This window comes from Hirundo rustica, chromosome 4 (assembly GCF_015227805.2).
Source record: "Hirundo rustica isolate bHirRus1 chromosome 4, bHirRus1.pri.v3, whole genome shotgun sequence".
NCBI lineage: Eukaryota > Metazoa > Chordata > Aves > Passeriformes > Hirundinidae > Hirundo > Hirundo rustica.
The window spans coordinates 48,705,881-48,994,238 of NC_053453.1; the positions used below are offsets into that span (position 1 = coordinate 48,705,881).

General features: G+C 43.6%; 1 protein-coding gene across 2 annotated transcripts; it reads left to right on the top strand.

Annotated features, from left to right (window-relative positions):
- Positions 1-15,472: 15,472 nt before the first annotated feature.
- GRIN2B (glutamate ionotropic receptor NMDA type subunit 2B) lies at positions 15,473-230,686 on the top strand. Of its 2 annotated transcripts, none has more exons than XM_040063362.2 (13): positions 15,473-15,789; positions 51,240-51,668; positions 103,662-104,260; positions 148,528-148,642; positions 197,660-197,868; positions 198,186-198,357; positions 199,024-199,177; positions 200,716-200,841; positions 203,629-203,858; positions 221,182-221,342; positions 224,333-224,520; positions 226,287-226,525; positions 228,761-230,678. In XM_040063362.2, the coding sequence occupies exons 2-13, from the start codon at positions 51,258-51,260 to the stop codon at positions 230,675-230,677; spliced, it is 4,521 nt and encodes a 1,506-aa protein (XP_039919296.1). In that variant the 5' UTR covers positions 15,473-15,789; positions 51,240-51,257; the 3' UTR covers position 230,678. The 2 variants fall into 2 exon arrangements, with proteins under 2 accessions (XP_039919296.1, XP_039919295.1); XM_040063361.2 differs by lacking the exon at positions 15,473-15,789 and adding an exon at positions 23,679-24,045 and having other exon boundaries at positions 228,761-230,686.
- The last annotated feature ends 57,672 nt before the right edge of the window (positions 230,687-288,358 follow it).

A 288,358-nucleotide genomic window follows, 5' to 3' on the forward strand; every position in this document is an offset into this window, starting at 1 on the left:
TCTGCCCCCAGGGAAAAAAGAAGACCTCTGTTTCTTGAGATGGAGATGATTTTAGGGACAGATGAAGAAAAATCTTTGCATTTGGAACTGTTCATCTTTAAAATGATACCCCAATGAACTTCATGCCCATATGCAGCCACGGGAAAGGCTGCAAGAAATGGGAGGGTTTTCACAACTGCAGATTTCCCTGGATGGCTGTTTCTGTGAGAGTTAAAGGCCACAAGTGGACTGTTCTTTCTTGTGGAAAGTTACCATAACAGACCAAAAGAGACTTCTCTCTCTAAATGGACTGATGAAAGACTATTTTCTAAGTGGTACTGACCTAGAGTTCTGAGTTTCATCTTTATACTGTTGTCTGTGAGAAAGAACAGCAGCTGTTGGGGGAGAGGGAAATGTTTTCAAGGTTTTATTCTTATTAATTTCTTCTCTCTTGTAGTTGTGTAAATACACCCATCTTTATACCTTTTAAGTTTGAGCCTGCTTTGTTTTTCTCCTAATCCTATCTCACAGAAGAAAAAGAGTAAATAATTCTAATGGGCACTCAGACCACTACGCTAATTTTGGGAAACAGAAATTGGCGAACGTGAAACCACTACATGTATAGTGGCTGAGAGAGACAGCAGGAATAGACTGAGGAACAGAGAATAGGTTGAACTCAACTGTAACTTTATGTTACCTGGATGTCTGCATCCAGCCCCAATCATCTTATCCTATTGCATGTTTTTTGTCAGAGATCCTATAATGTGGTCTGCTGGCTTTTCTTCTGGTGGGGACCTTTGCCAGAATCCTGTCTATTCTCAGCTCTGGGACCTAGTATATCTGGGCAGAGAGCAAAAGCAATTCTGCCCCCCTTGTTTTTTTGAGGCGCTATTTAGAATTTTTTTTTTCTTCCCAGCTGCAAGTGACTGACCCCAATTCCTGCCTCAGTGCTGTAGACCATCAGTTCTGGGAGACAGACCAACACTCCAGAGGTTCATGATGTTCTCTGCATCTGGTAATACCAGCAGCAGCAGGTAGAGGTGCTTGTATACATGTGAAGATCTTCTGAATTGCTGTGCTGTGAATTTGCACACATCCAAGACTGTCAGCATGCAGCCTTTAAGGCCAAAGGTTGCAGAAGGACAGCTATCAGCTTCTGTCAATGGGTAGCAGCCTCAGTCCACCACTGAGGCTGTCACAGGAGGGGTAGGAACTGTAATAGTGTTCACTTTTTGTCCCATCTTGATATGCCCCATGTCACCGCACATGTTGTAATGTCCCAAAGGGCGTGCCAACAATTTTAGTCAAATGAATTCTTCAGTTGCTGGGCCCATGGCTCTAAAATTGTCAGCTTGAGATGACAGCTCAACAAATGAAGAAAAAGGAGTCCTGTGCCATTATAACATAGGGACTAATGGATGGTTGAATAGGATGTTTGATATTCTCTATGGGCATTAATGCAGGCAATGTTGGGTGTGTGTTGGATGCCTTCATAGTCAGAAGTTCTCTTTGTTGTCATTGTAAGGTCAGGCTTTTTTCTGCCTGTGGACAATAACTTTTCTAGCACATAGTCACCAATCTGCATTCAAAATGATGCAGTGTATCCTAATTCTTACACCTCTTCCTGGCTATTTCTGGCCAGCATGGATGGAACAGTTTATACTGAGTGTCATTATGCAGTGCTTACAGGATGGCCAGGGTATCAGACCTAGTCAGCATGGGTTTAGGAGGGGTAGATCAAGTTTGACCAACCTGGTCTCCTTTTATGACCAGCTGACCTGCCTGGTGGATGCAGGAAGGGCTCTGGATGTTGTCTATTTGGACTTCAGCAAGGCCTTTGACACTGTCTCCCACAGCATACTTCTGGAAAAGCTGGCAGTCCATGGCCTAGATAGGAGCACTCTTTGCTGGGTTAAGAACTGGCTGGATGGCTGGGCCCAGAGAGTGGTGGTGAATGGTGCTGCATCCAGCTGGCAGCCAGGCACCAGTGGTGTCCCTCAGGGGTCTGTGCTGGGGCCAGTTCTGTTCAATATTTTTATTGACAGCATGGATGAGGGTATTGAGTCTTTCATTTGTAAATTTGCAGACAATACTAAGCTGTGAGTGTATGTCGATCTGTTGGAGGGTAGGAGGGCTCTGCAGAGAGACCTGGAACGGTTGGATGGATGGACAGAGTACAGTAAGATGAAGTTTCATAAGTCCAGGTGTTGAGTCCTGCACTTTGGCCACAATAACCCTCTGCAATGTTATAGGCTGGGGACTGTGTGGCTGGACAGTGCCCAGGAGGAAAGGGACCTGGGGGCACTGGTGACAGCAGCTGAACATGAGCCAGCAGTGGGCCCTGGTGGCCAAGAGGGCCAATGGCATCCTGGCCTGTATCAGGACTGGCGTGGCCAGCAAGAGCAGGGAGGTCATTCTTCCCCTGTACTCGGCACTGGTGGGGCCACACCTTGAGTGCTGTGTGCAGTTCTGGGCCCCTCAGTTTAGGAAGGATGTTGAGACACTTGAGCATGTCCAGAGGAGGGCAACAAGGCTGGTGAGGGTCTTGGAACAAACACCCCTTGAGGAACTGCTGAGGATGCTGGGGTTGTTTAGCCTGGAGGAGAGGAGACTCAGAAGTGACCTTATCACGCTCTACAACTTTCTGAAAGGTGGTTGTAGTCAGGTGTATTGGGGTTGGTCTTTTTCTCCAGGCAGCAACTGACAGAATGAGAGGACACAGTCTTAAGCTTTCCCTTAGGCACCAAGGGAAATACAGGTAAGATATTAGGAAAACGTTTTTTACGGAAAGAGTAATAAAGTACTGGAATGGTCTGCCTGGGGAGGTGGTAGAGTCAGCATCCCTAGATGTATTTAAAAAAAGACTGGATGTGGCACTCAGTGCTATGGTTTAGTTGAGGTGTTAGGGCTGGGTTGGACTTGATGAACTTGAAGGTCTCTTCTAACCTATTAATTCTGTGATTCTGTGATCATGGACATTGCACTAGGCCTTCAGGTCCTGTTGACTTGTCATAATTCAGTCAGTCACCTGTAACAGCATCCCAGGGTTTGCTGACATTTCTGTAGCCTGTTCTGGACACCACAAGACAGTGAAGCCAACAAGGAACCATTTCATCAACACTGGATTTGCTGAAGTATAACCTACCTTTGCTCAGCCCAACCACATCACCAGTATTGGGTGACTCCTGCTGGTAAAGATCTTTTTGGTAATATAAATGTCCATGGCAGAAAGGAAGTGTATATAGTGTATATAATTCACAGTTATAATTGACCAGTCATAGAATCACAGAACAAGCTGAGTTGGAAGGGACCCACAGGGACCATGAAGTCCAACTGCTGGTCCTGCACAGGACAGACACCCCAAGAGTCACACCATCTGCCTGAGAGTATTGTCCAAATGTTTCTTGAACTCTGTCAGCCTTGGTGCTGTGACCACTTCCCTGGGGAACCTGTTCCAGTGCCCAAACACCCTCTGGGTGAAAAACCTTCCTAATATGGCACCTGAATGCCCCTTGATATAAAATCATTGTTTTGCCAAATACTGACCTCTTCATTACCTTCTCCCAGCATCTCTCTTCTCTCTCCATCCCTTGAGCTGCCATGAGGAACAATATAACTGAGACACAGGCCCTCTCTAATGTTTTTGAACACAAAACCATCTCGGAAAAGTGGCATTAGTGATACCCCTATTCCCTGTGCTTTTACTTCATTAGGTTGTGGACTGTCCCTTTGTTGTCTACGCCACTGAGATAGTGTTCTCTGCAGAGGTTGTGCTACAACAAAAATGTTAGGCAAAAGATGAGGGCCTAAAAAAGTTGAGTCATGCAAGAGACACCAGTCAGTTTATAACAAAAATTGTACGATTCCTTCAGGTAGAATGAAAACATATGACTGTCCTTGATAAGGATAAGAATGTGACCAACAAGGGCACAACAGCCTTAAGGTTCCCTTGTTGTCAGCATGAGAAAGCCTGGTAGCACATCAAGCCTAGGGTTCTGACTCCTGACTGCCATAGGGGCTGGAGCAGAGATGTCCAGCTGCTCTTTTGCCAGGGAAACAAGCCACAACTGCGCAGGGGCTTTAGGTACTTGCACTTAAAGGGCACAACAATGACAAATGGCCTTGTTGTAAACCCACAGAATACAATAACAGATTTCCCTCAGGCAAACATATCTACAGGGGCCAGAGGAAGCCAAGATTTTCACTGTGAGAGCTGCTTCAAGCTGTCCTTCCAATAAATGTTGCCTTGCTGTAATGCCCAACCTCTGTCCTTGGACTGGGAAAATTGCCAGAGTGTGGTCAAAGCTCTAGATGGACATTTTATCCAGATGATGAGGAAAGAGAGACAGAACATCATGTGCTTTTCTGAATTCATTGCTTAATAAGGAGTGAGGGAAATTACCTACCCCATGCATAGTAAGGGTTCATATTTTACATTTTCCCACTGCTAGGGCATAGAAGCAAAATCAACACTTGAATCCTGGAAGTAACATGGCCAGGAGAGGACATACTTACAAATTTGCTGGAGGATGGAGACTGGTTAGCTGAAGATAGCCTTGGCTCTGAGTTTATAATCAACGTGAAGGTGAAAGAGAACTTATATTTGAGTAAGGCCTGGTCTTGTGGTCAGGTTTACAGCTGATGTATGGAAAAACAAACAAACAAACAAAAAACCATCAGAGCATGAGACATTTTGTGGGTAGTGCATGCCATTAAAATGCTGAGGTTTGAGTTTGGGTCAGACCTAACATGAAAGCAAAAATGGGCTGCTGGGCTTCAAAGCTATTGAGACAAATGCCTCCATATCAATCTGATGGTAGATTAAAAGAAGCAGCAGGAGTGTACTAGAGGTGTTTTGCTTATTGCCTCTTCCTAGATGTTTAAGTAAAGGAGAAAAGAAGGTGGCAGTTTTCTTTGGAAAATAGAGTAATCTGACAGAAATATTAATGTTTCTTCTAGCCAGAGGGCTGAATTATTGAGTCAGCTGGCTCACTTGGAAACAGCTCAAGCAAAAGAAATCTATCTCCATTTGCATAAAGTAATTTGCCAAGGGTAGGTCTCCTTTTTTTCACAACGGTGTGGTGGTGATGGAGCAGTATTCTGTATTGCTGTATTCTCTCCCAGGACTGTGAATATTCAGGCTTAGCACATGCTTTTCCATTTTTTTGAATTAATGAGACTACTAAATTAATGGGCAGAGGAGCAGGTGACCCTGATGCTGCCGGCTCTCAACTGACCATGGACAGCGATTTTCAGAGATACTTTTAAGCTTGTTAACATCTCTCTTCTGTTTGCCCCCGGGCAAAGAGCTATCTTGAGGGACCACAGCTGCATGCTAACAGAGCTAATTTTTCACTTTAAAATGAGTCTAAAGAAAACATTTGTCTTAAATTAGATGGTCAATACAAATGTGCAATAAATGCTGTAGTGAGCACCTAACTCAAACCCAGTGAGAATATTTCCAGCTCACAGGCTCTTGTCTTGCTGGTGAAATCATTCATACTTCTGTTTCAAGGAAGGCTTTCAGGCCCATATTTCTGTGTTAGAAAAGTGATCTGCTTTTCTAACGTCATGATGCTCCTTTTTGAGAATCCTTGTCAGTACGAATAATATTTTCCTTCTCTACCATTTCTTCCCCTGTACCCTCTTGGTGAGTTATTTGTAATACCATCTGCTTCACCTGAAGGAGAAATGAGATGAACAGGGAGAGACTCGGTGCTGTTATCAATCCTGAACTTTTCTGAACAAAAGCAGGGGCTGTTAGGATGTCGTGAACTAAGGGATTTTTAGAACTGTGCTGACAGGGAGCCCAAGCTGGTGACACTAACCAGTGCCTCCTCTTTGTCACATTGACATTAAAGTGAATCCCTTTGCTGGATATACCCTCTCCATATGTACTTGTATGTAATAAATGGTATCAAAAGTTCTCACAGAGCTTGCAGGTGAAGGAGGGCATAGGAGATGGGTGGGATTTTGTCTTTGCTTTGTGTACATTGTTTCTCTTTTTTAAGGACTGGAAAGAGTCCATGGAGAAAAGATAGGAACCATGTGTTAGGGAAGAAAATAGTAGTGATGTTTTGGTGACAGTATTTTTATGTCATAAGGTATTTAAACAAAAAATACATTCTTTAGAAGAAAACTGAATATTTGTGTACACTGCTGCTGTTAGATTTCACGTCAGTGGTGACATGTGTATTTTTAACAGTGAAGGATTTATTTTTTACCTGCAGTAACTTAATGTTCCAAGCGAGTTTATAATAGTACTGATTAACTGGGAGCATTTTGTTTGAGTGAAATATCAGTTCTGATATCTCTCTGTACACGTTTTTGCCCCAGACACTTTTATCAGTCTTGGAGCTATTTAACTTTACTTATTCTTTTCATAGGAGATGGTTCATGTTTTAGCAATGTCCCATTGAACAAGCATTAAGGATTTGAAGCTGCCTAAGTGAAGTTGAGGTATTCTGGGTAGCCTTAAGAAATCTGTGGAATAGCAAGTAAAAGCTGGAAATAATCCATTGTTTTGTCTAGAAGCCAATGAAATGGAGCAGGGCTTATCAGCCACTTCACTAACATGTAGGCCTTCTGTGTACGAAAAATAAATGTGCTTATTTATGATAGCACCAATACTGTAGAACTTTGACCAAACTGTAACACATAGAGCAAAGAAGTGGCCTGGTATTAACTACTCTATTACCTACAACAGAGCAAATTAAAAGGTGAAAGCCAGGGAACTTAAGTGACCGAAACTTACTGCCCTGTATATTTGTAGATGACAGTTTCCCTTTTAATACTGGGGTCTGGGAAGTTTCTTGGCATGTGACTAGTTGAGCTTTTGCCTTTGTATGGATATTGTGTTAAAGATGAGTCCATCTAGGTAAAGCACATCCCTGAGGATGTTTGCAGCAGCTCTCAGTAGCATGAGCAGTAAACTAGATAATTGGTGTGTTGGTTCTCATCCAATAATAATTTATTTCCTGGGAGCAACTTCAAAGCTTAATCCTAGAATTAAATCCCCTATTCCTCCTTGTGATTTTAATTTAGTTTTGAATGCTCTGATGGATCGCCTGCTAGAACATTAGAGACAGCTTTCAGATATAAGGGTTATTTTTCTGGCTGCTGCATGCCCTGTATGGAGAATAGGTGAATGCAGGTACTTTCCTGAAGAAACCCTTCTTCAGTGTTTCATCATGATAAGCTGGCAAAAGGCACACTTTATCTTTTACTGAAAGCAGTTTTCCAGTTTCCTTTAAACCATGAAGGCAATCTGCCTAATCCATTTTGCAGCTCTTCCAGTGAAGAGAGTCATCACTTGAATCTGGAGAGAACCTATAAGATTTTCATCAACCAGAAAGTTGATTTTAGGAAAAAACACCTAGATAATCTGTTTGTCTTTTTCGGTTTGGAACAAGATGGAGATGACTGCCAGGAGGGTTGTGTTTTCCCATTCATCCAAGTATGTCAGGAAACTGTATCTTGTTAAGACCAGTGAGATGGGACAAAATCTCCAGCCACTGGAATGATCTTTGCACCACAGAGATAGAGAAGAAAGGCATCTTCATCAGAGTGATGAAAGGCAGTGTGTGCTTCAGCTTTTCCTTTCTGCTTCTGAATGGCAGGGTAAAAGGCATGGCATCTATGGCTAATGTTTGTGCCATGCTTTGATGAAATACAGTACAGCATTTGATGATAATTACTATTTATTATTAGACAGATGTGGTGCTTGTTGACAGATAGGTTCTTCAGTCTGGGTGTGTTATAGGTAGAAGAGCCATATATCATCTTAGAAAAGTGACAGTGTCAGTTTGAATTCCTGTCTGTACTTCTGCAGTTCAAAAAGAACACATTTTCATCTGAAAGAATCAACTCCACAGTTTCTTAGTTTAATGTGCCTGTATTTCATACATAAATGACCATCCAGGAAAACCAATTTCAGTGAGCCTGACATTCCATACTTAAAAGAATAAAACAAGTCTGTAAAGACACAGAGAAAGCTATTTCTCCTTTAATCTACTTCACATTGTTTTTGATTCTGCATGACAAAAGACCAGTCTGCTAGTTGTTAGGATTTCTGGGGGCAGACTCACCATAGCAGAGACAGTAGGGGATGCTGCAATTATTGCAATGTAAAATGATGGGAGCTCAGCTAAATGTCCTGGTATGACGGCTGAGACAACATGTGTAGCACTTCAGAGCAACCACAACAGTGTTCACAATTCCCTTCTGCTGGGCTGCTGGCAAGATGATTGTCCTTCGAGTAGTAGTAGTAGACTGATCACTAAGTGATCTGTCTCCTTTGTGCCCAGGTGTCCTTGCAAAAGACTAATGAGATCTCCCCAAACAGTAGCTTCTGGCTCAGTCTTGCTCTAGCATCTCTTGGTCCTGAACCGTGTGTAAAAGAAAGGAAAACAGGTTTCATGCCAAAATTTAGCTGAGTCCTTCAGTGTCCTGGTTTGGGACAAATTTGGGAGAAAACCCCTGTATAGGATCCCTCTAAGGAAGCAAACCCACGTGGCCCCTCCCTCCAACCGGTCCGGAAAAAAAAACCAAAAACCTCTTTGGAGAAAAGTGGAAAAAACTATTTTACTAAACAAATGAAGTGCATACAAGTATAAAGAATGAATAGTATGAAACAATAAAACCTCTCCTTCTGAAGTGAGATGGCAAACTGAGAAAGTCCTTGCCGTGGGTGTAGCTCGGTTCTCTCTCTCAGTCTCTCCTCAGTCCCAGTCCCTCCGGCGCTGCTGGAAAATGCCGAGGTCCAGGCCCCGGTGGGCCGCAGGTGCAGCCCCCAGTGCTCCCCTGGGTTTTCAGTCCAGAGCAGGTTTAAACAGTTCCAAGGAAAAGGAAAAAAACCAGTCCAGGGAAATTCTCTGCCCTAGCTAGCTGAAACTAACTAAAAGCAAAGAAAAAAATCTGTCCTGCAGTCTCTCCAAGCCTCTGCCGAACACACTGTCCGCAGAAGAATGTGGAGGAGTCACACAGTTTTCTCAAAACAAACTCCACACTTCTCCTTGCTCTTAGAACCAGTCTTAAAGGCACAGGACTCAATATACAGCACAAACAGAACAGACGACTGGGGATACAGGCATCATAAAGTTACCCTAGGACATTCACCCCTTGTATCCCCATATCGTCAATTTACTAAAACTAATATATATTCTAGCTCTACACACACATACATCTATATAAAAACAATATGCAATATACAGTTACATACAGTGGCAGTACCATTTAGCATACAGTGATAATTACACACAGTTCTCACCCAACAATCAGATCTCTCTGTGGTACACATCGTGTGGTTCCATCTTTCTGCATTACCCACCATGTGCAGCCTGGCCCCTGAGCAAAGACAATCCCACGGATGGGATCCTCTGTACTTGAAGCAGAATTGATCCAAACTGTCTTCCCTAACAAACCTCTTACATGTACTACTGGGACTTTCTCTCCATCTACTGTATGTAGGGACTCAGATTGGGCAGGGCCTGCTCTGTTGGTGGAACCTCGGGTGTTAACTAACCAGGTGGCCTTTGCTAGATGCTGCTGGAACTAGGACGCAGGGTAGGATGAAAAAACCATAAACTGAACATACCCAGAACAAACTCCAGTATCTTTATAAGCTTCTTGTAAACCATAATCACCGAACCCAGCAAAATAACTATTCTAATTTGTGCATCCCTAGTGTAAAAGCTGTATGTTAGGGACAATATTGGAGCTATTTCTGGGTAAGAAAACAAACCTAGGGACCAGAAAGGTATTAAAACCTCAAAAAAGCCTAGGGAACAGAAATGCAGAAAAGACTCCATTCTAAGAGACATTAGGAATTCAAGAAGCAACACGGCCACTGACTGTTTAATCCCCACCCAAAGGACAATCAAAAAATGCAATTAATAATAATCAATACAAGTTTTTTCCACTCTCTCGTGCCCCGCAGTGGGCGTCGGTTAGAAATATGTCCTGGTTTGGGGACAAATTTGGGAGAAAACCCCTGTATAGGATCCCTCTAAGGAAGCAAACCCACGTGGCCCCTCCCTCCAACCGGTCCGGAAAAAAAACCCAAAACCCTCTTTGGAGAAAAGTGGAAAAAACTATTTTACTAAACAAATGAAGTGCATACAAGTATAAAGAATGAATAGTATGAAACAATAAAACCTCTCCTTCTGAAGTGAGATGGCAAATTGAGAAAGTCCTTGCCGTGGGTGTAGCTCGGCTCTCTCTCAGTCTCTCCTCAGTCCCAGTCCCTCCGGCGCTGCTGGAAAATGCCGAGGTCCAGGCCCCGGTGGGCCGCAGGTGCAGCCCCAGTGCTCCCCTGGGTTTTCAGTCCAGAGCAGGTTTAAACAGTTCCAAGAAAAAGGAAAAAAACCAGTCCAGGGAAATTCTCTGCCCTAGCTAGCTGAAACTAACTAAAAGCAAAGAAAAAGATCTCTGTCCTGCAGTCTCTCCAAGCCTCCGCCGAACACGCTGTCCGCAGAAGAATGTGGAGGAGTCGGGCAGTTTTCTCAAAACAAACTCCGTGCTTCTCCTTGCTCTTAGAACCAGTCTTAAAGGCACAGGACTCCATATACAGCACAAACAGAACAGACGATTGGGGATACAGGCATCATAAAGTTACCCTAGGACATTCAGCCAGGTGGTTGTGCTACTGTCAGGTTTGTATGCTTGTTTCTCCATTTGCTTTCCCTTTAATTAGCTCATAAAATTCTTCCATGCTGTTCTTTATGCATATGACATGGCATCCTTGTTTGTGGACCTGTGTAGCCAATGTTATGGTGATCTTCCAAAACTGACATAGGCCTGGTATCTGAACACCAGGATGTGGGCATAGGTGTATTCAGCCACTTAATAATCAAACTGGCTGAGTAGAGCAGGGCACATAGCACCATATAAAAGCAGCTGGAGTCTTGGTTACCATACTCTGCAGCCCACGTGCAAACAGCCAAAGGAATGCTACTATGAAAAACCTTTTAATGGTGTGAATTATCCAGAACAATTGATCCATTTTATCGATTATAAGAAATTGTTTTCCATAGACATGGGTTTTCTTCTACAAATGCAAGAGTGTCTGTGTTTGGACAGAGGACCTGTGAAGTGGCAGTCTTTTCCTTTAGCTGCAGACCCCATTTATCTAGAGCCCTGGAAATAGGCTCTGATTTTATGAAGTCAGCGGGGCATTTACTAAGGGTCAAAGTTACTGTAGGGCCTTTGCTCCCTGTCAATACTAGCGGAGACTGCTCTGTTGTGACAGAATGGCTGTGCTGTATTGCATCCTCCCCAACATCATCACTGCCACATCCAGCCCTGGCTGCTCTTGATATAAGAACTTTCATTTACATTCTTTTATCTCAGGCAGGACAAAAATAATATAGTCCTTAATTTATAGTAAACATGACCTGTTTAAAAAAGAACCCTCAATTTGTCTTACAAATAACATTTAAGTGTTTTTGAATTGAAGAGATGTTTGAAAAACCATTTCCTATCAGAGATGCTATTTGTTTCATTTCATGCAGTTAATTCATCTTAGTTGATTGGAGATAAAAAAAAAAGCCTACCCCAGCTAGTGAGAGTAAACCTTGCCACAGTACTGTGCTGCTGCAGATTTTGCAACATTTTTTATTTTGAGCCAACCTCCATACACATTATTTACGATAACTATTACATCTTAATATAAAAATAATTTGGGGGTTAGATGCTGCGCAAAATCTTGAGAAGATAATTCTGAAACAATTGGCATTTTTATGTACCTGATTTCAAACTTGTAATTGAGCCTTATTTCTTTGGTCAAGGGGAACACACCCATTTTGTCTGCAAAAAAGTGTTGAATTGGACACTCAGGCCTATAATATAATCATTATAGGGAACTTAGCCTTTATGATTTATTTAAGAAAGAATTATAAATATATATATTTATTATGTTTATGTGAGAAGTGCATAGACATTTATCAAATAGAAAGAAAACTAGTCTCATCCTTAAAAGTAAACAGGCTTTCATGTACCATATAACTGTGTAGTTGTGTAGTTTTATAAAGAAAAATAGTTGATGAATTCCTTCATCTAAAGATCACAGAGAATTATAACCTTAGCAGCCTCTTATCAGAAATTGTTCCTAGAGATACTTCTTAACCCTCCATTTTATGTTTCTAAGTAATACGCTGGATGAAAACCACTCCCTCTCTTTTTGTCAAACTCCTTGTCTGCTTGTTTCATCCAGAAGAATGCAGGAGGACTTGCACAGTCATAGTTTATCCCTTCTTGCCATATAGAAAGGAAAAAAAAAAAATCCCTTGGCAAAATCCTATCTGCTATTCCGGTATCACTATTATCAGTGAAAGGAATGGCAATGTCAAATGTCTAATCTCTTCAGCTATTAGCAGCTTCTGTATTTTAGTATCACTCTACAGTTCTTTCCTACGAATGCTCTGAGATAATTTCAGATTACTTTAGGCTTTGGCTAATATGTCTTCCATTTTTACTGAAATTAGAATGAAAAATATCACAGTCACTTTTTTTTTTTAAGTGTGCCTAAATATGTTAGGAAAATCTTTCTAATAGGAGAACAGCCCTTACCAGCACCCTCAGGAAGATCCAGGCTGTCAAAATGAAAATAGTGGTGTCTGCTTTTGTCAAAGAACTCAAGCAGAGATTGGTATTGCTTGTGGTCACTGCAGCTACATGAAAAATATCACTGTACACACACTACACATGGAAACAGAAATCCATTCAAGCTCCAGATGGCATATTGATATATATGCATGCAGTGCTACAGCCACATTACTGTCCATAACCTTCCCTACAGACCAGCAAACTCTATTTGGACCATGTGGATTGATTCTGAGGTACAGATGGAGACAGGACCTGGGGGTTAAGAGAGAGTCCACACCTGCTGTGGTTCTTTTAGGAGGCTTTCCTCCCTCAGAAGCCTTGGCCAGGTGCCTGTTTAGTCCTGCAAATACATACCTGCAACAAAGGTCCAGTGCTCGTCTGCTCACTGGAACACAATTCGTCGGCATGTGGGATCCAGCCCTCCTTGCCTGCCTTTTGAGCATCATGTTCTTTCCTGCTTCTGGATATAGAGCACGCTACGTAGATCCAAGCAACTGTGTATTCCTTGGAGGGTGCTCTGTGAGAGGGATGCAAAGACTGGGCAATGCAATCTGCATCAGCACTGAAGCAGAGCATGTGATGTTCAATCTGGGGTCTGATTTCCTGAAAGGACTAGTGTAGCTGGCAGGGGAGTATGGGGAAGGGAACAAGAGGGCATGCTCTTGTTTCTAGGGGGTCACCAAGGGCCATCTGAGCTCTTCCAAATCTCCAAACAAGACTCAGAATTGGCAGGGTGGGCATTTGCAACTATAGAGTGACGACACGTCCTAAATGCTGCGTTTGACACTTCCACCTGGAAAGGGGTCTGTTCTGTTACCCATCTGGCTTTTCCTGGTATGGGCTGTTCTCTGGTGCTGAGGAGAGTAGGTGGGCATACTTTGCTCAGGCCACCCATGGCACAGAAGGGCACAGGGATGGATCTGTGACCACAGAGTGGATCGCCCTGCTGCAGTGAGGCTGAGAGCATCATGGGCAGCAAGAGTGCAGGCATCTATGGGCAGGGCAGGATGAGGATGAAGATGTGTTCCTTTCTGTTCAGGCTGATTTCACGTTGCTTAGCTTCCAAGAGGCTCTGAGAATACCAATTAAAGCACGGGGCTTAATTGTGGAGTATCCAATTTGGATATTAGCATTATCTCTGCTCTCACTGGTTTCTTTTTGTTCGGATCCAATTCTGCTGCCTGCTGGCTGGGTTACTGTTCCTTTCTTCTCATTATTACTATTTTGTGGTTATTGTTAATATATATTTTTTAAAGCATTCCTCCTTTCGATTGCTTCCAAACGTGCAGGTCCGAGAGGGCGCCGGACACAGGGAGCCCCGGGTGGTCACCGCGGGGCTGCGGCGGCAGCTCGGCCCGGCCCCGGCCTCGGTGCCGGCACCGGCCCCTGCTCAGCCGGAGGTACAGGTGCCGCCCGGGCATGGGCTCCCCCTTCGCCCCCGCCGGAGGCTGGGACCTGCTTCCTTCGGCAGCGGGCAGAGGTTGGTCTCCCGTTGTCCGTACTGTCGTCCCTCCTCGTCTTCTCCCGTTTCCCCCACTGCTCACTCGCACAGCTCCTCCTCCCCGCCCCTTGTTTCTTCCCCCTCCCCACCATTTTCCGAGGGTATATGTAATTATTATTAATTATTAAGCTGCTTTATTAATTCACCTTCCCATGCTTTCCCCACCTCCGGGAAGCATTCTCGGAGCTTTTATATTGCAGAGAATTCTTTTAAAATGTATTTTTAGGGTGAAGCTCTGAGCACTTCCCCTGCCCCGCATCTCCCACCCGGGCAGTACCAGAGAAGAGAATGAAGTTGAGCATGTCTGAGGCGGATCAGCCTTGCAGGCAGAGAAGGGGGCAGTAGCCACTCAGAGCAACCCAAGTGCTTGAAGCAGGATTTGCTGGTATGTATGTGGGTCTGGATTTTATGACAGCTCTAAGTGTGAATCTTTTTCCGAGCGAGAAAGGAAGGGAAAATAAATAAATATCTACGGCTTCATTAAATAAATGCCTGCGTAGCTGTAAGCCCTGTCCGGCTGTGCTGGAGGAGGTGGCGGTGGGGACACTCCCAGCCATCCACCCACCTCCAGGGGAAAAAAAAAAAAAAAAAAAAAAAAAAAAAAAAAAAAAAAAAAAAAAAAAAAGCGCCCAAGCAAAGCCCGGAGAGCCGAGGGCTGCGTTGCCGGGGGGCTCGTAGAGCAACCCGGCCCCGTGGCAGGTGAAGCAGCTCCCCCGGGCCTCCCCACTCCCGTGGCGGTGCGTGCGCGTGTGTGTGCGTCCAACGCGCCCCGCGCTGCCCGTGGAGCCGAGCGCGGCGGGCAGCGGAGCCGGCAGCACTGCAGAGGGGTGGGCACGGCCCTCGCCAGCCCTCGGGGGCTGGGCCCTGGGGTGGGCAAAATGCTGTGCGTGCATGGGGAGGGGGCTGCGGGGTGGGGGGGAGGGGGGAGTCGCCTTCTCTCCGCGATTCACATCGCGCCAGCTTTCCCGTCTCGTATTCATGCCTATCCCGGGAATGGTGTAGTCAGCCCGTATCTGAATTATTTATAGACTCGTGCCAGCATTTTTTTTTTTAATATATTTTTTAATTTTATTTTTTATTTATTTATTTATTTTTAAAATTCCGATTGTGTGCACTACTGGGAAATGCGTTTCCTTTCTTCTCAATATATTAATGTCTTTGCTGGGGAGCATTTTCTATCCCCTTCAGATTCCTCTAATTCAAAATTGATGCTTATTTTTCCCTTCAGGAAGGGGACGCTTTGAGGCTAATCATGCTTCACAGAAGAACAGTACCGACCTCCAGTTGCATTAAACACAACCTACTCCACTAGGGCTCCAGGAAGAAAAAAAAAAAAAAAAAAAATAAAAAAAATAAAAAAAAAAAAATCAGAGAGAGAAAAATTAAAAGAATAATCATTAAAAAGGCAAAAGGAATGCTTACTCTGGAACCTGCATTTGACGATCTTCATCACTCGCGCTGAATATCCTCTGAAGTGATTTTCTCCAGCTTTTGAATTTGCACCTCTTCAAGACGAAAGATTGCCACAAAGAAACCGCTATTCTTTTTACAGCCAAATAGGATTGTTTTTTATCTCATTCCCCACGTTTGCCCCTGACCCTTATTCTTCTTATGTGGATATGCAAGCAAGAAGAGGAGACTGGACATTCCCAACATGCTCTCTCCCTTGATCTGTCCGTCTAGAGGTTCTGCTTCTACAAACCAAGGTAGGGGAATTCCTATTTCTGTGGTTTTGCTTGTATCTCATTTTGGTGCACGGGTTTGGCCAGGGAAGATCACTCAGGGTAGAACAAAAGGTTTAGAGATGCTGCTTTTAGAAGCAGATAGAGGGTAAAAGCTCCCCAACATTCACCAGACATGTTGATTCCCTCTTGGCTCATCAAATAGGACATGAAGAGAAGGCAAAAGGGTTTGAGTTAGGTACCACGTTGTGAACTGGGGGAAAGTCTCTTGTGATTTTTGGGGGTGGGGGGGATGGGGGGGGTGGACAGGTGGGGTCGGGGGACACACGGGAGGAGGAACAGGGCTTTGGAAAGGGGCGAAAACGAAAATAATTTTCATCCATCCACCCGCAAATTTCCTCCTCCTTTTCACTGGTCCTGCGGCTCCTTGCCATGCCTTGATGTGAAAGCAGAGCTCGTCAGGAACAACAGGACGTAGAAACCCGCTTGTTGCCGAGGAGGGTGGTGCATTACTGAAAACCCACGCCGGCCTCTCGGTCGTGAGCGGCCTAGAGCGGGGGCCCGGGCAGTGGCCGGGGCCGCCCCTGGCACCGCGGCAGGAGTCCACACAGCGCCGGGGCGAGTGCGCCTGCTTGCGTGGAGGTGGAGGGCTATTTTAAGTCCAAGCACGTCAAGCGACTTAGCCTGAACCTACGAGGCGCTGTATTCAGGCAACTTCACGTGTTTTAATTTATGCCCGCCCCCCTGGTGCTATCAGCGGGCATCGTGGCCCCTCTCCGCCTCGCCCCATCCCTCCCCCTCCCCATCCACCGCGCCTTGCAGCCCCTTCCCCAGCCCACTCGGGAGGGATGCAAAATGGCTATCGAGCTGTTCGGCTGTAGATACGCGAGAGATACCGGTGCATCCCTGCCGTAACGTGACATGTGAGTCTTTCCGTAAGATGGTGGCAAGACAAAGGGAGCGGAGCCGCCGGGGGGTGCGGGAGCGCCGGGCACAAGGTGTTGAACGTCTCGGGGTTATTTTAAAGCCTCAGCCCGTGCCCGCCGTGCAGCTTCGCCCGTCACGCGTGGGTCTGCGCGTCCCCACGCCGGGAGAGGCAGGGGCAGGGGTGAGCTGCTGCACAGCCCCACCTGGGGGCGGACCCCCAGCACCCTCACCCGCATCGCCAGCCCCCCGCCCAGGCTCCCCCAAAGTCGCCTCTCCTTTCCAGACCGGAAGCCTGGCAGTGGGCGGGGGGTGGCAAAGAGGAGCGGGAGGCGCACCCCACAGCGGAGGGAGGAAGGGTGGTCATCCTCCAGCCCTGCTGCGGCGTGAGGCAGCCTTCAGGCACTCTCAGCCCTTGATGCATCCGGAGCATTCCGAGGCGGGGGCGCGCCTTTCCTACCACCTTCTTTGCCCGCATCCTTCCAGTAGCTCCTTGCCACATTTCTGAGGGGATTTTGTCTGCCTGTTGTTAAAAACCAGGAGCGGTTCCGCGTGAAGGGGTTGAGAGCCACCTTTCCTGACAAATTCTGGCTGTGCTTCTATAAATATCTGAGGCTTCCCAGGGTATCCGCTCCTGGATCCTCCCTGCCCGAGCTCGCTCCCTCGCTGCAAGTGGGAGTAGAAAGTTTACCTGTGCGGAGAGGAGGGCGTGTGGGAGCCTTTCCCCCGTTTTCCGAAGGATTTTCTCAGGCCTGGCAGCTACCGGCTTTCCCAGGACCCCGGCACGGAACTGGTGGGGGATTGTAGCCCCCTTCGTCGGCCATCGCTTACCCCTGAAAGCCTCTAAAAGCACATGCCTCGGAGCGGGGTGCACGGACAGGGGAGGGTGGGCTCAGTCCCTGCTCCTCCGCCCGCCACTCTGGGTTTTGCAGCCACACAGGACGGCAGAGAGGAAGGTTTTCTCGGGTGCCTGGCCAGGGTGGCAGCCGTCGGCAGCAGGGCCAGGCTGCCTGCTCCCCTAGAGAACTGTGCCCATCCCTGCCTGCTACAGCCGCCAGCCCCGCCAGCAGCGCATCCAGCCCGAGCGCGTGCCGCATCCCTGTCACAGCCCTTCCTAACCAGGGCCAGGCTCATGCAGAGGTGGAGCAGGGCAGGTGGGACTTGGGGAGGGGTCTTAAAGCTTTGATGCTCAGCCGTGGGAGCCAGGAGCATGGGCTCATATCCTCACTCCTCTTTACTGCCCAGTCTCTCTTGGCCGCTACCTTTGCCAGTGACATTTCCTCATCTTCTCTGCAAACTCCAGTATGGGCAAAAGGAGATGCCCTCTTCTACCATCAAGCACAGCTACCTCAGGCTTTGCAAGCAGTGTATAGAGGCAGCTGATCCCTCCCCTTGGGAGCTGCCCCTTGGGCTGGGTATGCAACACCTCCAGCTCATGGGGTGCTAGTACTGTTCCACACCCCAAGGCCTTGGGGAGCAGAGCAGGTACATAGCACCATGCCGTGTCGGGTGACCTGGTGTGCCCCAGCTGCATCTCTGTAGAGAGCAGCAGTTTGTTCATGGGTGCAAGGTGCTCTTCAAGGGGGGAGGTGTGGGTATGGGCAATTTTCAACTGTTCACCCACACCACTCCAAAGCAGCAGCTCTTGTTGCCTCGGTATATTTGGCTTTTCTTTGGTCCCTTGCCACACCAGCTTGTCTCCCAGTCCTGGATGGAGGTCTTAGAGGGTTGGGACATGATGGAATAGGTTGAGGGTGGAGTCAGGAAACAGCCCAGGGATGGTGAGATCTGCCTCAAATTTCTCTTGGCTCAGCCATTGTTACAGAGGTAGATCTCAGCAGAGAAAGGGAAGGCAGCATGGTCAAAGCCACAGCTCCTCTTCCTGGGGACCCTGGACTGTGGCCTGTTGGCACACACCTGCTGCACCAGCCAGTTCAGCCTGTGTCAGTCCTGGTGCCTCTTGTGATCCCTGTGCCAGTGAGACCATTGCTGAGCAAAGGAAGGTGTCAGCAGCAGCAGCAAGTCATCCTGTTCTGAGCAAGGGTTTCTGGATACCAGCACAATGGCTGAGTTCTACGTTGCACCTGTACATGCCAGAACGTCGTGCAAGAGATCATGGAGAGGTGGAAAATACAGAACGGGCAAAAATCCCAAGCTGCCATCCCCATTCAATAACTGACATTTTGATTTTTATTATCCTCATTTTGGATTACTAACTGTCCCTGTATAAAAAGTCTGTCAACGTATGAACCAGCACCTGATCCCCAAACCCTAACCTACAGGGTAAAAATGTGATGGAATTAATTTATATTTCATCTTGCTGGGGCTGTTTCTTGTGCTTGGTTTGGAAGAGGGCAGGTTGACCTCGCTTCCAGTGCCAGAGCTGTGGAGCTGCACTTGGATTCCCTCAGTGGACGCACATTGCCTGGGTTGGCACCAGGAATCGGTCTCTCTGCAGTACCACGTGGGAGGTCTGGATTTGATTCCTGGTGCTGTTTTTTCATTTCTCCAAGCTGGCGGAGGGTGGGAGCACTGTACAGATAGCACTGCTTGTATCTGCAATGGGCTCCATTCCACATTCCCATCCTTAGGATGCACAAAAACTGTCTATGAGATAGTCCAGACTGAGGATTGGTCCCTAGGGATTTAATCTTCTTGGCCTTTAGGGGGACTGCAGCTCTACACTGCCTGTACTCACTGTATTTAGCAGTGTGGTCTGGTGAGCAGTGGTGAAAGACAGCTACCTTGCAGCTGGAGAACACACAGAGGGATTTTTTAATTTTTTTTTTTTTTTTTTTTTTTTTTTTTTTTTTTTTTTTTTTGTGTGTGTGTGTGTGTGTGTAAGCTATAATTAATGACAAAAAAATGGGTTAGTTAATAGGAAAGATGGACTAGATGATCTTTCTGGGCAAGATGGCTCAGAGTATTGTGATTGCCTAAGCCACCATGGAATGCTTGTAGTACCCATGCTACCTGACATCAGGGCCCTAGGCCTGCCTGACTCTTCTGCAATTCTGTGATTAGCTTTCGTTGATATTTATTTACACTTGAGAGAAAAAACACAAAGTGGTTGGGAGAAGCATAGCTTGATTGGTTATCTGCTATTACCCTGATGTGTCCTCTGTCCACCTGTCCACAAGAACTCTTTACACCAAAGTGAGTAAACTTATTAATTGTCGCTTTGCTGCAGTCAGACTCACTGCTGCCTTGGATACCTCCCTGTGTAAAATGAAATGGCAGTTTGAAGATCACAGCACTGAAATATGTAGAAAGGGAATCAGAAGAAAATAAGATATTTGAAGCTAAGCATGGCCCACCTGCTACTGCTGCCTTGTCCCTTCTTATGAGTTTTGTATTTCTCTTGCAAAGTGCCTTGTAACAGGAACTAAAAAATCTATTTCTCCAACCACAAAGGGGGCTCCACCACCCCTCCAACCTTCCTTTCTTGCTTATCTGTTTATCTAAAGACAGGAAAGAACGTTCCAAGCAGATATGAACTGGTGCTAGCTCTGGCAAAATTAGTGCCATGGTGCTAAGTGTCTGAGAACTAGGAGATTGACCTGATCAGGTCAATGTTAAAGCTACCTTTCATATTGAGAAAAAAAAAAAAAATCCAAGCAAACCCATCCTTTATTGTTCAGGAGTTCATTGCTTCCTTAAGCTGCAAATCACAAGCTCACAGCTAGAATTGTACATCAGAGTGTGAACTGGTGTGTGTAAAAGTTGACCAAGTGCAGGGTGGTGATCTGTGCAAACCAAGTGATGTATCTCCATGTGCCTGAGGTCACTGAAGAGAAAATGAATCCCCTCTCTATGCACTCAGAAACAAATGAGTGGTACAAGGCAGTGTGCAAACTGTGCAAATTCAAATCCAATCCAAACCATCACAAATTTGGACCTCTCGAGTCAAGGCTGCCTTTTATCCAGTGTTTTCTTGGAAATAGAAGAGAGCACTGACTCTGGGCAGGAGAAGGGACAGACTTCTCTTTATAAAATTAGTACATATACATTGAACATGCATAATGTGAAAGCATATTCTTTTTCCATACCCAGGGTCACCAAAGAAGTGAAGAGTGAAAGGGTATGTGTTCTGAGACTCACTGCCACCTCCTTCTTCCCAATATGGCTGGTATTTTTAGACTTCAAAGTATGCTGGATGGCTCTCCTCCCTTTCTAACACAGCAATTGAAGACTATGTTTTACATAAATGTATATATAATCTAGATATACCAATATGGGTGAATTGATTAAACATTTGGGGAAAAAGAAATTTGAGTGAGAGGCTCAAAGTGAAAGGGATACTAGCCTGAGATCTCTGCAGCATTCACTCCCTATACCTCAAACCCCATCCACAAGGCAGGCTCAGAACTGAAAAGAGTCACTGAAAGTGGCTCACGTAAAAGGTTAGGTTGATAGCTCAGAACACTGAAGATGTTTCTGTATTCCTAAAGCATGTACAATGTTACTAACATTGGTGTGCAAGGCTGTGCTGATACATTTATAGGAAAGAAACACTCTTAGGGGAAAAATGTGAATTTGATCTTCATGTTTGGTGGCTTATCTTACTGATTGCTCCTCCACTAAAACAGGTGCAGGGCCACCAGGTTATCTGGCTTGAATAATCCATGGGATATTATTTGTTCACTCCTACACACCCCTGGCATGTTGGGGTTGTAGGACCTCCCCTCCAATTAACTGTCCAAGTGACAAACTCTTAAGTTGCTTCTCAAGGTAGCAGTCAGCCTACACTACTTTGTCTGCCTGTAGCTATTTAGTTATGGAACAGTTCTTGCTTACTGTACTCTCAGACTGGATTTTCAACCATAGATCAAGAAATGAAGCAGTGTAGCTACCACCATCCTCCTCCAAACCCGCTGTCCGGCCCATGTGGGAGCTCTGCATACAGTCCGTGTTTGTTCAAAATAGTGAAATGATATGTATAGAACCTATTTACAGGTGTGGTTTAGCTCTGCTTAGGTAACTAGGTTCTGTTTGAGGACAGCACTTCTAAGAGAGGGAAGGACTGGGCAGAGTGTGCAGGAGTGAACTAAGACAATGATCACAAAGCAGAGAAAACAAGACCTGAAAAGAAAGAATGAGAGAGACCCAGGGAAGCTCAGTCTGGATAAAAGACAACTGTGGGTGGATCCTTAGCTGTCTGCAAATACATAAAAGACTGTTACAGAAAGAGGACAGGGGCCAATTATTCTCATTAGTCACAAAGGACAGATCAGGTAATAAATGACTTTAAGATGAAGCAGAGACAATACAGATTAAACATCAAATTAAATGTTTACTGCACTAATGTTTTAGTGACAGTAGAAGAGCTGATAAATTTGGCAGATTAGCTGTGACTGACAATATTTAAAGCTAGATGTAGGTGCTGAGCTATCAAGATTTTGTATCTAATAAAGTCTGTCTCCAGATAGAACCTCAGATCATGATATTTGCATGCCTAACCAAACAACTTTGGAAGAAAGATAAGGAGGTTAATTTGTTCTGCGTGCAGGAGGGAGAGACTGTCCCATTGGAGGAACCTGATTGGGTTTGGCTCTGTGCAACAAATCTCATATGGTACCTGTAGAAGTCAAAATGATGGTATCGACTGGTGGCATAGCTTGAGTGTATCAGGAGCTCCCCAAAGATACATAGTTTACAAAACCTCTGGTACGTTGTGACAGCTCATACTGTCCAGGGGACTGGCAAGTGCTGCAGTATAGAAAATTGGGCAGAAGAGGCTTACAAACATGTCCTGTGTGAATAATGTGTTAGCATTTGCAAGCACAGTTCTTGAATCCTGGGATAATCCTGGGAAAGACCATGTCTCTTTCATTCAGAATCCTCACCTGTCTGTAGCCACTGCTTTCAAGGCTTTACACTATCACAGCATGTGAACAGCTACTGTGCCAAAACCTGATACTGCAAGGGTAGGGGAGGTTTGCCATCACACACTGAACGATGTGAAAATTCACACCTTGCTGTTGCATGATGTCATTCTTTTGTCTTGCAAGATGAGATACAGTTTTAAAAAACCTTCTGTTTACTCCTATTTTGCTGCTTCCAGATAAAATGGGATATGGGCAGCCACGAGCTTTGCGGTTTCTGAGGATCATCACTTCACTAGCCAGCCTTCACAGTCACATCTCTGTGCTCTGAGTTGGAGGAGCTTCCTGTGCTTGCTTGGGGTTTGGATGAGCAGCTCTGGCAGTAGGTTCTGTGAGGAATCTTCCAGCCTCGAGTCAGTAAAGATTCCCCTGCCAGTAGCTGAGATGGCTGAAAGAGCTATTTTGAAATTGTGAATTTGGCCAGCATCGGGAACATGCTATGCGGCCTCAGTCCTAATGCCAGTGTAAATCCTCCTGTGCATCAGCAGAAATGGTGACTGTGGTGCAGCCCTGCTGGTGAATAACACTATTTTTAAAAAGAGTAAAAAGCATGTAATCCTGACCTCTGGTGGTTTTTTTTTTTTTTTTTTTTTTTTTTTTTTTTTTTTTTTTTTTTTTTTGTGGGCATCAGGAATTTTCTATCCAAGTGTCCAGGACACACTCAGATTCAAATGGAGAAAATTACACAATATACTCTCCTATTATACTTGGATTTCACATTTTTATTCAGCTACTTCACCTAATCTCTTAGGGTTGCCAAGCACTGTTGGGAGATAATATACACAACTCTCTCACATGGATGTAGTTTCTTGCATGTATGACCTCTGAAGAATTTGGAGGATTTTTCAAAAGGAAACAAATGTAAAACTACTAAATTCACTACTTCAAAACAGACTAGGAGGTAAGATGACTACTTGAAGCCAGCTGAGGCAGATAAAGTCTGGTGTTGCCAACCTGATGATAATTTACTAGTGCAAACGCCATGTAGTACTCATAGGTGATTGTCTAATGAACAGAAAATTGTTTTCAGGTGATAGGCATTATAGCCTCATGGACAGCTCCAGATTGCAGCGGTCTCATGTTGTTACCTCTGGCTGTGGGCCATGAACAGGATACAATGGGGCACCAGTAGGTTAGAGTTTGAAGTCTGTTGTAATAAGGAACCATGGTTTCCCTGTGTCGCGAGACTTCTGCTACTCACAGCTAGAAAGGAGGCACTGGGGATACACAGTAACTGTTTAAAATGCGAAAGGTGAAGGTCCTAAATCAATTCCACCTGGAAATGAATTGCAGAAGAACTGCTAGGATCCTAAAGCCAAGGGCAATCCCAGCTCTTCACAGCAGTGGTTTTGAAGCCTGTGCAGTGAGAAAAATAGCTCCACTGCTGCATGGAAAGGTGTCAGGATGCTGCCACCTGCTCCAGGAGGAGGATGGAGAGAAGAGGTTGCTGCTGTAAATCTCTTTGTGCCAGGTAAAGCAGGATGTTGCTTAATTGTACACAGCTGGATTGCTGGGGAATTTCTGTCTTAAGGCTTTGCTTAGAAATGCATTTGAAGTGCATTTTTGCAGAGGAAGTGCGCTAGAACATGCTAACTCGCGGCTACTTGCACGTAGGCATACGCTTGTATGGAAAACACGTGGGAAGGATCTGCATATCCCTGCACCTCTCTCTCCTCCTCTATAATTCTCTATTATTTCTGGCTGCTGTAGTCAGTGGCCTAAGTATCTCAGGGGAGATTCCCTCCTGTCAGATGTGTGTTTCGGCAAAGGCAAGCTGAAACATCAGAGGCTGACAATCCCCAAAGGAGAATCTAATGAATGTGACAGAATGACATAATCTGTGCTCATAGTCTCTCCCTTTCAGCTCTCCATGTTTCTGGTGCAACTTGAAATTACCCTCTAATTTATTACTGAAAAGATGACTATCATATATAAATGAAGTTATATAGAAGTACCCTGAAATGTTGAAAGTCAAAGTATAAAATCAGGATGGATGTGGTCTGCAGTACTGTCTTTCTGGAAGGAAGCTTTTAAGACTCAGTCTAAAAGTAATAGTGGTAAATGCCATGAAAGTATAAATAGAATCTCAGAAAAGATATTGCAATAATTTCATTAAGTGATGGGGCACTGGTACCCTAAACAGGAGGAGACAAAAATTAGGTAGGAGAGAAAAATAGGGTAGCCGTGGGATGGCTGCCTTGAAAGTTATGGTGGCTCTTGCAGAAAGCTCTTTGAATCCCTGGTTTGAAAGTTTGTGAACTTTCAAAGCAGGGATTCAGAAAGAGAGATAAGGGTCATGCATTAACCATTTTTAATTTGCATTATTTCTGTGTAGAGTAAAAGGGCTCCAAGGGTCTCTGAACTTCAGGATTCAGAGAACTTTGCAGGAACTGAGTGCCTGTACCTTGGAGGTCTCTGAAGCAGCAGCTGGATGTCACAGAGGGTATAATACATGAACAACCCTTTCTGTGCAAGGCCTTTTTTCTTACTGGAGAGCATAAAAAGAGGACTTTCAGAAATCAGGAGATGAGTGTTGTTTAATGACATGCCTTGCCTTCATAGTCTTGTATGTTTTTTTTGTTTAGGACGTTTTTTGTTACAACAGATTAATTCCTGACTTCAGCTTTTGACATTAGAGAAGATGGTTAATGTTTTTGACAGAAGAGTTTGGAAATGGGTTAACCACCCCACCACCACCACCACCACAACAACAACAACAACAACAAAAAAAAGATTTCAGAGGTTTTGCTAGTTCTGCACTGAACTTAATTGGAGTGTTTGATGTGTTTTCATGAAAAAGCAGATGAAATAATAGCTAGCAGCCTGATGGGTAGAAAACTAACTGGGTTTTGTGTGACACATCCCTGTTCTGCATACTTTGAAGTGGGGTCTTGTCCCTGAGGTTGTCCTAGCCAAGATGAGTGCTCAGACTACTGGGTCCTCTGCAGTAATGCTTTCTCAGTTGGAGCTTTTCCAGTTGGAAACTGTTCTACTTTATATAAATGCCTATTCATTGTGCTGGAGAGGGAGTGCTCTAAGGACTGAACTGTGGAGGTAGTTTGTTTCTTTGGCTCAATACAAAGTAATTACTTAAAAAAAGAGAAATTACTTCAGCATGAAAGAAATGGAGGTGCAGGTTCTGTAGCCCAGAGGCAGTGGAGTCCTCTGAGACATGGGAGACATGGGAGCTAATTCTTCCTCCAAATTAGTCAGAGCAGGTTTGTTCTTGTTCTGCTTTGGATGCATTTGTTTTTCCCAGTGACATGACAACAAAATGTTTCATTTAGCATTGAGCTCCAGTGCTGATTCCAGGTGGGGAATAAAGTGACAGGAGGAGATGAATTCCTGGAAAACAAAGGTCTGATCCTCAAGCAACTGCTCTTAAATGAAGGATGAGGGATGAGAACTATGGGCTCTGTGACAGGAAACCAGAGTTACTGCTCCAATGAAATTTTTTATCATTTCCTATAAGGTGCAGGTAGCTCTTTACAATTGTCTCCAGATCTTTAAAATCACTTGAGATTTTTATTCCTGCAGTTCATATCCCTTGGTATATCCCCTTTCATCATTCATTATGCATTTGCTTTTATAAGCTTGGTGAGATGTTTGGCTTTTGTATGCTTCCAGACGCGAACATTGGCTGTGGGAGACTTTTTTCCAGAAGAACTACAGGGAGTCAGTGGAGAAAGACCAGGTTCTTCAAAGGGCAGTGTAGAGCAGGCACCCCATGGATGTGCTCCAGCTTGCCCTCTAGAAAAGTTAATCCTTACTGACTACAAAGGTAGCCTACTTAGATGAGCTTTCTGAAAGCTTTTAATTATCTATTTTGTTCTGCATGTATGCATTTTAAGGATGTACTGGGTTGGGAGGTAGAGAAGACTAGAGGTATATTAAATTATTATTCTTTTACCACCCAGTCTGGAAAACAGTCATGCTCCATGAGGAATCCAGAATCTCCTAATTCCTGGTCCTCTATCTTGTGTTCTTCCTCTGTAAGAAAACTGGGTACCTGACAGTCCATCTCTTTTTGAACTCTAAGGCCTGGAGATTCCTTAGTCTGTGTCCAATGTAAATGGTTCTCAAACATGATTTGAATTTGCAAGTAACACTAATGTCCCATTTGGTGAGCTGAGCCACAATTTATGGATTTCTCAGACCTTGCTTTCAAACCAGACCGTGGAAAGTTGGTGTATGAGGTCTGTTGACATGGCCAGATATAGGGCTGGTCTGTGGCACCCCACAGAGACCTCTTTCTCGGGATGTTAGCAGCTGAGGAGAGATGGCCAGGGCTTGCTGCCTCTGTGCCACTGTGTCTCAGGAGGGAGATAGTTTAAGAATGACATTTTATTATATGTCCTTGTACATTTTTCCTGCATGCATTTAGAAGCGTTGCCTATCTTCATCGAGGCACATCTTTCTTAAGAAAATACTGCTTTCATGATGAAGCATAAAAATCAAACAAAACAGAAAATTAGAGAGAAGGCTTGCCCTGACAGTCTGTGTCCTTTTAAGTGCACAGGGTAATACAGAAATCTGCGTGTCCTCTGAAGTGACAGTCTTCTGCGATAGTGCAGTTCGGCAACTGTGGCAGGACAAATTGCAATGTGTACCTGTACAAGGGTGCAGCTGCAGCCCAGAGATTGGCTTCACTGTCACATCGAAATGGGGAATCTTGCCATTGGTTGTGGATTCAGCATCAGACTGGCTTGACTTTGGATGTCTGCTCTGTGGTACGAGATGCAAGGACTTCTATATGTATTTGAATCAGATTCATTTTGAAGTATTTTTGTTTATGAACTTGTTCACTTTTGTCACTGGAGGAACATCATAAAGAGCTATTTAGGTACTGTCTAGGCTGCTTTTCAGTGCCTGCAATGAATGCTGCATTGATACTTCATGTGAATACAAAAGGTGGGGGTTTTTTTTGTCCTTGTGTTTGATGATTTCCATGTTTCTCAAATGTTAAATAGCATGGTTATAAGGATCCAACAGATTCTTAAACACTTCTTTTCCCTGTAAGTTTTCAGGTGTTTTCTTGCTCATGTAATGTATTGGTTTTCCTATGGTATGAAACGGGAGTAGGTGTAGAATCTAGTTAACATTCAATTTTGGAATCACATTAAGTTGTATTGGGTTTGCTCCTCCAAATCCTCATGGACCATGCCTTGGGGAGAAAAATCAATGCTCTTGGGTAGAACTGCTTAAAATGACTATTTGGCATAGTTGAAATTTCCATTTGAACAAAATTTGAGACTTTTAAAGCGAATTAATTGTGTCTTCTCATAATTTGAACTACTTTGAAAGAGCAATATAAAATGCTTTTACAGCTGCAGGACAAAGCTTGATAGAAAAATCATCGAACTTGATTTTACTGTCAGAGATCCAGAGGGAGAGGAAAAAAAAAACCATGCAAGACTTAAATTCCCTTTAAAATTTCTGATTTCCTTATAGGATGTCTTAGTATTTAGTATTTGGTCCAATGCTCCTCCTGCATAGGACAAATCTATGTGTGTTATTTAGTTGAAGCCTTGGGATTTAAAGAGTTTTTATGCGAAAGACTCAGCTTGAACCTTGGCTTTACTGAAATGCCACATGTATCACACCAGCCAAAGAAATACAGAACTTGGATAAAATCATCTGAAGATTGTATGTTCCATGAAAGATTGGAATAGCACTGTAAAGAGAAGGTAAGCTTCACTCAGGAGGAGGATGTTAAGCTGTGCCTCTTATAACTGGCAATGAGACATGAAACATTCATACTAGTAAATGGAAGAACATACTGGGGAATAGCTGTGGAACCTTGATAGAACTTGTGGTGTGCTGAATGGGTGGTGTTCCTCAGTGCAGAACTGAAGGGCTTGGAGAAGATATGATTGGGAATCATCTTGTCATGTGCTAGCCTGGGAAGGTAAGAGCCACACTAAGCTTTCTCTTTGCCGTAGTCAGCTTCCAGTTAGGTGAAGCCAAGCTGACCGTCTCCATCCTGGCTGAGCTGGTCTAGTACATGCTGATCAGCATTTGGCAAAAAGCAGTCATCCTTGGTCTGTGCCCGGAGATAGTGTCAGATTGTTTGGATGGTGCTCCTCTGCTTTAGACATACGCATAAATCTGGTCTTTCTTTTCAACTAGAAGCACACTGGTCTCCAGCAGGAGGATCCTTGGGCTTCAAGTAAGTGCAAAGTGTGTGAAAGGTATATGTGTGCATCTGTGCCATCTCATGTTTTCTGAACATACAAAGGACAGATACTGTTTTGTATTTTTAAGCAACCCACTTTCTTTTCTCTCTCTGCTGAGACAGATTCTGTTATAGATCTTTGTCATGATGCTAACAACTGTCATGAATCCAGCCAATTCAGACATGTGGCTTTTCAAGTGACTTGAGTTGTGCTAAGCTTCCTTTGACCCTTCTGAGTCTGGAAAGTTAATTAGAAAACCTTCTCTTGATGCTGGTGAGGAGGAAGTGGGCTGACAGGGGTTATGAGAATAGGTTGTGGCCAGAAAAGATTTATACACCTTGTTGGACTTTCATTGGCTGTATATTGCATTCTGGTCCTGCTAAAACCTGGACCATGAAGGATTGAGAGAGCTGACATGTTCATGCACACTGGCAGTGCATATTCATGGGAGAGGGTAGGAGGGAGTAGCTGTTACTTTATTTTGGACTTCTTTTCTTTGAAGAGGGAAGCTGATGCTACAATACACTTGGTGTGGTAGATGTGCCCCCTTCATCTGGGTCCCAGAGCAGAAGCACAGGGAGCAGATGCAGTCAGAGGTACAGTGTCAAGGACCACTCCACTTCATTTAGACACAGCTGAGCCACAGCGGCCTTGTGGCTATCAGAAGCTGAACTGGGCTGAGCAGCATCTCCTCCATGAAGGCAGTGAATCAATGCTGCCCAGGGCAGGATCCCCACCCACCCCCACCTTTCCCTTGTTCTTCCATCTTCTTTTCTTTTCCTACAGTCTGGAAAAGCTCAACTTGACTTCATTCTATAAGGCACAGCTCTGAGCCTGGGCAGGGGCTTTAGTGTGGCTGGGGGGGCAAAGCCACTGTGTCTCGGTGCCTTTGAAATACTTTTGGGAGCTGTTGGAGGCTCTGGTGTCTGGGACCTGGAGGGGCAGGGGAAGAGTTTTGAGGAAGATTTCAGAAGGAGAAGTTTTGGAGAAGGGAAAGGGTGTTTTCCCTTTTGTATCCTAAAAAATACTCTTTGCATCCAGGTCCTGCTTCTATGACTACCCGCTGCTCAGGCAGCATCTGGTGTGCTTTTGCACAAATGTGATGTCTCACAGAAAGGCTTTTAAGTAGCCTCCCACCTCCCCTCTCTTTGGAATGAAGGAGGGAAGGCTTAGGCACCACTGTTTAGAGGAAGCTGGTGATCAGACTATTGGGAAGGTGCCATGCCCACTTTGAGGGTGTGTGCAGGGAAGGCAGTGTACAGAAATGTACCTTGGAGTGAAGCTTAAGCAGCACCAGCTCAGTGCTCCCAGTTGCTATCACAGAGCCTTGCCTGGGTCTCCAAGGCCCACTACTTTTTCTGAGAGGAGCAAAGCTGTCACACAGCAGCCCAGCACTGGTAACCACCAAAGCAAGCTGAATCCCTTGAAAACCTTTTTGGCAGTTTTTGGTGAGGGACTGATGATGGTGATCTGTCTGTGAAGAATATATATTGTCTTGTGGATTTAGGGGTATGCCTTGACTTTACTCTGATGACAAACCCCATGCCCTGCTTTGTGAGAGTATTTCCACTGGATATCAAAGAGATTTGAGATACATAGCAAGCTAAGCAGTCATACCTCAGAATAGGATTTGGGGATTAACAGAGTGGTTAGCAAATCGAATAGTAGGAGTTAAAATCAGACTGTGCATGGAAAGAAAGCAGAGATGAGAGGTACACCCCTGGAAAGCAGTAATGCTAGAAATGACACTGAGGTTACACCGGTTAGCAAATGAGATGTGCACTCACAGTACGATGCAGCAGCAAAGAGGCTGATTTGATTTCTGGATTGCATAAACAGAACTTGTGTCTTGAAGCAAGGAAATGTTTTCTGTGTGTTGCTAGTCATGTTTTCTTCATGGGCCTGATCTGAGTGTACCTAGTCTAATTTCTGGAGAACTTAGTGCCCCAAAGATGGCAGCATAATAGAACAAATTCAGTGGAGCAACAAAAATGATTAAGATGCTGAACGGATTGGTCTAAGAGGGAAGATTAAAGTAACTAATTACATTTAGCTTGGCCAAATGACAATTGAAAGAGAGATGTGATGACTGCCTTAAAGTGTGTGCTTAATGCAAATAGAGAGGGGAGAGAAATAGAGTGAGGGATTGTTTAGTGCTGTCAGAGAGACTGTTGGTCAGATGGCTGCTCTGCACTGCTAATGGAGTTGTGTAGGAGCCTAACCAGAGACTGAGAAGTAGCTGTAGACAAGCAATAGCAGCAAATGAACAAAAGAAAGTGCTGAATAGACAGCACAGTTCCTGCTGTGAAATGTGGCAGAGGCTAAAGTACTGTTTCCAGGGAAGTGATGGTAGACTCTTGAAGTTTTGCTACAAATAGTGTCCAGAATTCTCTTGGAGAGGAGGAAGAGGATGTGGTGTTCCCACAGAAGTCTTCCCCCTCTGATGTGCAAGACCCATAGATAATTTTTCCTGTCCTTTTGTCTGTGAATATGTAGTGTTGCATTCATGTCAGGCTGTAGTGTTTTCAAAAAGATAGTTTGCAGGGTGAAGTGAAATGGGAGCAAGCATGAGGATGGGGTAGATGACAGTAGACACTAAATCTTGTAAGAAATGCTGAGAGAGCCAAACATGGTCAGTCTAGAGGTAAGATAACTGTGGGTGGAAACCAAACACCAATTCTGTAAAGGACTGATATAAAGAGAGGACAGGGGCCAATTATTCCCTTTAGTCACTAAGGGAAGATCTAGAAGAAAATGGGCCCTTGGCTGAAGCTGGGAAAAGCAGGACCTGTACGAAGAAGAAGCCTGAGTGTTGGTTGACAAGAAGGCCAGGAGTGGTGGGGGAATTGTTACGATAGTAGATGGCCAGGGGTGACATTAGATACTTGTTTATCACACAATGCAGGCATTTGGAAGCTGATCTTGATTCAGTAAATTTTCATGTGATTTCAGAGCCTCTAAAGTGTTCTTGAGCTTCTGAACAAGATAGAGCTGTGGTGCTTTTTCTTGCAGTTTTTTATTCATGTTATGTGTATCAACAAGTTTATTAATGTTTCTGTTCATATTTTCCTTGATTATAGATCTATTTGAATGCTGTCTTTTGCAATGAAGGGACTATGGAGTAAATGTACACTTCCTACAAAAAATGCAATGAGGAGTTAGTTTCAACAAAGCGTGGCTTGGCTGGGTTTTTTGCCCCTTTGGTATGAATGTTTTTTTTGAGGAATAAAAGAGCCTAATTAGTTTTAAAAAAGGTGTGTAGTTTTATATCTCCTCATTTTTACAGGCACGGGAAAATTTGAAGGAAGAGCTCTTATCACAGTATTTCTCACCCAGTTGTGCTTAAAAAATTCTGTATGTTTTTCATATAAAGCCCATTTTCACATGCTAGGCTATTTCATACATGGGAGTATTTTATACCTGGAAATGTGCTTTTAAGACTGAGTGAATTTCCAAGTGAAAGGAAGAGGTGAGGATAAGAAACAGAGCCATTAGCTGGTGCAGTATCTCAACTGGTGGCTCCAGTCTCTCTGGGTGAATAGCTGTGTCGACTGTGATGTGAAGAGCACCCTAACTATATTCTTTTGTGATACCTGTTTTGAGGGCCGTTTGTAAAATAAGTGCTTCAGCATAGTTCCCTGTAGACACCTGTGTCCTGGTGTCACAGCTAGTTCCTGGACAATTTTAAGAGGATTTTCATAGAGTGACAGGACAGCAGCATCACAGAAATGGGTTCTTGCTGCAAAATTTTAAGGGCACTTTTTACAGCAAAGGCTGAAGCACTGTGTGCAAGTGTGGGGCTGTGCTGTCCTGCGCTACAGGGAAGACTCAACTTGTGGCAAAGATAGGAGGCAGGTCATCAGTCCTCCTGTCTGACTTTTCCATTAATTGTCTTTTATTTAGTTAACAAGCGCTGCCAGTAAAGTGATTTTGCTTCCTTGCCCCAGCAGCTTTTTCCTGCAGCAGTTCAGTGGTCTGGCAAGCCCACATTCATTGCTGGTTGAGGATAGCGAGTCAGGCTGTCATCTGGAGCAGCTGAAATGCAGGCATAGGTCTCCTTCTGCCTTGCCAGCTGCCCAGAGTACCTTCTCACAAGCCTGGCAAATTGGGCTTGCACAAGTCTTAAGCAGTAGCAGGATTTGTTAGAGCCCATGAGCAAGTCACTCAGCCTACTTGTACTGCTGTGAGCTGGGATGATGAATGCTGTACAGCTGTACTCAAAGCTCACACTTTCTTGTGTGCTTGTGAGGTATCACTTTTCAGCTGATGATGCCACAGAATCATACTTACTCTTTATTTGGTCTTAGTTTTCAGAGGTCTAGGCTGGGCATTCTTCAAAGGTTTGGCACTTACTGAAAGCAAGCAAAAGCACCACACAGAGCAGAAAAGCACTTTGCAATGCATATTCTGATTAAGTCAGCTCCTTGAACAGCTGCAATAGGGACAGCAAAGCAGCCAGAAATACAGAAAGGGGAATACGATGGGAGATTTATGCTAGTAAATCTGTTGGAAAATCTGCAGCATCTGTGCCTAGAGAAGGTCACAGTGCTGTCTTATCTGCGAAACCCTCATCCTAGACTTCCAATGCTCTGCAGCCAGTGTTAGATTTGGAGATGTTTTATGTGATGTAGAGTTTTGGATACAGTAAAATCCCGTGTCCTATTAAACAAGTATGGAGAATATTGATTTCTCCCTAGATTTCTGTCATGGCTTTCCACTTCTCATGTATTTATTTATATCTATTTATACTTTTTTTTTTTTTTTTTTTTTTTTTTGGAAGGTAGCTATTTGACTTATGCAGTAGTAAGTTGTCAGTGCCAGTGCACTGAGTCAACCACATGTCCTGGACCTGTAGAATTCTTAGAAGAGCTGTATTCTTGTTGCTGGAGTATTGAATGGAGGTGAGGAACTTGGTCTGAAACTCATTATAGCAGAGCAGAATATTTTACCTTTGGTTTTGGAAAATATAAAATGTTACATTATATCTAAATAAAAAACCCTCTAGATGCTTTCATTCTAGAAATGAGTGGATTTGAACAATACAAAATGATTGAAAAGAAAGTCTGTTTCTTTCCCCAGACTACCTCTGAGTGGCCAGGTTTGACTCTAAATCAGAGTGCAGTTGTACTTTTTAACTGAAAAGGCTTTGTCTAAACACAACCCTCTCCCTTTGCAAAGCTCCGAAAAGCCAGTTTGGGAACATAGCAGAGCTGCTGGCTCAGGGACACTAGAGCCGATATGGACAACAGTGGCTCTGAAAGTTTTATGGGTAGAGTCAGCAAAGTGGAAGACTGCACTGGGTATGTAAATATATGCATGTGCAAGCCCCTCTTAGCAGGTGGCTACTCTGTGTCCCCTCACCATGGTGCAGTAGGGCTAATCAGGTTTCCTATCCCACAAGGCTGTGTATCTGCCTGTACCCCAGCTGCCCTGCTGCATTCTTGGTGCTGGCATTGGGACACAGGTGTGCAGGACATTCTGACCTGTTTCATGCTCGACGGAGAGTGGAAGCTGATTGCTGGAGGCAGCCTTTGGTCCGCACACAGATTGGCTTCAGGGATTACATGCAGGGAAGTGTGAGCCAGTAGAACTGCAGCATTTGATGTACTATGCTTCTGCATGACTTTTTAGTGCTTGAAGGATGTGAACTGCATTGTGTGAGATCTTTGCAGCAGCATGTGTGTTCTAATTTCTGAAGAAGACAATTGGCATATCCACCTTCCCCTTTCCTCTAGGCTGCAGTGGGAGCCAAAGTCCATAAACAGCCTGTTTCTAATGTTGCTAATATCCATTGACAACATTTTTCCCTGCTCATTGCTGCAGGTTGGAAAGGCTGCTGGCACACATGGTGAATCACTATATGTTGATGCATTTACTTTACCTGTTGCTCTGTAGAAATTTGAGATCTAGACACTGAGGTTTTAATGGCTCCCTGCCAATCAGATTGAATATTTAGCAGCAATAGGTTCTGGGCATCACATTTCTGACAGTGTATTTCATGCATCATTTGCTGTAAACATTGGGAGATTTTTAACTACTGCTGGCAAAGTAACTCCCTCTCCACTTTCCTATTATTACCTCTTCTTTTCACCGTCCCTCTCACTGCTTACTTTTCTTCTTGTCCTCCCTTTCTCTGCTCTGCTGTTTCCTTTCTCTTTTCTTTTCTTCACTTTCTCTGATCACTGTTCATGGGTATATGAGTGTGTGCATTGCACCTGGCATGGATGCCAGCCTGTGATGGAGTGGAGGGACTGCCTGCACCTAGGTGTTCATGGCCACCTCCTTGGAAAAGCATGTATTGCTAGAGGACAGGCACAGGCTGATGGGCTTTTTGGGGAGTGGAAAGCACCAGAGGACAAGAAAAGGCAAAACATCTCTGTCAGCCCTCTCTCTATGATGCAGCTCTATCTGCAAGACCTATCTGCTTTACTCTTAGCACATCTGCCAGTTGCTCTGAGGCTGTGACTATGGGCCAGTCCTTTTCCTTTTAGTTGCTTTCTGGCTGAAACTTTTGTAGGAAAAGGGTACATGGGCTCAGTCATCCAACTGAAATCGTGGTCACGTTCATCCCTGTGGGATCCCCTTGTCCTACCAGTTGTCTGCTTGCAGTAGACTTCTGTGTGACATCTGGCTGACACCCTGGTGCTGGGATGAGACCCATCAAAACGAAAAATCTGGTGAAGGTTATAAAGAAGAAAGGATATCTCTAGGTGAGGTTTCAGCATCAGATGGTATTTTGTGTAATGGCAGAGGGTTGTCTCCTGGAACGCAGCAAACAGTAGGGAAAAGACAAGGACCTTCCTTTGCTTCCTTCAGGTGTTGGACAGCAGGTACAGGTTTCAGAGGCACAAAGATTTCACATGTACAAAGTACAGATGTCTGGTGGTCATCTGGATTTTCAGGCATTATGTCTAAGGAGATGGCACTTTAGAGGAGCTCTGTGAAACAAGGATTAGAACTGCCACTAGTGGTCATTCTGGGCTGATGCTGGGTTGTGGAGGGTAAAGTCTTCTGGGCAAGTGAGCTCTATAGGCAGGCTGGTGTCCTGCATGTTTTATGCTGCAGAACCTTCTCTAGACCTTGCCCTTATTTCGCACACTGCTTGTCCTGCTTTGATGCTGTTCATTGTAAGCTGTGGTCAGATGGTTTGACTCTTCATTACCCTGCTCCCTTGACTCTTTGGTATGTGCATCTTTTCCACCGTTCTTGCTCTAAATGTATTGTCTGCTGAACATGTTGTTGTAATCCCAGGGGTAGCCTGTGGTTCTTACTGCCTCCATGTTTGCCCTGTGTGACTGCTGCTCCACATTGCTGTCATCTCACATCTGGTATTCAGCCCCTGCTGCTCCAGCTGTCATGTACTACCAGTGCAGGAGATGATGGTTAGTGCCAGGGCCAGGTTTTTCAACCATGTTTCTCTCCCTGCTATGACAAGTCCAAAGGTGAAGCATCAACCTATTCTTTTCACATTTCTTTTGGCATGGGACATATCCCCTCTTCACACCAGGCTTGAAGAATCAGGGAGAGAGGACCAATGTTACCAAAGGGATGCTTGGGAAGATCTCTTGCTTTGAAAGCTGGAATGTGTATGAGATTACTTTTCTTTATGAGGGGACTGGGGACCTTCTAGGTAGAGGGAAGAAATGAGGGAACCCATAGATCACAGTACCTAGAGGAGATAAATTTTATTCTTCTCTGATCCAGTGGGCAGTGAAGTGTTTTTGGCTGAGAATCTGCTGGGCTGGGGTATGGCAAGCCAGATGGTTTGAAGCAGGTGCTGGGACACTTGGGAAACTTCAGTAGAGATAGGGAGTGGAAAATGTAAATTTTGTAAAGCAGAATAGCTAGTGATGAACAAACCAGACTGCTTAATTTCTTGATTTATTTCTCTCTCTCATTCACCTTTTTTTTTTTTTTTTCCCTCCCTCCCCTCCCCATTGCTCTGGGCTCCTGTAGTCCATTCCCTGCATCTAGTCACTTTTTTCCCTACAGACATAATCTTGGCAGTAATTCAAACCCTTAGGGAGTTGATGCACTGCCTGAATGCTTTTCCTTTCCCTAGTGTCTGGGTATCTGATATTTTGGGTTTCTGGTGGTATTTTTCCGTCCTTTCCATCCATCCTTTCCATCCATACCATTTTATATATAAATAAAAATTTTAGCAGTGAGGGGAAGGTGTAAGGTAGATGGATCTGGAGAGGATGGTTCTTCAGCTGCATGCCAGGCCAGCCTGGGTGGATAAATCACCTGGAAAGGCTGCACAACTTGCCCACCAACTCACCTCAGCTCCAGGGCTGGGAGCTCAGCTGTGGTCTGTTGAGTTCTCTTATCTCTTTAATTAGGAAAGAAGGAATGATAAATGGGTATTGTTTTTTGTCTTGTTTGAAGTACCCCAGAACTCTGGATGAAATGGTGATAGGGCTGTGCTAGGAATATGGTCAGGGAGGTGGAAAGTCCCTGAAGCTTTTCAGGCTCTGAAGATAAAGTATAAGCAAGGGGAAGGGGATCCCAGAGCAACACCAACAGTGTAGTCAGTTAGTAATGTGTAAGTGTCTTGTTTGTTCCAGCTTTTCTCCTTCTCCCCTGAGAGAAATATCACTAGGAGTGTGGCAAGAGGCTTCTCTCTGCATGTCGATTATGAACTCCCTCCTGTGGTAAGCAGTGCCTCACAAAGGTACTAACAATTGTGCAAAGTAGGTTTAAGATGCTGCCATGCCAGATCAAAGGGACTTTACATCCCTCTGGCACGGTGGTAGTGGAAATGAATAGTGCAAAGGCCTCTGAGAATTTTAATGTATTTTTCCATCTTCATAAATACAACAATTGACACAGCTGCACACAGAAATGCCTCCTGCCTCTGAGGTCCTGCCACAGTGTCATCCTGAACAGGATTGTGCCAGAGAGGTTTTGCAGGAAGCAAGGATAGTGTCTGAGAGCTCATATTTAAAATCTACTTTTATTTGAAACTGGGGGACCCCATGGAGATGAAGTTCACTTCTCTGTGGCCTGGACCTGGCCTGGAGAAGAATCAAAGCTATGTTGAGTAGAAGAAACATGAGAACCCCAAAGTTAGCATAGCCCCAGGGAGTTAGGGGGGGATGAGTGGTATGCTCAAGGTACTTGGACAGGTTGTTCATATAAACAACTGGGTTAGTTTTATCTACATAATTTTGGGGATGGATAATATTTGCAGCGTATAATCTTTGGCCATTCAGGATGTCAATATTGGTACTGCTGTATACAAACAAGGGTGAGACCTACATAAAGACCGTTGCTGACTGCTTTAATATGATGGTTATTTGCAACTATAACCTCAGCGTCATATAAAGGCCTTCAGAAGGCAGGATTGGCACCTCAGTGCTATTGCAGCTGTTCAAGATGGGCATTGTTAAGACAGCCCTGACACTATATTCACCAGACCTCGACCCACTGTCTGAATGGTGCCTCTTCCTCCAGCCCAGAAACAATTCTTGGGAGGGAGAACAGCTGCTTTGTGCTGGGTGCTGGCCCCTGGTATAGCAGTAGTATTTGGTTTTCTAGCTTAGAAGCTGATTTCCTTCAAGAGCCATTCTAGATGTAAAAGGGATGCAACTTGAATGTTGTCTCCACCTTTTCTTTTTCTGTCCCAGGACAGTTTTTGAGTTTTCTCATTTTCAGGAATACATAGATTTAGTGTATTTGGGAACTGGTGCCATTTCAAGTCTGACAGGAAAGGGGTAAAGAGCTGCTTCTCTCACCTATATTCCACTTTCAAAGAAATGTCTCCTGGTTCAGGATGCGATGGAGTGCATATATACCCTCTAAATTTATTTAAAAATAAACAATAATAGCAAACCCTTTATGTTTATATATAAACAAATATATACTCTGTGTGTGTATATAAAAAATACACACCCCCTTATTTTACCTTATAATTCATTCTGCAGTGGGAATGCACTAGTCTTTCAACATTACTCTACGGCAGTGTAACCTTGGAAATGGTGGGAACCGAAAGAAGAAATTGAGTCAGGGTGGACATCTCTTCTCTTGACTTCAGGACTACTCTAGCTGTCATCATTTGTCCCTGCTCAACAGAAAAATCCCCCAAAGCAGAACAGTTTCTGTCTGTAAAGTTTTCAATGACAACAACTACATTGTGGCTTTCAGAGCCCCTCAAAACCCTTTGTGTTCTCCCCAGGTGGGAGGGGCACAGTGCAGTGCAGTTTGTGAAGTCTGCCAGAATCACAAGCCTCCAGGGTGCAAGAAGCTTTTCCAGGCAGGGGGAGTACCTTTAGAGGTAGAAACTTTTTTACTCCAAACTTAATGTCAAAATCTCTTCCCTTTCCCTGCAAATATTGGGATACTGCAAGTTCAGAGGTACCTGGGAGAGTCACCAACTTTGGTGAACTTGTCACAGCTGTATTTCTTCCCCTGGCTTACATGGCTTATAGCAGTGGACTGCTGTAACCCATGGTCTGGTCTAAGGGCATGGAGCCTCAAAGTTACATGTGAGGACTTCTCTATGAATCCCAGATTTCTGGCACCTCTGATATTGAAGTCCCAGACAGGACTCTTGGGGTCTCCAGACTCCTGGATTTTATTTTGGAATGAACCAGAGCTCCCAAGATTTTTTTGTCCATACTGTAAAGCCTGGTGGCTCCGGTCTGCCCACCTTCCTCCAGATCACCTTAAATCCAGGCTCTCCATTTTGGAGACCCATGCCTAGGAGATCTCCTTTTTGAGTTTCTGCAAGTGAATTGAAATGGAGCTGGGCTCTACATTTTCAGTGTCCAAGGGCTGCTGGAACCAGACCTCCTGGATCTGTGTCAGACCTTCAAGGGTCTGATAAAATCTCATGATGAAATAGGAGTTTTCCAAGTCTGGCTTGAAGTTGCCTGGAGGATGGGCCCTGGTGCTGAGAAGAGCTGCAGCTCCACTCCAGGTGCTGAAGGCTGGCTGCCCATTGCAGCTCTGCCTCCCTCACCAAAGCTGCGTATTGCTCCTGCTCTTCCCTGCCAGCAAGGAAGCTGCTTGGAACTAGGTGAAATATGTCATGTGTTTAGATATTTTTATGAGCATAAGCTTAGCAAGCCTGCAGTTGCTAGATGTTTAATCAAAAATTACAGATAAGTAATGTTTTGCAATTTGAGTCAATGTGGCATAGTCTGTATTGAGTATCAGGAATTAGCTTGGCAGTTGCCAAGTATTTGTGGTATTACAGGATTTTCTTTCTCTCTGCTCCTAGATAAGCTAGGATTTATTGTCCTTGAGATCTTGGACATACAGGTTTTAATACATTCTCTTGGGATCCTGTGAGTAATGTTGGGTCTGATCTCACAAGAAGTCGTTGCTGCCTTTGGGTAAGTGCAATGAAAAGCAGTAATAATAATCTCAGCTCCTGTAGCTTCTATTGCTTGAGAGTCAAAAATACTTTAAATAACAGAAATAATTAAACATTCTAACTTTATGAAACAGAGAAGATGCATCTTCACCTTTCTGATGAGGAGAATAAGGCAAAGGATGAGAAAGAAAAGTGACATTTACACTTTCAGAAAATGCTTATTGGTTTTAGATGGTGATATGAAGGATTAGAACAAGATTTCACTTGTGGTTTGTTCCCTCCATGCTTTTTAGATTTAAACCCAGATAATGAAAGGTATGAATGCAAGTGAGCTAAGAGGTAACAAGGATGGACCAAAAATATGACAGTGCTTAAAGTGAGAAATGGAGCCCTGAAGAACAAAAAATGGATTGGAGAGCAATGATGGATGGAGAAAGCTGAGAAGGGTGGTAGAGTAGGACATACATTGTAGCTTGAAGGAAAATGATGGGGAATATTGAAGTACTGTGGGTGGTTTTTTGTTTTTTTTTTTTTTTTTTTTTTTTTTTTTTTTTTTTTTTTTTTTTTACACTAAACCCTCATGCTATTTTAAAGCTAAACTGATCTTAAAGCATAAGTGACCCGGGGCTACATCCATAGTATTGATTTTTATTTACTGGTATTCCCTATTGTGACAATTACCACACTCTGGTCATGTCTTCTACTCTTGCTACTAATGCTGCTTTTTCCTGCCGCAGATGTAAGCCGTAGTGACTTTTGTGTAAAGGAAATGTGGTCCAAGGGAGCTAAATGCACCATAATGAGGTCAGTGGTGGAGCTGGGCTAGAAGTTGACATGGGCTGGTAACTCCTTGCATGCATTCACTGGCATGAGGACAAATGAACAGTTGAATGAGCTGCTGGGAAAAGTGCCTGAAGTAGCCAGCATCAATGAATTTGAGAGGCTGGAGAAAACAAAGAACAGAGAAAAAATGCATGAAAATCACATTCAGCTGAGCCAAGTCTGGTCTGTTCACACTGGATTTGGTCTTCCCATCCCTTCCCTGAAGCATCAACAGCCAGTGATGAGCTGTTGTCGGGCAATTGAAGAGAAGGGGTCTTCATGGTTCACATCATGAAGCCAATTTTATTGAACACACTGCTGGTTTATATACCTTTCGAGCATAACAACAGTATCTATGTTTCTTAGTAACATTGCTTAACTATGGGCTAGTACAGACTTGCACAGGCCTGTACTTGCATACATACACACACCTTGATCTCTTCCCCCTTCAGGGTCTTGCCTCGATTTGCCAGGGCTTGTAGCCCTCTAGCACATCTGCTTCTGTAATGAGTTCAACGGTACTTTGAGTCCTGCTTCCAAGCTGTATTCCCACAAGCTGTGGTCTGTACATGGCTTTGCCTGTGTATCTTTCTGTCATTGCAGCTCTGTAAATATGATTGAGTGCTGAGCAGAGGGAGAGGTCAGTGGCTGCTGGGCTGGGTCCCTCCAAGTGGGAGAGCTTTCTGGACGCTGTTGATTGAAGTTCTCAGTAAGACGAATTGGCCTGGACCTGTCATACAATTGCAGGCACAGCATGGTCTGGTGCACAGCACTAATGTCCTGTGAAAGCATATTGTATCCAGCTGCTCGATGGCTGGTCCCTTACTGGCCATGGAACTCAGAAAGTTAGGGAAAGGGAAGAGAGTGGGACTGGAAGAAGAAAGAGGGAAAGGAGAAGAAAAATGAGACTACCAAAAATTTTTCTGATTTGCAGTTTATCAATTCTCCAGTTATCCTGGCTTCAGTGTTTATTGTAAGGATCAAGTTTCCAAGCTTTTCTAAAGAGATAAGTGTTTTTTGGGATGCTTCTGGATAGGGAGTGTACAGCTCCAAATATCTTGAATGGCACCCTTTTAGGTGTCACACATTTGTCTTCCTTTATTTCTCCTGGATAGACTTAGTATTATTTTTCAATAAGTAATGATAACAGGAACATAAAAGTCCTGCATTAAGAATCAGAGTGAGGAGAAGGGAGGAATCAACAGACAGGCAGTTACAAGGAAGGAGATTCAAACCATAGTGTTCTGGGTACTCCTCTATTGTTTCTAGTGTCCTAACCAGAATATACCTTTGACTCTTTTTCGCTTCAGTGGCTGTGTCATGCCTCTTTCCACATGCCAAACCCACAATCTCTGTCCCTTTCACTTCCAGATTAATTCCCTGTCTTATTTTGCAAACAAGGCTGGCACTGTCACAGGGCTCCTTGGTGACTAAACCTTACTTTCCAAAATGCCACATAGCAGTGGAGACCAAGAGGCCATGAGGCTCCAAAGGGATGCTGGTGGGTTGTGGAATGTGGCCCATCCACATCTGTAGCACTACAGCTTTGTCCCGGACCAGCTCACAGGAGGCATATCTCCCTCCACCCCATCACCTCCACTTAGCAGGTCTTTTGTCATCATCACATCTTGGTGCTTCAGGCATCAAGTCACCTTCTCTGCCATTTCTGCTCTCAGTAACACCTCCATAAGAGTCTGATAAGGCCTGGTGAGCCCTGGCTCTCTGCTTTAGGGCTGTTTCAGATTTGCTGTAGCAGGGCCATCATAAGCAGGGGTCCTGCATATTTTCTCCTACCTTGTCCCTGCTGCATGGGTTCCAAAACTGAAATGTGCACCCATGAAGATCTTTCTTAAGGGATGGACAGCTTTATGTTTTAAAACTGTGTCCCGCGTCACACATTGCATATGAGAAGATAGGCAACAGAGGATGACTGTGTCCAAAGTGCAAGTGTAGTTTGAGGCTGTCTCCCTCTGACTCAGATGCCCTTTCTAGAATTCTCAGACTTGTAGAAGAGGGAATCACTCAATTTTGGCCTAAAAAAAGGAAATATTTTCTTTCCTGATAATGGTATGTTTAAAAAAAAAAAAAAAATCTGAATTGGCTTTTACACTGTTTACATCTGGCATCCAAATAATTTAACACTGTCTCTTGATGTGAGACTTTGAGTAATCAGTGGGGATCTTGGCACTGCTGTGGAATTTGGCAGCTGCCTTCATGAGCTAGTGCAGACTCTGTTTACCTGCTCTGTATTTGCCCTTCAAGGAAATGATGTAGGTACTGAGTGAGTTGCATGAGGGAGTCTGGGAAAAGGGAAAGTTCTTCCACCCTTTGAAATTAAAATTCTTGTTGTTTTATAAGTTTTGAAATCAATTGTATCAATCTGTCAACGCACAAAATGCAGAGTTTATTAAAGTAGACTAGAAAACCTCAAATTAATACATCAAATAATCAGAAATGCCAAGGATGTACTTTTTCAAACCATCCAAATGAAGTTAAATCTGCGTTTCTCATGGTTATTAATGGATTGGAGATATTTAAATCCCTAGCTTTTGGAAACTGTGGTCTTTAATATCATATTAATAATGTGCTGTTGATTCCTCCTTGGAAGTGAAAACTGGAAGTGGAGTATTAAGAAAGAAAGGAAGGGATTGTCCAATGGATTTTCGAAGGGCTTTGGGTCTACTTAAGAGGCAAACCCGATGTTACTCTGCACAGTATTTTGCTGCCTGTTTAAACTGAGTCTTGCACTTCAGGAGGCAAAGCTGCTTTCAAACGTGCTGAAATCCTGTGGAGGGATGCAGCAGCATGTTCCTCGATTTGGATGGTCTCGCTCTGAGCCAAGATCCAGTTCTGAGGTGTGGCAGTCAACAGTTGCAAGTGGGAAATGCTGTACGCCTCATAAGCTGTGAAATGCGTTGTTTCAAGTGGAGCATACACGTGCATGGAGTGACAGCTGTGGCAACTGAACCCTCCAGGTGGTGAGGATATTTCAGTCTCTGGCAGAGAGGACCTGTCTCAATCCTCTAAATTTCTCTAAACAGGATGCTGGGGGAAGGGTGAGATCCTGGCAGGGGAATAGTGCCTCCAGCCTGGCTCCAAAGCCAGGCTTGCAGAGAGGGGTGGCTGTGCCAAGCCTCTCTGCTCTGGCATTTAGAAGTTGGCACTAGGCAATGCTAGACTGACCTGCTGTCTCTCTTAATGGCTTTTGTGTGTGTGACACTGAGTCCTGCAGCTCTGCATGTGTGTGCCAGTCTGGGTAAGCAGGTCAGACTTGCTCCTTTCCTCCCTTGCCCAGCCATTTCCTTCATTATCCCTTGCTCATCCTGATGGAGACTCGAATTATAAGGAGCAATAAACAAAGCTGAACTTTTGCTGCAGCAGAGGTTAAGGCTCAAGGGGTGATCAGATCACCACCTACAAGCATTTTCACAGTGGAAACGGTGAGTTGAGAGGGAGAAATGGTTTGGGCTGAATGAAGGAGGTATTAAAATTACAGGATAGTTGAGCAAAGGGAAAATTTAGGCTGAGTTTAGGGATATGTTTCAAAATGTGAGCCATCTCCTAGCAGTGGTAATCTTATTGTTCAACTTGTTTCAGAGCAGGTAGTGTGCTAAAGGGGGTGCTGTAGACAGTAATCCTAAAGTGACTGGGGGAAGGGCAAGAGTATTAAGCAGAGGATTTTAACTTTTGATTTCGGTGAATCGTTTGGAGTTGGTTCTCAACAGAAGGTTGCAGGCTGTGGCTGTATAAGCTATCACCCATGATATGTAAAATATGTGGGTGGGAGGAAGTGGGAAGGACACTGGAAACTTACCCTTGGGCAAGCTTAAAATAATGAGACAGGGTCCTTCATCTGTTGGGAATGATACGGGTCTAATTGACGATCAAAGCATTTTTTTTGTACTGCCTTAAGTACAGGGAGGAAATTGCTCTTCTCCTTTGCAAGGGGTAGGGAAGGGTAAGCACTTTTTCACCTTATTCTTGCATACACCTGTTGGATAGAGAGAGGCAAACTAGCCTTTGATGTATCTGACACTGCCCAAGTTGGGGAGGAGTTTGTGCCTCGTTTAATAAAGAAAGAACAGCTCTGAAGAAAATAAATAGAGAACAGAAGTACACATATGTGCTATTTTCCACCCAGTGTGGGGAAAGAGAGCTAACAATGAGATCATGAGGGAACTCCAAGGGCTTTGAAGGCTTTGGCTGGGGGTGTGTGATGCATTCCCCAAAAGAACAAGGCTGACCTGGGAGAAATAAGGGAAAATTGGTAATTTTGTTAATGTTAGATAGAAATGGATCTGCAGGATGTTACAGGCATGGACAAAGGTACATATTGGAGAGGGAGTGATTGTGAGGAATAGAAAGAAGATCTGTCCAAAGGACCTTGCAGGAATGTTTCTGCCACTGTTGTAGGAGCGTTTATAGCTCAGAATGATAAGGGATGTCCAAAGCTAGTTAAAACAAACTAAACCATATCAGTTTTCATCTGAAATAAAAATGTCCTACTGAAATGCCCTTGGAGGGCTGTTTGCTCAGAGTCACCATAATGAACCCTTTTGGTCCAGGTGCTGGATTGTTGTATTTACCACTGTGTACGGCACTTTCCATTGTCTCTAGTCTCTGCCATCTTTCTGCTCTGAATGTATAGAGATTTTCTTGCAGCATCATTCATTCTGAAGTGTGCAGGTGCTTTCAAGACACATCTATTGTGCCCCAGATCCATCCTCCTCTTTTTTGTGTCTGTTGACAAAATTCCTGGAACAACAGGGCTGTGAGCCAGAAAAAGATTTATGGGCATTTATATCACCTACATGGTAAGCAGTAATACTGGAAATAGTGCAAGAGTTGTTAATGTACAAATAGCCTGGGCTGAAGGTGTGGTAGGCTAATAGTTACAGCAGTGTTAGAAGAAGATTAATGCCTCTTCAGAGATGTGCAATGTGCAGCATGTCTACATTGAGTAACTATGCGATTGGGAGGATGTCCTGAGTTGAAACTGGGTTGTCAAAAATCAGAAAGATGGAGAAACTTAGGTGTAAATTGTGAATTGTAGTGTGATTTATAGCTTTAAACACCAGATTTTAGGAGTAGCAGTTGATATGTTCCAGTCTGTCCTGCCTTGGTGTTTTTATTTATTTATTTATTTATTTATTTATTTTCACATGTCTTGTTAGCTCCTCCAGTTTCCCCATAAGGAAGGGAGTAGACAAAAAGATCAAAATGTCACCAGTCTTCTGTCATTGGTAAATATAGAAATACTGTTCTTCTTTGATCTGGACATACTTGTGTTTCCTTGTGTGACATCCCAGTAGTCATCTAGTGCAATGCTGACTTCCCTACAGCTTCTTCTAGTGCACTTGTTCTCTGGTGGTGTGTTGGATACTAGCCCCAAAGCACCTTTGAGTGTAAAGTATTTCACAGGTGAGATGGATTTCTTCCTACCTCCAACTAGATCCTGAAACATACGGATTACTTTTGGGTTCATTGTCTAATACTGCTCAAACTGTCAGAGGAATGAAGGCAGTGTGAATTAAGATGCTTCAAAGGTGAGCAAACATCAAAGGGTAATGCTGATGTGTCCCACTGGGTCTGGCAGGACATCTGTCTTTAGATAGTAATGGGACTGAGGGTGGTGATAGTGGTAAGGCCTGGAATTAGGCTAGTGATGAGAGCAGGGTTGGGAATTAGCATTGCAGTTGGTACAGATACAAAATGTTGAATTCAGATTCTGTGGCTTGAAGTCTAAGCAGTGCTCAGAGCATCAGAGCTCTCAATGAGCAGAGCCCAAAAAACACTGGGATAGGAACTTCCTTGTGGCCCTCCAATGAAGCGTAGGAGGGGGAGACTCGTAGGCTTATCATTGTCCCATATGGAGCCAATATCCCTGTGAAGTTCCCTTTGATAGTGTCTAGGGGCATTGTTAAGCCTCCTGCCCCAAGCATTGTCTTCCTCTTAGTCAGGAAAGCTGCCTTCAAGACAGCTTTTTGTCTGGAACTGCAGTATTATATTACTTCCTTTCCCCGTGCTGTCTTGAACTTGGAGGTTGGGTTTTGGGAGCCTGCAAACACCCTTCCTAGAGGGTATTGTGCAAGGCTACCTAGAAGGCACAATTGCAGCAGGAGGTGGTACCAGTGTCAGCGCACAACAGAACTACCCCCAAAAGCCTGTGACCAGCCCTTGTTCTGCCTCAGTTTCTTTACCTGACCTGAAGATGGCCTGGCTTTACTGTATGCTGCTGGAGTAGTAGTCTGTTTACAGTTAGCCTGGTCGAATGCACAGTGACCTATTTATGTACTTTCCTTATTTTGAAATATCATCCAGAAATATCTCTTAATGCTGAGCTGTATTTTGCCTGTGCAGTCTAATAATTTTCTATTAATACTTATCTTAGGTCTGATCCATGTAAAAGTACAGTGTCAAGTGAGGTTCTCATGACATTTTTAAGCAATCTAACCTTTGGTCCTGGCTAAATTCCAATTGGAATAATTACTGTCTGACTACCTACATTCTTCTTGCATTTTTAATTGGAGACGCTAGCTTTCCCTTCCCATTTTGAAAATGATTGTGTAACATTGCTCTAGAGTAAGTACATGCTGCATTCCTCTACAATGGTGGATATATTTTATTGGTAAGTAAAATAAGATTATAGAGGTGTAATGATTTTACTGGCATGTTTATACCTAAGTATAGATATGTCTGTAAAACCACTTCATCTGATGGTCCTACCATATACTATTTTCTAGGGAGTCAGAGACAATGTAATAGTGTGCAGTAATGTCTAAAGGATTTTTTGTACCTGTCTGGAGTTTGGGATTTACTAAATTGTTTTGGAGTGCCATAATTACAGAAAATACTTCAAACACTCTGTTGTCCCACACCACCTCTAAAGGAAAATCCTGCTCATGTAAAATACTTGATAATAAAATATAGTTGCATGTTTTTATAAACACTCTTGACTGGTGAAATTGCACTGTAAAATTATTAAAATTTCTGAAATGGCAAAGGGTAAATGCCCTGTTTTACAGCTGTAGCCTTGTCAGGTGCTTATGAATTTCTTAGTGTGAGAATTTCTTCATCCCCCTTTTTTACTGGAAACATTAACACACTTGGAAGGAGGTTTGTGTGCTGCCTCCAGTGCTTTCTTGATTGAATACCTTGAATGTTTGCACTTGAACACTGTAGAAATTACGGACAAAACTTGTTGCTCTGTATGCAGAAACACATTTTCACAATAGTTCTGGGGTCCCCTTAATCTGATAAGTCTGTGGTGGTTCATGCCTGCCTTGTGTCTACTAGCACACATTCAAAAGGCGTCTGCAGTGGCCAGACCATTGGAGGAAAGTGTGGTGAGGCTGGTACTGGGAAGTCTGTCCCTTTCTCTAACAGGCAGCATATGCGTGTGCACAGATGAGTGAAGAATGTTTATTGATGTGAACACAAGTCAGCCCCAACGAGGGAAGGGATTGTAACACCATGAGGTTCCCTGATTTAGTCTTTGAGTACTCACCCCTAAGCTGCCTTATGGGAGCTGAAAGGTGAAAACCACACTCAGCCCTGGGTTGGGTGTGATTTATTGATGTTCTCCTGCCTTATCACATCTCCAGCTCCCATCCTATGAAGGACCCCAGCCTGGACCTATTACCTGCTATTTCCTTAGAAGAACATTGCTGTCTGGCACACAGACTGCCCACAGAGCACCTGAAAGACATTGTGAGCATGACAGATGTGTTATGTGTGTGAGAGATGGAGAGAGAAGTGTCTTGGCTAGTACAACACAGGCTACCTAAGCATTGCTCTGCGTGATCCAGAGAGGGCTTGTGGCTGAGGATCCAAACTATAGATGGCAGGTTGGATACTGAGCCACGGACAGCTTCCTCTTTGATTTAGCTTCTTCCTAGCCCTGGCTGCTCCCTCCGTATTTGGCCAAAGCTTGAGGATCTGGAACTGTGCTCATAACTCCATCTTGTGTTGAATGGAAAAATCTGCCCAAGTGGGGCACAGACACCCAACTGATGGGCACCTATATGCTCTTCAGGATCCAGGCTCTCTTTCCCTGCTTGGAGGTCGATGCTAGAGATTTATTTGCTTTGATGCAGGTGAAGAGTAGGGAATGGGTTTCTTGGCTGTCGTTTTTCCCACTGGGAGAAGCATGTGCTTGGGCATGAAGGCTGACAGCTGTCATGACTGCCTGTATAGCTCTTGCTTGAATGCTATCAGAGCCCTGGGTTGGAAGGCCCTGTACATTATTCCTGGTGGGAAAGGGGCTGGGAAAAACCTACACTCTCCTCCCTAGCATAACAACTAGCCATTGCCTAGCTAAGTGTAATAACCCATATGAGTTGATGCAGAGGGACCACAGGAGACATATTTTAAGAGAACAAATATAGCATTTAAGTGAGTGAGCAAGAGGGTGAGAGACAGAGAGCATATAGAGCGCATTAAAGTTAATAAAGCATTGCAGAAATGGGGACTGCATTTCACTGTGAAAGAATCTAATTTAGTGACTTGTAATTGGAGGATAACGGTCATTCTGGAATGAAGTTAACTGTTCATTTTGCCAAACTCTCTAAGTCTCTTGGTTCTCCTTGTGAGCATCTTTCAGAAAGTGAATCCTTCAGAGAGTTTAGAATCGATTGGTGCTTCACACCCGCAGTCCCTTTCAGCTTCTTAAGTGGATTTACTTTCTCCAATGCATATTTATTATCTATTTTATTATCTGCTTATTTATCTGGTAATCCCAATGCAGGATACATCCTCCCTGCTTAGCATGACAATGAGAGAGCAGGTGTTGAGCCTGTGTATTCTCCTGGGCAGGGCAAGATTGGAGCCTCTTGGGCCTTTTTCCTGTGGGTAGCTGGTGTCAGCTACCGTTGTTTTTGGACTTCCAGCTTCCACAAAGTTATGCCAGCATTTTCCCTGCTGCTGTGCCTTTCTGTCAATTTGATAGGGGCATGTGTAGCAATGAACAGTGTGGGAGAGTTCTGTTATTGGACACCCAAGACCAGAGGTGTAGCACAAAGAAGTGCAGGGCTGCTATATTTATTTCAAGTGTGCCTGGTTGCTGAAGAACAGAATTATGGGAATGAGTAGCTGAGCAGGACCTGCTCTGCTGAGGGAAAGTCTTTTTTAGTTTGAAAAGCCTGAAATCTCCTTGGAACTTCAGTGTGGCCCTAGGTGGGCACACCAAGCAGTGCTACCTCCCACAGATGTTGTAGACAGATGGGGGGTCACTGCTCTGTTGTCTCTGATAATTTACACTGCATGGGTGCTATAAGAATTAGTTCATTAGTGTTTGTAGAGCGCCTTGAGGATGAAAAGTGTTGTGGAAATGTGAACTATTATTAAAGCCTGACTGAATAAAGAAAGAGTGAGGAACAGTCCTACAGGGAACTGTCCCACTCAGGCAGGGGCTAGAGAGATGATCTCATCAGGTTTTTTCATTTCTACTCTTGTGATTACAAAATAATATACATGCTGAGGGAGAAGATTGATGCAACATGCCTGGCTGTAGTAGCTGAGAGTGAACCGTTGTAAGCCCTGTTGACATTTTTACTTCTGTACAAACACAGCTGTCATATGGGCTTGGAGGATCCTGATCCAGTTTTGGCCATGACCACTGGGAAATTTTGAATTCCTGTCTCAAAAAAAAAAAAAAAAAATATATATATATATATATATATATATATATATATATATATATATATAATCCTGTATTGGTAGAAAGCATATGCCCAACTGTAGTACACACTGGAGCTGTGTGTGTCCTGGTGGTGTGTGCAATGGATACACACATACATATACAACCAATGACCTTGCCCATTTGTCCTCACTTTCTTCTGGAGGGTCTGTGCTGAGAAAGGAAACGAGAGTCCTTATCTGCCTGGTCTTCTCAGTCTCCCTGCCTCTACCTCCAGCACAAGTCCAAACTGATCACAAGCCCCAGTCACTCCTTTGTGTTGAGGGTGAGCACTCAGACGTGCTTGACATAAGCGATTAATTTCACAAAGACGGCTGATCAGCTGTCAAAGGACAATTCTCTATCACTTTTGACTTGGGTCTCAGAGTGACACGGGACCTGAGAGATGCCATGATCGCATCTTCTGCTGACAGCTGTTCTCTTAAGTGATGCCAGACTCTGAAGCAGGGGCTGGACTGGCCTGACCCCCCAACTTTAACAGTACCCCGAATGTAGCCAAAGAGCCAGACATCAGACTAGAAGGATTGCTGGGAGGAGAGTTAGTGGCTGAGCGAGATCAGTGGATCTACCTTGAAGGTTGAGCGCGCGATAGACTTGTCAATTAATCACTTTTTTTGTTTTACTTTCTCCCTTTTTTCTTCTTTGCTTAGGGAGTGTAAGAGCCGAAGATGAGGCCCAGGGTGGAGTGCTACTCTCCAAGGTTTTGGCTGGTGCTGGCAGTCCTCGCAACAACAGGGAGCGGGGCCCATGCCCAGAAAAGCCACCCGAGCATTGGCATTGCAGTTATCCTGGTGGGGACCTCAGACGAAGTGGCCATCAAAGATGCCCACGAGAAAGATGACTTCCACCACCTCTCAGTGGTGCCCCGGGTGGAACTGGTGGCCATGAATGAGACAGATCCCAAGAGCATCATCACCCGCATCTGTGACCTCATGTCTGACCGGAAGATTCAAGGGGTGGTATTTGCTGATGATACAGACCAGGAAGCCATTGCCCAGATACTGGACTTCATCTCTGCCCAGACCCTCACTCCCATCCTGGGAATCCATGGAGGCTCCTCTATGATCATGGCAGATAAGGTAAATTTAAATGAGCTTCGTTTTATTGCAGACCTGTGGATCCAAACTTAAAGCAAAATATCCTATTCTGTAATCATCAGGTGGTATCTCATGAGGCTGAAGGCTTGGGGGATTAGACAACTTCAGATTCAAAGACAGATCGAAAGAGCTAACTGTGTGTAGCACTACTGAGAAGAGCCTATTAATCATGTGGAATTACCTGCAACAGAGAAAAACTGAGGAGGGAAGAAACAGGTAGAAGAGACCCACAAAACAATCAGCCCTTTTCTTCTTCCTTAAGAAGGGTAAAGAGCCCCTGAAATTGTAATTTTTTTCAAGGTTTTATTTTTGCATATGTTTTACCTTAGAAGAGCCAGGGATCATAGCCTGGTTTTTTCCTGCATGTAGCTGGAGGACATTGTGGTATTTTCAGGGATGCTTAATAGAGCTCTTACATCTTAATTGGAATGTAATTGAATCTTTAATAAAGCTATCCTCTCTATAAAGTGTTCATTAGGTCCTGAAGTTAAATAGGTGTTAGCTAAAGTGACTAACCAGTCTGAACCAGTCCAACTACATCTTTCTTTTTTCCACTGCACTACTTTATTCCTTCATGTTGCAGATATTTCATTGTTTTCCCTGGCCTTAGCCAGTCTTCTAAATGATTACTACACAAACAAGCCATCCTGCTACTACTTTTGAACAGGGCAAGATGCAGAGAGGGAGTAGCATCTTTGGCCAGCTAACAACTCTTAGTAGAGCCTCCATGGGGTGCAGGAGGATCTGATTCAAGTCTTTCACCTTTCAGGAACAGGACATGCAGCAATTCACACCTGAATGTGCATTTGGCCAGATAGTGCGGCTAACAGTGGCCTCAGGGCTACTGGTGGCCAGTGGGAACATGTGAGAGAAGCAGTCTGTCCCTTTCCCTGCAGGCTTGAAACCAGACAGTCAAGGCCAAGGCTTTTATTGAGAAGACCTCTTGACTATTCTTCGTGCATCCCAAAGAAGTAAATAGGGACATAAGCTGACAGCTCTTTTCTTGTACAGATGTCTCTTAAGTGAGTCTGAGACATTTAACTCGGCAGAATGAGGCCTAATTTAATGAAGGGTGAGAATTGACCTGGCCACTATGGCAGCTCTTCCTCAGAAAGAGATCTAGTGAGATGAGAAATCCAGGCACATTCTGTTTTATTTACCTTGCAAGTAAATAATCCAGTGCAGGCTATTGAAGGTGCTAACAAATCATTTTCTCACTCTTTGACCAACTGTTCAGTTGCCAAATAACAGTTAATATGCAGTGTTATTTTCTCATATTGGCCTTTAAACTGAAATTGTCACTGAATAATCACAGGCCTTTTTTTCTCTCACTCCTTGAATAGTTGCACATGTGCGGAAGTCAAACTGCCCCATTCTACCCACAGTGAAGCTTTTCTGCCTTGCAGGGCCAGGCAGGCAGCAGTGCTGCATCTTGATGCTCTCCTGCCTGCTGTGTTGCATAGTTATCTATGTCTGGCCAAAAAAGGGTTGGAAGCAGAGCTCAAGCACTGCGTTTCACACTTGGGATGACATTTCATATCTTTTAACAAGTGTAAGAATTACTGACAGAAGGCCTCCTAAACACTGGGAAAAGTCCTTGTGACTTTGAACATGGCAGGCCAAATTCTGATTTCATATTGCTGTGGTGTAAATCCAGCACAAACCCATTGTCTTTGGCAGGATTGAATCAGATTTACTCTGCTGTAATTCAATGAAAAATTTGGCCTATTGAATTTTGAAAAGATTTTCTTTCTACCTATCCCTAGTCTCTTCTTCAGAAGGAAGCATCTCCTGCCAGTACCCTGTGTACCCCACTGGCTTGCTTCTAAAGAGCATTCTGGCAGGCAAGCAGCCCACAGGGAGCTCAAAGGCGGAAGACATATGAATGGAGAAATGGAGACTTCTGTTTTACCAACCTTTTTTTTTTTTTGGTACTTTTGCAGACAGGAGGTTTGCAGGTTATGTCTCGGTTTTTTGTCCCGAGATTCAGGTGGTTTTAGGGTCTTTTTGCCTTCTGCAAAGCCCTGAGCCAGACACAAGAAAGAGACGGAGTCCTCAGGTTCTGATTTTCAAGGTTGTGCGCTTTGTTTATTGTTTCTTATCTTACAATTTACTCAGTGCCCAACTAAGAACTGTGCAGCTGCTCGGGCATCTGACAACTCCTCCTGCACTGGGATGTCACTATATTTTATACTAATTGTTACATACTCTTTATCTATCATTATTTGCCAATACCTATCACTTATACTAAACAGGTCATCTCTACTTTGACCCAATCTCCTTAAACTGTTTTGTGCCATCGTCACTACAGAAAATGGAGTGGGGGAAGAAGAAAGAAGAAGCAAGAGACAACGCCCCAAATCCTCCATCTTGCGCCCATCTACTTCCATACTAAAAACCCAAAACCACTGTTTTTCACCCTGTGATAAGCTAAACTACTATCTTTCACACTCTTGTGGCCTGTAATTCATCTTGCAATGTAGGAAGCCTCTCCCATGGACTGGGATCAAAGCCAGTGTCTTCCTGGGCTCTGTGCCAGAGTCCCAGACCCCCCTGTCCAGGTCCCAGACCCCTCTATCCAGGTCTCTGACCTTCCAGGGCAACCAAAGGAATGCCCTGGACTCCAACAGTTATGTACAAAGATCTGCAGTTTTAAGAAGGGCCAAGGTTTCTTTGAAAATAAATTTGAAAAGGCTGACCTTTACAACTTCTGATCCACAGGTGTGTAATCTTTAATGGATAATATTTATTTGATTAATTGAATTAAAATATGTTACAGAGTAAATACACTGAAATTCTACTAAAAATACTGAAGTTAGCCTGGTAAGTCCTTAAGCAATTTATTTTCCATAGAGGGGCTTAACAGAGGCTTTGCTTTTAGTGACTCTTAGTCATGTTCTTTGCAGATGAGTTGTGTGGCATAGGTTTGATCCTGCAAGCATGGAGTGCTTCTTTCAGCATCCCCTCAACGCCCACAGCAGTCAGCTGTGATTGCACTTGCTCAGCATTTCACAGGTTCAGATCTGCACTTAGAGCTTCGTTATGCTCCCTGCGTATTTGCGATCAGTACTGCCAATGCAAACCTAAGGAATGCTAGAACCCACTAACGCCTTGGTGAGACAGATAAGCCCCTCTTCGCAGGAGTTTAAGGTAAAAAACTCCCCAATCAAACCACCTTTCCTAGAGTAGTATGTGAAATTCTATTTCACCTTCAGTGAGAGTTTAGTAAGTGTTCTTTTAGGAAATGTGGGTCATGTGTAAAAAGGGCTTTGTAATGTACCATGGAGCTGGTAAATTGAGACACAAAAGGGCAGTCAAAAAGAAAAAAAAAATAGGATTTCAAGCCTGAATTTTTTTTTGTCCTGTATGTAAAGACAGAAATATTGTATAATGTGCATTATAAGCTGGTTTTATATCAGTTAATATTAATCTAGAAGTTTGCTACTCACCCAGCTGGAGGTTTAGGTATCAGTGGTAATGGAGGCACCACCTGAGGACAATTCACCCCACCCAATTCAGGGTGCAGTGAAATGCTCATGGGACAGTCGTGTGTCTCCCCACTGATTACTGAAGAAGGCTGTACCTCAACGTGCCCATGATGCTCCAAGTTAAATGTCATGAATCCTGCCCTAGATGTGACATAGCAGGTGGAGGTATGTTGCTGAAAGCGTTAACATCTGTTTTTCCTGCTTTTGTTCAAACTCACATTCTTTAATATTTTATTTGATTTTTTTAAAATTAATGTTTATATAGTTTGTTTTACCTGTGTTTTGCCTTTTTCCTCTGAAAAATAAGTATACAGCAATTTACATGTTTTTTGCTGTTTTTAATCCTTGGTGCTTGTGTCTCTAATTCCACCTGCTTACCTGTTACAGAGTGTTACATTTAATTTCTGACTAATCTGGCATAAGAAGAATGTGACCAGGTGATCTGTGTGCACAGAGATCTGGGTTTAGTTCCAGGAAAACAGTGAGCAGAGACACGTGATGTGCCTCACTCGAGTTCTGGAGGCGCCACTTTGCTGAGTGAGAGTTCTGTCATAGCAGTTCAGTCCCCTGAGTCTGATAAGCATGCCAGCAGTGACTCCAAATGGAGTGAAGTGCAGTAGTCCTTTTGTTGGGGCTGGGAGTGGTGGCTAAGGGAGTCCAACAGACCCCATATTCGTTCCTCTCACAGGAGAAGGCTGTAGCTCAGGGACAGGGTAGAAAAATGCTCACTGTTTCAGCCCTGTAAGAAAGCATTTTATTTTGGTGCTGGACTAGGGCAATAGCATCATCTCACCAGGACCTGTGATTGGAAAGGAAATAGCATTGATCACTGGTGATGTGTGTTTAATCCAAAATAGAGAAGATGGAGAGGAGAGAAACGTGCACTACTACCAGTGTTAGGTTTCTGAGGTCCAAAGACTTTGCTTGTGGAAGCTTGCTGGTCCACTCAGTTTGCCTGATGTTGCTGCAATGGCTTGACTTTGAACAGTTTTGTGTTTCCTGATCTTAAGCATTAGTTTGCTTAAGTTTGCTTTGATTAGTTCCAGCATTTAACATAACTTCTTGTTTCTCCCAATAGTTTTTAAAGCAGAAATTAAATTGTATGAGGATACCCTGTGTTAGGAGACTGATGGTGAAAGTAAATCTTCAAGACTGCAAACCAAACTTCAGTTCACATAACCACAAACCAATATCTTGGGTTGCAGACCTGAAACTGGAAATCTGGACTAGGTTCTTCTTCATTATCATTTCCATATTACCTAAAATTGGTTCTAGCCAGAGCTAGGAGGTAAAGGAGCAGTCACAAAAAAGAAAAAAAGGAAATAACATTTATGACTGTACGTTTATAGGTATCTCAAGGAAAGGGTGCATTGTTATTCTCATTTACAAAACTTACTATATTGGAAAAGATTTAGCTTAAAAAATGACCACACTATTTGGCAAATTGGTCCCTTTTGTAATGATAGACTATTTATTTGTTTTAAAATAATGGAAAAAGGCAACCTGGTGATAATGAATGCAGAAAAGGTAAGAACAGAAAATTATTTGGGTTCTCTTATAGCACAGCTACTGGCCATCATTTTTGCTGGAATTGTTCCTCATTACTCCTCCATAGTCATGGAGGAGTATGTTATTTTGCCAGAGTTTCTTGTCCTGTGCAGCTTTATAGTAACACAATGGTGCACAGGCAGAAGAGGAAAAAAGTCTTGCAAGAAGAGGGTGGTTATGTTTACCCAGGTGAAAATCAGTCTTCTGTGTCTCTGCATCCCTTTCTGTTTTCTCCAGGGCTTTCCCTCACAGGGATACACGCAGTATGCATCAGCATCCTGATGGAAATAAAATGGTAGGAAAGAATGATCTATTACTTGGCTGTGCCAGTAATACAATTTGTATAAAAGCTGCATAAAACTAATCTGAAATTTAAAATCTGTTCTAGGCCAGATTCTCCTTCCTTTTTTTTCATAGAGCATGGAGCTGGCTTTTCTCTTACTCCCTCCATTACCTTGTTCTTTTTTTTTTCCATTTGTACCAAAGCCACAATGTTTTCTCTGCCTTTTCATTCCCACTTCATAAATCCCTTTCCCCTCTATTTTTGTTTTCTGTAAAATTTCCAAGATACGTTGTCTCCTTCCTTCAATGCCAAAGGTTGCTGTGATCACCGTGTTTGGGACATGCTGTTGCAGCAGTAATTTCTTTGGTATTTTGGTGGAAAGCAAGTCCAAAGTTGGACAGTGTGGGTAAAGCACCAGGGAAGGAGACTAGCTTTTGGCCAGGGTGCAGCAAAATGATGCTGCAGGTACAGGGAAGCCAAAACTAGTTGGATAAGCTGAACACCTAGATACACTGAAACCAGGACAAAGTCAAAGACACTGGGACAGTGCTGCTAAAAGCAGAACATCTGTAATCAAAAGGAAAGCACTTTCACTCTCAGGTTTTCAAAGGTTAAGTAATAGGGATGCATAGGGATTGAAAACCTAATTTTTTGGGTGTAAATCTGTTTCATTTCCATTAGGGATGACATCTGAAATTTTTCAAGCCCTTGTGTGAAGGAAATTCAGTAAAGAAAATTTTAAAAAGAGTTAAAACTCCCTTTGAATTGATTATATGAATTGAAGTAAAATAATTTCCAAACAAAATGCTGCTTAGAAGGCAGGAAAAGGACACATTTTGATCTGCAGACATTGAAAGATTTTTTCCTCCAAAACAAATTTATATTCAGTTCATGTAATTTCACAGAGTGTTTTCATTTCTCTGAAACTGCATTTGATGATAGTAATAGTTTAAATGTTTCTTAAACTAATCTTGTGATTAGCAAAGATGAGTTTGATTTAAAAAAAAAATGCTTTTGGTCCTCTGTTTCCTTTTGCTGCCAAAATAAAGCTCTCTGTAGCTCAAAATAATGAACTAAATACGTGTCCTCAAATTTACGAGTCTGCTGCAAAGGTTGGGGAAGGAGAATAAAAGGTAAGTCACAGAGACATAGACAATAAAAGCCAGTATTTTATGCAAGTGTTATTTTTCCCCTGTATACACATGTAATAAAAAGCCAGGTGGGTTCTGTAATTTATATTTACATCTGTGAATAATCAGCCCAGACAAGATAACATTTTCTTTTATTCTTGTAAAAAATGGAATATGGGCAGCATATTTTTTGAATTTTAACACCTAAGATTTTCCCTAGAACTATTTTTATTACTTCCCAAATAAATTGCAGCACTTAAAAACCTTCAGATATTAGGAAACCTGGAAATGAACTTTTAAGAGGTTTAACCTATCCCTGGGGTGATCAAATTCTTAAATGTGAACTCTCATTTTATAAACAAGAGCTCAAGTACTTCTTTAGTATTATTTCAATGAAAATGTGACTTTTCAAAGAAATTTATATTTTCTTTTATTAATTATCCTATCAAAATAGTACTTGCTTTTTTGACTTTTAAAATATTTTATAAATAAATAAATAAATAAATTCATATTTTTTAAGGCTTTCCTCTATTTTATCTCCAATTTTCTTGGGAGTAACTTAATTTCAAGGCCTTCACTTTTTCTGGGGCATTGTTTTCAAGAGTCATAGGAAAAAATTACAGAGTTATATCCTTTCTTTTTGGTTTATGGCTTAAAAGCAACAAGAAAACCTCTTTAAATAAACAAAGAAAACAAAATTCTTACAGAATTATAACCTTCCATCAAGTATCCCTATTGCTTTTTCTCTCCTAATAATTTATACTGGATGCATTTCATATTTGCCCCGAGCCTTGGACATCTGATGCTTGAAGGTGTTACCTGAGTTTGGGTGTCACAGAATTGGGAAGGAGAAAACCTGGTACCCTGGTGAGACTTGTGCCCTGGGATGCATCTGGGCAGAGGAAGTGCTGAGGGGGAGGAAGACCACACAGAGGTGCGGGTGCCTTCCTTTAGCAGAAGTTGTCTCCAGCATCAAATGTCAAGCAAAAGTGAAATGTCTTTGAGGGACAGAAGACCTTTCCCTTTCTGTTTCCTTTCCCACAACTTCTGCAACCCACCTGAGGTAAAGAAAAGGTGAATTAACCTTGTCACTACTATTGCTTAAATGCGATGTTGCCACTGTCTACCTGGAAATAGAACTGTTGAAATCTATGTAAGACAAATGTTGATTAGACCAGCTTAGACCTGGGCATCTCTGAAAAATTTCTTTCTTGACAGATTTCTAACCTTGATTTTTACATTAATGATATTTAGGTACATTTCCCAATCTGTAAGCGCTTACCTGAAAAAAATCTGGAAGCTTGATGAGCTCTTAACAATAGTTATTTATAATCTTTATCTCAACCCTTCTTCAAAACAACAACAACAACAAAAACACAACAAAAAGGTCTTAAATCAATTTGTGCCATCCCCAGCTGGACAAGGAGATTAGTTTCTTCAATCTGGACAGGCAGTCCTTTATTGCAACCCCAAGCAGTAACTTGTCTCACAAAATATAAATTAATTATACTCAAATTTCTTCCTACCCTAAACTGGCCTCAAAATGAAATTGAGAACACAGAGTGTGAAATTGCCCAATGCTGCTGCTTTAGATCCACATGTCATTCCTGAGTAACCGCAGGACAGATAGAAACAATTCTTTCCAGGGGATCTCTTATTCTCTTTACCTTTTATTTCCCTCATTAGCCAAGTTTGGAGGGGATGGATTATGAAGGAAGCTAAGGGAATTACATATGCAGAGGCTGGAAAAAACAGGATAAAGAAGAAGACATAAGTGTACTCTGTGACTCTCTTAACGGTCTGGAAGAGCTGATATATGAAGAAAGAGTGAAACAGCTGTATGTGTGTACTGTAGACTGGCTCAACAATGAGTCAGGGTGTGATCTATATACTCAATGAATAGAGGTAGATTAAGATTAGAAAAAAAAAAATGCTTTGTGTTGCTGCCAGAAGCAGAAGTAGGAATGACAGGATGGTTAAAGAAATATATTAAATTATGTATTATGATACATTATATTACAATATTAATTGATATATACATGATGTGTATCAAGAAAAGGGCTAAAACACTGATTTTCTTAGGAAGTACTCCAGATTTCTTAGGGAAGAATATGTAAACTGTGTTTCTTTAGCTGTTTTCAAACAGGACTAAACTAGGTACTGGAGAATATGTTGTATAAATGAAGCAGAGGAGAAAAAGGATAAAGAAGATGAAGAACAGATAGGAAAACTCCTGAACCTAGGATTGTGGGGAGAAAATTAAGGAAAAAAAAGAGTAAGTTGTGAGAGTGAAAAAAAAAAAAAAAACAAACCCTAAAGGCTCTGTCGAAGCAATTTCTTTTTTTTTCTGTGCTTGGCTATAGCTTTTAGCTGTGTATCTGTGAGGTTCCTGATAATAACAATAAATGTAGGTTTCAGAGGATGGGGGAAGACAGGCATGAAGGATGTGATGAGTCTAAGGGTGGGAAGGGAAAAAAGTAAAGGAGGCAGGTACATGTAGTGAGGAGAGTTGATCTAAAAGGTGCCAACAGCATCCCAAAGTTCTAATAGACCCTAGTCCTCACTGCAGCTCTGCTATAAAACATGACTTTAAGACACTTGCTCAACTGCTGTCTTACAGCAGTTTTCTCTTTACAAGAAGATCATAACAATGCTTTTGTTAAGTTTGAGCTCTACAAAAGGCAAAGGTGATCTAATTACTAGGAAACAATTACTGGATTTTTCTAACTGAAGTAAATACAATGCTTGAGATGAAAATCTGGACTCCAGGAGGAGAAGCTTTAACCCCCATTAGAGGTGCTGGCTGAACAGTTGCATTATGCTGGAGAATTCATTTTATGCAGGGCTGATAGTACTATCTATTGTAAGCTTGGTCAGCATTCCCCATTATAAAATCCTCTTGGGGGTTTCCTGTTAATTTGCCAGACTATGGCTGTTTGAACAATGTTTCCTGTGCCAGGTATATGCCTCAAGCTGATTGATTTATTTTGCTATTTATTTGGAAAATAAAACATCTCTCTCTGAAAATGTGGCACAGGATAATGTAATTTATCTATATTGCAAGTGCTGTCACATCTTCCTCCAAAGGTTTTGCCTGAACACCACATGTTCTCAGAGCAAGGACAAGGTCTGGAGCAGGGGTGTCTTGCAGGGAAGGACTTGTAACCAGAGACGTGCTTTTGCTACCACTGCCCAGGCTGCTCCAGGTTTGGCCTTGTTACATGTGTAAGGAACTGCAGATGTGCCTGGAGTCTTTTAAGATGTTTGCCACATCTCTTGGAATTGACTTGTCCTTCCAAACTGTGCTTCGAAACTGCACCTGGCCCTGGGGTTTGCATGGGCTGTGCTGGAGCTGGAGGTCTCCTGTGGGATCCTGGTGGGATCCAGCCAGCAGGAATGTGCTGTGCAGCAGGGAATCTGGGCAGAAATATAAGTGAGGTAGGTATTCTGAGGAGCCAGTACAGAGGATGAATATATGGAAGAGATCCTGATATCAGGAGATGGGCAGGAGGAGTAGATAAAGGTAGGAAGCAGGAGATGGTGGATAGGAAAATGGAGAGGGAAAGAGAAACCTGCCCAGGTTATGCCTCCTTGCTGGCCACAGGAGCAAGAGCCGGGGAGTACAGGGGCTGGCAGAACTGCTGAGCAAATGGGATGAGGAGTGTGAAATGGGAGTGGAAAACCTGTCAGGTGGAAACTGTGTAGTTGAGAAGACCAGATCTGGGCTGGGGGAGAGCACAGGACAGCGGGATTGGGCAGCGATGCTTTCTTTGAGTGTGCTGTTTCCCTCTGTTTGGGCAGAAATATTCCCTTCCCATTCTGCCCTGAGCCACAAAGGAAGTCAGAAATTACTCTGCGGTGTGACTTGGACACTGTCATCAGAGCTCCCTGCTAGGGCAAGTCCAGTGGGTCTTCCTAAGTGTGCCTGGGGCTGGCTTGGCTGTGCACTCCTTCAGCCAGCACACTCTCTTCCAGGGCCCCAGGCCTCATGGGCAGGGGGAGAAGCTCCTGTGAGTAGTGGGCAAGGCTCTCACAGCCTCTACCTGCTGCCTGGCCTGGGGCCAGCATAGTCACTGTTAGGTGTCTGTGCTGGAGGGGATCAGCTCCATAATGGAGCTGCTAGCTCCTTCATGTGTGAGCTTCTGCAGCACAGCGCTTTGTCCTCACTCCCACTTTGGCTCACGCATTTTGCAGAGGCAGAGCTGTGTCCTTGACCCCTCGGCTGCTGCAGCAGTACTGAGGGGTGCGGTGAAGAGCCAATGGCCCTGCCACAGGGCTGGGCTGAGCATACACTAAGTCACCAGCCCTGGTGGGTCTCAAATCCTGCTCCATATCTATCCCCATTTCTATCTCCTCCCTTCTCCTGCTTTCCTTCCTCTCACCCTCTCCTGTCTGTCACTCTACCCATTTCTTAATTCTTGTTTGCACTGTATTTTGAAAATACAACATGCTGTATAAATGTTTATTATTATTATTATTATTTCTTCTTTTTAATTGGCATCCCTCACTCTCTTCTCTTGCTATTGTGGCTTCCAGAGAGAACATGTGGGCTTACATTATTTATAGCTGTGTGAGAGTAATTACAGAAATGATTTAATTACTCAGTTAATACTATTCTCCACATCACTAGCTTGACAAGCTACTGATCCTCTCACCACAGCTGAACATACAGACTAGCGTCCATGTCATAGATGAGCGGGTAAGGGGAGGCAAAGCTTGAGGAATGATTTGTTACAGCCCTGTATGCTGCTGGTTACTCCCTCTGGGCTAAGGGATGAGGCCGCTGATCTCTGAGGGGCTTGGCCAGGGGCAGTGTGTGGTGTCACCTCAGCTGGGGCAGAACTGAGAAGGAAGGGCAGAGCAAGGAAGTGGTGTGCAGTGATGGTTTATGCCTCCCAGCCATGGTTTATGGCTACCTCCAACACAAACCTACTCAAGCTGAAGATTCAATATTTGGTATGCTGCATTAACCAGCTATTTGCATTTATCAAAGGTCATAGATTGGGCATGGTTTTGTTTTCTTAACTTCTATTTAAGCCTGCCAGATCAGAAGGTAGGGCTCATGTACCCTGCATGGGGTCAGAGTGTGAGATAAAATCACCATCACCAGAAATGTGTAGGTCTGACCCTCTTTAAGTAAATGAGCTTTTCCTCTGAAGAGGAACGCTTCTTCTCGCTGAGACTCCTGCCATTGGAAATGAAGGGTTTCCATCACTTGCAGTTCACAATGACTTGTGAAGAGCAGGGAATGTCCTGTTTCTGGTGCAGTATTGAAGGAGTCTGAGCAAGGAGAGTACATACTTTCCTTCAGGGCATGCACTGAACAGATGGTTACCAATACCTTTTAGTTGTCTACCAGAGACAGTTGAAAAAAGCCCCACAAACTGCCTTGTGAGCTCAGGAGAAATGTAATGAAAAAGATTTTCTGGCAGTACCGTAGATAAAAAGGAGGGATCAGTGAATTCTTAGCAGAGGAGACAGTTGCTTGGGCAGTGGAGAGAGAGGCTCTTGTTGGATGATGAGGTATTTGTCAGATAACAGGGTATGGGGAGAGCATCTCTCAGAAGTGCTTGCTTTCCATGTCTCCAAATTGCCTGGCTCCATTTGGGCTCCTTCATGGCCCAGGCTGTGAGCCAGGTTCAGACTGTTCCTTGACATAGCAGGGCTGGGTGGGTGGCGGGAAGGTTGGGAACAGGTGGCATGTGGAGTGGAGCGCCTTTTCCACGTGGCACTCCTTGCCAAGCTGTGAGGTACAGGACACCTGGTATCTGAATGAGCTCTGCCCACCTCCCAGGAAGTGATGGCAATCAAAGAAGTAGGCTAGAATGTTTTAAGTATGAACAGTGAATATAGGTCTGTCTTTTTTTTTTCAATATCCAACATGAGACAGGTTAAGGCAGCCTACATTTGAGAAAATGCTGGGCATCTCCATCTTCTGCAGGTTGAGTCTTTCATGTTGTATCTCTGAATGGACACTCAGAGTCCCTCCTTCATTGCCTTTGCAAATGCATGCTAGAGGCTTTTATTTATTTTTTTCCCTTATTTGATGACACACTTGAAAGTGAATTTTATGACCTACCATCGGAACAGCTTGTCGAGAAGACAGCAAGTGGAAGGGCAATGAAACAAGTAAGTTTGTCAGCTCCCAAATGAATGAATCCCATTTTCACATCTCACAGCTGATTGACTCTAACTGAATCATATACTAAGGCTGTAATGTGAGCTTAGTCCATTGTAGACAACAGAGTGTCCACAGAGGTGAGAACCTGAGCTGGGTGAATATATTTCAGAAGAGCTAGACTCACCCTTTCCCCAGTGGTGAAGACCAGGGGCATTAAAAGGCTCTCATTTCTTCACCCAATGCCTTGTATCAACAGGAAGACTACCAGATCAAATAAGTATGTGCACCCACAGCAGCTTCAATTTTTCAGGACCTAGCTACACCTCTTCCTACAAAAATACCATTCTCCCAAGATCTCATATTGTTTTTCTCCCAGTTTCCATTGTGCCTTTTATAGTCACTGGCTGGCACAGTATAAGAGAGAGCTGTACTGTGGTGGCCTGAGGCCTCTGTGTGTAGGGGCTGTCCACCACAGGCATGCTGCCAGGTCAGGATGAAGTCTTTATGATTGCTTAGTGAGCCTTTGTGAATGTGTGAATCATAAACACTCCTGTTGGGTCAGACAAAGGCTTTGGGACTGCATGCAGTTGCAGGCTGTATTTTGTACTGCACTGTAAGAATTTAATTCTCTTTGAGTCCTCTGCCCCTCTGTCAAGTCAGGTGGAAACTGGCCAGCAGGTTCGAGAGTTACTGGTAAGCCTGACTCACCTACGCACAAACTCACACGCCCCGGGTTTGCAAAAGTCTTGTTTCCTAAGGGAAACAAGCTAAAAACGTGCACAGAAGGTGGGCACAGCCCTGCACCAGAGCGTCTTGGGAGCTGTGATTTCGGCACAAGTGACCTGTACACACATGCCGTGTCCCAAACGCGCTTGCAGTTCACTGCCCCCGCTGCCATGAGCTCCCACGGTGACTCACTATGATTCACCCTGGCGTGTCCAGCCCTGTGCTGCGCTCAGGCAGGCGTGAGCTGAGGGCAGTGCTGTCTCTTGGGGCTGAATGTTTGTTCACACTTGCATGGAATGTGCATGTGTGTGCTCTGTGACATGCTGGGCGCCGCAGCAGCCTGGGCTGCAGCAGCAAAGGAGGCACGGTCATGAACACGTACTTGCTCAGTGTTGCATGCTCCTATCAGTGAGATTTGGTAGGGGAATGTGGCACGAGGCTTGGAGATTTTAATATTTCTGTCCCATGACAGACCTCTTGAGAAAAGAAATTAGCCTGATGACAGCAGTAGTGTTTGGATTATTCCGTTAATATCCTCTGTGGAAGAGAAGGACGTGTGCCTTTAACTATATTCTCAATGCAGACTTAAAACTTGCACTTAAAATGTGAATTGTGCCTTTTTTCCTTCAAAACTGCCAAGCAGACATCTGTTTTCTGCCCCACTTTTTTTCTGCCTTTTGACTGGCTGAGCTTTCTGTCGAGCTTTATTCTTAGCCTTGTGGCAAGCCTACAACAAATTGTGGTGTTTTGAGTTCCTCACCTTGTGCTGAAGATCAAGGCGTACTCTAATCACGGGGTGCCTTGGGTTGGCTGAGGAGGGGCTAGCCTGGTGATGAAAATAAGGGAGGGATGGATACCTTGGTCTAAGCAAGTGAGTGTGCTGAACAGGCTGAAATCCTGGGAAGGGGAAAGTTGGGAAGATCTGAAATGCATAATGAGATGAAATGCAGGGCAGGGAAGTGCCCAGCAAACTTTGGCTGTACCATTGAAAAGTTAGTCCTTCATGGCTCTCTGGGCTAATCTCTCCATCTGCATTCTGGCCACTGAAATGATCTGTAATGGGTCTGGCAAAGTTTTGGAGTATGTGCATGTCTGCAGGGGACAGCACTGCTGAAGTGGAGGGAGATAAGGTGGACCTGGACAGAGGATGAACAAATCAGCCATCTCTTTCTGTTAGTTTTGGTCATCTGAGAGACTCCCCAAATCCATGTGCCCTGCTTCTATTTTGTTGTATAACTGTGAGGTTAGTTTTGATGTATTTTGGGCACATCCAAATACTTGACACAGCCCTTATCTACCCAGAGATTTAAATTTTTTTGATAGTAAATTGGTTCTTTAATTTGGATTTAATAAGTCACTTTGTGCTCCATTTAATAGGCCTTAATGCAAAATGCTTAATGCCGAAGTGTGCTTGCCTGCAGATGGTGGAACAGCTTCATTTAGGGAATGACTGGAAACCTCACCAGGCTGTTCTGGTACCCATGGTCCATTTTCCCCCAATAATAAGCCATGCTGCCATTAACCTTTGCTGTCTCCATGTCCTGCTGTGAGACCGCAGGGCTCATCCTCACCACGACTTGTCCTAGCCATTCTCTCTGTTTGATCCCTCTGTCCTTGTCTGAGCACCCTTGGAAGATTTTATGTGTACTTGTGGATTTGAAGTTTCAACTGCTTAATTGCTATAAACTGAAGCTGTGACTGGCAGCTTTCTCACCAGAGGCTGGTAAAAACATGCTGTGATACTGACCACTGGGAGGAGAAAGAGAGGTTGAGAGTGATATTTGGCTCTTGCTGTGCTTAGGACCACATTTTTGTCTGACAATGTCACTCAGCTGGTCACTGTACTGGTCCAGGAGTCTGTTGCTCTGTGTCTTGAGGGGTCCCTCTAACAACATTCAGTAATATACACGGTACAAGCTGTGGAGAAGCATTTTGTGCTGCCAGATAGCCAGTAGCCAGCCAGCAGTTCATGTCGTTCTGCTGCTACACAAGACACAAATCTCTTGAATCATACATCGAAGGCTTTTTTTTTATTTGGTAATACTGAAGTGAGTTTAGTTTTTCCATTTTTTCCTCTCCTGGTCTAGTCTAGACTGAAATACTAGGGAGAGGATTATCTTGCTTGGCTTGTTTAAGTTTCTGTCACCAGGTAGAATTGGTTTAGTACAGGAATGTGTAAGAGCATGTGTAAGAAGATGTGGCTATGTCTGTGTGTAACCATGTTTGTGTGGATGCATGTACTGTCCTTCACACTGCATCCATCTCTGCTCTCAAGGAATCCTTTTGGCCAAATGTTTTGCTGCATTTGATGAATAAATTGGATAGGGAAATGAGGTGACGTGTAGGTTAGACGCGAGTGAAAATGATCTTGCCTTGACAATCAGTTTATTGCTTTGCACTTAGGAACCTGTAGGGGATGGTCCTCCGGGAACTCATCCACTGGGATTAGTTTCTTAAGTTACGAGGAGGTAAGCTCCAGAAGATAAAATATTTTCCTTGACACTCACCTGGTGTTGCAATTCTTCATAGTGGCCTACCTCCATATACTAGCACCCTGTGAGGTGTAACTCCTGCAGACTCAGTGGGACCTCTTATAAAGACTGACAAAATGTAACAGAACTCTGCCAGGGGTAAGAAAAGAGAAGGTCTGCTGAATAGGGGTGTTCGACAAAGGGAAGCAGTGCAGAGGAAGGGTATCCCAAGCGTGAGGACGGAAGGAAGCAAGGGTACGGGATGAAGAAATTTGATATGATATTCCAAGTAATTCACAGACTAAAGCAGATAGAAAGGACTCAGGGTGAGATCAGATAATTAATTAACAACTGAAGGGGTTCATCTTCCTCTCTCAGCCAGCAGTATGCGCATTGTGTGACTTATAGTGAGCGTATCACTCCTGCTGCTTCTCTCACTTAGCCTATGGACAGATGCGCTCAGCAACCCCAGCTCTCTTACAAACATCCCATATGTGCTTTCTCAAGGCTGTGGACCAGAGCTGGAGCTCCTGGTGGTCATTGCCACCCTCTATCATGTTGCTGCTTCTTTGGTGGCATGTGCTGCCCCCCTGCAGTGTTCCGATGTGATTTGCCATGTGTTCCCATTTTCTGCCTTGTCCTGGGAGGTCTTGGTAGGGGACTTTAAAGAAAGGAACAGGGGTTCCAGTTGCCTTTCCTCCCTCTGTTGCCCAGTAGGCAGGATCTGGCCCCACTGCTGATGAGCACCAGGCTGGGGAGGGAAGGCAGTGCAAGCAGCAAGGAGTGACTCATTCTCCCCAAATAAGCAAATGCTCAAAAATGTGTCTGCACCTAAGGATGGGGGAAAAATATACAACTTAAGACTCAAAAGGTTCACTTATGTTTCCAGAGTACCCCCAGAGGAAAGCTCTTTGTTGCCAAATACTTTCCCTTTTACAGCCCCGTTATTTTTTCCTCCTTACTATTTTCCTTAATGGTTGAATCATTTAACACCACATATAAAGTTGTATCTGGCTGCTCTGGGGCGATTCTGGGTTGCCATGACAATAAGCCCTGTCTCTCCAAATTAGGACATTTTTCCTACTGCCTTTTCTATGCGAGGCTTTCTCTCATCTCTTTTTCTCTTACTCTCCCTTGATGTCTAAAGTGTTGAGTGCTGCCTCCTCTTTCGCACGCTCCCTGAAAGGGATCAGACTTTACCTGTCTAAATTAATTCCTCTGAAGCCTATGCCAGCTTGGCGTGGACCAGCTTTGAGCTCCACAATGAGCCTGCTGCAGGATCAGGATCAGGGAGAGGAGGGGTAGGAAGGTGTAAAGGTGGTGAGGTCAGCAGGGGACAGCAGCATGTGACCATGGTGTGCTCCTTCCCTATTAGTACACCATTGCCTCCGCTCTGCCTGGCTGCTGCCAGGGCTGTGTGGAGTTGCATGCTGAGGTGAGGGCTGCTTAGCTTAAAATATATCTTAGGTCTAAAAAAGCCAGTGTAATAAACCTAGGGTGAATGTAAGTGTGCTAGCATGCACGGATCTGTTGCACAGCCTTGGCTCCCCAAGGTCCCATCCTCCATGGGGCAGGTACCTGCAGCTGGAGGACCACAGGAGTAATTTGTCTCATTAGGGAATTGTGAGTGCTGGATCTTGTCTCCTGGAAACACTGAGCTGTACCTGGTACGTGTCAGTGTGCTGAAGTAGGCAATTGGCTTTATACAATTTCTGCACCTGTATATTCCCCTTGCTGGCTTTGTATCTGGCATGAGTCAAACCCACCTCAATTTATTCTGGCTGCTGACAGACTCTCAGGGCCCCTGTGGCAGCTGGGATTAGTCTGACACATGGATACCCCCAGCCAAACTCTCTTCCCTGGGCTATGCATCTGACCCAAGGGAGCACGAAAAGAGTTGGCACAGGCAGCACTAGAAATTTGCAGAAATTGAGGCATGCTTATATTGGGCAGGTCTGGCTGAGTATTGTCAGGAACTGGGAGCAGATCTGGAATGGAGATGAAGGTATAAATTTTGGTTGAGAAAATGATTGGCCTCAGAGCATGTTCTGTCCTAGCCATGGTAGAGCATTGCTGTTTTTCATAAAAGATGCTTTGAAGCTGGGGGCAGTTGGCTGTGAAGTGAAGAGTGAAGCAGAGTGATGTTCTGTTGGGGAGGATGAAGCCAGAAAGCCCTATAAATACGACTGCTTAGATTCTGAGAATGTGAAACCTATATGTGAGATAGAATTGAAAGCAAGTTTTGATGTTTGAGATGTTCTAGCTACTGGATGTCTGGGAAAACAGTTATATGGCCAGCCAAAGGTCAAATGGAATGTTCTGTGTCATCCCTCAATGGTCCATCCCACACCTGTAACCCTCCCCTGAAGTATCAGGTAACTGTAACCCCATTGGCCCAAGTCCTGTTCCGGCCCACCTTGAAGCCCCATGATAAGGGGTCCCCAGGGCGCTGGACTTTTTTTTTGCCTGGCACTCTTCCCCGAGGACTTTCCTCTCTTGGAATTTCCTCTCCCTTCCCCCACTCCCTACCTCTCCCTTCCCCCACCTCCCTAGGCCTTGCCACGAGCTGCAGTCTGGCAACTCAGAGCAAGGCCTCATATCCTTTACAAAAACCCTCATCTTCTAAAACCCAACTTCAGAGATCTCTCATCTACATTCATCCACACCGTCCTGGAGTCAGCAGCAAACTAATATCTACAGTGTTCCATGGCTGAAGTCCTTAGGCTCAAACCCAGGCCCTCTTCATGTTTGGTTGCCATGGGACAGCAGTAATGCCCTGCCTTTTCCCCAGGAAGCCAGAAACCTTCTTTCTGTTTAATGATGCAGTGTTTACATTAAAAAAAAGGTAGATGAACTTGTATATCAGTTTGACTGATAGTGGCAGGTACTTTGCTACACTGTCCCATTAGACTTAAAAGTTGGCCAGTAATGTTAAATGTTATTTTATAAACTTTTTTGTAATGATGTATGAACTTGTTTGTATCAAAAGGTAATTTAATCCAGGATTTTGCATCCAACAGCAATTGACAGAGAATCAATTACAGATACTTCCTCGGAATATTCTCCAAACATCCCATGAGTTATGGAAGTCTCTCTAAGATAGTCAGGGTATCTTTACATTTAGTAGTGCTGGATGGGTTTTTCTTCCATACCCTTTTACCAACATGCAAATTCTTGGCATTTGTGGACGCAGGCACGTTTTTAGCACCCAAGAGACAAAGGAGGACATCACTTAATTGCTCATAGGGTGAAGAAGTTCTTTGTTTGAAACTTCCTCCTTGGTACTCTCATTTTGATATCCCCTCATTCTTTGACAGGAAAAAAAAAGTAGTTACTCCCTCTTCACCTTCTCTAGCCAGCCCCTGACCTTAGATGCCCTTACTGTCACTTTTCTTCAGGAGAATAGTAATTTATTAATTTAATATCAGGAGGACTCTTCCAGTTGTGTTATCCATTCTCATACCTGTTTTTGCCTCTTCTACATCTCTCTGTGGAAAGGCATTTCATAGACTCTCCACTGGAAATGAGAAGGGGAATTACTTGCAGTATCCAACTGAGCTGGTCCTGACACAGAACACAGCATGCCTTGTGCTGTCCTGATTGTGACTCTGTCCTCTGAGATGTGGGTGAGAGGTGCAGGTATCCATCCCTGATTGAAGGGCAGTTACAAAGATGGTGGAGCTAATCTATACTTGGTAGTGCCAGATCGTGTCATGGAAGGCCATGGTAGGTCCTTGGACAACAGGAAAAGAATTCCAATAGTAAGGTAATACAGTGTTGGAACAAGGGCCTTGAGGTCAGCTACAGCTAAGCAGGTCTACTGCTGGTGATGGTCTTGTTGTGAGGGGGGTACTTCAAGCTCTGTCCTGCCAATGTTTCAGTGGGATGCCATGAAGTGACATTAAGATGCCCCAGAGATGATACTTGAGTGTAACATGTGGAAAATTTCTAGGATTGCCTGTATGACACAAAAACCCTTTGTGACTCTCAGTTTACGTTGACATTGATCTATTAGGCTTTTGTCCCTTTCCTGTATTCCTTTAAGAAGCACACAGCAAGATTTTGGGCTGCAATGCTGAGCAAGTGGGTTTTTAGTGCCCAGGAGCGCTAAAAAAACGTATCCCTGGGAAACTGCAGCATGCGGAGTAACTGCTATAGGTGTGCCCTGGGGTTTCCATCAGCCCGCCTGCCCAGCTGCACAGGGATGCTCAAACAGGCCCCAGTAGCAGAGAACAAAGTGTGGGACAGGGCTTGGAGTGAGTTTAGCTTGCTGAGCAGAGGAGAATCTGGGTTACAGGGATGGATGCAGCAGAGGTCTTGTAGAGACAACTGACTCCTGAATCATTGCATGCCTGGGAGATGGAAAAGCCCATTAAAACAACAATTAAAACAAAACAAAACTCCTAAGCTCCTAAGAGTTTCTGTAATTGCAACAGATGTATCTGAAGCTTCCTCACATGATGTGCAGGTTTTGGTGGTGTAAGCTTACTGAAAACATAAGATGTGCTGGGACGGGAGGCAGGATGCTTCCTAAATGACAATTCTGCTTCCTCAACTTTCAGTACTCTCTTCTTCTAGTAGTTCTGCTATTCTATTATTTCAGGTGCTTGTTCTGTCTGATAAATCCTGTTGGATTTAAAGGTTGAATCTCTAGTCACCTCGCTTTGTCTGTCCTGACTATACTGTTTCTGGTCACAACACCTTCATTCTTGCGCTGCTCTTATAGATCGTAGAATATTAGGATTGAAAATGAGTGGGAAGATGAAAAAAATATCCAAAATTAATAAAATAGCAGTGGGATGTGTGTGTGTGTATCTGGCAGAGGTTACTGTGAGAATAATTTGTTCTGAAATGGTATGGGACTTGCAGAATGGAGTAAACTTGAAAGACTTTGTTTAACATTAATAATACTACATTATACATGTAAATGCCATTATTAAAGTCTTCTGGGTATTTCAGTGAAAAATTAGAAGGAAAACTTTGGGGCAACCGGCGTAAATCAAACCAAATGAATGAGCTGATGGCAAGAATAAATAATTATTTCCTTGCCTCCTAATGCATCCTTGCCTTAATTTCTATGGCATCCTTTCCCCTATTCTAGAATAACATACAGCTCCAGAACAAAATAACAAAATAAGAGCGCTTGATGATCTGAGCATTTTCTGGAAAGAGGAAATTGAAGTACTCTCTCTGAGTGTCTGGGAGAAGTATGTCAGGACTAAGCAAAAAAAAAAAAAACAAAGAAACAAACCCACATGAAGAAAGTCTCAGGCCTTCCTGGAAGTGCAAAGAATTTAAATTAGTGCTTTCAAAATGTAACAATGAATAAGACAGGTATGTAAAATTCTCGCATGTAATACTGAAGTACTTGAAGTTTTGCCAGAGGGGAACATTTTCACCCTCTTGCTTTCCTTGAGAAACAATTCCCTTTAAATTGGATTGAAAAATGCAAGATGACTATGTGTGGATTACTGCTACAGGATGACTGCCAAAACAGTCAACTACAGTGAACAAAGTAGGAAATATAATTATTGCTGCAATTTCAGATCACAGAGAAAGAATTGTAGCTGCCTCTAGGAAAAGCAGAAATGTAGCCTTTGAAGGAAACAAATTTCTAATTTTTCCAGCCATGGAGTCCCACAGGAGAGAGCTCATGGAGTTGAGGAGAGCTTTCAAAAAAAGATGAAGTTGAGACTGCAATCCAGTATGCACGTGCAATATTCACACTTTTCTGTGTGACAGAAAACATACAGGGATGGCACACTTGGATTCTGTGTACTGATGTAATGCCTGTGTCTATAGCTTGTCAGCAGATCCTTATGGACTCCAGTGAGGTTCTTCACAAGCGTGGCAGAAGGTGCTTTGCAGTCATCCATGTGATCAGAGCAAGAATAAAATCTAGAGTCCCACTATGAGCTTCTCTTGCAAAAGCTTGTGCTGATCATTTGTCATTTTAAGTGTGATTGGCATTTTAAGGGACATATTCTTCCTCTGCTTTAGAAACAGGTACTTAAAGTATCTGGAGATTAAAGAATGTGAATAGCATCTTAATATATGCCCAATATACTGGTATATACCGAACATTTCTAAATGTGTAGTAGAACTACCTAGAAAGTTTTCTGGTGGAACAATTTTCTGGTGGAAATTGTTGATTATATGGTATGAAAGGTCCACTGTGAATGTGTCAGGCCTGTCACAACTGTGGATGGAAATGAGGCAGGTTGGTTGGTCTGCAGAGAGTCTGTGCAGCTCTTCCACATCCCTCGCCTGCCAGCTGAGCAGAGGACAAGCTAAAAATGCAATCTTCCAAACTGGAGATTTTCAAGTATTTATCTTCTGTAAGTTTTCTCAAATATTTCATTTTTCATGCATGTTAGTGGGAGAACTTTCTGCTCTCTGACTCCAAACAGAACAGCAATTCTGTGTTCTTGCCAGCTCAAGATACGCAGCACAATTATCAGCGCCTTTCCAACTACCAATGCAAAGCACAGCACTCCTCTGGGGGCTTCTAGGGCAAAAATTAATTCTATCTCATTCAGACACATCACACACCTTCAGACAAAACTGGTGCCTTTCTTTTCAGCAAAAGCTGAAAGCATGCAGGTCCTATCACTATCAAATCTCTCTCTCAGTCCTTTTAGGCTGCAGCCTTATTGGCTGCACCCCCACATCACCACCCACTGCACAGATGCTTCCCCATCCTGAAGACATATTTAGGTGCAGGGTATAGGGTGGGATGGGGCAAATGAGAAGAGCTACCTCCCTACAGAAAGCATAGAGGATGCAGGAGAGAGGCAAGAAATTTTTATCTATGATTCCTCTGATGCTTTTTTCTCTTCTTCTTCAAAGGAGTCCCCCCTTTGGTGTGGTACTCGTCCAAGCCATCTCTATCTCCATTGCACCCACTTGCTGAGGACACATGTCCCTTCTTCTGAGAGGCAGTGGCGGTGGCTTATGGGGCTGGTAGAGGGGAGAGAAGGGAGTTATGGTAGCCGGGACTTGTAAGAGCAGAGTGATAACAGTAACACTATAACAGCAACACTGAGGAGTGGAAAGGCTGTTTACTATGAACAGAGAGGGGACATCGAGCCGCAACTGTCAGAAATCTGGGGAAGGCAGATGGGATGAGGGGAGGGAGTCCATCCTGAAACTGTGTGGGGGTGACTAAAGCTGCCTCTAGTTTGTAATGAAGATGGCCAGTCACTCCCCAATAGTGTCTCTTTTTGTATCTGCATGACCAGAAGCCCTTGAAAAATGGAGTGATCATCAGATCATTCCAAGAAAGATTTGTCTGTCACCAGAAGTGTAGTCTAAACCAGATGGTCAAATGGTCAAATCCCACACTTAAGGGTAATGTTGATTTGCAATGTGTGCTTCCTTTTAGTAGGCTTTCGCCCAGTCATTTCTGAGCTGCCTGAGTAAGCCCTTGCACAGAGGACACATTCACCAGGATGCTTTGGTGTGACCCAGCTGTACCCAGCTGTTGTGTTATAGGGATGCTTCTCTTACTCCTGTGAAGCAACTTGTGAATGGATGCTGGGTGAAGCTGGCTCCTTGACTCTGAGTGAATACTGGAAAATACATAACATCAAGAGTAAAATGAAATAAGAAAACATGTTGAGTAGAAGAACAGAGGAGACAAAAGCCTTACTATATCTGAGTCTCTTTGGAATTGTGGGTGATACAAGGGAACACATGCATGGTATCTGACCCTAAACTGGCAAGCAAAATGAAAAGTGTGGGTAGCTGGAAGCATGGGCTTTTCTCAGGGTTTTTTTGTCCATATGAGCTTTCATTTGGAATGGGAGTGCATAAATTCAGTGGTCCTGGAATCAGTGTAAATTCATCCTATGGATTTCAACCAGAGTTAAAAAAAAGACAAAAAACTCAAGAGGGCTTGTGAAAGTGGAAAGGATGAAGTCCTCTCTATCTGGCAATTCTGGGATGTTAAACCAGTCCCTGATGGAAGACTGGATGGTGCTAGGAGGCAACAAAACTCAGTGAGTGTGACTAGAGAGAGAACATGAACACAAGACTTTCTATGGTATCCCTTGGAAAAGTATTCTGTATTTCCGGATGGGAGAAACCACTGAGTCCAGGGAAAGACTGGGCTTGGTACGGAACCTGATATGCTACAAAAGAAGAAATTTGCAAAAAGCTATTTGGCCACCTTCCCTGTTCAAAGTCAGCATCCACCAAAAATGACACAGAGAACTACTGATGCTGCAACAAACAGCAATAACCAAGACAGTGCCGACATTTGAGAAAAGTGTGTAAGAATTCCATTGCTGTGTTTTCCTTGCAAAGCAGTCCCAATATAGCAATGAAGATGCCTTCATCATCATTAAAACTGGGCATTTCTTTGTAGCTGCAAAGAGCAGTTTTGCAACAGCAGATGATTTTGTTGTCAGCATCAAAGGAAGTGGGATACTTCTTGAAGTGAACTTCCACGGGAGTATGTTAGTCTGATGCCAGAAAAAATGACATTAGCCTTAAAAGTAAAAAGAGTGGAAGGAAGTGATAAAACAGGGAAGTTTATAGATATATGAGGATGGTTGGTCTTTTGAAGGGTAGTGGCTGAATTGAAAGTATGGCTAAAAGCCCCCCAAAATTAAGGAATAGTCCATAATTGTAAGGATCAAAGCTAGCTTACCCTTCTCTTCGAGGAACCATTTGAGGATACTTTCCTGGGGTGAGGGAAGCTATAGGGTAGAGTGGCAGGAATCAAGTCAGCCCATGATTCATAACCCTTGAAAATTTCCTTTTGGATTTAAGTGGAGAGTAAATAAAAGATTTTATTCCTCTGGAAATCATCAGGTGATGAAGTGAAGCATGTACAGCTGGACACATGCAATCTTAAAGAGTAAATAAATGTTTAAAAATAGATCAGTTCCTGGTACTGTGAGGGGAAGAATTCTGATACCGTGGGCATGAATTTTTAGGTAGTGGAAATTCTGAGCTGCATTTAAACTCCGTAAAACCATTATCAGATCTTTGTGAAGAACCAGTACCAATGAAGTGTAAATTACATACTGTGAAGATTTGTTAATGCAGATAGATCACAGTGTTGGCAATACTGCCCCAGAGACACAGAAAAAGTACCACAACTTTGTAAGAAATTTCAGTGCCTCATTTAGTTCCAACAGCCCAGGTCTTGAGAGCACTTCTCTGCGAGTTGTCCAGTGAATACAAGATGAGAAAGTGAAGATTATGTGAAGGTAATTTAGGGATTTAAAAGGAACTTGAGAGGGACCAGAGGGGGTTTTATCCTGAACTCAGAAGAGCAGTGATATTGAAGAGGCTGTCAAAGCTTTTCACACATATACCAAAAATGTAAAATGTAGGCCACATCAAGTGAAATAGTTAGTGGTACAAGGAAAACTGTCCCCTTGCTGCCCGGAAAAAGCAGCAAAACAACCAACACAAAAATAAAACAATTCAGTATGTACTTGTCTTAAGCTATTATTCTCACTTCCTCGAGTTAACCTTAATAGAAGACACTCCAGCTAAGCAGGTGATCATGCATACCAAATTTGTTTTTCTAGACACCGTATACCTGACTTAGTAACATCTGACTATAGGCCAGCTTAGTAGGCATGAATTTTAAGTAGTTTGCATGGATTTTGACATGTAACTGCTAGCTTTCTTCATCCATGATTTAACAGATGGGGTCGAAAACCTCATTAAAATAATAAAGAACAGAGTGAAAGGGATGTGAGTTATAGTTTGATCTGTATTAAGGTCTTTCAAATTACAGCATGGCATCAACAGGGTGAGACACCTCCTGCAGGTTTCTGTTCAACAGAAAACTGAAGTCAAAAACTGGGGTCAAAGTGACTTGGGATTTGTGGGTAGTTATATGAAGGGACAAGTAAGGCAAACCAAAAATCTCCAAGCATTTTCAGTCTGAGAAGCTTCCTTTTTTCATGAAATGATTTCATTCACACGTGCCGGAGAAGAAGAGCTACGGATGGGCTTGGCAACAGAGAAAAATACTTTGTTGTAGGAGACTGTCAGGTCAGATGGACACATATGATGGAAGATAGGTAATCTTTGCATTCTGCATGGAAATGCAGCAAATCGGTCATTTTGCTCAGCAAGGCTTCAGATGAGTTACAGCCATAGCAGGTGAGAGATGTGGCCCTGGTCACGATGTGGCTGATAGACTCAACACTGCTCTGCACATGGCGAAGAGCTGGTTCATGTGCTGTTCACGCTCAAGAATGTTCACTGTGCTGATAGCACAGGTTGCCTTAGAGAGTAACTCAATGTACTTGTTTGAGTAGGCAGTGGACAGATTATAAATATGCAATATTTGGTATTATGTTGATATTTGTTGATGCCTGTTATTCTGATGCTTGCTTGGGAAAGGAAGAGGTGACGGCCTGTGCCTTTGATGGTCTCTGACCTAAGCCACTTAGAACTGATTCTTTTCCCATCTGGGGGCTTACTTTGCTCCATGTACGTCAGATGACAACTGCCTTTTTTTACAGTATGTAAAGCATCTCTGTATCATTGGTTGTGGGTGATTTCCAACCCACTTGGAACAAAATTTTCTGGCCTATCTTGGTAACACAGTATCTTTTTCCATAGCTGTACCAGAGACTGGGGTGTTGAGAGAGCAGAGAGACTAGATTTCTCTCTTGCTCTGGATATGATCCTTCCCTCAGGACCCATGATGGAGGTTAATAAGAAGTTTTTGCATTTTGCTGCCTGTCAGTTTGATCCTGACTCTCCCTTGCTTCTCTGGTAGTATCCCTCTGAAATTTAGATTGCTTTCCAGTCCCACTCCTGGCACAGAGGGTCTAAGCACTATAATTCAAACTCCTCATGATTACCAAGCCTGTTAAGGACTGACTTATCAAGGTGCTAGGTTGATGTGTGGTCTTCCAGCCTGTGGAGATGGCTTCTAACACTCATAGGCTGTATCTCTTTGAGATGCTCAAATACCAACAGTATGTGTGTTGTAATGTGCACTTCCTCAGGCACTCAGTGAATGCAGGGAGGAAATAACATATCTTGCATGCATCCATTGTTTGACTTATCCCTCCACTTTATGGAGCCCTTGCCATGAGTATTTTTCACTATGAACCATAGGATGGGAAGCAAAAAGAAACCCCAAACCAGAGGAGAAGTTTAAGGAGAGTCTGGTCTACATTCTAACAGGTAATTAAATCCTTCATTTTTGGAAGCTTGTGTTCCTGGCAGACAAAGGAAGATAAAAGAACCCATTGCATTTATTAATAAAAACCCATTGAGATTAATGTGTTTTCACCTTAGTATATTTCACCTTATATATATTTCACCAGGTGAAATTTTACTGGTGCAATTCAACTTGAATTTAAACTGTAGCTTTTTCTGCTTTTATGCATGAAAGAGGGAGAAAGAAGCATGCTTTTAGTAGTTTTCTTCAAAGGATACTTTTACACATTATGATTCAGTAAGAGGCCAAACAGGGGGTCCTGCTTTTCTTGTTTACCACACCCTTTAATCACCAGAGGCACACAAGGTGGTCTGGGGACTTGTAGTGTGGAGGTGGGTGCTGGGGAGGAGCAGTGAGATGCTTCAGCCGCAGAAGGGCCCGAAGGCAGAGATTCACAGAGCGCTGTTTCCATGGCAGTGCTATGGAAACCAGGTTCTGCTGCTCACTGCTGCTCAGGGTGGAATTTCAATGCTTCACATTGCCCTGGCATCCAGGAAACAGCAACCCCACAAATAAAACCCCACCAAACCTGTAGATGCCTCATTAAAGCATGGTTTCTCATTCAGTCTGTACACCCTACCTGCCACCCTGGAGGAGGAAAGGACAAGCAAGCACAAAACAGCTAAAATTAGAGCTTGTTACACACTTGTCCCCCCCATCTCCATCTGGGCCCAAAACTAGAATAGCTTTGGAGGCTCAAGTAAATTTGACCAACTCTAGAATCTTTGATCTACTTTTATATATAGGCTGCTGAATGCAGTTTGGAAGCTCCAGGCAATGCTCCAGTCTGGATGCAGAATGGCTGGAAAGTAGTTCAGCAGAAAAGGACCTTGGGGTGTTGGTCAACAGCAGGGTCAACATGAGCCAGCATGTGCTCAGGTGGCCAAGGAGGCCAGTGGCATCCTGGCTTGTATCACAAATAGTGTGGCCAGCAGGACAAGGGAAGTGATTGTTCCTCTGTACTTGGCAGTGGTGAGGCTGCACTTCAGTGGTGTGTCCAGTTCTGGGCCCCTCAACTCAGGAATGACTTTTGACAGAGAAGGGAAGCGAAGCTGGTGAAGGGGGAGAGGGCAAGAACTGTGCAGCATGGCTGAGGGAATTGGGCTTGTTTAGCCTGGAGCAAAAGAGGCTCAGGGAGGACCAGATCACTCTCTACAACTGCCTGAAAGGAGGGTGTAGCCAGCTGGGAGTTGGCCTGTTCTCCCAAGCATCCAGTGACAGGATGAGAGGACATAGTCTCAAGTTGTGCTGGGGAGCTTTAGGTTGGACATTAGGAGGAATTTCTAGAGGGTGATTGGGTATTGGAATGGGCTGCCTGGGGAGGTGGTGGAGTCACTGTACCTGGAGATGTTTAAGGAAAGACTGGACATGGCACTCAGTGCCATGGTCTGGTTGACAAGGTGGTGTTTCATAGATTGAACTTGATGATCTCAGAGGTCTTTTTCAACCTAATTGATTCTTTGATTCTGAGTGTATTACAAAGAGTGGGGATGCAGAGGGCTAAGGAAGACCCAAACCAAGAAAAGCTCTCTTCCATTCCTGGCTTATCTTCATAACATTCTCTGAGTCACTTTTGTTCCCCATGCCTCAGTTTCCCTATCTGTAGAACAGAGAAGATAATAATACCTTCCCATAGACTGGGCAAGTTTGACTTCACCAGTCAGTGCAAACAAGTTCTTGCAGGATTTGGGCTACTGGTAGAGTTGTTTAGCTAATGTTTGCAAAGTAGTTTGAGACCCTCTGGTGAAAATGGTTAGATAACTGCCAAATTTTGCCATCCTTCAGATCAACAGCTTGTATTAAAAAAAAAAAAAAAAAAAAAAAATTACATAAAGCTTATACAGGCCTCCCCCTCTTGTTCCCTCTGATCTGTGTTTCTCCTGCAGGATGGAGCACTGGCGCTGTGATTCAGTACATGGAGGCTGCAATACAGCAATTTTAATAGGAATACTAGGATCGTTAGGTATGCAATACCAGAAACATCCTCTGCACAGAAAGGGAAAAGAAGATAGCACGAAGGTTGATCTTTGATTTTACAACCTTTCAGTGCTGGCTGACTTTGACCAGTGTAGCTTGAAAGCCAGCAATCAGTTTAGCCTACTTAAAATTTGTCAGTTATTTGCCTGGAATCTGCTGAGTATATCCCTATGCCAGCAACAAAGTGCAAAAACCATTTGGTTGGTGGAGGCAGAGTCAAAAGAAGCCACGAGAGGCAATCTTCTGCCCTTTCTCATCGAACTTCTGTACCAGCAGTGCCAATTTTGGACCTTGGAGCTCCTGGATGTCACCTCCTAGGAGCCTATATTGAGGTGTATCCATCTTAAATTCCCAGGGAGATGCAAGAGCACCCATGGGTCACCCCACTGGTCTCCCTGAGCTCTCCCTTCTGCCATCCCAGCAGTATGGCTCACTGTGTCAGGTCAGCAAGAGCAGCCCACATCTACAGTGAGGCACTGGTTTCTGAGCATGTGCCCTGTGGAGTGGAAAAGCACAAAGCTGCCTGTGACAGCATGGTCATGCAAAGTCACAGCTGTGTGGTTGGCGATGCTGTGTGGAGGTGGAGAGGAAGCAGAGAGAGAAGTGTGGGTGTTGAAGGTCCCACGTGCGGGTCCATTGCTTGCCTTGGGGAATTCTCCCCATCCTTCTGTGTTTCCTTACCATGCTGAGGGAGCCAGACATGGGGACACAGAACCTCACAAACTTTGAGAGCTCTCAGGATGATGGTAATAACAAGCGATAACTTGCTGCAAGAGCTGTCAGCCTTATGAATACCAAGCCTATGACAGTAATAACAGGATGGTCCTTAGTCATATGTTGGGAAAGAGGATCTTGGATAATCCTTGGGGGCCCTAACTGTGTTATCAGAGCAGCATCCCCTCACTTGCCAGGGATGCAGGCAAAGCTGTGGGCATCTCTTACCCAGAGTGCAGCCTGCTCTTTGGAATCAGCTGCCTCTCTTCCCCTGCAGAGGAATTGCCTTCTGCTTAATAAACGTCTGCTTGTAATACTCTGAAACAAGGAGGCTAATCAAAGGCCCCATTCTGTGGAACAGGGATGCTAAGTGACAAGATTAATTTCAGTAATCAAGCAGCTTAATTTGGACATTTTTTCCCCTTCTTCTGTGTTGCTGATGGAAATTGAGGCAAATCTTATTCTGGAGAGACACTCTTTCCCTGCCTGATACCATCAACCTCCAGTACTGAAAATGCTTGTGTAGGGATGGGAGGATGGGGAAGAAAGAAGAGTAGGAAAGGGTCACATAGGACAGTGTCAGCGAATGTGTTTAGACTGCTATGAGTGATGTTTCTTGAGCATCTTTCCTCTGGAAAGCTCCCAATGTGTTTTATAGACTGCATCACAAAGGCTCCAGTCAGCGCTGAAATGCAGTCATCTTGACTGGATTGCAGCAAGTCTTTGAAAAGACATGGAAATTCAGCTGGTTAGGGGAAGGCAGGCAGGAAGGAGGCTGTGATACCACCAAAGGACAATCATTAGATGTGAACTGTGTGATGGTGTGGAACTTATCTGAAACGCATGTGTGGCTCAAAGGTCTCACCCCTGCAATGAAGAATGAATTAGTCTTCATCCATCAATTATACAGAGCACTGAGGGCCTCTTTCCTCAGCTCAGGGCTGGTGCCACCAGCACAGGCTCTTACCATGCTGTGCATGGTTCTCACTCATCTGCCTGGCCACTGCTGCTGCCACATCACCTGCCCCATGTCCACCTCTGGAACCTCACCAGACATGATGTCACTGAGCTCTGGTATCACTGCAAGCTGAGAATGTTTGTCAGTGATCACCTGGGGGCCTCAGCCCATTTTGTCCATTCTCTGATCACAGAAGATAGTGGAATCAGCTGGTGAGAGGGCTGGGGAAGAAATCCCAGAAAATGTAATTTATGGGGAGGCAGGAAGAGCTGAGTCCCTGCTCTGGTGTCATGAGGAAGCACTCCTCCTTTACTTGCAATTTTGGCAGGGGAACACATTTCCAAGTGATGTAGCAGAACTCAGGACTGGGTAAAGCCCTTCAGAGTAGGTAAAAGTGGTGTTTTTCTCGGGGCTACTTTTATGCTGGCCTAAGGCTGAGGTGTGTGCGTGGGCAGGCAGAAGTCTAATAATAGCTATTTGCTCATTCAAACGCCTGTGATCTGAGGAAGCCTGGACAGGCACCCAGTGGTGTGTGACAGACCCCTCCAGAGCCAGGAGTGTAGGTTTAAGGGAATGACGTCCTTGCCCGAGGCAGTGAGGTTTTGGGTCTGGCAGATTTCCATGCCAGTCTCTCCAATCCCCCTGCCACTTCAGCACACTCCTCCACTGCTGCTACATCTCTAGCATACCCCCTTCTCCCTTTCACTCACCGGGGGGGGCATCTTTAATTTGGCTGCACCCCCTGCCATTTTCTGGCAATCGATTTTTCAGGGACAATCCATGGTGTTTTCCTGACTCCCCTCCTTTCCCTCTTCTCCTTCCACTCCCTCCCTCCCTCCCGCTGACTTCTTATTATGTACTGCAGCTGCCCGGAGGATTTTAAATAGACCCATAATCGCACAGCAGCTCCTCTTGGAAGTTTAAATATAACCTCCTTGTTAATCTCACGTATGGCAGAAGCACAGCACCTGGGGATGGGAGGAATGGACGAGCACTAACCTGTGGCTTTATATCAGAACTGTGAGGGCTTAGTGAAGGTATCAGGAATTTGCCTTGTTCATTTTAACCAGAATAGTTCTGAGGCTGGTGCAAGTTGCCAAACTGATGATTTTTGCAGCACAAAATTATTTTCTTTGTTACCATCCCAGGCACATCACAAGAGAAGTCTTCTCTACAGCTGCCCTCCCACTTTACCTGGTTTGGGCCCAGGAAAGTCCCCCAGGAGGCAGTGGGCAGCTGACTTCCTAAACCCTTTGCCTTCCTCCAACTGCGTTTGCTGTTGTTCCTACAACAGTTGTGTGTGTGGTGCTGAAGGAGGTGTTTCAGTTGGAGACCCTGCAGATTACTTCCCAAATTATTTTGTGGTAACAGACTAATTTCAATATAATTCCTAGTTGATTAATTAACTAATTAACCCCTCAGACTGGAGCAGTGTTTGCTGAGCATCATAGTTCAGGGACACTACAGAAGAGATCACAATTAATAATGGATTTTCCCAAAGGAGCTGTTCTAAAAGAGCAAATCTAGTGCTCACTAGTCCATTAAATGTAGTGATACACTTTCAAGCAGGGACTGTTGCCTGTTGCTCTAAGCTAACAGGATCCCTACTTTTTCTGCATCTCAAATGCAGCCATCTTTTCATACAGAGGGATGACGGATGTGTGTGAGGGATCATGTCCTAACTCACTCTTCTGCCGTTGCTGGAAGGAGGATCTAACTGGCTGTTCAGGGATGTGGGTTGGTGCACACTAGGAACTTTGACACACACTGACACCAGAATGGCTGTTTCTTTATTTTCCTCTTCTGTAAAATATAGAAATAAACCAAACCAAATCCTAACCAAACCAACACCCCCCTAAAACCCAGAAAGAAAAAACAAAACAAAAAACCAAAATGAAAAAAAAACCCAAAGAAAATTAAACAAAAACCTGTCTTTTAATTGATGTTGAGCAGTACCCAGAAAATAAAGTAGTATTATTGATGCTAAATTATCCATCAATTCTAATAATCCAGTCATAGTAATTGCTGAGCTGGGGGACTAATTCACAATACATAATTTTTTCAGTGAATTTAGCTGCTTTTACTGCTCATGGAATATCAGTTCTGCAGGCTATAATTTCCTCAAATTTATCTGAATTTATTAAGTGAACTTCTTGGAAAATATTTACTCTATGGATTTATAAAGGCTGCTTTACTTAATTACGGTTGGTCAGCGAGATCTGTTTGGTCTTGTTTCTAGTCTCTTGTTGAATGAGCACACAAGCACTTCTGTCCTGAATACTTGCATATGAACGTGGTAGATATACATTTCTGCAAGTTTTTGCAAATTTACATACATGAATATGCAGATAAAACTCCTATATGGGAGCACTGACAGAAAACAAACACAAACAAGCTAGGCTTAAACAATTTTGCATTTAAAAAGTGAATTAGTATTTTTAAAGGGCTTAAATTACAACAAAAGTTGTATTTTACTGCAAAGTAACCTAGTCCTCAGTAAACATCATCTTCAATCAGTACCTAATAATTTTCCTCTTTGCCTCTTTCTGCTGATCAGTTGTAATGGTTTTAATTTAATGAAACCGGGCGGAAACACCAATTAATGTAGTGGTTTTACGTTTGCTGAATTTTGGTTGCCAAATTTAGTGTAGTGGTTTTAGTGTTTATTCTTTTTTCTGTGGGAAAGAGATTAGGAGAAAAAGCAAAGCAGGCTCAAGCTTAAAAATGAACAAAATGGCAAAACAGTTTTATTAACACACACTAAAAGAATGGAAAAGAAAGAAAGAAAGTTGGGAAGAAGAAAACTCAAACTAAAACAGAATGAAACTTCAAAACACTCTTCCCTCCCCCTACAAACTATTAACTTTCTTACAAAACAACATAAAAAGACACAACTTGTGATTTTCAGTCAGTTTCATCATTTAAACATAATTTTTCATTATTTCAGAAGAGTCTCTCTGAAATCTTTTCATGGAGACATTTTCCACAAGACAAAATAGTCCAGTGCTCTTAATGTCACACATCTGCAACCGCCTGGAGTTTTTGCAGACTCTGATATTCTATCAGCAGTCATTTTCTTTGACTACCTATAGGCCTCTCAGTGTATTTGGGGTACTGTTTATGAATACTTCTTCTAGTCTAAAATCATCTTCATCTCTTCCATCTCGAAGGCTGAGACCTCCTTTTAACCCAGGAGAGGGGCTTTAAAGTTCTCAATGAAATCTCAATCACAATCAGTCCTCGATTTTGATTAGAATCAGTATTCTCCCTAACAATACCAAGACGCTACAAAGAACAGCCCATTTCTCCATAGTTTACCCCAGAGAAATACGGCTTAAAATGTCTGCTTCTTCAATCCAATTCTAATAATATTATCAGTTCTTTCACTTCTAATCCACTGACTTCAGGCGGTGTCTGTTCCACGTACCCTGTTTTCTTTCTTCTCTCTCTCAGGGAAGAGTTGTGCTTTAAAAGCTCCATGTTGCCAGGGAAGTGTTAAATCCGCCCAGGCCTGCAGTGGCCGTGTGCGCTCTGCCCCGGGCTGCAGGGCTGTAGAGACGCAAAGCTGTGCCGATGGGGGACCAATAGCGGAAGCTGGTGGAGGTCTTTTCTTCTCCCCCGCTTCTCCCCCACGCCCCTCGGTCTCATCCAGGGTGGCCCGGCTCGGAGCTGCCACAAAGCTGTAAGCACAGCACGTGGCATTGCTGAGCTGTTCTCACCTCTCCCTCTGGCAGCCAAGAGAAAAAAGGCCCAACCCAGGCCGCTCCCCATGCGAGCAGCAGCTCCCGGAGGCCTGGCCGGGCCTGCCCCGGCCCCCCTGCCGCCCACAATGTCACCTCATGGCTATCTTAAAAGAAAGCGATCAATCTGCCACAGAGGAGGGTTTTAAACGTGTCCTTCCCAAAGTCACATTTGGCATCTCCATTGGCTAAATTAGCTGCCAATATCTTGGTCAACTTTCTGATAGGTCCCTGTCCTCTCCCCGGCTCCGCCCCCCCCCAGCAACTCTAAGGTCCTGGCAGGGAAAATCATTCTACATTCTATAACTAGAAATAAAATGGTGCCAACCCATGATATCAGTGCAATGGTTTCCTGTAGTAAAAGGCAAGCTTGGACATTTATTGTATGAAGACTGTTTCATTTTTAGCTGGCTGTATTCATGTAACACTTGCTGTAAAGGTGCTTGTGTCCTTCAATGGGTAGTGCTTGTCTGAATGGGAGACCTAATTTTCTTACTTCCATTAATTGTCTGTTTCTAACCTGTCTCCCTAGCTCCCTCTTTCCATCTCAGAAAGGAGAGTAGTTTGGCTAAACTGAAACTTTCTAAATGATAGAATTATAAATGTTTCCAGATGTTAGGCTCTGGTTTATAGTGTAGAAGTGTGAGAGATCATGTTCATAAGGACATTTGTGCACACGTGGGAGTAAGTATGTAGTGTGATCAACACAGAGTGTAAAAGGGAACAAACAGGAAGAAATGGACGTTCTTGAGGACCACAATGTAGAAGTAGGGTGAAATGTACCAGTGCAAAATCTGGGACCATGCGGATAGACATGTGACTGCAGTACCTGTTTTGGAACCCTGGTTTGGGTAGAACCCACACTAGATCTTAAGGACTTGAACAGCAGAAATTGTTTGGAGAATGCAACACTAACATATTTCTATTTCTTCTAACTGGTCTGGGTGACTTTGCACAGTCTGCTGGTCTGTATGGAAAGATTCTTTGTTACTCCTACTATTTAATGGTAGAAACAATAGGATTATCAGTGATAAGCAAATGAAAAAGAGAAAAAAGTGGGAGTATTATTTACTGATGTGATAACTGAGTCTTCAGTATGAGACATCAGCATAAAAGGGAATTATATTCCTGGGTGCCAGGCAGGATATTCCCTGCGAAGGCAGGGAATGTCAGTATCATTGCAAAAGTATCTACTGTAATTTCCTCTGTGTATAATTCTGTGTATAATTCCAGATATTCCAATTAAAGCAAAATGGAGGCAGAAAAATATTTGGTTGGTAGAGAGACAGAAGAACATATTTTACCAGAGGAGAGTAAAACCGTGTAGCTTACCTAACCTGGCAAAATGCAGTCTGAGAAAACAGAAAAGGCTACCCTCAACTAAAACAAGAGTGAAGTGAAAGTACCCTGGCAGCAGAAGTGCTCTTCAAGGTAGAGAGCTACTGGTAAATGTATTGACTGGCTAGGAAAGGGCTTCAGCAGAAAGTCATCAGTACAGCAACTTTCGCATCACATGGGAAAGTGAGAAACCTAACTTCCCTCCAGTGGGAGCACTACTGGTTCCTGAAAAGGGTAATACAGAAAGACTCTCTGGGAAACCAGGACTGGGACATGGCTCCCAGACTGCTGTTTCTTAATTATATCAGACCCCATGTAGGCACTCTGCTCTTCAGATTTAAAAGAACCTTAATTCAGTGTAGTTCAATTTTCTTCTGAAGGTTGCTTTAATTTGGAAGAACTGTGTCCATTCAAGGCTAATGTGATTTAATGAATTCACGCTAAACTCGCAACTTAAGTTAATTTGGATTAATTTTCCCAACTGTTTCTCAGTAGACAACAGTTAAGATGAAGCTGAAATGGTAAAGAAATCTTGAGCAGTCCTACTTGTGATTCAGTTCTAAACTGGAAAGTAGATTTTCTGACTGCAGAAGGCCTGAAGGAACATGTCTAACATGCCTCTCCCTGGAGAGGTGCTGAGGTGCTGAGGAGGGTGCAAGCTCCCAGGCCCAGTGTCTCAACTGTTCTCTGGTGTTTTCCCTCCCTACCGTGGGGGACAAGCAGAGCAGCTTGGTGATATCCTTATTTGGAAAGAGTGTTAGTGCTGTCCCACAGGAAGGTGGGCTCAGCGGGACAACCTGCTCTGAAAGGTGCAGTTGGGTGTGCTTTGTGAGTAGCGTTTGGCAGTAGATCAAGGGGAGCGCGGGCTCTTTGGCTGTGTGCTACCTGCACACAGAAAATAATTACCTTATTTTAACTCCCTGAACTGCACTCCATTACTTATGCTTGCCAGCTTCTAGGAAAGAAAACCACATTTCCCTGTAATGCTGTTCTAAGGGGTTCACAGCTCAGCTGCAATGGGAGGTGTTATTTCTGTCACTGCTATTAGTTGGCGCATCTTTATTTGCCTCTTTCTGGCTGGTGCATCGTGGGTGAGAAATCTGTGATCTCTAATCTGTCAGACATTCGAAGGTGCACAAAGGGTCACTGCTGGCAGCCCCGGCCGTGGAGGGCAACGGCCCGAGGATTCAGCAGTGTCGAGCACAAAGCACGGCTGCTGCGGGAAGGGACCGTGCTGCCGCGGCTCTGCTCATTGCCATGGAAACAAAGATGGATCCTTAATCGGGATGCGTGCGGACGTGAACCCACCGTCTGCTGTCCTTTCGTCCTCACCTCCTGCTGCCCTAGTCCCAGCGTGGTTGTGATTGTCCTGTGCCAAGTGGGTGGGAGGAGAGCTGGTGTGGAGGGACCTTGTGGGGCTGAGGGTGCAGGAGGGTCCAAGGAGAAAAGGTTAAAGTTGTTACCTGGGTCCTGGGAGAGGAAAACACCTCTGCTGAGGTGGTGAGGGCAAAGGGAGCCTGAGGAGCGGGCACGAAGGATAAGTCTCCCATGGCAGCTGTGGTGGAAAGCACTCTGAGATATTAGGGTGCCTAGACACTGCAGGAAGGGAGTGAGTCTCGAGAAGGTCATTGCTATGTGGCAGCATGTGTGGACCCTTAGATAGCAATCAACAGGCTAGCTCGATGAATGGTACAATTGTATCATCACAAATTTAGCTCAGGGACTATACTAAAACTTCTTTGCAGCTTCAACGACCCAAGGTAATACTTCTGCAAGGTGTTGCTGTGCCTTACAGTCTTTCTAGGTTGTTCAGGTTAGCTCTGGCATTTCTGAGGTAGGGATGTGGCATTATACAATATAGACATGGTTTTCAGAGGTCTGCAAATGGGAGGAGGTTGTTGCTGGGGAATTAAAGCAATTGCATGGTGCACTTAAAACAAGCTTATGCAAAAATGGGTGAGCAAAGAGATCTCACTTAATGTATTCCCTCTGCACTGTCAACATCAGTTGAGAAGAAAATTGTGCTAAAGGAAAATCTTTTCAGTTGTAATACCTAGCTTAATCAATACCTAGAGGGAAACATTTCAGGGAAACTTAGAAGCTGTAGCAAAAGCTCTTGACACCTCAAGAGGCAATAATCTGCCTTCTGAGTCCACAAAGACTGCATGATAACTGATAAACTCTGAGGAGGTGGTTTGGTGCAAGCTGTAGGGTGGAAGGTGTTGCCCACTTGCAGTCCTGAAAAATCTCCTACCAACGTTCACCAGCAATGGTGATATGTCCATATCTCAGCAGGAAGGATTATGACCAGCCTGCTTGAAGTCCTCCTGACACTTCTGTCTGAAATGCTGTTTTTGTTAAGTTTAGACTGTAAACTTGCACAGCATCACTGCACGCTATTAAAATGCTGCTGTCAGGGCTCCCAGAGAACTGACGACTTCCTTTGTCCAGGTCGAAGATACACCACTGACCTTGTGTAAGGAAGCAAACTGGCCTGAGAAGGACTGAGTCTGAGACTGGGAGGGCTTGTATGATTAATCTCTGTTGAAACAGACATGCTGGTGCTTATGGAGTGAAATGAAAATCTTCTGGGGACCCAACAATTAATGCACAGCAATGAAACACACCAATTACCAATGGGCTGTGCAAAGCTGCCGTGCCCACCCCCCAGCCCCCCTCCCCCCACCCCAAGATAGCTGAAGGGGAACGCACAGCCCTTGATTTAGGATCCTCAGCCCGTTATATAGGAATTGAATATGTACATTGTAAAGAAAATATGTAAAAGTATTGCTTACTTTTTCTTCCTTGGATATCCTAGTGTCACAGTATATAGAGTAGGAAGGCCAGTGAGGGATACATGGAAAGGCCAGGTTTTTCCACTGATGAATAGAGAGGTTTGTCCATAGCCTAGTGCAGAATGCACAGGGAGCCTGACCATATTTTTACTTCCATTTAGAGAGTATGATAACACTATGAAGTTAGTGGGATTAGCCTGAGAAGGAAAAGGACAGAGATCTATTGTCAGCCCTTAGAAACTGCTGGGTGACTTAACAAGAGCAGTTGGACACCAAATTAGCTGTAGAACACTGTTTTGATATTTTCCATGCAGTATGCTTCATTCACCGAGCTTGCCCAGTCTGCAAGGCTGCATGCCTTGAAGAGCACCGCCACCAAGAAAATAACTGTACATTGTTCTTCAACTCTGCTCCTTCTACTCTTAGCACACAGAAGAGGAGAACATCCTCTGAAATAAAGGGTGCACAGCTACTGCTGCAGGCCCCTGCGCAGAAAAATGCCTAGTGTAGGAATGTACACATTCTGAAGGCACTGAGATAATAAAAATGTTGAGCTCCTTGCACTAGCCACTACACTTGAAGGAAATCTTTTTCATCTCATTGTTTCTCAGGAGGAGATATCCAGACGTTTTATATGAAAAAGAGAAAAAAAATCCACTTCCTGCTAACAAAAAAAATTTATTTTGAAGCTAGATGACCAGAGTGGTGTCTTTGTATCAGCTTTCAGAATTGCTTAGCTGCACCTTGAAATAAACCTTCCTGTGGCTAAACTCTTTCCACAAATATTCCCTGTTATGACCTATCTAAAGAAAAGATAATTTTGATTTTGTTTCATTTTTGGTTTTGAGTTTGTTTGTTTTTTTTAATCCAGGTCTTCTTGATGTATATTATGACTACTTGCCTCCATGGAAGGTGAGTCCTGAAGGACTGTATTTTTCCAGAAAGAATAAAGTCTGTTAAAACTATGTCTTGAGTATTTTCACCCATGGTTTGAAGGTGTCTGTCTTCTTCTGGGCTGTGGTCAGGGCTGCGGAGTGAAGCAGCTTGTGTAAACCCTGACTTCTCTCTGAAAACACTAACCAGAGACTTAATTAACTCTGAATGCATGTGTGGTGATGCAGACTGCTCTTCAGTAAGTCTGGGCTGCACCATCACCTGATTTCATAGAGATCATTATCAGATGCTAATCCACTTTGGGTGCTGCCAGCCTGCATTGGAGTGTAGCTGACATACTGGAGATGAGACACTTTGCCTACCTTGAGACATTCTGCATGTAATTGCCTTTGTACACATGGACATGTGTATGTCTATACACACACACACACACCTGCATGTAATGAGAAACCAGGAGTGCAGAAAGACAGAAGATGACTTGGAGTGATACAAAGTGGAAGGAAAGACAAAACACCACAGCCTGTGGTTCTTCTCTTGCAGCCGGTGCAGTGCTGGATGCGGCTTTTTGTTTTCTCCCCTCATATGTTCATTTGTTCATCTTTTGTCACAGGCCCTGGCCAGGCGGTGTTCAGACTGAATAGCTCATTTCTCCCCTGCTTGCTGTAGCCCCTTCTGATGCTTCTATCTACCTCCCACTCCCCCGTCATGCCAGCGTGTGATTAAGAAAGAGGACAGGCAGAAGATGCAGGAAAACAAGATTTGCCTTTGAGTCAGTCAAGGAGCTGTTTCTATACCTAACACATCTCACTCTGGTTTTTGTCCTCTTAGATGCTTTTGTTACTCTTATTATTAATGACCAGCAGGGGCAGATTTTTTTGCTGCTCTATCGCGTTTTGTGCTGTGTCTATTCTCAACAGAAATCTCAGTGTCTCATGTGTGTGTGATCTTGAAAAAGATAATGGCAGTTCAGTCTCAGCCTCAGATTTTGTTTAAAAATCTACAAAGCCTACCATAGATAGAAAAATTTAAATTCAAGTACAAAAAGTATCTTATTTTGTTTAAAAATCTACAAAGTCTACTATAGATAGAAAAAATTGAATTCAAGTACAGAAAGTATCTTATTTATTATGCTTCTGCTTTCAAGTTATGTCAAGGGCATATTGAACATATAGATATATACTAATGTGCAGGTAAATATAGAAAGAACCTGAATTCAATTATGTATGCTTTGGCACAGAGTTAAGCTGGCTGGAGATGGGCTTCTTGATTTTCATCATCCAAGCAAAAAAATACACAAAACTGAAGCTTGTATCACCCTTATTGCAAAGTCAGAGGGACCAATTCCCACTTCCAGATCCTCTTCATCAAATCCTGAAGAGTGTAAATGTTCATGTGCTTAGGTCATGGAAGTGGATAGAATGGTGCTTACAGCACCAATCACTGTTGCAACTATGAATATTAAGTACTTCAGGAACTGTGGGGAAGATTTCAGGCTCTAGCTCTACAAGTCTCCTGTGGTCTCCAGTCTTTTACCAAGAACAGCTTCCAGTTCCTTGAAGTTCAGAAATGGCCGTTCCATGAATAGGAAGTTTGCCACAATTTTTGCCTCAGTCTCCATAACAAGAAGAGCTGTGAAAAACAGCTATTAATCATCAGGGCAAAGAAAAGGAATAGAAGAGCTATGATCCCAAAAAAAATAATGGAAAAAAAAATATTGCAGCAGCTGTGGATTTGGCAGAAGATGCTGCATATGCTTGGATTGGCATGTGTGTATGCAGGAGACTTGGTGTATTTGTGAGTGTTTTTATCTGTGAAGTTGTAGAAAACCTCCTATTGAGTTTTCGAGACTTAATAATGGGAGCTCAAGAAGATTTGAGAAAGGAGCTTCTTTCCTGTCTAATATCTGTGTAAATAGGTCCGTTGGTCTCAGAGTTTCCAGTGGGGATGAGGAGAATCAATAATTGTTTAAAACTTTGTGAATCAATTTGATAAGCAAGACAGACATGACAACAGCTTCCCAACAGGGTCACTCCTCACTGGTTGAGGAGGAAGGAGGGCTTGGTAGAGAGAAAGTTGGTGCAGTTTTCATTCATCCTGGAACACAAAAGGTTTATGGCCAAAGCAAGCTCTAATGGGGATCAGGTCTTCAAGCGTATTGAAATCCTTATTTTTTCAGCCAAGGACTCTCACAACACACTTCAGTGATACAGTAGCTTTCCAAAGCACGGACTTAATCCAGAGGCCTGGATCCAATGGATCAGGAATCCATCTTCTCCTCAGACTTGGTGAGTCCTCAGCTAGATCTAATACCAGAACAAGGGTCACCAGGATGGTCCAGGCTGGGATTTGAACTAGTTAGCTCTCCTGATTTGGCAACTATACTGGACACGAGCTGGAGCTTCCACACAGCGCTGATGAACAGATGCCTTAGGGCCAGTTCACAGTTTCTGTGCCTCCTGTTGCCTGGTGCAGACATACACATTCTGTGCTAATGAGACAGCTGCTTGCCAGCAGCATGTCCAAACAAAAATAGACCAGGGTACTGTTCCTTCATTTTATGACCAGATTATTTCATCCTGTTCTGAAAGTATAAGGCAAGGGGTAAATTTCATCTTAAAATAAAACCATGCAGAGCTGTCTTCTTGCCTCATATACAGAGCAATGATTTGACATTCTTCCTGTCCCAGCCCTCGATGTAAAACACAGGTTGAAGTTAGCTGAGGTGAGTCAGGTTTGGGAGGGCTCAAGGCAAGAAGGAACTGTACTCCGAGCAAGCAGCACCTCCTTTCCAAAGTGATGGAATGTGATCTGGAGGGTGCGGTGGAGGGAATTGTGGATACTCACTGTCTCAGAAAGCTGCGAGTATGAAATGGCTGAATGCTTACTCCCAGGCTCGGGAGGAGAAAAGGTGGGTTCCCTTCTTTCCGAATGGCCCCTCAGTCCCTCCCCGCTTCCCGAGCATCTCTGCAGTCGCAGCAGGCTGTCAGGGGATGAGCCCCGCACTGTGATTTGGGGTAGTGACGCCCAGCCCTAGTCTTCGCAGCTCCTACACCGACGCTCGTGCCGTGCCGGGCCGGGCCGGGCCATGGTGGGCCGTGCTGTGCCTGGCCGTGCCGGGCCAGGCGTGTTGTGCCGGACCGGGCCGAGCCGGGCCATGGTGGGCCGTGCTGTGCCGTGCCGTGCCGGGCCGGGCCGGGCCGTGTTGTGCCGGGCCGAGCCATGCCGTGCCGTGTTGTGCCGTGCCGTGCCGGGCCGGGCCGTGTTGTGCTGTGCCGGGCCGGGCCGGGCCGGGCCGTGCTGTGCCGTGCCGTGCCGGGCCGGGCCGGGCCGGGCCGTGTTGTGCCGTGCCGGGCCATGCCGTGCCGTGCTGTGCCTGGCCGTGCCGTGTTGTGCCGTGCCGGGCCATGCCGTGCCGTGCTGTGCCGTGCCGGGCCATGCCGTGCCGTGTTGTGCCGTGCCGGGCCATGCCGTGCCGTGCTGTGCCGTGCCAGGCCGTGCCGCAGCGCTGGCGGGCGCGGTGCGGTGCCTCCCGGCAGGATGCCGGCGGTCGAGGGCCTGCGGCTGTTGCCGAGGAAAAACTGTTGCTGTGTGCGCTGTTGCCATGGAAACTTCGCTACCGAACTAGGACCAGAGCGGTGGGGTACGACCGGTTTCCATCTCTCCGTCTCTGTCTCTCTTTTTCTAAATTTATTTTTCCTTTGGGATATATTCAGAACATAGAATATGACTCCCTTAGAGAAGAGACATCCAGGTATGAGGTAATGGGAAATCTAGAGTCTGTGCTATCTAGTCAGACCTCAACTCTTGGTTTTGTCCACTTGCTAGAGAGCTCTCCTGTTTAAAGTGAGTGTTTTGTTTTTCCTTCGAGTAACAGAATTGGCCATTTGCTGCTCTTCAGGATGGATGAGGCTGAAACCTTTTATTGCTCCTGCCTTAAGGAAAGCAGAAGGCACATCTACACATACTTTGTGTGCAGCTGCTCGCTCTTTTGTACTCTAAGGCAAGCCAACACTTATCCAAAGGGTATGAATGTTATATCAATGTGTTAAAAATTATCTAAACTGATTAATAATACCAGCCTGTGAGAAAGGATTTAATCCTGGCACAGTATTCCTTTAACTGCCTTACTTCAGCTGTAGTCTGTCCGTCCTAGAGCATAGGCACAGCCAGCTTCTCTCTGCCCATAAAGGCTGACTAGACCTTGGCATCATCAGGACTGCAGGTGCCCTCTCTTAGGACAGAGAAAACAACTAGCAGCTTAGCCTGCAGAGGGTTAATGATTAAATAAGCAAGGCAGAATTTGAGAGAAAGGGGGTATTTCTGGTTTATGAGAGAAGAGGAATAGAGGCACTTAACAGACATGCTCTGACCTGTCCACAGCTGGACCATAGTGAGAAGAGATCTTAAGCTCCTGAGAGGCTCAGGGATCACTGGATGAAATGTTGAACTTCTAGGACTTATCTAAATTGACTCTGTGAATCTTTGGAGGTTCAGCTCGTAAGAAGGTTTGCTCGTTAATAAGAGACCAAAGGTATACTTGATGAAATAGGAGAGCAGTTAATTTAGAAATTATAAAAGAATTAGCGTTTCACCCAGGATAGTTGATTTGAGAAATTTATTCAATGACATCTTGCCAAATACTGTGACTGGACTTTTTAAAAGTGCTGGATAGTTTTATGGCTGCTGTTGTTTAATAAGGCTATACCAATGACATCCTATTCAGCTTACAGTCAAAATTCAGCCCTTAGTCTGGAGGGTAAGACAGCCAGAAAAGAAGAACCAAGAAAACACCATGATGTAATCAGATGGATGAGTAGTGGGGCAGTCTGACTTTCATTTGTTTTGGGCTGGCAGTGTCAAGATATTAAGCCAATCTAGTGTGCTTCTCTGAGTTGGAACAGGGAAACTGGTCCTAGGCTGTCTGAATTGCCCACATGGTGTAATGTCACCTGGTGGGTGGAATCTACTTAGCGTGGCCAGTGGTCTAATCCATCCATGTACTTTCATCAAACAAGGAAATACACACCTACAGAGTTGAAAATGGAAATGTAACAATCCTGGTGGGAAAACTGTTTATCCTGGCAGTTTGCTAACTGCCGTTTCTCCTCTGTGGAGAAATGTTAGCATCCATGTATGATGCTCTAAGAAGATGTTACAACACACCATCATATATTAGCCTGCTTTTACCAGTCATTGTTTATAAAATTCACAAATTTGACACCCTCTCTTTAGCTAAACAACTGAATTTCTCTGAATCGTATATGTCAATGGTCCTGGTGGGTTTGACTCTTTCATCTTTCTTATTAAGTGCATCTGGTGGAGAGTGAAATAGTATCAAGATTACAGAATCTAGGTTATCTTCTGTTTCCTCTGCTGCAAAGTCTTTTGAACAAATTATTTCTGCAGACCCTTGAGTGGAAAGTGTAAATCGCTTAGCTGTTCTCAGCCCTTGAGTCATCTTTAATTGGAGACCTTTTTGTTGCAGCTCTCAGGAACTTGGTGCTGGAGCACTTGGGCTGTTGCCCCTGGGTTAGGGCTCTGCAGCAGATCTGTTTCTACTGCTACAGAGTGGTTAATGTCCAATCCATGACTGTGTATATGATGAAACTTATATGTGTAGGTAATGTCATTATACATATGAATTTGGTATATCTGTTATCATTTACCGAGGTAACAATTGAACTGTACTAACAATTCTAGACTCTTCATTGCAATTAGTAGCCATCCAGGATCGTGGCTTCCAGAGAAAGCCTAGACAGTTGACAACCGTTCTCCTAATTAATTTATCACAGTGTATCCTCTCTGTCTTTCTATCAGTGGTGACATTGAACTGGGTGTCTTGCTATCACATATCCACCAATTTCTGTAACAATCAACTCTGAGCTATGTATCCTTCTGTCAAATAAGTCTAGTGTGTTCAGTAATTATTGCAATAACAAGGGAGGGAACTGATAAAAGAAATGTGGTTATATAAACCACATTTCTTCATCTAACAGATTTGAACTTCCTACTGATAGCACATTCCCAGGGCAGCTTGGAGGATTTTCACTGAGAATGATCCACTCATCAGTGAATCAGAACATGGGAAAAGGATTGCAGGAGGTCATCTGCTATGCAAGTCAAAAATATTAGTAACCCGGGGAACCTATTTCAGTAAAACAGGAAAGTTTTGAAATCAGCAGTCGTTAGGAAATGACACAATCCAACATACTCCAACTTTACATTGAATAGGTTTTGCTGTGAATGTATTTGTGAAAATGTGAGTGTGAATATGTGTGTGAGATGCAGATATTCTGTTTTAGATGCCTGTTCCACCAGGAGGGCATAATGTCTGTAATGTCACCATGTTCTCATAGTCCCTACTGCAAGCATTCAAGAAAGGACTCACACAGCATGATACAGCACGTAATATAAAAGCCAGAGTTTTAATGTATTGAGTTGTTGAAAACTAAATAAAAAAATTAAATTTGGAGAGAAGAAAACAGACAGAGGATCCTGACTGTAGGCTAGCCTGAGGCAGTAATGGATTTGTGGTAAGATAAACAGAAGTAAATGAACACTTAAGCAACAAAGATCCTGATTTCCTGTCAGATATATTACAATGAACGGGACTCAGATATATAGGAAACTTAATTATAAGACGTTGAACTGTTGTGGCATTTTCCATCATGAACAGTGAAACACCCAGTGAATCAAGTATCCCACCAGGACTGTGACAAATAGGTACACAGTGGTGTTTCAGTTTTGAAGAAAAGAAACACATAGGTTGGGAAATGAAAGCCTGTGTTCTGTGTTTTCCCAGAAGTTATTTATTTGGTGCTGGCTGACTCCTTTTTGCAACCCGCCCTACACGCGCCACCCCCCCCCCCCACATTGTGTGGTCGGCAGGACTGAAATCTAAACAAGAGGCAGCCCTGTATGATTTGGTTGTTGGTCATAGAGTAATTTTGCAAATTAAGACTGTACTAAAGACACATGAACAGCTTTTCTTCTAAATCAGGAACATTCTAAATTTTCTAAACCAGAAGAGGCCTTTGGAAAGTGATAGTGGCCTGAGTCACTATGATCTGATAGGATCCCCTCTGCAAACTGGAAACGAAGGACAGACCCCAGTTGTTAAGTTATGGCTGTGCAGAAAGCCTAATGAAGCAGGAAATGGGGTTAAATATACAGATGTTCCCAAAAGCCTAATAAAAAGGTGCTACTAGCCTAGCAGCACAAATTGTATTTGTCCTGCACCTGTGTGGAGACAGCAGAGTAGGGCATTTTGCAATGACACGGTATATTTCTCAAAATCCTGGAAGCAAACAAGTGCTCTGGACTTGCTCCTTGCTTGAATTCCTTGTGCATGACTTGACACACCTTGCCCTTGTGGGGTCTGGCACTTTGACTGAAGCGAAAGGAGCTTGCCACCCCTAGCAAAAATGTGTTCATCACCAGCCACCAGAGCGTGGAGCACAGAACCAGATTACATATAGGTAGAATTACAGAATCACTAGGTTGGAAGAGACCTTCAAGATCATCGAGTTCAACCCAGACCTAACACCTCAACTAAACCATGGCACTGAGTGCCACATCCAGTCTTTTTTTAAATACACCCAGGGATGGTGACTCCACCATCCCCCCAGGCAGATCATTCCAGTCCTCTATCACTCTTTCTGTAGAAAACTTTTTCCTAATATCCGATCTGTATTTCCCTTGGAGCAATTTAAGATGCTGTCCTCTTGTTCTGTCAGCTGCTGCCTGAAGAAAGAGGCCAACCCCCACCTGACTACAGCCGCCTTTCAGGAAGTTGTAGAGCATGATAAGGTTGCCTCTGAGTCTCCTTTTCTCCAGCTAAACAACCCCAGCTCCCTCAGCCATTCCTCACAGGGTTTGTGTTCCAAGGCCCTCACCAGCCTCGTTGCCCTCCTCTGGACACGCTCAAGCATCTCAACGCTTCAAGCTTCTTCCTCTGGACATGCTTCAAGCATCTTCCTAAACTGAGGGGCCCAGAACTGGACACAACACTCAAGGTGTGGCCTCACCAGTGCAGAGTACAGGGGAAGAATGACCTCCCTGCTCCTGCTGGCCATAACATTCCTGATACAGGCCAGGATGCCTGCACAGAGGAAACATAGCATGCTGATCTCCTCACTTGCAAAGTCAGCAGTCCAGTACCATGGCTCAGTGAAAGGCTGGCCAGTTCCTCAGCATGAGTGGACCACTGCAACTTTTTGGGGAGATCTTGCATTCCTCTGCTTTGTGGATGTTTCCCAGTCTGCCCCATGCTGAGAAGCAGTTTTGCTCTGGATTGTAAGATATTGTTTGTAAGGCTGTAATTATATTTGCTTGTCTGGGGTATCTAGAGTGCCTGTTGGGAAGGAACTTGTGAGAAACGCTCCCTGGAGACCTCTCCTGCCACATCTGAGGTAAATGGCTTATTTCAAATGGTACAGCTGGAGGAAGGCTCCTGGGAGAGTTGCCTGCAGCCTTACCAAGAGCTCACATCTTCAGTGAGGTGTAGGTCAGACCTGGCCTGTCTGCAAGTCTGAAGAACTTAGAAGCATTGGTGATAGTCCTTGGTTGTTCTCTAGACCTTGTCCTACCTCTGCAAACCCTTTTCCATCCACCTATGAAATCACTAGTCACCAGTCTCCAAAAGAAGGCTTCATGGTGAGTATGTTTGTACCTTCACAATGTGCAATCCACCTTCTCATTTGAAGGGTTAAATGTGCAGGAGGAGGAGGCAATACTTATCCCAGCATCGGTAAACTTGGAGCAGATTTTCTGTGGGAAGCCATCTGTCAGCTGGGGAGTGGTGTTGTGTCAATTGATCAGCTCCACCTCCAGATCAGCTCTGCAAACTACAGATCCCTGACCTTGTAGGGTGGCAATGCGGGAGTACTGGGATCTCTGGAAGTTTTGAGATCCTGTAATGGAGCCTCTGCTCTTTCTGACTGTGTGAGGGACATCCTGCATCATCTTGCTGTCTCTTGCAGCAGGTAGCAATGGAAAGCCTGAGTTTGCAGGTAAAAGGGTTGTAGGAGAAAGACAAGCTTTTTCCTGTACCAAGGGGATTGTGTTTCACCTGGATGATGTACAATGTAAGGGACTTCTGATTAAAACTCAACCTATCCCTATCCCAAACCCAAATATACCTCCCAGTGGCAATGCTGAACCATGTTTTGGCTGTTTCAAGTTAAAAAATGTAGGTGGAAAGTGTAAAATTTCTTCAGGAGAAAAATAGGAACTTATAATGTTCTATAACAACCTGTAATGTCTAGAAGGGTGAAATACTCCTTTTTGGTTTTAGACTGTAATAAAGCAATAATGATTCTATAGGTTATATGTGTATAAAAATGGTAAAACCACCTTAGGTCTAGCTCCTAATTTAAAAACTTTTACTGTAACACTGCAGTGAGGTCAGTTTCATACTCTGATAGTTCCACTGTTCTGTATCAGTTGAGCTCCTTCCCTTTTTCCTTGACTTTTCCTCAGGCATGCCCAGAAACAAGGTTGGGAAGAAAACTGTGGCTTCTGGACATTTTTCTTAGTTTGCCTTTTTGTCCCTCCAGGAGGACAGTGAGTGAGATTTCTATCAGCAATTCTCCTGATTTATTATGAGAGGGGAACTTTCTTCTCTTCTATTGTCTGTCTTTCCTTCTTCACCCCTCTCTTAGTGCTAAGTCTCTCTGAGTGCTAAGCTGCTTAGGGAATGAAAAACATTTGGCTAGCCCAACTGTTGGGGTGATTAAGTGCCAAGAGACATCTTGGCAAACCAAAGTCTGGACTGGCTTGCGCCTCCTTAATGCTCTCATTTTGAATATAAGTTGCCTCTTCTTACTGCTTCTGTAATAGAAATTGTGCCAGCGGTTGCTCAAGAACAATTATTGCATGCACAGCCAAGTGGCCTGTGCCATTTGATTTAAAGTGGGGTGCTTCTGTTTCTCAGTGGAGTAGAATTGTTTTGCTGTGTTGTGATAAAGCTATTGATTTTGTATATTGATTTTTGATGTTCTGACACATGCTTCTAGTGAGGAGCTCTGAATTTTCTCCCCGAGTCTTTTGGGGCTGGATTCCCTTCGACAGTTAGGCAGTGCACTCATGTGGAACGAACTGTCAGCAGGCATTTTAGCTTGACCCTGTTTAAATTACTGGGAGGGCATTGCCTCCTGCACCTTGCCATCATGCCTACTAATTCCTGAGAGTATGTAGCCTCGAAATAGTAGTGGATTTACCATCTTGTGTTCCCTATTTGTCTCTGAGAAAGCAACTAGACAAGACTTCCAGATGCTGTGCGTCAAATGTTCCCATAATTCAATGACCAGGCCCTTCAGAACTTGATCTCTCTGCTAGAAGTGGTGAAAAATTGCAGTCAGTTCAGAGGCTCTTATGCATAAGTGTAGAAAGGCTGTTGTTGAACTTAATATAAAAATAAATACTAGTCATCGGTGTAGCTGTCTGGTTTTTTTCATGTTGCAATAAGGCTGAGTCTTCACACTCTAGCATTCAGTTTGCTACAAGTGGCTTTCAAAGACACTGTGAACTGAAGGGTGTTGGAGATGCTTATTCAGGATTTTTTCAAATTCTGGCAGATGCTGTGACAGTAGTTTGATTTTTTCCTCTGTCTTTTCTGATTTCTGCATAAAGACATAAAGTCTCTTTATATTAAAAGAGTCAGTTCTTTTCCTGAGCACAGTTTGGAGAGAAGGGGGTGAATTCCACTGATAAAAAATATGAGATGTTTACCATGTATTTAGCTGCTCCTATTTTTTTTTTTTTAAACTGTCTTCAGTTTGTTGCTGTCATCTTTTCCTTTTTCTTTTTGCATACATTTATTTTTTTCACTGAGCAAAAAGCAGCCCTAAGAGAACTTTCACTTGTGGGTAGTGAGCTGTATGGAGGAAGTGAACAGAGTTTCATCACCAAACCTCATAAGAGAGGCATGGGGGTCTGGGAGCAAGCACTCTTTGGTATAGAATGTGACCCATAGGGAGCTGAGGAAAGAGAAACAAGTAGCTTAAAGCTGGGTATGGGATCTGGCCTTTTTTTTTTTTTTTTTTCCCCTAGAGTTGCTGAGCTATAGCATATTTTGTCAATATTGAAATGGTTATAAGTAATCAAGACCTTGACTAAAGGATGAATGGATGATTGATTAACTACATCCCTGCTGAAAAACAGCTTTACCTGCCAGGCTGTAGGAGACATAATTTGGTAGAGAGCTGTTCTAAATGTGACTATCTTGATGCACAATGAGTTTTCCCAGGTCTCAAACTCCTGAGTACATCCTTTTGTACCTCTGGTCCAGTTTTACAGGGTTATTAAAAGAAGGTGGGACTGTTCTCATTCCTTAAAGTGGTGTTTGGATTTAGAGAACTTTCATATTATAATGGGAATCTCTACACAGAGAGATATAATTTAATTCTGGTTTTTGGTGGGTTTTCTTTTTTTTTTTTTTTTAAATTTGTGGTTGGAGTTCTTTTAATCATCTAATCCTACTCTACAGAATTCAGCAGGAGTTTGCAATTGATTTTAAAAGATAGAAGATAAATCCCTTAGAGAGCATATTGGCAAATACTTTTTTCCACTCCTTTCCTTCATGAATTGGGCAAAAGCAGGGATTTGCGTTTTTCTGGATATGTCATAAATTGAAAACCTGGTATGTAGTGAAATCCCAGGACAAAAGAGATTTCCACCAAGTCATTGGAGAGCTGAGATCTGTATAAAACTCCCTTGGAGTCTTTGAGGTTGTAAAGTGGTATTGCTCTCATTTCCTTCTACCATACTAAGTTCATCTGATTTTTGCAAAGATTAACTTAGCATGGGAGAAGGATATGAGAGCAATACCAAGAGAAATACTGACCTGACATTTCTCCAAAACATAGTGTCAACAAACTTCATCGTAGTTTAGAAATCGGTTTTATTTTAATGTATTTTATGTTATTCTGAGACTGACCCTTCATAGCTGTACTGAGAAGAACTGTGCAGAACTCTGCTGCTGCTGCTTGCTTTGAGAGGAGGTAGCAGTAGAAATTGTCAGAGCTATTTGTATCCAATGATTTTGCCTACTTTATTTGTACTTTGGTCTGGATACTCAAACCAGAGTGACTGTCCCAAAGTCAGTATCAAAGTGACTGTCCCAAAGTCAGTATCAAAGTGACTGTCCCAAAAATCAGTATCAAAACTGCTGTGTATCCTGTTTATTCTACATATAATGTTATGATAATCGTGCAATTAAAACTCTTAATTTCATGGAAATATTTTGTACGTATTCTGTTTTTCTGTCCTCACTTGGACATCACTTGTTCTCTGTGTGTTAAAATCAGGCCTAATAGTTGAAACTTTTAAGTAATTTTGGCAACCTGCCTTTAAAAGTAAAGTAAGGACAGCTGGTCATAAAAGGGATTTTACTTCCTTCTCACTTGCTTCACTTGAATTTTAAAAGGTTAAAAATCTTTAAGCTCTGGCCAGGATATGAAGTAAGATTTTGACTATGTGCCTACCCCTTTATGCTCAGTGGATTGACTAGGAATGCTGTTTATTTCCTTTGACCTATTCTTGTTTTGTTTTTTTTTTCTCTCTTCCTCTCTTTGACTTCCTATTCTAGGATGAGTCATCCATGTTCTTCCAGTTTGGCCCATCAATAGAACAACAAGCTTCTGTCATGCTCAACATCATGGAAGAATACGACTGGTACATCTTCTCCATTGTCACTACTTACTTCCCTGGTTACCAGGACTTTGTGAACAAGATCCGCAGTACCATTGAGCACAGCTTTGTGGGTTGGGAACTGGAGGAGGTCCTTCTGTTGGACATGTCCCTGGATGATGGAGACTCAAAGATCCAGAACCAGCTCAAGAAGCTCCAAAGCCCTGTTATCCTCCTCTACTGCACAAAGGAAGAGGCCACCTACATTTTTGAGGTGGCCAACTCAGTGGGTCTGACAGGCTATGGTTACACATGGATTGTGCCCAGCCTGGTGGCAGGGGATACAGACACAGTGCCATCTGAGTTCCCCACTGGGCTCATCTCTGTCTCATATGATGAATGGGACTATGGTCTTCCTGCCAGAGTAAGAGATGGAATAGCCATAATCACCACGGCTGCTTCTGATATGCTGTCTGAACACAGCTTCATCCCTGAGCCCAAGAGCAGCTGTTACAACACCCAGGAGAAAAGGATTTACCAGTCCAACATGCTTAACAGGTAAGGGAAAGAGCTAGGCCAGCTGTACAAAAGGCCAGTCAAAGATGACCTGATACCTGAATATTTCTGCTAGGGCATGTGGTGCTTTGAGGCAGCGGATGGTGTTGGCCAGAACCTGGGCAAGGGGAGGTGAGCTGAGGGTGGGATCCATCCACTCATGAGGCTGTGCATCATGAGTGCCAGGGTTGTCACCCCCCTAGAAAGCCTTCATACAACACAGAGGACAAGTCAGCATGAGGAAAAAGAATAATGAAGGCATAGTGCAACAATTTGAGTGTGCCCCTCAATGCACAATTTTTTTGTTTTCATAACAGCACTGAACTTCTTGGGGTGTCTTTGCATGACTGGGTCTGCAGCTCTCAGGTGGCTTCTTGGTGAAAGCAATAGGAATATTTTTGTTGAAGTCTAGAAGGCACCAGCTTCTGTTCCAGACGCTAGCAGTATGTGAACAGGTGTTCCTTATAGGTGATGGTTGTGTAACCTACCTGGAACAGTTTCATGGCAACTTTTGTCTGAACGCCAAGTGTCCTTCTGCTCTTCATTAGCTCTGAATTACAGGATAGAAGGAAGTGCAAAGAGACGTGGAGAACTAGAGTTGCAAAAGAGTTTAGAGCCATCACCTCTGAGCAGATCCTGCTTCATACTCAGAGCTTTTAAAGACCTTGGTTGTCTTAAGAATCTGGTTTACCTCAGAGGAAGGCTTATACTGTCACCCTCTCTTTGGCACTTCACTGGCCGTTGTCTGCTGGGTGTTTGGGTACTCTCTTGTGTACCTTATGCAGAAAGCCTAGTACCTCAATTAGAACAGCAAGTTTTTTCAAATTGAAAAAGGTATTTAAACATAAGGAAAACCTGCTTGAATAAACATCTTTTTCTCCAAATTCAAATTTTCCTAAGAAACTGTGCAAAGACATCTGTTTAAGGGCATAGGGAAAGCTTGTGGTGGAACAACCTCTAGAACAGCACTCTGATTACTAAATGTTCCTTTTTGTCCCAGATGGGGTTTTAGCATGTAGCAAAGCAACCCAAATAATTAGACAGGGAATCCAGATGCCCCCTGACCTGCTCAGCTGTCGTTGTCCAATGTTTTACATATAAAGTCCTTGGACATGTTAGATCCTTTCTAGTGAGAAAAAGAGAACCCAGGCAGTTGCCATCAGGCCACACAGAGCTCAGTGTCTTTGTTCATTTGTCATATTGAATCACTGAGCAGTGCAAATGTGATGGATTGATATGCATGCTGTGACCCCTCACTGTCAACTTAACTAGGCAGATAGAGGGACTAAGGGACAAGGAAGCAGATTTTTGCTTTGCCTCAACATTGGTGACTGTAAGAGAACTTTATTCTTTGGCCAAATATATTACCCATATTGTTATTTGTTCTTTGTCTCTATGATCCATTGGCATATTACCAGGTTTTATTGTTTTTATTTCCTGCTCCCCATGCTGTTTGTTTTTTTCTCTATGCAGGCCTTGAAACTACCAAAGGTGTCCAAAGTTTTTCTCTTTCCTTCCCAGCTAGGCTAGGGAGTAAGGGTTTTTTTCTGCTGCTCTTTTGAGTCATCACTGAAATGATTAAGCAGGGAAAATATATTTAGTGTATACAAAGTGATGAGAATTAACATACAGGCAGGCTATTGTTCTACCTTTCCAAATGAAGAGGGATTTTGGGGGGAGCTCTATTGTATCTTTTCAGCAGTTATTTAGAAAACAAAATGTTCCCTGCTATGTGATGCAGTGTTCTGCAGAGACCTGCTAATGAGTTCTGTTGACACTCTGTTAGCCTATGCATAACATCACACCCATATAGCTATGCTGCTTCAAGGACCCGACATAATCTCTCTGCATAGCACCTTTTTGCATTGTTTAGAAGTCACCAGCTCAGAGACTCTTGAGTGTAGATGTGACAGCACTGTTGTGCTGTGTAGATATGCCCTGAAGCCTGGGCACCCCACATGAAAGCAGCTCTTGTCACTTTTGAAGATCCTAGCTTTCTTTTCATCTTCATGTCCCAGATCATGCTCTTTCTGCTCCCTTGTCTGCCTTGGGTACAGCATTCACAGGAATGGGTGCAAATATGTGTAGATAGACCCAGCTTAGTTTGGGTACTGACTTAAGTCTGGCTGAGAAGCACAGTCAAATTAGTCTGTGCAAAGTTCTGGTCTGCCACTGTGTAGATTGCTGCAGGCACCTGAGCTAACTCAGAAGTAATTATAGTTTTGTAGTTACTTGTGAGCACAGTGCATATATTCGCTTTGCCTCACATGGTACTGGCCTGTGAGGGGGCTTGGACCTTGCCTCCTTTCCCCCCACCTGCCCATGTTACCACCCTCTCTGTATTTCCAAGTGAGATGGTTAATTTCAGTGGGTTGGGTGCTCAGTTCCATATTTAAATCAAATTACTTTCAGGCACCTTTTGAAGTTTAAAACCTAGTGGTGTCTGAAATAAGCCATTGCTTTTACAAATCCAAGGATTCAATAAAAACTGGATGGCTACAAGCTCAGCCTCCCACCTGTAGTCTGCAGAGGAGGAGAGGCAGAGGAGAAGCACAACATGTGGAAGGAGGCAATCATGAAGATGTGAGTTTACCTCATGAAGATGTGAGTTCACCTCACTGAGCCAAAACCCACAGAGATTAATAACTGCAATCTGTGTTCATACCTTCAAGTTCCATTGAATTTGCTGGAATTTACTATGTGCTAAGCTTTAGACCTCTCACGATATGCTTTGTCTGTCTGGGATATAACAGATTCTGCAGACCTGGCTACTTCATGCTTTCCCTAACCCCTTCCACCTATTTTAGGATCCCACAGTACTTGTGCACTGTGCACACCAGGTAGCAGCAATACCTGTATGTCTGGAGCATGGTTTGGCTCATTTTGGACCGGACTGCAGGTTCTGAAAAGCTATTTTAAGCCTTGCTCTGGACCCAGCAATACTATATTCAGCCATCTGCAACTTACAATTCCCCCTCCACATGCCTACACAGAGTAGAGAAATGCATGTATGTGGGCTTGATGTCTGGGGAAACAAAGTATATGTGTATGTGACCTCAGATAAAGCATCACCATGTAGCTACTGTTTCAGAAAGTCTTGAAAGTAATCCAAAGTGGTCCAATTCACTTCAAATCCATAGCTGGGGAGGCAATTAAATAAAGTCATGTTCCCATTTTATTCTTTGGCGAGTGACACTTCCAGCTAAAAAAGATGTGTAATTTAGTTCAGCAGGGACATACTATACATTGACTGTGAATTAGTCATTTCTCAAGATCTTCCTTTGAACTCCGACCATTTCTTACTTTTTTTTGTCATCTTTCTAAAAGAACAGGTGTTCTGAATGCAGCTAAAATCAAATGGTCTTGCTCAACATGGTGTCAGTGGTTAACTGGGTGTATAATGGAGTAAGGAGAAAATGAACTGAATGTTGTTCAGATTCTCCATATCTTTCCTCCTTTTTATACCACTTGTTCATTTTTGCAGGAGCTTGGGCAAATAATCTTTTATTTGAAGTATGGCTGCAAGCACAAAAAGAAACAAGACAGACTTATCTAAATGCCATGTCTTGACAATGTAGGTGTTTGGTCTGCATCTTCTTGTATCACTAATGGTCTCATAGCAACTGTTTCTGTCTGTTTTGAAACTGGTTCTCTTTTGTGTTAGACTGGAACTGCAGAAGTATGATTTAGACCATTGAACATTTTGGATTTTGTCCAGTAAGTGAACCTGCTGATGAGATAACTCCACTAAAGAGCAGTAAAATGATACTTTGAGAGCGTTTTGTTCTACAAGGTTTGTTAGTTATATTTTTGAATTATTTTTGAGGAATTTTTCCTCTATGAGGGATTTATCTCAATTTATGCTGATAACAGGCCTAGGTGATAATTTGGAGTCCAAATATCCAAATGCTGTTTCCCAGTTCAATTACAGTCTTTAATTCTTTGTTCTGTTTGTAATAATTACCTATTCATTTATTCCTTCATTGTCCCAGAAAAAAATCTGGTCTGAATTTTTCAGTCTACCAAGTTTATAGTTATCTCAATATCTGGTCTTCTGAGCACTCAGCAAAAGCACTGTGTGCTCTGCTCTTTTCTACTGGATGAGAAGATCTCAAAGGTTGAGAAGAAAATGCTCAGATGAGGAGTTCTTACCTCTTGGCTCTTCCTAGTAGAGTTGCTAGGCTTCCAGGCATCCTGCAAAGCTCATCTTTTTTTCCTTCACCATAGCTACTGAGGAGTGAGTGGGCAGAGGTGGATGTGTTTATAGGCAGCCTTCTGCTTATTTCATTATTTTAATTGATGGGACAGATTTCCTTGAGCTCTGGATTGGCGCTTCTCATTACATTTTAGAAATGGGAAGAAATAACTAAATGACAGAAGTATTCTTAGGAGTGGAATTCAGAGATGAGTCATGAGAAAAGAATATAATTTCTGGCACATATTTGAGGAATGGAAGCTCAGCTGTTTCGTATGGATATTCACAGTCTTTGGGCTACATAAGTTGTGGTTTTATTGTAGCTTTCAATGAGACCTGAGTTCTTTCTCCTTGTTGTCATGGCTGCTTGTGAATGCTGGGCTATAACTATTAGTTTGTCATTCTAGGGTTTCTAATGAGGTCTCCACTGATTGGCTTTAATAGTCTCTCATTTAACACTAGGCTGCACACAGCAGATTTCATTTTCATAAAAAGTGCAGTGGAGCATTTGCTTTGGAATTAAAATACAAATGTGGAATTATACCACCTTTGCAAAGAAATACTTTTAGAGGGAAACAAAATTAGGTTCAATACTGTATCTTAGATTCTTCAAATAGGGAGACAGCTAGCAAGCTTGCTCAGTGCATTTTTTGGGCATAACACTTCCACTCTGGGGGAAGTAACATTCATATATAGTTTTACCTTGCCATACAGATAAGAAATGCAGAAGAACCTTTGATGAGTGCTTGGAAACTGTTTTCCCTGGAACAACCAAGGCAAGTTCTGTTCTCACATGACTGCATTTCCCTAACAGAGACTAGGAATTGCTGGGGCCTAGATACCTGAACAGTGAGTCAGTGAGCAGAGAAAAATCTTGCAATTGGGTTGTACAAACAAATTGCTCCCCTGGAAACTCAAGACCATGTGAGCTGAACATATCCCTAAAAATGTGCAGTGCCCCTTCAGGGTATTGTGTCATCCTGATACCTGTGAGCAGCACCATTCCCTGTTTTCCCCAGGTCAGTGCCAAAGACCGTGCCCAGGCAATTTCTCTCCTTGTTTCTCTGGTCTCTCTCAACCCACTCTCCTGCCCTCTCTTCTCTAATAGTGGCAGCCATCACCGTCCATGCCGGACACAGGGGACATCATATGCCATTTGCAGGTATTGCCATGCTCTGTGTTGTCTCCTAGCTGAGCAGGTCACACACCTTCACACAGTGCAGTAGGGGAGTTGAGGGCAGGAATGGACAATGGACCATTTGCACTGCTCTTTCTCCATTCACAGGTTTGTCAAGTTACCCTCATACTAAGAGACACCCTGTCTCGCTCAGTTTGGCAGGGCTACATCTCCCTGCTTGGCAGCTAGCTGGGAAGCCCTGCTCCAGCCCTCGAATCCTGTGGTGCTCCAGTTGTGGCAGGCACAGTGTTGGAACTTGCTTCTTAATGGTGGGTAGGTGGTGAGAGAAAGTATAAGTGGCATGTTCCCAAGAGTGCAAAAATTGCCCTTTTCAGAAACTTGGAGGGCAAGGGAGCATATGTAACTTTTGACCTTTTGGAACCTATAGGCCCTTGTCTAGTTAGCAACTCATTATGTTCCCACTGGTTGGTGAGTCCTGCTGCCACTGCTCTCAGACTGGTGCAGAGTGGCAGCATGTGGCATGAGTGCTGCTCACAGATTAGACATCCCTGCTGCTGAAATCTGCTTGACCTGTCACTGTTCCAGCAGCAGCTGGAGGCTGGGGCTGGCCCGTACCTCCTGCCTCTGTCAGGGTCTTTCTGCCTCCCTGCATCCCCTGTTGTATGTAATCTCATTCTCTGTGTGTACTGCCATCACTTTTTTCTGTCCTTGTTTGAATCTCCTATTGCATTTCATTTGCCCTGTGTGCAGGGCAGTTTCATTTGCACAGCGGTGCAGTACTGGTGAAATGTGCTGTGTTTGTTGTCCTGGGGCTACTGGTTATTCATGTTGCCTGGTCAGGAGGTGAACAGTCATGTGCCACCACATCTTGGAGGAAGTGTTGGCTTCCTCTGACTCCTTCTATCACTGGAGAAGAATGCTGAGGGCAGTTTGTAACATGCTCTTGATCCAAACCGCCCCCATACAGGTGGGCTGCTAAGGGTGCCTGATGCAGAAGAGCAGTCTGGGTCTGGCTGTCCTCCTTGCTCTGCCCAGTTCTTAAGCAGTCCTGCTTGGGAAGCACAGATGTCCTGCAGTGGAAAGTAAAATATCAAACTAACTTGTATGCTGGTAGGATACTGGAGATCCCTGGCTTCTCAGTGGAAGTACATGATGGAACAGCAAAAATGTTTGTTCCTCAGCAGGCACGACGCCTTAGTCCTGCACAGATGGGCTTTGTCAGAGGGGGAGAGGAGGTACTTGCTCTGCGTGGACAGTCAGGTGTTTCAGCCTCTGCAATTAAAATAGGATCACAGAATCACAAAATATTCTGGGTTGGAAGGGACCAACAAGGATCATCGAGTCCAACTCTTACATGAATGGCCTGTACACAGATTGAACCTGCAGCCTTGCTGATATTAGCACCCTGCTCTAACCAACTGAGCTAATAGTGAAGTGATGGGTTTTTTGGCAGGGGTTATCTTTTGATTAAATGACATACCCTTTCATAAATGCCTCCAAAATCCACCAGCTGGGAATGAATTTTGGTATGCACCATCAGTTTCCAGATGGGAAAATGTCCGTGTTCTGCTTCCAGCCCTCTGAGACATCTTCTGCTCTGCAGCCAAGTCCAATTAGTGCTAATACCGTTGCAACTTGCTGGTGACAATATGTTTTAATGTGTGCCTTCAGACTCTCTTCACTCCTCATGGAAAGTGAGTCAAAATCCTCCCACTCGGGTGGAACTTTGAAACCACAAACCCAGTTCAGGCTACAGTTTAGCATCAGCTATGCCACTGCTAATCCTGCTTTGATCATAAAATGCATTTAGGGTGCTGTGGGTTTGAGAGCGCCTCAGGGAATTTGAAAACCCGCTTTAGCAGAGCAGTGAAGGAAAGGTGAGAAATACCCTTTTTCCTCCAAGAACTGGCTTGAGGGCAATGGATATTTTCTGGCTTTCACACCTACACACTGTTTGCTGGCCATATGTGGTTTCATCACTGGTGCCTATCAGGAACATGTAAATTTTTTGTTTGTTTGTTTGTTTGTTTGTTTTCTTTTTTTTTTTTTGTTTTTTTTTTTTTTCCCTATCTCTTCTCCTCTCTGACTTAATGTTCTTACTATCTTTCAAGTTGTTAAAAATAGGAACTGCCATGTTGCTATGGCTCCCTGTGCAACTCTGGAGCAGCTTTTTCTGCTCTTTGATGCATTTTGGGTTCATGATTAGGTTTGACAAGACACCTGTGCTGCTTGCACCTAGTGCTCCTTCCTGGAAGTCAAGGGGAGGTGGGGGAGGCACTACGACAACCTTTGTATTGTCAGGAATTCACTAAAAAAAGGGAAAAAGATCAAGTCAGGCAACCTTTCTTGGAAAAGAGTGGAGGTATTAACCCTGGTGTGTCTGGGATGAGATTTTTTTATGTTCTGCAGTTTTAACACTGCTCCTGTGGTTTAACTTTCAATGGGGTGTCCTTCTCCCCTTTCTGTCCTACATGCTTGTGTGATGGAGCCGAGCCCTGTCAAACAGCTGCCTGCTCCCCTGCAGAAGCACCTGGTGTTCAGTGGGTTTTGCCATCTATGCTTTGTCCAAGAGATGGTGCATGGTTAAGTGTTTTTCTGAATTGAGGCTTCACTCCTGACTAGATGCTGCTGATGAAATTCCTCTCAAAATCATTGCTTTAAGAGTTACTTGAATCTTGCATCCACATTTTGGGAAAATGCGGATCTACATATCTGTGCAGCAGCTGAATATTTATCTGAAAGGGACCCTACCAAATTTTGCACAGGTAACAGGTTTTGAATATGTTTTGCCTGTGCAGCATCTAGACCTCCAAATTCTATGTACAGACCTCCCAACTGGCCTATTTTCAAGTAGCAATAATTTAAAAGTACATTTTGTTTTAATTTGCAAATTTTGTTTTCATTCATAGTCCAAAGGTGAACATTTTTTGAAAAATCTGAGCAAAAAATCCCTGTTCATCCAGTTTTGAGTTAAGAGAGTGTGAAATGAATGAATTTGTTCTGGTTTCAAATAGCCAGCAGTGGGGTTTCTGTTGGTATGGACAAATATCTCAAAGCTAGCTTCACTTGAAACTTCAGAGATTGGTTTGCAGTGTTAGACAAGGGATTCCTGTTTTGCTAACATTAGAAAATATGATTTTGAATTGAATATAAACATTTGAAGGTGACATATGTTACCTTAGGTTTTGTTTTTTTTTTTTTTTTGGTATTGTACACTCTCTGTGCACTATAGTTCTTGAAGTATTTGAATGGAATATAACCTAGAAATGTGGTGTTCAAAATGCTTGAATGTGAGTGAAATAATAACAAGGAAAATAGAAATAGCAGAGACTTGTCAGCTTGTTCAGTACACCCTGCTCTATCATTTCTGCAGCATGTTCTCTCCTGATTTAAGTAATAAAAATGTCCCTACTAAAGCACCTTAATAGAAGATGATTATTAAAATCTAACCATAGTTGCCCTTGAAATGATCAATCAGACTGAATGCTGCCAGCCATCTTCATACAAAGAAAGCTTTTTTCCACCAATGTGGAGAGATTTCTGATCTTGTTATATCACACCAAACAGGTCTCTAACCCTATCTTGATTAAATAAAGATGGTAAGGTGATTTGGCCTCACCTTTGCAGTAATGTACCATGAGAAATGGAGGAAAAACAGCTTTGGTGAACTTGTTGGTCTTGGTTAAGGATCTGGAGAGACAGCAGAAAATCAGATGAAGAGTTCACTCTCTTGATGGTGTGGTCATGGTGGAAGAGAGCTGCCATAATGGACTGAAAACCTGTGAATCTCTGTTGCCCAACAGTGGTTAAAAATGCACAAATGCTGACTTGATTCTGACCTTTTTTTCCTTGGTTTTTGAAGCAGTATTAAAATGAGATGGAAATGAGTTTTCAGTGTCTTGCTTAGTGTTCTTCCCTGTATTATTAGTGTCACAAATGAAAAAATTTTTCAGTAAGATCACTACTCCAGTAGCAGTGTCAGCATCTTACATTTATTTATGGCAAGCTGTAGCATTTTTTATCTGCAGTTCCAAAGCACTTTACAAAGTAGAAGGGGATAGCTTAATTCTCAAAAAAATTTCAAACATCTCTGGGGTGAAATAGAGCAACTGTTTAACAGACTATAGTATGAAGTGGAAATGAATACTGCACCTCACTGAAGCTGCGTGAGGAATTTCAGCTGGCAGAATGAATTTACTATAGGTGGATTTTCGCCAAGAGATTGGGGGTGTTTAATGAGTGTAAGATATTAGCGGCAGTGCCACACATGCCTCTCATGCCTGTGTGAAGCAGGCAGCCAGCAGCTCCAGAAGTGGTTTCACAAAGGAGGTTAGAAGCTTTTCCAGTGTACAGACTTCATGAGCAAATTATATCTAATTTCAGTGACCTCCTTCATCCCAAGAGAATTACATGTTTTGAGCTAATATATCTAGATTTTACATTGATTATGTGGTTATTTCCCCTGGAGACAGCCCTGGGCAGAGGGAGCTGTCCAAAAAGGCTGCTGTGGTTACAGACTGGTTACAGACAAGTGATAACCAGAACTGGATGGAGAGCAAAAGGTTTGACTGCAATGAAGATCTGAGAGGATTTAGCCACAGGGGTAATAGATGTCATATATAACAGATGGTCCTCCCAAAAGGATATTTTTCATTGCTTTCTTCCTCCTTAAAATAATGTGTCACTGGCAGATTAGGCCCTGTGAGTGACATGAGGTACCTCAAAGAGATTGCTACAAGCACTATCACAAAGATGCTGATGTTTTCCTTCTGCATCTGAGTGGTGACGTATGGCATGGTGAGAGCATACAAGAGCTGGTAGTTAAGCCATGACAAAATGCTCTTCAACATAACCAAGGGACTGTGAAGACTCTGAGGTCCAAAATACAGATGCTTACAGTGCCTGAATAAATCTGAACATCTAGCAACTGCTCTTCAGTATGCCTGGTGTGTATTCATGTCAAAAAGCTGTTCTGTAGTGGAATATCAGGTTTTCCAGCATTTGACTTTTCAAGATTCATAATATGCAGCAGAACCATTTTTTCATAGTTCTGCATGCTTTGCTGCCCTTGTCTCATTTTCCTTTTCCTTTTCTTACAGACATGTAGCTGAGATACCGGGGGTCTTTACTTGCAGATCTATTTTGGTTTTAATGTAGCTTTGAGATGGAGAAGGTCTTGCTTTCTGAAAATGTGAGACTACAGGTCAGATGAATCATGGAATGGTTTGAGATGGAAGGGGACCTCGAAGATCATCTAGTTCCAAGCCCCTTGCCATGGCAGGGGACATCTTCAACTAGACCGGATTGTTCAGAGTCCCATCTGACCTGACTTTGAACACCCACAGAGGTGAGGCATCTACAGTTTCTCAGGGCAATCTGTTCTAGTGCCTCGCTACCCTCACAGTAAAGATTTTTTCCTAATACATAATCTAAATCTACTCTCTTTCAGTTTGAACCCATTCCCCCTTGTCCTGTCAGTATGTGGTCTTGTAAATAGTCTTGCCTCATCTTTCCTGTAAGTTTCCTTCAGGTACTGGAAGGCCACAATTAGGTCACCCCAAAGGCTTCACTTTTCCAGATTGAACAATCCCAATTCTCTCATCCTTTCCTCACAGGAGAGGTACGCCAACGAGTGCCTTGGACTTGGCACCAAGCCACAGTTTCTCTGGTGGCTGTGGAAAGATGATAGTTCTGGAAAAGGCTCCAGTTTGACTGTCTAGAGTGAGATGTTTACTTATTTTATTGATCTGTATTTTTTTCTCCAAGCAATTTTTTCATGGAAGGCTCAAGTCTGAATAGATGAAGGCACAAACTTAGCAATGTTATGAAATTGATATGGAATAGTTTATTATAGTTCCATGAAATTGCTTAAGAAGAAAGTTTGGCAGAGTGAGGGGGCCAAATGAGAAAAGCATGGTGCTTCCAGCAGTGGATGGTACTGGGAGTACCGCATAAGCTGGTGTGGAAAGTATTTATTGTAGGCATTCAGGGGTAGGATTAGCCACAGGGGAGAGGAGAGCTGCCCAAGTGAGAGGTATTCACCAAATTGCATTGCAGATCAGGCTGGTTTGCACTGCTGCTGGTTTCCTTCCTTTTTTCACCCTCTTCTGGATCCTCACAAAGCCTGCAGAAGGGGTTCTTCCTCTTGGTGCTCAGCTCAGAAACATTTGTCACAGCCATCCGTTGTCAGTGTGGAAGCAGGTCCCCAGAGAAGAGCACTGACAGAGAGTGTGGGGATGTGCTGCAGATGGAGGAGGACCACCTGGGAAAATAAAAAGCATCACTGGGCTTGGTTTTAGAGCACTCACTGTGAAGGACCTGCAGCTGGTTCTCTAAGGGGGAGGGCTGTGGGTGACACAGACTTTCATTCCTCTGTGTGGTTTGGAGCTTGCCTTGCCTTTTCAGATGCCACAGGTCAGAGCAGCAGTAATATCCAAACCCAGGCAGTTGCATGGATGCTGTGACTTTGGCTGTGGCCATTCTGCTGAAGCTGACCAGTGGGAACTCCTATGCTGGGAAATCCCTGAACCTCTTCTCATCTGAGAAGTTAAGGGAAAGCAGCCATATAAATGTCACATTTGTGACAGAGTTGATGCTGAAAGTTTCTTTAAGTATCAAAGAAAGCTGTGTGATAGCCCCTAGGGGCCTCACTGGGAGATGACTGAGTGACAAAAAGTCCTTGGTCCACTCCCCTCACCATTAGAGAAGAAAGGAGGTGTTGGGCTTGTTGAGGAGACAAACACTATTGTGCCTAATTTCTTAATTACTACATCTCTGCTGCACAAGACCATGGGCCTCAGCCAATATTCAGGGTATTAAGGGTGTTCTTAGTATTGCAGTAGTCTGATGAGGTGTCAAGGAGCTGGGCTGGTCCCATCTGGGATCCGTAGAACAAGTTTTTGTGTAGTGGCACATGCTGGTGGGACTGCAAAAGATGTGGACAAACTGAGAGGTCTGTTTTACAAGAATGGCTCTCTAGTAATAACTCACACCTTTACTGATGTAGACCTATGTCAAAAAGCTTGTTTTCCTAATCAAGTCCTTATGCCTTGGTTTTGCAATGTCTACTCTGTATTTCACCAGTAAAAATGCTATTTCTTAAGGTTCCTTCTTCAGGACAGGAATCCTTCCCCCCCCACTTTTGTCTTGTCAGCAGGCAGGGGAATGCTGGGCTTGTTCTGGCCAGTGGGTGCAAGAGGAAATTTAGAATGCATTCTTCTGCATTATTCAGAATCTGTTCTTCTGCAGCACTTCTAAAGGAGTATGTACATGGTGGGTAGTTAAATAGAGGAACAGAGAGGATGGAACAAGTACTTAGATGTTTGAATTAATAATTTTTTTACTTCCTCCTCAACCCACTGATCCTAATGGGTTTCCCACTGTTTGCCTGAGAGAGCAGTAAGAGAGGTTGGGAGTGGGACGCTTGTGAGCTTGCCAGATCAACAGTAGTCCTTGCTAACTGGCATTTTATCCTTCTTTTCCAGCAGGATTTTGGGGGAGGCTTGCAGGTTTACATGGTGGAAGAAGAGAACAGGAGGTTGCAGGGGAGGCAATAGCTCATAAGCAAAGACTATTTGCATTATCCATGATTCCATGCTCATGGTGTTTTTCAAACAGCCAGGGATGAAGACACTGCTCCTGTTATCAGTCATGCCCCCTTTGTGTGTCTCTGTGTCCTTCCATCACTCCCATCTTCCATCCTCTTATCCTTCCCTCAATAGGTGATTTTTTTCTATAGAAATATTAAATCTTAGCTTAAAACAGAAGAACCACCCCATTTTCCCTATCCCCTTTCTTTCCTCTCTTTCATCCCTTTTTTTTTTTTTTTTTTTTTTTTTTTTTTTTTCCCCCATGGAAGTGTTTGAAGTAGCACAAGTTCCCAAGAAAGGCGCCTTTCCCCACACCTCCCCCCCCCCCCCCCCCCCCCCCCCCCCTTGTGCTTTGGCTCTGGGTCCCTTCTTCATTATCTCTTCCCTTTGTTATTTTGTTCGGCCTGGCTCCTCTCTCTGTTTTCTCCTCATCTCTCAACCCTTTTTCAAGGCTCTTTCTTCATTAATATGTTAATTTCTAGCCCAGGAATGCTTCTTGCAGCTCCCTGTTCACCAGGGAGAGCCAGAGGAGAGAGCTAGGAGAGAGAGAGAAAAGGGAGAGAGAGAATAAGAAAAAGGAGTGAGACAGTAACTTACAACAGGACAGGGCCAGGGGTGTTAGCGAAGGAGAATCTTGCACTGACAGGTGTCATGATGCCAGGGAGAAGAGGATTATCCACAGGTTGGACTGGATTGATCTTTTTCTATTGTTTTGACATTCTCAACTTCTGAAGCTTAATATTAAAAAAAAAAAAAAAAAAAAAGCCTTGAAAACTAAAAACTAAATAAGTTTTAAACTCATTTTTTTTCAAGTAGTTCCTTTTTGGCAATTTCTAAGTTATCTTTCCCTCTGCACAGAGCCCTACTCCCACCCTGATATAGTCTCTTTTTTTCATTATGCAAACTTTTCTGTATGGTCTTTGCATAAGGCTTTGGGCATAATTTGCAGGAAGAACAAAACCGTCCCAGAAATTCTCTGAAGGGAGTTTTACTCCAGAAGAAGTTTTCAGGTGAGAAGTAGGGGACATTTAAGCTGCTGTTCAGGGAAAGAGGTGTGAATAAAGACTATAATACTCCAGAAGTAATAATAGGAGTAAAAATGTTAGGGAACCTGGGGTTATAAGGAACATGACAGCTGCCATTAGAGACAGGTGTGATGAGTCAAAGTTTTCCTTTCTGCCGCCCACCAGTACAAATACTGGGTGGAATGTTGTAAAAAAAGAAGAGATGGAGGCAGGCACCTCTGCATCATGGACCAGATCTTGGAAGGATGCAGAATGCCAACACTATTGCAATTTTGCCCTGAAATCAGGAAACCTTCTAGCTATTGTGTTTGCTGTTTTATATCTAATGAAGTGAGACCTCTGTCTGTGCTCGTAGTCCTAGGATCGTGATTGCCCAAGCAAATAATTAACAATGCAGCAATGAAAGCTGGTACTGGGGAGCTGGCAGGGTGGGAGGCTGGAGGTGAGGAAGCAGTTCTGAGGAAGGACATGTGGTAAAGGAGAGAGACAGGAAAAGACAAGCTCTGATACCTGCAAAACCGGTATGAGCTGGAAGCAAAGGGGGACTGCTGTAATGTTCTGGCAAGTCCAAGGCCCCTGAGCCAAGGTCCTTTCATATATTACATACACACAGCTGTGTCAGAAGAATATTATTTAGGTTGCAAAGGCAAGCATTTCAAACAGAAAAAAATGCCAGAATTGAGGCTGCAATCTTAATTTGGCATTCTTGTGTCTATGCATTATAGAGCAGTGGTTTCAGTATTATCTTTCAAGACAGGACCCCTGCCAGCTTTTATATGCAGGATGGGTGACATTTCCTGACTGAGCAGCATTTTGTTTCCTTTGCCTTGCTTAATGTGTATCTTTAAGCTTTGTATTGTGTCTGCTTTCACAGGCTGCTGTGAACTGTGGATTCTTTGTCTCAAGGTGTTATCTGTGGCACATTAGGCCAGTGTCTTGGTATATCACAAAGTTTATGGACTTTCACCCTACTCCTACGAGATGAGAGGACACAAGCTACTTTATGTAAATCCATTGTATAGGCAGAGAATTGAGGTGCAGCAACATTAAGGTCAAAAATGTCTATTAATTTTTCATGGCCCATCTGAGAGACCTAGAATTTCATTATTCAGTGTTCTGATCATTAGAGAATGCTTTCAGTGTTCAAAGCAAATTTCTCTTTGTCTTCAACTCAGCAATTCTTCAACTGCCCCCTGCCAAGTCTTACCTAGGACTGAGCACCGTTTTTCACTGATTTTTTATTAATGTAGAATTGCAAATTTGGTGACATACAAGTTATTTGGGCTGGTTTTTTGTATACCATATAATTGTTTGTTTTGCAGAAATCATCTTGAGCCCAGGAGAAAAGCAAAACAATCTCCAAACCATTTCCATTTTTTAATTTTAATTTCAATTATTTCCTTCAATATATTTGAGATGAAACACTGGATTTCGAATTCCAATTGGTTTATAACTTCAATAGTTATCTTCCTTTTGTTTGAAAAAAATATGTTTGAAAATGTTCAGACAGAAGACAGGCTGAATATATATATATATATTCTTTCAACAAAGTCAAAACTTGGGCTCTCAATATAGTCCTTATTTTTGTTTGGAATTGCCACCAGACCGAAAAAAAAGGGGCCAGAGGACTTGTTCAGCTTTTGTTAAGCATCAAAAAAATGGGGTGCACAGATTTAGAGACTGCTTGTAAAAAATCTGGTTTAAGAGATGTTACTGATCTTCCTTGTGTCCAGTAATAGGATGCATGTGAACGGTTTGGAGCTGTGCCATGTGAGGTTTAGACTGGATGTTAGGAGGGTTTTCTTCAGTGAGAGGATCGTCAAACACTGGAACAGTCTTCTTGGACAAGTGGTCAATGCTCCAAGCCTGTCAGTGTTTAGGAGGCATTTGGACTAGATGATTGTTGTAGGGCTCTTTCAGCTGAAATATTATATTCTATCCTGTTCTATTTGTACCACCAGGGCCTTATGCAGAGCTTGGAACAAATCCAGCCTTGCAGTACACCTTTCAGCTGGCTTAGCAATATGATTTTCCTATCTGTTTCCTAGCCATTCTCAACTTCTCACTTGATTACTGCCCACTTTCCAAACAGCTGAGTTTGATTCCCAAATTAATCTGTCTAGTGCATTCAATGAGATCAGGGTCCTGCAAGAAAAAATGTTGATTCAGGACCGATTCTTAGTCATTATGCAAAATGGGATGCATTCAAATTGGTGGAATAACTGTAATGCTGATGTTTTCCCTCTTTTACAGTGTTTGACTTCGTGTCAAATGAATAAGCCAACACTTTGCCGAACTGCATGGGTTTAGTGATCACAAACTTGTTAGCTTTTCTCTCCCACTGCTGACCTCTTTTGTCTTGTCTCCACCATCCTGTCGTGTCTGTTCTGCTATTCTGGCTTCTTGTCCCAGTCTGGTTCTCACCTAGCAAAGTTAGAATCCACCTTACGGACAAAGAATCTAAGCTCCAGAACCTGGATCTAGAAAAATCCAGCCTCCACTGCTGGACTGTGTCACTTATTTTCATCCATTTCCACATCTCACATTCTGACTCCTTGTCCAATTTGTCTTCCCCTTCCCTCAGCTCCCACAAGTCACAGTTTCTTTCTCCAAAGAGTCCAGGTGTCACACCTCCAAGTTCTCTTCCCCATGTGGCATTTTAACCCCTTACTTCTTGCAGTGTCCCAAGTCAGTGTATCCTGATTACCTTCCTGGCTCTTTCCTGCTGCTTTGGAATTAGCCAGCCTCCTTTTCCCAAGATCCCTATGTGCAGGGAGCAGGCACAATCATGGGAAATACAAATCCAAGAGATGCATTCCTCCTTCTTTTGCTTCCCCAGTCCACTTATAGGCCTTACTTGAGCCTTAGACTGCAGAAGGTCTGGTGAGGAGAGGAGTTTAAAAAGGATAGGGCTTTTTTTCAAAGCTCTAATAATGTTTCTTGAACAACTGTAAATTGCAGTTTTTCCAAAGGCTTATGATTTGTCCAAGTTTTCATATGTATGGGAAGAATCAGCATGAAATGAATGTTGCTTTCCTCTCTCATCAAAATTCATGTCCTTTGAAAGCAGAGAACTCCGGGAGCTTTTTATAAAGGTCACTATCTCTTTCTTAATATTGGTAAAATGGCTTTTCTTCCTCTTGCCTGTTTTTGGAAAAGAATGGACCATTTTAACTTCATCAAATATCAGACATGACATAAACATCTGATATGGAAAATGTCACTCTTAAAAATAAAATTTGGCATAGCTAGAGGAATCTATAAGGAAGGCTTTACCTTGGGAAGAAGAGGACAGCTTGAAGAGATGGTCATACCAGCGATGCAAATCTCTCCTCTGTCTGTGGGCTTCCTGAAACATTTTTAGGAGGTCAAGGTAGATCTGCTTACTGGCTGAATATGTTCTTGTAGGGTTTTAAACCTGGGTCTCAGTCAGCAAGCAGAGAAACTGATTTTTTTTATTTCAGTTTGAATTGAAAATTATGTTTCTTTAAAAAAAAAAAAAAAAAAATCTACCCCAGTCTTTCATCACCTTTAATGTTCATTTAAAAACATATGTCACACAATGAAAGAAAATCGGTGTCAGCCCCCAGCATGGAACTAAAACCAACCATCCAAACAGAAAAAATAAGTGCAAGAGTGGAAAAAAATCCAATCCTCCACAGGCTGTCCTTTTCTTTCTTCTCCTTCTCTCCCTCCCTCCTTGCTTCAGCCTTGGGTGTTCAGCTACAGGGCTGTGTTTTGCAGTCCTACCTTCACCAAACCAGAATAACTCTTGCAGCTCATGAATCATCCCCAAACATGGGAAGCCTTAGTGGGAAGAAAACAGTACAAGAGATACTATTTTTTCTCAATTTTTTGTAAGACATTTCTAGGAGCCAAGTGGCATGTTGAGGTTACAGGCTACAGATGAGAGCTCTGGCTGAGAGCTACAGAGTGTGGCAGGCAAGTTTGGGGTCAGGATGATGGAAGAGATTTGGCAGATTTGGCCAGGCATCTTCTGACACTTGATGCACCCTCCTTTGGTCTCTTCTTGGAGAAAAGAGTGAAAAATACTGCTTCTTTGGACTCCATGACAGGCATTCTGTATTCTGGGAAGAGATTTCAGAGTAGGTGGTTCAGCCTTGAACCTCACCACCAGCCTTAGGTAAACATTCATAGAATCAAAGCATCATTTAGGTTGGAAAAGACCTCAGAGATCATTGAGTCCAGTCATTAACCCAGCACTGCCAAGTCCACCAGTAAACCATCTCCTTAGTGCCCCATCTACACATCTTTTAAATACTTCCAGGGAGAATGGCTATACCATTTCTCTGGGCACCCTCTTCCAGTGCTTGGCAACCCTTTCAGTGAAAAATTTTTTCCTTATATCCAATCTAAACCTTCCGTGGCACAATCTGAGGCCATTTTTCTCATGCTATCACGGCCACTTAGCAGCAATGATGTAGGAGTTGTGAGATGAACAAGGCATCTCAATCTGGTTCAGTGCTGATATTATCCCCCTCCTGAGGCTGTTCTCAGATAGTTCTTGTGAGTTGTCCACAACATAAGGGGTGGGGGTTTGAGTGGGGCTGAATTATGGACTGCCTTCTCATGACAGGTAAGTGATACTTCCTGGCTGACATTCAGTAGACAGTGGAGGTAACTTGCCTGGCTGATGCCCATTCTATACCATTCTCAGGGATAAATAAAAATCTCCAGCATTATTATGGTTCCTCCTCACATGAGCCTGAAATGTGCTGAGTATAAATTGAAGAAAAAGAGGAAACAGGAAAAAACACCAGGATCGCAAATGACGTGCAAGAGGGCTGGTGCCCGTGGCACTGCATGTATCCAATTTCAGTGAGCTGAATTTATTTTTGTTCCCCTTCTGAAAAGACAACCTCCAGGCACTTCACTAAATGGATTGAAAGGTTTATCTGGTTTTAATTATGCTTCTGAAAGAACTTGTGTGTTATTCCTCCACTCAAATACTTCACAGTGACTTTGCAATGCCTCTTGGTAAATCGGAACATTATGGAATTTAGGAGGTAGGCAATTATCTGTTCTGGGACTGCTTTAGAAGGAGTGACTGGGGTTAATAAGCTAATCTTTTCTAGGAGAGGGTATCCTAATCTGGGAGAGAATGGGAACAACCAGTAGATTAATAAAAATGTGTGTAATGGCATGGTATGAACATTTAACTTTAGCAATCATAGGAATTGGAAGCACAGTTTCAGCCTCAGGTGAGAGGCTGTGCCAGCACTACTCAGCAGTAGCCAAAATTCAGGTGTGTTACCAGCTCCTTTCTAGGTACCAATGCAAAGCACAGCACAGTGAGGGCTGCTTTGGGAAAATGAACTCCATCTCAGCCAGACCCAATATAAGCTCTACCTTTAATTTTCATGGTAGAAATCTGTAATATCAGTGTGTTGAGGAGTGCCACAGAAGAACTGGGCAGCAGAGGAAAACTAAATGGAGTCACAGGGATTTACCTGCATAGCTGAGATATGGCTTTGGCATCAGAGAAGGGAACTCAGTGATCTGGGTGTGAAAGGATGTAGTTCTGGTTCCTCAGCATGATAGTCATGAAGCAACATCCATGGGAAAAAAAATGGAGCAGTTTTTTTTTTTTTTTCTGCTCACATTCCCAAGTAGCCTCAGCTACATATCAGTGGTGAAGAATGGGAGAGCTTGAGAGAGAAAAAAATAGTTTTGGTCTGAATGACTGATATTATTTGTGCATGCAAAATACTTACATTAGGGAAGAATTCCTACATGGTACTTCTGTGACCTCAAGGAACAACTGCTCTAGGGTTGGCAGATGTGTTTCATTACCAGTACAATTACATCTATCCTTAGCCAAGTAGGGGTTGGCACTATAGCTTGCTGCGATCACACTGTTAGATGCCACAGATTCAGGCTTCAAAGATTCATAGAATCATGGCATCACTAAGATTGGAAAAGACCTCTAAAATCATTGAGTCCAATCATTAGCCTAAACTGTCAGGTCTACCATTAAACCATGACCCTAAGTGCCACATCTCCATCTACCTCCAGGGATGGTGCAACCACCACCTCTCTGGGCAGCCTGTTCACTGGCTCAGCTTGAAGCCATTTCCTCTTGTTCTACCTCTTGTTACCTGGGAGAAGAGACCAACACCCACCTGTGTATGACCTCTTCCAGAGCAATAAGCTCTCCCCTGAGCCTCCTTTTCTCTAGGCTAGCCCCCCCTGGCTCCCTGGGGAGGGTTTAGTCTGGTGGCACCATGGGAAAGGAGCTCCTCTGTCCAGGATCCTGGGGTTGCTGCCTGGGCTTGATGGAGGTATCTTTTCAGGCATAGGTTTTCCTGCCTTGAGGACAGGTTGCTCACTTTCTGTGCAAATTGACTATCATGCGCAGATCATTTTTCACACCTTTTTGGAAATGGGTTAGAGGGCTTTGGAAGACTTAGGTGTCTTGATCCCCCCTTACTATCCATAGCTGCTTCTTGGCCTCGTTCCTGCCATTACTCTGTAGTGTGTTGTGTTATCTCCAGGAAGTACAAAAAGGATGTTTGTCTTGGAAAAATGCTGTCCTGCTTCCCCATAGTCCCTTCTCCAGCCACCCTTGTTCTTTTCCACCCCATGTTATAACCAACAGTCCTTGACTGGCTCTGCAGCGCTACAGGTTCAGTGCCAGCTGCTGTCCTGAGGACCCACCTGGTGCAGGCAAGTGGGGTGCGATGCAGGAGCACTGGAATGTCCTGCACAGAGCCCTGAGCCACCTCCTGAAGAGGGAGGGCTGTTACATGGGGACAGCTGTAGGTGAGGGCTTGCATTGCTAACACTCAAACAACTGCCTGTCCCATGCCAGCAAGCCGTCCTCCCAACAAGTGGCCCCTCAGATAGACTCAGTTTCCCTTAAATCCCTCTTCACATCTTTTCTAATTTGGTAAAAACATATTTTCTCTGACTCCATGCCTGTGACCCTGACAGATTCAGATCATTGGCTGGGAATGTGTGTGGTGGAAGGTCTGAGTGTTCTGCCCATGCAGAGTATTTTTTTTATGATAGAAAATTACTTCTGAAAAGGGGATTTAGAGAATTTTTTCTATATTAGTACATATGATAACTCCAAATTTAGGGGAACCTTCCCAGGTAGACTTTGACATCCTTACCTGAAGTCAGGCATTTAGGATTTGAGGACCCCTTTTTTTAACTAGTGGGTTTTTCCAGAGAGGAAAGGAAGGTCTTGATAACTGACTAGGGGAAGGCAGTGAAGAGAGCAGAGGATATATGCATCCAAAAGACTGCGAATAATCATGTAGAATAATGGACATGAATTGTAAAAAGCTGTGTCTCTGAAGAGCATCACCTTGTCTTGAGCTCTGAAGAATGTCTGAAAACACTAGCTGTAGGAGAAGGGAATACAGGTGACCTGTGACCTTGCCCTGATAATTAACAGCTGTGTTAATTACCCAATACAGCCTTGCCCTTGATGAGTCACAGCTATATCCAATAAAGATAAATGTGATACAAGGGTGTGGGTTAGCTGGTGAGGAAGGATCATCATGGAGGAGGAACCTTGAGGATCATGAATGAGAGAATCATGAAGAAGAAGGGCCCTGGGGAGAGAGAATTATTGCTGTGGGGTCAGTCTGGGTCTGCAGTTAGAGCCTGTTGCTGGAACCTGCAGTCACAGTCTAGCTAGGTAAAACCTGCAGTCAGAGTCTGCAAACCAATACATGCAGTCATAGTTTAGCAGGGAATAACCAGCAGCCAGAGGCTGCAACGGAAAGCTACAGTAGGAGCTTGCTATAGCCAGAGTCAGTGAATAGCTGGAGTCAGGATGGCTGGGCTGTAAAGAAGAATAAACCAGGACCCTTTTCATGCTGGGATAAACAAGAGGTCTGTGTCTCTGCTCATTTCTACTCTCTAACAAGAGGGCTGCTGCAACAACTTGCTATCTCACACCTTGTAAAATTTGAGCCTCGTGTGTGAGCACTGACTCTTAGAATTTAGCAGCCAAGCCTAAACCGCTAGTGTGTCTTATAGTACCATGTGGGCATAGAAAAACAGCCAGTAGTAGGGTCCATTGCCTGATTTTCACTCAAGTGAAACATAGTGATACAGATAGCAGTAGTTAGTCTATTTCTGGGCGGTATAATGTAAAAGAGCTTGTTAATACCCTCCTGCCTCCTTCCCATCCCTTAGGCAACCAGCATGGGCAGCAAGTATAAATAAGTAAGGATATGCAAAAGGTGAAATTTCATTCCAGCTCAGGGTATATTCTGTGATGCAATGAATAAGCACTTAGATGGAAGGCTGGGGTGGAAATCTGCAGTGCTCCTTTCCAGAGCTGGAGATAATTGTTAAAGGCAGACAGAGTTGGGGTGTGGATGGAGCTGAGTGGGACTGCACGAGTGGGAGAAAAACATGCCTGACTGACTCTGGCAATGGTGAGGGGTGCCTATTCTGGCAGCAGGTGGGTGAGTGTGTGGGATGCAGTGAAAGTGTGGTGAAAATGCACGATTCAATTATTAGTTTGTTATGCACGTGGCTGAGGCAGTGGGTGGGAGGAGGGTGGTCAGTGGAGCAGACTTCTCCGGTCCGTGTTGTCATGGTGCAAAGAAAATACCGAGGCCAGCATTTTGATTGGGCTGTGAATCTAGAAGGACTCCCAGTCAGCAACAGCTCAGCCTTGAATCCACCTTTTCAGCTCTCTGGGACATGACAGCATCACAATTCCCTGTTGGGCTTCGCGGACCAGTTTTCAGCTATTGTAAATTGCTGCAGGGCAACAAATCCATTTACATCCGTGTAATAGAAAATATAAATTTTGTGCCATCTTTCTTGTCTGTCCATCTGTCTTACTTTGCCACCCTTTCTGCTTTGTCTTTGTTAGCTCCCTGTGGCTGTCACTTGAAGCTAAAATGAACTTTCTCATTTCTCCCATTGCTTCTTCCTTTCAGATATGGTTAGCAGTGATCCTGGGCCATGTATGACTGTGCAAAGAGGCTGCACCCTGCCTTGGGGAGAGGGGAAGGCAGGGCTAGCCAATTTATGATGAGAAGCACCTAGAAACCAGGGTTTAAACCAGTCTGAAAGCAGCAGGGACAGCTCTGAGCATGCATGCTGGAGCCAAAGGACTGGTGGTGACCAGAACCAGAGCTACACAGAGGGAACTCTGGGGCTAAGGGTTCTCTCATCACATGGACAAGATTCTCCTTTTGCCCCTTGCTGTGGGTGAGGCTGCTATGCTGGACCATGGGAGCTAAAGGCTGTGCCACCCTCAGTCTCTTAAATCATAGAGGTTGTCGTGGGAGAGCCTCTAGCATCAAGAATGGGAAAGCTGGAAGCTTAGACAGGGAGTAGTGAAGAGAGATAGATACGGGGAAGATGTAGGTGTTCCCACCCTGCATGTGCTTCCTACAGGAATTGTGGCTCCTCTTCAGTTTGCAGTGAGTGGCTGTGTGCTTGCTCAGGGACTGAAAATGGCTGACATCAAGAAAGCTGCCCTCATCCCTGAAGTTGGAGAGGTTGATGATTTCCAGGCTAGGACCAGTTTTGTTCTCAGTTAAGCACTTCTTGCTGCAGAGCTCTTCCCTTTAGTCTATGGTTTGGATATCTACTGTTCTTTCAAACTGTGGTAGGCTGATGGGGTGAGTGATGTGCATTTCTGCTGTGTGTATGTGAAGATAACACCCCATTCAAATTAGTTTCTGAGCACCAAAAGGCTTTAGGGCAGGAAAAACAAATGATATTAGCCTTGTGCATTCTTTAGCTGTTGGTTTTCTTTTACTGAATGAATATCACATGTCCTTTCTTCTTGCATCATCCCCCCCCACCCCTCCCCTTGCTCTGGGCTTTACATCAGCCTCTTTAATAGGAAGTGCTCTGTTTTTAGTCTTAAGTGAGTGCAGAGGCCTTTGCTGCAAGGCTTACTGTTGCCTAAAACTCTCATCTGAAATATCAAACTGGTTCTTCAGGCATGCAGCACACCCCTGAAGAGCCATCCCTATCTGAGCTACCCTGTCTTGTGTATGCAGGCTCACAACCCTCTCCCACCCCACTTCCACTCTTTTTATTCCACGTCATCAGGAATGACTGGGAAATAGAAGTAAAAAGCAAACTCTCCTGGTTTGTGGTTTATAATAAATTTCTTCAGGTAGTCAGCTGCCATACTGACAATGGTAGGAAGATCTCACAAAAATCACGGGAAAGAAGACCCTGTTGTTAAAGGAAATTGACAAGGATACACCTCTGCTAAGCTTCACTCAGGACTGCCATGAGTGCAGTGGGAAAATTTGTCCCTGTCAAGTGGCACTGACCTGAGGACACACCAAGAGGTGCATCCTTTCTCTCATCTGTGTGCCCCCCACCCCATGGTGATGCCTTTGCAGGGTGCTCTCAAGGCAGTGTTTCTTTCACATGTGTTTCCCAGTCCTTCAGCTGACTCCACCTTTATATTTGAGAGTTTGTTGATATTTCTTCTGTCTCAGTACTAATTTCTTGAGATTTCCTTGCTTGACCCTACCGTACCTTCTTCAATATTCTAAGAACAAATAGTATTTCCTGAGATAAAACATGTGAAAGGCAAAAGACTAAAAGGAGGAGACTTTAAAATAGTGTCTTATTAAAATATGGAAATAGCCAGAATATTATGGCAAATAGCTTAAAAAGAAACCATAATGGAATAGCCAGTTTTCTGAATAGGACTAATCCCAGCTATTACACAGGGCTTGATAGGAGCAATAAAAGCACATGTATCAATTCTGCAGAGAGAGGAAGTTCATTTGAACAGTGATAGGAGGGAATGGAAGATGCTCTCCTATCTCTGTTCCAGGTTGGGAATCCTTGGTTGTCATTGTCATCACCAATGATGAAACCGATGAACAGGGCAGGGCTCCGAGGTGGAGAAAGGTTCCTTTTTAAATGGCTCAGCCTGGCCATGTGCTTACCACTCACTCTGAGCCCTTCATCCCTCTGTTTTCTACCATGTGTCCTGGTGTAAGGAACCAATGTCAGTTTCTCCTTCAGTGTCAACAGCTTTCCTTCACTCTAACCAGCTGTGCACATGAGTTGCTTCTGCCACGTGTCCCTCTGCCTGCACTTAGGGCTACCTCTTTACTGAAGTGGTTGGAGAGCAGATACAGTGGTCAGGGACCCCAGGAGGGAGGTGGTACCCATTGAGGCTCTATGGAAAGGAGACTCCAAAACCAAGGAAGTTCCCTTCAGTATCTAAAACATGGCTGTTTAGCTCAACTCCCCATACACATTGACTCTGAAGTGCTGAGCTAGAAAACTCAGAAAAATTAATCTTTGCTTGCAAAGTATTTTATATTTCTCTATACTTCTATCACAGATCCAAAGGTTCCCCATGTCACAACACTCCACCTCTCCATCCAACCGTTCTACAGTCATATTTTTTGCCCTTCACTCTTTCCTCTCTTGCTTGAACGTTCTTCCCACTCTTTACCTAACTGCAGCATGCTTTAGTGTTTTTGTTCACTTGTTTTTTCTTATGCTATTTGTTAGAGTAACTGAAAAGACCTATTGTTTATTTTTTGAAGATGGAGCCAAAAATCTCTGTGTATGTGACATTTGGATGTGTAAGAGTGGGTGGCTGTGACATGAAACAATAGGTGACCAGTAAGCTAATGATCATAGTTTGATGTTTGGTTGCTTCATTGAAAAATGGATGGGAAAAGATTACATAAGCTGCCCTTTTGAGTGGAGGGCTGTGTCAGGTCACCTGCAGAGGTCCTTTCTAACCTGAATTTCTCTGTCACTCTTAAAATCTTGTGTTCTGTACTGATATTTTCATCCTGAGATGTGTTTTTATTTGCTTGTCTCATAGCACGTGGCATCGTGGGACTGGACAGTATCTGGAATATGGTTGTCTAGGCACAGAAATCCAATCAAGTGTTTCTTCTTTCATGGCCTAAACAAATCTTACTTTGCAGGAGAGCAAAACATGACAATTTGAAGAGCTCATCTGTAGAAGTATTTTGCCAATCAAGGGCTGTAATAACAAATGGGGTCAAAGCCCTTACCATTTCAGAGAGCTAAATGAGGGCTTGCAGTTGGAAGTGGAACCGCAAGGCTGAAAGTGGATCTATATGTGAATTTTGCAGTACAGTTCCCTTTTCTTTCTGGCAAAATGGCTCCCTTTGCAAACCTTTGTAGGCTGCACCAGGTCTTCTTAGTCTCTGAACTGCCCATCATAACACCTCAGCTTCTTCCTAGAAACTCATATTTCTCACATGACTTTTCCCATGTCAAAATGAAATTAATTGAAGGGGGCATGATGGCAGCTTCAGTGTTCCTAGTGGTTTCATATTCTCATTCCAAGACACTGTGATTAGCCACAAGAGCCTTGATTCTGGCTTTCTGTAAAGACTCCAAGAAGGGCTTTCAGATTTTTTTTAGACGTTAAGAAAGCAGGGTTAAGAAACTCTATTTTGAATGACTGGCTATTTGAGGTACCATGGCAATTGATCCTCTGGAGGTTCTGCAAGCCTAGCTTGCTTCTGATGTCCCTTCTCAGATACCCCTGTCAGAACTGCTCTGGAAGGACTGAATCTAGGATTGACAGGTGACATTTGGAAGTCGAGAGGCCGGGGATGCTCAGAACATTATTCCAGGGCCCACTCTACTGAGCTGCATCCCTGCACAACCTCAGCTGTGTAAACTTCCTCTTTTTCAGTCACTGACTCGTGATCTTGGTGGCAATGCTTGTGCATGGGATTCAGGAGTCATGAGGGGCCTAACCCAGCTCTCAGTGTTCTTTCTTGACCTGCCCAATAGACCCCAAAAAACCCTGTAGCTTTGCCACCCTCTCTCAAGCTGTTTTTATCACCATTGTCATATGTGGCTATTTGGATGCCAACTGAGGCAGCATGTTTTGGAGTGGGTCAGCCTCCCCTCTTTCACAGGAGCTATTGGAAGAGCTGACTGCAAACAGATTTTCACTGCCCCAATGTGGACTGATGTCAAACAGTGCCCAATGAGAGCTGACAAGCTGACAGACCCAATCCATCAGTGGAGGATGAGGGAGGGGGGAGAGAACATCTCTTGCGCGCGCCTTCAAGAGACACAGAGCAATTTCACAGATGGGCAGGAAAAGCTTTTGTAAGTGATACAAGTCCATATTTAATAGCCTATCCATTTCTCTGGAGGCAGGTGCAGATGCAAGGGATACAGGGATAAAAAATTCTGCCAGGCACAAAGTAGCCAATAGGAGTCTGGCTTCCAGGGGCAGGCTCCTGTTTCATACTGCCACTGAGTTATTTTATTGGTAAATAACTGGGAATGAGCTGGCTGGGAGCCCCTGCTGAGCTTAGAAGTAGAAGGTCTCTGATACCAGACTTCAAGCCACAAGAAATAAATCTATCCCCTTTTGACTTGTTCATCCAGTGTTGCAGAGTATTCCTAAAGAGTAATTGGAATGGTGAATTCAGAAAGAAGATACTTTATATTCTTCCTTTTATTGGTGCACAGTTGCTTGTATGCATATTGGGCTCTGGGCTATGCACTGTCCTCTCTTCACCTTTGTCTGAGGCTATGATGCAGCTTTGCTGCCCTTTGGGTAGGGATCACAGTGTTTTCTCATCTAGCGGAAGCCCCCATGCCTTTCTCCTACCCTTAGGGCATGGTATTTTGTCCAGGTTCCAAATCAGCCCACATCTCACAAAAATTACCCAAACTTGAACTCATCTGGGCCTACTACCTTTCCCCACTAGCGTCCCCTATATTGGCCTACAGAATGAATCCCAACACCTTACTTCAAGATTTCAAAGGGCCCCAGCCTGAAAAGAAATTTCCTTGTGAAGTCACCTGCTTGAAATTGGTCCCAAAAGAACAGACTTGCTAGGGACTCCTCAGTACAGATAATAGAATGGTTTGTATTGAAAAGGAGCTTAAAAATGATATAGTTTTAACCCACCTGCCATGAGCAGGTGCATCTTCAATTTGACCAGGTTCTCAAAGCCACATCTAGCCTGGCCTTGAACACTTCCAGGGATGGAGCATCTTACAACCTCTCTGGGCAACCTGTTACAGTACCTCACCTCTCTCACAGTGAAGAATTTCTTCCTTATATCTAATCTAAACCTACTCTCTTTCAGTGTGGCTCTTTTTGAAGCCATTTCTCCTTGTACTATCACTCCATGCCCTTGTAAAAAGTCCCTCTCCAGCTCTCTTGTAGCCACTTTAGGTACTGGAAGGTGCTATGAGGTCTCACTGGAGCTTTCTCTTCCCCAGTCTTCCCCAGAACCCCCAGTTGGGGTTCACCACCCCAACTCAGACCATCTTCATAAGAGCAGTGCTCTTCCCATCTGATCACTTTGTGGCTCTCCTCTGGACTTGCTCCAACAGATCTATGCCCTCCTTCTGTTGGGAACCCCAGAGCTGGATGCAGCACTGCAGGTGGGGTCTTAACAGAGCAGAGGAGGTGAATCAACTCCCTCACCCATCTGGCCATACTGCTTTTGATGCAGCACAGGATATGGTTGGCTTTCTGAGTTGGAAATGACATTGCCAGGTCATGTTGAGCTTCTTGTCAGGTCTCATCAGAACTGGAAATCAGCACTGAATTGGATTTGATTTATTGGTTGTTTCACAACCAAAATCCATGTGAAAAAACTAATCCCATGCTGACTCTTGTCTGCATTGACTTGTTTACTGCTTAAGCCCTTAACAGGTCATTTTTATAGTTTCCTTTTTCTTCCTCCAAAATGTTGACTGGTTTTAGGTCCCATTAACAGTTTAAGTAAGAGTCTGACCTGTTAGTGATTTTTCACTAATTTTCAACCTGATGCTGAGATTATGAAGGCATTATTGTGGTATATTTGCATCAGACACATGGGAAGTTATGAAGCTCAGAAGAGTCAGTCATCTGTTCTTCCCTCATGAGGAAAGTTGGGGAAAATTCTGCTACTCTCCGTGCTCCTTTTCTTTATCCCTTATAATGTGACTAGATAGTCTTAGAAGTGGTCTGGAGGCCTGGGCTTCAGTCTCAGTAATAAGCAGAGCAGTGCAGATGTATCACTTGGTGGTCCAGCAGAGCTGTGATTTGGCTCAGAGCACAGGGGCAAGGATTTTTTCCTCCTGTTTGAGCATTGTCTGCAGGCTGTCAGTGCAGATCATTTAGAGAGATGATTGATCAAAGCATAGAGCACTTGGGGATCCCAAGCTCTGGAATATATGCTGGAAAACCAAGCTGCTGTTGCAATAGAAGTTAAACTGCTTCATTGGTGCTATACTATCAGTAGTAATCCAAACACATAACTTAAAAGCATCCAAACCAGGCCCTTTCTGTTTGGTCTGTGTCCTTTTCTGTGATGAGGTGGAAACTGGCAACTCCTTGCTTTATTACTGCCTGATTTACAATCTTTCTTTCCCTCTTCCTCCACCCTCACAGCAGCCTGTCCTCATACTACTGATTCATTGTGCAGTCAGATGGGTGATAACAGATGCTTCAGGAGAAGGGAATCTTCCTCCACAATTTGCTTAGCCAGTTGTGTGGTTGGAGTAGGAGTCAATTCCTTCCTGCCGTCTGCAGCCTGAAACGACTCATCCATCCCTTACCATGCTAGGGGTACAACTATAAATACTAGCAGGGGTTCATAGAATTTGCCAGCCCTTTTAATGTTCTTTTTCCAAATTCTGTCTTTGACAAGTTCTTATGGCACCAAAAGGCTTCTGATGAAATACAGTGTGCAAAAGAGTATGAATGGTTGTTCATTTCACTGAGTTGCCTGCCTTCCAAATGTTCCAGATGAGAGTTAGAAGGCAGAATTTACTTATTTTCACTGTGTGCTTCATTTCCATTAAGAGAATCTCTTCTAGCTTTTGCTTGGCCACAATATTGTGACATTGGTCATGTTTTAGAGGTAGGTTGTGACATGTACTATACTGGGTGAAACAGATACAGTTGAAGAGGACCTGGCCTTGTGCAAATGTGAACCCAACAACAGCCCCTTTCCTCAGTAGCTAAGTTTGCAGGGAAGGAACATTTCCAGCTTGATTTCAGTGATTAGGAGTGACATCCTCTTTCTACAGCCATCTGGGGTGTGAAAACAAATACATCTGCATGGTCCAAATTGATCCAGAAAGGTGTAAAGAAAACCAGGGGCTATCAGCAAAAATTATCCCTCTTTGCCTCACTCCTTTCGACCCACTCTCGTTGTTTTGTTTGCTGTTTTGTATTTCCTCCCACTCTTCAGCTGGGCCAAATTTGGCTCTGTCTGGTGGAGGCAAGGGCAGAAGCAGAGTCAAGGCTGTTGGGAAAGAGGGAGAGGAGAGGGACTGGGGTTCTTGGTGTTGAGGTAGCCTCAGGGCTGGCAAGGTGACTCCCTCAGCACCTCCCAGGCCCCACTTCAAGTCCATTTCTAGGATCCTGACTGACTATGGCAGTTGGCTGCTGATGCAAGAGGGTTTCCATGGCAATGTACCAGTGCTGCTTGCTCCCTCCTCAGCACTCTGCCTTCCATTCCCTCCGTCTCCTCACCCCCTCCCCAGCCCTCCTGTTTCTCAAGCCTGTTGCCATGGAAAAGTCATAATCCACAAAGAATTTCAGATCTCTCCACACTCATTGAGGTTTGGGTTTTTGGTTTTGTTTTTTTTTTCATGTTAAATTTTGCTTTTCAGTTTAATGTGTGGGTAGGGAAGGCTGTATCTGCCTCTTTGAAACCCTGTGCCTGGGCAACAGGGAAATCTTTATGTTGGAAATGAAGGGTGGTATGAAGCTCTGGATGAGAGCCCCAGCTAATGGGCACCCTATCAGGATTATGGCTTTGAGAAGTGCTTACGTAACACTGGAATTTCTGATCAGTTTTTTTAAGAGACTGTGTCATTTGGCATATGGAGTCTGAATCAAAGATGTATAAGCACTCAAGTCCTGTTGGAGAAAAAGGAGGAGTGAGAGATTTCTGAAAAGTGCCTTCTCTTGAGGCTGCTTTTTCTGAAGTGCTTCTAGTGACTGCTTCCAACAGAAGAGGGTGCAGACAACTCATACCATACGCTGCCACAATATGTGCATAGCAAGAGCTGTGGGAATGATGCAGACAAAGGTACTGGATGAGACCAGAACTAGAGTCCACATTATTCCACCTGGTGCTCATGCTAATTCCCACACTTTCAGGGTATGTCCACATCTATCAGGACTTGTGTATGAGATTTGAGGTTTGTTGATGAGATTTTTAGTTTGTTAGCTTTAGTACCAATTAAAAGTGAAAATAGTTAGATTTCTGGAGGGAGCTGTGGTATGGTAATAGATGTGGAGCTTGACCTTCTGATGCACTTTCCATGGAAATGTTCTCGTCTCACTCCTGGGACACTTGTTTCCATCCATTCTGTGTTCAGATTTCCCACAATGGACACTGTGGCCTGGAATGCTCAGATGTGTGCTGTAAAACTGTTTTCACAGGATTTCTAGGACCAAGGGGTCCTGTAAGTCTCCTGAGCAAAGAAATATTCTTGTCAGATTTTGCAGTCTGACTTTCATGAGGGAGAAGAAATAAGGTTCAGATAATATATCCCAAATTTGGACCTTGTAGTTATTTCAGACCTCATGAGAGTCTTTTATTGGATGCAATGTTAGTGTCATGCCTGAGGCTTCTTTAAAGTGACCTTTTCTCAGAGAAGAAGCAGAGAAGTAATTCAAGATCGAATGCAACTCTAGAATAAAATGGCACATTTATTTCACTGGAGATGAAGCAACATGGGCTGAAATTGACTCTTTTCTTGCTTCAGGAAACACTGAGGATGTAGGCTCTTTTTTATTTTTATATAAATGACTACATTCAGGTGGCCTGCTGCAGTCTTCTTATCTACTCATGGTTACCTCTCCCCATTGTCTGTGTCTATCAGGCATCTGAGTCACTTGCTGCTCACCTGACCTCAGATGCCATAATAATCACGGAGTCTAGCCTGGACATGTGGAGTAGCAGATTGAGCATAACATTGAGTCTTTTCAGACTGTTAGAAAAACTATTGCTTTACAAAACCATGAAGTCATAGTGCTAGGTCATTTCAGAGGCTCTTTTTTAGGATTAATCCCTGGAAGGTGATGGATTTCCAGCTGCCACAGAGTGTGGTCTGCTGCACAGAAAGCAAAAAGCCTGATCTCTCAGCAATGCTTGCAAAAAACCTAATCTGTCAGCAGAACTCTATCTTTTTCCTTGTCAATATGCTTTTACTCTGTTCTAGATAAACATAATTTCTTCAGTTCCACACCCTAGGTGATTTCTCTACTTCCAACTTCAACCTCTTTTCCAACACTGCTGAGGAAGAAGCCTGAGGAGTTGAAGTGCTGTGTTGGGCATACATCAGGTGGACCCTATCTCTGTGTTTCAGAGGCTTCTGAACACTTAGCAGCAATTGGAAAAATTATTCAATCGCTACCAATCTGGTCTAGGAGTTGAATTATTGACCTGAATACAAATATTTCCCTTCTTTTTGCACCTGTCAGGCCTCAGGGATGGATCCCAAAAGATTTTCCAGAACACAATATCAGAATGTAAGAGTGCATTGATCATATCAACAAACCAGTCACCCTCCTTGTGCTTAGCAAGACCTTGCGTAGCCCTGGATCTCTCTCTCTCTTTTACCAAAAGGAAGAGAGAGAGGGGCATGTAAGTAATTTATCAGAGCCTGGATTACAAACTACATCACAAAACGCTCTACAAAGTTAATAATACAAAGCACAAGCCGGATATGATATAAATGATGTAAATGTGTGAACTCTGAGTAGGACTCTGGCAGTGTTCCCAGACATGTTCAAAATGTACCCATGATATTTCTATCTCCCATATTGGGAGCCCACTAGAGATGAGCATAAAAGACTGAGGTTGGATTTATTACCCATATTTATCATGCATTTCAGAATAGCATCTTCCTCCCACACTGATCCATCCTCATGGCACTACATATGCACCCAGCTCAAAGCAGGATTCTTCACACCCTGGCTTTTGGGGCAAGAGTTGAGAATGGTGAGATAGGCTTGAAGTGTGTGTTGGGAAACCCAAAATAGATGGTGCAAGGGAATATGGACTCTGTAGCTATATAGGTGGAATTAATGGAAGCAGTTTGCAAGCTGTCAGGACATGGAACTTTGGGGCAGAAAGGAGGCATGCCTGAGTATAGGAACCCATGTGAAAAACTGGAAGGAAATTCTTGGTATTTATGTCTCTTTTATATTTTCCTAGTGTTTGAAAAAGGGATGATGTCAGTGAAAGAAGAGCGCAGGAGAGTTATTGCTGCGACTGGTGTGGGTATAAGTAAAGGCTGGGGGCTGAGGATTTGCAGGGTAATTTTTGACCTGGGACCTGGAGTCCAGGAAGCACCCAGATAGGGACATCTTGACTTTCAGAGCCTTGTCACCGTCAGAACAGAGATAGTACCAGTTGTGCAGCTGAGCTGGCTGCAGTGAAGTTGGCAGTGTAACAGGACTCTGTGTTGGAAGTGCTGATGAAAGTGGCAGATGCCAGCAGAGAGTCAAAGGGAAGCATGGCAGACATGGCAGATTGGGTGGAGAAGCAGCCGCACAGGGAAGGTGCTGATGGTAAGGAGGCTACTAATTGCACCGAGTGTTATTGGAGTGCTAACTACAAGCAAGGATAAAGATGACTAATTACAGACAGAATTGTGAAGAGGAAGAGGAGGCAGGCATGAGGAGGAGTGGGGAGTCTGCGATTATGGCACTTTGTAATGAAGAAGATGCTGATCAGTGTGTGACTACAAGGATTTGAGCTCTTGTATTAACTGAAGCTGTGTTCTTCACATGTGCCAGCTTGTGGCTTTTCCTGCTTCTGCTTCTACCTTACTCTTCATTTTATTTGCTACTGCAGCATTTTCCCTCTTTGCATGTAGTATGGAGAGAAGTGTGTTAAGGTTTTAATGTAGGAAAAAAAAGGAATTAAGAAATCTTAATTTAGACACTACCCCACTGGTGATGCATCCTGTGCCCCTTGTCAGACAAATGCTAGCTGGCAGGTCATATCGGAAAGAAAGAGGTTTTCCTAATGCTACGGGGGGAAAAAAAAAAAAAATCTCAAGAAAGCTTAAAAGGAAGGGGGAAAATAATAATAATAAAAAAAGAACCCAGTAGTTCTGAGACTTTCCTCAACCCAAGGAAGGGTTAATGCTTTAAATGCAATGTAATTTCAGCGGCACTGAAGAACATGTTTCCATGGAAACAGCAACCCACAGAGGGAGAGAAAAAGGGAGAAAGGAGAGGGAGCATCAGCAGAGGGAGAGTGGCTCCTCTGGTGAAGGAAGAGCAACCTCCAGACCCTCCTTTCCCAGTTACGGACAGGAGTGATTATTTATTTTTTGACTTGATTCCCCCTTGGAGATGTTATAGGGAAGAAAGTGATAGGGTGCCAGCTTAGCCAAACTGCTGCAGAAATCCAGTCACACTTTCTGGAGTGAGTCTCCTTGCAGGCGTGACTCTGCTCCTGCCAACACTGTGAATTCATTGCCCCTTACAAATGTGTGAATGCCTTCAACAGTTGATAAACTTGAATAACCCAAAATCACTAGTGGCTTCTCCTTGGGTCAAAAAAGTTGAGCTAGTATGCTCTTTATGAGAACATAATAAAAGGATTTATTTCAGTCTCCAACTGGTTTAGCCTTGCCTAGCTTCTGTCAGTGAGATGGACTTTTCTGGCAGATTTGAACTCTACAGGAAAACTGATGCGTTCATCTGTTTGGTAGTTTTGACTCCCAGGACAGAAACTGGAATGAGCTCTGGGTAAATAGCGAGATGCCCTGATAGCTGACTCCACACCAGCATGTCAGCCACCTTCAAAAGACCAGAGAAGTTATTGACATGCACAATTGCTTGGCCAATTTTTTTAAGCGTGGTCCACAGCCATGTGAGAGATTTCAAGGGGATGTACAAAAATTATTAAGAAAAATAAGGCTGCCGTCAGTGAGATTAAATTCACTGCATAGGGACAGTAGTTCAACTGGAACGTTTTTTACAGCTCTTTGAATTGACAGAGCTTGAAAGACATCATCCTGAGTGAAAAATCACTGAAAAGCCTCATTTGACTTCTGTTCTGTAACTGCTTCTCCTATCAATGATTGTATGACTATGCCTTAAGACAGATAAACAGATCTGAAGGACATCTCCTAACCTTTCAGTATTTGCTTTATTCTAGTGGTATGGCTTTCATCAGTGACCTGTTAGTTGGTGCCAAGACGTAATTATGACCCATTGCCAGCTATTCTGACAAATATAATTTTCCATGCTTTTGCTGCCCCATGTAAGCTGATTTTTTGTCCTCTCATATGGAAGAAATACATTGAAAACTACTATTGCTTTGGGAAAAGTGATATGTTATCTGTAACTAATGAATAAGGAAGGATGTAAAGATGTAGCAATAAAAAAAATACTTTAAAAAAGTAATTGGCAGGAATTTAATAACTCTGTTAAGCTTTCCAGCTTGATCCAGTTTTGGACTGAATATTTAGGTTTTATTTTATCCAGTGACTGTAACAATGTTGACCTTAAAACTAATTTTCTATTAGCTATTTTCTGTTACTTAAAGGTTTGGTGGGTCAGTTCAGAAGTATATTTGTTTTTATCAAAGCCTTTCTGGATAAAAAATCCTTTCTGAGAATAGACTGATTTCCTATGACATTTATAGGTATTTCCAGCTTTAACAGACTATGCTCTTAGAACACTTCTTATTTCTGTTTTATTTCCAATGGGGCCAGAAGATGTAGAGGTATATTCCCAAGCTACTTAGGACTGTGTCATTTTCCCAGGAAAAGAAAAAAATAAAATAATAATAAGTAAAAAATCAATTTAGAAGAAATCAGAATTTGTAGACCAAGTATTTTGGGTTTAAAAGGGAATATTTTGACATGGAAATCCTATATGCTGTCTCTTGTGATTAGGAGCATGGGAATTTTTACTTAGTATTTCTCCTTCACAAAACTTGAACTAAATCTTCAGTGATATTCCTTCCCCTGTTGACGTGATTCTGTTCTTGTATTATTCTTTCCATGTGGCACATCACAGGTGTGTTTTAATTGTGTTTTAATCGTGTTTTAATCTTGTCCGTGGAAGAAAGGGCAGAAAGTGTCACAAAACAGACCAGACTGTGGGAGAGCATAATGTCACCAGAAGCTTAATCTTCTGTCCAAAATTACTGTAGTTTTCAGATCTTTTTTTTCTTTTCCTTTCTAACAAAATGCTGACCTCTTAATGAGAAACTGTGGCTGCATTCTTATCCCGTTTAAAAAGTGGTTTCGCCAGATATTTTTTCATGGCTCTGGCATTTGTGAAAATAGGTTAGTCAGGATGTCTGAGAGAAAAAAATTGTCTTTGATTGAAATTTCAAGATATTGCTGTGACCAGCATAGCAAAGGTCAAAATGAAGATTTATCTTGCTCTTTTTCCCATGAACAAGTTACTTCATCCTATTGTATATTTGTGTATCCTGCAAGTCACATAGAGCCTGGCTTTGGTACTGCCAGCAGCACCCTGGCAGAGGGAGTGTGAAATGCCACTAGACCTGAATGGCACCTCTTCCCCCATTAGTGCAAAAGGCAGTGACTGCATAGGATGAAAAGGAAATGGGAGGCTAGGTCCTGGATGACATTATGTACATGGAGGAGAAATTTATAGTGAAAACCCTGAAGCAGCTGGACAAGCAGCCTTCCACCTATGTGTCATTACTGTCATGTCTGCCCCGGGCTGGAGCTGACCCCAAGTTCCCTTTCGAGGGGTAATTCAGTGACCCTGCACAATGACTCCTCCACCCTGCCTGCTTCCTGATGGATACCTGTCTGTGAGGCAAAACCCTGTGGTGCAATGATGAGTTTCCCCTTACATTCTCGGGAGGGAGGCTGAGGGCTCCACATGCTGTGGAAAGTGAGCTTTGCTTCTCATTCTCAGGAATGTTCCTGTCTCATTAGGATCGAGCAATGTGTGTAGGAAAGCAGCCTTGCCATTGCTGTGGCTCCCTGCATCTTCCAAGGACAGATATATCCCCAGTCCCCAGGAACTGTCATCTCAGAGTCTTTCTGAAATGACAAATTCATGGTAGATAAGTAGAAGAAATGGGAAACAAAATGGAAGTACGATTTTTTTTTTTAAGATTAGGAGAGGGATTGATGGAGAAGATTCATCCTTCCACTGTACATAGGAGCTTTCACTTGGAAGTCTCAGCACACATACACATTGTTTTCAAAGCAAATTTGCTAAATATGTTGCAGAAGCAGCAAGGACAGTTCAGTAGAAATTTGTCTTCTCCCAGAAACAGTTATTTCAGAGGTCAGGATCAAACACCAAAAAAATTCATTTTCCTAGAGATGAGGGGCCAGTCTCAGTGGATTGACCAGTATCACTACTTTGATGTCAGATGAATGTCACTGATTTAGCCCAGTAGCTGCCCTCTTGTCTTCTAAAAAGGTGTGGGCAGTAAAGACAAACCAAATTAATCTCTTATATGTCTGTTATCTTTTAGCCTGAGAGATATTTCCTAATCTAGATGATCTTGTAATAAATACGATAGACCAAATTCAATAAATCAAAATTTAGAATGTTATTTTGAGACAAAATAACAGTCTCCGATAGCCACAATTAAAAGGACAGCATTGAACCCTGGGGTTTCGGCACTGGGTGAACGCGGTAACACACTCTGTCAGTATGTCACCCCCCAAGTTCACATTTTTGGTCTGAGGTGGTCGATTTTTATACACTGGTTCGCTGAGGGAAACTCGAGACTCCAAGACTTCGAGGTAGCTTCATTAGATATTCATGTTTGGGTTCTGATGGAGTTGAATGGATTTGCGCTGGAGAACAATGTCTTAATTGCTGTGTCCGGATATGGTGTAGAGATGTTAATGCCGGGCGGGACGGATAAGATATCGATCTGATGTAATCATTCGGTTCTCCAGGTTCTCCATCTCCCTTTTCCGTCGTTTTTGTTCTCTTCTAACGATTCCCGGCAGAAGGCAGAAGTTTCCTCGTGTCCCTTTTCGTGTAATTCTTGGCATAGTTTTCTCATGTCCCTCCCGTGCAATCTTTTAGTAAAAGAATTCCTTGTGTCCCCCTTTGTGCTGTTTCAGTCCCAGTTAACCCGTTGTATACTCAATTAGAAATAAAACTTACATCTTACAGAGAATGAATTACATATTATAACATTTAACACAAATTAACTTTAGGACATATATCACAATCTCCAGATCTTTTTGCTTAATGAAAACAATCTTGAGCTCTGGGCATTTCTTTAAGGCTACTGGTCAGATTGATTCCCAGAAGTAATTTAGGCTGTAGTCTGGGCAGATTTTCTGGTGCAGGATGCCTGTACAATTTGGAACTTGGTAGCACTCTCTTCTACACTTTCTTTCTTACAGTGCATCTCCCCATATTCAGTGGTACTACTGACATTGAAAGAGAAAGAAAGAAATGCAGAGGAGTGAGATACCGTTCCTTTAAGATTTAATTTTCCTAGTCAATGGTTGCTTCTATTTTTTTTCCCTAACTTGTTTCAGTTTTGTTCTTCATGATAACCTCTTGTTACATAAAATCAGCTGCACTCATGCCCTTTGCATGGAATCCGTTTGCTCTAAATTGTACCTGACACCAGACAGATGTTACACAGATACAGCCAGATGTGCCTGCCTTTCACAACTCCATAAGCCACTGACAGCGCAGCAGCGTAAGGGACAGTGCAGGGCTGTGAGCAGTGGGAGAACCTCAGAAAGGCTCAGGTGGGATCAGCATTTTCAGAACAAATTCCATGGTGAAATTTGATCAAAAGCCCAGACAGAGCCTGGTTTTGCCTTTTTTGGGGGTGAACAATTGGGTTTGATATCCTGTGGAGCCTGTCTTACCTCAAGAGACCTCATGCATGCACAGCTGGGTCTGGATGGCTCTTGTGTGTGAGTTGGCTGTGCTCTGAGGCAGAAGCAGCCACAGAAATTTTGAACAATGGTATACAGAAATAATATCTGTATAATTTTAAGCTTTCCATGGGTTTAGAGAATGGAGGTATAAGTCAGAAGTGAAAGGGATTGGTTGCGGTTTTCTCATTTAAAAAATCAACACTGTATCAGTCACTCAGATGAAGGCATTAACAGCATAGTTAGTGCTGGTTGTTTTCTAGCTGTCAATCTCTCCCCCCTTCAAGGCCAGAATTCCTAATTGTAGATAAATACACCGGTCCTAGACTCCTTTTCCCTGTCCTTTGAGTCTACCCATCCTTTTTGAGTCTGTACATCCTTGTTCAGGAGCAGGGCTGGATTGATGTATTCTTCCGCAGTTTGCATCAGGCAAGGCTGGGTTGATCTTGCTGGTTCTGAGAGAGGGAACAGGGTTTGGAGCTGTGGGACCTTCTACTAAAAAGCAGTAACATGCTTTTGTTTTTTTATTCCTTCCTGGGCATGAAGTGGATCTGTTCCTTGATACCTCAGACTGGTGAATTTTTAACACTGTCTCTAGGGAGGAAAAAAAGCTATTTCACCATGCAGAATCTGTGGGGTAACGACCTTTCACTGCTTTCATCTCGCTGCTGTTATGATTGGCCAGACAGGATGATGGTGGTCTGTATCTCCATTCCTTTATCCTGCATCACATTCCACCTGCCTTTTACCCTGCAAAGGTAAAAGGTATCCCATGGATTTTCTTTCCCCAACCTCCACCTACACCCTGTTTTTCCCTCATGTGCTGGGCTGTTGAGATGACTCCCCAATACTGACTGTGGAGAGGCTGTTTTATTTATATGGTCTGTCTTATTCAGGGAAGCAATCGATGTAAGGATAATCATGCTATTTCAGACCGACTGCTTGTCTCACTGAAGCATAACAAGCACTGACAGGACACAGGGGAGGGTGTGTGTTTGTATATGTGCTGTACACATGTGAGACAGGGAATGTGATGGAGTGAACCAATGCAATGTCCAAATTTGCACCTCCAGTCAGCAGGCTTAGAAGGAGATGATTCCAAACAAGGCACTGGAGGCAGAAGTAGGAGTGGCTAGTGCTGATTTCAAATGCATCTCCTTCACACCTCTCTATGGCAGAAAAAAAATTTGGTCAGCACCCTTTCTGTGTTTCCTCAAGCCCTCTGAGCCCGCACATCTGCCTCTCCAGGCTTTCTCCATCACTGTCTGAAACCATTTAAAATGCCATAATCTCTCTGCTGGTCTTAAACTGGCCATCTGATGCGGTTTTAATGCTGTATTTGCTATGTCAATCAGCCTTTAAAACACGCTCCTTTAAGTTGCAAAGCTGACAGCCTTACATCTAGGAGGGGTGATATTACCTCAGAGCCCAGGAGGGGGACTTAGGTCCCCCTGGGTCTAATTTGCTTCGTGCCCAAGGGCACGTCCCTTTGTTCTTGCCTGATTGTCCATACTACAAGGTTCATGGTGTCAGCCTGTTTCCACAGGCTGTGTATGTTTTGCTCTCACCCGCCTGAGTTTGGGCATCGTGTCCGCTGCATCACCACTGGGCTGGCAAAGGGCTCAACCCTTCTGTTCTTGCATCAAGTAGTTCCAGAAATTGCCATATAAGCAAAAGGTGCTTCTAGCAAATTAAGTTGAATTGCCTGTGTCAGTCCCCACCATGTCTCTTTCTCTCACTCTCTCCATCTTGGAGTCCCAAACATGCAGGGATTAAGATTTTTACGGGGACAGTTTATTCCAGGCTTACACTAGCCTACGTGCACAGCCTGCTTGCCCTCGTTTTGTGGCCCTGTGTTGGGAGTTAGTCTTTTTGCCTTAAAGATTTTTTCCCCATAAGTTGCTAAGAGACTAAGTGCTGGTGCTTAGATGGTGCTTGACCAACACAAAAGATGTTGGGAGGGGGAAGATCACACGAGTTTTGGGGAAGGGAAAAGGACAGGGCTGGGGGAGCTGGGCGTTCTGCTTGCTCTGGGCTTCTGAGAAGACGGCCAGGCTGCTTTTTGCTGCGGGAGAAGCCCACGGTCAATAGAAAAGTCCGGTCCTGGGAGATCTACCATCATCTGCTCGTGTGCCCAGGAATTCCGAGCTTCTTTGCCTGCCCTGCTGGAGCTGGGCCAGCCCTGCCTGGGAGTCGCGGCTTCTCCAGCACTGCTCACTTTGTTACACTGAAGCCCCGCACCCCCCCCCCCCCCTGTCTGCCGGGACACCCCCCTGCCTGCTGGGGACATCCTGCTGTTCCAGCCACCAGCCTAGGAGTGTTCCACCGTTCCAGTTTGGTGCTCTCGGAGTCCCAAGAGATCAGACTGCCCCTGGCTTTGTGAAACAAAGCCCCTCGAGGTTCCGGGTTCTGTTTATTATTAATGCTGTAGTTGTTGTTTGTTTGCCCTGTTATATTTACTAGTAAAGAACTGTTATTCCTTTCCCCATAGCCCTGCCCAGCCCCTTTAATTTTCTAAATTATAATAACTTGGAGGGAGGGGATTGGAATCCCCCATTCCTAGAGAGGCCCTGCCCCTCCCTAGTAGATACCTGTCTTTCAAACCGAGACACCCTGTTACAGCTGGTGGCTCAGTTCAGACGTCAGAGAGTCTCTCATCCCCTGCTTGCCTGCTTAGGGACTGGAGTGTGTGTAGGCTGTAGGGAGGAGCCAAATCCAAAGCCGGCAGCAGTGGTGCTGGTGTACCAAAGAAGTACTGCTGCCGAAGGGGATGACTACTGCTGCAGTAATGAGGGAGAGTAGAGGTACTTAAGTGTGGCTGCCTTGCAGCCTGCTGCTGACTTGTCCTGCCTGGGAGTCCTTCAAACCCTGATGCTTTGTCACATAGGCTCAGTGCACCCAAGCAAGCCCTGCATCCCTGTGTTAGGTGGCAGGATAGGTACAGGAGAGCAGGGAAAGCTGGGGGGATACCACTTCTTGTGCATTTCTGCAAACTTTTGTGAACATATTGCTAATGGGTTGGAGAGAAAACACTCTGAAGAGCTGTACTGCCAGATTTGGAGACTAATTTCAGTCATTAAGGTGTGAAGCAAGAGATTTTAGTGCTGCTTTAAGTGTAAATCTCAAGGCAGCTCCAAGGATTGGAATCGTTAATGATCCCACCTTGATTATTATTAGAGGTTCTAATCTTTCCAGTGAAAATAAGCATAAATGACACCCTCTTGTCTCATATCTGTTGCTGATTTCTGTGAACTCTTCTTGTCAGGCTGTGCGAGGGAGATTCCTGTAGTGGAATCCTTCCTGGGTGTGGGGAGAAAAAGGGTTGAGAATGGTTTAATATTGGTGTTTGTTTAATTAGATGTTGGCATTGCTTACTCATTACTGACATATAAAGCTGCAAATCCCATCAGGCTAATGACATCCTCATCTTCTTGGAGCCTTTCTTTGTCTTTATTCTGGTGGCCAGGGCAAAGAAGTCATGAAGTTGTAATCTTGGTCCACTGGAAGATCCCTCCCACCACCAGAGCCTTAACTAGGTCTTGTAGGCTGCACATATCTGGCAATGGTCCGTGCCTGGCATTCCTCAGTACCAGAGCATTTCATTCAGCTGGAAAAAACAAAAGAAAAAGAGCATGTGTGGTCTGGACATGGGATGTTTTATGCCATTACAAAGATTTGCATGGCAAAGATTTTTCAGGTGGATGATGTTTTGGGGTTTGCTCAATGTTTGGGTTCTAAACAACTTTGGTTTCTGGAAGATAACCAATAGTCTGCCTTTGAAAATTGTCCTGTTGCAGATGTTTCATGCTGGGCTCCCTTATGGTTGCATTTCCAATGCTGAACATGTACCTTGAAGGTCACAACATGGAGCAAGTGTGGAATTTCCTTTAGAAATAAACATAATTACTGATTGCACTTGGCAATGAGGAGTTAGTAGATGAGTTTGGTTGATTAATGAAGTTAGAACAGAAAAGTTTGAAAAAGAAAGAAACTAAAATCATGACCTGCTTTTTTATTTATTTGAAGAAGTTTCCCTGATACAATGTTTTCATTGGATTAGCAGGGAAGTCTCTTTATGCAGATAGTAGGAAAGCATGAACCCACTGAAAGATTTTTTTTTTCCCTTCTTATTTATTTTTTTGAAATTGGTTCAAATTCAATTCATATGGGACAAATTGAAGCTGAATATTAGGAAATATTTCCTGATGTCATGGTATAATAGTGCAGAAGAACCTCTCATGTCTGTAATAGAAATTTTGATTGTGTAATTTATAGAACTGTGCAAAGTAGGGGAGGGCAGAGTCCAGGCGCTAGTCTTGCAGGCAGCTTTGTCACCTCTGGCTCTCATGGTGATATGATGCTACCACTGCCAGAGCAGATTTACAAAGGTAAAATCTACTTTATGTAACAGGATTGTGAATTGAAGTGAAATATATGAACAGGGTAAACTGTAAGAGTGTTACGGAGATGTCATATAAACCACTGAACTGTAAAATGTGTATTTACCTCCTCTTCCCCACAGTGTATTTCTAGATGGTTAAGAAAAAAATAGACCTGATTCTTATTTACAGCAACACCCCTTTAACATGCTCTCATAATGCAGCAAGGCCTTGAAATGAATGTAGCTGTAATCTCAGTCCACTTAAAGGTCTTCCCTATTGCCAGATCTGAGTAAGGAGGCTTTAGGATAAATGAGATTGAAGCCTGGACTGTTTAACTGTCTATTTGTATAGCCATGTAATGCGCCAACAGGGAGTGCCTTCTGCAGAAGTAGTGGGGCCTTTCCAGACAAAAAGAATCACTGATGTTGGCTGCAGGGCTGATCACCCTTTGGGTGTAAGGCTTGACTGTCCCTAGGAAGAAGGATTTTCACTGGGCTCTTTCAACATTCTTATCCCTATTCCTAATCTCCTTCACAGGATCACTCTGGGCCCCATGAAGTGTGCTGGCTCTGATAGGGATAGAGCTTCTTGCAGGTGTGCTGCTCCTTCCTCTGGTCTCCACTGCTTCCCTAGTCAATGCCTTGATCTTTGGGCTGGGAGGAGGCTGTCTCCACTGCTTCACCTATTGCCCATCACTGTCCTTGAATGGCATGCAAAACCCCCTTTGGAGAGGGAGTGAAGTGTGGGCTGTGGAGTGTGTTTACAGAGTTGATTGCTATGGATCCCTCTGCCCTTTGAGGCAGAGGAAAAGAAGAGATTGTGGGCATACACGTGTGTGTGACTCTTAGACATTCTTTTAGGAATTAATTGAGAGCCAACACAGTACATCACTTCCATTCCCAGTCTCAAAATGGGGGCAATTGCCCTGCCTTGCCTCCTTGTCCCAATTTCTGGACTTAATTGTACTGTTTTTCTAACTCCCTTCCTCTTAGATTTTCCATTGTTTGCACTGTGCTCCTAACTTGCTGATGTGAGCTGAAGAGGGGAGGCAGGGTCTCGTTTTGAGTTTGGTTTCCAAGCGTTAATGTTCTCCTTGCTCTCTTTTCTCTCCTGCAGGTACCTGATCAATGTCACCTTTGAAGGAAGGAATTTGTCGTTCAGTGAGGACGGATACCAGATGCATCCCAAGCTAGTCATCATCCTTTTGACCAAGGAGAGGAAGTGGGAGAGGGTAGGTTATGTTTGGTAATTCTCAAACTGTGTCAGGCAAGAAGGGGGAAGGCTCCAAGCAAATAATCCTCCCCACCTTTCTGTACTTCTTATCAAAGGCTGACAATCTGCTTCTTGTATCCTGGACTACTGGTATCTCCAACGCCCAGGCTGCTGTCTTCTCGATGCAGGATGCCGTTATAATCTTCCATTAGCATGCATAAAAAATTAATCATCTTCTTTCTAAAACCTCTGAACATAAGTTTTCTGGCCTTTCAGAGAAGATACCTCCTCTGTGCCATGAGTTTCAATGGCTGAAACAGAAAATATTTCTCTGTATGGCTTGGTGGCAGTGAAGTTCTGTATGCTAAATGACTATGATTGAGCTACGGCCACACTTAGTTATTTATGCTAGTATTAATAACTGTGCGTGATAGATCTGGCCAGTGTCCCTTGCAATGGGATTGTGCATTAAGTAGGATGTGAACGTGAGATCATATTGAGTTGTTCAAAGACCTAAATTTGCATATTTTGGAATAATTTGCATGTAACACAAAGCACCATTTTAGAAATGGTGTGAATTTCTGAGTTAGTGGGAAGTTTTTGGTTCATTTCACCTCCCACATAAATGTCAGTGGTCCAGGCTCAGAACAAGCATTCTCAAAGGGTTTCAGTTGAAGCAGAGGGGGTAGTTTAAGGACTAAGAAAATGAGATACAAAAAAGTTATGGGTGTGAGAAATCAGAGCAAAGGAAGAAGAATTCATCAGAACACTTGATAGATATAAAGCAGAAGTTGTTTTGGATGCAAACTCATGTATAGCTTAGTAAAATGCCCCTTTGCGCTATCATGCACAGAAAACTTTCTCCTTGCTTGCTTGTTCCCTGCATGGACTTGTAAGTGACTTGCTTGGTGAAAGTGAGGAAGAAATTAATGGGGAAATGAGAATGAAATGGGAAGCTGTCAGGAGAAGTGTATTCAGAAGAGAAATGTAGGAATAACTTGTGAATGAGACAGAAGAGGAATCACATTAGTGCCAGGCAGGCACTAATGTCTCCCAGTAGTTGCAGGAATTTGAGAAGAAGGGGAAAGGCCCCAGCTTGTGCCTGGTTTCCAGGAGGACCTGTCTACCTCATGGTCTTGGCACTATTCAGACCAGATGAGGGTGTGTGGTCTGGGAGAATCAGAAGAGGTGTTGGTGGGCCAAGAGTGTGAGGAAACAAAAGGCATGGCATAGCATGTGTGGACAACTCTTGGACATAGCTGAAGGCAGGCTGCCTAGATACTGCACAGGGCATGGGCATGCAAAGCTCAGGCTGTAGAGACTTCACATCAGGCTTGGTCTGTCACTCAACTTCATTAAAGCTTACCAGGAAAAGTCCAGGAGGATTTGTTCCTAGCTGGCACCAAATTTGTTCTCATGGGGGAAAATTCCATTGTCAGAGAAGAAAAATGAAGCAGTAGCAGCATGAATCCTCCTAGGGGTTATTAGCAGAGCTGGCTGTGGGAATCTGTTGCTGTAATGCTTTGCAGTCTCTGGGGAGGCACAGCTAAATACAGTTCTGTTTTTATCTTGCCTGTCATATGCTTCACATGCCGCACCCTCAGTGGAGGCTTGGTGGGTTCCGTCAGTGGTAAGAAGGGTTATTCAGTCTCCGAGAGTATATTTGCGGTCTCTCAGATGAACCAGACAATTAGTAGAAGGGATCTGGGTGATCAGGAGTGTTGGGATTAGACTGTGACCTGCTTGAGCCTTGCTGTCTCTGGGGACTACTTGGCATACATTAAACCAAAACAATCCTTCATTTGATAGGAGCGGGGGCTGGACTGAAATGATGCTATGATGAACTATGGTATTAGTGGTAGGAAAAACATGTAGTGCTTCCAGGGCACAAATGTTTTATCTTGAAGTAGGTGTCTTTCTCAGAGAGGAACAGATTATTATAATAAAACTCTGAACTGGTTGAATTTTATACTGGCAGGTTCTTCCTGGAAGACACTGAAGTCATCTTCAACATGTTCAGATCACAGACCAAAACCTTTCATACCTGGTACCTCATACTCTTTTTATTTTTTTTTTTTCCATTCAGCAGAAATGCAAACATAAAAATAGAAGTGTGAAACAGAGATCTTTGTGACAAAGATCATAGTTTTGTTCTGTGTTTGCAAAGAGTCGGGCAACACAAACTTTTGGCCCTTAACAACTGCTCCCAGGCAATACCACAATATAAGAAATTATTAATATATTTTTAGCACATAATTCCAATACCTTTATAAGTGCTTTGGAACATCATCCAAATTCTCACTAATTTTATGTAAAAAGCAAGGTGCCTCATCCTGTCAACTTTTAGGCAAACACTCAAGCAGTAGGAGACATGAAATGAAAGGCTGCATGGGAGACACTGATTTGGTCCAGTTGCATTCACTGTAGCTCAGTCTTTACACACTTTTATCCATAATCAGATGCTATGCCTGGAAGGACTATCAAGGGGTCATCTAGTGCCTTCCTGTTCCCCAAGAGAAGGTTTAACTAGACTGAAATTACTCCTGACAGATGCTTGCCTCACCTGTTCTGGGAGACCTTCAATGCTAGAAATCCCATGAAATCCCAAGTCAATCTCTTCTATGGCTTCTTTCTTCATACTGTGCTAAGTTTTTCTAATGTCTAACCTAGATTTCCCTGGCTGCAATTTAATCCCATGAATACTTTGTGTCTCTCTAATGGACATAGGGTATTGTTTATTCTCTACCACTTCTTGTTGTCCCTATGTGGGTTTGAAGTTGCTTCTATCATGTTGTCTCCCAGTCATCTCTGGTGTAGGTTAAACAAGAATTTGTTCAGTCCCTCTTGGTAGGTCATGTTTTCTAGTCTTCTGATCGTTTCTGTTCGTCTCCTTTGGGTTTAGTAACACAGATTGCAGCTCTGTACAGCTTAGTACCTTTGATTCTTGAAAGATGGCAAATAGATTTTGAGGGTATGTCTCATGGAATAGAAATTTATATAAAGATATGTTTTAAAATAAGTGTGAAGTCTTCCATTTTCTGAGCAGCAAAGATCCAGACAGTGACTGAACTGTTTCAGGATTTCAGGTCTGTGAAATCTTTCGCAATTTTGATTTTTTTCCTCCAATTTGTGAATAAATATCTTCACAACCTCACTGGTTATTTCAGAACAGGAATTAATTTTCCAGAGAAGCTGCAGCTGCCCCCAGACTCTGATGATGATAAAACTCCTCATGAGTGCTTCAGACAAACTGAAGCCTTGTAGGGCTGACAATCATGAAAGTACAAGAATAGAAACCACTTTCTACAAGGGGGCAGTAACTTGAGCTCTCCTTGTCTTAACCATGAGTAACGATTCATCATGATAAGCAAATGTGCTGAATTTAATTTACTTCTCTACTCCACTGCTTGAGGACAGGACACTGCATGCCTTTCCTCACTACCTTTTCATCAGCTGGTTATTAAAGCTCTTAGCTTCACTGGCTAGATAGCTGAGGTGTGCTTTGGATGCCTAGATGTCCCTGTTGTATTTGTCATAGTGGTGCAGGTATGCAGATGGAGGTGGTGAAGGATGTCTACTCTTACACCCCATGAAGGGACAGTGCAGTAATGAGTGGGGGCCAGATGTCTTGCATAGTGAGACAGAGGGTCAGTACTACACTAGGTTTTGTGTCAGTGGGTTGTGATATTTTGTGTGGGAAGAGTTTTCACCCAGTATTTTTCTTCACTATTTGCCTTTTTCTTCTGCTCTCCTATGATCCCACATATGATGAGGACTTAATTCTGGGTTCCTGATCCCTTTGTGAGAACTAGAAAGTGCTGCTACCTCCAGCTCTTGATCACATCCTCCTTCTCTGCTGAGTCCTATCTCAGTAACTCACCTGACAGCAGTCCTGTCCCATTAGCTCCTAGATCCTCCCATCTGCTTCCTCATTTTCCCCCAGCAAACCTGGGGGTGACACAAATGTTATGAACTTTGTGATTGTCTTTCAGATTCTTTCTCTGCTTTAATTTCTAGTGAGTTTTGCATCACTTCTATCACTAGTTTGTGCTCAGCCTCTCCATTTTGCTGATGCGTCTCTGCCTCTTGGGTGAGTCACTGGGGCTTCAGAGCACCTTTTCATGAGGCTCATGACACCAGCTTCTTGTGCCGCCCTACAGACCTCTTTGATTCATAAGCACCCTCCATCTCTTACCAAGCACGCCCCATTCACTCCTCTTGCTGTCTGAACAAGCAAATTCCCAGGTGATGGTTTTGGTCAGGGTACCACTACAAGCCATCTCATAGGACAGATAGGAAATTTATGTTGAAAGATTCATTCTCCTTGCTGCATGTACTGATCCTCTGCTCCATCAACCTTCACCCCGCTCGGCAGAAAAAATGTTTGCCTGCTGCTGGTGCTATAATTATCAGCATTTGACTTTTGAACTCTTCAACTTCAGCAGGGTCTGTTCTGCTTCCTCTAGCCATTGATGTGGCCATGATTACAAATTCACAGGCAGGCTGCTCCTAGCCTGTACACTTACACCATTGTACACATTAGTGCTCCCTGGGAATGAGGCCATTTGCTGTGACATCTTGTCAGCTGCCTCAGTAACTGTAGACTTCCAGGACTTCCTAATGCTGCAACAGAGTGGAAAATAGTGCCACTACTCTCTGCTGCATGGGCTTTTCAGAGGTGTGTTCAGCCTCCATCACAGTATGCATAAGATGAGTTTGTGAACTTCTGTGACCCTGTCTCCAGCTTGGGACAGAGCACCGTTATGCCCATCCATGCCTGGGAAAGGTTCCCCTGGGGTATGGGAGGGAGATACAGAAAGGAAAAAAGGATTTAGAAGAGAAAAATGAAAAATGAAGATTTCCCTTACCTTAAAAAATGAGGAAAGAGAACAAGATACATTTTTGGACACCTAAATGATTGTTGAAAAAAGGACATACCGGTCAGCTGCTTTTCATGCACTATTAGGGAGAAAGAAGTTGTCTTACTAAATTTTCAAGTAGAAAGATTTCAGTTAGATATTTCAGTAGGGAGCTGTCTAATTATTGGCATGGTGAAACACGGTGAGGCTCATTTGCTGGTAGAGGTTCATTTGCTGGAGAACACAGAGAAAAATATCCAACAGTGTAGGACCTCAATCTATCTTGTCCTGTCTCTGAGCTTGTGGATGCAGTAAGTGATCTCTTGTGGTTCTCTGCCAGCCTACATATCTGTGATTAGATGAGCAAGACAAATCTGAAAAGTGTCTCACAAAAAGCAGCTAATTTCACAGGAGAGACAGCCTGGGTTATGGACAAGCTGACCACCAGAAACTTCAAGCCTGATCCAGTGAGGACATAATTTCTTCAAGCTACTGCCATGAACCTTTTGTATGAGCAGGCAGTTGGCATTTAAAGGCTATTGTGCATAGCTGCGAACAAAAGCTCTCACAGAGGCACTTGTCACCTCCTGAAGTCTGCACCTTTGGGGAGCTGATGAATACCACAGAGATGCTGAAGAAGCTGTAGCATTTGATGATGATGCAGCTTTCAGGCCTGATCTCAAATCTCACTGTGCATTAAAAGAAATATTCACTGTCATCTTTTTGTGTGCTTCAATGTCCCGGTGACAGAAATAGCAGGGAAGAGGACTGAAAATACTGGTCAGTATTCTTGGCTTTCAGTAACAGTCCATGCAGTACTGACCACTCCATGAAGAATCAATATGAATCATGTTATCCTATCTGTTATATTGCTTAGCAGAAGGAAGGACTTCAATTTTTTTAAATTTCACTTTCTTAGAGAATAAAAGCCTCCTTAAAGGAAGCCCTTTAAAAATAGGAGTGGAACAAGAATGTCAGCTTGTGAGATGAAAACTGCAGCTGTACAAATCCAAGTTTTCTGTGAAGGCCCTCTCCTGCCTTTGGAAAGATGACTAGATTTTTTTGAGACTGTTTCTTTCTTGTGTTGTCTGGTGCCCACCTAGGCAAGCCTTTCTGATCCCTTACACATGCATTCACATGTATGCTTGCCTCCATGGGGTAGAATTTACTGCCTTTGGTCAGGCTCTGCTCCGTGTGTGGAGTTCTGGCATCTTGCCTGTGTGTCCAGGGAGGAAGTGATTTTTTATTCCACTGACTCTTTTTACAGTGAGACAAGATTAGATTGGTTTTGCCAATCAGTCTTGTTTTGCTAATTTTGCTGTGTACATGGGGATTTATGACTCATTGTCCTTGGGGAGAAATGGCATAGAAGTTTGTTTAAACCTTCTCAGAGTAAGTGACTGATTCAGTTCCCACAGAACCAGTTTTTAGAAGGATATAACTTCTCTTAGGGCAGAGGGACTTGTTCTGGATTCAACCACATATGGCTGAAATTAGAATGGGAGTTGTACTGGTCTTAATTTAATAAAACCAGGCAGAAACACCAATTAATGTAGGGGTTTTAGTATTTATTCTTTTTCTGTGGGAGGGAGAGGTTAGGAGAAAAAACAAAGCAGGCTTAAGCTTAAAAATGAACAAAAATAGTTTCATTAACACACACTAAAAGAATGAAAAAAAGTTGAGAAAAAGAAAACCTAAACTAAAACAGATTTTTTACAAGCTATTAACTTTCTTATTAAACAACATAGAAAGACACAACTTGTGATTTTCAGTCAGTTTCACTATTTAGACATAATCACTCATTACTTTAGGAGAAGAGTCTCTCTAAGATCTTTTCATGAAGACGTTTGCCACAAGACAAAATAGTCCAGTGCTCTTAATGTCACACATCTGCTGCCACCCGGAGTTTTTGCAGACTGTGATGTTCTATCAGCAAAGCTTCTCGGTGTATCTGGGGTACTGTTTATGAATACTTCTTCTAGTCTAAAATCAGCTTTGTCTCAAAGGCTGAGACCTCCTTTTAACCGAAGAGCGGGGGCTTTAAAGTTCCCAAATAAATCTCAGTTACATCAGTCCTCAATTTTGATTAGAATTAGCATTCTACCCAACAACACTAAGATGCTACAAAGAACAGTCCATTTCTCTGTAGTTTACCTTAGAGAAGTCTGGTTAAAAATGTCCACTTCTTCAATCCTATTCCAATATTATTAGCTCTTTCACTTCTAATCTAACTGACTTTATTCGGTGTCTGTTCTACGTACCCTCTGTTTTCTTTCTTCTTTCTCTCAAGGAAGAATTGTGCTTTAAAAGTTCCATGTTGCTAGAAAAGGGTTAATTCTGCCTGGGCCTGCAAGGGCCACGTGCAAGTGCTGAAGCTGCATGAGGCTGAAGAAAATGCAAAGCTGTGCTGATGGAGGAAGCTGGCAGATGTCCTTTTTCCACCCTTCGGTCTCATCCAGGGCGGCCCAACTCAGAGCTACCACAAAGCTGTAAAGGGGCTCAACCCAGGCCGCTCCCACCCGGGTAGCAGCTCTCGGAGGCCCGGCCCGGCCGCCCAGCCGGCAGTGGGGCCCGACCCAGGCTCCCCCCGCTCTCCATGCAGGCAGCAGCTTCCAGAGGCCTGGCCCGGCCCAGCCCGGCTGAGCCCAGAGAGGCACCAGGGCCCAACCCAGGCCTGCCTGCCACCTATGTTACCTCATGGCTGATTCCAAATCAAGAGAGGGACTGATCTGCAGCAGATTAGTTTTAAATGTCCTTTCCAAAGTCACACTGACTTTTCTTATTGGTCAACCTAGCTGCCAATATCTTGGCTAGCTTTTTGATAGGTCCCTGTCCTCCCCCCCCAAAACCACTCCACGGTCATGGCAGGGGAAAACATTTCACATTTCTCTATAACTAGAAAACAAAATTGTGCCAACCCATGATAGGAGTCTACGTGCATTCCCCCCCTTATTTTTGAAGTGTTCTTTCTGGACATGTTTCTAAGAGACCATAATTTGCTGAATGTCTTATTTCTCAATAGACAGCAGACTTGCATCAAAGAATACATTTTTTATAGATATCCCACTCCCAAGTGAGTGTCCCTTAGATACCTGATCTAGGTCACATCTGATGGGTCTGTATATGACCCTGATTCAATCAGACAACCAGATGGCTTTATTTGTGCACCAGTGCTGCACCCACTGTCAGGATCTGGCCTGACTTCTCACAGTTGTCCAGGATCTAACTGTGTATTTGTGGCTAATTATGGCCACAAATGGCCATGGCCATGTTAATCTTACTCTGACTCCTAAGGAAAAGGGCAGATTCAAGGGCCACACAAAGCCTTCCTTGTCAGAGGATAAACAGAACAATCTTTCTGAAAAAGCCTTCTATGTAAATCTTGTAGACATGCTGATCAAACTGTGTCTTTGCTGGATTACTGCATCCTGCAATAATAAGCTAGTCAGTCTAGCTCTGACCAAAGAGAACATATTGGGTGTCTCTTCCTAACGACTGTATGTTATGTCATTATAAGCTGTCCGCTTGGTTTGTTTCTTGCTGAAGCAGTTCCTAACTTTTCTTGAATTTTGGAGTGTATTTGTATGATTCATGAGCCTGCAGAAAAATATTCTGGCTCTTCTCCACCAGACCCTACTCCCTTGCCACTGGAGGGAATTCTTACATTGAAACAATGACAGCTTCTTGTAGAGATCTTGTCCTCTTATGCAAATCAGATATTGGAAAATCTGGAGATCTTTATTAAGCCCAGGCTGTAGTTAGAATGCTTCCTACCATTTCTGTGCTGGTGTTGCTGATGAGAGTGATAGCAGCCATCTGATATTTCCTGGGGTTGCCAACCTAACTCCTTGGACAGGGGAGCCCAGAGAATTGTGCTCGGTGTACTAATGTGATAACAACATCCAGCGACACGAGAAGACTGACCTCACCTCCATTGTATTCTGGATGAGAACTCTTGTCTGGAACTTTCTCTCAGCTGACTTGCTCATGCCACACAATGAGAGGTGCCACTGTAAGCCTTTACCACGTGTATATGCAGTCACCTCTTGCACATCATCATCATTGCTGTCCCCAGCACCCAGTTAATGGACTTGGGACTCTGCTCTGCAGGGAGCTGAGTAAACACTAAGAAAAAAGGTGGCTCCTACTCCAAAGTGGTTATGCTTTAATTACAAGACAAAAGGTAGCAGATGGGTACAGATGGACCAACGGGGGAGTGTAAGGGAACAATCAGACAACATTAGTCAGCATGGTAGGCAGCAGGCTTTACACACCAACTGCCTAACTCTTGTGAAGGCTTTGATAAGCAGTTGAGAACTAAAACTGTCTTTGTGCAGGCTTATGGGAGCCTCATTGAGAGTGTGAAGGGCAGACAGGGAAAAGCAGTAAAGGTGCTTGGACAGCTGCAGCGGAGAAGGTGCAACAGCTCAAAAATATCCAATGCTGCTGGAAAATTTCCAGTCTTCTTAAGATCTGAGGGGATAATCCTAGCTTTACCAAGAACCAAAAACCCTCTGGTAAGGCCACATCTTGCAATGCAGCACAAACTCCTAGTACAGGGCCAATGTGCTAGTGCCAAAGTCACGTTGCTTCTGGTTGAAAGCCTCCTGCTTGCTAGCAGCTTGGAGATTTCCATGGCATGTCAGATGCTGCTGCATATATGTGTTCCTTTAATCATGAGCATTTAATTGATTGTGGGAATGTTTCATCTCAGCATGCTGAAAATAAATATCCATATCTTAATGCAGGAGATGGCTGATTTGCTATGGGAAGATGAGATTTCAGGTATGGGTACAGTAACTATGCGTTCCTAGCACAGCACCATAGCAAGGATCCATTCTATCATCATCTCTGATCAGAACATAACATCCTCAAAAAACCCCAACCCCCCAAAAAACCCACAGAGTAGGGAGGATGATTTGTTTTTGTCCCTAATTTCAATCTGAACACAAGAATGACTTTTTTCCCAAATTCTGTGTACAAGTGAACTGACTGAAGTGGCTGAGGTCACTTGGCTTGTTCAGCCTGGAGAAGAGGAGACTGAACAGAGACCTCATAGCAGTCTCACAGGATTCACAGCTTCACAGAATCACGGAACTTTTTGAGTTGGAAGGGACCCACAAGGATCAAGTCCAACTCTTCCTCACAAGGGGAAGTGGCCAGGCAGACACTGATCTTTTTTCTCTGTGATCAGTGACAGGACACAAGGAAATGTGCGGCTGAACACTGGAACAGGCTCCCTTGGTCACAGCACCAAGGCTGCCATAGTTCAAGAAGTGTTTGGACAATGCTCTCAGGTACATGGTGTGATTCTTGGGATGCTCCTGTCCAGGGCCAGAAGTAGGCTGGACTTCAATGATCCTAGTAGGTCCTTTCCAACTGAGGATATTTTAAGATTCTGTGATTCTGATTCTGTTACTATTTATCAGCCCAGCGGTAATTACTTCATCCGTACTCCACTCAAGAACGTGAACAGGTTATGTATCCTTCAATACTGGATAGATACACAGCATAGCCACTTTCACTTTCCCTTGCTTTGTGCTCAGTAATCTACTGGAAGTTACTTCAGGGAGTCTAGCAGTGAGGAACCACACAGGTGCCATTGGAAGAGGAAGTTTATTTCCTGTTGCTTTTGGTGGCCAGACTGTGCCATTAAAAGGCAACTGAAGAAAGCAATGGGAATTTAGTCTCCTTAAGATTTGAAATGCATGAAGACATGAGGGCACAGATATCAGCCAACCAAGCTGAGTCTGGAGAAAGAACTAACAGAGCTTCAGCTGAAGGATACTCACAGTGAGTGAGCATGCCCCCAGTGCCTGAGGGTGTGTTTTCATCTGTTCAGTTTCATTTGCTTGAAACTGTCTCATGTCAACGACATCTTCGCTTCTCCTGTGAATCCTTTGCTTTTTCTATTTTTACATTATCTGAAAGTTATTAACTGGAGGCTCTGTTTTCCTTCCACTGGGCTTGAGAGAAGGGAGGTCCTGTATATTCATAGGACCCTATGTTTTTCTTTCTTTTGCCTTCTTCTTTCTCTTCCCCCTCCTCTTCTTCTCTATTTGGTTTTGGCAGTTTGATTTTCCTGCAGTAGGAGCCTGGCCACATTGGCTTCTGAATGAATTTGAAATAAAGCTTTTCTAACATGAAATGGCTCACACATTTTTCAGTAAGAAATAGCTTGTTTGTTGAGTCTTTGGCTTGGTTTGCTTCCCTCCTCTGCTGTTGGTTCTGGCCAGTGTTTCAGTGCTTGTTCTCACATGCTCCTTGTTTTGTGTTTGAACCCCGGTTGTATGTGGTTGGCTTGGTGCTGAACTGCATCTTGACAGTATTTTCTACTAGACCAGGACAGTCTTTTCCCTTGTGGTCTTCTCTGCACCGTTACGTGTAAACTTCTCTGCTGTTTTTCAAGGGTATTTCAGTGTCAAAGCTGTGGTTATCACTGGAGCTACTCTGTGCTTGAGTTACTCTTGCTGGTCATGAGCTCTGGCATGTACTCAGTATCATCGATTTGGGCATACAATATGTTCAGCATTGTTTATTTGCCCTATGCCTGAACTGTGTTTTCCCTGAGCCTGTAATTTTTTCAGGCTGCCTTTGGTAGCGTTCGATCCCAGCTCTGACTCTTTCCTTGCCTTGCAGTGGTGTCTGAGTTTCTGTCACCATCCTTTGGCCTTTCTTCCTTGTGAAAGGACCTGGTTTTAATTCTAAAATATGCTGGGAGTTGTGCTGTCTTCTGCTGAGTCAGCAGTTTGACAGTCGTATTTAATTTCCTTCTGCTGGGCTAGCTGCATGCTGCAATGTCTCCCACCATGCCAAGCTTGAAAGGCTGTTTGACAGCCGTTTTCTTGTTCCTTTTTAAGCTTTCAAATTGGTCTGCATTTTGTGTGGCAGCTTCTGGTGCTTGTTTCCCTTAGGTTTATTTCCACATTTCCCATACACAATAATGATTTACATTTCTATTGTTCTTTCCTTTGAGAAGGATCCTAAGCACTTTGCAAAATTAACATAGAAATGTTTCACTATGAGTAACATCCAGCTGCTCGTGTGGCGGAATGGGGTTAGGCTGTTTAATGGTGCAAAATGGCCCTGCACAGCCATGTAAGGTAAGGAAGGAGGCAAGGAATTTTTAATTAGATTCTGGCCAACTTTGTCCACAAATCCTGTTTGTGGGGAAAATGACATGGATAATTAAATAAGAGGAGTGATAAGGCCTGTATTCTTCCCCTTCCAGATCATAATGCCCAAACCTCAGAAATATGGTGGGAAGAACAAATGAGTCTGTGAAAAAATATAGTTCAGGATCAATGAAAATAATGATTAATTTTGACCATATATGGAGGATTTATTTTGGAAGTTTTATTGCTGTAAATGAAAACAGACATCTTGGTGTTTTTGTGTAGACCCACAAAAGCCTTTAGGTATCATTCACAAAGGTGATATGGAGGAGAAAATGGCAGCATCTTTCCCCAGAATGTCATTAGGCAAACAGTGATGACAGACTACTATGCAGTGGGAAAACTATACTCAAATCATTTCAGCCTGACCCAGAATGGAGGCTTAAACTGCGGTCTCTGTCACCTCTAATGAGAAAGGTCTAGCCTTTGGGACTGGGATTTTATAGTTTATAGTTTAATTGATACTTCATTGCTAGTGAGCACCTGAAGTGTCTCTGGAGATGTGTGTTTTGATCCAAATTTCCATCACTTTTATTATTCATGTCTGGTAAAGAATATGATTTTTTTTGTGGGTGTTGGATGACTGAGTTTGATTAGTGGAAAATTCTAAAAAGCAAACAAACCTGGGTTTAGATGGAAGAAATACCTGGGTTTAGATTGAAGTAATATCTTTAAATTTCTTTAAATTTTTAAACTTTTTTTTTATTATTGCTCATATCTTGCTTTGAAAAATCTTTTTTTGCACAACTTCATCAGAACACCATTTTGGTCAGTGGTGGAGGATGAAGTCTGGGCCCTTATGTGATGGGAGAAACTGCAGAGTGAAATGTCAATGCTAACATGTGTTGCACATCTTTATGTTCTCCCCTTCGATCCATCCTGGTTTATGTAATCATGTGGTTTTTGAGAGGAAATAGTCTTTGCTGGCAAATCAACTTATATTGGGTGCAGCGTTGGACAGCAGAGATGTGCTGCAAATTTTCTAGTCTTAACAGTGTCATACAACAGCCTCACAATCCATGCTGGGAGATCTGGAAATAACAGAAATAGTCCAGTCTGCAGTCTGCTGCTGGAGATCAGCTCTGGCACGCTGAGTTAACTGTTTGCTCTAAGCATCATCTGGGTGTTTTAGGAATTCAGGATTGCTCAGGTCACTTCTTTCAGTGAGTGCTTTACTTTTGTTCTTTTTTAGAAGTGGGAACTATTTGCTTTCCTTCTTAGATGTGTGCTCATTTTCACTGAGGCCAGAGTTCTTTGTGTTGCTGCATTAAATTATGTTTGCTTTGTAAAGACTGCTGGGATTATGGCAGCATCTCATTTCTGTAGATTTTTTTTCGTCTTTGACAGGGGCTACCTCTGGACAGCTGCTTTCCTTGAGCTTGTCCTGTGTGTATAGGTCAGCCTGCATTTGTAGTTTCCAGCAGGTTCATGCCCTGTTCCTTTACTTCAGGTTACTGCTGTTTGAGGTCTTGGATTTTGGAAAGGCTGAGGAACAGATCCATAAAGAACTCCCTGTGTCTCTATTTGAACATTTGTTTTATCCATGCTCTATCTCCTATTTGGGTCCAGAATAAGTTCTGTGTGTGTATATATTTTCCTGTTCATTGCCCAGACATCTTGCTCCAGCCTGGGACTGGAGACACTGTCTTATAAATAAAGATTAAAGGAGTACAGTCTAATGAAATTGGCACTAGGAACTTTCTCCATTAAGAAGTCTCATCTCAGATAAACACTCTGAAGAATTCCCAGGGTTTATTTTGCAATATTACTTGAACTTTAGTTAAAACCTGTTTTCTCTGGCTCACCTGTGTCTCACTGGACTCCTGGTTCCAGAGGGTAGACTTTCCCCTATATATTTTTGCTAGATAGTGAGTGTGATAATTTTCTGCAAGTGTTTGAAGGGAATATTCAATAAGAAAAGGAAGGACTTCTTTAAGACAATCCAAATGAATGTAATTAAAGAATAATGGGAAGGCAGGGGGTAGAGCAAAAGTGCATTTAAATGTAATATCGGGAAAGAGCGGGTTCTTTTAGAAAATAAAGAACAGTTGTCTGGTGGGTGTCCTGGGAGCCTGGTTGCTGTAGCTGTTGACTATGGGGCAGGACAGCCCACATGTGGGAGGGAGATGGAGAGGAACTGACAGCAGAGACTCCACCAAATTTTTTATTTTCATTGTTCCATGTCTATCAGTGTGTTGCTCTAGAGGGAGAGCAGCACAGATCCCACCCCCCAGGAGAAACCCTCCCTCTCCTAGACATGCTCTTCCCCCAGTAGCCCTTCCTGACTTCCTATGAGCAGGAATGTAGAAAAAATTTCCTTTGCCAAACAGGAGCAGGCCCAGTTGGTGCCATGACAGAGAGAGAGGGCTGAGAAGTCCGTGATACTCTCAGGAAGCTGGCAGGTCTCTGAACTGCCTGCTTTGTGCCTGTACAGGTGGAATTTTCCAGGATCATCCCCCTCTGCCACCACCATCATTTCACAAATTCCAAGAAATGCAACTCATGAAAATGCATTCTTAGCACACAGCTGACATGGTCAACATCTGCTTTCCAAACAGAGTCCTATGAGAGATTTCAAATTGCTGCACTGTGGAAAAAAATCACTTGGGGTAATTATAGATATTTAACAATAATATTTAATTTCTTCTGCTGTATCTTTCCTAAATAGTTTATCTGATAATGCTTCAGAGAGCTGAATAATTCTGACAGAGGGCAGTGAAAGGAGTAGGTAAGGGAGGAAAAAAGTTCCCTGTGATTTCAGCTGGGATCTGAAATGAAGGAAATGCGAGCAAAAGAGTAGGCATTTTCAAGTCCTGGTCCAGAAAGGGGACCTTTGCCATTTTTGTGCAGTGTCTGCAGGAGTAGGTAGAGGATGTGGATAATGAAGGCATCTGAGGAAAACAGGACCTCCAAGCACAGTCTCACAGGACAGGGGGAGCTTAGCACAAAGCCTCACTGGTACCTGTGGTGCTGCTTGACACCACTGCTTCTGAGCAGGCTCAGAGCCTGGGATACCTGGAAAAAGGGAGCTGAAATTTATGAGGTTGGACCTGTGACAATTCATGAGACTGCTTCCAGGTGGCAATTCAAAGGGCCTAAAAGTCAGCCCTGCTCAAAAGCACCTTTGCTTCCTCTGGTACAGAGAGAACCTGAAAAGACCAACCTCAAACATGCTCAAGTAGGACAAGTGTGGGTCCTGGCAGTGTCTCCTCTCTTCTTCACTAATGCTGTCACACTGTTGGCACTACATTCCAGAGGTCCTGGATAAGCAGTGTGTGTCCACTCCAGGAGTAAAGACTCCTCCTGGCAGCACAGGGCTGGCTGCTGTGACGACCTATGCCCCAAGAAATGTTCACATCCCCTGAGGGCTGCTGCAGTGGAGAGGCAGCCACAGCGGAGACTTCAGAAGAGGCTCAAGGGTCAGATAGGTGGACCTGTGGGAAAGTTAGAAGGTGGTTTAGGAGAAGCCCTCAGAGACTAAGTGGCACATGCAAAGGGCACAGTGAGAACCATGGAGAGCAGAAGTGGGGAGCTGTGGGCAAAACCAGAATTTGGGGATATTAGATGTCAGTTCTGGCATCGAATGAAGGCTCACAGGATAGGGGAGGCCCTGGGGCCTATTGAATCTTTCTGTAGAGCCAGCAGCAGGAGAAGGATGTTGTCTTGGTTTGGAAAGACAGGTGTCTGCTAGAGAGGGCAGGAGCCTCCCTTGGAATGGAGAATGCAAACCCGCTCCCTCTGAATTATTATAGATTTGAAATTAAGGGGCTCTCAGGCAAAGATGTGAGAATAGGAATAACAGTTCTTTACTGGTACGTATAACAAGGCAAACAAACAATAACTATGGCATTAACAAAACAGAATTAGGACAGTCTTCTTGGCTGAGATGGGAAGGGATGGAGGAGAGGCTTTGCTTCACAAAACCCTGGGGCTGTCTGATCCCGGTGCCCCTGCAGGACTCTGAGGAGCACCAAGCTGGAAGGGCAGGAATGAGCTGGAAGGGTGGATGAGATGTAGCAGAAGCTCCGCGGTGGCAGCTGGAACTGCGGGATGTCCCGGCAGGACAGGGGGTGTGGGAATACAGCGCAGAAAGACCCAGAGCGCTGCCGAAGCAGCGGCGGCCCAGCTCCAGCAGGGCAGGAAAAGGCGAGCTCAGGGTTCCCGGACGCGCGGGCTGATGGTGGTAGGTCTCCCTAGGACTGGACTCTAGCGATGACAGTGAATTCTCCCCGCAGTAAGCAACAGCTTGACCCGATGCCGAGAGCGAGAACCCAGCTGCCCCCAGCCCCGTCCTTTCTCCTGCCCCCACGACTCGCGGTATCTCCCCCCTCGGAGAGAAACTCCCAGAGACAAAAGACTTACAGCCGGATGCTACCCTCCTCTCCCGACTTTGGCCACTTCTTTTGTTTTGCTGAAGTACCCGTAAGTACTCAGTAGTTAGTTTCCTAGCAATTTATGGGAAAAAAAAAAAAAAAAAAAAAAATCTGGAAGTAAAAAAGAAAAAAATACAACCCCCAACAGATGTTATAGGAGGTTCCTATTTGACTAGGCTTGCTGTGCATCCAGGGTCAAAGTGTATAGAAAAGGATGCAAAGTCAAGATGAAGCCTATGTCTCAAGCTGTTGGGATGTTATGTGTTTTCTGCCCTTGTTCTGGGTGCTCTGTCCCACCACAATTGCTGTCCCTGAGACAAATACAGGTGTGCAAAGTTGAAGTGAAAGGCAGTGGAGGTTTTCTAAAGGGATGATAAAGTCAGGCAAAGACTTCAAGCTGAGGATTTCTCAATTAGTATGGCTTCTACTGGTAAACTATCCAATGAAGACAAACTGTTAAGTATAATTTCATGTAGAACAATGCACCGAAAGGGATATAATGAAGATATTCATATTATAGAAGTGTGGCTATTATCCTGGAAGAAGCACTGGTTTGTCTATCCTGCTCACTGGGGCTTTGTCGCAGGGATATGTAACCTGAAGAGTTGTTGATGCTGATTTGTTACAATACTTAAGTCTGGAAAAGAGGCCTACATTTGCAAACGCATGTATTTGAGTTACTCTCCCCTAAAGAAACTTGTATTGAATTAACTTGCAGAAAAAAAAAATGAAAGTTTTTTTGGTGGAAAATTTGCATTTCAAATTTTTTTTTTTTTTTTTTTTAATTTGAAGTGCTTACTTTCATTGAGACACCCTAACTTCTTAAAGAAGTCTGAAAGATTGAAAAGTGACACTCTTGAGTCTTTTATAGCTACAAATGGGCACAGTTATTTTTGGTTTGCTTTGTTTTTTATCTCAGATTTTTGACTACTATTTTGAAATTTTCAGCAGCAGAAGTCAGGGACCTCCTCTCATTTCTATTCAAATGGATATTTTTGTGTGTTTCAGGAAGTCAGAAACATGAATGAGATTATTCTGGTATTAAAAAAAGAACATACTCTTTGCCACTGTACCTCCTTCAGAGGAAATTACCACCTCTCTCTGCTCCAGAAAGTTTGGCAATGATAAATGCAAAGCTGTGCAGATGCTGATGGAATAACCAAACCTTGGTTACTGAGGAAGAAGCTAGGGATGGAAATCAGTTCAAGGCTGAGATCCTGAAAGTGTTCAAGGACAGTTGGATGGGGCTTTGAGAAATCTGATCTAGTGAAAGGTGTCCCTGCCCAAGGCAGGGGGTTTGGGACTGGAGGATCCTCAAGGTCTCTTCCAACTCAAGCCATTTCATGACTCTGGACAAATCTGAAGCTGTAAACCCTGTTGAGGGCTTATGAAGAGTAGAGTGAACATGGGCACAGCTGTGTGGCAGGAAGTATATAGAAATATTGGAAGGAGATATCTGATTGAATGACAAATATTTAGACTGCATCACAACTTTGCAAGGTGGTTCCTAAAAATTAAAGCAAAAAACAGGTGTTCTGTTTTTGAGAGGCCTCTCTCAGAGACCACCCAGACACCATCTTCTATAGTGGCATGCAAAGAGTGTGTCTTTTCCTTGCTGCCTTCTGCTCTCTCCCACTTCTGTTGCTGCAAACCAGACTAGTCTGAGCTATATTCATGCTGTAAAAATGGTACTGCAGTTCCTGACCCAACCCCTCTTTCTTGGACACAATCACAATCTCTGTCCACTGGTAGGTTGGGACAGTAGCTCTTTCCTGGTTCTTCATGTGAGATGCATATGATTAGGAAGTATTTTCATTGTTACTCCAGACAGTGCTGGACAGGATTGTGATGGAAAGCTCAGCAAAGTCAGAAAAGGAAGATAGCCATGAAAAGGGAGAAGAGATGGGAAGGTTTAAAATAAATGAGATCTGTGTTGGAAGGAAATTGACTGCATCCTTGATTACAAACATGTATCTTGGGGAAGAGACTAAGCCAAGGTTATTTCTTCTTGAAATTTTGCAGTTGCTGGTCATCTATTTCTGCAGCACTTTGCAGAGCAGTGAACTGAATACTGACTGCCATGTGACCAGTCAACTATCTACCTGCAGCCTAGCACTGACAGCGCTGGAAACTGGAATTGACTTCAAGGATTTTCTGACATCACCATGGCCTCTATAGAAAGAGGAGACATGTTACCAGCCTTCTGTGAGAAGCTCTAAGAGATATTGCAAACACCTATCTTCCAAAGTAGATGACCTCTCCCTTTATCTGCCTGCCTGTCAGAAGGTTTCCTTGCAGGTGAAGGTAGTTTCTGAGCTGCCTGTACAGAAATAGATCTGAAAAATCTCTGATTTTCTTCACTTGTTTCAGTTTAGGTTTGGAAACAGGGAAGCTGTGAAGGTTGTAATTACCATGATCCAGTTGCTGAGTCAGACACAAGCTTTTCATTAACATCTCCATTTTATTCAGCTTCAGGGTAGTTTGAGGTAATTGCTTGTCCCTACAAGCGTGGTTGGTCTGGGGGATAACACCTCCATGTGAGTGTGAGCAGCATCTGTTTTTGCCAGTTTTCAAGGCTCAGACTTGACTAGAAGAGACCACAAGAACTCAGAAAAGCACTAGACAGTGTTCCAATTTGCCCATGAAATGAGACTGGATGGCTGATCTCCTGGTACCAGGGTGTCCCATCTATTTTGTGTTGCAGACAAGAAATACCCCACAGATGTTTAAAAACATCATTGTTTTGATTTTACTTGTTGTTTTGTTCCCTTCTTACTGCAGTCATTATTACTCTTGCTACTGGATGTATAGAAGCCTGTACCAAAATCATAGTGAGGTTAGAGATATTTCATTGAATAGTGCTCATACACTGACTCTGCTGTATATATCTTTTTCAGGGGTGGATCCACCTTGTTTTGTGTTTCTGGTGCAACTGAAGATAGTGAATCTGTTCTTCAGGGCCCTTTGTGGCTTTGCATTGTCAGTATTTTATAGGTTTGTCTTTCAGCCTGGATTAAAATCAAGATTGTGCATGTAGCTTACAGGTGGTATGGTATTCACACAGGGTGCTAGGCACTGATAATTTCTTCCATCCTCTTGGTAAAACACAGGCAAAAAGTTGCTGACTTTTATGACAAGTTACTCTGCCTGCCTGCTTGTTGAGGCTGTTTCTGAAATGCTTTCTTCTTTACGGGCTGTGGAGGTCTCTAATGTAATTTTTCTGACCTTGTGTTAATTGGAAGTGTTTCTATGGATGTTTTTCAATTTTATTGCTATTGCACTTGGAGAGATTGAAATAATACACAATACAGAATTGGAAATAAATAAACCTAATGATCTTATGAGGTTTGGCAAATCTTACATCTGTGGTGCCTGAAGCATCCTTGTTGGCTAATAAACTACTTGTCCTTTTTCTGGCTTCTCTTCTGGAGAAAGTATTCTCATAGAGTCTCTCTCTTGCACACAGTAAGTCCCAGGATTGCTAAGAAATAGTAGCAAAGGCAAGGGTCAAGGGCAATCACTTCAACTGGAGGAGATGCAGGGTTGTAGGGAAATGTGAAATGTGGAATGTATGAAGTGACATATCAAAGTGGAAGTTCACTCCTTTGCTAATCAAGAATTCAAAAGAAAAGGAATCAATCAGATAAAGTGGCCTTCGCCTGGGTTAGAATGATCCCTTAGCTAATTTCCTTAGCAAGATGACTGATGGGTTGTGGTCAGCCTGCCAGGAGATGGGACTTCGTCAATAAGGGGGGAGCAGCCCAGCAGCCTGGCAAGCTTCTCGAGCCCTTGCACTGCAACAGTGCATGAGGTGAGGCTTCCTCTTTCTGTTGGTGCATCTGCAGATAGAGAAACCTTCTGGCTTGTGGATAGACTGACCTGCAGAGACTGCTTTCATCAGTACTTGTTGAAAGGGGAGCCTCATGCTGTGGAAGCAATACTTTTCTTCCTGTTTGTGTTATGATCATTTGGACTACTTGAAGTAGTGTGGCCATGGCTATGAAAGAGTTCAGACCAAAGTTCACAATGATGTCTCTTACCTCTTGTGGTTTGCCACATTCAGAGGAAACCCTTAGAGGGTTTTGCTTCAGTTCACTAAAACTGTCTGTGATGATCTCTTTTCTAAATCCCCCTGAAGAAGACACAATTTTATTTGCTTTGATTTCCATCCTTAGTCTTTTGACAATATAGTTTACAAAAGGACATATTTCTGGGATAAATTTCAATATTTATTGTCCCAGAATGAAAATTTCGTCTGTACCACCAATCCCAACAAATTAGTTTACTTGAGAAAAGGAAAATTTTGACATTGTGTAGTTTTGTGTCCTGAAGCCATGCTGAGGACCAGTGATCTTCTGGCCTGTGGCTGTGGGCAGATGTTCTTTTCTTATTACCTATTTTACAGCAGCAGTCTTAATGCAACACTGTAAGGTGTGGTTGCCTCTGAAAGGGTGATGCTGGATTGTTCTAGGTCCTTCTTGTAGCACCCCTACAGCCTTGACGGATGGCATATGGTATAAACTAATTCATTCTCAAATCTGAGCACAAACTCCCCATGAGAAGCCAAGGGAGGAGAGGTGGAGTTGTCCTCATGACAATTTTCCCTCCCTCTCCTGAACACAGGAGCCAGTTTTCCTGGATGCTGAGGAATATGTATTTTGAGAAATGGCAGGTGAAATTAAACTGTGCCAAGAGAAGGAGGTGGTAGAGAGAAGTACTTTTTGAAAGAATGTGTTAAATCCTAAACATTTCCTTCAGTCCAATGCCTCGGCCACTTAACTGCATGGCGAAGACAGACCAAGGGACTTTCACTGGTAATCAGAAGTAGTGGGGTTTCTTTCAGCAGCTGCTATGGAACCTCTGCTCTATGCTACAGGTTTTTCTGCCCATGGCTAGAAGTGTAACATCTCCACAGCAGGTAGTGTTTTAATGTGGACAATAAATGATGTGGGAGACTTCAGAGTGGCTCAAGACATAATGTTCCATTTTCTCAGTAGCAAGGCAGGACAGCTTCTGCTTTCTGGAGAGCTGAGTGAGTTGCATCTCCAGGCTGTCCTTCCAGGCTCCTCCACGGATGCTGAGAAGTGTTAAAAATGCCAGTGGAATAATTTAAGTGTCCAGTGATTTGGATTTCATGAATAAGACTTTGTCCCTTGGATATTTTAAGTGTATGGGCCCCTGGAGCCCAGGGAAAGAAATAAAACTGTTCTAGAGACAAGCATTTTTCTGGAATAATTCTATGTTCAAAGCTGTGTTATTTCAGAGTTTCCTATAGGCCAGGACAGTCAGCAGAGGTAGATTTACTTGTGGAATAGCTTAAACATAATTCAATGAGCTAGACTCCCCATCAGTGTTGTCTTCAGGGAAAATAGTCAAAGCTTTTCGTTTTGGAGTGGGGTTTTTTTCCTCTTTATTATCTTGTTTTGGCTGCAGTCTGGGACTTCTGCTCAAGGGCCAAAGATCTCAGGCTACCAAAATGCCAGGTGTGAAAGTCTGATACAGCAATGTTGTGTTCTGCTTGACACTTATCATCCAGGATAGCTTCTGGCTTTTGTCTCCTCCTCCACCAAATACACCAAATACACCAAATACACCAAATGTAAGCCTAGAAATAGACCTCAACATGGCTGTGAACAGGCAGTGGTTGGTACTGGGTGTGATCTTGACCATTTTCCCAGTGTTTCCAGGAGACGACACTTCTGTGAGGTGCTGTAGGGCAGACAAAACTTTGCATGTTACTCTTTGAGGGGCACAGGTGAGTGGTGTTTGATGTCTGCAGAAAGTTGTAGACCTGCATATGGATAGTTGGGTTTAACAAGGTAGGTGTGGAAGTGAACTGGTCTTTTGTGTGTTTCTGTGTGTGAGTTAAGAGACATTGATCCTTGCAGTGTATATGGAGCACTACCTTGGTATGTGTGTGCAGGGCCTAAAGCCACCGTCACTTCTTTCAGTCTTGATTGACCACAAGAGTTTTTACCACTCCTATAAATGCAAGTTTCTTTGTCTTTGCTTCTAATCATTGCCATTGCAACTTCGGGAGTGTTTTCTAAACCTGGGAATGCTCAGTCCTTTCTTCAGCATCAAGCCATGTTCCCTATTGTTGTGCTATGACAGCAAGTTCTATAACCTCATGCTCTAGTTTGTGGAGAAGTATTTCTTAAGTCCCAAAAGTGTGTATGTGTGATCATAAATTGAAAGACACTTATAGAAATAAATTTGAACAAATTTGTAGTCACTTTTTAAAGACTCCAGATTCAAAACATAAGACTTGCTTTCTTTTACAGATTCTAAGCAATTTGATTCTGGTGTGGTCTTCTATAATTGTATCTAATCTTCTACAGTCTCCTGGTTTAGAAAGCTCTGCCATTTGGGGATCATGGTGATCCAAAATAATCTTTTTCTGTATGTGCTTGACCCAACATTTCTTTAAAATTTCAAAATTGCAACAAAAATCTTGTTAAAAAAGCATTTAGAATTTGACTTCACAAAGTATTTTTCAAATTCCATTATTGTGAAGAAAAAAGTACCTCTTTTTAATAAAAAGACACTTTTTTGTGCTAGTATAATTCTATGCTTGGTCAAATTTTAGCTTCATGCATGTTATGTGGCTTGAGTGATGTTTCATATCCAAGGAAATCTAGTTCACAAATAGAAATGTTCTGAGTGATTGTGAGTGAATGCTCCTTGAGATTGCAGCTGTTCCTTGAGATTTCTTCTCATTTTCTCTTTTTGAAAGCACATCAGCTGTGAATGTCCTGAGAGAGCTGCGCCTAGACGTGATTTTCTGGAGAGTTGTGCTTCATATCCAAAACAATGGTGAAGATTAAATGCTAGGTACAGCTAACATTCATGGTGAAGTGCAGTGGATGCATGGGCTTGTGCTGTTAGGAGGGAGTCTTCTATCACATCCGTGTGTGAAAATGGGTTTTGATAGATGCAGTGGGAGTTTAAATGTTGGTAGCTCATTTGGGGTAAGGGCTGTCTGTGCTTTTCCCTAAATGGCCATTGACACAAAGGAGCATCAGATGTTTCACAGTTCACTGAGCTATGCCATAGTCTCTGGCAGCTCTTCGTAGAGCTGTGAAGTCCATTGAGGTCTGGGGCAGTGCAGTGGTCAGGATGTGGTCACAATGCTTCTGGGACAAGGATGGGTCCTTGGCTTTACCTAACTCCATTCCAAGGTCTTCTCTGCAGTCCTGGAGCTGGCCTCAGAGGGTATGGGCTACACCCTGAGGAAAAGAGGAATTTCTCTGGAAGGAACACGGGTACATGGGTGATACTATGGGGCATCAAGGAAGACTTTTCTGCACCATGCATGATTTCCTTTGGCAAGGGGAAGGCTCTTCCCTCTTCTCTCTCTCTTTTTACTTCCTTCTCTTCCCCCCACCTCCACCTTTCTCTTTCCTTCTCACTGGCTGGGTCACTAAGAGCAGCCCAGTTGGGACTGAGGTAGAACTGCAGACTGGCCTCTTGTGCATTTCTCCTAATTGCCTTTTCAAGCAAGCTCAATAATTGATGAGCACCTAAGTCCTTGTCTGCACTGAAGAGTGCACATGGTATTTAATACATGAAAAAGCTATTTTGCCCATCACAGCTCATTGCTGGAACAGCGCTGTTTCCCCAGCACACCAGTTAATTGATCTCTCCGTAGTGAAAGAGAAACTTCCGTTCTCCAGTTGTCTCAACTGCTTCACTTCTTCCAGCATAGAACTTGTGCTTGCTGTGGATTTCCACTTGTCACACCAGAGCACAGTCCAATTGCCTTCTTACTCCAGTGGGTTTCCACAGCTTGGGTTTTCACACTGAAACATTTCACAGCTTGTTGCCTGCCCAGATTAGCTGCTTTTATTGAGGTGAAAGATACACTGACACAGCTGCAGTTGCAGGAGAGAGCAGGAAGTCAGGTTCGAAATGTCTCAGAAGAGATGGAGAAGGAGGAGGAAGAGCGAGCATTGTCAATTAATGCCAGTCAACAACTATGTACCAAGCTGCATCCTGAGGAAAACAGGAATTTCTCTGGAAGGAACACGGGTACATGGGTGATACTATGGGGCATCAAGGAAGACTTTCCTGCAGTCCCTTGCTAACCTCTACCAGTGGGATGAGGAATAGAATCGGAAAAGGGTAACACTCATACATTGAGATAAAAGCAGTTTAATGATTGAAATAAAATAAAATCCAGTAATAGTAATAAGAAGGAATATAACAAAGAGAGGAATAAAACCCAAGAGAAAAAAGTGATGGACAATACAATTTCTTAATGCCTGCTGATCAGTGCCCAAACCATCCCTGAGAAGCAACTCCTGACTGCCAAACAACTCCTACCAGTTTATATACCAGGCATGACATTCTGTGTTGTGAAATATCCCTTTGGCTTGTTCAGGTCAGCTGTCCTGGCCATGCTCTCCCCAATATTCTCATGCATCTGCTTGCTGGCAGAGTATGGGAAATTGAAAAGTAAGCATTTCTTAGCAACAACTAAAACATCAGTGTGTTATCAATAGTATTCTCATACTAAATCAAAACCACAGCACTGTATCAGCTAATACCAAGAAATTTTACTCTGTCCCAGCTGAAAGCAAGACAGTGGGTGAGAACTATCGTATCAGGGAAGGTGCAAGCCAGCAGCTTAACATCAGTCCCTGCTGAGCACACAGGTTGGGTAGGGTAAGCAGGACAGGGTAGCAGGGGATGCTGCTGAGCAGGACAGAGGCATATTGACAAAACTGGGTGGAGTGTGAGGAAGGACTGAAATAGTTGAGGTGCTGTAGATGGGGTCATAGATGCACTGACTAAACTGCGTAGTAACAACCTCCTTTCTCCTGTTGCAGCAACACATTACATACGCAACCTGCTCCATTTTCAGAGCAAATTTACAGAAACTGCATTTGCTGAAGACACTGCATTGAATCTGTACGTGTAAAGGTGACCCAGCTGGTATTTGCCAGATACTGGAGAAACATCAACGCCTGCCTTTAAAAAAGTTCAGAGGGAGCAGAATGGAAAGGAGCTTGGGAATTGCAGATTTATGGCATCAATGTTGCTTAACCCTGATTCTAAGAAAGCATATGAAATGAATTATCAACTAAAATCTTCATCAGCACCTGAACAATGACATGGAGACTTGTAGAAGTCCACCAGGATTTGTTAAGAACAAGTCATGTCAGACCAATCTCATATCTTTCTGTAACAGGGCAACAGACACTTTGGACAGAGGTGAAATTTAACCTGTCATCTACTTGGACTCCAGTAAGGTTTTTTCATCTCTTTTATCATACATTGCTAGTGATCTAGAGGAACAAGGTCTTGAGGAGAGTGAATAACAAATGCATAAAAAATGGGTAAGAATGTCAAAAGGGAAAGGAGAATGGACCAGAGTTCTATGAAGGTCTGTCCTATGCCCAGTTCAGTTCAATGTTTTCTTTAATAGCCTTGGTGGTGGATGTAGAATTTACAGATTAAATCTGAAGATGACAGAAAGCTGGGGAGACTGTGAATTTGTTGGAGAACAGGGATAGAATTCATAATGCTCTTGACAAACTGGAGATACACTGAAAAAGTGTGATGTAATTCAATAGAGACAAGTGCAAACTATTTGTACTTTGGCAGGAACAATAGACTACATAAATACAGTGTAGAGAAAGATCAACTAGATCACAGTTCTGCACAAAAGGCTTGGGGGAAAGGGTAGAAGAGGACATATAAATAGGAGTTTAGCCTGCAAGGCATGTGATGTAATCTCTGCTCTGCTGGGTGATGGTAAGGCTTAAAATCTCTCTGCAGTTCTGTGGATAGCACTTCACAAATGGTCTGGACAAACTAGAATGACACTGAGGGAAACAGCAAGAGTAATCAGGGATGCAAAAAATAAGTCTTATGAGCAATAATTTAGTGAATTGGCATTGTTTAGTTGTAATTTGGAGAACTGAGGAGAAAGGGGGAGAGACTGCACAACAGGCAATGGACTCTGAATCTCAGAGCTTCCCCATTTGCAGCAATCCCTTTGGCAGCACTAAGTGACAGCATCAGTGACAGTGTCAGCACTTTTACCTGGTCCCTAATGGAGGAAGAATTTCTGTGATGTGGTTTATATGGTTAGAGGTTCAGGTGGTTCCTGGAATGATTCCTTTGGACTGTAGTCAACACAGTGGCACCAGAAGCTGTCACAGGAAAGAAAGGGATGCGGGCAAGGAAGCAGGGCTCATGAGGAATCTCTCCCACTTGAAACAAGTGGGTGCATCTAGGCCAAGAGTCAGCTTGGGCCCAAGAGCTGTTGCAGTCACTCACTGCCTGGGTTCTGTGCCAGCTGATGTCTTAAAGGTGAGGTTGGAAGGTTGGCAGGTCATTTGCACAGCACCTGTAACCCTGGAAGAAGGATAAAGGCTACATATTATCTCTTCTATGTTTTTCTTTAAGCCAGGATTTGCTCTTTATTGCATTACTTGGCCTTATCCTTGTTTTTTTCTTTCATCTCTGTCTTCTGTGTGTCTATGTCTGTCTTCCTATCTATCACCAGTGTATATCCACAGTGACTTAACTGCTTCAACCTCTTCTTCCAGACTTCTCTTCTGGGTTGCTGTAATTCCCTAGGACTTTCATATATCAGCTCTCTCATCTTTAATGTCATTATGGTGTCCTGTATTAGGCACCCAAAAACATGTTTCAGAGGTCAGTCTCTCATAGGAGATATTGCATACTACAAGTAGATAAATTAAACATACATATGGAGAGAGTGGGAGATCTTGGGTGCAATGAGGAAATGAAATATCTGTATTATAGCATAATGAATAGTGTTTGTAACTTGCTATCTGAATAGCTCCTGCAGATATCAAAGCTGAAGAGAGTTTGAAGGCTGAACATCATGGCATTTAAAATTATGTCTAGATTTTACTGGATGTCAGAGTGCTGAATTCTGTCTTCTCAAAAGAACTAGGAAACAAATTTGGTCTTCCATACCTGAAACTGTATCCCATTAATTTCTGTTTTTAAAATTTCAAATGTATTCACCACATCAAATACACCACATGTATTTGACACCCTTTCCTTTTTTGGGGGGTAGTAGTGGTAGTGATGTAATATTCATATACAGTTATCATCTGCATAATTTTTAATATATATTATGAGTCTAAAGCCCTGTGAACTCTTTGCCTAGCCCTATCTGGCAATACTTAGGAGCTATATAAAACAACATTGAAGTGCAGAGGCAGTATTTGGGCATGGAAGGACAGGTGTTCTTAGTCTTTTGAGAAGATCTAAAGTCTGTAGCTGAAGATAAAGGGGGCAAGCAAGAAAGCTCCTAGGAAGGCAGAAAACAGAAACGCAGCATTTTTTTATGGATGAATGAGCCTTTATGAAGTTGCTTTTAAAAGGCAAAATTATATGGCCATTTGCACTGCTTCTTGATTGCTCTGTGCACCAGCTATTCTTTATGCTGCATGCCATTTTCTGCCTTGTATTTAACTTCACAAAATATTCTGGGATGCAGTTTTCATAAAGAGGCCTGTATTAACACATCTGTACTGTTTTGTACTGTTAGACAGGGGTAGGATTTCCTCCTATGTGGATGCTTATTAACTTACAGTATTTCTTGCCCTTGTTTTATGCCATAGCTGAGTTCTAGGCTCAGCTGAGTTAGCTGAGCTCTGCACTTGAGTATGACAGATGGCTATTCTATTGCAGCCTTTTTTGGCCCTTTTTCTTCTCCACTCACACTACAGCTGCAACATAAGCTTTGAAGGCTCATTATCTAAATCATGGCATAGAAAAGTCCTTTGGGAGCCAAATTCACCTCTGGCATAAGTACTGCAATTCCATTGACTTCAGAATAGGTTCACTGCTTGACGTCAGGAGAAAATTTTTGCAATGTAGATATCAAAATGAACAGGTCTAAGACATAATGGACTGCTTTCTCTCCCAAAATGACCCATTCTCAGGCTTGGTTTGGCTTCTTGTCTGTGCTGCACTCCACCCTTGCATATTGAGAACCCCTTTTCTGTTTGTTTCTGTCCTGGAACTTTATTTTCTGCTCCATGTTGTATCCTCCTGAATGCCTTCAGATCTGCTTGTCTGCAATCTCATGCTTCCTCTCCTCACTCTTTGGAAATGGTTGTGCTGAGTCCTTGCAGCAGGTGCTGGTGAGACAAAGCTGAAACAGCTGTCCCAGGATGATCAAGGCCACTAGGTCTTAGGAGGTTGTGGAAGATGTAGACTGAAGGCTGTAAATGATGTCTCATAGCTGCTGCAGGCCAGGGCTCTTGTATCTCCTTTGCACAGGGAAGCGAAGACAGGGAGGAACCCTGGAAGCCTGGTGTACAGTAGTTTTACAAACCTGAGGTATTTTCAGCAACCAATACACAACTCCTGGTGGTATTTAGAGCCTTGCAACCGCTCTGAAGGGGACAAGTTGTGTCAGCACCCCCTGGGATAGGGGAGGACAGTAGAAGTGCATGCTGGCAAAGCCTGAACTGATTGACTCTTATTGGCAACGAACTATTTTTGGGAGCCAATGATGAGAACAGCCTGTACTGCTGTAAGTTTGACTCTGCCTTGCAAGGTTATTATCTGTGAGTTTAATCAGAGTCAGTCATATGCATGGAGTGAGTAGCTAGTGTTTCAAAGTGTGCTTCATGCTGGGATAGGGAGAAGGAGAGCTGGGGGATGGGGAGAGAAGCTTTTGAGGTATGAATTGAAAAAAATAGACACTCACTTCTTGAATTTCTGCTGTTTTTTCAAGTGCCATTAAATACATATAAATTACTTACATAAACTCAGAACAGACTTCCCAGACACCTATGAACTTGTTGTGGTAAGGCAAATCAGTGATAGCAGATTTCTTATTTTCCCTGAGCCTGGGGGGGGGTCTCTGAGCTCTCTGTGAATGTTCACAGAGGTTGTTTTGCCTTGTGTAGAGATGTGACTGTACTTTCTTGGGATGAGATGTGGAAGCCGTTCATCATTGCAAAGCCCTGATAACTGGCCGTTAGGAAATGTGTGAAAATGGAGGGGTAATTAGGGAAACAGACACTGCAATGAATAGCACTTGGGCTGCAGTATGGCTATCATTCTCTGTCATGCAAAAGACCAGCCCTGGTTAGTTTGATTTATGAACTGTGCAGAACAAGCTTATGGTTATTTTCATTATCTGTGTTACTCTATTCACTGAAAAAGCCTGCCAATAACTAGTGCCCTTTTGTGCTGTGAGCTGTACAGAGAGACCTAGATGATGACTGTTGCCACTAAATACTTACCGGGTAAATATAAGCTGAGAAAACATGGTCACACAGACAGATGGGAGAGCTAGTGCACAGTGAATGCAGGCAAGTTAAGAACAGTAGTAAATATCCAGGATTTTCTTGCTCAGCATACTTTGAGGAAGGTCTGTAAAGAGATGACATACTTTACCCACTGATGGCAGTGAACATTTTTGCATTGACCTGCTAGAGAAATATGAATTGTAAATGGGTGAGAATTTTAAGTTTTGTGGACTATAAGCTTAACATATCGGCAGCCTGACCGTTGCAAACTATCTGCACTTTTCTGGGCAAAAGTGAGACTTATGGTAGGATAAGACAAAAAGCAATGACAGAACTTCACTGGTGTTTGTGGGACCTCACTCAAGAAGGCGGCCAAAACTGAAGAAATCTGTGTGGGTCTCTGAGAAGCTCCTGAAGAAAGTGGAACAGGTCAGCATTCACATCTTGTTATTGACTGAGGGATTAGAGACATAAAGTGTCTTGGAAAAAAGGCACTTGATACAACTGAGAAGGGAGGCAAAGGAAGACTGAAAAGAAAGGGGAAAAATTGTATCAGGCAAATAATCTCTGAAACAGCCTTTAGAATGGGTGTGCAGGGGACTGAGAGGCTGCAGACAAAGGGAAAACATGGTAGAGTAAGGAAGGGAGCAGAACCATTGATGTCAGTGAGGGTTTTGAGTCCTAATCCAAAACCTTAGACCTGCATCTTTGAAGACAAAATGGGGTCAGGAGCCTGTCTGTGCTCCCCTCCGAAAACAGTCTTTCCAGAAGCAGGGTTTGTTTTTTTTGTACCCAGGGGTTTGAGCATGGAGCTCTCCTTCATTCAGCCCTTCTGTGCTGCTTGCTGTATGTCATTGGACTTCTGTTTTTTGGAGATATCTTGTCCGGTTCTCATGAGACCTGATTTTTCCTAATCTATAAGATTACAGACACCTCTGACAACAGCTTTACAATGGCACAGTTGCAGAAGTGCAATAACCTCCTGCAGGAAGCAGAAAAAAGTTCTTACTTTTGGTAGGTAAATGTATGGATAGTGAATGGAGCCCATGAGCCTGTCAAAAATTCATGTTTGTTCTCTATATTGGTGTCTGTTCTGTTTAGGAAGTCTGCATTTTTTAGGTAAGAGAGGTCTGTAAAGTGAAAAATGAGAAACCCGGGAATATACACATATTTACTACAGTGCTGACAGGCGGAGGTAATCACAGACAGTGAGGTGATGGGTGGAAAGAGCTTGATGCCACACAGAAAAAAAACTGCAAGAAACCTGACAATGCAGCAGCCATCTTTGGGGAATCATCAGCTGTGATGGCTGTGAAAAATCCCAAGGGATCTCAAGTGCACAGATGCTGTTATAATTTGACATCTAGATGACTGGATTGACATCTTAGGAAGAATATTTTCATTTTCCACTCTGCTTACAGAGAAGTGGGAATAGATGGAAAGAATGGGCCGAATTCTCATGTTCAGTGGTATGCACCACACTAACAGGGCACCTCCGTCTACCACTGACTCTTCTCACTCTTCAGATTGCTGAGGGACAGGGTGCTTCTCCCTGTACCTCCTAGGGAAGGAGGTACATTTTTATATACTTATTGCACAGAGTTCAGGTAAAGAAACATACCCTCTCCCATTCCAGTTGAACAACCTGGTTTGCTTATGTGCAAAGGCTAGGGGTTTTTGATTTCTTTATACAGATCGGGTATTTTATTTTGTCATTATCAATAACGACCTTTTAACCCAAAATGTCTTCCTTTCCTGAAGAACACTGATGTAGAGCAGGGTAAAAGAAGTGATAAAACCCCATCCTGCTGAGGCAGAAGGAAAAGCTGCAGAAATTGCTGAAACAGAAGGAAGAAGTGTCTTTGGCTGGTTGCATTCACTTTGGGCCAAAGTCCTTGCTGATGGCTTGCATCTTACCACAACTCAAATAGCAGCCAGAATCTTTGTACCTGGAGGAGAAAATAGTACTAGTCAACCTGAAAGGGGTTCTTCCTTGACCTTTCCTGCTCTCTGGGGAAGTGAAGAGTCTGGGACATACTCCTGAAGGAAAGTTCTCCAAACCTCTCTTGTGGAGTCCTGTTTTGAGGAGGCTGAAATCTGATCTTCTCCCTTGACCTAAACCCTAAGACTCTTCCCCTAGAATACCCAATAAAACCCACGACTCTGCCCTTTCTTGATCTCTTCGTCTTCACCTCGCTTTGTCTTCACCCCCTCCCTGGCCTGAGGTAGGGGGGAATAAATGGATTCTCAAGCTTACAACAAAGACTTGTCTCGTGTGTTTCCCTGCCGGTGGTTGTAACCTCCCTGGACGTGACGGTCATTGTTACCACATGATGCTACAAATGGTGGATGAATGTGGGCAACCAGCAAGGACAACAGGACTGGCACCCCATAAGTCACCCCCCATAAAACATGGGGGTAAAAACCTTATGGGGAGGGAAACTCCCAAGAAGGAGACCGGTTCTCTGGGACCGAACGATGGACTAACATCTACCATCGCAAGTCTTTTCATTCTTCATGGGAAGGAGTTTATAAGAGCTACAAGCAGCTAGTCTGCCTGCAAAAAAGACCATGCTGGAGACTCTTACCAATTCTCCCGACGTTTGCTGCAATTTATGGACGGTAAAGCCCTGGTGGCTACCTATGGACAATTATAGACAATTTGCATGCAGAGTGTTGGTGCCCTAGATCAGTGGTCCTCCCTCCTGTGAACCTTCATGTTTTTCAGTTTCTGTGAAGCTGTCTATAATTTCCTTACCCTTTGTTCCAAAGACTGCACAAGGAGTGAAAACTGCCAGGATGGCATGGAGTTGCTACTGTCTCTCTGTCACCCTGTGCCCCTCTTCACCCCTATCCCCCTTTCCCTGAAAGCAGGACAAGGTCAGAAACCGTCCAGAAGTGATGCAGGTGCTCTACCGTCCTCCCGCTGTCCTGAGTCCTCCTTCACCCCTGTCTTTCCATATCCCCCCATTCCCTGCCCAGGAAGGCAGCGGCCGCACTGTCCCGGGCGCTCCTTCGAAAAATGCTTAGCACAGGGATTTGAGAACCCCTCTTTCCTGCCAAAGTCCTTCTTTTCTGGTCCCGGACCTTCCCTTTCCCCTACCTACCTACCCCCCTTCCTGCCGTGTGGCTGCAGCTGCCCCTGCCCCAGGCCCGTGTGGCAGTGGAGGTGAGGTGGGGCTGGTCACAGAGAGTGCCAGGCCCTGCTGTGCCCTGCAGCTGGCATGGCAGAGGTGGGGTGGTGGAGCTGCACAGCTCCGAGAGGCCAGACCCTGCCGTGTGCTGCTGACAGCTCTGCCACTGCTGCTTTCACCATTCCTCACTTCACAGTCATCATCACTTACAATAGTAACACCCAAAACACCAGTACCAAAGCCGTGACCAAACAGTAAGAACTGTGCCCCTTGTGAAGAGGAGATGAAAGAACTGCACCCCTTCTAGTGGGAAGATCAAAAGCCAAAGGACATTGAACTATTAACTCATTAAGTGAAAATGTATTCATTTAATTAAGTATCATAATTTCCATTACTTTATCCTCTGCAACTAAGCCTCAAATGCCTTTCTGTTACCTTTTAATTTAATTTAATAATGTTCATTTCAATTTTGCAAACCAATAAATCATATTCCCTAGAATCCCCTTATAATAAAGTTATTCAACACACCTTTTAACCAATTTATAAATGGAGGAGTTGTGTAGTCCTGTTTTGAGGAGGCTTAAATCTGATCTCCTCCCTCAACTTAAACCCTAAAACTCCTCCCCTAGAATACCCCATAAAACCCACGACCTTGCCCCTTCTCGCTCTCTTAGTCTTCATCTCACTTCGTTTTTACCCTCTCCCTGGTCCGGGGTAGGGGGCAATAAATGGATTCTCAAGCTTACAACAAAGACATCTGTTTCCCTGCCTGTAGCTGTAACCTCCCTGGACATGATGGTCACTGTTACCACATGACGCTATGCTCTCTGAAGTGTCACCCTCTAACAGCTGTGTGCCAGTGCTCAAATAATACCCTTTAATCATGCAAGCAGTCCTTCAAGTCTGCTGGTGCCTACTGTGGGCTCTATATTTTTTGCTAGAGTGTACTCTGCCAGAAACTGTCTCTTGACTGATTTTCTGAGGGCTTTTTAGCTCTCCTGGGATTTACTGGGAAGCATACAAATAGTATGTGGTTTCCTAGGGTATGGCATATTTTACATGGCTATTAAACTGCTTCAAACTATCTTACATGGGTGACACAAGTGGCCAATTATATACCCTACTCCCTATAATACCCATTTTCAGAACAGTGTTTCTCAAGGAATCTAGAAAAGATCCAAGTATTATTCTTTGCTATCTCATAGACTTTTGTGAAATCTGTAGTGCTGTGGGCATAGGTACAAGTAATTCTGTGTGAATGCAGGATCCCTAAGCTGGTGAGCCTGGAAGGAACTCTCAAACGAACCTCCTGGTACCCAGTTCAAAAGGTAGAGGAGCAACTAGGTCTGGGTCTCATGCCTGGCCTCTCTCTGTGACAGACCCAACCAGTCCTCAGAGATGACCCTCCAACCTTCTCCTGAGCATTAGACCTCTTTCTGGAGTATGACAACAAACTAGGAGAACAATGGAGCAGTTAAACAAAAAAAGACTCAGCATTAGTAGTATAATTAATTAGCTGTGTCTGTGATGGTTCAGTTAAAGGCTCTTTCCTCTATCAGCCTCCCAGTATGACACATTCTTGACTTTTGGATTTATGCAGCTGTACTAACAAAAACCTGTATTATATCAGCTCTGGTCTCAGGGTGAAAACCAACCCACTGTGCTGGCTGGGTCAGAGAAGAGAAGTGGATGGTTGTGTTTCCAGTTCAAACCCTCATCACTTGTCTGCTCCCAACCCTCCAAGCCATACCTCTGTTCTTTCTCCTTTGTGCCCTGAATACTGCAGACAAGTCCCTCTCATGCTTTTCTGCATCTTCTGTGGTTTAGTGGCTACTTAAATATTTATTTATGTAGAACTTGCCCTTAGGGATTGTCTTATGAATGCAGAGGAGGTGTATTGTGAGAGAAGGAGGGAATGAGCAGTCCCTAGAGGGCTCAGTGTTGTCTCTTGCTGAGAGGCAGAACCTACTTAAACAGGCTTGTCCTGAAAAAATATTAATGTGTGAAAGAACAGGCACACACCTGTGCACACAAACACACACTTACACATGTATAAACACAAACAGAAAACTGGCAACTGTATACAAAGAGAAGGAAAGCATGTGCATGAGTCAAGTGATTAGAGTCAGTTTGATCTGTTCAGTCATGGAATTTGCTTACTTTTGACCCATAGGACACAAATATTTTTACAGACCTGCCATCCAGAAAATGCTGCAGAAAGAGGCAGCAGGGCTGGCCTGAGATGCTGCATTCAAGAAAAGGCTACCATAAGTTGAAGGACAGGCTATATATAACTGAAATATGAGCTTCCTGAGGTTTGCAAACACTTGAATTTGACCACTGATTTAAGTATTAACAATCACTTTGTAGATAGCATATAGGAAAATCTGGAATCTTTTTTATGTCAAGCAATTGACATTGCTTGAACTTTAATCATAGGCAAGAGGCAGCTTAGATTGCTGAATTCATTAATTGCTAAGGCGTAACATGTTCACTTAATTGGATTCTCTGCTAGGGAGAGATGTATTTATATGTATTTGTATATATGGTTAGTGTATATATTTAGCTCCACAATAGATGATATTAATGGAACATTCAGGTTGCCTGGTGAAATAATCAGCAGACTGGAAGGGATAAATGTTCGGCTATAAGCACGATCTTTTCTATTGCACAAAAGGGTAAGGCCTGGCTTACTAGGTATTCTTGGCACAGCCGTAAAGTAGCCAGGTCTATAAAGTATGCACTGAGGAAAATTTACACTTTTATGTTCCTTGGGCTGGCTGTGGGGCCCTGTCCCACCACAGTGCCTCCTGTCTTGTCACTGAGGACTGCTGGTCAGTCTTTCTCCAAGACTGTTTCTCCTGCCCTGATCTCAGAGGCTTCTTCCATTTCCTTGAGGAAGACAGCACTGCACTGGTGAGCCAACAGCTCACAACCACAGCTGGGGACTATCCTTGGAGGTGGGCTCTGATTAGTGCAGGACAGGAGAAGCAATGCTGCCATCTGAGGAGGCTGCATCCTCCCTCCCTCCCTTCCACCCACATCTCACCTCTGTGTTTGGAGAACTACTGTGTGTGACCCTGGATGGCACAGTGGCTGTTTCAGAGCCAGGGGCCTCAGCTGACTGAGCTTTATCATGTTGAACATGGGAGATGAGATGCATCTGTTTCCTGGAGGCTGGGAGGGGCAGGGCTGAGTGCCATTGCATCAGCCTGAGCATCGCTATTCTCCCTTTTCCAGGAAAGGCATTTTCAAAGAGCAAGGAAAGACAGCGTCCTGGTCACTTGTATCGCTTCAGCTTCCAGAGAGCAGATGAAGAAAACCCAAGAATGTTCTCTTGAGCTTTAGTTTATCTCCTGCATCAAAACTAGTCCTTAGCAAGTACCATATAAAATCCTGCTGTTCCATTTAAAGCCGTTGATCCGCATGCTTGACTTGCGGTACTGCTGTTCTGTCGTTAATCATCACAATTCCTCCTGCTGACTGCCATCATGCACAGCTGCTCTACACTAACCACCACCCTTCTATGGCAGAGGTCCTTCCTCTAATGTGGGATGTGAAAGTGGTGTAGGTGCAGCCCTGAGCTGCACAGGTCCTCTGGATTGGATGAGCTGGGGCATCTCCTTACTGTATTGACCCTTGTTGTTGCTCCCAACTGTCAGGTCCATGTTCATGCCCCTTGCAACAAGGGACTAATTATTCAAAGCCTTTAACAGACGGAGGACTGAGCTTCAGGAAGCTTCAGTGGCTTGCTTAATGTTACAGAGTAAGCACAGGACAAGATAACAGCCAGCACTTGGGTCCTTTCACTCCTGGGCATCTGAGGAGAAAGCATCTGCTCTCTGCACCGCTGCTGCACAGCTGCTTAGGGCAAGTTTGCCCTGTGAAACACAGCTATGTGTTGCCTCTGCTAGCATATGCTTGTGATGGTAAATCCATATGGTGCAGAGCAGTGCCACAGGGGTGCATCAGCACAGCACGGTGCAAGGCAGCTGTATAAGCCTGGCAAGCTTCCTTGGCTCTCACCTTGGCCTTGCTGGGCTAACATGGCTACATGGCATCTGGACTGTAACCGTCCCCATTGCACCCCTACCATGGTGCTTCTGTTCTGAGGTTACACAGACCAGACCAGCTTGGTCCTGTCCTCACCTCCCATGCAGTACAACCCTCAGCCCTCTCTTAGTCTCTTATGAGCATATTGCTGCAACATGAGAAACCTGTCTGCAGCATGATCTGTCTGATAAATGCCTTCCTTTCATCTCACCTTCTGGGTATCATGACGATGAGAGACCTGCCAGCTTCACCCTCTTCCACCTTTCTCCAATGCACCTTTTCCTATTTGGCTTGTGCTTTCTTTTCCTCATTCATCCCCTTGGAAAGGTCAGTGCTGCTTTTTTCATCATAAAGCAGGATTGCATAATCTCTACATTCGTTGATTTTCTTGCTGCCTATTGCTGTTTCTTTATTCCTCTCCCCTCTGCCAGTGCTTGGAGATTCACGGATAACTCTTTCTAAATCTTCACTGGTAATTTATTCACCCATTTATTGGTTTTGTTATAGCTCGTGCAAGTTCAAGCCATAGAAGCAATTACATACAGAAAATAAAAGAACAGTGATTCAAATTTTAACTTGTGAAGTCAAGCTAGGAAATGCCAGTCTTGTTTCCCAGGCCACCTTAATTCTGCTTCTTCAAATTTCTTTGAAGTACAAGGGTTGAGGGAGGGACTCCATGGAGAGAGCTGCATGCACTCATTAATTAAAATTTGAATTGAAATGTCCACACACATGTGAGATGGAAGACAGGTTGAAAAGGAAACTGTAAACCTGCCATTTTCTAATACTTCAGCCTAAATAAATTACTCTTAATGTAGGTTTTTTTTATGGTTTGGTGGTGGGTTTTTTATATATGCTGTGTTTTAATTTGTTTCTTCAGAGGAAACCCCAGAATCTTTTCAGTAAATTATTCATTCTCATGCATGCTTGAGCTTTCAGCGCTGAGTCTGACTGTTCAATCCAGTGACTAACCTGTACTTGTTTCACAGACATTCATGAAAGCTCGAAGTGGTTTGCCTTTCTTCTACAAGACATGCATTCTGAGTAGTGGAGTGCAGGTGATCTTTTCACACTGAGGCACATTTAAACAGATAGAAGAGAACCTGGATGATTTGTACACATTTTGTGTGTAGTGTGATTGGACCTTTGCCTTTCTCTTGCTCTGCCAAAGCTGAGGTGTTGTATTTACCATGGTACAGGTGGGGAGTTGCCACTGATTTACTGAGGTGTTGGGTTTAGCTCTTAAAACATTTATGCTCAGATGCTGTTTGGACTGTCTGCCAGGATTTCTGCAAGAAAGTGACAGAAAAGAAATTGTGGTTATTCAACAGTTTATAATGCAGCTAAGACAGAATGAAATTTGATGGGCCAAAGTAAAGATCATGTCCTTAAGCCTCAGGGTTTTTGCTCTGCTGACTTTGAAATGCCTGTTGCAAAATATGGAGATGTTGGTTTTCTCAAGGAACTGGCCTGAAGATTCATGTAATGGAAAATGTCAGAGAACTTAATTACAGGCTTACTGCTTATCCCCTTATAACAGAGGTAGCTATGCAGTACACACACATTTAAATGCACAAAGTCATCCACCTAGCTCTAGACTGACAGAAATCACTCTGTGTGTGGACTTACATGTAATCATAAAATATACCCTGACCCCTGCTGAGAGTCTTAGCTTCATCTTATGTCTCCAAGACTGCCTCTGTCATGCCTGTTCTCCTCCTTTTAGGCCACAGAAATAGCACAAGATCTGTTTTGTGTTGACAAGTTTATGCCCAAAATGACACACATACCTTTGAAAAGTAGGTGTGTCTGAGGTCCATCAGGTCTGAGAGAAGGGAAAAAAATATTTCTTTAAGGCCATGCTCCTAAGAAAACAGTTCTTGGCCTAACTCTTCTTTGCACTGGGGTTGGCAAATACATAGCTTCCTCTCTTCTTTCCAAATCACTGATTTCAAGGTTTCTCACTCCCTCCGCTGTCTGATTGTGCTCCTCTTGCACAGAGATGCCTTACAGCCCAGATGGCCTCAGCTGAGCCCTTGGCAATTCTTCTTGGACTCCAAGCTCAGATGGGCTTAAGATAACTGCTGCTGGGGGTACGTACCTCTGTGTGTGCGTACCTGTGTATGGCATGGGAAAGGGGGAAAAAAGCCTTTGGCAGAATCACTCCCTGATGCTCACAGAGCACTTGCTGTCTACAGCTAGTGTGGCAGTAATGCACATAATGTGCCATGAATCAGCTGTCCTGCTGGTGGGCTCCATCCTGACTGGGACTTCTCTCTAAGGTGTAGGTAGAGCTGGCAGGTCTTGTCTAATGCTTCACCCAAACTTGGCAGAATGCTGTGGTTTTCAAGCAATGCCCAGCACTTGGCTGTAGCAGTGGGTCAGGTGAGGGTCCTGAAACTCATGGGTGCTCTTTCTGCAGTTCCCATCCATCAGAAAATCTGAAGCTTGAGCTTCTTAGGCAGGAGTCTCCAGCTGGAGAGTACAGCCCACACCAGCTCCTGGGAGGCCTCATCTGGCCTGGCAGTCTGCTGTATGAGAGGTCGATCTGCAGCTGCACAGGCAGAAGTACCCTGGTAAGCTCCACTACTGGTGGAGACATACAGTACTCACACTGCTGTGGCTTGGGCCAGCAGTTAATTTTGGGACAGAGGTGGACACTTCTGGGATGTGGAAAAACCAGTTCATATCTAAGTCAGTGGGAGCTGAGATAGGGGGAAATCACACTGCAAGTTACTCCCCCATCCATGCAGGTTTCTTGACTGCTTGCACTGGTCTCACTTCTTTGTCTGGTTCTGGCCCAGGGGCACCAGACTAAAGACATTATGGAGGCAGTGGTTAGGACACAGGTTTGTGCAGTGAGGACTGTGTCCATGGTGCACAGCTGTGACAGGAGGCAGGACTATGGGTGAGAGGTGGGGTGCTGATGAGCCGGGATATGAGGGACCACTATCCATTTCTGCTTATGCAGGTGAGATGGAGGCTGTCTGCTGCTTTCCCCCATCCCCACTCCCTGCCCCTTGTGTTTATTGGGGAGCACCTGAGTGAGTGAAAGAAAGAAGGGGGAGAAACTGAATCAGGACATGAAGATATTTACATGCCTTCTGCATAGAGACAGATAAGTGAGACTGTGGATAAGAGAAGGTACAAGAATGCAGTAAGCAGCCCCTCAACCACCCATGGGGTAGAGGGAAAGCAGCAAGAGTGTCCCTGTTTGCTCCTATCCCACAGCTTTGCTTCCCATCCTGTGTCTTTGCAAAGCCAAGAAAATAGACCTGGCAGAGAACCAGGATGCAGAGCAGACGTGTTGTTTCAATTCAGTTTGGATATCTGGTGACAACTTGGAGCAGTGTTTCAGTTGGCTACCCCTTTGGATGGCCCTGGTGCACTGGACAAGACTCCTTGCCATGTGCCAGGTTGAGGGGGGCTATGGACATGCACCCTGAAGATTTGGAGGTAGTGGGGCTGGCTGTGGCTGTGCCAGTGTGAATCCAGACAAAGGGTGTTCTGCAGATAGAGACGGCATTTGCAATCCGCAGCCCAGTGCTGTCAGTGGTGGGAGAAAAAAGAAGCAGGGACTTGTGGCTTTGTAACTGATTTCCCTGGAATCTGGCTCCCAGCATGTGCAGTCATTCCTCTGGAAGAGGTTTGATCCTCCCCTTTCCAGCAGTGAGAGGAGAGCCGAGCACCTCGCATCTCTCTGCCAGAGAGGCTTGCGTACAGCCGTTCCAGTGCTGCTCTTGGCAGGCACGCACCTCTGCACATGCCTACAGGGGCATACCAACAGGGGCAATGTAGGGCTGCCAGGCAAGGGCAGAGGCTCTGGCTGGTGTATGCAGGGTGAGGAAGTGTTTCACCCACTGTGACACCTCCCACTGAAAGGTGAAGTATTTCTCTCTGATATCCTCAGAGATGCTTTTCAAGTGGTGCCTTCAGTTTTGCTTGCACAACACAGAAAACAGTGAGATTTGGGTAACTCACCCCCTCTCTGTGTTTTCTCCTCTCCTAACCCTGCTGGGGCCAGCTTCAACATTTAGCTTTTCTCAGCAAAAGGAAACAGCTTTGGTCTTCTTCTGCATCTGCATTTTTGAATATTCCTTCAGCTTCAGATCCCAAGAGATTCCGGGAGAGATATTCAATCAGTGTAAAGAGTGGTGTCACTGCACACGTATCAGGGTTTTGTACTGTACTGGACCCACTTAGCAGCCAAAGCTCTAAACAGTCTCCCAGACTGCAGAGTGAATTGGCAAGGATCCCTTCCTCTGTGTAACATGCTTTAGGGGGAAGAAAAAAAAATCTGAGTGAAAGAATTGAAACCTCAGCAAAATGAAACTCAAACCCAGAACTCAACAGGGAAAGCCAAGGGGAAAAATTATTAGATAGGGCATTACATGCATGGACATGTACTGGACGCAGACACTCACCTGCACAATGTGGATGCACTCCTAGAGACTGCAAAATGCTTACATAAAGCATTTAGATAGATGCCTGTACATGCACATAAAAATATATTTTCTTTAAATCCTTTGTGACTTCTGAACTGCCTGGGACACAGAATGTGCAATCTTACCAGTACCCCTGCTACATTTTCCCCTACCTCACAGTTCTGCAAAGGAAAGCAATAGAGATGCTCAAGGTGAAACCTTCTTTCACCTTAGATGAACAATGATAGGGACAATATAAGCTCCCCAACTTTGGATTTTATTTACCAGACCAGAATGAGAAAAGACTAATTTTGCTGGAATGTGGGACATTTATTAAGCTCCCCTGTCCTCACAGAGTCATTTCAGATGGGCATGATGGCTCTAAGTATGCAACACTATTAAGTAAGAGTCTGAGTCAGGTTCTATCACTGCCTGTTAGCTGAAGGTACGTTATGTTGGATGGTAGTCAGTTTTCAGTACTTTTTAAGATATAAATTTTGCTCCAATTCTTCTTCCCAAATCTTAACACCTGATTTGCTCCTGATAAAAGCTTAGACTTACGTACTCCAGCCTACTCAGATCATAGCCCCCACTACCATTAACAGCTTCCTCTCTCCTCATGTCTCCTATTTATCCCTGTGCTGATTGCAGTCTGCATTTCCATAAATCATGGTTATCTATACATCAGGTAGCACTGAGGTATTTGAATAAATATGTCCCCCTGGCATCCCTACTGCTCCAGCTTGAGCCAGCCTTGCCTGGATGAACCACTTTCTGGGATACCAAGTTAATGCTACCGTTAAGAGCGCACACCATCATCTCCCAGAGGGGCTAGTTTTATACCTGTATTGAATTCTTGGTGCCTTCTGGTTTGGAGGAATGATTTAGCAAGGCAAACTCTTTGGGATTCTCACAGCTCTGACTTTTTTGTGACACTAGTGGAGCCCCATAGTTCACTGACTTTGCATAAGTCAGATGTGCTCAAAGTACACCTAATTAACCTTCTCTGGCTAATCATGGCAGAGGACAGGACCTTAGGAACTGCAAAAGGCATACAAATGCACCAGAAAAGAAATGTTTCAGCAAAAACGGCAAGAGTTGTGTAAATGCCAGACCTCAGTGAGATGGAAGACTGTTTCTCCAAAGAGCTTTTATTCCCAGAATGAGTGGTAAAGCGGGAGCAAGTACCTCACCCTATCTGTATTCAAAGCTCAGCCTCTTGCCTTCTGTCATATGCTAGGTGCTGTATAAATATAGAGGGGAGAAGATTACACCATCTCCTGCAGCCTACATTTTTAATTGAAAGGCTATTAGAAGCAATTCCTGCTTCTGCAGGTGCAGTCAAGAAAGCATCCTTCCCCAGCTGGTTGTGGAAGGTGAACTTGAAGTTCAGGAAGGAGTATTGTTTTTGTGTTAATTAATTTTACATGTGGAGCATTCACAACCATTTCTTGTCTGCTTTGGCTGATGTGGCTAATTAATCACCTTAAAGTGTCTGTAAACGTGATTTTTGCTCTTCGTGGCGTCTCTTTTCCACCTGCTGTAGGCCAGCCTATGTGAGGATACAGACCTGTAGCATCACAGCCATTATACATTTGGTCACCGGTGTGATGTCAGCACTGTTAGTGTGAGAGTCATAACTAACCAGCTTGGGTGAAGGCTAAAAGGATTGTTTTATTCTCAGGGCACTAGAGAAGATATTGCTGCTGAATGAGGGAAGTAGGAGCAAAGGAGTTGGAGGTATTATTTGCATAAGTCTTTGTATTCATGTGGGTTAGCTAGGGGACAGAGATATGATGATTAAAACTGAGTTTTGACATTTGCAGACTGAAAAATTGAGGGGAAAAGGCTTTTCACAGTGGAATTCCTCCTCTTGCTTCTGCTTATTTATAGTTACTGGACTGGAAAGGCTCGTCTGGTCCCATCCCTCTGCTCTAGGCAGAAAAATCATATAGCCCTATACAAACCAGTTGTGCTTATTTTTGGCCCATTTTTAGTTGTTGTCACAACTACTTTTGGGGAGCTGTTTCAGAATTTCTCTCTCTGATGGTTAAAACCTATCTTCTTTTCAAGGCAAATATCCTTACAATCAGTTGTTCTTTTACCGGCATTGTTTCTCCTGCTTAAAAATCACTTTCCTTTCTCCCTTGTTTATCTGTCCCCCATTTATTTATACAGAGCAGTCATATGCCCTCTTGGCTTTCATTTATCTAGGCTAGACAAGCTTTTTAATCTCCTTCTTTAAGACAGGCTTTCTGTCCCCCTAATTGCTCAATCCAAGGTTATTTCTGATAACTAGCTTTTGCCCAAACTGAGTAAAACATCACAGCCTATTGCCTGTTGAGTAATTCTGGGGTAAAGCAGTATACCAACTATCAGATCCACAAAAAGAAACATCAGGATGCTGCTGTGAAAATTTACATTTGTTCTCCATCTAATCTCTGTGAAGTTAAAGACCCCCATAATAACTTAGTTCCTGATAACATTTCTCTTTAGAAACAGTAATGACATCTCTATCCAGACCAGAAGCCAAGCCTGTGGAGCTACAGTAGATCTCTGAAGTTCGTTCCTCATGAAATATCTTGCACCGGCCTTCTAAAACCTATTTCAATCCAAAATTATTCTGCTTTATTTATGCATGATTTATTTCTCCACAGTGTACTTCAGCATTAAGGTTACAACATCCTCAAGGTCTTCCTTTATTTTATGTACCCTGAGTAATGCTTGCTTCCATTGGCAGTGTCCCAGTTATAAATGCTATTTCTATGGTGCTTCTAGAGTAGCCATTTTCATGTCCTGCCTCGTTGTTCTGTTTTTCCCATGTCCTCATTCAGGATCTGCACCAATTCTACTGACAAGAGTCTTATTTTTCCTTGGACTTGCCTTGCTTCCCAAAGGGGTTAGGTGTGCTTCTCCATCAGCTATATTAACAATAACAGTCTATTTTCTGCCCCTTGTCCAACATCCTAGCTTTACCTTTTCTATATTTGATCTTCCATTTTTCATGTATTTAAATCAGGTGTAAAAGTTATGTAATATTTTCCCAAAGATTAAAGACAGGAAATTTTAACATTTATACACTTATACATTCATACGCACTTATACATTTCACATTTATACCATTCATAGATACATGCCATATATGTTCCTTCATCTAGTGCTAGACATGTGTATGTGTCTCCTCACTTCCACAGTATCTGTGAGCCTCGTGGCTTTTCTGTGTTCATCTACCCAGTGCACCCCAGATGTAAAAACATGATATTATCTCAGTTTTACACAATGTGGAGCCGCAAGGGTACAGACTGCGTTACAGAGATTCTTGATGGAATGGGGAATTTCTGCCCTCTAATTCATGTTCTCTGCTGTTGCTTTAGTGCTTCCCCACTGGAATGAATAAACTCCTCAGCTCCTGGGGAAAAAGAAATAAAAGAATCAATAATTAGGGAGTAAACAAAGCTTTTGGGAAAAAAAAAAAACCCTGCACAAAGCGGTTCAAGTCCTAAGTGAGTTTGGAATGGTCTTTTTTTAAAATTCTGCAGATGAAACCAATTCCCCTTTGTTCCTTTTGCATTTCTTCTATAGCGGAGGGGGGAGGTGGGGGAGTGGGGAGGGGAGAGCAGGAATTGAGATAAGATTGTAAATGAAAAGAGAGTGGTGCAGGGCATGGTGCAAATAGGAGCCTGTATAAAATAATAACTATCAAGAGACTTTGCCTAGCTAGTTTTGCTCCAGCCTGTTGAAAAACAAGCACCTGAGTTCAGGCTCTCTCCTGAACCTTCACCCCAAATACCAGTGCAATGCTGCTGAGTATCTTGCCTAAGAAACATATCTGAACATTACTGATTTAATTCAGAATTATATTCTTCTGCCTAGCCCTTGAAAACCAAATTTCTAGGAGGTTTTAGTTTTCCATCTGTTGACACTAGTTATAGGTCTCTCCAGATGATCTTTTGTTTTGAAGTCCTACCTTGCCATATTAGGAGGAACTCAGGGATTTACTTCTGCCTTTGTTGGATGATTTTGGATGATTCATGGGAATGTACTTGTACATACTACCCATCTGAGTAAGGATTTTGTAAATGGTGAGACTGGATGCTGGTCATTTGAACAGGTGGCTGCTTTTGCCAATGTAAGATTATAAGATAGCCACTGAATGAGACTATCAGCTCCTTTCTGTTAAAAATATCTTACTGACCTGATAACACTGAAAAGAGCAAATGTAGGAGAATAAGGAAATACACTCTCCTGGTATAAATTCCAGCAAGAAGATTTAGGTTAAACATCAGGAGAAAAACCTCACTTTTTAATGGGAAGGATAGCTAAGCACTGGAATATGTTGCTTGCAGAGACCCTGGACTCTCTGTCACTGTAAGGACAGGTTAGAGAAACATCTGCCACAAATGGCTGTTACAAGCCTCAGCTTCCCTTGGGAGGAGAGAAAAGCTTCTGTTAAGAATTAATTTCAAGGAACTAATGTGATGCACCTATCCTTAAAAATGTGCATTAACATACTGCAGAACTCTTTTATTCTGGCTGCATTATACCGCGGTTAAGGCAATTTGCCAGCTGGCAGGAAGGCTTTCAGAAGGCTCCCACTTATTTTCCCCCTGCATAGGCAATCTTGCCCTTTGTCTGCATGGGATAACTTATATGCTTAGACAAGCAAATAGCGTACGTGATTAACTTTCTGTTCTACAATTGGTCTATAATTCTTCCTTTCTTTCTTTGCAAATGTGTTGGACTTCTACTTCAAATCTTGTTATCCAAAATAGGATCTTATATTTAAGGGTAAAGTTAGCTACTCCCCTCCCTCAACACCTCCAAATTCATCCCCAATCAAAGTGACTTTACTTTCTTGACAAGATTAGATAGATCAAGGGGCAGTTAAGGTGAAATTCTGTTTCTTAGGAGCTGTGTCCTGGCTCAATAAAGTAACATTACATAGGGATTGGACAATATGATTACAAAGGAGTCTTTATAGGTCCCTAGTATCTTTACTTTTACTGATTCTGTGACCCTTCAGGGCTCCTAGTGGGAGTTAGGATGACTAGACTGATTGGAGAACATCTAATGGGTCTTGAAACTGCAGGGTGACCAATATGAAGGATGCCTGGGATAGTTTATTTTTCCTCTTTTTGCTGAGGCAAGCACTCATCAAAACCCAGGTAATAACAGTTCATAGGTTGTTAATACAAAGTACCCTGAGACTTCAGAAATGCCTTGCTCTGCTCTGCACAGCTTGGTAGATTGTATTTAGGTGTAGGGATCTTTACCTGGACAAATCTGTGACATTTAATTCTGCTAACTTCTGTCCCTACAGTGAATTGCTCCTTCCCACTCATGGCAGATTATCTATGCATACAGTACACATTTGTGTATTCTTTGTCTTGCATTGTCTCCATCCTCTGCACATGTGGTGTTACTCATTGCCCGTATGTCGCTTATGCTTATCCTTCTTTAACTATGTGGATATACATTTGACCTTTGTAAGCATAAGCATGTAAAAAAGTCTGCCCTCTTTTAATTCACTGTGATTTTCTGACTTTTCTTAGTCATATCTGTACATGTATGGAGTTATATGGCATGCCTGATTGTTCAGGTTAGCAATAAAATGTAACATTTGCCCATATTTTTGGGACAATCCATAGCTGATTTGGAGATTTAGGTCAGAACATTTACTTAACTTCTTGGTTTTTTTCATCTTTGGAAAATTTAGAATGATTTTATTGGGATAATAAGGAATGGAGGTGTACTACTGTAATTGCAGGTGAGATGATTTAGTGCACAGAAGGCTGTGGCCATGCTGTCATTGTTATCCTAATTTCATAATGTTTCTGTGTAGTACAACACTGTGAGATGTGCCTAGAACACAGCCTTATGAACTCCCCTTTCTGTCCCAGAGAACTCCTGAGTAATTATGGGTTGGGTTTGCCCATCTGATCTAATTTATCACTCAGGGGGTTATATCGTGCCTGTTACTGAGATGTCTAAGGGCTTCTGAGATTCTGTGAGATGTCTCTTTCATCAGCCATTCATTTCTATGGTAAGTTAATATTACTGAGCTGAAAACTGGGCTGTTCTGTGCAGCATCTTAATCACTAGTCCCTGCTGAGCCCCGTGTGGCAGTTACTACTTTTGGGGATTTGAGCTCAGTTACTTGAGAGCTAAAGAAGCACTGCAGAAATCTCTGGCTCCGATGATAAATTGACCAGCTTGTTGAATAGGTGGGAAGTCCAGGGTGAGCAGACCCTGGATAAGCATGTGAGTCCATGCTCTTTATTCCCTTAGAAATTCACTTTACACATCCAGGCTTAGAAACATGAATGCAGACCATCTCCATGGGTGGATGGAACATTAAGGGCAAGCTCTTCTTGGCATTCTTTGCCTTTGGGAAGACAAGACCAGCTGTCCAGACACTGTCCATCTTTTTACAACTGCCTTGCCTTGTGTTCACTGGGGGGATGTGTTCCCCCTGCACAGGGATGGAGGATGGATGTGGAAACTGAAGTCTCTGGATGATCTCTTCTGCCTTTCTTCTCCCCCAGCAAGCCCTCAGAGTGTCTTTTTTCTTTCATGGCCAGATGAAGTGTTTGTTGCTTTGAAGGTGACAAGTGTTTTATGTGAATTCTGGATACTCTCAAAAGCCAAACTCCAGCTGGGATTTGAGTTTCACACATTAACCACTGACACCCAATGAGCCTTTAATAAGTGTTTCTCCCTTCCATTCTGTCATTTAAATAAATAAATGACTGAAATTTGGGGGTGGTGGGAGGGGTGTTGGATTGGAGTGGAATGAAGATTTTCTGTTTACTCACCAAGCAGGTACAGGGCTAAGAGCAGTCATGCTAGCTTCCCACACATCCACCCACTGCCTCTGCCATCAAGTCAGCATGTCTCAGTCTTGGCCTGGAGGACTGGCTTTGAGGATCATGCAAAAAAGCTTCTTCTAAAGCCCAGTTAGCTTCTTCACCCTCTCAGCTTTGGTTGGCAGCCAAGGTGCTAATTACTGTCAGCCGTGATGGTGGGAGGGGGAATTGAGAACAAAGGTGAGTCTTTGATAGTTGAAAGTACAGCTGATGTTCAAGTTTTCTCTTTTCCTGGATTTTTTTTTTTTTTTTTCCCAAGGAATGGTCTGCCTGGACAGTGGGTGAGCTTATATGTATTGTCTCTTTAAGGACTGCAATAGCTTCTAAACAGCTTTCATTCTTAGTAGGTATAAGATAATTGAGTCCCACCTCCTTTTTTGACTCCTGAAGGTACGATCTCAATTCACATAGGAAATGGAAAATGAAGTGTTCTAAAATTACAATAGAAATTTGTGAAAGTTATTAGGGAAAATAGGAAAAATAGCAAGATTTAAAAAACTTCATAGATACTCTTTGGTATTAATTTTCATGCATCAGAAGCGTAAAACAATTCCTTATTTCCAGCTAAGGTGTGTAACCAAGTCATTGTGTGTCTGTTGTTTGGCTGAAATAAGTCTGTTTGACCATAGTTACAGTATTCCCATGGCTAACCACTCACTCACCCAGAAGGTGAGACCATTGCAGAGATGAGACAGCTCAGAGATCTTTCTTGTTCTGCACTTCCCCCTTGTTTGAATCCACTTAATCAGAGCCTTCTCCTGAGAAATGTCCCTGTCTTACATAAGTCATGAGTTTGGGTACTCCAGAATGGTCCTCTTACCCAGTCCTGCTGTGGTTGATGCAAAGGGATGGGGATGGGACAATTAGAAGTCTATGTTCTGTGGTTTGTGTTTCTGCAGGTGGGGAAATGGAAGGAAAAAAAGTTGCAGATGAAGTATTACGTTTGGCCACGCTTTGAGCTATATCCTGACTCTGAGGAACGTGAGGACGATCACCTGAGTATTGTGACTTTGGAAGAGGCACCATTTGTCATTGTGGAGAACGTGGACCCCCTAAGTGGTACCTGCATGAGGAACACGGTCCCTTGCCAAAAACGCATAGTGACCGAGTACGCACTCCTGTATTTTTCTGCTCATCTTGGGTTCTTTGTTCTCAGCAGAATGCAATGTGTCTGCTGGGCCTATATCATCATAATCCATGATCCTTTTTAGAAATTTACCTCCATTTGCCCATCCTGTCCCATGTCCATTCATAACAGGCCCCTTTGGGCAAATCATTGTGGTGTGTCTCTTCACCCTCCAGCACAGATAGCACAATATAAATTGTCCACATTATATAGTGGGAGGGGGGATGCAAACTGACAACAGAGGGGAATTACAGGAGTTTCTCCCAGTCTTTTAACCCATTATTATTGTGATGATTCAGGAATAAAACTGATGAGGAGCCAGATTACATGAAGAAATGTTGCAAGGGGTTCTGCATAGACATCCTCAAGAAAATCTCGAAGTCTGTCAAATTCACCTATGACCTCTACTTGGTGACTAATGGCAAGCATGGAAAAAAGATCAATGGGACGTGGAACGGAATGATTGGAGAGGTCAGCAGCAAAGGGAGTGCATGGTGGGCTTCAACCCTGGGCTGAGTGATGTGGGTCAGGTCTAGCCTCCCATCATTAATGGCTCCACTGCTGAGGGTGGGAGAGAGATGACTCTAGAAATGACTGGCCTGCATTCTTTCTTGGCACTGAGTGAATTAATCTGCTCTGACATTCCAACCATGACAACCTTTCTTGTCTGACCATTAATTATTATTTTCTATGGTCTCACAAATTTGGCCTACACAGTCTTAGAAAGAGGCTGATATCCATTCACCAGAGTTGCTGAAACCTAGATTATGCTTAGGTTGTATATAAGGTAAAAAAAGAATAAGACTTTGTCGTGTTAGAGGGAGGATAAAGCAAGGACAGAAAAATGAGATAAGATGTCTTCTCTGTGGATGATGTGTTTATCCTAAGACCTCTGTGGATTTATTTTTTGTACACATACCAGCTTTGAGGGGAAGATTAATGTCCATAGGTTGTCTGAAAGAAGAAGATGTCCTGATGAAAGATTAGAAAGGAAGGATGTTACAAACAATATAGGGAATGGGATTACAGGAGTAAAAGGATTGTGTTGAAAGGCAGGGAGATGAGAAGAGGCTTGACTGTGGTGCTTGAGGACTGCCTCGTGTCTATGTGTGATGTCTTTTTTTTTCCTTCCTCCAGGTTGTCACCAAACGGGCCTATATGGCTGTGGGATCCCTCACCATTAATGAGGAACGTTCAGAAGTGGTGGATTTCTCTGTGCCCTTCATTGAGACGGGAATCAGTGTCATGGTGTCACGTAGTAATGGAACTGTCTCACCTTCTGCCTTCTTAGGTATTGTTTCAATCTAAAGTTAAAACTTCACCCAGTGGTCATAAAAAAAATTAGGTGAAGGTTGCTTGTGATTCTTAGCCTGAAAGGTCTTTTTTGGGAGTACCCATGGGAGAGGTATATAAAAATATACTGTGATGTTTTAGAATCAAATCCCAGGCAAGCAAAGTCCAGGCAAATGCAAGTGTAAAATAGGCACTGCCTATGAGTTCCAAGCCAAAGCATTTTCCAGCAATTGTATGCCTAATCCTAGAAAAATTGGGCTCACTCAGAGTTGTCACATACACCACAGCATGTGGTTTCCCAGTGATTCAACTAATAGTATATTCAAGGAGTGTAGGCCAGAAGAAAATTGATTCAAACCTTATAGCTGGGATACTGTAACGCTTGGTGATAGCAATTGGCAATAAATAATTGCACATTGAGGGACATTATTTGTAAAGACATTGTTAATTTGACGCTCCCTTGACAACTTGTATGAGTATGTATTCTTGAAAATAGACATTTTCAAGAACAGTTGGGCTGTTGGTTCTGTGCTGACAGTGTGTCTCACAATAAAGGCATTTATAATGTCCCTCACTGATGGAGGGTGGTCAGAGAATATGGACATGATACTGCATTTCTCCAAGGCATTCATGTCTTCCTAGTGTCTACTATTTGGCTTTATATAATGCTTTATGATGCCGCAAACACAGTATATGAGTTATACAATTTCTGTCTGCTCTCTGCCAGAGTCCTGAAAACATTCACAAACAGAAATACTTTTATATGGGTAATGAAATTTTCCCAGACCTTTTTAAATATGAGTTTCATGACTACTAACTCTTCAGGAGTTTTTCCCCTTAACAAGTCCATAAATATTGCTGGGGTATGTAAAAGCAATGTTAAAGTTATCTCCAAAATTTTAAACTGCAATTTAACTGAAGTTGCAAAATTGGCTATCCTCTGGAGCAAAGGTCTTTGTTTCTTTGATCTGGTTCAGTCCTATCTTTTTCTGTTCAGGCTGGGAGAAGGAGAAAACGTAGCAGAGATTAAATACTTGCAGAACACGAACACTAACATTTATAGAACGAGCCAGTGTTCCCATTGCTAGAGGGATGGAATACTAAAAAACTTACTGTCATGGCTGAAACTTAGAAATCTGGAGATGCCTTTTGGCTCGATAGCATCTTGAAAGTTGGATGCCTGTCTGAAACTCTGCCAGTTCTGCCTGATTTTCCCCACTCTCTCCAGATGGTGCTGGAGAACTTCCTAGGAACAATCTTTTATCAGTGTATTTTATTTTATCAATGCATGCCACAATGGCTGTGTGTGGTTCCATATGGAGCCATGTGTCGCAAATGTAACAGTGTGATGGAATGAAGTCATTACAGAGACAGAAACTGCAGCCCAGTTCAAGAAGTTTTTCAGGATCAGGTTGAAGACTTTGTTTTAACTTCTGCTTTTCCTCAGCCCGGTTTGCCCCACACTGGGCTTCTCTGGAGAGCAAAGCAGATGAGATGTTATCAGGTCTTCCACCATGGTTTTCTCTTCCCCTCCAGAGCCTTTTAGTGCTGATGTATGGGTGATGATGTTTGTGATGCTGCTTATCATCTCTGCGGTGGCTGTCTTCGTCTTTGAGTACTTCAGCCCTGTGGGCTATAATCGGTGCCTTGCTGATGGCAGAGGTAAGGGGAGCTGTTTTTGCTATGATTCTCTCTGGTTTCCAATCTCTGTTTGTTAGGGTGTTCCTTTGCCGTGAACGTGATAAGGATCTAGCCCACTCTGAGCTCTGCATTCAGACTAAAGAGGACAGGGATGGAGGCAGAAAAAAGGCTCTGAAGAGAGCAGATGTGTGTAATGGATAACTTGCTTGGCGTGAGAGATGGAGCTGTGTTGCCTTTCATGTCTAAAGCACATACCAGTGCCAGCTTTTTTCTCACTGAAGGAAAATGGGCCCTGGTGGCCAGTGCTGGCAGGGCCTACAGTGCTTCACTCTCTGAGACAATCACAGGGCTCAGCACTGCCAATCCATCCTTCAATGATACATCTCCCTGGAGGGCAAGTTACTCTGCTGGCCTTCTGGCATCATGCTATGTCCTCCAGAATCCACATCTGTCACCTGGTCAGGTCCTTCCCCTACTTGCCTTTCCGGCTTTCTAAGACCAATTGAGAGAGTAGGAGACTAATTTTATTGGGAGTGGGTAAAGAATTATTTTTCAAGGGCAACAGGAAAGTTGGGAACAAGCAAGTGATCCTTCCTAAGATACAGCCTTTTTTCCCTTATTGACATGAAAACAATTAGCAAGTTGAGTCTTCTGTTGTCTGCACATCTTCACCCCTGGTGAAACAGCCCTTCAAACCTTTCTGGATTTATTGGTTCCTACAGAATAGCAAGAGAGAGAGAGTTACTGGGAAATGCAGTCATTTACTCCCAAGTCTAGTGCTTTGAGTGAATTTATGCCATCAAATTAGAGAGGAGTAAAAATAAAAATGTTAATGAGAATGCAGGCAGAACCACATACATGGTGAAGTGGAGAACTTGTCTCAACATGGAGCTGTGGAGGACCTTTATGGCACCTGATCACAACACCATGGATCTCTGGGTGCAAATACTGAGAAACCTGAGTCTCTTAAGAGGTATTAATACACATGTGGAACTCAAAGCAGTTTTTAGTACAGGCATGCAGTTGTGCAGTTAAGTTATCCAAACTGCAGCTACAAGTATCAATATTTCTGAGGAATTATGAAGAGTATGGCATGATCAGGCAGATATTTTCCCTGAGAGATGAAATATGAAGATACAGAAATCTGCTGCAGAGACTGCAATGCTGATTTTGGTAATAAGAACCCTAGATACTGTTACTTTGGCTGCATTTGAACTATGACAGTATGCCCCTGACAGTATGCCTCAAACACCTGCATTTTCTCTTTATGTACATCAAGGCTTTTGGATTGGAATCTCCCATTACAATCTTGGTTTTTGTCTTACAAAATAATTGTGGAAGTACATGGGGTGATCAGTGGAGAGAGAAAGGCTTTTAGAAGAGATCTTCTCAAGATTTCCTTCCACCTTACAGTTCCCACTGACGATATTTAGGCCTTTCATCTGTGTATCTTAGGGCACATTAGGTAGAGAGGGGTATAAAAATACCACTCCAGCATGTAAAAAGACAAAGACCGACAAACCATATTTCTCTTAGGAACTTTGTCTCCCTGGAATTTAAACCATTTTTCCCAGGTGAGAATTCTGCTCTGAACTTGGTGAACTTGCAGTTCCCTGGGTAAAAAATGAGCCCCTTGCATTGTTCAGTTGTGTTTAGGGTAACATGGTTAGTGTTTCCAGATGATCTATGCTATTTGCTGCTCAGAGGTTTGGAGAGACACGTCAAAACTTACTTCCCTTTTGCTGTTTTGCTGGAGTCAATCTTAACCACAGGCAGCAGCACTAGGATCCAATCAGCCTGCCTGAGGAGATAAAGCATGGGATGCTGACCAGGTTAGCACCATTGGAGAAAGGACAGATGCTTGAACTGTTCCGTTCATCCTAAGAGGATCTTCTCAGTGTCCAAAGAGTGATCACATCTGCATTCTCCCTCTCAGCTCTTCTTGTGCTCAAGTTGAGGAAATTCTGGGTTAGGTTCCCATTAATGGAACCAGCACATGCTGGGGATACAAGATTGCTGGGAGACAGGTGCCATTTCACATGTTTTCAGATCCAGTGCTTCATTAGCACACATGGCTTCTGGGGTATGAGTGAGCTTCCAGACTGTAAAGTGAATAAGGGGAAAATAGGAGCTTTTAAAACTTTGGATCTGCTCCTGGACTATCTAGGGCAGACATGCAGATATTCTTAAGATGGAACAAACATGTATCACTGTCATGTGTCTTAGACACAAAATATGGGGAGAAGGAGCTGTGTTGTTGTGTTGTTCTCTGGTTCATGGATCTTCAATGGACTGAGTAATGAAACACTCATGCAAGAAGTATTTGTACAGCCCTGTTATTTCAGATGGTGCTCTTCCTTGTACCTTTACAAGTACAGTGAGAGCCATGTTTTACATGGGTGTACATGGGGAGTTTGAAGACATCACTTGTGAACAGCTGGAAATGAGGATAGAATGTTTCTGAGCAAATTCTATTTCTGTGGACAACACTTCAACCAAAATTAAATGTTTGGGCTTCTAGATACTTCAATCAAATGAAAACGAATGCCCTTGTATAAGGTTTCAGTGGAAATCTCTGTGACAGAAAAATATGGAAACCAGAGGACAACTTTTAAAAATAATTTTTTAGGTTGTACTTTGCCGAGATATGGTAGCATGAACTTAGGGGAGTGCAGCTGCAGATATTCACTTCACAAGGGGGAATAGATTCTGCTCTTAACTCTGAAATCAAGATGTGCATGTGACTGGAAATGCGGACCACTTACTCTCAGATGCTCACTGTGGGATCATGTTTCTCAATCACTCTAGAACCAGGAGGTCCCTCTTTCACCATTGGCAAAGCTATCTGGCTGCTGTGGGGGCTGGTGTTCAACAACTCTGTGCCAGTTCAGAATCCCAAGGGTACCACTAGCAAGATCATGGTGTCAGTGTGGGCCTTCTTCGCTGTCATCTTTCTGGCCAGCTACACTGCCAACCTGGCTGCCTTCATGATCCAAGAGGAATACGTGGACCAGGTGTCTGGCTTGAGCGACAAAAAGGTAATGTAACCAACCAAACCCTGAAAGCAGCCTTTTCCCAAGAAAAGGCTGCTCTACCCTCTCTTCTTTGCTTTCATAAGGAAAGTGGGCAGGTGTTTTCAGAGTCACATCATAGCTTTAGACCCTAATTTAAATAGCACAACTGTTCTTCATTGGTATTCAGTTGTACTTTTACATGTGTTAAGCACGTCAGGAATGAATTATAAACAGACCTGAACTGTGCTTTCTTGCACAATCCCAAACTACACCTTCACTGTCAGCAAGGAACAAATTAATGGAGCTTTGGAGATGATGTGTATAATGGCTGTAACCTGTTTTTTCAGGATTAAATAATTAGTTTTGGGTAGGAATGCTGGCCATTAGGCTAACAATGATCTGTTAATTTATTCTGAAAGCAAGTTCTGTCCATGGGAGTAAATCACTGTGGCTTTGATGATTTACTATTGCTTTTATTTGAAGTTGTACTGTTGTTTTTTCAAGGTGTTTGGAGGCTTACCACAAGAAATCATTTTCTGTTCAGACTGCATTTCAGTGCCCTGTTTACCTGCATAGTATTTTGTCCATGCAGAGCATTCACTTTTGCTGGACTCTGAACACTTAAGGATTTTGAGATGATCGCTGATACATGCAGGGTAGCACTGTCTGGCTCATGAGGGTGTAATGCTTTACACTGTTATTTTTTTGTTTTGTGGTGAGGCTATTTGCAAGGAATTGAGTATTGTGAGGCTCAGTTACCCAAGCTGAGCTTGTTACTCAGTCCCTGGGGCTGCTTAAGGGGTCATGCCATTGCAGGGCAGACAAATAGCAATGGGTTGCACACATTGCTACTGGGGATAGAAGAAAGAGGAGGACTGCAAGTGTCAGTTGTGGCTGCTGGGCTGGCTATAGTTACTGACTCCTATGTCCTTCATGACAGTCTAGAAATAATTTGTGGTCAGGCCTCCTGTGTATACAGCATCCTGTTCAGCAAGCTGGAAATTCTGTGATGGATTAATCATAGGAATTTTTCTTACTATTTTTTTTTTTTTCCTGGAATGAAACATGGCACAGAATAATACAATCCTTGCAGAAGTGCTCCTGTTATTAGTCTTAATTTTGATCTCAATTTGTTTCACACTGTCTCCTTACTGGCAATGTTCTGTGTTGAGGATGGGGTGGAGGGGAGGATGCTATTCTGTCAAGTGGTGATTATTGCAGAGATTCCTTAGAAGCTGTGAGTTCCTTCAGACTGAAAGAGACTGTTCAAAACCAGCCAGTCCTATCAGAGGTAACATTAGTTTGTCATCATTAGGTTTTCAACTGTCTGAGCTAAATGGCATAGTTTGTACCTGTGATTTATTGTTTCAGGCTGTGCCTAGGCTCATGGAGAGAACATGCATTCATTCTCATTTCAAGATATTCTTCATACCTGCAGAGATATGTGTATGAAATATTCAGAAAGCAGTGACTCCTGGAGCTTCACAGAGCCTTTAGATACAAATTTCTGGGCCTGTTTTAGTTGATTTCACCATAGGGCCACATGTGTATTTTGGATTGAGGCCATCTTCTTCTACTTTTCCCTGCCAGCATACCTGTATTTGCTTTTGCTACACTGAAGTATATGTGCTTTTTCCCCTGGGGAAGAGAAAGGCCATAGTATTCTGGTATGCCTCAAATATAGCTGCTAGTGCAAGTACAATATTTGGGTAAGATTACAATCTACCAGAGCATCTGGAATGAAATGAAAATTGGCTGGTGAAACTGAAGGCCAACAGCTGCCTTTGGGCAATAAAGGCAGGTGGGACTAACTCCATCCAAAATAAGTGAGTGAATGAGCTTGATCTATTGGGCTCATGGATTTTACTCTCTGAATGCAAAGGGTTCTGTAGGATTTGGGAGCAATCATCCAGACATTTGTCACACTGCTTCAAGATCCCCTGGTTTGGGAAGAATTCACTCTTCTGAATCTCATCTTTTTCCTTTTCCAAAGCCCGCACAGTGCTTGCAACTCACCCTCTCAATACACTGCTTGGCCCGGATGGAGGGCATAGCCACATCCAGGGCACATGGAAGTGTACTTTGTTCTACCTCACTTCTCTTGCCTGCTTAAAGCTAGTTCGGACCTTCAAAAGAGGCAGTCACTGTTCAAAGCTAGGTGGGAAAGACTGCTTTCCAAGAGGTAAGACTGTTGCTTCCAATCTCTTTTATCCCCAATGTATGATCTGGTGTCCACAGCAGAAGTCAGGCAGATTAGTCTCCTGGTCTTCTCTATCAGCTGGTAAGGGCAACCTGTGACCAGCACAAGGACTCAGCTGAGGATGTAATCCAAGCCAATGGACAAAGTGACAGTAACAAAAGGATGTTTTTCCTACTTGCCTAGACCTAGGTCTGCTTGCAAATGTCTCTGTAGTTCGACAGTACCTTGGGAAGGTGTCCCACTGACATTGTAGAGTAGCCAAAATGCCAGATGCACTCACAAAATCCATCACTGCACCTGGCTGGGATGCACTTGTCAAGGTCAGGCTGGGTACACTCTGCAACAGCTACCCTGAGGGTCTCTCCTTGAACCCTCTTCCTTAGGTCTTGCCTGGGAAGAACCACTCCAAGAGGTGCCTACAGATGCCAGCATGCCACTTCCCCAGAAAAACAGACTGAAATGCTCCAGATATCTCAGGACTTGGACTATGTCTTGGCTGTGTCCCAGCATTTACTTCCTAATGGCACAAAAGACAATGACTAATGTCATGCCCCCACTGTGCTTCTGTGAATACTTGAGCATGTCTGTCTGAGCTGGGTGGGAGTGGATGCCTCTGTCCCAGGGTACCAGGTTGAATGAAGGTGTCTGGAGGCCCCCTGTATGAACTTAGGGACTTCTGCCACTCTCTCTCTCTGTCCTGTGTGATGATCACCTTGTTGAATGCCACACTTTGAGCACAGCTGGCTCAAAACAGGTGCCAGAGCTGATGCAGGAACCCACCTCATGATGGCTGTTAGTTTCCCCATATTAACTTTGGGAGCTGCTAAATCATATATCAAGCTTTAGCTCTTAACTCTGGGGCAGCCATAGGCAGTTTGAGGGAGGAGAAACCTGCTCCTGCCTGAGAGCAGCACTGATCTCATGAGTCCTGTAGTAAAAGTCCTGCTTTTTACAGCATCTCCTTTCTAGCTCCCTGTGCTTGTGGTATGCTGAATAATCTTCCTCCTGTGCAGGTGCCAAAGCAGCACCTTCTGCCTCCACCGGTCCACATTGTGCAGCAGAGGGGCTGGAGGTGGTCCTAGCAGGGGCAGTGCCACAGGGGCCATGTCAGCTCCCTGCAAGCCCAGCTGCAGCATCTTTTTGCACATGCTGCTAGGCTGCATCCATCCAGGATTCATGTGGGGGGTTGCTGCTGCCCTGACCCTGGTGAAAGCCCCAGTGGTAAGAGGACCTGTTGCAGAATACTGCAGTCAGCTGCTGGGTCTGGATTTCATCTGAGTGTAATCAGAAGATATAATCCAATTTCCATTAGTGGGAGAACTTCAGAAACAAGTTAGAGAAACAAGTGCCTGTGGTATTTCAGTCTAACAAAAGCAGTAAATACAGGAAAGATTATATAAAATGAACGAATGTGTGAAGTAATCTAATAGCTATATGTAATTTCCATTCATATACAGTAGTAATAGAATAAAAGCAAATGTGGACAACCAGCAGGGCATCTAAATCAAATGATTTAGAAGGCAGTATGCTAATAATAACAAAAAAATAGTATCCTTTCCTGTAAATTAGTTGGAAATGCCAAAGAGGCTAATAAAATATCAAAATGGTAATATTGTAATTGACATGAAAAGGAGAGAAATGGATTTCTGCATGCCTGCAAATTAATACAGATTACTGGAATGTCACACATATTTGGCTTATTTGCTTTTTAAAATATTAATGAAATGTTGAGACAAATGCAGCATACGTCAGTTATTTTTTCAATAGATATGAGTTTGTTGCTTTTTTTAAAAGACAAGATTTGAAGTTAAAACTGGGCAGTATTTTTACTGAAAAAAAACAAAAAAAAACCTTGAGGAGAGTATAAGAAGGCAGAAGGAATTCCTGATATTTCCCAAAATAGCTCATTTTAGTGTACTTTATGCAAAATACTTTGATACTTCTGACATGTATTTTGACATGTCATTTCCTAAAGGCACTACTCATAAAATGGACCTGCATTTAAGGGTGAAAAAAGGTGGAAAAAAAATTTTATTTTAGTATTAAAGGAAGGAGACAGGAGGAGATAATCGGAAGACAAAACAAAATAGGTATTTCTGAGGTAAGTGGAACATTTCAGGTTGGTACAAAACAAAAGCCTCACTGAAAAACCTGCAGAAATAAAAGGATCTGCTCTTTTCTGGCAGTACTAGATCCTTGGCTGTGAAACTGAAAAATGAATTATTTCCCACATTGTACTTTGCAGCACATTAAATTGAAATTATACAAAGATCCCAGATATCACAGAACGCAGATACACTTTAGCATGTGCTTTACTTTGTGCTCATGAGTGGTGACATTAAAGTCAATGAGCTATTATTCACATGATTGAAGTTAAATGCTTCCCTGAGCTTGCAGCTTTTGAACAAAAAATACCTGTTCTGGAGAAGTCCAGGGAAAATGTAGAGCAGATACCCCCAAGTAGACTAAAAGAGAGGGTCAGTCATGTGCCTTGTGAGACCTATAAGGGGAAGATTGTCTAACTTGATGGCTTGGAGGTAGTACAAATCTTCCACGGGACTAAACATTTAGTGTTAACTGACATTTGTGGTACTTCCACACATTCCAGCAGGATATAAAGGAAGTTTTATGTGGTGATGTCCAAAGGCAGAAAGTACGCAATCTTTCACCAGCAGTATGATTTTTATTGTCAGGACACCTTTGTGGAGATATGAATTTGGCAGACAGAAGAAGGACCATGCCACTTCCAATCTTGTCCTCTTGTGATCAATCAGAACCTTTTCCAAAATGTGTAAATTTGATGCACCTTACTTGGCAAATAACTCCCCAAATAAAGAGGTTCTTGAATCTCTTACGTCGTGGGGTAGAGTTGAATTTCTTTCAACAGTGCTTTCCTGTGGGTACATCTCCTGGTAAATGAGTTGAACTGGGCCTTTTGCTTAAATATGACCTTCATCAATGCAGTGGTTTCACATTCACCAAATTCTGTTTGCCAAATTTAGTGAAGTGGTCTTAGTGTTTACTCTCTTTTTTCCCCTGTGGAATAGGATTAGGAGAAGTAAAGCAGGCTTAAACTTAAAGATAAACAAATAGTTCTATTAACACACACACCAAAAGAATAGAAAAGGAAAAAAATTTGAAAAAAATCAAACTTCAAAACACTCCTCCCTCCCCCTACAAACTGTTAAATTTTTCCTACAAAACAACATAGAGAGACACAACCTGTGATTTTCAGTCAGTTTCACCATTTGAACATAATCTTTAATCACTTTGGAGAGGAGTCTCTCTCGAGTCCTATGGAGACATTCGCCACAAGACAAAACCAGTCTTGTGGCTCCCAGTGTCACAAATCTGCAACCACATGGAATGTTTGCAGATTGTGCAGTTCCACCCATTAGCAGTCTTTCCCCTGCCTACTCATGGGCCTCTGAGTGTATTTGGAGTACAGTTTAAGAATGCTTCTTCTAGTATAAAACAAGGATTCTCTTCTTCCAGCTCCAAAATCATCTCTATCTCCAAAGAAATAGAGGCCTCCTTTTATCCCAAGAGCTGAGGGCCTCAAATCACTTTCTCTCTAAAGATTCTCACTTAAATCTCAATTATATCACTTTTGACTAGAACCAGCATTCCTCCAAAAAACATTAAGATAATACAAGAAATAGTCCATTTCTCCATAGTTTACACCACAGAAGTCCAGCTGAAAAATGTCCACTTCCTCAATCCCTTCCAATAGTCTTTATCAGTTCTTTCACTCTTGCTCCACTGACTTTATCCTGTGTCTTTTTTATGTCCACTTTGTCTCTTTCTTCTCTCTCTCTCGAGGAAGGGTTAGGCTTTGGAAGCTTCATTTTGCCAGGAAAGGGTTAAATCAACCTAGAGTCTTTTTCTCTCTTGCTACAGCTCACCGTGTTAGATTTTCAAGGCCACGCTGGTGACTGGGAGGAGAAGTCACACCGAGAGGTCAGAGATCAGAGGACGCGGGCAGTCTGGAATCAAAAAAGCAGGCAGGATCAGAAATGCCCCCCTCAGTGCAAATCGGGGCGGGCCCCGGCCCAGCCAGGCCCGTAGCTGGTATGGGCCCGGCCGGCAGAGCCTGCCCGGCCCCGTGCTGGCAGCAGACAGAGCCCCGGAGCACAGCCCGGCCAGGGCCGCTCCTCTGCGCCCGGCTCAGCCCGGCCCCGGCCAGGGCGGCGCGGCCCGGCCGAGCCCCGGCTGCCGCACGATGGTACCTCGCTCTCTGGCCAAAGGGAAAAGGGCTGACCTCCCGGAAATCAGGGGCTTTTATACGGGTACTGCCCAAAATCGTATTCAACATTCTCAATGGTCAAAGCATACGTCAATATCTAAAATTATCTTCTGATAGGTCCCTGTCCTTCCCAAAACAATTCCAAGGTCCTGACAGGGCAATATTCTATATTGCTCTTTAACTAAAACCCAAACTGTGTTAACCTATGTTATTATTGATAATAACAGTGGCATCAACTAGTGCTTAATACAAGAAACACTGGTTCATAGTGAAGTGTAAAAAACTCAGAGCTCTGATAGTCTGAAATGTTATGGCTTAAAATCCAATTATTTCTCTGCATCTCCTTGTAAATCATCAGGTTATAGTATGAAGTAGTTAAAATACTATATAGTGTAGCTATATATTATGTGTAAATACACATAATGTATGTGTACTATGTGTAATTACATATTATGCTAAAAATTCTTATTGATAAATAGCTATTAGATACCTACAGCATATCGTATGTTAGCTATACATCTTTCTGATTTGTGACTTATATTTATTGTATACATAAATATAATCTCAGATAAATTTTTGCAGTTGCAGATGGGTGTGTTTATCATAGATTTAGACATTCTGGAGTCTTTGTATTTGGATAATTTTTATGCTTTCTGAGCTCTTTGGAACAAACCTCTGTGCCTGTGTGCTGAAATGGGATTCAGTCATTTTTAAGACTATAAATATTTAAAGTCAGTGGGTTTTCAAACATGTTTTGTTTCTCCTCTGCTTCAGTCCTAGTTTCTTTGTCATTCTCCCTCTTTTTCTTCATCTCAGCACTGTACAGTGTGGAGCAACACGGAGGCTGCAGCATGCTTTAGCCTTCACTTGGTCTCTCAGAATTCTCTTTTTCTGTTCATCTGGAGGGACTTCTCTGGTATCAAAAAAGACTGGGTGTTGAAGAGATCAAGAGCAGCCTTGTTGAGAAGGACTTGGGAGTGCAGGTGGGCAAGAGGCTGGACACAACCCAGCAATGTGCGCTCAGGAGGCCAGTTGTATCCTGGGCTGCATCCAAAGCAGCGTGGGCGGCAGGATGAGGGAGGGGATTCTGCCCCTCTGCTCTGCTCTGCTCTGCTCTGCTCTGCTCTGCTCTGATGAGACCCCACCTGCAGCACTGTATCCATCTCTGGGATGTTGTCTTCTGAACACAAAAAACATGGACCTGCTAGAGTGAATCCAGAGGAAGCCACCAAAATGATTAAAGGGATGGAGCACCTCTCCTGTCAAGGAAAGGCTGAGACAATTGGGGTTGTTCAGCCTGGAGAAGGGAAAGCTTTAGGGGTGACCTAATTTCGGTCTTCCAGTACCTGAAGGGAAACCTACAAGAAAGATGGAGAGAGACTTTTTAACAAGAGCATGTAATGACAGGACAAGGGGTAAGGGCTTCAAACTGAAAGAGAATAGGTTTAAATTAGGTATTAGGGAAAAAATTCTTTGCTGTGATGGTGGTGATGCACTGGAAGTGGTGCCCAGAGAAGTTGTGGATGACTTATCCCTGGAACTGTTCAAGGTCAGGTTGGGTGGGACTCTGAGCAACTAGTCTACTGAAAGGTGTCCCTTCCTGTGGCATGAGGATTCAGATTAGACGACCTTTAAAATGCAAACCCCTGGGCTTTGTCTGAGGTACAGATGAGAGTCGCTGGATGAGGGACTTTGGTGACTGGGGCCTTGGCGTAGTCCTTAGCTTGCAGCTTTTGCATTGCCCCTGCACAGCATTCTGACTTTTCCCAAGCCTTGGCCACCACTGACCTGTTCTTTTCATCTTCCTTTTCACCAGCTCTTGGTGCTATCCCCCTTTGTAGGTAGTGGTTAAATTTGGTTGCTTCTGTGCTAATTGCTTGGCAGTCTGGAAAAAGCTATCTTTGGAGAGTTACGTAAAGGGGAAAGGCAGAGAGGGAAGCAAAGGGTTGTCCTGCTTCTCACATCAGTATACGTTAGTGGAGAGGGAAACAATGAATATTTTTATTTATTATTTATATGGTGCCTTAAATATACTTGGCACTTTGCAGTCAAATAAAATACAATGGCCCTGCCACCAAAATTTGGCAGCCTGAGAAATGAGAGCTGGCCTCCTTTAACTGAATGATCAGGGCTGAATTACTGGTGGGGAAAGGATAGGAGTATGAAGTCTACAGGATTTAGAAAAAAAAAATTTCAACAGCTGTACTCCCATGCTTTCATCCCTGATGCCTAGTGATCGTGACATTTGGAGTTATATGTATATACATATACTTGTTACTATTTGGCAGGTTGTATCTTTCCAGGCATTTTTACTTCTGTGCATGAAAAGAAGCCCTGCTTCTCCCAGGCCTTTGGCTACTCAAGGTCAAATTTCCCCTAAATCTTGGTGTCCCAGTAGACTTGTTTATTTCAGGTGTGGCTCAGTGCCCCAGGACTCACTTGGGAGTGATATGGCTTTCATTTCTCTGTCTTTCGCTTGAAGGTAGGAGGCAGCTTTTTCATCAGAAGGTTAAAGGAAGGCATTGTCTCCCAGCTCTGGGAGAGTGCTGCTCTGCCTGAAGGGCCCTGCTCTTTTGCTTTGCCTCTCTGCCCTACAGATGTGCTTAAGAAATTGCACTAATGTGATTATTAAGCTTTTAAAATTGCTTGGATGAAAATTCTGGCCCCTGTGAAATCTTTTGGAGGTTTGCCAAGCTTGTGCAGGGTTTCACTCTGCTGCCCAGCAGATAGTACCCACATAATACTAGGTTGGCTGTCAGAAGACAGGAGGATCTGACTCTCCTTTGTTAGTGAAAATGTGTGAAAAATGGAATTCCTTCCCCGCCAAACTACATCCTCTGAATTTCTCAGAGTGTTTGTTAACCTCTCATAATTTGTTAACCAGCTGTCTCATGTGCAAACAAAGCAGATTACAAATTCCTCTGTATTTAGCTGTCACCTCTCCTCTCAAGGTCTTTTTAATCAGTTAATTTTCTCCCTCTGGATGAACATACACTCCTAATAATATTAACATGAGTGTAGTAAGTGGCATCCTTCTGCCTTACGAATTTCTCTTTTGTGTTTGCCTGGGATTATTCAGTAGATGCCTTTTGTCCCACTGTGTTTAGCTTCCAAGGAAGCTGACTTTCAAGAATTAAATACATGGCATGATTTGATGCTGGATAAACAGATGATCTCCATCCTCTATGTGCGTGCAACCAAAAGTTAAGTGTACTGTAGCTATAGCACTCTTCATTGCAACAGATATGGCTGTTGTGTTCTTGTACATACTAACACTTGAGCTGTGCAAGCAGCTTTTGGCTCTGACTGGTGAAGCTCAGTGATTCCACCATAGGTTTCCGGTCAAGCTTGAGGGACACCTAACAGTGACTTGAAGACTAACTATATATTGCCAAATGCGTCCTGAGGAATATTTAAGGCTTTAATATTACCTGTTGGGTGGAGAAACTGCACAGATCCTGTATAATGTTCACACATTTGGCCGACCCGGAAGACTCCTGGTGTGCTGGTGGTGGTTGGACTCTGTGGTGGTGATCCTGAAAGTATCTCCTCAGACCTGGTGTATCTGCAATGCCTGGGTCAGCACAAAGGCAGTGTGGTGGCAGCAGGAACAAGTAGGTATGTTTAGGGAAGATGTGGGATCCCTGACATGCCCTCTGTTTGGGATGATGCTGCACTGCCCAAGGTTTTCAGTCTCCTGCTCTATGCACACTGTATGTAACAATGCAACTTGTAAAGCTGGCACACTGTACGTAAGAATCCAGCTTGCAAAGGGGCTGCACAGTCCTACTGTGTGCACTGCTCTGGCAATAACTGTATGTGATGGAGGCTTCTTCCACCAATTGGATCTCTGCTTTCATCTCAGTTATTTTGCAAGGACAACTATTTTTAATGCTGCTATATTTGAACTCTTTTCTTTTGCTTTCACCTGCCCCCCCTCACCTCTGCATTGTCACTAGGTTGCTCTGTTCCCTCTCCTGCACGTGTCCATACTTCACCAACAGACATTCACAGATATTTTTCTTGTTTGTGGGTCTGACCCATACTCTATCTTCCTTTAAAAGGGACTTTAATTTAATTCTTTGCCACCTTTACTGCAGTCAGCTGCACTAACTGATAAGTCCTTTCTTGGACTTATCTAGAACAATTCATGGGTGAAAGTGCTATGCAAAGCAAGACAGAGAATTTGGAACATCACTGGGTACTGAATAATAAGATAAATCACAAAGTCAAAGTCTGAGGGAGCACAATGTAATTTTATGTTCTCCCCAAAATGACATATTGGATTTGGTGCTGTTCCCCTTTTTTGGTGTGGTCCTCCTTTTTTTAGCTTCCATATTTTTTTTGTTTATAAATCAAGACATGTTGTTTGACTATTGAAGACAAGAAATTGGGGTTTCAGGAAGAGTTGGGGTGGCACCTGAATTCAGAGCTGTGAGGAGTCTCAGCCACTGCTGAGTAGGCAGAGAATGTTATTGTGAGGGAACTAAGAAGAGCTAGGGTGAAAGGCTGATCTGAAAACTTATAGTCACTTAGAAATGGCTGAGAGTTCTGCCTTGGAATTAAAAAATGTCTGTAATATCAAAACTGTGCACGACTGTGCAGAGGGGAGAGGAATGCTTTAGGAATGAATCTCAAGAAATATCTGTACAAGAGAGTCATTAACAGGGGAAAATGAGTAGCACAGTCACTTTAGTCTGCTCGCCTCACAGACTTATACCAGTGCTAAGATTTAGGTCTGCAATATGATTTTCTACCTGTGCTGTTGGGCTGGCACACTCCTAGCTGGGATGCAATTTTGTCAATTTTAAAGTGCCTACAGCACCATGCCACCAACAGTTGCAAGCTCTGTGCTCAAAATCTGCAGAGTGCCTCCTCTACTAGGACAGGTGACTGGGGGCGTGGGTTTGTGGCTGTGCCTATGTGCACAATCCAAGCTGCATAAAGAAAAGAATACAGTAAAAACCCTGAAGATGGTGCTGGCAGTGATGACTGGCATTCCAGAAACAGACTGTTCACTACCTACATGCAGATCAGGACAGAGTTGCAGCTTTGAAGAACTTACAAGATGAAAATGAAGGGTAGACAAAACATTATATAATATAGAGAGGACCTGTGAAGAGTGATAATGAGCATGAACTCTCACTAGCATTGTTTGTGTTGCCTTACTGCGAGATTTTTTACTGTAATATTCTCTCAGCATCTTTGGGACTTGATCAGATTGTTCTTGATATGGTGGAGAGCATGCTCACCAACCAAAGGTAAGTCAAATGAAGATGTACAGAATACAGCCAAAGGACAACAGCAGGAATGGTTGCAGGTCCATATAATACAGCTTGCAAAGAAAGACTAAAGAACCTGGGGTTCTTTAGCTGCAGTGAAAGAACATGGAGAAGAAGCAGCACAATTGTCTTCAAAAACATAAAACGTACTTTCAGAGAAGAAGAAACTATTTGGATTTCTCTGCCCATGGACAAGATAACAGAAAATACTGCAGGTGTATTTGCAGCTGGAAGGCTTTAGTTCAGATACTTGGAAGAACTTTCCAGTAGTAAAGCTCTGGTGGGCACTGTCACTCCAGGGACTGGTGGAGTCTCCAGCACCATCCATCTTCCACAGTAGACTGGATTAAGAGCTGTTAGGAATTGTGATGTCCAGGAGAGACTCACTGGAGAGACAAAGGTGGAAGGGACATCTTCTCAGGGTCAAATCCAGGTTTGTGATCCTGTGGCGTTGTTTGTGGTGCAGCTTGGGGACAAAAATGATATATTTTGGGGATAAGAAAAAAAAAAAAGTTTTTTTTGCTTTGAGAGTCATCCATTAGCTGTGAAGTCATTAATTTCCTGGCTGAAACAGAGGACATAGAAGGCAACTAGCAAGACATGCTGTCTGGACATGGGCCGCCTATCAGGACTTAGGTACAGGCATAGAGCTACCTCAGTTAGACCTGAAAACCACTGACCCACTCTTCAATTTTTAAGGTTCTGAAGGAAGCTCTTGTGCAAACAGCCTGGTTGGATTTTCAGGCAATGAAGAAAGGTGGAAGCTGATGCAGTGACATGCAGCTGACCAGAACAAGAGGAGACAGTCAAAGATGGTAGGGCAATGCAAAGAGGTTATACGTTAGGAGGGTGGTGGGCACTTCAGGCTTCTTGCTAACCATAGTGGTTGGCTCCCTGTACTTTTGAGAAGATGTCCTGAGGGCTGAATGGCCCAGTGGCTAGATTCCTTTGGGCTGACGTAGATGTCTAAAGCTATTTTAGGTGTATCAGAGTGTCAAACTACCCTCAGGTGGCAGGCAAATTTGACCTGGGGCTATGAGAGGCCTGTTCCCAGGGAGAAATTCCCTAGGCATCTCAGCTTGGCACTTACTTTTGGGTAAATGAACTGAGCTAAAAGTATCTAGTATGGGCTTAAGCTCTTTTGGACTTGCAGCAAGCAGAGAAGCTGAATTTGTGGCCCTTAGTTTGATGGATCAGAGCTGTGGAGCTTCCTGTGGTAGAAAATCTTAGTTAGTCATCTGGGCCTTACAAAGTGTAAGGAGCTCTCCCAGAGAAGATGTATAAGGGTAAAGCACTACACCCACGCACTCAACCTTGCACCAAGTTCTGCCAGCTCATTATATTATTCAGCAGTGGATTGATTTGGGGTTTTTAAGCAGTGTAAAAGTAGATCAGCTGATAAAAAAGAGTGTTCTTGTTGCAAGAGCTTGCTGAGTTTGGGAAACTGCTTCCAATGCTATTGGCAAACACTTTACAGTGTAAACAGGGCCTACATCAGGCAGATAAATAAGTGCAGATGTGCTTTTCTGTAGGATCCATTTGGTGATAGACAATTTATTGAAAAAAATATTCTCATCAACTTAATTGTGGCCAATTAGGCATAACCCCTTCCCCTCATCTCTAAATCCCTCCAATTGCTGCTGCATGAATAGGAAGAGCTCCTATCACCTGTTTCATTATGCAGATTGATATCTGAACATCTGAGAACAATGCTGCTTTCTGCACGGCATGGCTCCAAATTGCTAATGAAACAGCTCTGCCAGCCGACTCACTTAAACCCGCTTTCACTGCTGCTGTCGACAGCTCTCAAAGCGAGATGTGGAGGGGAGTGGCAAAGGAGCTCTCCCCCTGAATGTGCTAACACCTCCCAGCTCTCCAGAGAAGGAAGACTGAAGACTTCTGCTCTCTGACCCTGAGAGGTTACTTTTCCAAAGCCGGGGTCTGCTTTGCACTTAGTGATCCTTGATTTCAGTTTGTGGAGTGAGGGGTTGAAGAGGCAGGCAACCACTGGGCTCTGAACATAGATATCTCATGTCCCAGAGCTAGCCCAGCCTTTCAGGCATCCTTGGAGTCTGCTTTCCAACCCCATGTCTAGCATCCACCTTCACAATTGAAGCAAAATGGGACTTCTTTCATGGGTGAGAGGAAGTTTACATCACCTTGAGTACATAAAAGGGGAGCATCTCACAACAGAGGTTCCATGGTGAATGAGGGAGGGGATGCAAGTGAGATACATCTCTGACTCTGGGGCTCTTTGGGTACAGGACAGCTGCTGAGCCCTGCTGGTTCCCTCACAGGCAGTCACTCTGTAAGGTAGGTAAAGCTGGGTAGCAGGACAGGTCTCCTGCTACAGGCAAGTGTAACACAGAACTCCTACAAAACCCTGTACAGCTGGGTTTTCTCAGCAACTGATGCTGATGTTGTTGCTTATGTTCCTTTCCCCTGTTACCACCACTTTTTTTTTTTCTAGAACCTCACGGGACTCCTCTTTGCAGATGCCTGGAGTGGAGTGACTTAGTTGTGACTTAGGGCTCTGACAGAAGAAATATTTGCATTAAATAATGGGACAGTTCTCTCATTAAGCTACATTCTCACCCTTTCTGTCCATATCTGTGGTTAATTCCTTTGTCACTGTTCAATGCAGGCATTGAGATTACCTCTGCACAGGCTTCCTCCATGTAACGGCCCCTCCATTGTGCATCACCTCGTCCCTCATGTCTCAGACTCCTTATAGGCCCATCTGCCAAAGAGCCCTGCTTCCCTGGGGATAGTACTTGTCATCCAGGCCCACAGTCTCAGCCCCTGGGAGAAATCAAACAAGTGGCTTTCCTTACTGAACTCCTTGACAATCTGTCAATTAACTTCCTTCCTTATGGATCATCTCCAGTTCCTCCACTGTGTTGGCAGGAGGGGACACACTCCTGCCCCATCTGTCCCATGAACTTTCCAGGAAGGTTCACATGTCTTCTTGTTCCCTCAGTATGAGCTGTGGGGGACAGAAGTTAGTTCAGTATGATGCAAAAGCTTTTTACTCTGGAGAGCTCACTGGTGATCCCTTCAACCTTGGATTGAGCTATGCCCACTTACTGCCAAGAAACATGCAAAGGGATTTTTGAACTGCTGTCTCCTATCAGAAAACTGCATGCATCTACTGTTATTACTTCTCAAATACAGAGAAGTAGTTCCTTATCTCTGGCTGCATCAGCTGTGGAGCCAGCTAGACATTGGTTACTTTCAGCTTTGTAAACATTAAGCTAGGTTAGCTGGGGATCTATGTTCCTCTTGGTCACTCAAGAGGAGTGGCACTCAACTAAAATTGTCAGGCGTGGGCCCCATATGGATCCTTTCATATAGTTTCCTGTCTCGCTGTTCACCAAGCTACTGCTGAAGTATGTGTGCACGTTGGTGTGTGGAGAGTAATTTGCATTTGAAGATCTGTTCTGACTAAGGAATGAACAGAAGGTAAGGATTGGTGAGTGGATGAGTAGTATGTGAATTTGTAGAAGTCATCAACCTGACTTATTTCTCTAGAAATGTGCTTTTCCACTTGCCAGAAGCAGTAATTTCTTACAAGAGAAATGTTTTCCTTTATTTATTGATTGCTCAGGAGAATAAAAATGAAATCTGGAGCCTTTCACCTGTGGCTGCTATTATGGGCTCTAAAACAGAGTGGTGACAAAACACAGTTCAGAGTTGGGATTATTTCCCTTATCACAAGGAAATGCCTACTTTGTAATCCTTCTTACTCCAGTTTGTAGGCATAATGATGGAAGCAGACAAGAGTAGACAAGAGTAGAGATTGTGTCACTACTCTGGAATGGAGGGTGGAGGTATTAAATGGACATGCAAAAACTCAGTCACACAAATGTTGGTCAGGCCTGCATGATGCTTCTCCTGTTGACTGTACTGTCAGAGGGCTCTCTGGGAATGGGAATGTCCTGTATGCTTTCAAGGTGGTGTTCTGCAGCCTCCGGAGAAGCAAGTTGCCCACACTGCAATCTCCTGAATTAGCATGTCAGGGGAGAGACTATGTTTCTTTGTGTCTGGCATGGCAGTGCCCTCCTTGTGATGGGTCCCCTAGGCTGCTGCTTTAATCAGCTTAGTTAAAAAAAACCCAATTTTAGCATGCTGCGGTGATTTTTCTCCCATCAAAGTTTGCTTTCATTACAGTCTTTGATAGCTGTGAGTTTGTCTTCCTCCCTAGAGGCTGTGACAAAGTTCTAAGAGACACCTTACTGTCTGTTTTATGCTATGTGAAACTTGTTTTGTTGGTGATGCACTAACCTGAGTTCAGAAAAACAGCCTCGATGTTTTTTATTGGCTTAAAGCAGGAGGATATGTGTTCTCCCTCACACACTCACATGCACATACAAGTTAGCTCCTCTTGCCATCCAAACTGGAGAGATTAGTTTCCTGGTACACAGAAACACCTGTTCACCTATCCACAGCTTCTGGCTGTTCTTATGGCTGAGGTGTTGTGAACAGGATACACCGCATAAGGGGCTCTGGCCTCCTCAGTTGAGTTGACCAAGTTCCAAAATGGCTTTAAGCAGAGCTCAAGAACAAGGCTCATCTGCATGTATTTTAAGCTAGAACTATCTGTAGATTTCAGCCCTGTAGAAGGTGACAGTCCATGACTGCACATATTCATGTACGAGGTGCACTCCTACTGTTAAATCATAGAAATACATGGTCACAGTTGGGAAATAACACCAGGCAAGCTACTGCTTTATATATCCAGAGAGGAGGGGGCTTCCTTCCATTTAACCTACCTTTGCATTGTTTTCTTTCCTGCTTATTCAGTTCCTGGTTTATAGTTCTATGCTCCTTCTCATCTGTTGATTCTAGGGGTTTTAAGCAGTCTCGGTAATTGACAGTCTAAATTTTACTCCTCATAAAAATCCCAGAGAGCATTGGCTATGACTCGAGTTAAGCAAGCGGCATATGAAATCTCACAGGCTGTGGGGGAATGTTATGATGAATGTATTTCTTCTGAGCAGCAAAAGCTTTGGAGTGTTCTGCCACCTCTGTTCTGGGTATCAAATATTACTAGTAACTTGCAGCTACTAAGAGCATCTTGTTTGGGACATTTGCCCAAAACTTTGAAAGCTGATCATTTGTTTGGTGAAGTGGGTGCGAAGTGTGCTGAGAGGCGTCTCTCCTCATTAATTACTTTTCTACCTCTGTCAGAACCAGGAAGTGTAAAGGCATCCACAGAGCTGAAAAAGATACTTCTTAGGAACTAAATGACAGCTTTTGGATAAAAAGCAGGTCACACAGACTTTATTTGAAACTGTTTCTTGACTGTGTTCCAACACCACTGTTACATTTTCCCTTTCCTTTTTCCTTTTATCTAACCTTCTGTTTAATCTCTGATCACTGACTAATGCACTTAATCCAGAGTAGAGAAAAAGAGCATCTTGCTCAGATTTACTTCTTGTTTCTTAGACATTAACAGGAGATATTCATGTTTGAAAACAGTGAAATATAATATCTTCTCAATTATGTTTTCTACATGATAGTAAAATAAAATCAGATCAACCTTCTGATGTTCTCCCAACCAGATGACTGCTTCAATCTGAAAGGCTGTGAGAAATATTCCTTTTTCTCTCTTTTCAGTTCCAGAAACCAAATGACTTCTCACCCCCTTTCCGCTTCGGGACAGTTCCGAACGGCAGCACAGAAAGGAACATTCGCAACAACTACCCTGAAATGCATAGTTACATGGTGAAGTTCAATCAGAGAGGGGTGGACGATGCACTGTTCTCGCTGAAAACTGGGTGAGTTTTCTTACATGCTTACTCAACACAGAAACCTGACTTTTTGCATGCTTGTCTGGAAATTTTACTTTTTAGGGTTTGAAAAATGAGCCTCTATTATCACTCCATGGTTAAAAGTATAGCAAGACCTCACATAGCACAGTAGCACAGGAGAGTAACTCTGTGGTTATTTTTTCCAGATTTTTCTATTGACATCTGTATAAAAGTTTCAGGTTTTGCTGTGTTTATAAGAAATGGGAAAAAAAAAAAAAAAAAAAAAAAAAAAAAAAAAAAAAAAAAAAAAAAAAAAAAAAAAAAAAAAAGAGAGAGAGAGAGAGAGAGAGAGAAGTTACTGTATCTCTGTGTACATAATCCAGGCATGTATTGGTCCCAAAAACCTTGCTTCATCAAGATATTTCATGCTGCTGGGTTTTTAAGCATGCAGAAGAAAAGCTCAAAGTTCTCTGTGGACAAAGGTTTTTTCAGAGCATTTAAATTGTCGTCTGGAAATTCCTTTGTTTTCCCTCCTTTTGTGTATAAAAGATTATGTTAATCAGGAAGCTGCCAGATTGATCCCACCCAGTGTATCACCAACTACTGTAATGTAATGGAAGGTACGTTTGAAGCAAATAGTTTGGAAGTAGCCTGTTCTCTGGAATATTTTAGTATCAAGGGCTAAACAAAACATTATTTGAATAATATGGGAGTATAAAAAATGTAAGCATTTCCGTGGGTAATTTTGAGATGTGGGAAAAATCGTTAGCAAAAAAGCATGCTTGAATAGCTCATCCTATTTTAATAACAGTGAATCTGCAAAGGACCTAACTCAAAAGTACATTTTGCAAGCCTTTGTCCTTTGTAATTAAAGACCTCCTCTCAGAACTGACCATTTTGGTTGTCAGAACCCAGCCTCAGTGAACAAAACCCATTTTTGCTTGCACTCATGTTGCACTCGTACAAGAAAGTTCTTTCCAAAGCAGAAATTAAGATGTTTAGCCAGTTTAATTACTAATTTAACTGAGTATTCCTAAACCTGTTTGCCAGGTTCACAGGCCCTCAGCTCATTACAAATGGTTGTACCATTGTTGGATATCATCCTGGGAGGGTACATTTGCCAGGATAGTCACCATTCAGGAAATAAATATGCACTGTCCTGGAAACATATGGATGAAATAGAGCTCATCACTTGTGATAGATGTCAACCTGGCTTCATATTCACCCTTGGAGAGATGTCCTCACAGATGAGCACTTGAACTGAGATAATCACCATATTGTAAATGTATGTGCAGGATGTGTATTGTAAACGTAGTATCTGAGAGAGAATGTGCAACTGGAAGGTCTTAGGTAATTTATCATAAAATGTTTCATTTCAGATCTAGTAGGAGGACTTACTCATCAACTGTCTTTGGGTTTGTGGAAGATGAGCCTCCTGAGACTGTCCCCCACATCCAAATTTCTTGCAGTGTGAAAAGGCTCTCAACAGGCTATTGTGCTCTCTACACAGTCCATAATGGGGATTTCTCTGCATTGAAACAGAATTTTTGTCGTGATTTTCAGCTGAACATTATTTAACAAAGGCCAATTCAGCATGGTAAACCATAAAGCTGCTGTTGTGGCCAGTTGACATTGGTAAAGATCTTTTCACACTAACTGAGGGGTAAAACATAATGTCCAGACTGTGTTTGATTTGAAAAAAATACATTTTTCTCAGCTAAATCATGCCAGCATTTGAATTGGAGAAAATATTTTCCTTATTTCAATCCTTACTTTGCTGTCTAATATTGATACATTTTATAAGGCATTTTAGATTTTTTTGTGATGAAAATAAGTACAGAAATATAAACTATTCTTAAGGATATAGATCCCCTTGACTTCCTCTTCATTCATCTTTATCTTGCAGTATGTTTGTATTCCAAATTTTCTTTAAGATCAAGAAATCATGATTACCAAATAGACAGGAAAAAATAGATGATCCTCATTTATAACCCAGATTCACCTATAAAACAGCTTTAGGCTTAGACTTTTTTTAACTATGGTGAAGATGAAGATGATGCCTGAAGGATGATATACCATCCAGAGGGACCTGGACAGGCTAAAGAAGTGGGCACATGGAGATTTAATGAAATTTGACAAGACCAAATGCAAGGTGCTACACTTGGGTCAGGGCAACCCCCAGTATCAACACAAGCTGGAGGATGAAAGGATCAAGGGCAGTCCTGCTGAGAAGGACTTGGGAGTGCAGGTGGCCAGGAGGCTGGATACAACCCAGCAATGTGCACTCAGCCCAGAAAGCCTATTGTGCCCTGGGCTGCATCCAAAGCAGCGTGGGCAGCACAGTGAGGGAGGAGATTCTGCCACTCTGCTCTGCTCTGGTGAGACCCCACCTGCAGCGCTGTATCCAGCTCTGGGGTGTTATCTTCTGAACAAAAAGAACATGGACCTGCTAGAGTGAGTCCAGAGAAGGCCACCAAAATGATTAAAGGGATGGAGCACCTCTCCTGTCAAGGAAAGGCTGAGACAATTGTATTGTTCAGAAGAAAAGGCTTTAGGGTGACCTAATTGTGACCTTCCTGAAGGGAACCTACAAGAGAGCTGGAGAGAAACTTTTTATAAATGCATGTAGTGACAGGGCAGATTGGAATGGCTTCAATCTGAAAGATTACATAGATTAGATATTAGGAAAAAAATTCTTTTGCATGATAGTGGTGAGGCACTTTACTGTGAGGAGATGAAGTTGTAGATGCCCCATTCCTAGAAGTGTTTGAGGCCAGGCTGGATAGGGTTCTGAGAAACCTGGTCTAGTGGAAGGTGTTCCTGCTTATGTCATAGGGGATAGAACTAGATAGTCTTTAAGATCCTTTCCAAGCCAAATCTTTCTATGATTCTACATAACATATTGTAGTCCATCTGAAAGAGTTTAATTTCTTCCTTAGCTACCTAAAAACATTTTTGATTTCATACAGATTTTATGTTTTCTGTACTATACCCTCTTGTTTATTGCATCTGTGCAGGAAGTTGGATGCTTTCATTTATGATGCAGCAGTGCTAAACTACATGGCTGGCAGAGATGAAGGCTGCAAGCTGGTCACGATTGGGAGTGGGAAAGTGTTTGCCTCTACTGGCTATGGCATTGCCATCCAAAAGGACTCAGGCTGGAAGCGACAGGTTGATCTTGCAATTCTACAGCTTTTTGGAGATGGTAAGTGACAAGAAAAAGAAGTGCTGGAATTTTCCTAAGAAATGCCAAGTTTTGCATATTGGCTAGAAATGGAAGTTTCTAGCTCTGGTGCTTCAGATGTGAGTTGAGAACATGGAATTATTAATGGGTTTTTTTTAGAGGCAACAAACCAAAAATGCAGATGCTACTTCTTTCATGTTGTTGATGCAGGGTAGCAATATCATCAAAAGCAGTGCCAAAAGCACTAAAGTATTCATAGAACAAGCTCAAATGTGTGTTTGAAAAATATCTTAAGGGGAAGAATGTCTTGTAAAAACAAGATTTCTGGTGTGAATTTTTCACTAGCTTTGAGGTTTTTCCATGACCAAAACCACTAATTATACCAGACTATGCTTATTCCATACTTTATAAATCTAGACAGGAACAATCCATGCAGAGTTTACAGAATTAATGGATAAATATTTCTGGATGAAAGAGTTAGATCAGGTTTTCCAAAACCCCCCAAAAAACAAAACAAACCCAAAGAAGAGCTTGAGACTCAGAAGCACATTTTGGGATGAGTTTTTAATTAGAAGATTATAGTTACTTAATTCATCTTTTAACTTACAGAGAAATTGCTAGCATTAACAAAAATTGTTCATGGGAAAAGAAATACCTTCTTAGGAAGTATTTTCCTGTCCTTCCATTTCACATTACATTTTCCTGTGTCCTTTTTTATGAATAAATAAAATTCACAGGTTATTTTATTTATAAGTGTTCCTTTCCCCCTGTGATATCTGAAAATAACATAAGGATTATAAATATGGAAAGAACATAATTTGGACATACTTCAGAAAATTGGCCACCTGACAGATAGGTTATTCTGTTTCTTAAAAAGCCTAGTATGCATTATTTCGGAGAAGGACATAAGTTCTCCACAAAGCTTCAAAGAGTCCGTTATATCACTACTTAAACATATGGATTTTTTTCCCCCTGCCACTGGACTGGAGACTGAAAATGTGAAAAACTAACTTTCCTAACAACATGAAACAATTTGTCATCTGGCAAAATGAGTTTGCTCTAAATGTCTCAATATGTGTGTGTGTTTACCTCTCTCCCACCCCTCATGAAAGTACCATAATGGTAGTAAGTGATGTATGAAATTAGAGTACAGAACATTTGCTCCTAGCTGATACAAATTAGTAAAATTTTTGATTGGTCAAAGCCCTTGGAAGTGTTGAATTTGGACAAAATTGAAGGAAAGAAAAACAAGAAAAAATACTCAAATCTTTTTTGGAACATTGCACCTGGTTTTAATGAGCTATGGATATGATGGGAAAAAAATTGATTGAAACAATCAATATTTTGATTCTGAGTTGGAAACATACAATGTTTTCATCTAGAAGTGATTAATTTTTGTCTGCCACTTTCAGTCACTAATTTTTCCCTTCATTGACTTAATGAAAGTGGAAGTTTGTGGGGCCAGGTCTGCAGTCATCTGGTGGATAACTGTTTCAAGATCTCAGTGTAGACATCCAGCAAGTGTCATAGTGGTGTCCTGTGGTACAGCTTGTTATAGCTAATATCAGGCTGTGGAAAAATCCTGTTGACTTTCCTGTGGCAAATGGCACTTGCCCCCATCAGAAGAGCAGTCAGGATATGTTATGGATGTCGTAGATGTGGAAAAAGAACGTGGAGACTGGAAATTACATTAGATCAGCTTCTTGCTTTCAGTCTGCTCCAGTTTGAGCTCTTCAGCCAATGCAGGATTATCTAACCTGTTTCTTTCCTCCTATCTGTTATTGTAGGGGAGATGGAGGAGCTGGAAGCTCTCTGGCTCACTGGCATTTGTCACAATGAGAAGAATGAGGTTATGAGCAGCCAGCTGGATATAGATAACATGGCAGGTGTCTTCTACATGCTGGGAGCAGCCATGGCCCTTAGTCTCATCACCTTCATCTGTGAGCATCTCTTCTACTGGCAATTCCGCCACTGCTTCATGGGCGTCTGCTCTGGCAAGCCTGGTGTGGTCTTCTCCATCAGCAGGGTGAGTGCCATTAACAGTCAGGGAGGAACAGAGGGTTTATTCAGACAGTCCTAGGTACTGAAGATGGTAATATCCACCAAGACTGTTTGATACACAGGTTGTCTGCACAGTGTCACCTTTGCACTGTTAATGTTGTGAGATCGCGACACGCAAAGCAATCACACGGAGACGAGAGATTTCGCAGGGCAGAGATGTTCCTCCGAGAGAGTCCAAGGCTGAGCCAAGGCCGAGATCCTCTCTGCCTGCTTATTTCTTACTTTTTATACATTTGTGGGTCTGGCTGTGGATTGGCTTCTGGAGTTATCACCTCCCAGCCGAATGGCCAGACCAACTGTCAGTTACAATTGTTTTCAGGTTAGAAATATGCAAACAAAGGACAGAGAATGAAAAACAAAGGATTTGTTTATGTTACATGTGTGAGAAAAGGCAAAAACTGCTCCTAATATTGTACAGAAGCTAGAAAGACTGACTCCATCTTATGAACAATCAAAAGGCTTTAAAAAACTCAGAAAAACCAGGGTGACATCGTTGCAAAAACATGTTCGTTTTTTTCTGGGATATCTCTGGTCTCTGCTGGATTATGGTTAAGGAAATGGAAATCTCACATGGAAATGAAAACACAGGAAAAGACAAGTTAACTGTTACTGTTTGCTCCCCCAAAGTGAGTTGTGAGGAGGCCAAATTTGGGGACCCCTCAAATGTAATCAAGTAATGATGGATAATATGATTAGAAATTTGGGAGTTTTACATTGTCCTCTGAATAACAGCTTTTCAGATGAACTTTTGTTAACTAGAAGAGCGCCTTCATTGACAGTCAGAAGTCCTTAACTGAAAGCCATGCCCTGAACTATGCAGAAATCTTTCCACAGAGGATGACCACATAAACTTAGCAATTGCTTTATGCAAATCTGCCTTAGGGTACAACATTTACATTTAAAGCAGATTCTAGCCATTTCTGAGTCATCTTCTACTATTAGTGTTCCTAGAAGTATCCAATTTGGAGCTTTATTCTCCTTCTTTCAAGCCACTGGTCCTTTTTCCTGATCCATTCTGAAGTGAGGTCAAATCTTGGCATTTTTTAGCTCAGCATCTGATGTAGCAGAATTTACTTTGATTGTACAAAGAGTATATAATTGCTGCATAACATATTGAAGAGAAATGACAAAGCCTTTTGAATGCAAGGGCACAGCCTCTCTTCTATGTTCTTAGTTTCTAATGTGGTTTAGTCTGAAGATGAGATAGATGGGACATTGTGTTTGGTGACCCTTAGCTAAAAAGAGATTCTTTCATTCTGTGGTTATCTGTTAGACCTGGGCCAGGTTGGTGAAAGGTCTGAAAAGTGTTAATCATCTGCTAGCTGCTGAGGAACCATGATAATATGATGTGACGGTGTCCATTTCACAATTGACATTAATCATCAGGCACCATTTGGCAGATCAGAGAATAAAGGAGCCGCTTTCATTCTGTTCTTAGGGATAGCCCTTGCAAACAGTCATGGGTGAAATGAGCTTGTGGAGAATGTGGAGGAATTAGGCCCTTCTGTTGTCTGTTTTGAAGCTGAATAGAGGACTTCAGCTTTGAGGGACGTAGTTTTGGAGCCTGTTATCACTGTTAAATTTAACTGAATGCAATTAAAAATTCTATTGTACCTCAGTCAACCAGATGCAAAATACCTAAATACCTATTCAAGAACTCTGCTCTTTCTCAGTTTCCTTCTCTAATCTGTACTGGTGATAAATGTAGCTAAGTTTATAACAAATGAAGCTGTTCCCTTTTAAAAACAGCTCCTGTCTGATTCACTGATGCCCAGATGATTTTCAAGGGCCAAAACAGACTTTCATCCTCTCATCCACACAGAATCATTTGTCTTGATTCATTTATTCCCAAGGATATTATTGTCCCCATTCTCAATTCTGTGTTACACCTGCTAGATTTAACTAACTCTTACAGATGCAAGCAGGCATTCCTGTATCCTGGAGATACAGCCTGAAACAAAGCAAAGGAATGGAGGGAAAAGAAAAATGTGAGGGTCAAGAAAGAGAGTCAGAACAGCAAGGGTTGGTAGAGAAGATTTGATTTCATTTGATTTGATTGTGCTTCATGGTGGAAGGCTGATAGGCCCTAGTATCCTACTGGAACACCCTCTCAATCCACAGAGTGCTTCCCATGGGGTTCAGGTCCCCCTCTATGTTTTCTTTGCAGGACCGCTCACTTCCTTGCTTTCTCTCATTTCAGGGTATCTACAGCTGCATCCATGGCGTGGCCATTGAAGAACGCCAATCAGCAATGAACTCCCCCACAGCAACTATGAACAACACCCATTCCAACATCCTCCGCCTGCTTCGGACAGCCAAGAACATGGCCAACCTGTCAGGGGTCAACGGCTCACCACAGAGTGCCCTGGACTTTATCCGCCGCGAGTCATCTGTCTATGATATCTCTGAGCACCGCCGCAGCTTCACCCACTCAGACTGCAAATCCTACAACAACCCCCCCTGTGAAGAGAACCTCTTTAGTGACTATATTAGTGAGGTGGAAAGGACCTTTGGCAATCTCCAGCTGAAGGACAGCAATGTGTATCAGGACCACTACCACCACCACCATCGCCCCCATAGCATTGGCAGCACCAGCTCAATTGACGGGCTCTATGACTGTGACAACCCTCCCTTCAATGCCCAGTCACGCTCCATTGGGAAGAAGCCCTTGGACCTGGGGTTACCCCCGGCCAAGCACAGCCAGCTGGGTGACCTTTATGGCAAGTTCTCCTTCAAGAGTGACCGTTATGGGGGCAGTGGGACCCATGACGACCTGATCCGCTCAGATGTCTCTGACATTTCCACTCACACAGTCACCTATGGCAACATCGAGGGCAATGCAGCCAAGAGGCGGAAGCAGCAGTACAAGGACAGCCTAAAGAAACGCCCAGCCTCTGCCAAGTCCCGGAGGGAATTTGATGAGATAGAGCTGGCCTACCGCCGGCGCCCACCCCGCTCGCCTGACCACAAGCGCTACTTCAGGGACAAGGAAGGGCTACGGGACTTCTACCTTGACCAGTTTCGGACCAAGGAGAACTCACCGCACTGGGAACATGTGGACCTGACGGATATCTACAAAGAAAGGGGAGATGAGTTTAAGCGTGACACAGGAGGAGGAGGAGGAGGAGGGAGTGGATCCTGCACTAACAGGGCTCATCACAAGCATGGCTCAGGCGAGTTTGGTGGAGGCAATGAGCACAAGCATGGCGTTGTGAGTGGGGTCCCAGCGCCGTGGGAGAAGAACCTGACCAATCTAGACTGGGAAGACCGGACCGGGGCTAATTTCTGCCGCAGTTGCCCTTCTAAGCTGCACAACTATACGCCATCAACAGTGGGGCAGAACTCCACTCGCCAGGCCTGCATCCGCTGTGAGGCTTGCAAGAAAGCAGGCAACCTGTATGACATCAGTGAGGACAACTCACTCCAAGAGCTGGACCAGCCGCCTGCCCCTGTGCCCGTGGCCACCAATGCCACCTCCTCCTCCAAATATCCTCAGAGCCCTTCCAATTCTGCCTCTAAGGTGCAGAAGAAGAACCGCAACAAACTCCGCCGGCAGCACTCCTATGACACCTTTGTGGACCTGCAGAAAGATGACTCAGCCCTGGCCCCCCGCAGTGTCAGCCTCAAGGACAAGGGCCGCTTTTTGGAGGGGAGCCCTTACGCCCACATGTTTGAGATGCCAGCCAGTGAGACCACCTTTGCCAACAACAAGTCCTCAGTGCCCGCCACCAGCTACCACCACCACAACAACCCCGGCAGCAGTGGGGGCTATATGCTCAGCAAGTCGCTCTACCCTGACCGGGTCACCCAAAACCCTTTCATCCCCACTTTTGGGGATGATCAATGCTTGCTCCACGGCAGCAAATCTTATTTCTTCAGGCAGCCTGTGGTGGCAGGAGGGCCCAAAGCCAGGCCAGACTTCCGAGCCATTGTCACCACCAACAAGCCGGTGGTCTCAGCCCTTCATGGGGCTGTGCCAGCCCGTTTCCAGAAGGACATCTGTATAGGGAACCAGTCCAACCCCTGTGTGCCTAACAACAAAAACCCCAGGGCTTTCAATGGCTCCAGCAACGGGCATGTTTATGAGAAACTCTCCAGTATTGAGTCTGATGTTTGAGTGAGAGGGGAAGAGTGTGGGGAGGGACTGGGGATGTATGTGGAGCATGGGAGGGTGGGGTAGGATCAATCCCATCAGCTACTCTCCTGAGTTGTCCTTAGTTTGTGGGATACTGGAGTTATGAGTAGTGCAGCACTGGTGACAAGTGCCACCTCTTTGGTTTCCCCTCTTCCTCCTCCTTTCTCAAGCCTCCCATTTTATCTCTTTTCCCATGTTCTCACTCCTCCCATTCTCTTCCATTCCTAGCCATTGCACTTTACAGTGATGTCGGAGTTGGATATCCTTGCTTGTGGTTTCAGGAAGCAGAGAAAAAGGCAGGGAAGAGATGGGCTGAGGAGGAGCAGCAGTGGCTTTAGTGTTCACTTCTGCTGGCTCCCAGCAGGGTAAGGCATGTGTGCACATGTCTATGTGTGTGTGTGGCAGGAGGAGGCAGCAGCAGCAGTGTAATGGACATGCAGGAAAATATGCTTGCTCAGGCAACTCTTCCTAAAACTGCCTAGAAAAGAGTAGTGTTTGACATGGAGAAAGTGAAGGGTGAATAACAAGACTAACTTGATGATGCACTTATATGTTAGCTATATTGAGGTTCTTGTTATATTATTTTATGAAGACTATAGGGCTGAAATATATATATATATATTTGCATATATGCGGAGAAATTTTACGATAAAATTTTGAATTGTCTGCTGGGGGTGTGGAGGGAGGGAACATTTGTCTGCAGGTCAGGCTAGTGGTTTCACTATGGCTATTACAGCCATTGAATCTATGGCAGACCAGTGGGAGAGAGAGAAAAGAAGTGGAGTCTGAGTTTGAGAAAGCTGATCAGCAGCCTCCCTGACTCAGACAAAAGATGCTGGTTTGCACTGAAATGAGAAGGATTTGAGGAGAGAGGAACAGCATTGGTTCATTATCTGTGAGCTGCTCACTAATCCTGATATTCTTCAAGGGTAGGAGCAGTATATAGTATGGGTTTGCCTATATGCAAGTATATACAATAATCTTATACTTGAAATGTCTGTGAAGAAAGCAAAATAAACCCACTATCCTATGAGATGTCGGGAGAACAACCACAGTAGAACAGAGCTTAAGAGTAGGGAAAGGTGGGGAGTTTTTTCACTGTCACTTCAGGGGACACCAAATCCATTTTGGCATGTCCTTTCAGCAAGGATAGGAGAGAAAGAAGGAGCTTAATCATTCTGCTCTCTCTGTGCTTGGCCAGCAGGTTGGAACAAAAAGAATAGGGTGCCCTCTGCCAATGCTGGAAAGGAAAAAAGAAATGCCATAGAAGGGTGTGTGTGATGGTGGTGGTGCTGGCAGACTGTTTTCAATGCCTCCTTGCACATGTGCAAATGGGAGGAGGGTGTATGCACCCATGGGAAATACATATGTATATTTACTATTGAATGTACAGAGGAAGTACACAGCTTGTCTTCCTGGGAAGAGATGTGCTTGAATAAATGCCAGAGAGCACAGAAACTTGTGCTGAAGACTGAAGATGCACAAAGCTGAGATGTGCGTGTGCATGTGCGTGTGCCTCTGTGTGAAAGAGAGAGATACTAGCACAGGTGTAAAGCTGGAATAGCCTAGGGTTTCCCATCCCTGCAGTTGTAGTGACAGCTTTCCTGGTGCACTTAGTATCAATAAGAGTGGTTTTTCTTTCCATTGTATCATTTTAGATGCAAGTTAAACTAAAGGAAAAGGAGCAATGGTAGGAGTGAGAAGCTGAACACACCTTTCATATGTCATCTGTCTCCTGAGGTGGGGGTGTGGACCGATCTCTCCCATCTTGAGAGCTATGGAAAAGTCTCTACAGCTTATCCTGGGTCTATCCCAGTGTCTCAATCACCATGGCTCACCAGGTGAAGGGTTGAGAGGGTCCTGTGCTGAGAGCATGGGGACACTGCTGAGGATAAGGGAGACGGCAGCCCTGTCTTTAAAAGCTACATTTCTTGGAGCTGAAAGCCACCTCTCTCACATTGCTCACCACACCATGGTTGATTTTATCGTTCTCTTTTTAAGCCAACAAAAGGCCTTTTATTTATTTTTTAAGCTGAGGCAAGGGGGAGGGTGGGATTTACCTGTAAAGTCAAAATGTGTGAGGAGAGGGTGGGCAGAGTTGGTGAGGGGAATATTTTCTTATATTTCACTGAAGAAATTAAGGAGGAAAGAGGGGAAGAGTCTTTGTGATGCCAACCCCTACTCTTTGGGGTAAGGGAACTTCTTACTCTTTCTCTCTTCTCTCATTACAAGGACAAAAAGGAAAAGGAAAGAGAAAAAAAGAAACCAAACAAATTAACAGAGCGATCTGCAATCCAGAACACATGGCAGCTTGTCAGACACCTCTGATAGCAGCCACCAAGAAGGCGTTCCTTTCATTTGTAAATATTTCTTTTTTATTGCGTTTTTGTATAAATTGGTGTTTCTCTTCTTGTGAATATTCAGGTCATGGGGTGGGAGGGAGGGAAAGTTTGTTTCCGTTCTGTTTGTTTTCTATGACTTTTCAGGCTGCATTTTTGGAAACGGTTTACGCAGGTCGAGGCCGTATGAATGAGGAAAAAAAAAAAGAGAGAGAGAGAGAGAGAGAGAGAGAGAAACCCATGTGTGTTGTGCTCCCCCAAGGCCCCCTGTATTGCCCTGTCACCTTTATCTTCATGAATGGAAGACGCCGGAACATCAATTCAAGCCTTGCCAGAAGGGTTTCATGTTTTGATGGGAACACCCCCAATTCCTTTTTGCATATAAACTCTCTGTACCAGCATCTCTGTGGAGTTTGGGCCTCAAGGCACTACACTGTCTTGATAGTGGTGGGGTGAACCATCAAGTTGGCCACTCAGGTTGGACCATCACTTTGACATTAAGAGACTTCTCCAATGCTACTTTGGTTTAGAAATCTTGGACCTGGGAAAGCTCGTTATAATTTCTGGTATTTCCTAAGGGCTTGGGGTTGGGAAGCTTGAAAGCTGACGAGGGCAGCTAATCTCTTTGGTGGTTATCTTGGTACTTTTCCATCCCTCCCCACCTGGAACGAGGAAACCTGGAGGGTGGCTCTGCAGGGAAATTAAGCTGAAAACAAACCAAAAAGAAGTTAATGGAACTTTTTTAAAATCTCTTCTTGAAGGTTCTGATTTTTGTGTTCCGGGTTGAAAGTTGGTTCGTATTTTCTCTGAACTGGTCTGTCCCTTGTTCCACTGACGGGCAAATGATAGTTTGCCAAAATCATTATCTAGTATTCTTACTGTTGTAGCACTGTTAACACTCTGAGTGCTCTGCAAATATTAACTGTGCCACAAACCACTCGAATGCTCTAGGGCAACCAGAAAAGAAGAACTGGAAATTCTGGACTGAACCACTGGTCTAACCACAGGAGGCTGGTATTTTGCCTTCTCCCATAATATATTAGGCCATGTGTCCATCAGGTTAATCCTTTCTCCTATAAGTGATCTTTTCTGGTTGCTTTGTTTATTTTAGTTCTGACAGGTCAACAAGTTTTGGGACAGAGATGGGGAAAGGGTGGGAGGGGGGAGGGTGTAACTCATAATCAAGAAAATAAATCAATGATGTTATTAAACTCTGATTATATATTTAGAACTTTAGATTTGGTGTATTTTCATTGCAAGTATTTAAGTGAATCAAAGAGGTAATATTAGCAGCAGGTGTTGTCTATACTAGAAAGCCACCCATGTGCTGTTTATTACCTGTCCAGAAAAGAATGGGATTTCATACCAGAGCCTGACAAATCTCCACATCCCCTGCCTTACCATTTCTTTCTCTCTGCTGTAGAAACACCAGTATCTTCTGGGGCAGTGGCTGGGAACATTTCCTCTCTCTGAAGTTTTCTGCATACAAGAATACTGAGCAAAAACCATTGCATCCTCTACAGTTGGTGACCTCTACTGAATATTTGCAGACAGCCTCCCAGGAAAGATTAGGCACCTTTGGCAATGTTTCTGACATTTACCTCCTCACTTCTAGCCAGAGGCATGACTCTCTGAGAGGTATTTTCATGAGCCATGGTCTTCTGAAATGGTACTGGAGTGTGTGTACTCAGCTGAAGGAGGATGTTTATGAAGTAGGTGGAGGAAATATGCAAAAAAAGTGCCATACACAGTGGAAAGTGGAAAAGCAACCGGCAGGTAGAACTTGCAGCCATGGATCTCCACCTTGTTGGAGTATTCACACTGGCTTTTTACTGTAGTGCAACACAACACAGGCGGGTGTAGTAGTTCCCTGTCTCCCATCGTGCCTCCCAGTGAGGGCAGTATCAGAACTAGCAATGTCAAATCCTAAGTAGGGAAGAAAAGCTGCAGTCAGAACTCGTTGTCAGTTGAGACAATGAAGCACACTGTCCCCACCTCAACAACAGCAACAACAAAAAATCACATTCTCTCTGAAAATCCAGCATGCATTGTCAGAACTCTCCAGGTGAGAACCCTGGTGGATTCAAAATGCTCAGCAATATCAAAGTATGAACTTTGCCTGTAGGGAACTGACACTTCAATTTCCAGCATATAGTGGGAGGAAGGTTCCTTTGTGATGTTGCAAAGGATTTGATGGAGGGGTTAAGAGTTGCCAGGATGGCCTCTTCTTCAGCAATGTCTGATGTTGAGCTCCTCACTCTGAGAAGACATTAGCATCCATCTTGAATAGTGCCCCTTTGTACATTCTGACCAGGCTGTCACTCACAGCAAAATCTCCAGCAAAAGAGAGAGGGGAGATAAAGAATGAATATAAAGGTGGTGCAGGTTGGAGTGATCAGAGATACCTCAGGGATCTTCACAGGCAAGTCTTTGCTTTAGTGCTTTCTATCAAATATGGCATATCCTTTGACCTCCATTGCTTATCAACAGATGGAAGCAAGCCTGGGAACACAGCCAATGATCAGACTTGGGCCTTTCACACATCCTCCACTCCAGTCAAACAACCTTTGATGAGCCCTTCTCATGGAGAAGGGTGAGAGGTTGCACTTCCCCACACATTTTTGCTTCCAAAAGAAAGGGAAAATGGAAGTGGATAAAGATCAGGAGTGTTGATGAAAGGATTTTGTGCTGACCCTCTGTGCCCTTGCTCTACAGAATTCCACTTCACCCTTTCTTCTCACTCCAAGCTGGCAAAGGGTAGGGTCTAGTTCTGCTTCCCTTCTGTGGCATATGCCTGGTCACCACAGGAGCCCTTGGGAGCTGCGTGCAAGAAAGGAACCAAATTGCTGGCAACAAATGGGGACAGACTCCAAGCCACGATCCCCATCTGCACCACTCTTTCCCATAAGTGCTTCCCTGGTGCTGAACACACCTGGCGTGTCCACCTGGAACACACCTACCATGCTGCTGGATGCTGCAGATAGTTACACTGAGATAGTAACTAGTGGGACCTGATTGTTGTCCCTACAAGGGCTTATTTTCAATTTGCAGCCAAATAGATTTCCAAGCCATAAACCCTTGCTGCATTCACCATTCACCCTGTGGCTTCCTCTCTTCTCCTCATCAAAGGCAAACTGGGGTGCCAAGTGTCTAACTGGCAAGATAAATACTATTGCTTCATCTTCATCATGGGCCCTCTGGACCTCCCTGGGGCTGACTGCAGACAAGCCTGGGTGTCTGCCACTAGAACGGCAACAGTGAAAACCACTTTGCAATTGGCTTTCAATTTTTTTCTCCGTTTCTTGAGATTCCCCAAATTCCTTTCCTAGCTATGCCATTTGAGTGAATTCTGGCACCCTTCTACCGTTGCTGACAACAAAACTGACACAGCATAAATTTGCTTGTGTATAGAAAAAGACTATGAAACAATATTGCAGAGAGCAGGACTTATGTCTGCCAATGTCAGTGGTACAGTCCCCTGAGTGCTGAGGTAGAGAGGGATCTCTGTGATGCATTCGTAGTTCAGATCTCTTAACCTGCTGGCCTCCTGCCATTAAAGGTTCACAGCAAACACTGGTATATACTCCCAAAAGGTCAGAAAATAATTCCATGCTGTGAAACAGGGGTTCCTCTGGGCACACACACACATACGAGACATACTGGGGAAGTGAGACATACATGCACAAACCTGAGACAGCAGGAAGCTGTGAGGTTTGCGCACCTGTATGTACACACACACACACACACACACACGACACAGAGTACACTGCAGTACACTTAATGACTGTCCCACAACACATTTTTGCCAAGTAGGAACAGCGTGACCTTTCCTAATGTTCTGTTGGTAATTATTTAATTTATGTATTCACTTTGTGACTTTTACATCATCTGCTTTCTTGACTGCAGCATTACTGTGTAAATATGTGTGTATATATGTATAGAAACTAGCTCAAGGAATTATATTCAGGTTGGAAAAAGGGTGGGTTTTATATCTGTACAGTATTTCCTTATTAAATAATGGCATGGGGTGGGGGGGTTGGGAAAGTTAACTTCTAAATTGTGGTTTTATTGGTCTGTGGTGTTTGAAGTTGTTTCAGTGGTTGCTTTTGCTGGTTCAGAAAGTTTATCTGGATGTTATATGTGTGTGCCAAGAAAGGGTCCCCAGAAAGGGGAGGTTTGGGATTGATAAGGGGTGGTGGGTAGCAGAGGGTGTTAATAATTTCCTGTAATAAAAGCTGTCTTGATTGCTAGGGACTGTTTGTGTGAGGCACAAGGCTGTTTCCTTCTCCATGTGCTTTGTGCTTTGATTACTTCCTCTTTCCTGGTCCCCATTGTCTTCTCCCTGGGATGTCAGCAAGGTACATCTATAACTGTAAATTACAGGGATCTCCCTATGGGCCTTCCTCTCCTGGCCAACTCTTCCTTCTCCCTCTTTTTGCAGTCTTTCCAGTACCAGTGAAAGGGGAAATGACATGGTCTCAGACCCTCTGTGCCATTCTTGACCACTTTATTTCTTCTGTTCTTTGTCCATCCTCTTAGCAGAACCTCATTTTCAGGTGTTTTGATCTCTCCAGCAGCTTACTGCTTCATCTTCCTGGCCTCTTATCTACCTTCCCATCTTACACCAATTCTTCAATTTCATCTCAATGCCTCTTCCCTCAGAATTACTTATGTTGGCTGTTTTCCCACTCTCCTTCTCTTATTATTCTCTTGTTGCTTGGTTGTCTTCATCAGCCTGTGCAATGCTGTGTAGAAGATGAGTGATGAGAAGAGGACAGGCGTCCACTTCTCTCCTGGAATTCTAGCCATGACCAGATTTTTAAAAAGATGATATTTTGTAGCTATTTTTGACTTCTCTGACATGTTCACTGAAGTAGTGTTCTGCTCTTGCACACTCAAGAAATAAGAAATCATCAGTATGGCAAATTTTCCCATGCAAGGGAGCAGTGAAATTGTATTTTCTGAGAAAACCCAGAGAAAGGAGATAATTTCTGTTCTTGATGGCTGACAGATAAATTTATAGCAGGGAGAAATACATTTTTTATATCAACTCCAGTTTGAGCCATATCAGGATCAATACAGTTTCTTTGCTTTTACTCTATGTGAATAAAGCAAGGCAGCTGGAGAGAGGTATGCTATCTTTTAAAAACACAGGGCACTTCCTTTATTGTCTAGAGGTTTCTAAAGACCTATGTGAAGTTCTGCTGTGTTGCAGACCTGGGAGTGAATGCGCAGTAGTATTTGGTCCCTTTCTGTCTGACAAGTCAGTGTAAGCTGCTACTTGGCATTATCTGCTAGGGTTTGTGGTCTGATGTCGCAACAGTTAGAAGAGTGATAGGATGGTGAATAAGCATGAAGCGAGCCAATGTGAGACTGGTAGAGGCTCTAGGCAGATGCCAAGGCATCTCCTTCCTTCCCTTTTGGACAATTTGCATTGTTTCTTAATCAACCCACCATCCTCAATGTCCCTGACACTGACTGCTTATCCCTGAAGACACAAGGGGTCTGTCTGCTGACCACAGTCTGAGAAAGGGACAGTCAATCTCTGTGTGTGTCGTGTACTTGTATGAAAATACAGGGGCAGTGCAGGGAGCAGTGCAAATGGTCAGGATGGCCAGAGGTTATTCAGAGCAGCAGTCTTCTTCTAGCTGCAGCTAACTCTTGCTTAACCTGCCATTCCATTGCAGGCCTGTGTTTCTGATTTCCGGGTGAGAAAAACGACCACAGCTACCTGGGAATGGATCTCTGCTCACAGGTGTGAGGAGGGTAGGCAGGCTTCTGATGTACCCTTGCTATGATGTTGGCATAACTGTCCCAACACGGTCCCTGGAGGTCTGTGTACCTGTGAATACATGGCTACAAATACCTTTAAGTCTGAGAGGAGGTGTATGTTTGTACATTTGAGTGATTCCTGGCAGAACTCTAAACGTAAGTGGAGTTGGAAGTGCTGGCCTATTTAGTGCTACCGCAATGATACAGGTAGGTATCTCCTTGGGAGTACATCCCATAGATTAATTTATGGTCAAATAGTGAGTTACCTTTCTGAACATCACAAGGCCCTTTGCTGTGTTTCCTTTGCCTATTCCATGTGCCAAAATTACAGCACAATGCCAACACTGCAGAGTGTCCAGAGAGAAGGCATGCATTACATGAGACTTCTCTTTAGGCCCTTGGGCACTGGCTGCTAAGTCCCACGTCAACTGGAAAAAGGTTATACCTGTCACCGAACAGACAAAAATCAGTCAAAGGGGTAAGATTCAAGTTTTGTACTTTCTCCTTCTGCTTTCCTTCCAGGCCTTGGAGCCAGAACCATCTTTACACGCAGCTAAACTCCTGTGAAATTCAAGGAGCTTTCAGAATAGCTCCTTAGGGGTTTAGATGCCTGGAATGGCTTTTTTTAGATTCTCTTCCTTGTGTGGGCTTCTTCCTGCAGTGTATTTTGCCAGGATTCATCTCCCAGGAACCTACCATGCTTGAACATAGCTTAGAGGGGCTCCCGCTGCTTGGGATCACATGTATGTTGCATGCTTGTTGTTTGCTACTTGTCTGTATTTCTTGCATGTGTCTACTTGTAGGGGAGAGGGGTGGGTTCATGTTGGTATGTGTATTTATGCAGCCTGCACACATTTGTATGTGTTGAGCCACTGTGTGTGTGCTTAGGTGTTTGTACGCATGTGTTTGAGCTGAGACAAAAGTGATGGGAGCTGTATGCTGCTAAAGCCAGATGATGGGTACCTGCAGGTAAATTGGCAATTTTCTTGTTCTTTCCTGGTACACCCTGGATTGGCTGCTTTTTTGGATTCCAGGGGACCAGCTCTGAAACCGTGATGAGGCTAGGATGCAGACCTCTGTAGACATTTTGACTACAGCACCAGAAACCCATTCCACGTGTTCATTCACTTCTGCGCTTCATCCACTGTGCCACATTTCCAAACCATTGTGCCACACTCATTACCTACTTTGGCCTTAACTGGTAGGTGGAGAAGGAAGACAATCACACACCAACTGGTAAGGTCTTTTGGAAGAGATCTGGTCAATCTGATCTGTGATTGTAACAAGACTGTAACTCTCTTGCTATTCATTTTCCTGCCTCCTAGGGGAATGCAAGCACTGAAATTCTACTTGCAAGAAAACACTAGCCTGTCTTTTTTAGCTCTTGTGTCAGACACAGGAAAAAGCTGAGCTGAGGTGAATTGGTCTCCCATCCCATTACTTGGAAGAGCATCATTTTTGCTGCTTGGAGCTGAGTAGGGAGCTTGCAAATCCCACACTTTGGAGGTGTTCCATTTCTCCAGAGGTGACAGTGAAAAGGGAGAGTAGAAGGGAGTTAACTTACTGTAGCCATTCTCCATCCCATTCATTTCCAGGAGAGATCACAACACTACTAGCACCAGAGACGATGACCTGCTGGGAGGGCCCTACAGTGCCAACTGTCACAGAACTTTACCTGGCCAAACTGCTGAACAAGACACTGCTGTCCTCTGTCAGCAGCCAGAAGAGACAATCAGGACCCAGTGAAGAGATGCCATGATTAGTCAGACAAGGAATGCACAACATTTAGGGGCTAAGGCTCTCATCATTTAGCCTATCTTAAATCTGCTTAACCTGCCCCTTAGTGCTGGTGTCACTGGGCCTCTTTGATGATTTCTTTTTCTTTATATATAGGAAGAGAATAATCTGTGGTCTCCACTGACTCATTCTATCAGGCCACTTCCATCCACCTCCTCTGCTTTCTTCCATGTCCAGCTGCTCTTTCCTCTCCATCAAATTGTATCCTGTGCTCTGCCATGTTTGTCTTTTATGGAAGAGAAGATATATGTGTGTGAATGTTTGTACACACTCGTATGTGTATTTTAGATAATATTGCTATTATCAACATGCTATACACCTAAAAGCTCTTAGCAAGCTGGAGCCTTCAAGAGGTGCTGTAGGAAATGACCTTCCCACTGGGCAGCAGTCAGTGCGGAGATTAGCACAGAAAGCTGCTAGCTTTGGAGGCTTCTTTGCCTGTCTGGTTGCTTTTCCTATCTTTGGAGCAGGCTGTCTCTCACCTGTGGTCAGAAACACAGCAGACTGCTCTTTTTAGCTTTGAATTTCAAAATTTCTAATATGGTGGTGTGTGGGGGGGAAGTTTCATTGTTTAGCTGTTGATTTATTTTGTATGTTTGTTTGTTTGTTTGTTTGTTCACACAGTCCTTTTAGTGGGCACAGGGAGGTGTTTTCAGCAATACAACTTTCCAAGACCTCAGTTCTGTGTGGTTATTGTTTGTATGGTTCAGCTGTATTTGGGGTCTTTCCTTTGTGCATATTTTTCCTGAATGGCAGGGCTATCTTGAAATGTCTCTTTGCCAGTGACCAAAGCACCATCTGTAATTGGAGGTGAGGGCTGGTACATAGTGGAGGCAGCAGCCTTTTGGGAAGCAGCTTTTTACTGACTTCCCTGTAGATTCACAGAAGACAAAATATTTATTTGTTGCACAAGTGGGCTTTGGAGGTTTTTGTTGTAGCTGTTTTTGTTTTTTTGTGGCTTTTTTTGGTTGTTGTTGTTGAGTGGTTTTTTTGTGGGTTTTTTTTTTTTTTTTTACTCCCTCTCTTTCATTCCTTTAATTTTTTTTTTCTCTTTTTTTCCCTTAAAAATGTTAAAATATTTCTCCAGTGAGCTTTGGCCATTGCACCAAAAGCTGCTGCAAGGCAGGGAGCCTGCCAGATCCTTGGGTTCTGCCCTTCTGAAGCCATGCAAGATTGTCCATGTGAGGAAGGAATTGGCAGATTCCATGGCCATTCTTGGGACAAGACCCCTGTAGCAGAGGAGCTTGACCAAAAGGAAATGGTCATCTGCAGCAGATGATCCTCTAGTATGTGTGGGTTGTGGATCAGGCTGGAGGGTAGTCAGGGGAAGATGGTTCACTGATCCCTGCACAGAGCTAGGCATGTAGGTCTGCAACAGGGACAAATGAATGACCCTGGATGGGCCAGAAGTGTTCAGCCTTGCCTCTCCTGACCTATTTGCAAGTGGGTAGGAATGACTCTCATCTTGGACTACATCATTCAAGGCTGAGCAGAGTCTCACAGACCATGAAGTAGGAATTAAAGGTGGTGCATGGGCAGCTGGCCAGCTCTGAATATCATGACACCTAAGGGAAAACCTAGCACCTTCATCCTTTGGCATTTGGAAGTGGCTGAGGACAGCAGTGGAGGACTGTTGTCTACTAGGGTTGGGGCAGGTAGCATCTCTAGACCTTGTACAGGTCAACTTCAGCTGTATTTGCTTTCTAACTAATGTACATTTACTTTGGAGAGCACCTTTGATAAGCTCAGTCTATCAACCAGAAGGAAAAGAAATACTCACCTCTAGTCTATGTCTTCTACTGCCCAACACTGCTACCTCCTCTTCTCTTGAGCTGTTGGTACCTTGTGGTGAACTTCACCACCCATCAGGCTGTTGAAGACAGCAGATGTATCCTAGCTGCTTCTGAGACCATCTTTGCCTAAATTTTGCCTCCTCTTCATACCCTTTATGCATGCATATATGTGTGCACACACACACACCCACCCACACACACACCCACACACATACACACTCCCACCTCCAGCCACTTCACTGGTGAAAATCAGAGTCACAGAGACATGAGTGCCAAATTACTTTTTATTTCTCAAGTAAATGATATAAAAAGGTTTTTTTATTTATTTCTTTTTTTTTTTTTTTTACATATGCAAATGTAAAAGGGAACCAACAGTGAATTGGTGGTGGTGAGAGGAAATGGGATGTTTTGTAACCCTAGCTGCAGTAAAAAAAAAACAAAAGGAAAAAAAAATAAAAATACATTAAAATATTTAAAAAACACAAAAGAAAAAAAAAAACTTGAACTATTTTGGAAATATTGTGAATAATCTTTTGATATAAAAACTAATTTTTATGTAGCATGAAAACCACGAAAAATAAAATGATCAAGAATAAAAGCTGTGCAAAGGGTGTTTTTGTTTAGTTACTGAGGAAAAAGAAGGAAGAGAGAAGCAGTGGTGTATGAGAGAGGGATACTGCAGTCATGGCTTTTACTGTGAGATTCACAATACCATAATGTTTTTCTTCAGTCTTGGTATTCAGTCTTGGTAGCTGGAATCTTGTGATTATGTAAAAAAAAAAAAAGGAAAAACCACAACTCATATGAGAAGATATTTTTTATCTCTGATTGCTGGGAAGAAAACCTTGAAAATAAGAACAGAATGAATTCCAAGGACTAAAAAAACCAAAAGGCAAATTGAAAATGGCCATGAATTGCTTTTGAGTGTTGCATCCATCATGACTTTTCCTTCTTGATTTACGATTGTTGAGTAGTTGGGGTATCAGTGGTGGGAGGCGGGTACAAAGGAGGTAAGTTTTTTGTTTTTGTTTTTTGTGGTTTTTTTTTTTTGTAATGTGAATCATAGGTGTTAAATCAGGAGCTCTTCACATTTCCTTCTGAGTAAGAGAATAAGGTAGTGTCCTTTTGCAGGATATATTGGTGCTATTCTTCACTCCTTAGAAGAAATCTTCTCCTTCCCCAGGTCTACTAAAGGAAGCAGACTGCCTCTCCAAACTCCAGACAAAACAGTATGTCTTCTCAGCATTCCAGACTCTCTAGAAATTATGTCTGAGATTCTCTGCTCCCCTCAAGGTGGTGAGGTATCAATGCTCTTTATCTCCACTGGGGGCTCTGATTCCAGGTGCTGAAGCACTACATTGCCTTTGAGGAGGTGCTAGCACTCACCCCATCCTGCTGTTCCTCAGCATATGGTGTGAATCTTTCTTGCTTGGAAGACAGGAGATGCTGGTTTCTGGAATGGTCAAGGAAAGTTGCTCTGTTCATTCTGCCTTGAAGGTATTTCACTTGTCTGAGTGAATCAGATCTGCAAATGAATTTCAGCTTCACTCCCCCATGCTCTCATTTCCCACACAATCATTAAAACACTGCCCCACCAGCTAGCAAGGGACCTTCTCTGTTTCTTCCTTCTCTATTTCGCCAGCTCTCAAGGGAAAATTTCCTGGAAAGGAGAAAGGGAAGGTTCTTCCCTCACTTGGAAACTCTTGACTGTTGTCTCTCCACTCGGAGTATTGTTTTGCAGTGGTAGAATAAGGCAGATCTTTGACTGGTTCTCAAACACAGCCTCTGGGCATGTTTCTACATTGTTTTTTTGGAGGGAGTAGAATAGCTCCTGCCACAGAGGGCAGGGTCAATTTCCCTTGGTCTCTAGGGATGAGTCCTGAGTCCAGAGTCTCAATTACCTAGCACCTGCCTGACTCTGTTCAAGTCTCCCTGCTACACATCCTGGGCCTAGAGCATCCCAGGCACCCCCAGATCTGAGCCATCAGCACTGTGTCTTGGGAAGAAATAAACAGTTAATGCTTTTGACATCTTTGCATCACATAAGGAAGGCTTTTTAGAAGCACGCAAGAAATTTATTAAATCAAAATTCATCTTATTGAAAGCCAATATTGCTTGGATACTCAGATGCCTTTAGAAATTTCCATTACAGAAGCTAGAAATGTTTATTCATTTTAAAAATCTCTTTATGAAGGGGCTGGAGTATTTAATACTGAGGTAAACTAATTGAGTTCTCTTGAGCCTAAAATATTGAGATATTATTCTCAGCAATCAACTACTCCTGGAGGATCCCTGGGTTGAGCTGAGGACATGAAGATCCCTTGAGAAGATGCAAAAGTTCCCTCCTCAGTAGTACCTGTCACTGAGGGGGAAGTAGGTAGCATGTTGGGTAGGATTTCATCAGAAAGGTATACTTGGGGATGCATATTGAATGCAAGCAGTGACTGGTGGCTTCAGGGGTAATTTTGTATTGATCAAAATGACTCCAACTCTCCTAACAACACTATTGCTGTGGAGTTGGACCATATCAGTACCAGTCATTAATTTAAGAAGCGGCAAGTAAAGTGAAACGCTGTGTCAGCAGGGTGAAGCTCTGACATAAAATGGATCAAAACCATTTAGGTCTTGTTTTCAGACAAGATTTGTCCATTTGATGCTTCACTCTGCCACAGTCCTTACTTCAAAGAATTTGCAATTTTGATGCTAAACTGAAATACATTAATATTAGCATTAACATTAACAAGTAAATTGACAGATGCCAGTTTACATATATTATGCAAATATCCTGAAATCTTGCATGCATTTGCATCTAATTTTCTTGAGGTTAAAAAAGACACACATTTTATAGGGGAAATAATTGAGATATCCAGACACGATAAACCAGGTGACTTGGTATGTCTTGTATGAAAAGGGGTAAAGACTAGGAGCAGAGGAAAAAGACATCTGGCATTTTCATCTGGAAAAGTATTATGTTCGTGGTTGCTATTTGGAGAAAGCAGTGTAGTTAACTTCCTGGGATGCAGTCAGAAGTAGTGCAGTAAGTTTGTGCTGGGAGACTTGATTTGGGATGTTGACCTCAACCTGAAGGGCCAGTCAGGGTCTCAGACTGTTGGGGTTTTGTTTGTTTCTTTTCAAGATTTGAAAGAGATACACTTGTCTCTTTGCAGCGCTGTGCATATACCACTCACCTGAGATTTCCCCCATCCTCTAAAGTAATTAGGTTTTCCTACACAGGCAGGGGAACAGTAAGGAGGTGAATATGTGATCCACTCAGGAGCAGGCCACAAGACCCCAGAGATGCCACTTTAGAACCTGGAAGGATGTTTTCTTCTTCTTACACTTCTGGAAATCATGAAGGGATGACAGCATGCCCTGAGCAATCAACTTCTGCTTCAGGTGAGTTTGGTGAGACATCTTGCTATTCTGGCAGTGCTCTTGTTTTCCAGCTTCATTTCACTTCCTCAGTTGGGCAAAGCCTTGATGATTCTGTAACTCATCCCAGCCTTGGGCAAAAAGAGCCTGAACCACAAGCTGTGATTTCTCTGTGCATTTTCAATTAAGTCTACTTTTACATGTAGCATGGGAAAGTGCATGTATGGACCTAATCCAGAGAGCTGCTGGGCTGTAAATACTCTTCTGAGGATGTGTGCAGTGCATGGGGCTCAGCCTCTGCTGCCAGTTTGACCTAATTTCTCTCAGCTGAAGCTCTACCAGGATTCAAAATACAACTAATTGCCCTTATTTTGAAACTTGCACATCAAGGTCTTACTAGACTCCTCACAAGTAATCTTGAGCATCCCTTTTCTGCTTTTGTCAGCCTGCTACAAACTTTCAGCATTTACAGGGAGACTGTCAAAATATTATATAGAAAATAATTCCCTTTTTTTGGTTCCATGGTTCCACCAGTGTGCAGTAACACCTCAGACTGTCACACTGAAAAAGCTTCATCAAGAATCTCTTTGTATCAGGCAAAGTGCTCATTCAGCTTGGCAACTCTTCATGAATTTCATCCAAGACATCCTGGTTTCTTTCAACAGTGACTGAACTTTCTGGCCAACTTCTCAGGCATTGCTTTCAAACCTTGAAGGATGGTTTGAAGTACAGACAAACATGCAACTGGACATAGGCTGACCCAGCTTCCTTTTGTTTTCAAAAGTCTAGGATGATAACGCCAGATTTCCTAGGATTAGAGGTCAGCTTAGTTCAATTTTCAGCCTAATTAATTGCTCCAAAATTTTAGGTCTATCTAGCCAGAACCCCTTTAAATTATGTATACTCCTACTTACACAGTCACTGCCACTCTTCAAATATTCAAGGGTTCCTTACATTTAATTTTGGATGGTTTACTCTCTCCAGGGAGGAGGCAGTGTTTTAAAAAGAAATTGCTGATGGATAAAGTAGAGCTTACTTGACTTGCAGCAAACAGCAATTTGAGTTCTCAAGAACATGCATTTCTTGGACATGTAAAGTTTACTTATTTGCATTTAAAGGACACATGTGACGTAGAACACTGCTTTCTCATCCAGTAACATTATCATCTAGTGACATTAACTTAATGGTTAATGTCAAGTTTTTATTAACATTTACAAGCACATTGGGAGATTAATTTGTTTACTTACATTATGCAAAACTGATTTAAATTGTGGTCTGCATTTACACACATTTACATAGTATTTCCTGATTAATACATTATAATACACACAAATCATGTGGAAATTGCAGGCTCACATCTGCAACATAAACTTAATTTTCTGTAGTGTAAAATTTGACTTAACTGGCAGTTTTCCAGCAGGTTGCAGTTGAAGTCAGGATATCGTAAGGAGGAAAGGAAGAATGGGGATCAGAGGTGGATTTTCTGTGAAGTCTTTCTGTAGCACCTGTTACTTGCCAATACCCTGCAGTCATGAAACAGAAGGAGAGGGTGCCCAGGTTAGCTGGCAGCAGGATGAGTTTCATGTAATGGAACCTATGGAACTGGAGTAAGGCTCCTGCGAACACACAGTTTAGTTGAGAACTCAGTGACTTTAGACTGGAAGTGAAATGGGTGAGCAACAAAAGGAGCCAGTGGGAGGGAAAGGGTCAGCAACCATTGCTGCTGGTCATGGATCCATTTGAAGGGGCTCAACTGGGTGCAGCCAAGACCCTCGAGGCACTCCCTCTGCTCCTTGTAATACCTTTGGCTGGAGATGTCCAGGGCTGGATGGCTGGTGTGGGAAGACCAAGGGAGGGTGTGGGGAGAAGGGCAATGATGAACACTGAGCACCTGGTGTGGGTCTGAGACAGGATCCAGAAAGGCAGCACCCTTGCATTGAACATGGGGGCAAGGGGACACTGGGGACACTCCCCCAGTGTAGCGTCTTCCTAAGGGAAAGCCCGGTTGAACTCAGGCTTGCCTCACCTCTTCGAGGCCCTAAGTCTTTTCCCCACCTGTCACAACCTCGTTCTCCACTTTCCTACACTCTCACCCTCCTCCAGTTCTTCTTTCTGTAAATAACTCTTTCTGATTTTGGACAAGCAGGGATCAACAGATTCTGGAGGGGGGTGGGGAAGACACTTGTTTTGGGTTTTTTTTCCCTTTCTCTCTTGAATTTTGGGTGTTTGAACTTGAAAAAATAATATCTATAAATATAAAAATATATGTATTTAAGCAAATGGATTTCCTGGAGAACTATGAAAGGAGTTAATTTTTTTTTTCCCTTTGATTTTTCTTGTTTCTCATTGGGGTTTGGTTTTTGGGGAAGAGGGTTTTTGTGAACTATTGAGATTTCCAGTTAAGCATTGTTTAAAGGATATGGAGAAAAAGAAAAAAAAAAAAAAAAAAAAAAAAAAAAAAAAAAGAAAAAAGAAAAAAACCATTAAAATCTTTGTGATGTACAAATCCTGTAAATAGTCAAAGATACTTTCTCTTTTCTAACAACAAATTATTTCTGTCACTTTATATTCAAAAATAAAGAAATGTACCACAGAATATCAGGGTTTAAAAAATTGGAACCCATAATTAGAATATTTTCTTTGTTGTCTTCATTAATTTTGTTCTTAACTTGGAGAATGCCTGGGAATTTTGCTGCATGAGTGCTGTTTTAAAAAGCTGAAATAGGGATGAGTTGAAATTAGGATGACAATATTACTTGAGAGGGACTCTTGTCCTGGTGTTCACTATTAGCTGTGGGTTGAGGCTACACTCTTAGGGTTACATGATGAGAGTGAGTGGATGAAGGAGCCTGATCACATTCATGAAACACAAACAATACTGAGGCAGAGACAGGAATGGGAGATTGTCTAATGGGTTGAATCTCCCTTTATACTGCCTGAAAATGTTTCTGGGGGTTGCATGATAAAAGCCACCACAAAGTTGCTGATATCACAGCTAACCAACCTGTAAGGCTTTGGAGGTATCTTGAACCCCTCCTGTCAGCCAGCAAGTGACAAGGCTTTGGCACATTGTTTACATAAAACAAAACCCAGATTGAGACTACAGAGGAGTAGCAAAGACAGGGGTGGCAAAGATGGTAGGGAAGTCTTCAATAATGTCACTTTATCTTAGCAGCAGCCATTAATCACCACCCCCAGAACTACAGGAAAGTTGAGGGAAGGAGTTGATCTTTGCAGACGTTACCCTGGTCCAAAGAATGGAAGAGGTTATTTATAAAAACATACTAAGAACTGACATGTTTTAGAAATGCAGAGCTGTGTATCACCTTTAATGGTGAGAGGGCAGTCAGTTATTTTTAGGGAAGCTAAAAATAAAGAAAATGGACTAGCTGAGTTAGTCAGAGAATGCTAGACTACCTGTGGGGTGCAATTAAAAGTGTGGAACGTAGCAGAAACACTCAGATGCACTAAGTCAGATTCAGAACAGGAAATGCAGTTTCAGCCAAGAAGCTCATAGCAGCTGACACAAATTAAATGTTAGCAAATGAAGATAATTCAAAGGTGAGCAAAACTGTGAACCTTAGAAAGAAAACCTCCAGCTAGTAAACATAAGGAGGATTATATATATACAAGCTCATGCTTATTGAAAATCCTGAAAATAGATGTTAAGTACTAATGAGGAGAGATAAGTCAATGATAGCACAGGAGAGACTGAAAGGCTAAATACTCAATTTTATATGAAGCTTGAAGGGATAAATGGGTCAGTATCCATGTCTACTCTGCTGTTCATCACCAAAGGAAGTGGGACATTACCTAAGACCCAATGAGGGGTGCAGCTCCAGGCCTCCACTGTTACAGCTGCACCCCTTGATATACCTGCCGCATTCCCTTCCCCACAAAGTCACTGGGCTTGCTGCGGTGAAATGACTTAGTTGCTGCTTGTGTGAATAGCCTTGTGATAGTGGTTCTTCCCCATCTCAAAATCCACCAGTGCACCAGTGACCTTAATAATACCAGAAGACAAAAAATGTGAATATTGGGGTTTTGGTTTTCAGTCTCAAACTACAGTTTCATGTGCAAATATAGCATATTCACACTTATCTTTCTGAGTTTCAACAACACTATTTTGATGGATAATATTTACTTTTTTGACAGTGGATTAATGAAGAAATGAAATGTGCCAGCACCTGATAATTTGTTAAGAAAACAAGCTTCTGTTTTCCTGGTCTGGAATGGAGCTGCATTAATTCCCACTCAAATGCAGGATACTGTCATCAAAATTGGTTAACTTCCAACGCTTAGCTGAAATATTATATAGTTTATTCAAACTTTAGCTCTTTTCCCGGTTTCAAGTGCCAGAGGCAGGCAGGCATTTCACTAGATTTCACTTGCTAGCCAGAATGAAGTCTTGGCTGGAGGTGCAGGGGAAATGAACTGTTTGAAAGTTTCAATGTTTTGAGCTTTTATCTTTTCAAAACAGAAAGATTTTTTATATTTTCAATACTGTTCCAAGCATTTACTCCTTTTTTCATTACTGAAATTTTTAATTGACAGGTTCTCTTTCGAAGATAGAAATGTTCGCCAATTTAATTTCAGGTTTGAAAATACTCACCTTTTGGCCAAGCTGCACACTTGAAAACTCCTAATAGACTACAAGTAATCCAAACAGAAAAATAAATGGAGTTGTGAGAGAAAAGCAAAGATAATCATCAAAAGGGATTGAAGTATTCAAACTTCTTCAGTAGAAGAAGTAGAAAAGCATTTCTCAGGGTTTTTTTTACTTCTGTAAATTTCACTGAAATAAAATCCAACCACAACTTCTAAAATGGCTCCTGCTTTAGCTGAAGCAAATGATTTTGAAGAGGTCCGGAGATGCTACCAGTGAATGGGATAGCAACTGAAAAATCAGATTCCCTCTCTGAATCTCCCAGATGGACACCAATGTGCTGAAACTGGGAAGAGATTGATTAACTTTCCTCCATAGATTTTCTTTTTACTTTCACTTCAGCCACAAGCTGGTTACCTGGGACTAGGTAAGAAAAAGTGGGTAAAAATGCACAGGGAAATAATCACATTATCACTGGTCTTACAATACTCAAGTTTGACACGTATAGGTTTATTCTGACATCACCAGCACTTACCCTTTGGTTCTTTGAGGAGCCAACGTTTACAGAGGAGCTTTTAAACACAGCACAGGACACACAGTGATAGAAAAGAGCTATTCACTGCTCCATCAATGGTCTGCTACCCCCACCACATAGGTGGGGATACATCTCCCTAATAGGGACACCCTAACCAGTGTGTTGCAGGGGATGTCTCCAAGTCTCTTTCCTCCAAGCAGTAAGCATTTCTCAAACATACACTATGGTGGCCCAAGGCCCAGGTAGGAGGTACAACTGCCCTTGGAAGAGCGTTTATTTTATAACTGTTCAGATGATTGGCATTGGAGTATGTGTATGTGCATATGTGTGTGTGTGTGTTTAGGAGCTCACCTAAGATTTAGGGGTTCAAACCTCAGCTATATGATTAGGTATTTGTTGGCATCTAGATTCTGTCCAGTCAATGTACTATACAAAAGTATTTACATCCTCCCCAAAGAGCTCCTTCGGTTCAGAGTAATCTCCCACCAAACTCATTGTCTGGGAAACATCTGCTGGGAGTTCGGACCCATGGACATCTTCAGTAGAAGACAACTAAGGACAGATCAACAAAACCCCACTGCTTGTGTTTCTTTGAAGACGGCAGACATGACTGGGGAGTAAATGCCTCCCTTACAGGTGAGATGCACTGAGTGACAGGCCCTTAGGAAAGAGGTGTGATTGGAATTCCCTCCTGGCCAAGTTCTTCGCTGCAGGATAGCTGAAAATGTCAGCCACAGAGGAGAGGAGGACTGACTGATGTAAATTGGAGCACCATGAACTGTAATGAACTCTATTGTCTGAGGCATCTCTTGGCAGCCTGTACTCAATGGCAGATCAATAAGCAGCAAAAAGAGTCAAAAAATAATGCGTGTTTCTGGAGGAAAAATGTAGCTGAAATGAAAGGTACTTATGATTGCAATGACAGACATGTCAATGTCTTCAGTACAGCAAGGGTCCCTGCACGTCTGTCCCAGAATGTCGCTGTGTCCTCTCGGAGCCAGGGCTCCGTTCACCCAAGCTAGCTCTGACACTAGGATCAGTTGGGGAACACTCCTCTGGATCCTGGGAACTAGACAAGTGGCAAAGGAAAACCTTTATCATGGGAGAGACCTCACCGAAGACAAGAGAGAGGAGTTGGACTCAGTTGGAGGGAAAAGTCCAAGGTGTTTATTCAGCCCCATGCAAGAACACCTGAACCGTAGGGAGTCTCTCCAGCTGAGCCGCCTGGGGCGGTCAGCTCTGGGATTAAATAGAGGGGAGGGACTAAGGGAGGAGACAAACCAACATCCAGTGAGGGACAAGGTGGGAGGGGAACAGGGTTGGAGGGACCAATGAGAACATAAAGGGAGGAACCTCCTCGGCTCCTGCCCTGTCACTCAGTATCCTTACCTGAACTCTCTAGAAGCTGAGACGAACAATCGAATGACAGGCAGGGGCCATAGGAGGGGACTGGGAGGAAAATTATGGGAGGATTGACAGGGAAGAGGGGCAGGGACAAACCTCGGAACATAACATTTCTTAGGAGAACAGGGGAGTACAGAACAAAAAATTACAACGAAAATAAATAACATAAAATACAATATGAAAATAAATAATATAGGGCACAATGCAACACCAGAACACAACCACTCTGCCACCGTTCAGGACACAATCTCTGGCACTCTCCACAGCACTGACCGTGCAGCTGTAGTTGAGAAGGACCTTTGCTCCTGTACTTGCCTTGGGGACCAACTCTCCTTTGCTGGGTGCACCAGGTCTTGTGGGTGTCCCTCAGAAAATGCTGGCATGGCACTCAACCAATCAGGAGTGGGCAGGTTTCCCAACACCTCTTGTGTGCACCGTCTTCTGCCTTCCTACTTGTATCTTCTGAGCATTTATCCCAAGGTATGCAGAAATATGGTTGCCCCAGTAAAGGTCCTGTGCCAACTGCCACATCCTCCTATGCAGGGTCAGGGCGATGAAATCACTCCATCATGTGCCAGCAGTGAAATTAATGGAGCAAAGAGGGCCCCTTTCTGTATCAGACAAACAGGCAAAAGTTTAGCAAGCAATTAAAATATATTAGTGTCCTCCCCAACCTCTACTATCCTGGGCTGCCCTCTTCCTTGACTGGCCTGAGGGATGTGAACCCTTCAGTCTTCATCATTCTCAAATTAAGAAGGCTTATTAGAGAACCCTACAGCAAAAGTCATCAGTACAGTGCCTTGCACAGGATAAAGCCCCATTGGGAGAGGCAAACTAGGATCCTGCAGTAAGATCGATTGATGTAAGAAGTACTCACTGTGTTCAGACAGGAGTGAAAAAGAAGAATGAGTTTGTCAACTGCAATGCTGTGTTTCCCCTCTTGTCCCCCCATTTTCTGACATGAGTGGTAAAGCGCTGTACAGGTAGAGAGGTTATAGGTCCCTGTGAATTGCTCCCTGGTGTTAGCTGCACAAGGGTGCTTCCTGTATCTAAATCCTGGTGAGACCTCTTCTCAGCTAGTGCAGCATTAGCATAAATGGCTACAAGAGCATGAAGGACAGTGGTGCTGTGTCAGAGATTGGATGCTGACTGATTTAGCAGGGCCCTAGAAACATTGCATTCAAAATCATGATGTCCCATGACAATAAGACCAGGGTGACCCAGAGGGGGCCGTGCTGACTTGTTCCTTCTCTCAGAGGAAAGTTGTGCTCAGCTTTGTGTCCTGTGACTCAATTTGCTACAAGCATGTTCAAACATGATAATGTTGTGTAGTATTGAAAAGAACAGTGTCCTGGCCCAGTTCCAGCTCATATAGTTAATTTATCCTTATCTAATATTTCTACCAGCAATTTTAAATGAGTGTGGATGGATTTTTTCATCTTTTCCCAACTACAGCTTTAAACAACCAACTTTTTTCTTTTCTCCTGTGACTTCTTAAATATTTTGTGCCTTATTTATTACAGGTATGCATGCTCATTTATGTATTTTTATCTTTTGTGTTGTTCTACCAACAAAAGCTGTAATTCACTTTCTTTAAATTATTGCATGATCATGTGATGTGCTGTATGGGGCAACATGTAATAATATCCTGCCAAGAGTAAAAAAAAAAAAAAAAAGATTGAGCATCCATATATTAAAACCACCCTGAACTATCCAAATCTCCCAAAGACTGACTGCTTATTACTGCACAGTTTTCCTTGCACCAGCTATCTGAATGCTGCTCTTTATTCAGTAATCAGACATATACTCAGCATTGCACATGCATTTGGATATGTCTGAGCTCAGGAGATGCAATCAGAAAAAAGATTATTCTGTGAGAGGATACCTATTCTTTGCAGAAATATTCTTTAGTAAACCATACGGAGGAAAATTATTGTCCTTGATTTAGTGCCTGACTGAAGGGCTGTTGTGTGTATTTTCTAACTTGAACCCTGCCATGGGGAACTGACTACTTTAACCCATTTATAAGAGTGGAAGAACTCAGCAGCTTGGGCATGGCAAAGGGGCTCTGCCCCATTCTGTTCAGCAATGTGCTGTGTAGTTAATGTAGCTAATACTGAAATTGTTTACATTAACATATTTCCTGTGTGAATGATAGTAGTAAACATTTTTGAGTGAGGAGATGCTTGCTTTGACTGCAAATGAGACATGCCCAAAAAAGTGGTGTTTGCTTGAGCTGTCAGGGTGCTTTCCCAAAGCACTTGGATGTGTACAGCCTTCTTTTCATCTCTGATGCCAGGTTGTGACAACCTCAGTATCCAGGTAACAATGACCATGGGAGGTGGTTGTATGTTAGTGGTGAGTAAAATGGTTTCTGCATGTATGTGTCCTTGCATAGGATATCAGTTTGAGCTGGCAGAATTGCCTCTGACCCTTTTGGAAGCCCAGTAGGTACTTAGACTTGATATTCGGCTTGTGGAGGATGTTGTCAGTGGCAGAGCGGATCCCACCATCGGGCAGATGTGTGAGAAAGGGTTATTCAGTATGGCTGAAGAGTGCAGAAGTAGGGTTGATGGCTGTCCTCTTTAGCCTGTGGATAGCATTAAGAACAAGTTTTACAGTGATGTCACTGCTGGTGCTGGGAGCAAACAGCTTCAAGCATCTCTCCCAAGCCCTGTCTCCTCCTCTGCGTGCATCACATAGGGAAGGAGGCTGTAGTTTTTCCTTACACCTGCCCAATGTTTCTGCACAGATGTGTGGTGCTGATGTTTGTGGCCAGGCGGGCTTCTCCCCTCCCTCAGCTCAGTCAAAAGGCAATGTGAATGTGTGCTGTACCAGGTGACTGAATGTCTGAGCCAATTCCTCTGTCAGCAGTGCCTGTGTAACTAACATGGCATTTTGACATCTATTCAGCCCTCACCAACTAAGCTGTTTCAACACCCTGTCATCATGTGTTGCCAGGTGGCTGTAAAACAGGCAGAGGTGTGCTGATACCAACAGAAGAATAAACATAGGAGGGAAGAAAGGAATGGTGTAATTAATGAGGAGTGCAGAAATCATAAAGGTTCAGTGAAGAGCAATTCAAATGATCCAAAGCAAGAGAGGCTGGGGAGCTGTCAGGGGATGAGCAAGGAGCTGATGCACGGTGAGAATAGGGATGCTGGAGACCAAAGTATAGGTTATAAACAAGTGCATGATGAATGATCAAGAACAGGCCAACAGACACTCCAAGTCAGCCTGGTACAAGAGAGGAAGTCGTAAAGGCTACATGCTTTTCCTTTTTATAGATTAAAGGCACTCACATTTCTCACCCTGCAATTAATCAGTCCCCGGGATTTGTTCTTTTTGCACACATAAAATATATATAATGTAACAGATTTTGTGGAAAGCCAGGCAGGCATTTATTGACAGCAAGGCTCCTGGGCAATGCCCTTTATTATAGAGACTTGCTGCTGTTTTCCACATCAGTCCAGCTGGCTGGAGTTCTCATGGATCAAAACACCCCTCAGAGATGAACAAATTCATCAATTTCCACCTGTCCAGACCAAAACCACTGTCACAGTACAGCACAAGGGATAGTAAATTTACAGATTGGACATTAATGTAGGAGTGTTGTGCCCCAAAAAGAGCTTGGTTGAAATTTACCAAGAGCAAAATCAAAACCATAAGTTAATCTCCAGTACAGAGAGGAAGACATTGGAGGATTATCCAATTACAGATAGTGTAAAGCTCAGGTAGGGAAGAAAAACTACCTGTCCTGTTGGTGTCTGTTAGGCCACAGGAAAGACAAACTGCAGAAGAAGGAAGGTCTTCTTCTCTGAGGGATCACTCAGGTGCATTGAGATGAGGAGGATCAGTTTAAAGCAGCCACCTAAAGCATGCTGACTGTTGGTACCTGCACGCAACATGAATGGCACCCATGTTATTGCTCTTCACAATTAATCCTTTAGTGGAGACAGTCAATGTCTGTGATGTGATTCTGTCACTGCTGACATTAATGAGAGGATGTTGTAGGTACCCTTTGGTGCTGGACCACCCAAGGCCATGGTTATACAAGCTAAGAAGAAGGAGGAAATGTAGCTGGAGCAGAGGTGTGTATCTGCTCCTTCTCCCCTCCATCTTACTCTAGGGTCTCTCTTTGGTCAGACTTCTCTTTCTGTGATAGTTAGACAAGTCCTTGAGAGGGGCTAGGCAATGGATATACCATAACCACAGATTATTCTACTGCTGAGTGGTCAGGAAAGCAGAGCAGCTGCCAGGGCACAGGTGCAAGGCTTGAGAAGAGGATCTCCACTCTGGGTCCCCATGTTGGCTCTCCTGCCTCTTCCCCAGCTGATAGTCTATGCCTTCTCTGTCAATCTTGCTGTGCCAGCAGCTTTTCACCATGTCTGGTGTGCAGGACTCATACAGGAGGGATGAGCTCTTGTCTGTGTTCGTGCAGCAGCTAGCAGGTGGTGACTTTGCTTTATGCTGAGGTTGTCTCCAAAGGTGTGCCACAGTATAAAAACAGTGTGAGCTTCTTGAAACAAAACAATATGTTTTAGCCACCTACATCACAATTGTAAGTACCTCAATGGGGACTCAGTCCCTTGTGAGACTTTCATCTTCCAGTGGAAGAAAAGCGGAACATAAAGGGGTAGGCTAAATGTTTTTAGAAACAAACAGCCATACAAAGCCACATGGGCCCTCTTGGAAATTAATCCCAAAACAAAAGCAAACTCATGGAGTGAGCAGCTAGAGGCAGATCTGCATGGGAATTCCTTGCTCTTGGGAGTAACATGGGATCTATCTTCCTGGCAGGGTATTTATGTGACCAGCTGGTAAGTGTTAGAGCTTTTCTTATTTGGATGGATTTAGATATTTCGCTTGCACTCCTGTACTGTTCTTACTTCAGCTGCTTTGCTTTGTTAAATGCTGAGGGGTCCTGTATGGAAACACTGGAAGGGAAGAATATTCCATAGGAAATTGACATGTGGCAAGAAGTCCCCTGACACTGCTCTTCTTGTGACAGGCACAGAAGGAACATGAGCCAGTTCTGTGCTTTTCTGTGTCCTTGTGGCTGCAAAGATGGGGAAGCAGGTTTGCATGTCTGCTCAAGGAGGGCTGCAGCAGGGACAGTGCAAACAGACCTGGCCTGATGATCCGTTGTATCCACCATAAACACAGGTGATCCAGTCACTCAGCTATAAAATTGTGGGGGCTATGGATGTGCAGGAGGTAGAACTGATAGGGGGAGAAGTCTTAGCTTTTCTTAATCCTGTAGAAGGGGTGCAAAGGGGCCTTGAGACATACATGCCTTTCAACCTTGCTGCTTTCAAACACAAGGAAATATCTCTGTGCCTGAAAAAACTGTTTTCACACTGTAGTATGGGAGTGTGACTCCTCAGTGATACACATTCTGGTTCCTCTTTGTTAATCTGACATTCTGTTATTTTATTAACGAACCTAAGAGCATATCAAGCCTGTAATCAAAAATACTACTAGAGATAATTTCAGTCCAGCCAACAAAAGTCAGACAGTGGGAAAAGGGCATTATTCTGATCAGCAAACCATTCCCAGTTTACCAAACTTGTCTTTTCTTGGCACTTTGGCCACTGGCTTTTTTCTAGTAGGTAGAGAACCTCATTTCATGCCGTGAAGGACGGAGTTAGCTCTGCAGACACAGAGCAGCATTACTGACATTGTATGAGTCCTGGAAAAGGGGTGCAATCTTCTGTTTCTCTTAGGGGATACCTCTGAGGGACATCTCAGACACGCAACTTAGATGTGGGTGACAAAGGTGTTTTATCAGCCAGCCTTTTTCATTTCTTTCAAAATCTGTTTGCCCTGCCCTTGGACCTTCAATCATGCTGTGATTTCATCAGTGGCAGACTGGGTTTTAAACTAGATGCATGCACAACCTTCTATTTCAAACTCTGTTGATGTAATTTATCTTTATACAAACATGTCATGGTCACTTTTGCCACGTGGTCTCATTTAGTAGTTATGACACCATCTAATTCTTTCTCATTTCTGTGGCAAGTAACAGTTTGACCCTCTGTCATGGTCTGGTGGTGAAGGTGCCGCGATCTTCCTTGCTAGAAGAGTCTTTAAAAAGACACCTAGATCAACGGATGCACAGACACTCTCAGGTGGAGAGCGATCAGCTCTTTGTTGCACTCCCAAGTGCAGAGTGATTAGCTGTTCATATGGCTGCCTGACCAGCAGAACTATGTTTGCCCCTCCAGGCAATGCAGGAACAAAAGCAGTGAGACGGGCTCTTCGCAGTCTCCAGGACAGCTCCCTTACTCCACAACGTCCAGAGGGGAAAAAAGACCCGAACGCCTCCCGGGAGAGGGATTATATCAGGTAGCTAGGGCGGGGTTTCACAACTTGGCCAATGGAGAAAGGAATTGGGAAAGGGACCAATCAGAGGAAGGATCCAAAAAGAACCAATCAGAAGGGACAAAAACCAGGAACAAGGGGAATAACCAATGGGGTATGAAACATAGAAGTGTAGAGGCTCATGGGTTGAAGTATTTTTTCTCATCTTGAGCCACAAGGAAAACTCTCAAAGGGACTTCCCAAAGGAGAATCCCTGAGAACTGAGGCAGCCTAGGGGCTGCACACGGATTGCAGCACTTTTGCTCACCCTGAGCTATAAGGAAGTCTCTCAAGGGGACTTCCCAAAGGGGCATTTTTGCTACCTGAGATAGTCTGCATGCTGTTTTTGGGGGAGTGAATTGTTCATGGACTGTCACAATTTATTTGTTAGTGTGATTTTTTTTTTTTTTTTTTTTTTTTTTAATTCTAGCACATAGGGTTTGTTTTTTTTTTTTTTTAAATTTCAATATTAATTAACTTTGGAACAAAAAAACTTTTAGAAAATGGCAGAATTCTTGTTCAAAAATCTCTGAAATGGTGACTCTCATAATGTGCTGTCAGGTGTTTTGTTCTGTGCTGAGACAGATCACTTGAATCCAATAAGACTTCATCTATCCAGTGCTCTTGTCATTTGTATGGATTTCTCGTTTACCCTACTTGACTCTGCATTGATGGTGAGCTTGGAATGACACATTGAAGAGGAACACACGAATCACTGCTTATTAGGAATGCACCCAAAACTTGGTACAAACCCCCTGAAATTATATACTTTTATTAACCTTCATTCCTTGTTGTGCAAAACTTGCTTCATAGAAATAAGAATAGTTTTTTCTAATTTCATTCAATCTGAACAGTGCCTGGACCATGGACAATCAGTAACCTCTAGGAACATCATGGATTATTTGCCAATTTGCCTTTAGGATTTTTATTAATGACATAGATTGACAACTTTTCCAACAGGCCTTTCTCTGTGATCTCACACTAGCTTGGACTGTCAATCTTCTAAGAGTAATCTCTGGTGTCTTTTACTTCTCCAGGGCTTTTCCTTTTGCCAGTTAGGTTCACAGAAGCACAGAATGTCTGAGGTAGGAAGGGGCTTCAGAGGTAATTTTGTCCAGCCTCACTGATCAAGGAGTGCCAAGGACCACCTCGAGCCAGTTGTTCTGGACCCTACCCAGATGGCTTTTGAGTACCTTCACGGATGAAGATGCTGCAGCCTCTCTGGGAAACCTGTGCCAATGCTCAGTTACCCTCACAGTGAAGAAGTGTCTCCTGGTGTTCAGAGGAAACTGCCTGTGTTTCAATTTGTGCCCACTGCCTCTGCTCAGTGTTCACCACTGAGAAGAGCTGGGCTCCAACTTCTTTGCACTCTGCTTTCAGCCATTTGTGCACATTGACAAGATGGCCCTGAGCCTTCTCTTCTCCAGGCTGAACAGCCACAGCATTCACAACCTTTCCTTATATGAGGAATTCAGTTGCAGCAACTCAGCTGCAACAAAGCAGAAAGACCTCGTGTAAGTAGTACTTTACCCATTATTTAAAATCCTGCAATTTAGCAGATTTTTCCCCCATTACTAATGTCTTTCCAAGATTTTTAACTGCTTTTTTCACAGCAGTTCTTTTTAAATAATCTTACTCATTTGTTTGTTTATGCTCCATTAAACAGTCTTGTCTTGGCATGCAGCAGAGAAAAATGCATAAAGTTCTGTTGATGAGAAAAAAAAAAAATTAGGGAAAGAAGGAATTTTAAGAAAATACAGCCATAATCCAAAGGGCACCCACCACTATTTCTCTGTGTAACATCCCAGGTCAAGCAGTAACATCTTCACTGGCAACTCATTTTGTAAACTATCAGGTGAGGCTGCCTGCTACAAACTCTACTTCTATCATTGTCTTGGTAAAGGCAAAGATGTTAGGCTTAGTTTTGCTCCATGGACCCCCTGGGAAGCCATTTCAGAAAATTATTTTTATCAAAAGAAGTGCTTGCTCTGATGTAGATGTACTTGGCTTGATCTGTCATATTTCCTTTCCTTCTTTGTTCCTTTCTTTCTGTCAATCACAAACCAGTTAGTGGTAAAGGCTGGTTTCAAAACAGCTATTTAAATCATCAGCAGGGCTTTGTCCTTCAGAGATATTTAGTTAACTCATTTTACATTTCTTTCTGCTGAGAACAACATTTCTCTCCAATGGTTTTGTAGCATGCACGATGCAGAGCCATTGTGTCTGGATGCTGTTCTGCTGTGCTGAGGTTATCTCTGCTTTAGTGCAAGGCAGTCTAGCCACCACTGCGTCCCTGCCCTATTTACCACAGCTTTTTTAATTAGGTGTGTCTTTGTTCCTGCAGTGTTAGCTTGTGCTTCAGTCTGGGCAGTAAATAACCTTAAGCAGTTGTCAGCTAAAGTGCTAAAACATTTATTTTTCACAAGTGCTGGGCTGTTGTTGCCACTGGTACAGACACATCTCAGCTGAGAGAAAATGTTAAAAAGCAAGCCAGCTGAGGCCTGGCAGTCATCTGATTATGCCCATCAGAAGCACAGTCCCTTCTGCCATTACAAGTACTCATGGTGATTCCAAGGTCAAGAGGTTAAGTCCCCTTCTGCTATTTTTTAATTATATTTCAGCATTAATTATATTTCAGATAGCCCACTTTTTAAAATTTTAAAATACTTCAGATTTGTACAATACTGTTTTATTTCCCTACTGCATTCTCTAATGGGATCATCAACACTGTAGTCTGCTAGCTAGTTTATGGCAGAAACAGGGCACCTTTCTCAAGTATCATTCTCATCCAGAGCAGAAAATCCTCTAACAACTTTTGCCTTGCTGTTTGCACACACTGCTGAATGGCATTCCTGCTGACATGTACACCCTGGCATTGATATCTAGCTTGCAGTGTTTTTCAGTGCATGTGCATTTTTTGGCAAGATCTGTATTGCAGGCCCCCACTGCCTTTCAACCTGCCAGATCTCACCTCTACCCGTGTAGTTGTACACATCATCTCCGTGACACAAATCGAAACTGGCAATGGGACAACTTTGCTATCATGACCAACCCTGCAAGGATCAAATGCAAGCCCTTCAGAATGGTTTTCATGAGCTAGAGGGTTGCAGTAGGCTGTAGTATGTGGCGTCATCTGCACAGTGGCACAAACACACTGTGATCCCTTACTTGCCAGAAGTTTACACCATCTCCTCCACCTGTTCTCTTTCCCAGGAAGGGAAATTGATGTGTCCTGTCCTCCACGTGGCACTGCAATGACGAGAGCTCCTCTGTGTCACAGTCTGCACGTGTTGAAATGGTCCCTGTTGTGTGATGGGAATTGGGAATACAAATGTGTAAACTCCATTTGCAAGAACAGAGATCGGTTTCATCTTTTGGCAGCTTCACATATCCCTTGCTGAACATGAATTTCTTTTATTTTATGTTATAGTTCAAAGTCTCATATCACTGACATACCTACTGAGTATCTTGAGTTTCAGTCACCTGAAACACAACTGCAAATTTTCAAGGCACGGGACCATAATAAATCACTGTGTCTAACTTTTCTCAAGGTAATTAATGTTTGTGATGGGAGCAGAAGACAGTGACCTACCTCTCCCTCTTCCAAAAGCTGTCTGGCCATGAGGAATCACACACCGTTTCCCAGGTCAAAATAAAGCTCTGATGTGTGGCTTGTGGAGCACAGTGAATGACTGACTATGTTGAGAGCTGGACCTAACCCTACACATGCAGCCTCTACACCGTCTCTGTTCCTTCCCTATACATCACAAGCATCTGGAATTGCCCATGTGCACACTTCAATTCTTTCTCTTTTTGCCTCACTGCTGTGTGCTTCACAGACTCTGACCTGGCTCTGCACCCAGCTGACACACTGCTATCACTGCTGCCAAATCACCACCCCCACAGAGTTCAAATCATCCAAAAGCACAGCCCTTTCTGGGCTGAAAGTGACCTTGTCAACTTCAGAGCCCTCCAGTACCCACATGGACCCACATCCTCCTCAGAGATGAGTGTGTTTCCCCTTTCTGTAGGTCCGCAGGGCAGTTTGTATCTTCAGCTGGCAGCAGGACCCAGAGATAGAGAATGCAGGATCTAATTATCTGCTTGCCAAAAAGGCTGCTATAGATGTGACATGACGCAGATCTCCTCTGCTGGTAGATTTGACAGCTGCAAAGCATAAAGTAAGGGCAGCTCTGCTGTCTGCAGCTTTGCATGCTGCAGTGATGTGAACAAGTTTGGGACATGGCTCCTGTGCTGTGTGACTGTGCTCAGCTCTATCAGCAGCAGTGTGAGCAAATGCCAGAGGCTCAGGGCACCAGGGCAGCTGATCCCTAAGCAAGGTGAACAGTGTGAGAACAAATGCAGGCTCAAAAGAACCAAGTCCCTCGGTGACATGCTTCCTTGTATTATTATATATGCTGGCATGTGACAGCACAGGGTCACACAGCACTGGTGGAGGTTGCGCAGGGCTGCAGAGGCTCTTATTAAGGCTGGACTGATTGCAGGAACATGAAGTCCACTTAAATCTCAGGTTCTTTTCATACCATGGTTGCCTCATCCCTGCAAGGGAGGACGGGTCCTGCTGAGCAGGTCAGTGCTACCTGCGGGAAGGAGTTTTTGCTGTTGTAGTGAAGAAAGAAAAAAGGGACAAACACCCATCCCATACACAACAAAAACGAGAGCTTGTGTTATGAAGGAAAAAAATGTATGGTCTCTTGGCAGGAAGGGGAGTATGCTTGCAAGGTGAACAGTGAAAATTCCAGGCAGGGTGAACCATCTGTGTAGGGACTGAAGAGCAGAGTGTATATAGTGGTCAGACACTTCTGGAGCCTTTACCCAAACACCACAATGCTGGGGCTTCCCTAGCCGCCCTACTGCGGTATCACCAGCCCTCTGCTGCCATCACAGTGCCTGTGCTGTATGTCTTCATCAACAGAGTTCTTTGAACAAAAGGCTTCTGAGAATGGACAGCCTCCTGGCCTCTAGCAGTCATGCTTTTACAGGTACAATCTAGCAGCTTTTACAGTCCTCCCTTGCCCACATGATCTGGAGTGCTGGACTGTACTGCACCCATTTACTCTGCTGCTACCGTAGAATGACCCTACAGCATTAAGTATGAGGCAAATGTTCAAGGGACTAAGCTGTGGAAGAGCCATGTAAGGCAGATCTATAACTCTGACCCTAGTCTCCCGCCTGCTGCAGCACCCAACGTTTTCTGCACAGTCTCCTCTCTGAGCCTCAATGCAACTTCTCTTGCTTTCTCTAGAGGTTTGATAAGGTGACAGCTCGAGGGCAAAGAACTTCAGTACACATTCTCCTGGCACAGCTTCAAAGTTGCCTCAAAGTCTTCCTCATTAAAAACAAAATGTGTTACATAGGGCTTCTATGTTGTGGGGTTTTTCACGTTTTCCTTTTTTCATTTTTCAAAATTGCTTGCTATAAAGGCTGATTCCTGGTTAGGAAGAAGCAGATGTGAAGAAGCCGAACTTGATGGGCATTATGCTGGAGGAAACCTGTTTATAGAAGGAGTTGTATCACTGTGTTTTCCAGCCTGGTATTCCCTTGGCCTACAGACGTGAGGGGAACTGGGACAGCACAGTGCAGCAAGACCCAAGATGTAAACCTCAGAGGATGGGAGGGGGTGTATGGATTTCATTCAGTATGCTCTCCTGCTATGCCAGTAAGAGCATGTTGTGCCATACGGCTTGCATATGGAAACAATAGGAAGGCCCTGTTATGAAAATGTGCAAATGTTTTTTACTGTTATTGATTGATTAAGTCTGTTGAAGCCACTAACACCCCCGCTGTACATGGCAGAATAGTTATCCTGAACAGCTCTCACAGAAAAAAAAAAACAACCAAAAAACCACCACCAAAATAAGCTTTAAACTCAAGAAAGAGAGCTCAACCCCAGGAGGAAAGGGCCTGCGGGAGAGATAAAAGCGTTACTGAAGAGTTCTGAACAGACTGGAGGAGGTAAACCAGTTGTGGCTGTGGAGAAAAAGATCTGACAAAAGCAGAGAAAGGGTCATGTGTGTGCCTATGTGTCCTTTGAATGTCTCAGAGGTGAGTTTGTCTCCTCAGCTTGGAGGAGCAGAACAGAGGTGACCACCAGCGTGCAGGATCCCTCTGTCTTCCACACACACAGCAGCTGTGACCTGCAGAGTTCAGCCCTTCTCACATGGTGGCTTGTAGAATGTCTCCTGCCAGACTTTAACTGCCTTTACCTTGGGGATCTGGCCACTTTGGCTCAGCTGGCAGCTCATACGCATGGAGATCTCTCTGGAAGAGGCATTGTGCCTCCTACCCAGAGTGTGGCTTACTTTTGAGTCTAGAAATGGTAATGAAGCATGAATAAGTAGCATTTCCTTCCCCACAATGCTTATTATTGTCTAGGTGGCTTCAGGAGAAGACAGCTGAAGTCCTTGCAAGACACTGGTGACCAGAATGAATAGGCTGCCCATGAAGAAGCAGCTCAGACTCTGTTTTATGACCTCAGAATTCCCTCTTGCCTCTAATCCTTTTATCTTCATGGGTTACAAATGAGAGGTCTAAAAGCAAAGGCACACAGCTGTACCAGAAGACAGGAAACTTAATTCCTTATGAAGAAAGAGGAGTGTCCAAGTCATGGATTTAAAACCATGAGGTGATTTCCACCCTTGAGACTTTGCTTGCATTGTAGACTCTCTGAGAATGTGCAGGGATTTGGGGCTTCATGAAGAATTTTTTGACATTTTGTTTCTGTTAGAAAACTGATTTGTGAGGCTCTTGTTTGGCAGGAGTGTACCCAATTGGATAAATCCACGGATGGGACTAAGGCATGTTAAATATTAGTTTAGAAAAGAAATTGGGCTACTGCATTGCTCCTCACCTTAACTTCCAGCCAACTTTGAGGTCAGCAGCTGTAACCAGGCTAACAAACTTGTTTTGTCTTTTTTTTTTTTTTTTTTTTTTTTTTTTTTTTTTTTTTTTTTTTTTTTCCATTTGGCATCCAAAGGGTAGTTATCCCTTAGCTATTTTCACAGAATCACAGAATGGTTTGGATTGGAAAAGACCTTAACATTCTGAATGTTTAATTTGGCAGAGCCAGAGGTTTTCCAAATGGTGAACAAGAGGATTTCAGAGCCTTCAGAAGATGGTGGTGCCTCTTAGATGAATTGCCATACCTAACTATGTGCTGACTCATCAAATATATTGCAGGCTTGGAAGGGTTCATTCACACCTCTCAGTGGTCCCTGTCTGCACGCTTTTTATTCATGGCTACACACAGGAAGGTAGTTTACAGTGATGGTATCTTACAGCAGAGAGAAAAATCAAGGGAGAAAAAATTCCTTAGCCTGACTACAGGCAGTAAGTACCTGGGCTCTGACCATGCTGACCTGGCTTATCTTGGGTGTGGAAACAAAACTTGTCCAGCACTCCACACAAGGGAAAAGATTAATGAAGTTATGGGAGATATAGGAAAAAAACTGGAAACACTTGATGGTAGTTTGGCTACAAAGTCTGTATTAGTCAGACAGGCTGTATCAGAGCCAGTGAGCTGATGGGTGGGAGGTGGAGTGGAAGCCTGCAGTGGACAGAGTACAGAATTGGTGCAAAGAGCTGCACAAAATGCCCTTATTCTTCAGAGTTCAGAGCCTTTGACTGGCTGTAGGTGAATCTGCCTCTGCAGAGTATATAAAGGAAGGTCCAGTCATGGCAACACTGACAAACCAGGGCACTGTCAGAGCTGTATGAAGTGACAGACATGAGCAGCTCTGTGGCAGCTCATGAACCAGCTCAGTCATTCCCAGCAGTTCTGGGGCAGTATCTATAATTGAAGACCTCTGGGAGGCTTGCAGGCTTGTGGTTCTTCATCAATTAGGACTAAAAGCTACACTTATTAACAACTGGATTGTTTAAATAACAGCTCCCATCAAGTGCTTTTGCTGTTGAGCACTCAGAAACTTGAGTGCTCAGTGAGTTGTGCAGTGCCTTGCAGATGCCTCTCTACAGCTCCTGTGCCAACCCCCCTGACCCCTGCTTCCCTTCAGTGTCCTGATGGAGGACACTGATCCCTGCCCACTGCCCCCCTCTTGCCCTCATTTCCACAGGACCACCCTCCTGCTTGTACACACACAGACCCACAGCGCTTCCACCATGGTAATGTGCTCACACTCCTGTGCATCAAGTAAGGTGCTTTTTGGAGGAAAAGTGGATTTTATGTTCAGTGCTGGCACTGGAGGGACAGTGCATTGGATCTTGATGGAATAGATGATGTGTCACGTTTTGCTTTCTTCTCCCCTAGTGTTCCTGGAACACAGGCAGTGCTTGTTCTGCTCTTGCTGAACATGTTTTTTCACTCTTTCTTTGCATTTTGCAGTTTCATTGCCATCTCAAAAATTGGAAAAATAAAACCATACTTTTAGAGTAAAGCTTTTACCAGAGCATGTCAAGGTCTGACAAGGACCCACACAGGTGGAATTCTTGCCATATTCTTTGAGGCCAGAACAATAGTACATGACAACTTTGGGGTGTCTACAGCTAAGAGAGAAACTGCATTCTCCATCCCCGGTCTGGGCTTTGTTACAGGTTTATTGTGCTAAGCTCATGCAGAGTTCTTCACCAGCCAGCTGAGGAACAGCAGTCAGAATTACTACCACATCCTGGACTTGTGAAGACAATAACTGGAACTTGAAAGAGGCAGGTGGTCCATTGGCTGCTGCACAGCCTAGGAGCCTTTCTCTTCATTTGTAGATTCCCGTGACAAGTCTCAGGCTATGTAATCAGCTGTGTCAGGCACAGGAGATCCCAGGAGGGGGATAGGTGTAAGGTGAGGCTGGGGCAGAGGAAAGAAGCTGTGTTGTTGTCAGGTTTGTGAAAGAAAAAGGGAAGAGGTGGAAGATTCCAGGTTGCCGGACCCTTGTGGCATATGCAATGCCCTCTGTGCCTGGCCATTGTCAGAGTCCTTCTGTCCCCTTGCTCTTCACTCCTGTAACAAACAGGCTCCTCACTGTGTGCATCCAGGTTTTTCGTGTTTTGGAGTGTGTCTGTTCCTGTTAGTGCTGAGTGGATAACCTCTTGAAAAGGGACTTGCAATGGTCCCGAAATGGCCAGTCTCAGCCATGGTCTGGTTTCTCTGCTTTTCTGGATGGATGAAGCCCTCAGTGCTGTGCTTTTGCAGCATGGTGCTGGTATGTCTCCAATGCTGGAACACTTGGCATGAGAGGAGCTGTGAGGACCCCTGACTCTCAGGTCCATTGTGCAACTCTTTGTCAAATCTTTCCATGCACAGGCTCTTCAGGGAGCACAGCAGTTTTCCATTTCTCTCTCTTGGGTATCCCACAATCTGTTCCAGCAAAAATCCATTTGCTATTGTGAGCTCAAATACGCTCAACCCTCTGCCAGCTCTGCTCTTCCACTGCTTCTTCTGCCTCATCCTGAACCTCTCCTTTGCCTAAGGGACATTTTGGTATGTCTACACTCTCAGGCCCTGGGGAACAAAAGTGGAACTGAAGTTTATTCATAGAACTAGTAATTGTCCAATGTGTGCGATTTGTGGAGACAATTGTACAACAACCCCCATGGATGCCTTCATGCAAAGAAACCTAGCTTGTATCTCTCCTTCTGAGATACAAGACTGCACACCCTCCCCCTTGCCTAGCTGTAAAATATTCCTTCAACCCCAATGGACCTCTGGAGCTCTCCAGATTCTGATTGGATTCTCTTGCTTGTGGCCACTGTCCAGGCTCTAATGTCTGCATTAATGAAGACAAAAGTTACCATGACGAAGAAAGTTTTGCAAATAGGGAATTTATTGTTTTCCAGCTCTGTAAGCTTTTACACATGGTCAGCACAAGTGCTTGTGCACATACAAAACTAATGGCCTTCTGCAACTGGAGCTAACTGTGCTCCTGTTGGCAATGTCTGAGGAGATGCCAGAGGTGGAGCAGTCTGGCTTCCCTCAGACAGCAATGCTGAAGCACCAGGGGGAGGAGGCTACTCTGTACCTCTCCCCAAACAGGATTACATTCTGAACATCAAGACACAAATATTCCTCCCTGAGAACCAGCAAAATTCATTCATTATGTAGAAGAGGGCAAGGAGTTGTCAGTGTTCACTTGTGTGGTGCCTGTTAAACAAAGACCTCTTTGGGTCCCTCCAGAACAGGATTTAATTTTTTAAGAGTGTCTTCTTAGTTTCTCTGTGAAGTACTTCTTGGGCATGGTTTGTGGCACAACTCCCCTACCCTGCATTTAGCTGCCAGTCAGAGAAAAGGCAAGTGTTCACTGAATGCCCTTCGGGCTGTGCTGTTGGGCCATAGTCCCTACAGAAGCAGCCATGACCTTCGGGGCCAAGACTAGTAGACCCAGAGAAACAGAGAAATGAGAAAATGGGGCTGGGCAGAGCAGAGCATTAGCTCCTACTTGGCATGGAGGCTGCATTAAGTGATGAGATAGACAAACATTGTCTTGTAAAGGAAATGATAACTGATTGTTTCTTGCCTCTTCCACTGAAGGCTGTGGTGGTTCTGAGACTCTGGGGCTTTGTCTACAGGGTGTGTAGGTGGTGATCCTCTGCTTTCTGTAGCTGTCCTTTTGCTGGGGCCATGCTGGGCCTTGAGAGGAGGACACTTGGGCTTTTGAGCAAAGTCTCTTAAGTGAAGGCCAAGACAGCCCCATTGTCTTCCCCTGGGGTGGCAGTGGTCCTGCACTTGCAGCAAGCACAGCATCTTTCCAATATATGGGCTTTAGCACAGGGTTTGTGTCGCTGGTGTCCTCACTATTTTTTATTGCTAGGCCAGTTGTGCTTTTACGCAGGTAACTGAAGCCTTTAAAAGCTTTTTAGCTGTGGGGAGCAAGTTTCTCTCTCTTACAAAAACTGCCCACCACTGTGTCAGGCTCCCCTTATATCCATAGGAGAGGAAGGGCATGATTTATCTCATCCTTATGTACCTATCTCAAAAAGAATAAAGGATCACAATGTAAAAGTAGCTGTCTCTCCTTTGACTGCAAGTGATTCTAGCTCCATTTTCTATGTTATGCTTTTATCTGTGCTTAGACACCAAAAATTACATGGCATGAATCACACCTGGGCATCTAGCTCCTTCCCCACATCAGAAGTGCATCTTCTGCCACTTCTGTTGCTCTCATTTTCAAATGAGAGCCTTTGCCTCCTAAGGAAAGCTTTGTGGGCAAAACATCCCCCGCCCAGCTGCAAGAGGTACAGAGCATGGAAATGCTGATCACAAATGAACATTTGTCAGGGAAAAAAATTCATTTTGCCCTGCCTCTGCTGAGAGTTTTTATGGAAGACTGGGCCACCCTTGGGATTGTGGGCTCTAGAAGTTTTTTACTTGTCTCTAGGACCTCCTGGCATTCCAAATTGCAATTGCCTTTAGGGTTTCATCTGGTAAAATCTGGTAAAATCTGAAGTCCTGTGTCCTAAGGTTTCTGTGGTGTGAGGGGTTACCCTGCTTCTGCACACCTCAGGGGCTTTTGGTGCCAAATACAACTTCTCTTAATTATGTCCTTGCTTGTCAAACAGAGATCCTGCTTTCTTTTGATCTCCTGAAGCCTTGTTTTGTGCATGAAAATACAGGGCATTAATTCAGGGAGATATTCAGAATGTTTTCTGTTGTTTCTTTCTTTGTCCCTGGAGCTGGGTTAGGTTTGTTTTGGTGGTGTGTTGTTGTTGTTGTTTTTGGGGGTGTGTCTGTTCCTTATCACTCACCTGGGGCTGGCTCAACCTATCTGCTTCTTCCTCCTCTGCACACCCCAGCCTCCAAATCTTCCTGTTTCTTTTCTCATCCTGTAGCTTTTTTTTTGTTTTTGCCAAGCTCAGTGTGTGTTCAAGCTGGAAGGAGTAGCCCAGTACTCCCTGTCTCTTAGGCCTGCAATGATGATTCCTCTTAGAAATTCTCTGGAAGTGTCCTGAACAGCTCTTCACGACTCTTCTGAAGGACTTGACAGTCTCCTCCAGTACTTGATAATGCTGGCTAAATCTCTCCTATATCGTATTATGCCTCCCAATAAACTGAGCATCAAAGGCTTTCTTCATCTTCTCATAATATCTTTTTTATTTCTTTCCTTCCTGGGAATGCCAGCAGCATCCCAGTCACCACCTTGGGCTGAGAGCTTACTTGAAGCCATTTGTATCCCAGATGAGACCTGGTGCTCCCTGAAGTGCCCATGCCTTCCCAGCCAGGCCATCCAGCTTTCTGGAATTCTGTTATTAAATGTCCCAAGGGCCAAACTTGTTACAAGAAGTGCAGGTATTGTCCCTGTTGTTAAAAGAACAAGCTATTATGCATAAGCAGGAGCTCTTCTAAGATTATTCTCAAGAGCTGTGTGCTCCTGTTACTCACTGCCTGTGGGAAGGGCTGGATGATCAGACACAGCCAGTGTACCTAACCCTTCCTCTCTCTGTTTAAAATCTGCTGCTGAGGGCCACAAAGCCCATGCCACTTTCCAGTGAGTGGTGATGGGGAAGGGATCACTGTGAAAAACACACATTTTTTTACTTGCCTTTGCCAATGCTGCTGGCTGAGTTGATTAAAAAAAAAAATCTGGTATGGTTCATATGAAATCCATTGGAACAGTTCATACAGGGCTGTGCAAGATGGAGGCAGAGGACCTCCCTGTTTGGGGTAATGTACTCCTGTCCACATCTGCCCTTTAACAGGAGCTATGCATGTAAGTCTCCTGGTTAAAAGGTGAGCACTCTCTCCAAATCGCACTCACCACCCGGATCTGCTGTTCCCTCGCCTGATTTTTCTTGACCTTTTTCCTTCTTTGGCTACATTTAATTGAATCTAGAGCTGGATACTTAGTACGTCTTTCCTCAGCCTTTGTTCTTCTTGCTGCTTTAACACAATTTCTGGGACGTATTTTGGATCGTCTCTCCCCCCATTCCTTTGCATTATGTGCTGTTACTTCTGTGGACCCTTTTTTTGTCCTCATGTGGGATATTTTCTTTTTTCATTCAACATGTAAAGCAAAACTGTTTCTTTTTATTCTTTCCTGCGCCCTTCACTGACTCAGGCCTTTGCAGTCAGGTTGCTTCTGCCTGGTGGGCACTGAAGAGCACAAATTCCTAAGGCAAAACATCTGTTTCCAGGATGATCTGTCAGGAAGAAGCATAGCTGTGTCCTATTGCCTCTCTTGGACCTGCCTTCCCACTAAGCACTGTGGGGATGGCAAACATCAGTTCCCATCCATGTCCCCTCTGGGAAACAAATGCACATGAGGCAAATAGATGTTGTTCTTTCGAATCAAGAATAAGAAGGTTTTCTCTGCCCTTTTTCCCTGCTGCTGCAGGAACAGTCTTGGTAACAGCTCTGCCTAAACAAAAAGCCTGAGAACAGAGAAACCATTTGTATCCTCTGAAGGTTTCCATGAATGATGCTTTCTGGGTGGATGGTACTAGATTTGCAGAGTGAGGGGGGCATTGACCCTTCTCTCCCATGTTCAAACCCTCTTCTTCCCTACTGCCGGATAGACTGGGACAGGAGCTCTGCTTAATTAATCTTCATCGAAAGAATTTCTGTCTCCAGATACCATCATCTGTATTTACCTGATGACAAAGTTCCCTGTACAGTTTCCTAATTACAGGCTTGTTCCAAGGGAATGAATTTGTTGGAAATGCAAAGGGGGTAGGAGAAATCTTTGAAGAGCTGGTAGGAAATTTAGGCCATAACTTTTCCTGTTTGGGGAGATAGTATTACTGTAGATTTGGAAAGCTAGGCAGAGTGCTTCTGCTTGGTCTCCTATAGGAGATACTGGAGAAAACCAAGAGTGAGGTTAGTGACTGCATTTATATCTCCTCCCAAAGACCTCATCACCACATCTGAAATTACTCTGGATTTTTGTGGCCCAGAGCAACTCCTGCTATCCTGCTTTCCTGATGAGGCAAGGAGCCATCAAGTGTGCTGCTTTCCTGTGCTGTCCACAGCTTGTCCCTGTGGCATGGTGTGGCTTGTCTCTCTCACGGAGCTCTCTGGCTCCTTTTTGCCCAGGCTAGTGAGACAAGCCACAGTTAGAAGGAGTTTCCTCAGGGTTCCAAAACCTGGGAGGTGGCCAAGAACCTTTCCCTAAGCATGAGCGAGCGAGACCCCGTTGACAGCAAAGGAAGGAGGTCTGCACTTGATCTGGAGGTGAAACCAGGGCTTTATTCAGTCTTTCTTCTGTGGTGCTGCCCCAGACCTAGCCTGAGTCACAAGCCCTGTCCCACTGCCCAAACCAAGAGAGCCGGATCAAGAGGCCTGACCGCATGTGGCTTTGGATTATATCCAGGCAAGGAGCTCTGGGAGGGGACAAGCCAGTACCCAAACAAGGATAAGGTGGGAGTGGAACAGGGTTGGATTACTTTCAAGGAAGGGGACTGGGAAGAATGTGGGACATGGGCTGGGGGGAAGGGCAGGGACAAACTTTGGAATATTACATTTTCCAGGGGAACGGGAGTACAGAACAAACCATTATAAAACCCAATATAACAATGAAATACAATATGGAACCAAATAACACACAGCAACATCAGAGAAGTGGACAGAGAACAAGGCAAGAGGGAGACCATGCCAAGCTCATGACTGCCTCAGAACTGTCTGCATCTGCAGTGCCAGCATGCTGAGGCTGTCTCCTCAAACAACACAAGAGGCCTAGCAGAGACTGAGGACCCTGCATGCTTGACCTCCATGCTAATGCTCCATCCCTGACCAACAGGCCAAGAGAGGTTAACGCTCATTCTGCACCCTACCCCACTCCAGGGAACCCAAACAAACCATCTGTGTTTGTTTCTTCTCCTCAGTTTGTCCTGTCTGATGGATTTATCCATTAGCAAATCCCAACTTTCCTACTGCAGACTGAAATTTTTCATCAAGTTTCAGAGAGGCTTTATCAAGGATTTGTGCTATCTTCAAATATACTCTTCATTTGCTCTTCAATTTTCAGCTTCTTAATACAGCAGGGGAAAAGCCTCTTCTCTCTCTTTTCTGCTTTATCACTTTACTGGCCAAAGAGCAGCAGGGCAAGAGTTGGTTATTTCCTTTCCCTGATCCATTCTTTTCCTCCTACCTATCTTACAGTGAATTTAAACAGCCATCATGTCGAGAGAATTCAACACCGACCTAGTTCAGCCAAGGGAAAGTTGCTGTGGGTGCACTTAACCCAGATGTTAGCTTTGTCCCAAGGACTTCAAGGACACTGGAGGGTTCCACCGCTGTGTCAGCCTCTCCAGCTTTGCCATCTATGCTGGGCATCGTTCAGAGGCGAAGCAAGGAGACAAATTGCCTGAGGTAATCCCTGTGTAATGCAGAAAATGGGGCTGGGATCTGGGTGTGCCTCTTTTTCCTTGCAGTCCACAGTGATCCATGTTGGCTCTGGTGTTGGATTGGTGGACAGAGACCCTGTATTGTAAATCCCTTCTACTCTGTCATGTCAATTTCTGCTTTAATATCCAGGGATCCCTCTTGATGATCAGGCAAATAGTCACTTTGTTTCCAGGGGCCTTATGTTACTTACAACAGAAGGAAATTTTTCATACACAGTTATTCAAACAGTTCTGGGGCTCACAACCAGTTAGAGCAGCTTAGATGAAGGATGAAAGAAAGAAAGTGGAAAAAGGAAAAGTAATTCAACATAATCTAAATGCTCCTATTGGAATTAGATGAGAAAGTCATCATGTGATGTGCACTTCACCCTCTGGATCATAAAGACTATTCTTCTTTTGGTCATGAAAAAAAAAAAAAAAAGAAAAGAAAGAAAGAAATCCACAGGGATAATGTATTTACTGTCTGCACAAAATAAGAAGTTCCCTCCCTTCTGCCCTGCATCACTGCAACACCCTGTCTCCCCTTGCTGACCAGTCCTGCTACTGCCATGAGATCTGACAAGATTAGAGACCAGGTGGTTTGGCTGCAGGCAGAATAATTCTTCCTTTTATGGAAATACTTCTGCTTCTCCCCTGACAATGGCCTTCAGGTTCCTGCTTAGTAACAGAGGAGATTTTTCTTCTTCTTTGGAGTCCTCACAAGAACACTCTCACCCGTGTAGAAACCACCTTGCCTTCTGCTAAGAGCCACTGCTCCCAGTTGTCTCACTGCAAGAAGGTTCCCGCTGTTAGAGAGGGGGAAATGGGGTACACAAGGAAGAAATATCCCTCCAGCCCCTTTACTCATCATGCTGCTAAAGTCACTGGTGTAAGGAAAGAGGTGTTAATCTGCGATCTGCTGAGTGAGGCAAGCAAAGGATTTTCCAAGCCCCCAGATCATTTGGGTACAATATTTTGCTGCTTCTTATAGACCATAGCATAATTTGGTGATAGCTGCAGCTAAGATTAAAGTTTACTTGCAGAATGTGCCAGTGGTACATACACCACTGATGATATCTATACTCATAGAACCCTATTTGTTCTTTCACATTATGGTGGTGCTTTCCATCAATCTTCTGGCTTCTTCTTTTAGACTGAGATTAGATTTCAGGCTACAGATTCAGACCTTTTTCACTTAAGCACCATCCCCTCCACCTACACCCCCAAATAATACCAATTAAAAAAAAAAAAAAAAAAAAAAAAGGAAAAAACAACAACCAACCAACCAACCAACCAACCAACCAAAAAAACCACAAAAAACCCCAAAAAACCAAACCAAACAAAAAACCAAACCAAAACAACAACAACAACAACAAAACCCCCCACAAAAAAACAACGCAAAAAACCCAAAAACAGTGAAGGGATCTGCCCTGCCTATGTAGGACTGGAATAGCTGTTGTGAATTCAGTTAATTTAAATCATAGGTGAGCTGGAGAAAACCAAGACAAAGAAGCAGATATGATTTAGCAGAACTTGGGCCCTGCTGGTTCTTCCTGGCAGGTATCTGCCATTGGAATGGCAGCTATGGCTTGGCTGTGTGTCACAGAGACAAGATGAATTTCTGGCATGGGATGGGCATGAGAGCAGAGGGTATAGACAGTAGCTCTGGAGACTGGATTGCTATGCCCTGTAAGGCTCAGATCAGGAGATCCCTCAGTTCTAATTTGCTGCACCAGTGAAAATACAGGTTGGCTGCAAGACCCTGACAAAGGTACAGGATGCCAGCTGGCTTGCTGGGAGCACTGGTCCAGGATCAGTTCTGAGCTTCAGGGGATAAAAATGAGGTGAGGTTTCACATGTCAGGGTTCGGGAAAGGAACATAGCTCTTTATTGTGATGCAGACAGATTTAGCTTTAGCACTGATTTGGAGAGAAGGCAGCATGTGCTAATTCACCAGCAGCTGTGGGATATTCTTTCATGTTGCTTGTATTTGAGCTCTGGCAAGATCAGAGCTTGAGGGGTAAGGGTGCACTGTGCTTAGGTAAGATGTTCCCTGGGGCTCAGATGAGGAGTATCTAAGCTGATACATTCTGCTGGTTGACTTGTCCTCCAGGCCAAATAAGAAACTCTGGAGATCTGAGTTTCTATTTATTTGGCAGCAGCATTTCCTTTGCAGGTTCCCTGGCCACACATCTCTGCCAATGTGGATGTCTTCTCCTAGCTGTGGAAAGACCCACTGCTGGGATGAAAAGGCAATTCAGTGACATGGTATCTCAGCTGAATGGTCTATATCACATTATATCCCCAGCCTAAAGGCAATATCTCTGAACAAATTTATAGGACCCTGTATGATGTAATATTTTGCTAAGTGTCTGCTTAGATATCTCTGTACTAGACTGCATGAGAACTACCCTTGGATTCATCTAGGATGTTTTTCCTGTGCCTTTTAAAGTGGAACTAAGAAGTGCCTTTGCACACAGGTCACCAAACAGGCACTCATCATGAAAACTAGTGTTCTAGGATGGCTTGCAATGGCAGCTCTCAATGCCAAGCACTGCAATGTTGTTGCTCCCATTTGCTGAGCTTCCAGGGAGCTCACAGATTTCATTACACGGCACTGAACATAGCACCATCTCACACGCATCCCTCCTAACTAGCAGCTTAGAGAATCACTTCGAGGTTTTCGCTCTGCAAGCTCAGATCCAAATCCATGGTCTCACTTTTGCTCTACCCCTGCGGATTACTGACTTAAATTTCTGCTTGCTTGTGAGCAACATGTGGTTTGAAACAATGCCAAGCAGCACCCCACCAGTTACCCCGCCACCCATTGCTCAACTGTTCATGACTCGTAGGCTGTCAAACAAATCTTTATTCTTTTCCTGGTCTCCATGTTGACCTCACTGAAACACAGGGGAGCCCTGGCTGCTTAATGTGGTTGACCATGTGCCCTCAGTTACTAAATACCAGAGAAATGAGGTAAATTGAGTTTGGATCTCAGTGTTGCATGCCTCCACGCATGCTCCTTGCATTCAAGGCTGCATAGAGAGTAGTGTCTGATTCTGGTCCATACCTGGACTGTGACATCCCTTGTGACTGGGATATGCAAAGCAATCACACGAGAGACGAGAGATTTTCGTAGAGCAGAGGGCTCCTCCGAGAGAGCTCAGGGCTGAAAGCCCAAGGCAGAGAACAAGGCGGAGAGCCCTCTGCCTGTTTATTTCTTACTCTTTATACATTTGTGGGTCTGGCTGAAGATTGGCTTTTGGAGTTTTCACCTCTCAGCCAACTGGCCAGACCAGCTGTCAGTTACAATTGTTTTCAGGTTAGAAATATGCAAACAAAGGACAGAGAATGAAAAACAAAGGATTTGTTTATGTTACATCTGTGAGAAAAAGGTAGAAACTGCTCCTAATTTTGTACAGTAGCTAAAAGTTCTGACTCCATTTTTATGAACAATCAAAAGGCTTTAAAAAACTCAGAAAAACCAGGGTGACAATCCCTCAGTAGATGTCACAAATGCTTTCACTGGGCTGCTGCCCAAGGGTATGTTCTTAGTGCCAGCAGGATGCACATACAATTCTTTCTATGGTGGGGCTGTAAATGGGTGGGCTTCACATTACAGGTTTTGCTTTTCATCATATAGGATAGATATTGGGAAGCCTCAGAGATTAAAAAGATTTTTTAATCCTATAGGCAAGCTGGGACAAAACCTCTTATTCTTTTTCCAGTGTACAAAATCAAAAGGATTGGAGTTATAAAAATAGTATGAAATCTAGGCAAGAAATGAGGAAGTGGAAAGAAAGTAACAATTAAATTATGAAGCTTAGGGAGCCAAAGAAAAATGTCAATAAGCTTTAGAAAAGGAGGAAGTTGTGTTAGATCTGCTGTGATGCTTTCTGAAGGCCAAGTATTCCTGAAAATGTTTATCAGCAGTTGCATCAAAAATAAATCGTTCTTATTCTGCCAAGGTCCGGGATTACTCCTGAATGTTTTCATCTTTTACACAGCAAGCTTGATGGAAGCAATTTTCTGGGTTTCTCATAAAGCCTAAACTTGTCTCATCTAGTGTTAGATACTTAAATATTATACTGAATTAAATACTGTAGAGCCATCTCATAACTAATGGGGAGATCAAGTAGGCAAATTACCCTCTCTCCCTATTTCTATTGACTGCAAAGGGAGACAGCATGATCTGGTTTCTAACTCTGGCAGATGAATCTGTGCACATGTGATTGCAAAAGGAGGAAGAGGGTTTGGAGGGGAAACCAGAAGGGGCTGAGAAGAGAGGAAGGATGGTAAAGCATTTTTTCTGAAGTGCTCAAATTGCTGTCAGAGTCAGGAAAGCCTGGAATGTGGCCCATGCACTTGTGTCTGCAACAGACTGAAGGGTGTCAGATTCCATAGGCCTGTGCAAAATCAGCTCCTGTGCAAAATTCTTCTTGGTGCTTTATTCTGGCACGCAAAAGAAGCACTAGAAAATGGTCCAACTCATTCAGAAATGGTCCTACATGTTTGTTCTATGACAGGAAGGAACAAAAATAATTGGGCTTCCATAGTTGGCTTCACATGCTTCTCTTCTTTTCAGTGTTACGCCTCTTGTACATAACATGCCCTTTCCTTTAGATACATGGGGTGCAGGGGGGGTCAGAACTGCACAGCTTCCATGCTTTCTCTCTGTGTGCCTTTCTCCCTCTCTCTCTCCTTTCTCTCTATCTGCTTTTTTCCCCCCTTTCCTTCCCTTTTCTCTGTTGGCAGCAAAATAATGTCTTGTCTCTGAGTAACGTTCATGGTGTATAATTTACAGCCTATAAATAGATGACTGTTATTAACAAAAAAAAAAAAAAGGAGAGCGAGAGAGAGAGAAAAGAAGAGGAGCCACTTGCAATGTAAAGTGTGTGGTGCCCAGCTAAATGGCCAGGTCTCTTTCTCTTCTGATTTCTCATTCAGCTTGTTCCACGTTCCACTCCTACTCTTTATCTTCTCCTTCCCTCCAGCTTTTCCTTTTCCCTACCCTTGCCCCCACCACAAAGTCCCTTCTCCACCTGTCTCCACTGCTGTGCTCTCTGCTCCTCGGCCCCGTGGTCTCAGCTGGAGCTCCAGCTCTGGCCAAACCAAAGTGAAGCTTCTACCTGAACAGAAAAACAGAAAAGTAAGAGAAAGGCACAAAAATGAGCAAGCAGAAGAGCTGGCAGCCAGGAGCCACACTGTAAAGCACCAAAGTCTTGAAGCTGAGCCCCAAATCCAGATCTCCTAAAGTCTCACTCTTCATGTGCATACCTTGCTCTGCCTACAGCAATGCTTTCTCCTGCGCATGACTTCCTGTGCAATGGACCTGGCTTGTCTGTGTAAGGTGCCTGGGCAACAACAGCAAATCATTGCCACTTCTTCAAGGTTTTCTCCAGCTTACTGGCTGCTCTGACCTTCCACAAACCTGTGGGAAGGGTTCCCCTCTTATCGCATATCTCTTCCAGGAGCTTTGTTTTCTCTCTGTGTGTCTCTTTCAACCCTTGGTTGTCTGGGTTGTCCTCTGCGTTGTCCTCTGCAGCCACCCAGCTGTGTACTTTCCCCAAAACCAGCCACCCCTCCCAGGCCTTGGGGAAGCCCTGTAGAGGCCAGTTTGTGATGCCAGGGAGGAGCAGATACACACAGGAAAGTTGGAAAACAGGAATTCTCTCCATGTCATGGGCAGTAGTCACCCAAGAGGACCCCCAGGGCTGGAATGTGCTAAGGGCAGCTGGGAGAGGAATGGAGAGTGTGATGAACTGCCTGCGGGTAGAGGATAAAATGCATTTACAGGCTAAGCTCTGCGAGGTGGCTGCCAGTGTAGAGGGGTCAGTAAAAGTGGCAGAGGGATGTTCCCTTTTCAAGCTCTAAAGAAGGGATGGAGTGACCAAACTGTGGAGAAATAGGACCAAGGGTGTCTTGCATATCCCACAGTGCCTTGTACGCCCAGAAATCTCATGAAAAAGTACATACAGGGTGCTCCACAATGCCCTTGTTGGCCATCAGGAGCTCTTATCTTGAACCAAGTGCAATGCTGGCCCTACTGTCTTCCACTACACCCCAGGCTTTGAATGACGGGTGTGAGCTTTGCACCTTCCGTAGCGTTTCGTGGAGTGATTGGCTCACCTGCAAAGTGGCTGAGAAAAAAAAACAACAGAAAAGTCACGGGTTGTGTCCCCTCAGCTGAGTCACCTTGGGGCAGGGCTGTGACTCAGAGGAGGCTTGCCATCCTTAGCACCCACTCTTGTCTCCAGGGGTGCAGGCAGCTAAGTCCCTGGGGGGCAGTCCAGCCCCAGGGGGCAGGGACATGGGTGCCCATCCTCTGTGCAGCAGTGATAGTCACAGGCAGGTAGCTTGAAAGGCCAAACCTAGGAAGATGCATCAGTGCAGCACAAGACTGCATAGTCCTTGGAGATTTGGGTTATTGTGTTTCTGTTTTTAAATAATATCCTGGGCCCTTAAATGGTTTTCACAATAAGAATAGTGTAGCCTTTTTATTTTTTATCCATGTTTTGTTACACATTTGTGTATTTCTCTGAGTTACAGGATTTAGCATCCTGCAGTCTAGCCCTGAGCTGCCTTCCTGGGCTCTTGAATTTTAATGAAGAAAAAGAAATCTTGTGGAATAACTGCCAGAAATAACACATTGACTCACTGTTAACATGGATGGCAGGGGTTTCTCTCCTCTTCACCTTTAAACATATTGGCAGGAGAGGGAAGAAGCCACAGTGCTGAGGCCAGGCGCTTCATTTTTCCAAGTGGCATCTTTGCAAGAGACCCTGCTGCTGGGTACTGGGCATGGCATAAGACCTGGATGCAGACTCCAACATCCTTCTGAAGCCCAGGCAGCTCTGACAGATAGTGTTTTCACCCTATGAGCTGAGGGTGGACTCCTAGAGGTGTCAAGAAATCTGAAGAGTCTCAGTGGAACCTATTTCCAAGGGGTTCAAAGGGGTAATTTAAAAATTACACTAAGAACAAACTGAAAAATTAAAATGTTCCAAGTACCGAACAGCTATGGTAGCAGCTCAGCAGGGATTGGTCCAGACTCCCATCTAGACACTGGCCTAGAGATACCCTTTTCCAGCTATCCTAAGATGGTTCTGGCCTTTGACTTGGTACAGATTTATTGTCTTTTGCATTTAGACAACTGCTTCAGCTTTCAAATTTCAGCTTTGACTCCTGTATTGTGCTCAGTAAGGAAGAGTTTCAGTACATCTGGTGAGGAGGGAAGATATTCAGAAAGCAATAACGCCTGGACTCAGAGAAGTGTCCCATGTGACAAGTTTAGACATGCCTTTGACAATTTAGTGTTCCCGTGCTGGGCTCTGTCTGTGTACTCCACTTACATTTCTGCCTTTCAGATGCCTGTGAAAACTCATCTGGCACTGTGATGTATCATACATTATATTCACACAGAGGGGTTGCTTTATTTGACTAAGGGCAGATATTAATGTGCAGTAGAGGTACTGCAGCATCTTCTGTTACTGCTGATAGCTGGGCTGTAATAACTAATTGTGTGGATGCTAATAGCTCATGACAGATGGGAGACAAAACACCTCAGTTATCATCACCATGAAAGTACATCTGCACAGCTTTTCCAGTGGCCAGAGAAGCTTGACACAGCCAGGCTTGCTGGGCTGTTGCTCCAGTGCCACCAGATATAACTGAATTTCCACTAGGGTTAGCAGAGCAGGTAAAGCAGCATTCATTCAAAAGCCATGGATGGCTCTACTGGTAGGAGGACTTCTACAGAGCAACCTGCTGCAGTCACCTGGACCCACTACGCTGCATGCATAGTGGTGACTATGTTTCAATTGCATTGAAAACTGTACTGATGGTTGCAGTCACATGGCCTCCTCCACAGCCTCTCTAAAAGGCCTCACTGATATTTACCAGTCCACCTGTCTTTTCACTTGTGCATGAGCCCACCCAACTACAGCATCAGCATCCCACTGGCAGGTAACAAATTGGTAGATAAAAACCCTTTGGAAAATACAGTTAACTGATTAAAACCAAGAGAATGCTACTGCCTGGAAGCAGTAAATCAGTGTAAGTCCTAACGTTCCACACAAGCTATTTTACCTCTGAAGGCTGTGGACCATGCAGGAAGATCATTAACCTTCCTGGGTGACAAGTCAACAAATGCAGAACTGATAGTTTCCAGCCTTAAGCCTTGGTTTTGCATCCCAAGAGGTAACATTCGGGTGGGAAGAAAGAGGAAGGAAGGTCTTTTAACTTTGGGATATAAACCCCTCTATGTTAGGTCAGGGCTCCTGATGGCTTCCTGTTACAAGACTGGGCAGCACCTGAGCATCTGTAGCCTGCACATGGGTCATTCTCACAGGCACAATTCCGAAGGGAAGGACCACCTTGTGTCAATGGCCCTTAAGGATGCTTTCTAAAATGCATCATCCCCAGCTGCAATGCAATTCTACAGTGAAGACAGGGCCAAGGGTCCCTGGGTGGTGCTACCAGCTCCTGTGGGCTGTGTGGAAGAGGTGGTATAGCACAGAGAAGTCTGGTGGCAAAGCAATGATGCCAAAGTACCTCTGACTGGTCACTGAAACACCGCTGGTACCTGTTTAAAGGTAGAGTTTAAAGGAGCCAGATGTTTTTGTGGGCCTTTGAACAGAGCAGGATCCCTATGGGAAATCCAAGGAGAAAACATGAGGAAGAAGACTGGAAGAGGCAGAAAGGGATGAGAGAGAAAGTAACAGAGGTAGGAGAGAAGAAAACTTGATAGAAACAGAAGGGAAAGGGAACAAATAGGGCTGAGATAAGGAAACTAAGGCACCCAAGTTCATTTACACTTCGGGGTCCTTTTCTTTTCCCCTTTGGTGGGCTTGTTAAAACCTCTTTTTAAAGTTGCCTCTCTCCCAGAAGTGAGGTAACAGGGGTGAGATTATGTGGAAGTGAGAAAGTGAGTTAGGTGAGATTATGTGGAAGTGAGAGTATGGGTTCTGGGCATCCTACCTGTCCCGTTCTCCTTCTCCTGTACAAGGGAAAACTCATGGCTGGAGCTGCAGTGACTGTGCACACCCAGCATCACACTTAGCTGGGCTGACTTGCATACAGGCCATGACTTCTCCACCCTTTTCCTCTTTGGCTTTGTAGTCACACTTGCTGGGCATTTCTGATTAGAGAGGATCTGAAACATGTGGCAGAAGGAGGCCAGTGTGAGAGATGCTAAATCTGGACCTATTTTTTTGACAAATCCTCCATCCCACCACTGAGCTGAGGGCTGTTAGAGTGATGTTGAGGATGCAGGGCTCCTCTTCTCTCTGAACTGTGACAAACTGGTGTCCCATTTTGATTTGTTTTATCAGCAGAGGATCTGGATGCCTCTCCAGAGCTCATCTGAACCCACTCAGTTCTCTTGCCTGATAAAATTTCTGTCTGAATTGAGACTGATGAGAGTGCTTGACTGAAACCCTGGGAGACTCACGTTTCCCTTTCATCACCCCTCCAGATAAAAGCTCCAGCTGCAGCACAGCAAAGATAATGTGCACATCCCCTGGCTGACCATTTTTTGGAACAGGAAAAAAGTTCGTTCTGTGTTCTAGTGAGTCCTTTGCCTTCTGGGCTAAAGTTGTCAGCAAAAAGGAGAATTGGATTCAGTTTTTGGATGCCCATCATAAGTCATAGCACCAACAGAAACATGAGATGACCATTTTTCACTGGGCAACACAGTGGTGTTTTGTCACTAACTGTATGAACTGCAAGTGAAAGGCTCACAAGCATTATCACCCCTGTCTGTTTCACCCTCTGACCCAAGGAAGAAATAGCTGAACTTCATTTAGACAGTTTTATTTCTGTACTGTTTATTTCTGTTTATTTTTACTGTTTATTTCTGTACAGTTTTATTTTCTGTACAGTCACACTGGTTGCAGGTTTCCAGCAAAGATACAGAGCTCATAAGTTACTGAGAAATCAATAAATGACACAATGATTTTAGAGTGACTAAAATGAAACATACCTTATTTATGTTAATGAAGATGACTGACATCTTGAAGAATCACTCACTGCTTTGCAGAGTACATATATTCAACAATCATTCAGACACAACTAAATGCAGCTACCTCTGGGATGAATTGTGCCGCATGCTTAATAATGTCTGGAAACCCAGTGAAGATGTATAGAAGTGAGAAAAACCAACACTTTGCATGGAAGCCAGTAGGCGAACTGGAGGTAGACAGTGTGTAGCAACAAACTAGGATCTAATGAGATTCTAACCTTCTTTTTGAGCAGTGTTTAACAGTGAAATCGCAGTACTTTGCTTTAAGGAAGTTGGGGAATGAACTCACCACTGGGGGTCTTGCGAGGCTACTGCATGCTTACTTTATGTGTGTAATGATGGCAGCTTTGCACTCAAATGAGGCTGAAAAATTGTTTGCTCCTGTAAAATGCTTGGTTTTTACAGGCACTCAGCAATTGCAAATGCCATTTCAGAACTGGGCAGGCAGGAACGCATGTGCCTCTGTGCTCTGCCTCTGCAAACCTGAATGTGTTGTCATGAGCAGGCACTTGGCTTTCCATTAATTCAAAGACAGTATGTTGCACATCTTCCCTGTCTGCTGTAACTCACAGCTGTGAAACAAAGAGATAGAAAATTAAATGTTTTACCAAGTAGTTAAGAAAGACATTTATGGATTTGCTTTCAAGTCACTTCTGTGAGTGCCGCCTTAGTAAAGCTGTGCATTACTCTATGGTAAAACAAATAATGTTGCTTGGTGCATGTGCTGTGGTGGGTAGGGGAGAGCTGGGGGGGATGAAGAGCCTCTTCAGTTTTGCATTCCTGCCATTTAAGAGCTCTTCATATGAGGTCAGTTACACCCCTAATTATGAAGGAAAGAGATTTAGAGGTTCGGAAGGTGTGAAATGACTGTAGCACTGCCCAAGTAAAGGCAGATTGACCATTTTACACCGGCAGAGCATGGCTGGGGGATGCAGCTGTTGAAGGAACAGAACCAGAACACAATCTGAGATCTTCATGTATAAATGGGAATTCATATAGGGAGGAAAAAGGGTCTTCTCTGTGCCTGCTGCTGGAGACTGCAACCCATAGGTCCCTGTGGAATAGAGGCTATATTAGACCCCTCAACAGACCACTGGCAAAACTTGCTTTCCTCAAATACACTCATCTTCTCCAGCTCTGCCCCACAGCATTAGAAAAACTCCCTCTAGAGTAAAGCAAAAAACTACCCCACCTTGTCCTCTCCAGAAACAAATGGATGACAAACAGCTGTGGATGCTTTTCGTCCTTTTGAATCTGGGCAAGGAAATGGTTGCTGCCCCAACACCGCACTGAATTGATGGAGAGCCCAGCCATGCTCACTGAGGTGCCTTCTCAAGGAGAAAGACAACCATTTTGCCTGAAACAACTCACTGACTGCAGCACACACTCTGGATGGATATATACAGCTGCTTTAAAGCAAGCTCCTGCCTTTTTGTATGTTAATGCCTTTTGCTCAGCAGATGCTCTCTGGAGCATGTAGTGTATACTGAAGGGTGCAGACCTTAATAATTCAAGTTATAGTGGGGTATGTGTGTAATATACCTAGCATGCTTGCATTTCCTAGCTCCACAATATGTGCAAGCCAGTCCCTGACCCATTTCCCCCTCCCTGGCACACACAGGTATCTCCGTGCCGTCACAGATTCCCAGGCATGTCTATGTTCTTGCCTGCAGAGCAAGTTCAAAGGGGTCCATGATGCAGAACTGGCAGAGCTGTAAGTCAGGAGAGGGAAAAGGAGAGAAAGGGAAGGGAGGGGAGGAGAGCTGCGGGAGATGCCATGCCACCTGGCTGCAGTTCTCAGCCACTCCTTGATTTGCAGCTTAGGCAATGCACAGGCTTCACCTCCCACAGGTTCATCACCTCTAGTCTGCTCAAAAGAATTGTAAGGGAGACAACTGCTCACTGCTAATAATTAAGACAGTCAAATAACTAAGACAGTCAAATGAAGACAAGAGGCAGGGGAGCTGGCAGACAGAAATGTCAGTCCAAAGAACAGGGAACCAAGGTCTTAGGCACAATGTCTTGCTTGATCATCACTTCTCTTTTGCACCCATAAGAGCCAACCTGCTGTCTGACTCAAAGCTGAACAGCTTTAGCTCTGCAGGTGTTGTGGTGGGAAAACAAGTGATTGCCTAATTTTTAGATGTCTTGAAATCCCTCCCTCCCTATGCTCGATGAGACCACAGTCATCCTGGCAGCCTGAGAACTGGGGGCAGCATCTTGGCTGCATTGTGGTTCCTTATCATCAAGTGAGATAGCACGAAAATTTTAATGCACAGGAATCTTGACACCCAAAAAGCCCCCTGAAACTCAGGCTATGTTGGATCAAATGCAGCCATCTGACACCAGCTTAAAAAGAAATGCAGTAAGTGAAGTGACTCAAATGGAGTGGACTGTAAAGACCACATTGCCTAATAATGGGTGTGAACAAGATAAGAAGGAAGATAACAATTAGTGGTCTAAAAACCTCAGTAAATAAGATCTTAGATGGATCTACTGCTAGCAGTTTGGGAATTAGATGAAGTTCTGCCTCACTCCTTCCCAGATGCCTTGATTTTTCCTCATGCCAAGTAGAGGACTGCCCCACATACTGTGCCCCAAGGGCTGCAGTGTCTAGATGAGGCCTGGCTTGGGGATACTCAGTTTAAAAATATCGAAAACCAGTCTTCCCCCCTTGGCGAAAGGATCAAGGTATGTTTTCAGTAACAGAGCTTTCATACTCATTTACTCCTAATTTACCATTCAGGAAAACAAGACTGGGATGTGAACACTGGTGCCAGTGTCACCTGCTTTTGCAAGGGAGGAACTGGACATGGTCTTCTTGCTTAGGGACATCTTCTGTCCCCCCATCTCCCAAGTCAGCAGTGTGCTGTTTGTTGACTTTTGAGCAAGCCACAAGAGTCGTCCTCCTCAGCCAGGGACTGTGAGACTGTTTAGCTGCTGTATCTAAACTATAGCATCACCTTCAAATTAGAGCCAGTGTTCCTATTGCAATGCAGCGGCAGGCAAACATTGTGAGATTGTCCCTGTTGGGCTCTGAGGTCTGTGTTTTCTGCAACACCTGAAGGTGTCCAGCCAAGGTGGGGGCGTTCTTTTACATCTCTTGTTCGCACTTGGGATTTAGGTCTGCAAGCCTGCTGTTCAGACATTAACTAACTGAAAAACCTGGATAAGGCAGCGAGGTAGGTGGTGCAGGAAAGGAATTTGTGCTGGAGTCAGAGGATAATATATATTTTAAGACCGTGGGGAAGCTGTAGGACATATGACCTTTAGTAATCTCCTTGCTTTCAGGCTCCTTTCCTCTGCATTGAGAGCCTCTCTCAACGGTTCCCTGGGGGATTTCAAGCATTGCTACTATATATAATTGCACAAAAAGAGGAGAACGCTCCGCTCTGGCCCATGAAAGGAATAAGAGGAGTAAACTAATTAATTCCAGGCCACAGAAGTGGAAAAGAAAGCAAATACTTGGCAATTAATCAGGGGCAGCTGAGCCCTTCTCTCCTATCAGATATGGTAGAAAGTGCTAATTGCAGAAGATAAGCCACACAGTGGGATGCATGAAACTGCCTCTGAACTGGGGACAAAAATAACACATTCAATTGCTAGTACACAGAGAAGGAGGGGGAGCAATGGGCACCCTCCATCACCACAAGTTGCAGTGTGGGAGCAGCATATTGTAAAGGGTCTGGGCTGCTCCAAGCGATAGGGGAAGGGCTGGGGAACCAAGGTAGTAGGGATCTGGATGGGAGATTTGACTGTGAAATAGCCCACCACTCTGTGCATCACTCCTCTCATCTATGAAATGTGACTTGTGGTTCTGTCCCTGGGCTGGCTGTGACCAGAGAGTGGGTGATGCTGAGAAGAGCTCATGAGAACCCTCATAAATCCCCCAGTACATCTGGCTTCAGCAAGGCCAGCAGAGAAGCTGTGGTTCTTGGGGCAGGTAGTTTGAGTTTGGTAGGGTCACTTAAGGTACGCAGCAAGCGTCAGGCAAACATCAGGGTGGCTGCTGTTGCTCGTTTGGCTTCACTGGGTTCGCCTTCTGGCTGAGGGACTTTCAAAGAGGATTTTCTAAGGTCTTTAATCACTCCAAAATGAAGGTAGTGTGGATGACGGTGAGGTTTTGAGGTGCCAGTGCAGCACTAATTTCAAGCCTTAGAGCTTCGGAAATTCTTATTATGCTCCGCTCTGTTGCAGAAGAAGCTGTCATACCCCCACGTTTCACATCCCTGGAAGTGTTCAGGGCCAAGCTGGATGGAACTTCGAGCAACCTGGTCTAGTGGAATGTGTCCTCACCCATAGCAGGGGGTTGGAACTAGATGATCTTCAAGCCAATTCTTCCAACACAAACCGTCCTATGACTTTATGAGCAGGGG

What these genes read in the sequence shown, in the direction of transcription:
- GRIN2B (XM_040063362.2), top strand. Translation starts at nt 51,258, where the DNA reads ATGAGGCCCAGGGTGGAGTGCTACTCTCCAAGGTTTTGGCTGGTGCTG. An exon ending in CAGTCCAACATGCTTAACAG is followed by an intron (nt 104,261 to 148,527) that starts GTAAGGGAAAGA and finishes TCTCTCCTGCAG; the next exon opens with GTACCTGATCAATGTCACCT. An exon ending in AGGAGAGGAAGTGGGAGAGG is followed by an intron (nt 148,643 to 197,659) that starts GTAGGTTATGTT and finishes GTGTTTCTGCAG; the next exon opens with GTGGGGAAATGGAAGGAAAA.